Here is a 270,000-nt window from a genome sequence, read left to right as displayed (position 1 = left end):
TGTTCAAGAACTGTCAAGAACTTCTTGCACACATGCACACGGCTTCGTGAAACGCGCGTGCGTTCTCGGGACACGTATAAGGACTACATATCAGCTTACCGCTTCTGGTGTTGGTAATACCCACGTTGCCATTGGCACACACACACATATATATATGTGTGTGTGCGTATACAATTTATACAAATCTTTAGCGTCATTTTGTACGTGTCGCTAAGTAAAAAAAAGTTACGCCACATTCACCTACCCACCGCATGCTTCGCATAACATCGATTCCCACGGTACGTGGGATCTGCCGAATTTTTTATTACTAGGTATGCCGCACATATCAAGAATGGCGACTTTTTTGGCGAAATTTGTAAGAAAATGGCGACTTTTGGCGACTTTTTGCTCGTCGTTTGGCGACATTTACGCGAAAGTCAGTGGCAACCCTGGATAACTGTGCTACCTGACACACACATAACAACCATATGCCTGTGTGTGTGTATGGTTGTTACATGTGTGTCAGGTGTCAGGTAGTGCAGTTATCCCTTTTGTATTAGGAGGCAAAACCCCAACAATTATTGTTATTATATCATGCGTGTCTTGAGTCTGTTGGTACGCCACCCCCGTGGGAAACATTAATCGGGCGCGCCCTTTCCACCTAACTTGCTGCGGCGTACTGGTTGCCAGCCGGCCGGGGTTGGCATGCCTCCTTCGTCTCTCTACTCTCCTTCGCCTCATCAAGGTGGGACACGTGGCAACTCTGAGTGCCTCCGGCGTAATTGCAGCAGCACTGTTGCCAAAACCCTGAGTCACTCCTCGAACACTAGCGCTCGTGCATCCATTGTCTCGTTCGCTTGCTCGTAAGGGGAGTGGTCACGGCCCGGTGGCGCTCACGCTTTCATTGTTGCTGTCCAAAACAAACGGCTGTTACGACAAAGGTTGGGCTTGCATTGGGCGTCATTAAGCAAGGAGCCGCGTGTCTGTCTTGGTTCTTTTTGTCCTTGAATCATTCACGCCTTCATTGTTGCTGTTTAAATTTGCAAATTGGAGATGCGTTTCTTACTTTCTTGCTGTGTCTCCTGGTGTCCTCCTTTGTTTGCTTTTCCGGCAAATCACACATTTCGATTGACAGAGAGGAAGGAAGGAAGGAAACAAAACGGCAGAAGGCAGGGAGGTTAACCAGAAGCATGTCTGGTTGATTACCCTATGCCGGGGGATTGGGGAATAGAAAGATGAGAAGGGGGAGGGAAGGAGAAAAGGAAATGAGCAGTATTTGTGCTGACGCATGTGTGTCGGTTGCACTATACGATAGTCGAAAGCATTCACACAGGCCTGTAGCCCTTAAAAAGCACAAAAGTGGTGCCAACGAGCGATGGGGACGGTGGTTTTGCAGCATCTGCATAAGGAGTGGCAGGTTTTCCACTTGTCGCAGCGCATCAGAAAGTGTTCGTCTTTCAGAGGCAACTCAAGGGCAGTGGTATAGCAAATGGTGAACGTCTTCTTCGGTGAAATAAAGCGGGGAAGGGAGGACAACTGTGTGAGTGTTTGGTTTGCTACCCTACACTGCGAACAAGGATAATGGTGAAAAGAAAGAAGCAAGGTGGAAGAGAGTGAACTACTTGTGCACAGTAGGATTTATGAAGGTGTTTTCCTTTTGTCTTTTTGGGGTTGACGCACTGTGCGGCACTTGTGGGTGAAAAGAAAATAACAAGAACCTGTTTTGGGCACCTACTCTCCCATGCGATGTTCAATGTCTTTTTGTATAGGCTGCACTAAGCCAACTGGGCTCTAAAATATTTCCTGAAACAAAAGATTCTTGGATCCTGGCCACATCTGTTGGCGGCGCAGAAAGCCATTCACGTGCTACTGCAGTTTATGAAGAATGTAAGCCCCAGGGATTGATTCCAGTCTTGTCATTCCAGTACACTATAACACCAAGCGATTTGAAAATCTGCTGTTCCTTGCTTCTGTTGTCTATATGTTTTTTAACTGTTATTTGTAACCAGCCTCGTCGTTATGACACTGAAGGGGGGGGGCTGCACCTTTATGCCACATTTCACTTCCTTCAAGCATTGGCATAGCTTAAACCTGAAGTCGCTGTCATGCGTTTTGCTGCTTCTGGGGCAGTAGACTGATCTCCTTTAATGCTCGATTGTATATTTTCATTTGATTGCTATGTTTTATTTGCATTCTCATGTTCCAGCAAGCAGACTGTATTGAAGTGAGAACAGCCGTGGTAGCATAAGGGCTGTGGTGTTGTGCCACTAGGCATGTGGGTTCGATTCCCAGCCATTGAAGCCAAATATTGAGAGGAACGAAGTGCAAGAACGCCTTTGTAGTGTGTACTTATATTTAGGTGCACATTAAACAACCACAGGCGGTAAAAATGAACCTAATGTTCCCCCCACCGCCCTCCTGCAGTGTACTTCATAATAATGTCGTTGCTTTGGCACATAGATACTCTGAATGCAATTGTTTAAAGCAGGGGTCGGCAACATTTTGAGGCGGAAGGCTGAGTTACGTGAAGCTGAAATGGCAAGTTGGGAGGGGGGGGGGGGGCTTTGCAGGCTAGCAGAAAAAATTTGACGAATTTACAATAAGGATTTACCAAATTGGAATAGAAAGCATGGTTATTTTCAGCACGCATGTATAAAGGTTGCAGTTTACAAACTTAGGTGACAAGCGAAAGAAAAAGCAAAGGTGTTTGAATGCGACTGTTGGTGCCGAACCTTCTTAGCCAACTCGCCATTATTTACATCAAGGTTGCTACCGACAGGCGCAGAAAGTTGTGGAGGTGATTATCGGTTAGTTAGGATGGGGTGTTATTACCTTGTGCTGGCGGCCGTATAATACAGTCTCGCGAGCTGCAGGTTGCCGACCCCTGGTTTAAAGGGACACTAAAGTGTAAATAAATGAGTTTATACTGAGAAATTATACCATGAAGGTACTTGGAAGTGCAAAACACACAAAATACACCAGAAGAACTAGACAAGATACTCTGAAAAATAATTTTATACTGAGAAATTATACTCTGAAACCTCTGGTGTCGTTAATTTCACCAGCGTAGGTTTAATTATAGATGAGGAAATCAATCTCAAGAGTGTCACTTTTAAATTTCCTGCTGAAATCTCTGATGATGACATCACAAATTTCAAAGTGTTTTTTTCTTATTTTGGCCACATTGGCTCAATTAAATTTCCTGAGACTTGGTACATTAAGTCCTTGGCTCCCTCAGAAGACAATTTACTTAATTTTTACCAATTAGAAACTACGTAGGCCCTAGTAGACGGCGTGAAAATCTCCAACTTCACAATGACTGGTGTGGAAACTTCAAGGTGGCGTTTCCACCCGCATTGTCTTTTTGCGTGTTTTCTCGCTTTGCAAGTGTCTTCTCGCAGCAAGCGTGGTGTGTTTGGTATTGTGATAAGAGTAATTTACTTATACGAGAAGAATTGTTTCTCTTTGGTGTCCCTTTAAGCGCTCCCATCGCAGAACTTGGCGGGTGCGTCGCATGGGGTAGCCTCGGCGACAGGGCCCTCTCCCGCAGGTGTTGTAGTACAAAGGACTTGTGCCGACAACAAATGCTATGCCAAGCGCGTAGTTTCCAGAAGTAGCAAGGGGCAAGCGTGCACGTGGGCAAGGGAGGGTTCCGACTCGAGCCCAAAGCGGCCGTCTCCGTCTGATAAGCCAGTGACAACGCAGCTCGCTGTTTCCGTCGTCTGCCACACTTCCCCCGTCGTCTGCCGCTCTCTCCCCTCACCCAACCCTCTGTTGCACCCAATGCGGCCTGCACGCAATGGCTGACAGGTCATTGTTCACCTGGTAGGCTCCGGCCTTCTTGGCTGGTGCCGCGATACTTTGTAGCCCGCCTTCGCGTCACACGCCTCTGTCGTGTTCCCCTCAATTAACGATGCGAGCAACGATTACGCTCGTTTTAAGTCGGGTGGTGGATGGTAGCGTCTTGCCCAAAGCAGCACGGGAATTGCTGGTGTTGTTGCTTACACCTGGCCATGTTTGCTGCCTCCACGTTTTGCTCGAGGATACAAACATTAGAATCTTTCAGCAAGTTATGAAATACGGTACAGCATTACCGTACCACTCCTCCTTTCTCGCTCGTTGTGCTTTTGCCACTCCTAATTCCAGTGAAGGCACCCCTACACCACAAATGCTTTTTTTTTCAAAAATTACTGTGGTGTTGTCTTGCCTCATTGTTATCTCTCAGCCTATGCATTGTTAACGAGGAACTGGAACTGGTAGGGGCAAAAGCACAGCGAGCAAGAAAGGAGGAGCAATACGGTAATACTGTACTGTATTTTCGTAACTTGCTGAAAGAATCTGCTGTCAGTTTCCGTGGTCAGCCACAAACTTGTGCAGACGTGGGACTTGTGGGGGGGGGAAATAACGATTCTTGCAAGATCTAGGCGTATAGCCTTGTTCTCGGAGTTGCAGCAGCTTTTTGTGACCTACAAAGGAATCTGTTGCATTAGACGTGCCATTCCTTGACGTTGCGATAATTCACATTTGTCGTGGAAACCACATTCTGTAAACGTTTGTGGTTCATTGTACCTTGTTCACGAGTAAATGTAGGGCGTTCATCTGTAAAAACGTGCTTACTAAATTTGTTCAACGCCTTCCTTTAAAAGCAGTCATATAAGGATCTTTGATTTTTGAACATCTCAAGCCATCCAGGAAACTTTTATTCACTTTTCCTCTGTCGGTTTTCTGATGTTCAGAAAAGAGTTGATTGATTGATTGATTGATTGATTGATTGATTGATTGATTGATTGATTGATTGATTGATTGATTGATTGATTGATTGATTGTTACTGTCAATCTCTCAAGCTTGCATGCTATGGCTGGCTGGTCATTGTTCGCCTAGTGTGTGGTACTTTCACGGCTTTCGTGTCATTTTGTAGGAAAGGCCACAAAAATCAAATCGTCGTTTAATAAGTATGACAAGGCTACTAAGCTTTTTTTTCCTTCAAACCCTCAAGGCCTTCCTTTTAATCTTGTGCTTCGGCCAAACAGGTGGCAATTTTCCTTCTCACCTTCTCAGTGCCGAAGAAAATCTGCTTTGCAGATATAACGGGCCCACCATCCTCCGCATATCCTTAACCGAAAAAGCCACAGATGCACATCTGCGTCTTTTAAAATTTTTTTACGAGGAACACGCAATGGTAAACGGGAATGCGTTGCGAGGAAGGGCAGCCTCCCGTGAAGATCACGGCGGCTCGGCGGGGGCCGCTGGCAACTGCGGAGCCAGCGGCAACAGTAGCGGCGGCGTCGGTATCTCGGTCCGGCAGCCAAACATCGCTGCGCCGCTGCTTTCTCCACAACCCGCTGGCTGGTGGGCTCGAACTCCTCGTCCCCCTCACTTCTTCGTCCCGGGCTTGCACCCACCCCCCCACTTTCCTAGGGGAAGAGGGGGGGAGGTCTGATTGGCTAAAATTAGAATACCTCCCCTCACCACCCCTTGCTTTTCTCTGGGGCGCCGTATCGTGCTCGCTTTTGCCCAGGCATACACACACACACGTACGCGCACCCCTCTTCTCTCTAAGCGAAGGAGCTCGTGCAAACACAGGGCCACCTTCTCGCGTTGCTCGACGGGCCTGCTATTCCGAGGATGATGAAATGCTCCCCGGCGCCGCCACCCACTGTCGCGTGTGGCTTACTCCTCGTCGGCGGTTGAAGCGGGCTGCTTTGACGATTCAGGAAGGAACGGGTAGAGGAGGGAGGGGGCGGGGGGGGGAGTGAGCAAGCTAGGGATGTGAAGGAAGGGGTTGTATTCTTTGTGTAACGACTGCACCCTCCCCCCACCCCCATTTAGTTCACTTGTTTCCTGCTCTCTTTCTGTCCGTCTTTCGTCGTTGATTGGTTTGCTGCCTCGTGGTGGAGTGGGTGGGGGATCAGGAAGTTGTTGTTGTAGGCTCAGAGTGATTGTTTGTTTTAGGTGATTGTGTTGTTGAAGGGTCGTTGACGAGGAGGTTGATTCGGATGTTGGGCTGGGTTGCTATTTTTTGATTGCGCGTTCTGTGGGGAATTGCGTTTGCATGCGCGTGAGTGGAGAAGTTCGTGCTACTGTTGTAAGGGCCATGTGCGGCATAGTGCCTGTGCACTGGATAAGTGCGCTTGACTGATTCCAGAACAGAACAAGAGGCCGGCATACTCGTGTGTTGAGACTTCATTGCCTTCGAAGTAGTGCCTTGTAATTCACAAATGCTGCAAAGATTGTCTTGCAACAGTTGCTTGGTAAGGTCAATTCAAGCTTTTATAATTGAAAAGAGAAAATTTCAGGTTTTGGTTAGCGCACTGTGTTATTGATGCTTTAGACAGTTGTGCATCTCTCATACAATGTGCCATACCTAACTGTAGCTTGTTAACGTGCATCTCCAGGTACTGGTTAGCCAACTTGTGTCGTCAGGGTCATTTTGACACCATGCATTAATTTTATTTTCAGCCTATCTTATGTCCACTGCACGACAGAGGCCCCTCCCAATGACCCCCAGTTTACCCTGTCTTGTGCCAGCTGATTTGGTTTTGAATTTATTCAGCCTCAAACGTCAAACCTCGTGATGAACCAATTTAAACATCTGTGGCCCCTCTAGAAGGTTTAATTAATGCAAGTTTGTTGGGCTGAAGTTAAATGAAGCTATTACAGTCCGGGGCATTGACTGGATAGGTGTTTATTCATAGAATAGATACTACGGAGCGTATGGAAATGCCTGGTTTACTCTATGCATTTGCTGCAACCATTTGATTCAGTCAGACTGTTAGTGCACTAGTTTTCTTGTTTTTTATTTCGCTATCCACAGTGCTTATTAACATTGTAATGGGGCATTCAGGGATGCAACAGCTGCGCCAATTGCGCCATTTTGATACAATTTCGTTTTTCTGCGCCGAGCTGCGCCAAAACCGCGATATTTCTCGAAATTGCGCCACAATGCGCCAAAACGCCCCCGGTAACCGCAAAATTTTTCGGTTGCGCTAGTTTTAGCCTCGTTTTAACGCAAAACGAAGCCCGTATTGGCGACCTAATGTTGGGAGAAGCACCAGAGGCACTTTCATCCAGTCCAATTCGACCCAGTGGCGCTTGACTCTAACAGGAGGTTAATCTGTTCCGGTGTGTTTGCTGGTGGGCCGGTGGGCCTAAATGAAGTTTTTACTGCTGGTTCAAACGCTGCTTTACAGGGTCATTCAGCATGAGCAAAGGTGAACGCCCATTTAATGTGGAAGCACCGCATAAAGAAAGTTAACCGACAAACGAGCCGTTTGACACGTGCTGCAAATCTTAGTGATGTCGTTATTGTTTGGTGGATTCCGGTTCAACGCTGCCTTTGTTCAAATAGCAGTACTCACGTGCACGAATTCGCGGGTTGTATGCAGTAAAGTCTTTTTAAATCTATTGACGAGTAAAGTGTTGTTTAGAGAAGTACTACACGCGAAAACCCTGACCGCCTTAGCTGAAAGAGTTCATCAAGGTACTTGCTCCCTCCCAGTCGCGGTGAGGCCGACACCACAATGTGCCGAAAAAGGCCTTCCGTTTTTTTGGAAATGTGGACATTGGTCGACTAATCATTTTGACGTCGACGCGAGTGTGGTCACCGCTTTCCTGGCGCGAATGTTTCATGGCAGATACCAACGAGCACGTCAGTACGAGTTATCGCCAGCAACCTTATCGCGATCAGGATCTTTATATCTGCTCGGTAGCACGTGCGGCATAGCGCTATTGGTACTATACTGTTAATATATTGCACGCATAATATAGGCAACGAACCCAAGTATGCCGTTGGCTGACGCCACCTGAGCGGAAACGCAGATTGCGTGTCGCTTGCAGAAACGAAAGCAGCTCACCATTGTTAAACCAACGAAATCTTTGCCGTATCCCTACATGCGGTCACGAGCGGAGCGGGTAGGAATACTCTTCGGGAAAAGCTGTCGTACGGTAGAGCATGCGACCGACCCGGGAGTGATGGCGTCCGCTTTGTTGGAGACGCGCTGCACGAAACTAGGAAGGGTTCGGCTCCACGCGGCCACAGGCACTGCGTTCAATGAAACGATGCCGACTTTCGCTGTGCATAGCTCCCTCCCTCCCTTTCTCTCTCTCTCTCTCTCTCTCTCTCTCTCTCTATATATATATATATATATATATATATATATATATATATATATATATATATATATATATATAAAATAAAGATAAGGGGGAGGACGCACTTATGAAGATTGTACTTATTGGCTGGTTTGTCTTAGACGTTGCATGACATATAAACACTTTTCTCTTGAACTATATACACATATGGCGGCTCTCTTTAAAATGGACTTTCTCCTTAAAATCTTCTTAGCAGGGCGGAATACAAAATTCAGCGCATCGGTGCTGAATGAAGTGGATTGCAACAGTGACGTGATCAGCCAGTGGCGTAGGCCAGGTGTAAAGTACCATGGTGTAAATTCACCAATGCACAAGGCCTTACTGGTTTTCGGAGAATTCACTGGCATTATTCAGCATGTTATGCACTGAAAACATGATTGTGATGGTGACATCGAAATGTTTGCATATATTTTTTTGTTACTGTTCCAAAAGCAAGCTTTGTTTGTGAAGCTGCTCCATATTTGGAATTTTGAGCTCCAAAACGCAGTTTTTTTTTCCCGTAACCTGCTCCAAATTTGGATTTTCCTGCTCCAAAAGAGAGATTTTCCTGCTCCAAAAATTGCTCCAAATCCTATTTTGGCTGTTGCATCCCTGGGCATTACATCATAGTAATATACAGCCATTGTTGTTTGAGGCTGTCAAGGACCGGCAGCTCCTGGTGTTGCAAAATGTATTACAACGACCATTTGCATGCTGGACGTGATCTTATTTTCTCATTTTCAACAGTTTTCTGACTCCATGATTGTGCTCAGTAAGAACAAATCACACATGCACATGTGTGCACTCATGCACCACATTTACAGACTTAAGCGTACTCAACCCTTTGCGACATGGTGTCCTTATTTCGAGACATGACTTATTTTTGCCATTTCTGCACGCTGTTGGCAAGGAAGAGATCACAAACATTGAGCTAATAGTAAATAAAAGCATTCTTGTTGTCTAAAGTTTCTTTTGTATCACTTCTGGTTAAAATATTGTGCCACGCACGATCGCTTTGGTGAAGGCAGTACCGTGTTCAACGAGACGTTGGACGTGGGGCGTTTCCTCAGGAACTTGAAAATATTTTTTTTGCCCTTTTAGGAATGCTCGCTGCCAGTAAATAACTATTGCATGTAATTTAAGTGGGTCATTGAATTTGTTTTGATATGTACTAAGTATGTGCAGTGCAATGAAGACTTAGGGAAACGACGTGGACTTTCTTCCCCTTATCTTCGTTTCTTTGCGCTACACATACATAGTATATATCGACATGCACCAACTAGACTGCCAACGGACTCTTTGTTGAATTCAGTATATGTAGAAATTTAGCATTACTGACTGCGAAGTAATTATGTAATTATTTACATTTTAATTAGAATTACTTGCTGTAAAATACACTATAATTTATTTCAACACTTCCACTTGCTTTAGATCTGGCTTCCAGAGCATCAAATTGGGTAAATTCAGCGCATTTACCTATAGACAGTCAATCATAATTCATGACATGATGTTGAGCAGTGCAGATAACAAGGGACAGGTGCTGTTCTTTTCAACCTGTCCCTTGTTATTTGCGCTGCTCAACGTCATGAATCAGTACCAACTTGCCCAACTTTCCACTTTAAAGGAGTACTGACACAAAACTTTGAAGGTGAAAAAACTTGTGTGATAGATTTGTGTGGACACACGCATCATCTGCGAAATATCAACGGATAATATAGCCTAGAACATACTTAAAATCAATTGTAAAGTGCGTGTCGCGCCACTGCATGCCAAACGAGCCTTTGGTTTTCATGTTGACAACCAACCACCCCCTGCATCACGAATTTGTGTTGGCTGCCACGATCCTTACGAGCGCTCTCTCCTAGCAGACCTTTCAACGGAAAAAGGGGGCAGACCTGCACGAAAGTACAAAGGCTGATGTCCTCGCCTCGTCAGTGCATTTTTGGGGGGTCACGCATATTTACAACGCCTCAAGCCTGCCCAGAGAGGATTACAGTAGCACCCAGGAAGCCTTCGTTGAAAAGAATTGTCAATGCGGTGCTCACATGCACTCGGTTTTGTGTGCACACATAGCCAGCTATGTTTACATAAAACCACTCTGGGTCCCGCCTCACTCGGCACTCTCTGAAACCGAAACTGAGACTGAGCACTACAAAACCATATTCAAATAATTAACCTTCGCGCACGCGAGCAAACCAGCTTTCCAGCCATGATAAATGGGTCGTTAGCTACCTATTGCAACAGAAAAAACAAGATGCAAAATTTTTGTGTCAGTGCTCCTTTAACTCATAATGCATGTCACAAAGGGTTGTAGATTAGCATTGTGCCCAAGCACTCACTCTGGTTTCCTGACCACAGCATCTGTACCATCATTTGTCCTTGCGTGCAGGCGTGCATCGACGACAACATGGCGATGGTGGAGTTCCTCGTGGAGCGCGGGTGTGACCTCAACCTCGGCGACAACGAGGGCTGGACGCCGCTCCATGCTACGGCCTCCTGTGGCTTTGTCAGCGTGGCCAGGTGAGCCATGCTGTTTTGGATTTTGCTCGCTTGCATGTGTGCAAGCAGAGGACATGTCGTCTGCACCCTTGCTGGCAATGCAGCGATGATTCTTTCTGCATCGTCATCTGCTTACACGTTCGTGTAGTATAGGTGCCAAGTCAAGTTGTCTGTGTCTTTTGAAGAGAAAAAACGTAGCGATATAGGAACAAGGAGGACACAAGAACACGGGACTGGTGCTCTTGTGTCATCCTTGTTCCTTTTGGGCTACAGTTTTTTCTTCAAAAGTTGTGAACCAGGTCACCCAACAAAACATTTTACTTGACCATATCGTTATTGTCAGCCTGTTTTTTCGTGTGCGAGCTGATTCCAGTTCATGCCTGTGAATTCAATTTTATCAGCACGTGTAACTTGTGCTGGTCTCGGCTGCACTTTCCTCATCCCTTCATACCCATTCCGTTGTTCTGATTGTTGGTTATTTGTCCTACACATGACATGGCCTGCTCAGAAAAGCTTGCACTTTCTTTTCGCTTAATGGCAACAAAGATATTGGCTACCCCTGTTTGTTCGCTGATCCACGCTGCTCTGTTCCTGTCTCTTAAGTTACACCCATATTTTCCCATTCAGTCGCAGGCTGCATATTCGTTAACCCATCATATTTCTTTGTTGTTCTCAGAGTTTCTGCCCCGCATGTTCGTAACTCAAACCTCGGTATAACGAACACGGATATAACGAATTATCGTTTATAACGAAGTAAATGAAGAATAGTCTTGTCATAGGTACAGTATTACAAATATATGTTTATAACGAATTTTTGGATATAACGAACTTTTTTGTGTCAGATGCGACTTTTTATAACTAGGTTTGAGTGTACTGGCAAAATGCAGTGATTGTACAATTTTTGCTTTAGGGACAGGGGTAAGTTGCTGGTGATCTGAGAATGCCTGCCATATGTGCTTCAGCCAGTCCTTATTTGTCGGTGAAAGTACTTTTCGTGAGTGAGCTCTCTTGTTAGTAACTGACCTAGACAAACATACTCTTGCACAGGATCTAGGGGCTGCTTGCTAATCGTGAATCCTTGTTCCCTTGCCTGACAATTGGACATTACCTTCGTCAACAATACTAACTGCAGAAACATTTAGTCAGGAGGTGGCAACAGACGTGGGCGAACAAAGATATCACTCTTCCGTGTTTGTTGCCGTCTCTTGTCTAAAAGCTTTTGCTCTTAGTATTATTGAGTATGGAGTACCAACCAGCTTGAACTCTCATGTTGTTAAATTACCTTTGTCTTCTGCACATTTATCTTCAACCGTACCTTGACACAATAGTTTGGTGCCATTTGCCACCAGTATTGCTGAAAAAGCTCAGTGGCATCTGCAAACCACAACTTGCTGAAATATTCGCTGTTAATCCTTATTCCTAGTTCTTCCCAATGTAGTTGTTTCAACACTTCTTCTGGTAAGTGTTGGCTTATACCGGCTAATGTGAGCTCTTTGCTGTTGTAAAAGCAATTTCTTCTTCATTAAAGCGGTTCTGACATGATAATTTTCAGTTGTGGTTTATTTTGCGTCAAATGAAAGACCAAGCCCTCAAGAGCCTCGAAAATGTACTGTGAAGAGTGAGTGCATCCTGCAAAAACTAATTGCAACATGTTTTTAAAAGCTAGTGTCGATTCCTATGGTACCATGACGTCACAACACGGTATGAGCTTCTCGTCTCGTGCTTGCGCAAGATAATGTGACATTTCCATGACCGCTCTGCTCTGTGACTCCATGGGCAATGCACAAGCAGCCATTTTTTATGTCTTTGTACCTGACGTTATCACAACTAGCCATACTGGTGTGTGATGTCGCCAGAATTCATACTGCAGCCCGATGTCACTAGTGTCGATGTCAGTAGGTGCGCCATGCGAAAATCAACTTTAATGTCAAAATAAAATATCATATCAGCATTTAACAGGCCTCACGCTTGCTCAGAGTCATCTCTGTACACAGGAGGTTTGTATGGCAGAGTTAGCTTCGAAAATTAGTGTCAGCTCCTAAGCCAATGATGCTCTCGCACATACGGGCATGCATGCACATGCATGCATGCATACATACATACATACATACATACATACATACATACATACATACATACATACATACATACATACATACCTACATACATACACACATAGACAACAACCTGACTTGATTCTGCCTGAACTGATTGCAGGTACCTGATTGAGCATGGAGCGGACGTCTCTCGAGTAAACAACGATGGCGACCTTCCCATCGACATTGCCGAGTCCGAGGAGATGGAGGAGCTGCTGCAAGCCGAGATCGACAGGCTCAGTGAGTAGTGGTTGCTAGGATCTTAAAACCTCTGCGAAATCGATTTCACCCTTGACTCTTCCAAAAAGCTAGGTGCTAGTGAGGCAAGAACAGCATCTGTGATACTAGTGTGCGAGTGTGATATGTTATTCTATTTTATTTATTAACGCGTGAGCATTCTTTGGCTAGGCCTTCTTTGGAGCATTCTTTGGCTAGGCTAGGTGCCACAGATTTTGACGGCATCTGCTAGGGTCTGCGTGATCGTTTATTGGTAATGCCGTTTAGGCTCTGCAATGCAAATTGTTTATATTGTGTTCTGAGGTGCCCAAAGTCTTAAAATAGCAAGTTTCAGGAAACTCCATTGAACCAATGCGGCGAAAATACAAGACAGACATTTGCGACGTCACACTGACGTTCATGTTCTGGAGATTTGGCGTGAAATCTGAAAATGAGACTTTTGCACTTATTTCCTCTTCTAATGGTTATCCTATGATGGCAAAATTAATGACAATGGAGTTCTGAAAGAATAATTAATCTCTCTAAGCAACAGATTTAATGTTTCACTTTAGTGTTCCTTTAATGTAAATTTTATTCCATTTATCCTGTGCTTTCCACCCTTTTATTTCAACCCCTTCAAAAAAAAAAAAGAAAAATCTTCCCTAGTTTCTGGCACCTCTTCATGGCCTACCCACACACGCACCCACCCACACGTTCTCCCGTCTTTGCCAAGAATAACTTGACAACTGTAGCGGCAACCGAAATCTCTAGTTAGCGCGCATTCCCCCAGCTTACGTGCTTCGCGTCCTCTTTCTCTCTGTCTTTCTCCTACATTTTGGCGGCATGGGTGGCACACTTATTCTCTCGTTTTCCTCGCTCTTTAATTTATTTTCCCGTATTCGTCTCGTGCTTGGTGTCACCGTTTTGTCAGGGCGGTGAGGGACACGCTTCGCGAGGCAGCGAGAGGGTGCCGCCGCCAGAAATGCCGCAGTTGGGTTGCAGTCTTTGTCTTTCTTTCGTACGGTTGTTTGTTGCATAGAAGAGAATGTAGTGTGGGAGGGGGGCATTGTTTTCGCAATTTCACACTCCTGGGGTCGGGATCATCCGGAAAGAAGTGGCTGTTCTGTGCTGTGAACCCCCCCCCCCCCCCCCCCGCACAATCCCCATCTGTCCCTCCAAGGGCAGTGTGGCAGCTTGTTTGACAGCGAAGTATGTCACTAAGTGGGGTTAGACTAAAAAACCCATAAATGAGAATCTGCCTGTGGTGAAGGGGAAAAGGTGTCAGCAGAGGCTTGGGGGTCATCTGATTATTTCCATCCTTCACTTCTTTTTCTTTCCTCCTTTTAAATTAGGAGTAGGGGTGCAGAGTTTGCCAAAGACAAACTCCACACCCCTGTTTTTTTTGTTTTTTTTTGTCCATGGAACGGTCGATCTGTTGGTTGGGTCGAGTTGGGTCGGTTCGATTGTTCGGGTTGGCCTGGCCTGGTCAGGTCTGGTCTGGTCTGATCTGTCTTGTCTGATCTGGTCCGGTCCGGTCCTGTTCTGTCGGTCACTCGGTTGGTCGGTCGGTCTTTGTTCAGACAGGCTTATTTGTATGCATGGTGATTGCATTGAAAAGGTATGTGCCACCCCGTACGAATCAACCGGGCAAGAATCATTTGTGCATGGGGGTTGTGCGACAATTAGCAAAAATGCCTGTCCATTCAATGTCTCCAATAGGAAAAATGTAATCGGCTTGTAACTCGATCGAGCTGAATCATGTAGAACCTTTCCGCCAATTGTGCACAGTGACATTGCTTTCAATGCGTGGGGAGCATGACAGTTCTGACCTTGATGGCCAGCCTTGTGCGAAGAAAATAGCACTGGTTGAACAAGGACACAGGAATAAGACACACGACACAAGCACTATTTGTCGTATGTCTTCTTCTTGTGTCCCTGTTCAACCAGTGCTACTATATTCTTTGACTTATATCGTACGAACGAGCCCAAATATCAACTCTGCCTGGATTCGGATAACTGATCACCCCGTGGCCCGTGCACGCAGACGTGGACTGCGAGGCGGCTCGCAATGAGGAGGAACGGCTAATGCTGGAGGATGCCAAGCAGATGCTGAACAACAACCGGGTGCCGGACAAGGTGCATCCCAAGACGGGCGCCACCTCCCTTCATGTGGCGGCTGCCAAGGGCTACCTGAAGGTCATGAGGTCAGTGCTTTCTCTCTTGCACGTGCGTGTATGCACATTGTTACATGGTAGCATGATCCCCAAGATGGCCAGTGCTAGTGATTGAAACTGCACAGAGCGCACGGGCAGAGATGAGGTGGCACAAACCATGCCTTTGCCATGCGATTACAGCCAAACCAGCATGTACTGAACCCAGTGATTCCACTCCTGCGCCAACTGCGCCAAAGTGCGCCAAATTGTATTTACTGCGCCATCCTGATAATATCGACGAAATTTGCGCCAAACTGCACCAAAGTCTCGGGTTTGGGGGCGTCTATCACCGGCAGTCGCACCGCCGGCGCTTCAGAACATGTGCAGCTTGATCTTGGGGCTGCCAATAAAGTCGCAATCATGGACCAAGAATTATTCCGCTGAATAAATAGCGCTCGCGCGTGCGTTCCGAGTAAGCCACGATGCCATGCGCGGTGCCGACGCAGCTTCTGTTCTGTAAGTCGGCTCGACAGCAAAACGCGCTCTCCGCAGAGGCTCGTGACGTCTAGGCCTATCGGTAGCGAGAAAGTGCGACGACGATTCATCGGCGGACGTCGTCTGTTCCAGAAACGCTGCTGATAGCTCGTTTCAAGCGTCGCACGGCACATAAGGAAAGCAATGTTCTGTAATAACTACATGAGTGCCGCTAAAATGTCTGTCACTTCTGTTTCCGGACATCGCGGAATGAAATCTGGGATCGCTCGCAGTAGATATATGGGACAATATCGAATTTTCCTTGCTTCGCGTTTATGGAAGAGCACGCGAACGGTGGAAACGCGTTGACACTTTTCCTCAGATATACTTTATCCATGGATCTTCATCCAGAACAGCTTTTTCGTAATTCCTTCCGCCAGCACGTCTGAGTTTGTAATTACTCTGCGGTAAATACCCCCTAAAAGGCCCTGCCCTTGCGAGCTCCCGTGCTAGGGTTCCAATTCGATTTTTTTTGCTTGCTTTTTTAAAAATGTCATCTCATTAGTAAAATCATATCTCCTGGTCGGAGCAGCCGCAAATGCGCAGCTGTCATTAGCGGGCCCGTCGCTGACGGCCCACAGTGAAGCGGCTACGCCATGTTACACGTCCGCCCCTTGCTTTCGTGGGTCAATAGCTAACGGTTAAAAAAACTAAGTTTCGCTTAAGAGCGAAGAAATGAATGCGATACCAAAAATTTGTATTGTGAAACGAAGTAAGACTAGCAGCTAACTCTTTTGGATCCGATCTCGCGTAACTCAACAAAACGCTAGTTTAAGGGAATATGGCCCTCCAGGAACCAAAGCGTTTTCTTGCTCTGAGTTCTCTAAACGCGAAGTAAGCGTTGAGAGCACAGCAAGTTTACGAGCCGTCTCCTGATGCCTCGAGAAAGCGCGAGCGCAAGCGACTGCGCCCTTCGAACGATGCGCCCCCCCCCCTTCCGCTCCCCTGGCGTCCCTTCATGCTCCTTACGAAAGACGGGCGGGGCGTTTCTTCTCTGTTTGATGAGCAATCGACGGCAGGCACGCACGCGGGAAGATGTTACCTCATGCGCTGTCCGGGCGGCGGAGACAGACGGCCGGCTAGTTTAATCTCTGCTTCAGCCGCGTTCGTCGCCAGCGCTCACGAGCTTTTACCCGCGGCTAGAATGCGCGTGGTGATGTCATTAATTTGGACTTTATACGGAAAATTACGGCAACGGCGACGGCAAAAATCCACCGAGAGTGTCCATATAATTGCTATCACAAGGGTCAATGTACGGGGCAACTTTTGCGCCCCCCCCCCCCTTTTAGGTGATTAGGAGGGGGATGCCGCCCTCCCCTGCCCCCCCCCCCCCCTGTGCGCACGCCTATGCTCCTGAGATGATTTTTTAATGAGATTTGCAATGAATCGAAATATTTCTAGATGCAAAATTATCTGCTCCAAAGTGCTCCAAGATGAAAATTTTGCTGCTCCAAAGTGCTCCAAAACGGAAATTTTGCTGCTCCAAAAATTGCTCCAAATCAGAAGTCCTCGGTAGCATCACTGTGAACCCAATAATGACGAAGTATTGTGTGCATTTGTGTACATTAAACAGTTGTAAAATCTCCGTGAATGTACTTTCGATATTTAAAGTATTTTATATATTGAATTACCCATATACAGAACTCTTTTGCGATCTCCTTCAGATTCGATATATCCGCGTTCGACTGTATTCGAGTTTGTTGGAGCCGAAATTTGGAAAACCCCGCTGCGAGATGTATAATTAAAGAAGCAGTCTCTAAGAGCTGCTGATAAACTTTTTTTGCCATTAGACACTTACGACCAGGCACAGATGTTCTGTATCGTGTGTATTGTGCCGGTGGTTGTCACAATCGTCTGCCCTTTCGTGGGATATTTACTTTGCTTCATGCAGAAGCTTAACTGGGATATTTCTTGCAGATACGTGTTCTCTGCTCTTTCTCACTTACTTTTCTTGGACCTGCTTATTTTCACTGTTGTTTTTAGAAATCGTGCACTGTATGTCTCTTCTAGTGTGGTCACCTGGCATCTGAAAGAAGAACTGACACGTCTTTTGCCTGTTTTACCCACTTGTGCGTACATTTGTTTTAACCCCAGACTAGCCTCTCGCTGTGGGTCTAACCGGCCTTGTATATTGTGTATTTTTGTCAAATGAAACAATGTACTAAGAGTTCGCAGTTAGGAAAAGGGGTAAAACAGCAGAGTTTAAATGATCTGCACTTCTAGTAGCTACGCTTTGAGTAGCTGAGCTCTGACAGCTTTGCTGTACTTGAGCAGCCCTCCAAGTAGCTATGCTTGTAGTAGCTATGCGTTGAGGAGCTACGCTTTGGGTAGCTGGACTCTCACAGCTCCCGACATTCAGCTGTGCCACACAATGCATTCTGGCAATCATGGGGATATGTGTTGCAGTTCAACAGATATGTTGATGGACTGTGCGAGAGTGTTCCAACGCTAGTGCTGTGCCACGTTGTGGATAGCCCGAGCACGAGAGGTAACTCCGCTGTACACACTGGAGACACTCTCGCTCGATGAACAGGAGGACTGCTGTGTCTGTCCCCCGTGTGCCTTTCACCTAGGTGACACTTATCACAGTGGGGTCTGCGCATACATTTTTCAAGTGAAGCTCGTATTGCCTCGCAAAGTGGCATTGTAGGTGTGACCACAGGAAAACACGGCACCCATGAGCGTACAGAAATGCGGGTGTACACGAATGAGGCCCTTGAAGGTGCGACTCTCATGTGCGTATTTGTACGTGCTGTTTTCCAATAATTTATATGCTCTCTCGATCGTGGGCTTGTGGCGATCAGCCATTTCTGATACGGCAGTCTGGTCTTTTGTTAAGCCGCCGCGGTGGTACAGTGGTTACGGTGCTCGGCTGCTGACCTGCAGGTCGCGAGTTGTATTCCAGCTGCGGCGGTCTCATTTCGATGGAGGCAAAATTCTAGAGGCCTGTGTACTGAGATTTAGGTGCATGTTAAAGAACAACAGATGGTCAAAATTTCCGGAGTTCTCCGCTGCGGTATGCCTCATAATCACGTTGGGGCTTTGGCACGTAAAACTCCAGGTATTAGTATGATCTTTTATTGAGGCTGTCAAGGGAACGTGCCATTTCGTACTGCCACATTTAATAGTTGCCTGGGTACGAATGCATGACCGTCGTTGTTGCCTTTTGCAATTGAAGTGTTGCGCTGCTAAGAACGTGGATGAAGGCCCATTTTCTGGCATGGAGGAAGGCAGAAGTCAGGAGGGAGCATTGCACAATGTGATAGAAAGTAGTACGTCAAGCACACCCATGCCAAGCTTCCCCATTTTCCCCATTGGGGAAGGGCTCCTGAATTTTTAATAAAATATTTGTGGCGCAACTGAGACAACCAAAGAAACCAAGGAAATCCTGAATTTTTCTTTTGTCATCTTTGTTCTTTTCTGGTTCTGCAGCGTGCTGATCCAGGCCGGTGTGGACCTGAACGCCCAGGACGTGGATGGCTGGACGCCCCTGCACGCTGCCGCACACTGGGGACAGAAGGCAGCCTGTCGCCTTCTCTGCGAGAACCTGGCCAACATGGCGCTGCCCAACTACGTGGGCCAGACGTGCTTTGACCTGGCCGACCCCGAAGTCCTGCCCGTGCTGGAGGAGCTTCGCAAGAAGCAGGATAGCGTGAGTTCAATCAGTCAATCAATCAATGAATCACTTGACCAAATCATTGTTTTCACCATGAGGTACAAAGTGGAAAAACTTCACTGTGGTTCATTTGTAGAATAGCACAAAAGGTAGACAGGGAATCAATCAATCAATCAATCAGTTGACTATATCTTTATTTTCACCGTGAGGTGCAAAGTGGAAAAAAATGTACTGTGGTTTTGTTGTTTGTTTTCACCATGAGGTACAAAGGGGAAAAACTCCGCTGTGTTTCATTTATAGCAAAATAGCACGAAAGGTAGACAGGGAGTCAATCAATCAATCAATCAATCAATCAATCAATCAATCAGTCAGTCAGTCAGTCAGTCAGTCAGTCAGTCAGTCAGTCAGTCAGTTGACTATATCTTTATTTTCGGCGTGAGGTGCAAGTGGAAAAAAATGTACTGGAAAAAAATGTACTGTGGTTCAGTTGTACAATGGCGCAAAAGATAGACAGGAAATTGATCAATCAATCGGTTGACCAAATCATTCAACATGAGGTGCAAAGTGGAAAAAACCCACTGTTGTTGAAGTGTAGAATAGCATAAAAGATAGGGACACAAGCTCGACAGATGACACAGATGCTACGACCGATACAACAGATGATATACACTGTTGGCTTGTGCTAAAAAAAAAATTAGATGTGGTGCTTGTATCGTCTGTCCAGCCTGTGTCCATCTTTCTTTTACGCTATCTTACAATGCAACCAAACCAACTAGCCTGGCATTCCTTACCACCGAGGTAATTTAGAAGCTGTGACACGGTGCTGTCAAGCATGAGGGCAGATGTTTTATTATGAGCCATGGTGGTCTCGTTTTGATGGAGGCAAAATGCAAAAAAAAAAGCCCATATATTTTTAACAGCGAAGCTGTTTAAGCTTGAGATTTGTCCGTTTTGCGTGTGCAAGAACTCCACCGAGCTAGGACGTCGCTACGCATCGCCTAGGAACGCTTTGCCCAGGAGGGAAAGGAGGAGGGGAGAGGGTAAAGCATGGCATAGCTTTGTACAGTAGACTTTCAATAAACGGAAATCTCTTAAATGGAACTGCTGCTTAAACAGAACAACTGCCCCTAATATGATTGGTTTCGTACTTGGATTCTGCACCCCTGCTCCTCTCTCAGTGAACGGAACTCCTGTTCAATGGAACACATTTTCCTGGTCCCTTCAGGTTCCGTTTAAAGGAACACTAAAGAGCAAAACGATTTTTCTCATATTAGTAAAGCACCCTCTCACGATATCAAAAACACCACGCTTGCTGCGAGAAGACGCTTAGTAAGCGAGAAAACGCGTAAAAACAAAATGTAGGTGGCGACGCCACCTTGATGTTTCCGCACCATTCGTCGTGACGTCACATGTTTCGACGGCGCCTACTAGAAACTGTGTAGTTCCTAATTAGTAAAAATGAAGTACATTGTCCTCTGAGGGGGCCATAGACTTAACATACCAAGTATGGGGTAATTTTATTGAGCCAGTGGGCACCAAAACACGATAAATACACTTTGAAATCCGTGACATCGCACGGGGAGATTTCGGCGCGAAATTTAAAAATGAAACTTTTAACTTGATTTTCTCCTCTATTAATAAACCTATGATGATGAAATTAACGACATTAAAGTTCTCAGAGCACAATTTATGGATCTAAACCAGTTCATTGTTTCTCTTTAGTGTCCCTTTAATGAGAGTCTGCTGTATAGTATAGGTTAGCAAGTGAATGGGAAAGGGAAGTATGGGTGAGGAGGAGGGAAAGGAAGTGGGAAAGGAGGACGTGAGAGGGTAAACCATAGCATAGTGCACTATAGTATAGCAAGCAGGTGGGAAAGGGCAGTTAGGGTGAAGAGGAGTGATGTGATAGCGAGGCAGGGAAGGCGGCCAGTGCTGCAGTTTCCTCAGTGCTTGCACCACTAGTGTGTGTAGCTGCCGCAGTTTTTTTTTTGGTGCACATAACGAACTTCTGGTGGTCAAAAACAATATAGAGCCTCCTACTATGGCATGCCTCGTAACAATATCTTGACGGTGGCACGTAAAACGCTGAAATTTAAAATTTTGCACATTTGGCAGCATTTGAAACGTGCAAAAATAAAAAGATAATTTTTTTTCTTGATCGATTTTTTCTACCATTTTTTATTGCCACGTGCAGATGCAGAAGGAACGTCCCGAAATCCAGGAGATCCTGGAGCGAAAGGCGCAGCGGCCGCCGCCCCTCAAGCGCCGCACGTCTGTCACGCGCATGAGCCTCGCCGACAAGAACAGCGTCGTGGTCAAGGACACTTCGGCCGAGCGCACCGCCATTGAGTCACAACTCCTGCTCGCAAAGGTCGACGAAGAGGGTCAGTCCCGTGTCTTTCTTGCGTTTTCTCCCTCAGCCCGCTCTGAACTCGTGTGCTGCGACATTGGAAAGAAAAAGGATAGGTGCGACCTCAGTGGACAAGAAGAGAGCAGAGAACAAATGGGTGTTAATAAGGACATCTTAGTTGAAATCAAGAAGAAGAAATGAACATGAGTAGGGCATGTGGCATGTAGGCAAGACAACTACGAGTCATGAAGAGTAGCATACATACGGTATTCCAAGAGAAGGCAAGCGCACGGGGGGAGGGAGGAGGCAGAAAGTTAGGTGGGCAGATGAGATTAAGACGTTTGCGGAGATAACGCGACCACAGCAAGCACAGGACTGGGTTGATTGGCGAAACATGGGAGAGGCCTTTGCCCTGCAGTGGGCGTGGTCAGGCTGCTGCTGCTGCTGCTGCTGCTGCTGTGATGATGATGCAGCCGCAGCAGGGCACTCTCGGCAAACATCGCCGTCATTTTGGCGGCTTCTTCAATACAACATGAAAGTCATCACGCTGATTCCATCGTAAACTTGGACATACTATACTATACTATACTAGATTGTACTATACTGTACTATACTAGACAGACTATAAGCTATGGTAACTCATCCTAAAAAGGGGGGGGGGGGACATTAAAAGGGGAACAAGCAAGGGAAATGCTAGAGGTCCGACTGCTTATTCGAAAGTGGCGGTCACATTTTCGATGGAGGCAGAAATGCTAGCGGCCTGTGTACTTAAGTTTAGGTGCATGTTAAAGAACCCCAAGTGGTCAAATTTTCCAGAGCCCTCCACTATGGCATGTCTCATAATCATATCGTAGTTTTGGCACGTAGAACCCCGACAATTATTATTATGGAGGATTAGGGCATGAAAAAAATAATTCGCCCATATACCTGTGATGGGAGTTTAGCCTATTTGAAGTGCGCAGCCTGTGGAGCGTGCAAATTGTGGGGCGGCGAATGAAGAAGATGCCAATGAGTGTCTCTTGCGCTGGACAGCCAGCTGACGTTCGCCATTGCCGACTGTAACATTCGCCATTGCCGACGATGAGCGAGAAACGCTCCTCGGCATCTTCTTTATTCGCTGCCGTACAATTTACACACTCTGCAGGCCGCGCACTTTAAACTGGCTAAATTCCTATCACAATACCTAACAAAAAGGAAGCAAAATAAGGTCACTTTTGCTCAGAATAATAAAGCACTTTAAGGAAAGAAATAACCATATTCATGTGGCTACTTTTCTTGCACAGTCGAACGCAAGTCAGAGGAGCGGGAGATCCAACTGCACCCGAGCTCACCCGAGGAGCGGCAGGTGGCCCGGAAGAACGAGGTGAACCGGGCGGTGAGCAACGCATACCTGGACGCCGACACCGCGGCCGACAACAAGCCAAAGCCGCAGCCGGAGAAGGAAGAGGAAGTGACGCTGGCGCTGAGGCGACTGCGGCGGCCAAGTCCCGACAACGCGGAGCCGGTCTCTGCGGAGGTGACTGTCGCCCACCCCGGGCTGGCCCCGAGGACCGTCGAGTCACCGCCCGTCACCGTGGCAACCATCACCATCGACGACAAGGTGAGTTTTTTTAACGTGTTCACATTCAGAGGTACACTCTGGGGAAAAAACATAACGAGTTCTAAGGTGGTATTCACACAGGGCAGAAATGCTCGGAGAAGTGGCCATTGTGTATTACGTGACGACGATGTCAAGAATTGGCGAGTGGGCGCTGCTTACTCTAATCCCCTGAGGATTTCTCCCCTGTGTGAATACCCCCAGTGGAGTTGTTTAAGCTTGGAGTTTGTCAGGCATCGGATGCAAAATCTCGGCGGCTATGCGCACAGAAAACAGGTATGCACCAAGCAGCTCCTAGCATCGCATAGCCCTGCAAAGTATAGTATAGCTTGGGGGTGTATGAAAGTGGGGGTGAGGAGGACTCATGTTAGGGTTAGGATGAGGAAAAGAAAGGAGGTAAGAGGGTAAACCATAGCATAACCATGTATGGTGTAGCATAGCAACGGGAGGGAAAAAGTGAGGGTGAGGAGGACTCATGTTAGGGTGAGGTCGAGGGAAAGGATGAGGAAAAGAAAGGAGGTGAGAGGGTAAACCATAGCATAACCATGTACGGTGTAGCATAGCAAGAGGAAGGAAGAAGTGAGGGTGAGGAGGACTCATGTTAGGGTGATGTCGAGGGAAAGGATGAGGAAAAGAAAGGAGGTGAGAGGGTAAACCATAGCATAACCATGTACGGTGTAGCATAGTAAGGGGAGGGAAGAAGTGAGGGTGAGGAGGACTCATGTTAGGGTGAGGTCGAGGGAAAGGATGAGGAAAAGAAAGGAGGTGAGAGGGTAAACCATAGCATAACCATGTACGGTGTAGCATAGTAAGGGGAGGGAAGAAGTGAGGGTGAGGAGGACTCATGTTAGGGTGAGGTCGCGGGAAAGGATGAGGAAAAGAAAGGAGGTGAGAGGGTAAACCATAGCATAACCATGTACGGTGTAGCATAGTAAGGGGAGGGAAGAAGTGAGGGTGAGGAGGACTCATGTTAGGGTGAGGTCGCGGGAAAGGATGAGGAAAAGAAAGGAGGTGAGAGGGTAAACCATAGCATAACCATGTACGGTGTAGCATAGTAAGGGGAGGGAAGAAGTGAGGGTGAGGAGGACTCATGTTAGGGTGAGGTCGCGGGAAAGGATGAGGAAAAGAAAGGAGGTGAGAGGGTAAACCATAGCATAACCATGTACGGTGTAGCATAGTAAGGGGAGGGAAGAAGTGAGGGTGAGGAGGACTCATGTTAGGGTGAGGTCGCGGGAAAGGATGAGGAAAAGAAAAAAGGTGAGAGGGTAAACCATAGCATAACCATGTACGGTGTAGCATAGTAAGGGGAGGGAAGAAGTGAGGGTGAGGAGGACTCATGTTAGGGTGAGGTCGCGGGAAAGGATGAGGAAAAGAAAGGAGGTGAGAGGGTAAACCATAGCATAACCATGTACGGTGTAGCATAGTAAGGGGAGGGAAGAAGTGAGGGTGAGGAGGACTCATGTTAGGGTGAGGTCGCGGGAAAGGATGAGGAAAAGAAAGGAGGTGAGAGGGTAAACCATAGCATAACCATGTACAGTGTAGCATAGTAAGGGGAGGGAAGAAGTGAGGGTGAGGAGGACTCATGTTAGGGTGAGGTCGCGGGAAAAGATGAGGAAAAGAAAGGAGGTGAGAGGGTAAACCATAGCATAACCATGTACGGTGTAGCATAGTAAGGGGAGGGAAGAAGTGAGGGTGAGGAGGACTCATGTTAGGGTGAGGTCGAGGGAAAGGATGAGGAAAAGAAAGGAGGTGAGAGGGTAAACCATAGCATAACCATGTACGGTGTAGCATAGTAAGGGGAGGGAAGAAGTGAGGGTGAGGAGGACTCATGTTAGGGTGAGGTCGCGGGAAAGGATGAGGAAAAGAAAGGAGGTGAGAGGGTAAACCATAGCATAACCATGTACGGTGTAGCATAGTAAGGGGAGGGAAGAAGTGAGGGTGAGGAGGACTCATGTTAGGGTGAGGTCGCGGGAAAGGATGAGGAAAAGAAAGGAGGTGAGAGGGTAAACCATAGCATAACCATGTACAGTGTAGCATAGTAAGGGGAGGGAAGAGTGAGGGTGAGGAGGACTCATGTTAGGGTGAGGTCGCGGGAAAGGATGAGGAAAAGAAAGGAGGTGAGAGGGTAAACCATAGCATAACCATGTACGGTGTAGCATAGTAAGGGGAGGGAAGAAGTGAGGGTGAGGTCGCGGGAAAGGATGAGGAAAAGAAAGGGAGGTGAGAGGGTAAACCATAGCATAACCATGTACGGTGTAGCATAGTAAGGGGAGGGAAGAAAGTGAGGGTGAGGAGGACTCATGTTAGGGTGAGGTCGCGGGGAAAGGATGAGGAAAAGAAAGGAGGTGAGAGGGTAAACCATAGCATACCATGTACGGTGTAGCATAGTAAGGGGAGGGAAGAAGTGAGGGTGAGGAGGACTCATGTTAGGGTGAGGTCGCGGGAAAGGATGAGGAAAAGAAAAAAGGTGAGAGGGTAAACCATAGCATAAACCATGTACGGTGTAGCATAGTAAGGGGAGGGAAGAGTGAGGGTGAGGAGGACTCATGTTAGGGTGAGGTCGCGGGAAAGGATGAGGAAAAGAAAGGAGGTGAGAGGGTAAACCATAGCATAACCATGTACGGTGTAGCATAATAAGGGGAGGGAAGAAGTGAGGGTGAGGAGGACTCATGTTAGGGTGAGGTCGCGGGAAAGGATGAGGAAAAGAAAGGAGGTGAGAGGGTAAACCATAGCATAACCATGTACGGTGTAGCATAGTAAGGGGAGGGAAGAAGTGAGGGTGAGGAGGACTCATGTTAGGGTGAGGTCGCGGGAAAGGATGAGGAAAAGAAAGGAGGTGAGAGGGTAAACCATAGCATAACCATGTACGGTGTAGCATAGTAAGGGGAGGGAAGAAGTGAGGGTGAGGAGGACTCATGTTAGGGTGAGGTCGAGGGAAAGGATGAGGAAAAGAAAGGAGGTGAGAGGGTAAACCATAGCATAACCATGTACGGTGTAGCATAGTAAGGGGAGGGAAGAAGTGAGGGTGAGAGGACTCATGTTAGGGTGAGGTCGCGGGAAAGGATGAGGAAAAGAAAGGAGGTGAGAGGGTAAACCATAGCATAACCATGTACGGTGTAGCATAGTAAGGGGAGGGAAGAAGTGAGGGTGAGGAGGACTCATGTTAGGGTGAGGTCGCGGGAAAGGATGAGGAAAAGAAAGGAGGTGAGAGGGTAAACCATAGCATAACCATGTACAGTGTATCATAGTAAGGGGAGGGAAGAAGTGAGGGTGAGGAGGACTCATGTTAGGGTGAGGTCGCGGGAAAGGATGAGGAAAAGAAAGGAGGTGAGAGGGTAAACCATAGCATAACCATGTACAGTGTAGCATAGTAAGGGGAGGGAAGAAGTGAGGGTGAGGAGGACTCATGTTAGGGTGAGGTCGAGGGAAAGGATGAGGAAAAGAAAGGAGGTGAGAGGGTAAACCATAGCATAACCATGTACGGTGTAGCATAGTAAGGGGAGGGAAGAAGTGAGGGTGAGGAGGACTCATGTTAGGGTGAGGTCGAGGGAAAGGATGAGGAAAAGAAAGGAGGTGAGAGGGTAAACCATAGCATAACCATGTACGGTGTAGCATAGCAAGAGGAGGGAGGAAGTGAGGTTGAGGAGGACTCATGTTAGGGTGAGGTCGCGGGAAAGGATGAGGAAAAGAAAAAAGGTGAGTGGGTAAACCATAGCATAACCATGTACGGTGTAGCATAGCAAGGGGAGGGAAGAAGTGAGGGTAAGGAGGACTCATGTTAGGGTGAGGCCACGGGAAAGGATGAGGAAAAGAAAGGAGGTGAGAGGGTAAACCATAGCATAACCATGCACGGTGTAGCATAGCAAGAGGAGGGAGGAAGTGAGGGTAAGGAGGACTCATGTTAGGGTGAGGCCGCGGGAAAGGATGAGGAAAAGAAAGGAGGTGAGAGGGTAAACCATAGCATAACCATGTACGGTGTAGCATAGCAAGGGGAGGGAAGAAGTGAGGGTAAGGAGGACTCATGTTAGGGTGAGGCCGCGGGAAAGGATGAGGAAAAGAAAGGAGGTGAGAGGGTAAACCATAGCATAACCATGCACGGTGTAGCATAGTAAGGGGAGGGAAGAAGTGAGGGTGAGGACTCATGTTAGGGTGAGGTCGAGGGAAAGGATGAGGAAAAGAAAGGAGGTGAGAGGGTAAACCATAGCATAACCATGTACGGTGTAGCATAGCAAGGGGAGGGAAGAAGTGAGGGTAAGGAGGACTCATGTTAGGGTGAGGCCGAGGGAAAGAATGAGGAAGAGAAATGAGGTGAGAGGGTAAACCAAAGCATAACCATGTACGGTGTAGCATAGCAAGGGGAGGGAAGAAGTGAGGGTGAGGATGACTCATGTTAGGGTTAGGAGGAGAGATGGCAGTACAGAAAAAGATAAAGAAAGATGAAAGAAAGAAGAAAGAAGGAGACGAAGATGCAGAAAGAAATAAAGAATGAAACATGAACGAAAGAAGAAGGTAAAGAAGCCAAATCTGCATTCGCCAGGTGGAGGTGCTTCCTTGCCACCTTCGCTGTTTTACAGGCGATTTTACAGGCGTGGAATTGGCTTTAGTTTTTTTGTGGTTCACACCTGTAATGCCAGCATTGTCGGCTAGAGATGACTGTCGAGGTAACTAAGGGTAATTAAAACTAAAGTCTCTCACGTTTAGTTCTAAATGACTGGTAAATTTTTTTAGGCCTACATTTCGTGGCAGTGCCTTCCTCTATTGCATTTCCTCAACAAATTTGAAAGCCACCTACAACAAGGTCTCACTTTGGCTAAGCAGCCTCAGTAGTATCAGTACTATATATGTTGAAACAGTCTTGTTGGCAAGACTGGCAGGGCTTCTTGTTGCCCACAAAAAGAAGTAAATCAAGCCCTCTAGGTTTGCTGCATCTTGATCGTTGCACAGTGGAAGCCTTCAATTTGTGAGGCTCAGTGCAATGAGGTAGCATGCAAGAATTTTAGAACAGTTGCCTGCTCCTGAATTCTTCATTCTACATGATACCTATAGCTGAAGGGATGCATGCGCAGCTGTCATTATGACTGGGGCTGGCTAGTTCTCCCAGATATAACACTTGACCCTTGCACTTTAAAATAATGCGTGTCATAATCATCCTAAGGCTAATCTCATGCGCATGCATAAATGCTTTCAAGCAGTGATGTACTGCACTTGGTGTGTAGAAATTTCGTGAGATTGTCTGGCTCGTGACATCCTGGATTTTGTCTCTTTCACATCTCGCAGAAGAAAGAGCCCTCACCGCCCGCGGAAATCGTCACACTTCGGAAACCGCTTCGGGTCAGCGCCGACAGCGGGGTCACGGAGGTCACGAGCTCCGCGCCTTCCACGCCGCCCACCGACAACACTCCGAAAAGGTTGTGTGTACTGCTCGCAGTATGCAAACTGTCGAGTTGGTTTTGGTCAAATCTCGTTTGTCTCTCGTGTAAGGGTCGAAATGCAAACAATTCAAGCTGTATTGTTTTCCACAGAAATTGCTGCAGGATAGCCTCGCGTATGTTGTGACTACATATGCTCTGTAGGTACGTTGTCTTGACCAATATGCGCAGTGCTGGACAGGTGTTGTGAGTTCGTCCGAGCTTTGCCTTTCTGACCTTGAACTGCTTTTGACTTTGCAGATTAACCCTTTTTGACAATGTACATATTCTGTCATAAATGCAAGTTTTCGCAATGATTGCTCACATGCGTAAAACCTGTTGCCCAATTTATTTAAAAAATGTGTATGGCCTTTTGTTTGCTTCCAAGTGCAATGCTTACTTCAGTGGCATTTTTGTTTGATATAAACCTGCATGGAAAACTTGTATCAATTCAAAATACATACTGCACATGAAGTAAGAAAGTGTTTTGTAGAGAAATCTATTTTTTTTAAGTTATGGCTTGCATTCACGGGGATCTTGGAAACTCTAGGAAAAGTTTTTAATCAGTTCTGTTGAACTGTATTCTTGTTGATGGTCAAGGTACGAGGAGTGCATTCAAATTGCTCATTATGTACTTATCGACCTGCTGAATTTCCTAAGTGGCTGTTTCTCTTCGCGTTGCCTATCTTTCGTTGAGCAGGACTTTCGTGCTGCCAGTACGGGATGAGGAATCTGAAACGCAGCGGAAAGCCCATGCCAAGAGAGTACGAGAGACGAGACGGTCGACGCAGGTGAGACATATCAGCGGGAGAAAGTTCCTGAACTGTTTGTTATGCGTCCTGCTTATTATGTCCCGGTGTTTTTAAAAAGATGCTAAATAATACAGGTGTGCAAATAGTGATTTTCGGAATTGAATCGCATGTGCATAGTAGGAAAACTCAACTAAATTTAATATCCAATACTGTATCTAAAATTAATATGCAGAAAACTAAGGTAATGTGCAACAGTCTTGGAAGAGAACAGTGCTTTGCGATAGGTAGCGAGGCACTGGAATTTCTAAAAGGACAAGTAGTAACCGCGGTGCCAAACCATGAGACTGAAGTAACTAGAAGAATAAGGATGGGATGGAGCACCTTCGGCAGGCGCTCTCAAATCATGAATGGCAGATTACCATTATCACTCAAGAGGAAGGTATATAACAGCTGCTTCTTAGCGGTACTTACCTACGGAGCAGAAACCTGGAGGCTTACAAAGAGGGTTCAACTGAAACTGAAGACGATGCAGCGAGCAATTGAAAGGAAAATGATAGGTGTAGCTTTAAGGGACAAAAAGAGAGCAGCGTGGGTCAGGGAACAAACAAGTGTTAAGGATATCTTAGTTGAACTGAAGGAGAAGAAATAGACATGGGCAGGGCATGTAGCGTATAGGCGAGGTAACTGCTGGTTATTAGCGAAGTAACTGCTGGTTATTAAAAGTAACTGAATGGATTCAATGGAAAGAGAAGGCAAACGAGCTAGGTGGGCAGATGAGATTAAGAAGTTTGCAGGGATAACGCGGCAGCAGAAAGCACAGAACCGGTTTGATTGGCAGAACATGGGAGAGGCCTTTGCCCTGCAATGGGCGTAGTCAGGATGATGATGACTGTATCTGGGTGATGATTGTGATTCCATAATTCAGACATTGCATCTTGTTGCGCTTGCAGGGCGTGACGCTAGAGGACGTCAAGTCGGCCGAGCAACAGCTGCTCAAGCGCCAGCAAGAGCTCGAGGACAAAAAGGAGGACAAGCCTCCGCCGCCAACAGTCATCGGCATGGCACCCGTCGCCACGACGACCACAACCACCACCACTACCACCACCACCACAACCGAGGAACTCGTGCGGCGGCATTCCTGGAGAAACAGGGACAAGGTAATGCGGAAGTGTTTTGCTGGCGCTATCCACAACTGCTTTGCTCAGGTTGATCCCTCCCCCCCTCGCTCGTCAGGTATTGTATGTGCATTGGTGTATGTAATTGTATTCGTATTCGGTTTTATTGGTTTTATATTGAATTGTCTTTTTTCTTCTTATGGTTGTCATGTACACTTAATGCAGGGGAAGCTTGATTATACATTCCCCAGTCATTTGATGACCGGCGTCTTACGGCAGATCTGCTTGGTCCTGCCAAAACCCCCATAGAAATATTGTACTAAAAACCTTGGTTATACGGCACGATTTTACACCAGTCTGCCTCAGAGGACGTCTCTTTGGTACTGTCCAAGAAAAAATATATTGTGTTTACCTTAATCTGATGCGCCCTACCACGGTGGTCTAGTGTTTATGGCACTCAGCCGCTGACCCGAAGGTTGCGGGATCATATCCCGGCCGTGGCGGCTGCATTTTTGATGGAGGCAAAAATGTTTGAGGCCCGTGTACTTAGGTTTATTTTAGGTGCACATTAAAGAACCCCAGGTGGTCGAAATTTCCGGAGCCCTCCACTACGGCGTCTCTCATATTCATATCGTGGTTTTGGGACGTTAAACCCCAGATATTATTATTATTATTATTATTATTATTATTATTATTATTATTATTATTATTATTATTATTATTGTTGTTGTTATTGAATCTAATGTGCAACCAATTTTCACGGGTTCAAAATAAAAATTCACCGGAATGTAATGATACCAGTGTTTTAGTATAAAACTGAAATGCCCCTATGTTGATGATAAAAAGAAATAAGAGAGGCGAGTACAAGTTGCTTTCATAGAAACGGAAACTTGTTCTTCTAGCATGTATGCTGGCAGAATAAGGTCCCCTTTCTGGAGCTTTTCTAATAAGTGCCCTACTTCCAAGCCTAAATGCGTCAAAAATCAATTGATCATGATAATGTTGTCATAGCGTCACCTAAACTCAATGCTAAGTGATAGGCGACATTCACATTTGTTTTTTACAGCGAAAGTTTGCGAGATCACAACAGCTATTTTTGCCGCTGTAATTGTCTGTTGCCGCCGCTGCGGGTGTCCGTAACCACTATTGCACGAAATAAGAAAAAATGAAATGAGATAAAAATACCCAGAATCAGATTGGATTTGAACCCAGGCCCTCTGCGTGGCAGTCGAGTATTCTACCACAGAGCCACACTGGTGCTTGAGACTCCTTTGCAAAAAAACCCTATACAGGCGTCATGTCGGGCAAGAATTGCGTTAACATATGCAATATAGCATGCCATAAGAGTAAAATAACAACCAGGCATCACACAATGCAAATTGCGTAACGAGTGGCTCGTTTAATACTTCCAACCCATTACAAAGGGGTCAGCCATAATTCGTCATCAGCCAGAGCATCAACTTAGTCCACATAATGCCTCAAAGGTGTGTAGCAGGTACTATGCTTCTCCGCAGAATGACGAATAATGGCGTAGTGGGTGCTTCCCTTTATACTTCACAAAAATTATAATGATTTATGGCATAGTGGGTACCCTGTAAGTGTACTTGTAGTAGTTTCCTCAACAGAGTATACAACGGGCTCTAGAAAGGCTGCTCTTCCTGCTTTCGCTGTGACTGTGCTGCGTGTTCAGCACAGGCCTTGTCTTTTTTGCTATCACGACAGAGAGAAAGCAACACATAAAAACTAGAGCTGTGCGAATAGCAAAATTTTGGGTACGAAGCGAATTTGAATATTGAAGTGCGAGTGCGAATCGAATCGAATAGTTTTCGAATATTTCTCTAATATTTCTAGATGTTTCTCAAATAATTCAAAGTGAAATTGCAGAAAAAAAAGTTGGAGAGGAATCCCAAGCATATTCTCATGAGATAGCAACATGAAAGTGTTTCTTTTCACTAGGTTGATGAAGCACTGTTTCATAGTTGTCTTATCAAGAATGAGGCAGTGTAGAGGCCGAATTGTATTTACGTACATGATTTGGTGCAACCAAAGTGTTGCCGACAACACTTTACACGTGATAGGCAGAGATGCCATTTCAACTTCTGTGGAAGCCCAACTGATGTGGCAGACAAGGGTGTGCTCTCTTCAAGTCCGGAGTTCCAAATCTGCCTCGTAGATGTCGATATGTAAGAACATCTGAAATTTTGAATGCTAAAAAGCTTCGGCTTCCGATTTTTCGGACTACCTGCCAAAATTCCATGTCCAAAACAGCATTAATTGAGCCCCCACCTCTGCCACATCTTTCATCTCCATGTTGGAACCAGTGTTTTCTTGAGTTAATACATTTGCGACCGTAGCAGAGCTTGAAAGGCAGCTTTGCCGCAATACCGGGGTGTAATGAGGTGTAGCATATTTAAAATCTGAAGGGCTCACTTTCAATCAGACGTAGGCTGTATTGGTTTTTGGGAAGTTCAAATAGTTCGAATAGTAAAATTTCAGTGCAAATCGAATCGAATAGCAGTGTTCGAAAAGTATTTGAAATTTTGAATATTTGCTCACCCTTAATAAAAACCCAGAAATTATCACTATTATCTGATTTGTGAACCTTAGCGGTGGTGTCTTGGCCCTGTGGTTACTTGCAAGTACTGGTTAAAGTTGGCTAATAAATTAATAATGGCTGAATGATTGCTTATGTTGGCTAATGTAGGCTAACATTGGCTCTCAGCTGTTATACCACCAACATTGTCAATCACAATCCAATGATTGAGTATACCAGTTTTGTACACAGTGGCAATTTTTCATGTACGTCTCATACGTTTCACATGTGTCATATACATTGCATTCTTCACTCAGTTCTTGTCATCATGAGAGTGCATGCTAAATAATGACATCAGAATGCGAAATTGCAATTGTAATGTATGCTGTAGTGTACATGCACTCATGCAAATGTAGACGACATGCTTAGTCGGTTCTAACTATTTTTCTTTTGTCTTTCCATCCAGGAGGAAGAGCCACCTGCAGTCCGAGTAGTGCCCAGCAGTCCCGAAACAACCCCCGTGGTGACCTTCTCCATGCCCAGGACGCGAAATCAGAGGGGAGTGACCGCCACCACGGGTTCCGACATCAGCCACACAGTCACCGTACCCATCCGACCGCGGGGCATCGTGGACGACTCTGCAATCACCACCAGGGAAGGTGCGTCCTCCGCTCTTGTCGGCACAGCATGAAGTTCATGGCACGAAATCAAACATGCCGTCTCTTGGATGTCTTAGAAAACTATGCGAGGCAAGCGAGTCTTGATAGGCTTCATTCAAAATGATGGAAATTGAGCAAGTCTTTTATTCATCTTCTTTAAATAACTGTAGCATTGCCTAAGCATTGCCTGTGTATGTCGCCTGAATGCCCTAAGCACACACAGACATTGATATGTTGTTTGAATGTTGCAGAAACATTGTAATGTTAGAAATGTCACACTGAACATTGTCAGCTGATCAAAAAATAGAACATAGCAGCATTCAGGCAACATTGCCCAGCGACATCTGGGCACATTGAGGCAACCTCCCAGTATTGTCCTGTATTACTTGGAATTATTCGAATAGGTGTTATTCGATTTCGAAACTTGTATATTCGCGTGCCTCTAAAAAGAAGACTAGTCATAGTAGCCAAGTCAGCACTGCTGTCATTAAACAAAACCCTAAATATTGCTGTTGAGCATTTGGAAAAATTATGCACATTTCGTTCTTTTAAAAGAATTCTCTCTCTCTCTCTTTTGCATTCAGCGGGTGATGGAGATAAGGACGACACCAAGACCAATGCGCAGTCGGCGATTTCAAGGCGAAGGCGACCAAAGCGGAGATCGACAGGTGTCGTGTACCTCGAAGGGGACAACATTGGTGGCCAGGTGCGTTGGCGAGAGGTCTTTGTGCGGTGCTTGCTGCCGGGGCCCACATGTCGGTTTGTTCGGTACATAATAGTAAAAGAAAGGGGGATCGGAAATTTTTCTTTTTTTGGGGGGATATATAGATTACAGAAGAAGCAGCAAAATATTTGAATTTCTTTTTTTTTGAGTTATGATTTGGACATCTTGTCATATTAAAAAGAAGAAAAAAAATGCCATATTGTTTAAGTGTTGGCCTGACTTTGTCAAACTCTTCCCTGCCCAGGCACAGTCTTTTTATTGTGGCTTCAGGAAATAAATGGTAAAATTGACTCGCTTTACTAGGGATGTTTTGACATTATCTGGATCAATTGTACATCTTGATGCAGCTAGGTCTTGGGAAACACTACTTAGGTGGCAAGGTGTGTCCGTTTTTAATCAACAGATTGTGCTAACACACTGTGTAGCGTTGGCCACTGCAAAAGCACCATCTGTTAATTGTAGGACGATGCACTTTCCCACCTTAGTGTCTAAAAGCTCCAAAAACTATTGATCATTAGTATAATATTGTCATAGCATCACCTAAACTCAATGTTAAGTGATAGGTGACATTTACATTTGTCTTTTTACTATCACAACAGAGAGGAAGTAACACTGGCACGTTTTGATCGAGGCAGGCAGCATGGGAAATTCGATGTTGTCATCTAATCCTGATAACTGTTAAAAGTTGTTTCAGTAGCCTATGAATGATCAGAAAGTTCCATGGTTGGTTAGCATTAGCTCTGTCACAAGTTGCAAAATACGTGTCAATTGTTGCAGGATGCTTCAGCAGACCAGGAAGGATCAGATAGGGATAAACTGAGGATAGGAGCCATCAACGACGTCTCCAACAATGCAGAGGTAAGCGATATTGCTTGTACCATGTTCTTGCTTGGCTATTAAAATCTCAAAAGAGGCAACGTAGAAAAAGTCTCAACTCATGTGGTAGTAATCGGCATCAAACTATGGCATGTGTATTATCTGAATTTTGCTGAAATTAAGAAGGGGCTTGCATACGCTACGACATTTTGTTTTCAATATTGGACGGCGCGAAATTGAACAAGACAAAGAAGGAACACATATTTACAAGACATGCTCGCGCCATCCAATATTGAAGATTATGAACCAACTAGCCGAGCAACGAATTTTGTTAAGTGACATTTTGTTTGAAGGGATGTTAATGTGAAAGGCTAAAAGCTTTAGAGTGGTAAATTGTCGCGTGAAAATTTCGTTGTCAGTAATCTCATGATTATGGGCTGATTTTTACAAGAGAATGGTCGAAGTTTTTTTTCTTAATTTTCTCTGGAAACTTAGTGCCGGCATGTCAGCAGGAGTGGCATTTTTGAAATTGCGGAACGGTAATTTTTCTGTTGCAGGGAAAATTCTCTTTCGCATTTCTTGAAGCTTATGTCATTTGCCGTGGCAAATAGCTGTGGGAAAGATGCCACCCAGACGGAATAACAGTGTACACTCTGCTGGCAGCAATAAGCAAGCGTTATTTAGCACCAATGGTTGATTTGATTGGGGTGCATTTAATGTAACGTTTGCTGCTTAACGTTCAGTGCCCTCAATATTTTGCCAGCACCAATAGGCGAGTGCTGCATTCATCATCGATAGGCGATGGTACGCTTGCTGCCAACACTTACGCATATGAAACTAGAATTGTGCTGCCTTCAGCCTAAAACATGCAAACAAGGACAGAAGTTGCACAACACTCCAATATTTCAACAGCAAAAAAGTTTGAGACATTGAAATCGAATCTGGAACCTCGCTCGAACAAACAGAGTGCTTCTTTATGAAGCTACGAAATAAGAAGTGTCAAGAAATGTGTCAAGGAGTTTTTAACCACTATCCGCTTGACATGCTGCTTGCAGCAGTTTAGTTCGCCTGGACGGAACTTTAGCAGCTGTTGTTATTCCAGCCAGACTTAACGCTAGACACAGCCAGTTATGTAGCATGCCTTAGAGCTAAATGTTTTCGGTGACATTTACAAATGACCATATAGCAGCACCAGTTTCCTATGGAGTGAAATAATTATTACAGTGATGGCTGTTTGAAAAAAGAAAAAAAAAAGCTATACATTTTCCTGCGAATTAAGAAGAAATTTCTGAGGGACTTCAAAAAACAGAGCAGGATCGTTTCATGGAGGGAGTAGACATTGGTATCAGTTACAGTGCATTATTACACAAAATGATAGCTGCAGCCTTATTAAACTGAATAAAGTAAACACAAGCACTTGTAGAGCACTGGCAGCCAGCCACTTTGTGCCACATTCTCTGACACTTTTTCACTACTCTGGCATATTTCTGAGTACGCAAGTAACTGCTGAAAGACCACATGAATGATGTCAGAAAGAATTATGTCAGTCCAATGCACTTGCCAATCAAGTGGCTACTTCTAATCACGAGGTTGACTGGGTCAAGGCAAGCATAATCACAAAAAAAAAAAAAAACTGGTGTTCCTGTCAATATCTGGAATCGCTTCTTATCCAGACTACGAAAAAAACGCTGAATATACAGTCGACGACCGATAATTCGGACTCCACGGGGAACGTAAATAAGTCCGAATTATCAAATGTCCGAAAAAACGAATGCGTCAGAAAAAAAATACTTTTATTGACACTTCAGGGTCCCTGTGGCTGAAAAAAGTTGTCAATGCGTTGCTGCCCGCACTTCCGCTTACGTGCAACCAAGTCCGCCTGTATCCCCGCCAGTGTGATGTGATCGCTGTACGATGACGAGCTGGTTTCGTTCGAGAAGGCAACGCGTCTGTGTGGCGCACTTAATGGTCGCACAAAGAGGCAGCATGAATGGCGGCGCGGCGCATTTGGGTTCTCACCTATTAAATGCATGCACTACGCATGCAACTGCACCAGGCCTCATGCACTATTGAGCAGTTGACTGAAGATGCTTATCGTAAGGCTTGTCAGCGATTGAGCCGTACTGGCGCGTTTGCCACCTGCCGCCATCACACCTCCGTGCATTTTCACTGCTTATCCGTAAAGACATCGCCGCACGACGCCGTGATAGCGGCCCCTTTGAATTTCCGGTCCGCTTCACCCCATAACACTTCGGCATCGCGACAAAGCTGACATTCGGACTCTGCTACTGTCGCAAGCGGATCGACTCGCGAATGCGCTGGTTCGAACCTACGAGATGATAGACGCGGCAGAGGTGGGGGCTTCAATTATTGTCTTTCGGACATGCACTTTGGGCAGAAAATCCAAAAAATCGGACGCCGAAGAGTTTTAGCGTCCGAAATTTCCGACGTTCTTGACCATTGATTTATGGGGCTGGTGACGGTGCCGCGAAAGCGTCTTAATTTTCGAGCATGTCCGGAAAATCGGGCGTCCGAAAAATCGGCAGTTGACTATATCTGCCGCGTTTCGTTGTCGTCGGCGCGGCCTTCGGCGCTGGCTGTGAGGGCACCGTTGGCACCATTTAACTCAGATCTTTTGAGACAGCAGAGCATAAAATAAAGCAAGTCTCAAGATAAAAATGAACGCACGCGCAAAACGCTTTACTGCAGACGAATTCGACAGAATGGCGGCGAGCACGGGGACACAGGAACCGGAACGTAGGATGTTCGCGATGTCGATACGATTTCTCACAGTTGACCAGTGCCTCCAAGATCGGCATTTCCAATCACAAATCTTTGAGGCATAAATTAGCGATCGAAATAAAGCCTCATGGATCACCAATTAGCTTTGGTTTTGATCTCCGAGGCCATACTTTGTATGGCACGGGTGCCAGAGGAGATAATGGCTGGCGATTCGGCGTGCGCGACAGTCTCGGACAGGGTCCAGATTATCGAATGTAGATCTCGCAGCTGTCCGAAATATCGGTCGTCTTTACACATTACTTCTATGGGATCATCGGCGGTGCCGCGCGACTGTCCGAATTACCGAGCATGTCCAAAGTATCGGTGTCCGATTTATCGGTCGGCGACTGTATAATGGCAATGTCAAACCAGCGTACACCAAGTGTCTCGGCCACATATGAAAATGGACAGAAGCTCACGTTGTCAAGCCACCTTTATGTGAACAAGGCTTCCGTACAGAAGCCAAAACGTCTTACTGTTTTTAAACCATTTGATTTTGGTCGGTGTTTCTTGCTTTCCGTTTCTGGTAATGCCTCTGCCGTACCAGATGAATAATTGTCAAAGCATCAATTTCAAACATCTGCTGACTCCCCTTCTCAGCAACCGTTACGATGCTTGCATGGGGCTGAGATTGTGTCGGTTTTTTTTTTGCAAAAGACTTCATGTCGTGGTGATGCCAACCCAGGGGCGTAGCCAGAAATTTTTTTCGGGGGGGGTTCAACCATACTTTATGTATGTTCGTGCGTGCGTTTGTATGTGTGCGTGGCTATATACGCAAGCAAAACTGAAAAATTTCGGAGGGGGTTTGAACCCCCCCAACCCCCCCCTTGGCTACGCCCCTGTGCCAACCTACTCTAGTCGTTCTTTAGGCACTGAATAACAGTACCCAGCTGTCTGAAAATGCTTGTCTTTCATGGCCGATTCTGCTCTCACGACACCATGCTGCCAGTCAACCAGGCCATCGCCGATTCGAACCATGCTGTTGCATGAGATTACAGTATGAAGCAGTACTTTTATATGGCAACTGTACGCCTTATATCGGCAAAATTTTTGTAGAAATGAAGGTTCAGAACTCTGGTGCCGCTTTGTTAACCTTGGGATCTAATGTTACTGAGGGCCCCCCCACGGTGGTCTAGTGGCTATGGCGCTCGACTGCTGACCCGAAGGTTGCGGGATCAAATCCCGGCCATGGCGGCTGCATTTTCGGTGGAGGCAAAAATGTTTGAGGCCCATGTACTTAGATTTAGGTGCACATTAAAGAACCCCAGGTGGTCAAAATTTCCGGAGCCCTCCACTACAGTGTCCCTCATAATCATGTCATGGTTTTGGGACAATAAACCCCAGATATTATTATTACTATTGAATCTGCCCCGCCACAGTGGTATAATAGTTATGGCGCTCGACTGCTGATGCGAAGGTCGCGGGATTGAATCCCGGCCACGGCGGCTGCATTTTCGATGGAGGTGAAAATGTTTGAGGCCCGTGTACTTAGATTTAGGTGCACGTTAAAGAATCCCAGGTGGTCGAAATATCTGGAGCCCTCCACTATGGCGTCCCTCATAATCATATCATGGTTTTGGGACGTTAAACCCCAGATATTATTAATGTTGCTGAGGCTTGCGAGTGCTGTTATATGGTTTCGTCTCTGCACTGTTGCAACTTTCAACACATTTCTTTTATTCAACCTTCTTTTTGCCAGGAATCATGGTCAAATGCTCTCCAGTATTTCATAAATACATCTTTGTCTTGAAACATTTGCCAGTGAAGAAATATTCTTAGTGAAAGGTTGCAGTAAAACCGTGTTAGTCCGGACTTCACGGAACAGTAAAAGGTGTCCAAATCAATTAACTGAATCTCAAATTATCAAATGAATCCAAGGAACAAGCAAATGCTCTCTGGTAAAACATTGTTTAGCATTATTGCTTTTGTTTTGTTGTTTATGATGCCATTTCGCTGGAACAGGACACTGGACAGTTTCAGTGCCTTGTATATCTTTATTTCAGTTCCTTGTATTTCTTTGTTGTGAAAAAATGTTACTGTTCACATATGGCATGGTTGAAGCAGTTATAGAGTCTTTATGTCTGCCATTGATCCACCAGAATGCGTCTTTTCATATAATTCATTCAGTTTCACATCTTGTGAGCAAAAAGAGAGAAAGATGCTACCCATCTATTCTTGCGTCTTCAGCGAGGCTTGCGTCTTCTCTCCGAGTGGGTGGCCGGGCAGCCGCTGCCAGAGGTGCTAGAGCATTTGTGGCCCGCATCGCCTCTCAACGTTGGGTCTCTTGAATTTGCTTGTTGTTTCAGTCGGCACCTCAGAAAACGTTTATATAAATCAAAATGCGCCCTGTCTTCCTTTCTACTCTTTACTTCCACTGCTTCACCTCTTCAAGCTTTGCACCGCCTTTCCCGAAATACCCTCGGTTCGCTTATATTTTTTTCACGGACTCCCTGCTGTGTTGTCTTAACGGGATCAGTCGTAATTTCACCGGCTGTCGTCTTCCGCTGGAGAAGCGCAAGGACGTTTGCCCGTAAGCGATAGCATTGGCGCTTTGTGGGCATCGATGCAGGAATAGAACGACGAGTGTTCTTCTACAAGGCTAGCGTTTTAATGGCCTTGAGTTTGGAATGCCTTGCTATTTCGCGAGCTTAACTGACGGGAGCTGACGGAGCTAAAGCTTTTTTTTGGCGGGGGGGAAGGGGTGGGCTCTCAGACAGTGTGGCAAACAGGCATTGGTACTTAGATTACGAACAAACTATTTTACCGACCAAAGATGCGGGAAACCAATAACGCCAAATGCAATTAGACATCGCGCATTTTTTTTTCCATACAAGAATCTGAGAACGTTTAGAATGCACAATTTTAAACAACAGTCATAAAAAAAGCACCTTAGAGGTGAGAATGAAAGGGTGCCAAAGACATTTCACTGGAAGCATTCATAAGAAAATTATATCCAGGCTAAACAGAAAAAAGGGAAATGAAGTTAGTGTTTTAAAGGCTGTTTTGGTCGGCAAAAGCACCAGAACACTTTCATTGGTTCTGATATACAAAATAATCAAATACAAGGGTTCATATCCACGAATTATGTCATTGTGGTGCAGCTATATTTTACATAAAGACAGTTTCATAACTTTGGAAGGACAGCTTCATAACTTTGGCATGATAAGGCAATGTGTTTCAGTCATTGGGTGCTAAAACCAGCCAGATTGCTGCAACCGTTACTTTGTAATATTAAGGCCGAAGCCTTAGATGCCTCATCAAATGCAAAAATTGACCGGTGTCCTGCATCGGCATCTACCGTCGGTGTCCACATGAGGGATGCAAGAAAATCGTCATCACGTGATGACGTCACAGATCGCCACAATTTGTGACATCATTATGACATAGTGATGTCACATGATGACGTCATCGCATGCATCTTGCTTGGTCAATGGTGGGCCGATCAGGGAGGCAGTGCAAAACCAGGTGAGGTGCCACCGATCCTGGAGGCAATGCAAAACCTTATTAGCTGCCGAAAGCTTTTGGAGGGTAACAGCGCAGGAACAATAGATCTACTGAGAAGAAAAAGAAGGTGGCTTTCGCCTTCCAGTCATCTTAGCTGACTGCATAAGGGACCCTGTGAGTTTTTTTTGTTCAAGCTTTTCCCTGCAGCATTCTTCTAAAGAGAATTCTGTCATGGTTCATGCGTTGCCATCTTATGGGAAACTGCAATGCTCAGAATTTTAATGCTTGGAATTCTTTTTTAATGTTTAGTGCCCCGATTCAAGCTTTAGAGTAAAGTTTCAGGAGATATTTTTTTGTCCTAATGCTACTTTCTTTAGAGGCATCCGTAATGCCTGAATGCATACAGTGCAATTTCATCATTTATAGGAGGTCTATATCGCCTTTGTTCTTGTGTGTGTGCATGCATGGTAGGTGGTCTACTAAAAAAATCGCACCCCTTGCCAAAGTGTCGTCACGTTCTATTCAAAGAAGCAGCTGGCATGCATTTTTTACTGCTCAGCAATCGCGACCTAGACAGCTGCTGAGACACTTGGATTGCAGCCAAGGAAGTACAGAAAGGTGATGGGTGGGGGGGGGGGGGGGGGTGAAAGTTGGGGTTTGGCGGTGTCTTGAGCTCATAGTCTCAAACCATGTTGCAACCAGAGTGCTCGTGTCGAAAGCTTGTGTCGCTGTCATAAGCACTTGAGAATTGCCGCACACCACATAAGTTGCTCGCTGTCACTACGGGTTTAACTGTCACTCCTCTCGATACCTTTTTTTTTAGTTTTTCGGGGTTGCGCAAAGACAGAGGGCCCTGTACACCGCCTCCCATTAATTTCTCACTACTATTTGCTCTGGCAAATGTCTAAAAAGTTCAGTAGTAGGAGTGCGCCAACAGACTGAATTGAATAACTTGATAGTGCCAGGGGTGAATTGAATATGTAATAAGTTTTCAAATATTGAACAGCTGGTTTTAGATTGGTGTAATATTTTCACATCCTAAAATACATAATCTTAGCTTTAAAAGCACAACTGGAGCATAATGAACAATAAGCTGGTTCTTCACATTCGCACAAATCTGAGTGTGAATAACTGTTATACAGCAACTGATGTCTGGCTCCGGGAGTGAACTAGCCTGCTGTCTTGTTGTACACATATAGTAGACCTGATTAAACATATCATACTGTTGCATTAATTTAGTGTTTATTTTAGTGCAGTTGAATTTTGAAATATTCACAAACCACTTGAAAAATTTTTGTATTTATGCAGATAACGGTTAAACGATTTGAATACTAATTGAATAGGGCACTATTCGATTCAGTATTTGAAATCAAGTACTTATGCAACCCTAAACAACAGCCAAGCCTCTGGACTTATGCAGTCCAAAAGCACAGCCACACCGCCAGCATTATGTGAAGTGCTTGTTGTAGTTTGAGTTTTTAAATGGTGGGGTAAAGCCATGTAACCACGTATTCGTGATTCTGAATTAGAAACATTAGAGTCAATTGGTGCTGCATACAGCAGGCACTTACAAGACATGGTCAACGCACCATCTTTCTAATCGACAAGATTGCACTCCCTCTCCCAGGGTGTAGTTTCGCGCACCTCGTTGTTTAATTTTTGTACATGTGCAAATTATTCCCCAAAGCGTTTATTTTACGTTTTTTTTTTCGTGTCGTTATACTCCATTGGAAGATACAATTTCTAAGCGGTGCAATTTGCGTTTTCTAGGTGGCAAAATTGCACTCCCGCTTTCATGGTGTAATTTTGTGCACCTCAGGGTTTAATTTTTGTATATGCGCAAATTACACCCCAAAGAGCTTATTTCGCGTTCTATTGGGCGTCGTTATACTCCGACGGATGTTACACCTTTTAAGGGGTGTAATTTGCGCTTTTGAGATGGCAAGATAAAACTCCCGCTTTTATAATGTAATTTTGTGCACCTCGGGGTTGGGCTAAGGTGCGTATTTGGGCCGGTTGGTACATGTTCAACGATACGAGAAACGGCGCGAAACACGGGACAGTGAAAGAGACGGACCAAGCGTTGACTTACAACCAAGGTTTTATTCCGTACACGTAAGTGTTTCGGTCTTGCATGAGCAAACTGCAATTAACCACTGAATTTCCCACTGGTAACAGACTTCGGTTTCTTGACCTTGAAATATTTTTATCCGACCACGTGTGCTGACAGTATGCCCCCCGCTCCAAGAAAAGCTTGTTACCTTACAGTTCTGCGCATTCTAAACTTGTCAAGCGAGCGATTTTAAAATCTTGTCTAGGGGCAGCGTTGCCGCGATCATGCCATCACACAATGTGCACTAGCTTTGACTCGCAGGTGCGTAGACTGCGCATGGCAGGCTGCCCGGACAACCTACTGTGTTCCATTGCCGAAGGTCTTCTAGAAGGCTTAAAACAGCCAAAAAAACTGGTTAATCGTCAGGAAAAGAGCCCACTTTCAAAAACAGCGGTAATTCCGTATTTGCATAGGGTGTCGCATTGTTTAAAAAAAGTAGCACAAAAAGCAGGAATCAGAGTTGTCTTTTCAGCAAAAAATAAGTTATCTGGCATGTGCAATAAGGTGAACAGAGAAGACAGAGGACCTCGCGTGTGTGTCAAGAAACACGCCAAAAAGTTTGTTGAATGCTGTCATAACGCGGTATACGAAATCCCCCTCTCATGCGGCCGCTGCTACATTGGCCAAACTGGCCGGTGTGTAAATGACCGCCTCAGGGAACACCGCAATCTAATGCGGGGTTCTGTGGGCAGCCACCTAGCTGCGCACAGCTCCGTATGCGGCTGTCATGCAATGTTCGATCAATGTAAGATACTTCGGCGATACAGTGATCAACGAGCACGTGATATTTATGAGGCATTTTGCATCGACAAAAAAGCTGATATGTGCGTGAGTGTGCCTTCGTTAGCGCTACTCACCAGGGAAATTGCCTATCTGTCTAGTGGATGATGGTTTTTTTACATTTTTTTCAGAAGCTTTCATAGAATTCGTGAACAAAGTTCCACGTCACTGTTCTCCTCTCCTTCCTTTCATGTTGCGTGTGCTATATATACCGCCATGTACGGAATAAAACCTTGGTTGTAAGTCAGCGCTTGGTCCGTCTCTTTCACTGTCCCGTGTGTCGCGCTGTTTCTCGTATCGTTGAATCGGGGTTGGGGTTTAATTTTTGTATATGTGCAAAACTGCTCCCCAAAGCGCTTATTTCGCGTTCTTTTGGGCGTCGTTATACTCCGATGGATGTTACACCTCTTGAGGGGTGTAATTTGCGTTTTTTTAGGTGGCAAAATTGCACTCCCGCTTTTATGGTGGAATTTTGTGCACCTCAAGGTTTAATTTTTGTATATCTGCAAAATTACACCTCAAAGAGCTTATTTCACGTTCTATTCGGCGTCGTTATACTCCAGTGGATGTTACACCTTTTAAGGGGTGTAATTTGCGCTTTGAAGGTGGCGAAGTTGCACTCCCGCTTTTATGGTGTAATTTTGTGCACTTCGATGTGTATTTTTATGTCTCCGTGGAAAGGGCGTACAGCAGACTGCCTAGAACTTATCGTGTAATGGTGTAATGTTCGATTGCGTCCCCCTAACCACGCACGACGTGAACATAACACTGTAGCAGTTTTGCCGTACAGCGGTGTGCCGAAGCGCTCTTACGGAGTGCCACAGTGGCTTGTGGCGAGCAGTCTGCCTGGGCCTCGCGGTGTCAACGACACGTAACAAGGCGTCGTCTAGCTGTCTTGGCACCTGAAGCGGTTGTCCGCTTTTAAATAAGTCTCGCTGTCAGCGGCCCTAGCGGAGTTCAGGCGCGTCGCTTGAGCACCGCTGCGCAGTTGTTGCGGTCGTGCCTGTCACGCTCTACTTGGAGGACTTCCCCGTGCCGTCTTGGTCGCACATTCTCGGCCTAACATTGTTTTCTGACTTCGCCGTATCCGATGTCGATGCGTATCATGTGTCGCTACGTCACGGAGTTCTATCGTTCTGGCCTTCGTATCATGCACTACACGTGTGAATCGTGCGCAGGGTCGTCCACATCTAAAGTGAACACCTCATTAGTATTGAAGCCGGCCCTCATAGGTGCTTATGCTTAAATTATAATTCGGAAAATTATTAGTGTGCTTGTCGACACCATGATTAGACGTCACATAAAAGACATTTTCCTGGTGCACTAGAATAAACGTTCTAGTTTTACCGGCTTGAATACTAATGAGGTGTTCACCATAGATTTGGCCGACCCTGTACACGATTTGGTAACGATATCGCTTGTGCTGGTGCTGAGAAAAGTTCTTGTGAACACACTACCTCGGTGAGCACGAGAACTGTGTCGTGTAACGGTGAATCTTCTTAGGCCTACGGTGTTGACGGCGGCTGGGTCACAATTCTGTGCTCTGTTTTGACATCTCGGGGGTTGGTCGGATGCTTTTTAATCTGATGAGCAGCGGCCCTAGCGGAGTTGGAGCGCGTCGTTCGAGCACCCCCCCCCCCTTATCGACGTCGCGCTGGCGTTTTTGGGCGGTTCGCCAGCTGTGGCCGTGCCGCGTGTCGCCCAGACTTGCTAGGACGCTTTATATCCCTGCGTTCGTTGTGTTTCACCTTATGCGCAGCGTATACGCTTCGAGAATTTACACTAAAAAAAAGAGTCATAGGAGTCATTTGACTCATTTCTGCTGCATGTGACCCTTACATGTACAACGCTCTTTGGAGATATGTTTTAACAAGACTCCCGCCCGTCCTGTCGTTGTGTGTTTCTTTGCTTTGTGTATGTGCTCTTTCGCGGCTAAAATATGTCACTAAGCTCTTTGGAGAGACGCGTTGACACTCTTTTGGAAAGTCGTGCGTCTCACGACTGTCCACTAGAGTCAATATGTCACTTCAAAGGAGTTATACATCCCACCAGTACCCAAAAGAGAGTCATTGTGTCTCTCTAAAGAGAGTTATATGTGTGAGAGTCACTTATGTAGCAATAGAAAAAAAAAGAGTCAGAGGACTCTTTTTTTTTTTTTCAGAGTGTAGCGGTGACTCGCGGTGGCGTATTTCGGTGCGACCGCGTTTCCCATGGCGCCCTAAAACACGTGACGGGCGGACGGATGAGGACATTAAAACAAAATAAAAAGATGGTCCCTGTTGGCTCGCCGAGAGTGTGGTATTTATAACCTTTTAGCCCCTGCTCATCGGGTTGCTTCTGTTGCTTTCGCTTTACTGCGCGGTTAGCCAGGGGCTCTCTGTGGTGCCTGCCCTGTCGTGGGTGCACTTCGCTTCGGGTTCTGCGGGTCGGAAAAAGACCTCGTCGACGATGTGTGAGAGGGTTCTGCGCGCGCCATGGGGAAGGAGGAATGACATTTCGAGGAGGAGAGGATATATCTCGAAGTAAAAATAAGAGAAACGAGGAGAAAAAGAAGTCAGCGAGCCGGCAAAACGGATTCATCCCAGCAGAGGAACCCAGGCGACTTCTTTCAACTCCTGCTTCCAGCCAGTCTTTTTCCAGCACTGTCCTTCATTTCCCTTCCTTCCTTCTTTTTTTCTTTCTGCGGCGCGCTCGGTTGTTCGTTCGTTCGTTCGTTCTGCCGCGGCCCGTTCGGTTTGGCGCGCCGGGTGCATATTCCAGCCAATTTGGCGCCGGCCAAAAGCGCGCGTTGTTCCCTCGCTAGCGCTGTGTCGCTTCTTTGTGCGTGTGCTTAGTGTACGACCGTGTTTTTGAACTATACAGGCGGTGCATACCCCCCTACCCGCCCACTGCCACTGCTTTTGATTGTGTTCCGCCGACTGGTGTATTAATCGTGCCGGAAGCGAGAGCTAGTGGGCCATGTCGACCCACTTATTGTCCGCAGTGCTCGCGTTGGTGTGACTGCGTTGTGCGCGTTTTATTTTCTTCTTTGCCCGCTGCAGTGGTGACCGTCGTTTTTTGCACGTACGCGTCCGTCGCCAGAGGTCGTCTCGTCTGTTTAGACGTCTGCTAGCGGTTTCGCCTTCACTTCCTCTTCGTCGTCTCCTGCCGCTGCAGCGCGGGAAAAATTTTCGCGCTGGTTTTTCTCGAGGTGAAGGCACGGTCGTGCGCGTTCCTTTTCATTGTGCGTGGTGTCCGTGAGAAATTGCGCGGCACGATTCTTTGTGAAGAAGGCTCTGGTTTCGTTTCACATCCGTGAAGCAAGAACCACCTCCTCGCCCCAGGCCTCCTCTTTCTCGCCACGTTCGTCGTCTGCTAGACCAATTTTTGTCCGTCTGTCCCCACGTCTGCACTAAGAACGTTCGTGTCGTCTGCTACCAGCGTGTTTGTGGTCTATATAGGTGGTGTCATCTCCTAAACGTGTGTTGAACCGAGAAAGTCTTGAGTGGTGTTTTTCAACGAGTGCACGTGGCCTTGAGCACCAGGAGAAAGTGTGTGACAACGAAAACATCGCAGCCTTCCTCGCAGACAGACATTGTTCGAGAGCTGCTTTTATCGCTATACGCGGAGCGAAGAAAATGACTCTTGTGACACATTGTGTTGTTCCTTTGTCGTCTACCGACCTCTTGTGTAACGACTCGGCGATAATATTAGCGCAGACACCCGCTGCATAGATTTGCGTTTTGGACGACAGCTCTCTCGCCAGGCTTCTGCCTCTGCAGGCGAGTCGACGTTGCTTCGCTGCCCAGGCATCGTGTGGTTTTGCGTGAACGACGAAGTCGAAGAAAAAGAGCAAGCGCGTCGTGGAGTACTGTAGGCCGCGCAATCACGCCGGCGCGGTTTTTTTTTCTTTTCTTGTTGCGCTTTTCTCGGATATCCTGCAAGAAGGACTCGCTTCATCGGGCTCGTTGCGATCCAGGTGACCGCAACAATACGAGCTGTTGTGTTTGTGTGTGTGCTCTCCGTTATAACCGGCGGCTTTTGAAGCGTTGAAGGTCGACCCCCATCCCTCCCCCCTTCCACTTCCTCCAAGAATTCCGGGTTCTCGCGAGTAATGCCCCTCTGAGACTGCGGAAGGCAGCAGTAGTCGAGATCGTGCGTTCATCATCTTCGCCGTGGCATCGTCCGCTTCTTCGGTGCGCATCGTTGGTCGTCTACCGGAAAGCGTAGCATCTGCTGACGTAACAGACTTAGTGGTCCGTTTGTTGACGTCATTTGTTAGTGTGCTGCAGACCTGCCATTGTGTGCCGTCTGCTTCTTCGGTGCGCATTTGAGACTGGGCTTCTTTTCTCACCGTCTGCTTCTTCGGTGTGCATCTAACGGTGGCCGTCTACCGGAAAGCCTACCATCTGCTGACGTAACGGACTGCAGCGGTCCGTTCGGTGACGTCATTTGTTGGTGTGCTACGGAGCTGGCATTGTGTGCGCGGGTATATCGTAAACGTGTGCACCCGTCAAAAGCGTTACCGGCTTATCGCCGTCCTGCGTAGACATCAACGAAGTGGTGCACTGAGCAGCTGCCAGTTCGGACTTTAGTGCACGAATCGCAGTTTACTCCTTGTGACACCGGCTGGCGGTCGCCAAAGCAAACACGGTGGTTTCACTGTTTCTTCTCTGTTGCCTAAAGCCAGGCCTATGAAAGAACCAACTGAGAGTACGTACGCACCTTTGCCATTCGTGTAAACCCCGCAGGGTTTTCGCGCGTCACCTGTCGAACATCCTGCGTCGCCTTCACCACTTCGGCTCTCTTACTTTTGCGGGTGGCGACGCTGTCTGCTTTTCTTCGCCGGTTAAAAATAGTCACCGATGTCCTTGCGCCTCGCTTTTAAACCAGCGGAGGAGGGAAGGCGGTGTCTTATTTTGCAGGACACCGGCCCGAAATTAAGTTTTTGTCACCCCTCTTTTAGTCCGGTCTCGGTTTTGCGGGTCCCTGTAGGGTTCTGGTTAGAAGGCTTGTGATTGGCGCACAAGCTTGGGTGACGCGCGGTCACTCCCTCTGCGGTTGTCCGAGTGTGCGCTGAACGCTGATCTTCGTGCGTACCGTCAGTCGGAATAGACGCGTCACAGGTGCGATAGACCATCGGGATCCCTGTAAGCTCCTGGTTAGAAAGCTTTTCATTGGTACTCAAGCTTGAGTGACGCAGACACTTCCTCGGTGGTTATCCCAACGCACGGTGGACGCTGACCTTCCGTGCACACCGTATAATTTTAGTGCCTAGAATATACTATTGTATAATAGTCAGTCGGAATAGACGCGTCACAGGGGCATAGACCATTGGGAAAGACCGCGATATCCCGTTGTGGCGGGGCAGGCCGTGGCGTCCGGTTCCTTGCAGTCGCCGCTCGAAGTGGAATTCTTTCTCTCCGGTCTGACCTGCGCGGTTCGTCTGGCCGGCACTGCGCCCAATCAGCACCGGGCCAGAACAGTCCTACGCGTAGACGTTCGATCTAGCGCCGTTCCCTGGCTACCCCGGTTCCCGGTAGACGGCAGTAGCGGGCTGAAAGTGGTAGCGGCCGTCTGGGTCGGCCTGGCGATCGGTGCTTCTTCGTCGCCTCTCCTTCGGCACCCGTCATGTCGTACGGTTTTTTCGGCGGCGGCGGCGGGGGTAGCCGCTACAGCGGCTACTCCTCTGGGCTGGGCACGCCGTATAGCTCGCTGGCCGCTCCGACGGCGCTGAGCCGCTCGCTGTCGCCCTCGCCCGCGTCCTACAGCGTCGATCGGCCACGGAGCCCTCTGCGGGGCAGCGCCGGCCTGAGCGCATACACGGCTGCCGGCGCCCGCATGTCGCCGTCGCGCAGCCCGACGCTGTCGCGGAGCTACACCGGTGCCACCAGAGCCGCCGGAGGCCTCGCAACGTTATACGTGAGTGCGTTTATACGCATGTGTGTGACTTCAAAAAGAAAGAGAAAAAAAACAACAAAGCTGCCTTTGTACAGGGATGGCTATTGAGGCTGCTAATTTAGGTTTGTGAATATATGCGCATACTTGATGACAGCCTAAAGATTTCTAATAACCAAAACTTGTCATCCATATGACTGTGACTAGAAGCTACTGAGAAAATATCAATGGGTCTCTTAAAAATTGTGGATATTCAATTTAAAAAAAAAGCGAAGACAAGAAAGAGAAGGAAGACACAATTTCTTTTCTCTTTTTCTTGTTTCGTTTTTTGTGCGCTGGTTTTTCTTCGAAAACTGAACTCGCCCAAACTTACCTTTTTGTGGATATTCACTGGTGGCTAGCATTGTGATGGTGACTAGCATTTTACCAACAATAGAGTCGGGAGCTATCATTTTAAGTACCATAAGCAACATGCCATTATTTAGTGTACTGGGTGGTTGGCCTGTGTCACTGGAGGGCCAGTAACGCAAGTTTGCTGCTTCGTGGCAAACCCATGTTATTGCAAGCCTGTGTTTGCGAAGGAGAATTGGGGCTCCAAAGGAGCCATCATTTTTTTTTTTGCGTAATCATAGGTTTATCCATTGTTAAACACTCCAGAAAGGATTGAACTCTTTGGGGTTGTGTTTTGTCATGCAACAATAATTGTCATCTATCCTTGCTTTAATTTCACATGCTGTCAACATCCATTCTTGATTAGAAAGACGTGAACACTGAGCCTTCAAGAAAGGAAACCCCAGCAAGCTAGATAGCATTGTTTTTGGAGCAAAAGACTCCCCAGGGGGTGCAGACTGTTCTACTTTCTAAGGCAAACAGGAGTATTTGGGGCATCTTTCTGCCCCACAACAATAGTCTTCATTGGGCCAGATTGTGTTTCCTGTCTGTAAAACTGTGCTCTCGCTACTTTCCTCTCACGAGTGCTTTGTCATGCTCATAGCTGCACGCTGTTTCGTGGCTGGGAAGTGCTGGGTGCTCAGCAAAAATTCAAGTATGCAAGATAGATGACGTGATTATTGTTGTGTGGCAGAAAGACCCCACAAGTACCATATTTGTCTTAGAATGTAGAGTGACAAAAAGGTTCTGGAAAGGTTGCAGCTTGGTTGGAGTGAATGCCAGCTGAGCTGAGAAACAAGCTCTGGGATGTAGTCCGATTGCCGCTTGGGACCTTCAACCTTGTGCAGAGCACTCCAGACACGGTCCGGGGCCGCAGCGGATCCGCGGGCTCCCTAGCGGACAGCACCAAGTCCGAGACAGAGTCGCGGCTCAGTAGCAGTGCAGCCAGCCTCCAGGATGATGACGAGCTTGACTACAAAAAGGTATGCACAAGACAGCGGCTGGGGTGACCACTCCTATCCAGGCAATTGAGAAGATGACCCTCATAAGCTAAAGGGACCGACAACCAATTTTTATGGTGCCCAGTTTCTTTAGCGCAACGGAAGGCTTGCCGGTGGTCTAATCATGGAACGGTAACGTGGAAAACTCCATGAAACATTAGTAATCAGAATTTTTCAATTTGCGGCGAATATGAAGTCATAAACACAAGTGACAACCCATGCTGCAAACAGTGAGCGCGAGTGCAGTTTGTCTTCGAGCGCGGCGGCTTGCTGCGCATGCGTGCGTGTGCGCTGCGGCTCTACATGTCCGCTGGTTACCGCAAAGGCAGCGCCGCTTTTCACCGTGCAACTTCTTTTACCTCGTAAACAGCACATACTAGAGCGGGGATAGATAATATACATACTCTAATTTCCAGGACTTATTATGACATGCATGACAGCATCAGACTACGTGACTACGTACAGCAAAAAGTGATCGACTCCATAATCCAGCTTCAAGACTCTTCCGCTAGGCTGCACGGCATACCGGTTTTTGTTACTTTTAAACACGATTTAAAAATATACATCCTATTGACAACGCGAAAAGGATGCTGGAATCTGTTACTATATTTTACTGTCTTTTCATTTTTACTAGGATCTAATCACACGTTGTGAGCAGTTGTCGGTCCCTCTAAAGGGACACTAAAGGCAAATGACAAATTATATCAGAGTGAAAGGTCATTGCTTGAGAACATCTAAAATGCCAATATATATGCAGAAGTGCTTTAGCAATCGAGAAATTAAGGTAAATGTAGGACATGATTTGTGCCACTATGGCATATTCTCGAACACAAGCCCAAGATCTAGCAGGGCCTCAGTACAATTAAACGTAAGTAATTGAACTACCCATGGCAGAAAAGAACATTTGAGTGCATTACAAGATGGAATAAAGTAGAACTAGTTCATTTCAGTCTGATTCATGCAAAAAAGAACTTGACATTACCCACAACGACGCCCAGAAGTTCCGTTTTCTCCGGGCTGTGCTCCACTAAAGCCCCTTCCTCTGCTGCGCCGCAGCTCATGCTGTTGGGTGTAAAGCGAGTAAAAGGTGGTCATGTCTGCGTCAGAAGGCCGTTCTCGTAGGTGGGTGGTTTGAACTGTGCTAGCGATATGTGGACCACTAAAACATGATTTTCTTTCAAACTCGGAACTTCTTTGACTTGGAGCTAGCAGTACAAAATTTTTCACATGCTATTTCAACAATGTTAGCTTAAAAGTCTTGCCTATCGGTCTTTGATCGCACTCGTGGAACTCTTCTGACTAGGAAAAGACGTTGGAGAGGTTCCTATGTTGAAAAAGTTTCTTCAGACAAGTTCCTGCCGCAGGCAAACTTTATAACAGTAAAGTCGCTTAAAGAACCAATGGGGCCTACAAAACTATGTGCTGCTTGTATAAGAATCTCCTTTTAAAGGTTTGCTGGCTCCTAAAGCTAGACATTAATAAAATTCGCATTTATCCCTTGAAAGTCATGTGCTTTGGTTCACACGTCAGCAGGTATGCTGTTATCTTAAAGGGACACTAAAGAGAAAAACGATTTCTTTCGTATTAGTAGGTTACTCTTTCAAAATATCAATATCACCACGCTTGTTGCAAGAGTATGTTTGGTGAGGAAAGCACAAAAAGGAAATGCGGGAGGTGACGCCTCCATGAAATTTACGCACCAATCACCCCGACGTCATAAATTTTGGCGGTGTCTGCTAGGGCCTACGTAGTTCATAATTGGGAATATTGAAATACATTGGCCTATGAGGGTGTCATAGACTATAAATATACCAAGTTTCAAGCAATTTTGTTTAGCCAGTGCCGCCATAGTATGAAAAATATACTTTGAAATCCGGTACGTCACACATCTATATTCCGACATAAAATATAAAAATGATACTTTGACCTTAATTTACTCCCGTATTAAAAAGCTATGATGGTGAAGTTAATGACATTAGTTTTCATGGTACAATTTACATGTACAGCTCAGATTTCCTTGCGTATTTTCATAGATATGGGAGTATGCTTTTTTTTTCAACTCCACTGTATTTTGAGCAATGCTGATGGTTCCCAAACACTACAGAGCCTGTTTGCACGTCTGGGTGTACATGTGTGTTTCTTTTGTCTCATGTGATCCAGCTGTACACCGAACTGAAGGAGGACTACAACAAGCTGAAAGGCAAACTGTCTCGGACGGAAGACGAGCTTGAGACGACGAGACGTCAGCTTGAGAAGGCACAGTTGGTGAGCACTACAAGTAAACTAGGGGCTTGGTTTCCTGGTGGGTGGTGGGAATATCTGCTTATTCAAAAAGTGAAGTATAGTGCACACTCCAGCGGGCCTATACCGTACCACGAATACGGAATACCGTTTCCAAAGACGGAATACTGAAATACGGAATATTATTCGGAAATACTGAATCCTAAAATACGGAATACTATTCATCGTGCACCCTATGCTCTTCTATTCAGTGCCATTTGAGTAGCACCTTTTAACATTGCTGTTAAAAAAAGTGTTCATACAACGCTTTTCATTGGCCATTTCGAAATACATCGGGTCCCCCACATATGTGCTGCAAAGTGCAACGACACGGAGGAAACGGAATTGTATTCCGTATTCCTTTATACGGTATAAATATTTAGCAAAAATTTGCGAAATGCCAAATCTTTGAGAGAGCATGAGAGCATAGTAGCAAGCCTCTAATCGCATCAAAAGGAAGTATCTCAGTTCTTTGAACTGCATCTGCTACTGTATAAGCTGGCGAATTCAATACATATATGAATTTATAGTTTGCATGAAATTCATTCTCACAATGTTTGTCAGGATTCTGCGACAGTCCTTCTCACAAACGAGCTATGTGGAGATTTCTTAACGAGAGAGCTTACATTTCTTTTTGTGAAATTTTTATTGATGAGTTACTGGCAGACTTCAGACCTCAGCTTTATGATATCAAACAATTGTTGATGGCCTAAATGAAATGTCTGCTCTCTACAGTCAGTAAATATTAACTCTGTCATCTTATATGCATCCTGGTCAAATGTGATGCACTGAATGCCACGCAGTTTTTCTTGATTTTGACGTATTAGGAACTTCTAAGGCGAAGCTTAATCTTGCGATACTGCGCTATGTGGCCTAGTTCAGCTTTTTGGTAGTGTTTCGTTTAATGTTACTCAGTGTGAGCCTTGAGTGCTGTGTGCCCCCAGTACGTGTTCTCACTGGATGTTTGCTTCCCCTAATGAGCACTGGTTGATGTCACATTTCTTTGTAAAAAGCAGCATAAAAATAAAAATCGACAAGATGCACACAGAACAAGACCCGACTGCCAATTTCTTGGTTTATTGTGAAAACAGTGCAATATACATGGAATGGAATACACAGGGGAGGAGAAATTATCGGTGCTTCTAGCAGTGCATGCGTCCAGGGGAACCATTTTGTTTAGTCAAAAGAGATTAGGTATGGAGATAGCAACACTCCTTGTCAGTAATATTAATCGAGGGCCCGCTAACACGTGCTGCATCTTTACACATAATTGCAAAAGCTTCAAACACTTCTCGTGCAGTCTGGTCTTTGTATGTGCGCAGTCCCCGGGTCTCTTGAAAACGCAGAAGGCAGCCACACTTTGCACAGCGGATGGCCAAATTGCTGCTGCTTCTTGCTTTCAGGTTGTTGGCGTGCTCACGCAGACAGTCGTTAAGGCAACTGCCCGTTTGCCCAATATAGTAACTTTCGCACAGTGGTGGGATCTCATACACTACTTCACATCTGCATGACACATAGTTCATAGAGTGCTTCTTCACACAACACTTGGTGGCTGTATTCTTCCCATTCACCTTCTTGCAAAGGGAGCTCAGTTTGTTGTTGCCAAGTAGTTGGCAGTCAGCGCTGTGTCCTGTGTTCATCTTGTCTAGGTTTATGTTTTTTTAACTATGGATACGTACCATCTGGCTCGCATTCACATGCTATTCAAATATCATCTTTGTCATCTGCTTTGCTTTTATCTGTCGATCTGCCAAGTTTCTTCCTTTAAATGTACCAAGAAACGGTTAATGTCAACCCAGATTGAGCTAGGCAAAGTTTGCATGCTTGAGCAATGATTGGGCTAGGATATCTGGCAAAATACTTATAAATTTCGGGGAATTCGTAATGTGCAACTCGCTTACGCTTCTCATTTCTAGGCTTTCATGCAGGAACGGCATAACTTGCGATCGGGCGTTTCGTGGTGGCTTATTCGGGTGGGCATTCAGGAGCGCTCTAGTTTTACACCGACTTTGCTCAAGAACAGCTTTGAAGCTATATTGCGAGAATAACCTGTAATGGATGCTCTTGCTTTGATATCATTAGTAGAGCCAGCTAATGCCAAAGGTGACACTCATTTTCTTTTTTGTGTGGACTTTGTAGCTTTGCCATAGTGTTATGAAATGGCCACCCAAATATGCCATTACTAGATGTCAACCCTCCCTCATCTTATTCCTTCCCAGTGCCTTTGTGAACCCAGTGAAGTTTGCCTACCTGTTGGTAGGTTGTCGAATTGTGCCTTGCCATGTGCCTCAAAAGGGCTGTTCAGTGTGCTAAAAAAGTGTGCTACAGTACCATTCACTCAGTACCTGCATTATCTGTTGAGTTTCTCTAATGCTGTGATTCTAGTTTTGGTGGTGACTGTGTGCCAGGGAAGGGGTGTAAGCCCCCTTTCTTAGCAGACCCTCATTAGTGCAAACTCAAGGGTGTCAGTTCATTTAATAATTATGGTAATCATAAAATAATCACGTACTGACTAAATTCACATGCTTTGCAGCACAGCCGCAATGCAATCCTTGTGTCGCTACCATGGCATTCATGGCTAAAAAATTATGTAAATTGCTAAATGCGAATGGCATATTTTGTTCACCTTTTTAGGTCATATACCAAGTTCACCTTTTTTTTAGGTCCAAGTTCAGCCACTGTTACGAAGGGAGAAAAAAAAAATTGAGAAATGACAAGTTTATGCTATTGGTATAGAACTGATGCCTTTTTTTTTTTATTTGCGCCAATAAGGGTCTGCTTTTCCTGTTGAGATATTTCGTTTGGATTTCAATAATTACATATGTTGTCCGTAAAATTGTTGATATTTAACGGAATTTTTATGGAATCTGCATATACTGTCAGATTATACGGAAGACATACGGATTTATTGGAATGGAAAACGGAATGTTTCAACAGGGATGTTGCTTTGTTGTTGCTGTTCTCTTGCTAATCATTCACACCTAGCCGTATTGTGTCGTCTTACCAATGTTGTGGACCCGCATGCTTTCCAGAACAATCGGAATTCACTCAGCGATGCTGAGAAGAGGGTGAGTTTACTAGGGAAAAAAAGCCCTTGTTTTTTTTCTTAACTGTCTTTACACTGTTGTCTCTGTTTTGCATTTCAAATCCTTGCCCAGCTCTTGACACGTCCCGCTCAATGTTGCTGCAATCCACTGCATGTGTGACCGCAGCTTTGTCACCTTGTAGCGAGCATCACATGACCCTTGCTACAAGTGATAGAAGCTTTCATTGGCATGAAGTTGTCACATTGGCATGTCTTGGGAGTGGTTATGTAGAGGTTTAAAAAGGGAGCCAGGTGTACTTTTGAGTCCATTGTGAAGACCATGGTAATGCAACGGCAACCTGGTCGCACAAAAAAAAAAGTGTAGCACCCCCACTTTGCACCTAGACTCAACAAGAGGGTGCCATGCGCATTCGTGCTAGTCACGCCTACTCCTCGTATAGTCACCGTGCTTCCCATGTCTTCGTTACACATTAGTCATCGGCCAAATTTGCAAGTTGGGCAAAACTGTTTGAGCAAATTATAGGAGAAGTGATTGCAACAATCCACAGATTGAAAGAGATTATTTATAGAAAAAAGGAATTCTCTAGTAGCATTTGTTTCCACATGTTAAAGCAATGTATGCAACGTTAAGGCAACATTTGCAATGTTGTGGCAACGTTGGGTGAATTGGAGCTACAATAGGGTTGTACCAACTTCCAGTAGATCCGCTTCTGCGTCTTAGCATCTGTGCTGGTGAGACTGAGTGTTCAACTTTTTATGAGTATGGCTTGCATTCTGATCAAAATAGAAATAAAACAGAAAAACAGTATAGTATTATATGTGCAGCTGAATGAAAAGAAAAAACAGCAGTGTAGTATTATTTGTGCCAGGTGCATGTAAAAGAACCCCAGTTAGTTGTAATGAAGAGGCCCTACACTACGGTGTGTATGAGAGGCCTAGTGTTGATTTCTCTATGTTGAACCAAATCGTTCAGTCACTTGTCAGTCAGGTAAGCCTAATTAGTGATGAGTAGTTCCTGCTGTAGCGGAAGTAGCCCGGCCACATTTGCTGATTCATCTAATTTAGTGAACGCGCACTGCGAAGGTATAGCATCACTGTTGTGATATGCAGAGGAGTGAAAACTCTGCAAGGCTTGAAGTGTCGTCCGATCGGCTTTTAGCATGAGTAGCTTATGTGGAGAGGCATGAACATCTAAATTTTTGCTTTAAAATGGCACGTTGATTGGAGTTGGCTGGTTGGTTAATTGTTCCTTAGTAACCTGGTGTTTCCTCGTGCTTTTTTTCCCTGCACTTCTTGGATGAAATAGCACAATAAGTTATAGTATATGCAAATGTAAAATACCCGCTTAGCTTTCAAACAAAATGCACCTTTAGATTCATTGGGCGAACTTTTTTTCTTTTAACAGAGTTAATAATCACAGCAAGCTAACTAAAACTGCATACTTTGTATTCATTTACCACAATAGTAGCAGCGTGCGTCTTGATAGGTGTTACTAGAAAGGGATAACACAATGGGGTGTCTTAATGGAAACCAAAATTTCACACTACACAGGCGTCATGAGCATTACATTTTGTTGGTTCGCCAGTTGTAACATTACAAAGTGCTAACTGAATAGCATCTTGTCTAAATACATAATTCGATGCCATATTCACAGCACCATTTCAAAACTTATCTCAGTCTTGATTGTGATGGGAAAATATGAACTATTATTTATAACAAAGTAAGTTTTTAAGCAGCATTTTTAGTCAGTTTGTTCTGACGTTCATTCTTATGGGCTTTGATATGCACGCTTGCTTTATTTTTCGTGCTTGTAAGATTTGAAAAACATTCATGAGCCGTTTGTTTAAACGGGGCTCACTCAGTTCTCGGTTGCCTTACATTTTGCATTGTCTTCGCACAGGAACGTCGAGCGCTCGAGAGGAAAATCTCGGAAATGGAAGAGGAGCTCAAGGTGTGTTACCATTAATTGCACTTGTTGTTTTCACTTGGTCGCTTGTATCTGTTCACCGTGCAGTAGAACTGGCATGCTGCAACCAAGCCGTGTTCGAACAACACTCCACATAAGGAACTTCAAAGCAACGAACACTACTATATTAGGTTGGAGCGACTGGCACATGGCACGACTACTGCTCGCATTGTCAGAACGCTTTCGTTTGCTTGATTTGTTCAGTTCAGTTGCCTGGTTTGAGTGAAGTTTGGTCATTTATGATCACTTTGCTTCGTCATTTCTTGAAGGGGTTGCATTTTGAAGCGGCTGAAACACTGTTACAATGAAATACTGAATCGGCCTTTCCCTAAGAAATGTGTTCGAGAGCTGATGATGGCAGTGTTGCTCGCAACACCTTGGCAAGGACTGAATACTTTGGAGCAACTTCTCTTTCTGACAGCCAAGTTGTCCGATACTTGGAAGACAGGGTTGAAGTTTTTTATCTAGTTGTGTGAGGTTATGCCGAGGGGCAATTCTTTCTGAGATTGATTGGAATAGGAATATTATCATGCAGATGAGATGTTACATATGAAGTGGCACAAGCATGATCATCTTGCGTGCTGTCTCCACAAAACGCGCCATCTCCATTTGTAGGCCCAGGCACGGCGAAAATTTGGCAACCTTGTAGTGCTTGCATTGTTCAAATCAGCTTTGTCTCTTGTATTTCTTTTTATTGTGCTGTTTTTTTTAGTATGCGAGTGTTCTTGTAGTATTTATTGTAGGGAATTTGCATCATGCCTGTGTGCATTTGTGACCCATGCTCGCGTCACACCTCTGGCAACGTCGAAGGGCACGACAAACATACCAGTCATAGAGGCAAGCCTATCCTTGACCACTTGCCATGACCATTCCTTCGGGCAGATGCCGGACGTCTCCCAGGCATCAACGAATCATCAGACACTTCCCTTTCAGCAGCCTGCGATGCCAAGCATGGTCACCTTGACGACAGTGGACATCTCGTTGCAGGTTCTGGCTCAGCTCAAGGCCGAGAACGCCAAGCTCAAGGCTGAAAACCGTGCGCTGACTCGCGTCGTATCAAACTTGTCCAAATGAGGAAGGTAAAAAAAAAAATTTCCGACTGCTCTCGTTGGTCACGCATCTTGGCAAGAGTTGGCGCCTGGCTTCTGACAAAACTCTGACACTCGGCTTGCCATGCGCTGTGGAGTGGCGTGACTAGTTGCGGCTCGTTACATGGCTTGTTTGCGGAAGCAGGTCGGGGCTTGTGTACAGCACAGAAAAAAAAAACCCTGAGACGTTGAGGGAATCAAAGGGCGGTCACTCATTTCTTCTGCTTTAGGGGAACTGATCGCGTTGAATTTGTCACCTTTTTAATTGACTTATTGGCAGTAAGTCAAAGGCATGGAAAATAATACATTAAGGGAAGCCATAAACTTCAAAAAGAGGTTTGTTTCAAGCTTGGTTTGATGTTCATACCACCGAACATTTATCTTATGCCTAGTGGCATAAAAAGAAGGGAGGACGCACACTTTTAAGGGGACAATAAAGAGCAAAACAATTTTTCTCGTATTAGTAACTGTTTCACGATACCAAAAACACCACGCTTGCTGCGAGTAGACGCTTAGTAAGCGAGAAAACGCGCCAAAACAAAATGTGGGTGGTGACACCACCTTGAAGTTTCCGCACCAGTCGCCGTGACGTCACATGCTTTGACGGTGCCTACTAGGGACTACGGAGTATCTAATCGATAAAAATGAAGTACACTCAAACCTCATTATAACAAAGTCGCATCTGCCACGAAAATAACTTTGTTATATCCGAAAATTCGTTATAAACGTTTATTTGTAACACTGTAGTTATGACAAGACTATTCTTCATTTACTTCGTTATAAGCAATAATTCGTTATATCTGTGTTCGTTATAACGAGGTTTGAGTGTACATTGTCTTCTGAGGGGGCCATAGACTTAACATACCAAGTTTGGGGTAATTTTGTTGAGCCAGTGGTGCCAAAATACGATAAATACACTTTGAAATCTCTGATATCACGTGGGGAGATTTCGGTGCGAAATTTAAAAATGAAACTTTGAACTTGATTTTCTCCTCTATTAATAACTATGATGGCGAAATTAATGACATTACAGTTCTCGGAGCACAATTTATCGATCTAAACCGATTCATAGTTTCTCTTTAGTGTCCCTTTAACATGCATGGCATTTTTGTGTAACAATAAGAATGAAGGCAGTCCTAAAGCAGAAGATAGCGTCGCCCTGAAGCGTCAGCCTGTGAGCAATGTCTCCTGATAATTTCATCGCACTACAAAGCAAACGTGTTGATTACAGACGATTGTACCAAGTGCGAGCGCATTGTCTGTTACTGTGCAAGATACATTCCCCATTTATTTATTTTCTGGGTTGTGCATATACCCATTTACGACTTGTTTTGTCATAGAGGTTTTGACCAATGTGATCACTGGCAGTGACGCTTTTTGTGGATCTTTTGTTGATAATCCTTATGCACGCATAAGGAAGCACTGAGTGTGGCGCTTCATATTTTAGTAGCATTAAACCTTTTGAGAACTTCTGTAGGAGAGATGCATCTTTAGTATTCTCCCAAGCTCAACGCCTTTTTATTGGCGTAAATAAGCGTTATTTCATGATGCCATTTTGACAGCAACTCGTGTTTGTTATCAAGACATTACAAAACTAACACTGGGTTTGTCATCGAGACATTCGCAACCCCTTTGTACACAACAAATACTTTGTGTTTACATAACACTTTGTGCTGCCTTTAACATAATCTAAAACTATAACAATGATGCTGCCCGTGGGAACTATCAGAAGGGCATTTTCGTCATGCACATTGTGTGCTACGCAGCACTGTATGTATGTGCCGAGCATGGCCATGTGCGAGTCAGCACGGGAGCACAGGTTCCTGTCCTTTGTTGTAATGCCTCACTTGGGTGGTCACTTTTTTTTTTTTTTCTTTAATGGTCACAGGTCTTCTTTTTTGCAAGCAAATTCATATGGTATACCTTTTGTGTTTGTGAAGGAGAGTTGATAGGCTTTCTTGGCATCTTTCTCAAACTCCAGGTTCGTTCCCAAGTCTCTGGGTTTTTTCTAATAAGATGTGTGTGCCTGGCCTACCAGATAAGAAACAAGCACTTGGAGTTGTTTGTTGCAGGGATTTACTTTAACTGTCCGTGTAGGCGTATGCTTTCATTCTCTATTGTAATAACGTTTTCTAGACTCCACGTAGTAGTTGCTACATGTGACGGTCACAACATGTACACATTGGTCATGAGATTGGCAGGTCTTGAGCAGTAGGACTTATTGGTGGGCTAGTTGGTTAGTCATTATAGTTTTCGACAGCACGCATCATACACAAAGACTACACAGTACATAAGGCAAAGGACATGCTTCAGCACTTAAGCCTTTTGTCTGTGCTCACATGCTGCATTGTCTTTGTTTATTATGCACGCTGCCTTGAGCTATCTTACGCTATAGTATGTCCATTGTCCTCATTAAAGTACGACTGCGTTGTTTTCTCATTTTTGAGCACATAACGTGATGTTGATGAATGAGTGCATTGTTTTCTGGAGTTCACACACACATCAGTACTAGACGGTGCATTTGGTTTACACTACTGCAACTCGTAGATATTCTTTTTGTTCTTCCCCTGGAACACTGCAGTGTGGTATGTCTTGAATCATGCACGTTTAACAGCATGTGTAGGTTTGACTTGTGTGTGCCGGAACACTCACATAGCATCATATGTGTGCAGTGAAAAGTAGTCTGGATTATGACGTTAACATTAAGTGAGTGACCCTGTCTCTGTACATCTTGAGAGGTCACTTTTTAAACATGTTTGTGCAGCAGCAACATGTCTACTAATCCTTTCTCGAAAAAACAGTGGTGCCAGTGTCTTGCTTGAGACAGCAAACACCTTGCAGGCCGGTGTTCTCCTGTTCTCCTTGCTGGAGTGTGCAGTGCATTTTTTTATTGAGGGCTTTCATTTTTGTATTGTTTGGCCGAGTACTGAGAAACCATAATCGGGATGCAGTGACCGTTCTCTTTACTGGCTTGTTTAAATGTATGCTGTTTGGCACTGAGAATCCTGTCACATTGCTTCATCATTGAAACAGATATGTAGCACATTCACTGAGGCCATTTTAAATGCCTGGCCACATATTATGTTTACACCTGCATGCCTGCATCAAGAGCCTGAAGTTCAAAGGACAAAGAGCTGTGGGTTCTCATGAGTTGTGGTATTGAAGGAGTTATTCAGTGTGCCAGAAGTGCAAGTGTGTTGCAGAGGACAAAATTTTCAGCTAGCCAGCTTTCATAACAATTGAGCCCTAATTGTGTTCATCCATTTCAAATTGCTGGAAAGCTTCAGCATTCATTCTCATAGCTTCATGCATTTTTGATACTTGAATTTCACACGAGTCCATCATTTCAGCATTAAATACAGAAAACAACTGTGGCACTGCACACAAACCTTGCTGTGATTTTTTTATCGTAATGCCAGCTGGGTGTATAAAGATTAAATTGTACTATCACAGACTATATATGTCAACAAGTTGGCAATAAGCATAATGCATTCTTTTTGTTTCTGCTTTCACCAATGCATGTAATGTCAGCATCACGGCGGCTGCATTTTCGATGAAGGCGAAAATGTTTGAGGCCCGTGTGCTTAGATTTAGGTGCACGTTAAAGGACCCCAGGTGGTTGACATTTTTGGAGCCCTCCACCACGGCGTCTCTCATAATCATATCGTGGTTTTGGGACGTTAAACCCCAGATATTATTGTTATTGTAATGTCAGCATAATTTCTGGCCATGTGCTGTTAGTGGGAGGCTTAGCAGTCGAACTCCTATGCACTGAATTGTTTAGCAATGACTGTAACATTACTGATTTTTATTTAGCCAATTTCAGCATGTATGCGTGCATTGAATAGTGGATGGAACAAAAGTATTTATATGTTAAATTGTAATGGTACAGCATTATTGTCTCTTATTATTGCTTTCAAAAGGTGTTGAGTAATTTATTGTTCATGTTTTATTTCTCTATGACTATTACATTTGCAGTTGTGTTGTTCATAGAAGCCAGAATTATCTCGCTTTCAAGCCATATTTATCAGCCACCAAAGCACATGCAGAGACATACATGGCTCCTATGCCAAAGAGTAGTTGAGGCATGGATGGCAATTTCTGAAAGAAAAAGAGTTGAAGTACTGATTCTCAGTTTTTGTTGGCAAACATCACAAGCTTGTTGTCAGAAACGAGGGCTAAAGTTCCCACGCAGGTAATGTGGTAATGTTGGAACTAACATAGTGTATTTTATAGCAAATATAATTTCAATTACAACATAATTATCTAATTGCTGTACATTTAGTCATGTCATATTTCTTCAGAAAACGAATTCGATTACTTACTCGGAAATGACAAAAGTAAGTCTCCTGTACATTTTTTTGTACTCACTGTGTCACAAAGGGCTAATTCGTTGATGTAGATAAGTTGCGAGGGTGAAGTCGTGCCTTAAAGGTCTGTATTGGACGTTTGCAAGTATCGCTTTTCTTGTACATTCACGCCACCTCACTTTTTTTTATGCCTTCCAGCAATCTGAACAGCTGCGAGCCGAAAACGCCCGACTTCGTGAGGAGAATGGTGCCTTGATACGCGTCATCAGCAAGCTGTCCAAATAGCCCCCTCCCCTAGCCACCTTTTCCTCTCCCACTCTTCGTCAGAAGCAACGCCATCCTTCCGCAAGAACTATCTCGTCTTCGCTTGTCCATCGAATCGTGACTCCGCTGCTGCCGGGAACGAAATGGAATGCTCAGTGCTTGTTTGTTCTTCACCAGTCGCCATCGTTTTTGTAGTTTGCCCACTGCTTCATTGTCGACACTTGACCTCGGCCTCTCTCAGGCTGCTGTCGTGTGTGGAACTTTAGTGATGCTTCGGATGTCGGTGCATCAGCTCTCCACTTATGACCTGCTTAGTGTTCAAGCAATTAACCCCTCTTGCAAGCAGTGTTGCCAGATTTTAGCTGTCTTTAAACTTGCCTAGATGAAAGTTTTGAGTGTTTTTAAAAAAGCTGGTGGTTAACGTCATACATTTGCGAAGGTATTTTTTAAGGTTAATTGTGGATTCTAAGTGGTATGTTTTTATGTTCTTTTTTTGGCAGCTGAATCCTTGGCAAGAAAACTAATCCTGATCTAATAATATATTTTCATTATCTTGTGACTGAGTGATTGATTGATTGGCTGCCATTGAAGCAAACCCAATTAATAAAGAAATCTGAATAGCATAAACCGGCAAATATCGTTAAGTCAAATTTCTGCAGCCGCAATGTCACGTCTGTTGAAAGACCATATTGGAAGACTCGGAATGGCTCCAGTTTTCTAGCAAAATGGTGTTTTGGTGGGCATCAACAACATCATCAGCATTTACAATGATGCGGAAACCTGCAGGCCTGACACCATAGTAACAATAAGAGGTGACGTCAAAATCCACACCTTAGCAGTTGCTACCTCTAGGTTAGGAGAGATGGTAAACACTTGAAGCGCTCTGCGAACTCTGTGTTTCAAACACCGCCTATTAAAAAAGTCGTCGAGGTGCTTTCCAAAGCTAATAACGATCATGACACGAAACTGTTGGGATAAACTAGACCAAGCAGCATTCACACATAATGCAGCTTGAAATACCTCGCTCGTAAAGCAGATGGAGCACTTTGTAATGCCTTGCGTGAAGCATCAAGCAGCTTGTAATGTTGAATATTTTTTTGTAATTCTTTTTTATGGCGTGCAAGAAGCATATATTTTTTTTAGTAAGGTGAAATGTTAGCATCTGTAATAGCATGCAGTTTGGAGACAATCAGCAATCACTATAGTCGGATACAACTTTAGAAGGGAGGAGAGGCCCCGCCCAGACCGAAGCGTGGCAGCCGGTCGCCTCCGCGACTAAAGAAATAGTCCCCCTCATGCACGGGCCGATGTTCTCCGAAGGCGGAGCCACTGGCCGTCCCGCTCATGACGTCAGTCTCGAGTGTGTGGCCATTGGTGCAGGCTTGTGTTCATCCGCCTTTGAGGAGGAAATGCCGCTGCCTTCTAAAGTTGTATCCGACTATAGTTACTCAGTTGCTTAGACAAGAAAGCATAAAGGAATGGTGTAGTTACAATGCTGTTTTATTTAAGGCGCATCAGGAATAGTAAATGTTAGCTAAACCAATTTTCTCAGCTCTCTTGAGTTCATCTTAATCGCAGTCTACTGTATAGTAGACGCTGTGGTGAAACCTGTTTGTACAGTTATAATTCTGAGGCTGTTTCGCAGCACGACGAACGATTTGTGAACACGCTTAGTTTATCAGTGAGCAACCGTAATTAGATGATAAGCATTTAAGAGCGCATGTTAACTGTCTTTGACACTACTTCTTTGACTTTGCAGTATCATGAAGCATACTTTGCCCAATTGAGCCTGTTTCGAGCGAAACGTTTGACAATAAATCTGGCAGTGCTGCCTGTGAGTGGGATTAGCTGTGTTGGCTTGTCTGGCCACTGCCAGACAGATACTGTGAGGGGATTGTATGCGTGTACCCAGTAGAATGCTGTATGGTGTTCTTTGTCACACCCGGCTATCTCTTGTCGCTTTAAGTTGGAAACTGCATTCAGTGTTTGTAACGAATGAACCCAGCACTGGCCGGTAGGAACAAATTGAAAGCCCTGTGATAACCAAAGCGAGATTGCAGTTCTGTTTGACACTGATGTCAGTCAAGTGTTCATAATGAAAGTCCTGCATCGAGGCCTCATTGGTAGCAACGAGGGGCCCGTTAATCATTTCGAGGTGAGATCGCGTGTGTATAAAGTTCTAGCTATAACCCAAGGTCTTAGTTGAACGGCTGGTCATTGTCACAATAGCTTTTTATCCCACCCCTCCCCCGTATGCCTGCATTTCTTGACTGCTGTTAAGTAAGTGCTGTATTTCTTTAACACGGATTGATGTGCTTCGTGACTGCTTCCGATACTATGGACAGGGCTGAACAGCCAATACATGGACCAGACTGGTCACAAATATGTTGATGGGACTGTAGCTTGGCAGCCGCCGGTTTGTTCAAATGACAAGACCCCCTCGCTGCAAAGGTGTCCTGATATGGGTGAATTAGCCAGAGAAGTTTCATTGCTTGGGCTGTGCGTGGTAATTGTTGCACGAGACCTGTTTTACTTTGCGATAGAAAGCATGTGCCGTTGTGATGCCGCTATTGTGGAGATGCAAGACGCGTGACCCCATGGGCAACAGGAACAGATCTTTTCAGCACACGTGAGTGATCTTGTTGAGAGAGTGAAGTTTCATTCTTTTTTTCCCATGCACGGAACGTTGACGGAAGCACTGTTGATGAGTTTTTGACAGCCACAACCCTTCGTTTCCTCCTTTTTTTTAGTCTAGTCTGATGTACATGGGTTGCTTGTACTCTTGCCCATCTGTAGCCCAACAGCTTTTATCCTTATAGGGGCATATGCTTGCTGTTTAGCTCTTGCGAGGCAAACCTTGCTTGCGAGTGGGCCAATGTCAAGCAGATTGAAAACGGAAGTGATGGCGCAATTATGCTCGTGCCTGTCATTGACACTCATTCTGTCCAGCTAGAAGAGGGAAGCTACAATCATAACCATGGCAGTGTGTATAAGTTACACTCGCAAACTTTTTGACGTCTTATGCTTAATTAAGCGTAGTCATGTGTAGTAGAGTTCAAACCAGGCCACCACCCTACAGTCAGCATCTTTTTCCGTTTGCTTGTATTTTGTGAATTTGAAACTTCTTGGGGTTTGAAGCTGCTATTGAATGGTGACCACGCTCCTTTATTTGTTCTTCGACCCTACGTGATAAAGATAAATAGTGTCTCTTTGCAGCATTGCACTTGTCAAAGCTGTCAGTCAATTTGTCAAATTCTCGGTATAACTGCACAGTCTGCTTGAGTGTGCTGCCACATCCATTCTCTGGTGGTATATTTTCATTCTTATGCTTGGTGTAACTTTGTAATTCGTCTCGAAGTTGTGCCACTTCCCAGTTGAGAAGTTTTACAAGATGGGGTTGTGCAAATGTGTGCCTTTATTTTTTACTGCTGTATGTACACCAAGCTTCGCTGATTTTTATGGCATGAGCTACTTTAAATTGATATTTGTGTTTCACGTGGGAGTTCTCCAAAAATTCTTGCTTCGAACTAAAGCATTTCATTTGTTTAGCCTTATTTGCACGAGAAAATGCTTGTGCACCTCTAGGTAATTCAAATGTAGCCCAAATATTTGCTGTTTTTTGCAAACTCCGATAAAATGAGCTTATCTGTGACACGAAGATTAGGAAGCAGTGATGAGGCATTTTGTTTTCACGAGTTAATGAGAAGCCCAATTTTAAAGCTTTAGCATGTGTGAAAAGAGTGTGGAAGCTTCTTGACACTTTTCTGGCTGCTCTTGTATGATCAGTGTGTGCTTATCACGTGCTAAAAATCTGTATCACTGAGAAATAGTTGGTGCTGAAATTTAAGGTCGTGACCTGGTGAGTTAATGAAGCACTGTTGCTTGGTCAGATTGCTTTGTCTTAGTATTCACCACAGTTGCTAATTAGGACAACTCGACCACATTTCCGGATACCTAAACTGTGAACGAGAAGCTCTAAGTTGTCGTGAGCAATCATTTGCAATCTGTGAGACCCAACCCCCCCAGTGCCATGAAATGTTTGTTCCTAAACGAGCTGTTAGAGAAAACAGCCTAGACGACATATGCGACCTTTTCCTTCCATCATTTCTTGGGCCTGTTGCTTTATTTGTGCAAGACTAGATGTTGTGCACTTTTAGAAGAAATGCATACAAAAGTGCTACGCGGTTGTGTATCACTGTAGTTGTTTTAAGCACCCGCATCCGTTGGGTGACAGCCAAGAACAAAACACCACTCACGGCAAGATTACATTAAGAAATCGCCAGCAGTCTTTCCCAACCTTACACATGTGTGCTCTCTCTCCATTCTGTACATATCTTTCCTGCCTGGCCAGCATTTCAGTATCCCGCACGTTGCATCATGTCGTGTCGTGACGTGCTGCGCACTATGGTGCCTTGGACCTTACAGAGCCGATCGGGCATTATAGCCCGTTTTTACTTAAAGATGTCTTTTTTGGATGATGCATAACTTTACCGAAGAAGTTTCGTGTAACTCATAGTACAACCGAAGTGTCGCATTTTACAAAAAGTCACGACTGTGGTAGTTGACAAAGCTGTTTTTTTTTATCATGCATTCACCAACCGGTGACTGCTTTGCCTGCCGCAATGTTGTTTGTTCCGATTGCAAAGAATATGTGTGTATGTGTGCGCGTGGGATGCTGTGGTTTGTTAAACTGGCTAAGCGCCGCTCAGGCGAGGTGAAGAAAACCGCAGACTTCTCCACATTCTAGAAGAACGGGACAGTGAAGCACTTTTCCAATGTGGACGTTAATATATTTATTTATGAAGCGCCTGCACACGTGGACTGCAGTGTTTTACCTATGATGTGTTTTTCGTTCAGTTTATTATCCCACCTACCCCCTTCTCCCATTCCCTGTCGCTTGATATCTTCCCTGGACAGAACGATCTTCGCTGTGCCTGTGTTGTACGAAGTGTTTTATTGAAGTCGTGGGCACTCATTCCTGCGAAGGAATTTCAGTGTCACCTCTCAGATGAGTGTTTGTAATAAAAGTTTTTTTTTTCTGAATAGCCTTCTCGACTGGGTTATTGCCGGGCGCTCCATTGTGCTGCATCCGATAAACCATGTCACTATTGGAAAGCTGGACTAATTTGTATGGCTGCATAATTAACCCCTTAACCATTTTGATATTTTGAGAAGCTTGCTCTTTAAAGTGAGGCTAATAGTTGAGTTACATGGTTAGGATTATCACAGCAGGAAGTCCCAAAGTTTCGAAGAAACTGACAGGGGGAGCTCCTATGATTACATAAATGGGGTAATTACAAAAATACTGCAAAAGTATACGGGTGTGTACACAAAAATGAGCAAGCTTGTAGTTCGTGGTGAATATTTCTCTTCTAAAAAGCAAGTTATTGCAGTTAAAAAAAAATTAAAGGACATACGAAGTCAAATTACTTTAATGAAGTTTGCCACTATTAAGTCGCAATAAAAGGCCAGCTGCTTGCTAATAATTGACAATTAAAAAAGGAATAAGAATGCTGGTGGAAATTTTCTGCATTCCGCAAATGGTTTCATCATTCTGACAATTACTCTGGCAAAGGAGAAAAGCTTTTCCGTCAAGTGGACACTCGTCCAAGACTGTTTCGGGACAGTTCATCGAGGATGAGCTGTGCTCATCCATAACAATGAAGATGTTAAGGACGCCATGAGAAAAAATGACTCGTGCACAGAGAAAAATGTGCTCGTCCTGTATTCTTTGTGAGTTGGCTTTTGCCATGCTGTGCTTCAAAAAGGCTCTGCAACACTTTTTTAACACAGTAAGAAAACGTCGATCAGAAAAGTCAAGATTCATATGAACATTTAAGCCAAATACTATTGCGCAATACGCAGCAGGGAATTTGCATTTTCGTTTCAAAAACAGTTGAAAATCGCTTTTGTACTCTTGGCGAAGCAGGGGCGTAGCCAGAAATTTTTTTCGGGGGGGGGGGGGGGGTCAACCATGCTTTATGTATGTTCGTGCGTGCGTTTGTATGTGTGCGTGTATATATACACAAGCAAAATTGAAAAATTTCGGGGGGGAGGGGTTGAACCCCCCCAACCCCCCCTGTGGCGAAGTACGTAGTCAAAGGGACAGACACTTTGGTTGGCTGATTTCGTGATCGCGCAAAACATTTTTGATAACATTTACATTGTTTGGAGTTGAATAAATAAAAACGTAATCTTTTCTTCAGAAGCACAGTCAGTGCAGTATTCCTTCTGAAGCGATTTCTCTCATGCAAAGGCCAACCCCATGAAAAGATTTCTCAAAATTACTGAATTTGTGATCAACTCCTCTGAAGAAACTAGGTGCACCACGTGAACGCCGAATTTCGCATAGAATTGTGCACCAGTGGGTATACATAATCTTCTCATGTCGGACGTCGTCGAAGGCACATTGGAACGTAAGAGTTTGTGTCAGTCTTTACTGCAAAGTGTTATGACAGTGGTTGGCGGCACTGAAGATAAGCGCCAAACACGAAAGAAAACAGCAATTTATAGATACGCAAAGTGCGATCACAGCCCTCAATGTGTGATGTCAGTGCGAAACCATATCCAAAACATGCACTTACACTGTAATGTTCCCTGCAATGGTTTATACAGCGAGGCTGTTATACAATTGTAGGCCAATCGTAACTCCGCGAACAATAACCCTGCGAACAGAAAAGCCCTAGCACAGGTATGTGCCACAGAAATTGTGCAAGCGCCACTACTCTCCACTGGTCCACTAAAATGCCGTGAAACGGATAATGCGCTAAAAAGACGCATGCTGCTTAAAGGGACACTAAAGAGCAAGATACCAAAAGCACCACGCTTGCTGCGAGAAGACGCTTAACAAGCAAGAAAACGCGCAAAAAGAAAATACAGGTGGCGACGCCACCTTAGAATTCCCGCACCATTTGCCGTGACGTCACATATTATTGACGGCGCCTGCTTGGGCCTACGTAGTTCCTAATCGGTTAAATCAAAGTACATTGTCCTCTGAGGGGGCCAGAAACTTGACATAACGAGTTTGTGGAAATTTCGTCGGGCCAGTGGCGCCAAATTACGTTAAATGCTCTTTGAAGTCTTTTACGTCACGAATTACAAAGTTCGGCGCGAAATTTAAAAATGAAACTTTGAACTTGGTTTTCTCCACTAATAATAAACCTATGGTGGTGAAATAAACTACACAAGAGTTCTCCGAGCACACTTTATCAGTCTAAACCAATTCAGTGTTTCTCTTTAGTGTCCCTTTAAGTGGGAAACTTTAAATGAGCATATCTTAAATTCAATATTCAAATGAGACTTTGTGTACCTTTCATCAAAATTTTGTGTCGCCTTTGGTGTGTGCTACACAACTTCTCTGGTCATCCCTGGACATCAGAAAAATTAACGCCGAGCACATTTCGCCATGCACCTTTTAGGCGCCTGCTCAAAATGCTGAAGAACGTTAAATTTAAAACACCGGTGCCGCCTGAGAATAGCGCTCTTTGGAAAACCGCAAGCAACAATAAAACTACGCTTAAGCATGCCTCAACAATTCCCGAAGTAGGTTTTGCGCCCGTCAGCTTCGCTGGTCATCCATCTGGATTCTGTTTGAAGTACTGCAGTGTGTGCTGCATTTACTAGCGAAATTTTACCTCGAGGATGGCGCAGCGTGCTCAGCCTTGGTTATTTTCCCAACTGTGCACACCGAAGAATAACTTGCTTTGTACTTTCGTATTTTGTTTTACTCCTCACTACGGTCATGCGAAGCGGCACGCTGTGCTATTTCAAACCGAAACTGAAAGTCCGAAGAGCCAACTGCCATACCCTTCCGAGACGTCCAATGAGCGAGCGTCGTTTTTTCAACCATCTATCTACTTCGCTTCGTGAATGTGCAGGCTGCGCTTGCCATGATTAGCCATGATATCACGCGTGGCGCACGTAGGTTAACGAATGCAGAACACGACTGCAATTGCTGTCGGAACCAGTGACGTCACTGTGGTCGTCTGCTAAGGGTATGACAGTTACGCTCATCGGCTGTTCAGTTGGGGTTTCTGTGGTGATCTTGGTCGAAATTCGTTACACCGCAAACGATACCAGCGGCCGCTTTTTGGATATCTCAAAGCGGTGATGGGTTGTTCGCACGAAACAATTCAATTCTTCTATTACTCGACCGACCGCCTGTCTCCTATCAGGGGCGTAGCCAAGGGGGGGGGGGGGGGGGGGTTGGGGGGGTTCAAACCCCCCCGAAATTTTTCAGTTTTGCTTGAGTATATAGGCACCCACACATACAAACGCACGCACGAACATACCTAAAGTATGGTTGAACCCCCCCCGAAAAAAATTTCTGGCTACGCCCCTGTCTCCTATAATGGAGAGGTTACTTATATTGATTTCTAGAATTGATGTCGCTAGTAATCTCAATATATCTGCCGCCACAGAAAAAGTAATTATAAAGGCAGCAAGGAAATACTTCCCTAGTTTTTGAGGACTTTCGAACGCATTTCTTGAAACATCCTGCATGTGCACTTGTAAAAAAAGACCACAATGTGAATACATTTATCGTGATGAATCAGTATTTTTTTTAGATTGCTGCATCTTGCCTTATTTCCTCATTGCCGAGAATAATGTCAATTGAAACAAATATTCATAAATAGTCTAGTCATTGCAATAAAATAACGGCGCCTTCAGCTTAACAATATATATATATATATATAAATAGTTGAAAAAAATCAAGCACGTAGGAAAAATTGTTCAGTAAAGGACTGACGTTTCGGCCGCGGGACCGGCCTTCGTCGGAGTGCTCCGATGAAGGCCGGTCCCGCGGCCGAAACGTCAGTCCTTTACTGAACAATTTTTCCTACGTGCTTGATTTTTTTCAACTTTTACTTCCGGGTCCTTTGTTAGCACTTTATTGTTATATATATATATATATATATATATATATATATATATTCTGCAGTAACGCCTCGAAGCTTAATACTAAGAGCCAGCGCGCGCGCTTGTCAGTAATGTTGTTTCACATCTTTGCGCAAAGTTCGAAGCACCCTCGCGGCGTCCTCTTTTCCCGAAAAAAATATCGCTTTATTAACTGCATGCTTCACGAATTACGATATACTAGCATGATTTTATTGAGAAAAAGTGGACTGGATGAGGAAACCACCTGGCACTCTTGAGGTGGAATGACTTGCATATATTATACAGTTGAGTGTGCGGTGACTATTTCATCTCGAAGTTCATCTGATCTTCCGCCAAAGCGCGCACACCTTTTGTAAAAAAAAGAAATTGCGTAGCTACACGGCATTGCTTTTTTTTAATTTACGACTTTGGAGACTCGGTTACTCTGCACATCAAAGGAATTCTTCACTCGCTGTCACAAGCGCGAACACATTTTTTTTTAATTTGACACTTACTTCGGTTCAGACATTTTTTAGCACTTTGTCATTATTATCGTGATAATAATCATCGGTCTATGTCAGTTTACTACCTGTGAACAAATAGTTGTCGAATTAACCTTTATCATCTAGATAAACCTGTGCAAGGGACTCCACCCGAAATTTCCAATTGTTATTGCCTTCTAGCACCACTGTTAGAGGGATACAAGATGACCATTTTCCCATTAAATTATTCTTGTCCGAACCATAGCTATCACCTAATAGCGAATAATTACCATCATCACCCTTGATAAGTCTATCTACTACCTGTGCAGAGGATCCAATATTTCCAATTACCTTGTTATTCTAGTACGCGCGTTAGTAGAATACAAGAGGACCCTTATCTTAACTCGTTCAACTGTCTTAACAAATCGCCAGGGGTGTAGCCAGAATTTTGTGAGGATGCGGTGGGGGGGGGGGGGGGGGGGGGGGGGGGGGTAGGGCTCAGCTATACTTTATGTATGTTCGCCCGCGCGTTTGTACGTGTGCGTGTATGTATACACATGCAAAATTCAAAAATTCGTGAGGAGGGTTGAGCCCCCCTCACCCCCCTGCTACGCCAGTGCTAATCACTCCATATACACTGTCCTCCGACGCCCACCTCTACCAATTTCCACCCCCTACGTAATTAATCGGCCCCTGGTCAAGTGCTCTATAACATCCACGCTGCCGTAATCTGTAGTATTCCTTTCTAGGACATGTGTACCTGAATGTTAACCCCGCTATGCGCATTCCCACATATTCAGTTTCAGGCGGTCCTAACTACATCATGCAAGCTTTGTCCTGGCTTGCATCACCTTGATTAGTAGCATTGTCGCGGTCACATAGAAAATATATCCCTAATCTTACACCACTTGTTATATCGCGGGAGCAGCGCAAACCTTCTCCGGCCCTTTGTGTATGACAATCATGTACGAATCAGCTACACATGACGACACAACCTGTGTAGCAATTAACATTGATCTGCATTTCAGGTCGGTGAACTCGATCCTGAGCAATCTGAAGCAAACAGTTCAACTGATCATTCTACCCTGCGTTTGGTCATTTGCTACAGTCAAGAGCAATGCCTCACAATCAACTTTTTAGGTACTGATTAACACACAGATTTACGTAGTCATAAACGAGAATAACAACACAGACCTCTTCACTCTGGGCGCTTCAGCGAGTTTGCACCACCTGGCGAGAAAGAACGCCAACGCAATTTTGAATTAATCTCAACGTTTATTAGACATATTAGTTTAATAGAAGGTGCATAGTTGGCAAAACAATCTTTGAAGAAGCCTCATGTCTTGGATACGAAGGGTTATCTGTTCGGTTTCTCAACTGCTTGCGTAAATTGAATCTGAGAAGCTGGCTTCGCTGCTTTGCTGTTGGCCTGTTGCTCAAGGTTTTTCAGTGCCGGCCGTCCATGGCCGTACCCTTCTCATATATGTTAAAGAGCAGCGGTTGTCACATACGACTTTCTCTGAACAATTCCCGTTAACTGAAAAACTTTTATCACCATAATATTTTGTAGCAAAGTGACGCGTTACTGGGCAAGGTTGTACATTTATCAAAGAACTTGGTGCTTCAAGCGCAAATATATTTTTTAAGCGTGCCTGTACAGGCCGGTCATAACTTAAAAGACGATACAGTGGATGAAGCTTTGTTATTCCCGGCAGATTTTGGTTCCTCGAGATGCATTTACATTCCTCTTTCCGTTATTTTATGTTTCAACAAAACATATTGTAGCGATAATGTTTTTTCCCCACATGATAACAAATGCAATTGCTCCCACCAAACAAACGAAGCCTACCGTTTCTCTCAAGAGGTTGAATGGTTTCACTCGCTGCGATACAGAATTATAATAACAGGTGTCACGAGAATACGTTGTTTATCGTTCGTCATATGGTTTCATTGCGTTTTTCTTTTCTCTTTGGAAGCGTACTACATGTGTGCGAAAAGAAGGGCGGCTTCACCGCCACGCCTTGGATCAGTGCCGCGCTCTACTCATAGACAGAGGTCCCGTGACCATCTCCACCATCTCTCCTCCTCCTCACTACTCCACGACGGCAGCTGTCGGCTCCGCCGGAAACGCGGCAAAGGGCGGCGCGCACTGAACCTCTCTCTCTTTGCCTCTCGCTTTCCCATTTTGTTCCTTGTTCTCTTTACTCTCCCCCTTCTCATTGCGTAATAGAGGAGGAAGTGAACCACGAGAAAGAGGAGGCACACCCCCTCGCAGCTTGCGGCAGCCGCTGCTTCGCCGTGCGTTGCTTCGCACGGCGTCTCCGTCGCCGCAGCACTCTGTTCATTCGCGACGTAGGCGCGGTGCGGGCAGGTTTGCAGTCGGGGGGTTCACCACACACCGCAGCAAACCCCGGTAACACACGCCTCGGGGTTTCAACAAGGGGGCACTGGAACCGGCGCATATGACGTAAGCAGCCAGTAAAGAAGAGCAGACGACAAATCTTCAACCGGTTGCAGACGACAAAAAATTGTGCACTTCGGCAGAACAACTGTGGTTTTGCTGCGCAACGTCTGAGAAGATACGCTACATTTGTGCGACATCGAGCGGTATTTTAACATTCCCGGAGGTGTGAATAGAAAGGCTAAAAAACATGGCCGAGGCAACGCAATACTCGGAGGTACCGCAGAGCGACCAGCAACCCAAGCCCGGCTCTCCCACCAAGGCCGGTGATACCGATGTGGTATGCCTGAAACCTAAAATGAGTTTGCTCAACGGTATTACCGTCATCGTCGGCAGCATCATCGGTTCGGGTATCTTCGTGTCACCGCGTGGAGTCCTGGCCAACACCGGTAGCGTCGGAGCGTCTCTCATAGTATGGGTTGCGTGCGGCATCTTTTCCATGATCGGTGCTTACTGCTACGCCGAACTGGGATGTATGATCACCAAGTAAGTGACTTTTCTAATCTCCGTTAACCTTGTTTAGTGTTTATGCAAGTGTCTCGGTGTGTAAGACTGTCTACGTGTGGCTGACAAGAGAAATCCGTAGTCTGTACCTCTCCACGAGGTCGCTCGTATTCCATTCCCGCCAGAGAGACCCAGTGTCTAGCGCCCCTGACAAGCTGTCTTCACCGCAGCGCTCGTGTGCCGTCCACGCGGCATATTCCACGCTAGCTGCACGACGGAAATGCTGTAATGAGTTCGCTTCCCTTACTATTTAACTTTCTAAACTATTAAGGTTAGCTAAGGCTACGTCACGACTACCTCGGAGCTACACTGACGCGAAGTTGGCAGATCGACGAAATAAAAAAATGCCATTTTCGGAAATAAATGAGATTGTCGTGATCATACAGAGCATATGCCGCGGCTAAATGCTTTCTGGGTACCGGCCTCATCGAGGAAATGATCTTAGTGCCGGCATTTGGTTTGATCTACTGAGTATTGCTATTTTATTCGTAATGAAAAAAAATATATATATTTATATATATGAGCATTATCAAATTTGGACAGCAGATACTGCAATGATTCTTGTAGGAGGTTACTATACCACGTAGAGCATCGTATAAGCAGACCGCGTAGGGAATGCTGTTGAATGATTTTACGAATTATCAGTGGTAGAATTAACCGTGTTTTTATCTGTCTATCGAACATAACATATTGTAGACTGGCATAAAAAAAAAAAGAGGTTTCGAGCGTAACATCAAAACGAGACGTCTTGATTGTCGAATATTATAAACACATAACTAATAAAGAACATTGCACTTCGGACAAACTACTTATACTTTAAGAACACAATAAAAGAGGAGTGCCTTCGTATTGCGCCCATAAAAAATCACATTTTATGTACTCAACGCATCTACATTGTGTTTTATTTCCAGGCTTGCGTGTGCCATGCAATATTTTCTGCATGCTCAATACCGATGGCTAGATATATTGTAAAAAGAAGTACATTGTCGAGGAATGTTGCATTTTTTTTAAACACGATATTTCGTAATCGAATAATCTTTTTCTTACGTTCCGTGCTTTTTTTTTTTTAAAATATACTCATCTTCAATCAATGGGTGTCATTTCAGTTTAACTTCTGTTCTGAAACGCCACAGTAAAAATATCTTTGTAGTTTACCGATTGGCCTTTTTTTTTAAAAAAAATGTTGTCGTGGTTTTCAAATAAAGAGAGAAAAAATATCAAGTCAAAAGGACATCGTTGCACACTTGCTCGCGCCTCTTTACGAAAAAACAAAAAAAAAACAAAAAAAAAAAACGATCGGCTCAGAATCAGTGGCCCTGAGCAAATGACTGCGATAACCAGATATATTGACATGACTATTACATGTTTCTACGTGATGTCTAATTATGACCTAGTAGCCTCAGTCCAACAAGCCAATGACTGTTCCCTTGAACTGTAATCCCTAAGTTTAGGGAACTGTACTTCCCATAAAGTGTAACGAGTATGGTAACATATATGCTAAACTATTTAGATACTTCAAAATTCCTGCTTGAGCAGCGAAAGCAATGGATACCCTATATAATGGCGTCCAAAACGGCCTGGACTGAGTTGGCTGATTTCTTGATAATTCAGCAAACCAGTTTATAATAATTAAGTATAGTGCTAATTAAGTTACATCTTGACATAATTAATATTTGAGCACGGAAAACAAAACACGACGCATAGCCTATATTATAGCTCTTTCGGTAATGTGTAGCGAATACTGGGATTGGATTTAATTCAGAAAACCAATTGATAACGCATTAATAATTATGGGAATCAAGTTATGACACATTACATTTTGCAGTTTTTTTTTACAAATGCCCGTTGCATTACCATATAGTGCTTGTTGTGTGAATTACTTTGCTCTAATATTGCAAAAATTGATGGCAAGAAGCAATGCTCTAGACTGGTTTTCACTGGAGCGCTAGTTCTGGCGGTTGTCACTGTACTGATACGAGCTAGCGGGGATAAGTTCGTCCTAACTGAAGGTAGCAGGTTCGATTCCCTGCCACGGCGACCACATTTCGGTGGCTTAGGTTTAGATGCACGCTTTGATATGGGTACGTGCTTAAGAATCCCAGGTGCAGTGGTCTAAATTTCCGGAGTCCTCCACTGCGGCGTGCCTCGCAATCGTATCGTGGTTCTGGCGCGTAAAATCCCTGGAAAATGACGAAACAACGCAGCTCCACGAAAGTGAAGTTACGAACCGTTCGGAAACTAAAAAAAATCTACCGTGCTCATCATCTTTACGTCTGCCGACGTTTGAATATTTATTGTGCCGCCACCAGAGGCCACCAAGACCAAACTGCCGGCCATGTGTACTCAATAAAGTCTATTTCATCTTCTCCCACTTCTCCATATGAGCATTCGTGAAGCAAGCGAGGAATTGGGAAACCGTTGCCGTAGCCGTCTTTCTTTTCGAGCCATAAATGAGATTCAAGTCACGTGCGCAGTGGAGTATCGATGGCGCTTCTTTCTTTCTTTCTTTCTTTCTTTCTTTCTTTCTTTCTTTCTTTCTTTCTTTCTTTCTTTCTTTCTTTCTTTCTTTCTTTCTTTCTTTCTTTCTTTCTTTCTTTCTTTCTTTCTTTCTTCTTTCTTTTCTTTCTTTCTTTCTTCATTGATTGATTGATCGAATCAATGATTCATTTATTCCAGTAAGGTCGAAGTCTGGGTGAGTGTGGTTGGTACATAACGCTCAAAAGAATGAATTCAGTCAGAAGGAGGAATGACAAAGGAGCGAAGTGGCGCACACATAACGGTCGACTGGAACAGTTGACAGTCCGGTCGTTGTGTGTGCCACTTCTTTGTCATTCTTCCTTTTGACTGGTTCATTCAATTCATTCATTCATTCATTCATTCATTCATTCATTCATTCATTCATTCATTCATTCATTCATTCATTCATTGACTATGTCCTCCATTCTCTAATTCATTCTTTGCTTTTCTTTCCTTCACTGATCGATTGATTGTTCATTCATTCTTTATTTCTTTATTCCTTCCTTTATTCGTTGATTCCTCTTTGAATCTTGTAAGTAATACCCCGTATCAGGCGTCTTCCCAAAACGACAGCTCTCTCTCCGTATAAAGCGTATCGATTTGGTTTCGCCACTGAATTGCGTAACACCATCGTTGCCGGCAAAATGCGCCAACGCCCTTAAGGGGGTACATTCTGACGTCACCGAGGACGCCATATTGTTGTACAATCGGCACTGTGGAGAGAAGCAGCGATGTCATCTGTTATCTTTCTCTGTTTGGAAATTACTAGGTTCACCGTTATAATTAACGGGTGCGCTTTGAAAAAAATAATTGAATTACCCACGTGTCTCTGAGAATGCTTGAGGCCCGTGTAATTAGATTTCATCATCATCATCACCATCATCATCATCATCATCATCATCATCAGCAGCCTGTCTACGCCCACTGCAGGGCAAAGGCCTCTCCCATGTTCCGCCAATCAACCCGGTCCTGTGCTTTCTGCTGCCACGTTATACCTGCAAACTTCTTAATCTCACCTAACCACCTAATTTTCTGTCTCCCCCTCACGCGTTTGCCATATCTTGGAATCCAGTCAGTTACCCTTAATGACCACCGGTTATCCTTCCGACGTGCTACGTGCCCGGCCCATATCCATTTCTTCTTCTTGATTTCAACTATGATGTCCTTAACCCCCGTTTGTTCCCTGACCCACTCTGCTCTCTTCCTGTCTCTTAAGGTTACACCTATCATTTTCCTTTCCATTGCTCGCTGTGTCGTCCTCAATTTAAGGATGGAATGGGGCTCATTCGGCAAGCATTATCAAATCATGAATGGTAGTCTACCACTATCCCTCAAGAGGAAGGTATATAACAGCTGCATCTTACCGGTACTTACCTACAGAGCAGAAACCTGGATACTTACAAAGAGGGTTCAACTTAAATTGGGGACTTCGATTTAGGTGCACATTAAAGAACCCCGGGTGGTCGAAACTCCCGGAGCCCTCCACTAAGGCGTCTCTCATAATCATATCGCGGTTTCGGGACGTAAATAAAAACCCAACATTTGTTATTATCAATCATTGAATCAATTGATCAATCGGAGATCAACATTACGATTACACGTTATAGCTACCTGACGTGGACGCGGATATGCTCAGGAAGTCCAGATATTTGTGCAAGTTGGTTCTCTGCTATATATAATACACCTCCTCCAACGTAGATATGTCTCAAGCCACCGCGTATCGCTTCGTGAGTGTAAACGTCGAAACATCAAGAGGAACGAGAAACAAAGAGGGAGAGAGACAAAGGAAAGAGAGGAAAAGTAAAGCAGCAACAAAAAAAAAAAAAAAAGGAAACGCGTTTCGTACGTACCACGTTGTGCCTACGTATACGGCGCGCGCTCTCCTCCTGCTGTATCGAGCGGCGGGGGCGCGGTCATGTTCCGGCTAAGGTCTTTCCCCCCTTTCCCGCCTTTTGTACGCATCTCGCTGCGTCGGCGGCCGAGTGCGAGCAGCTTGCAACGCGACCGGATTATTGCAGCATCTCTTCGTCGTCGGGTTTTCTATACAACGGCTAGGCCTAAATACGGCGTGGTCGCTCCGCGCCGCACGCGGGAAGACCACGCCGGCTTCGAAAAAAGTGTGTAACTTAAGACAAAAAAAAAAAGTGCTACTTTACGGCGTAGCATGATGTCTAGCACGAGCACGCGGGTTCGATTCCCGGTTGCGGTGCCCGCGGTTCGATGTGGACGAAATGCAAAAAGGCGCCCGCGTACTGCATTAGATTTAACCCGCCACTGTGGTCTAGTGGTTAAGGTGCTGGACTGCTGAACCGCAGGTCGCGGGATTGAATCCCGCCCGCGGCGGCCGCATTTTCGATAGAGGCGAAAATGCTAGAGGACCGTGTAGCACTTAGATTTACGTGCACGTTAAAGAACCCCAGGAGGTTGAAATTTCCGGAGCCCTCCACTACGGCGTCTCTCGTAAGCATATCGTGGTTTTGGGACGTTAAACCCCAACAATTTTTATTATTACATTATATTTAAGTGAAAAGAAGCCAAGGTGGATGAAATTAATCCGCACTGTCTCCGCTACATGGGGCTCATATTCATATGAGGAATCTTGGCACACAAAAACTCATATAATTTAAATAATTTAGTGGGTGTTGCCTTCTAGGAGCATGGCCAGAAATTTTTTCGCGAGGGTTTTAATCAACCTTTATGTATGGTGCATATTTTTGTATGTGTGCGTGTATATGTGCAAAATTCAAAATAATTTCAAAATTGCACAATTGACATGTTTCGGCGGGGGGGGGGGGGGAGGCGGAACTGCCCTAACCTGTTCTTGAATGTGCCAGTGTACTTTCCGTTAATGTTTACTTTAAGCTGGAGTTCACGAAAGAAATAGGTTTCTGTTTACATCATTCCTGGAAGCCAATCCAAATTGATATCGTTGTCTATGACTCCGGATTTTGTGTTAAAGCTAGTTTTGTTAAACGGAAGTCCACTCCAGCATGTCAGTCACGTCAGCCAATCAATCGCCCAATCGGTCACGGACTGACATTCAATCAATCGCTAACCGTAACAATACGGACGGTCTACCACAGGGGTCTCAATCTCGCGGCCCGACCCGCACATGGCTGTTTTCATCCCACATATTTTTTTTGTGATAAGAGCTACACAGGTGTGACTGGTCTGAAGTTTTCTTTTTTCTTTTTCTTTTTTTTTTAGAGGCACGCGATGTGCTCAGCTTGTGTGAAAACGTAACCGTGGAACAAAAACTACCATTTCGGTATCGGCATCAGTTAAGCTTCACTCATTCTGGAGATCAATATCCATGTTTCTCAAAACCTTCAGAAATGACCCATATATGATATATGGGAAGTGCCTTCTTTCAAATGGCAACGTTAGCTGACATATTGTTAAAACTCTCCCCCCACTGCCACCTTCTTCACTGTGCCGGATCATGCGGGAGACTATATTTCGTGACTGCGACCCGCTAGCAGAGGCGAGCTTGAGACCCCTGGTCTACCAGGGGAAAAATCTTTGAATCAGTTAGTGCGAAACAAACCTATAGAATTAGAGAATTTTTTGTCCCTCGTTTGCTTCGCCTTCTAATGCGGAGAAAGCTCTCGGTGTATCAGGCGGCAAGAAAAGAAAACAGCTACGGACTGAAATGTTAGGGGTTGTGTGAAACAGGTGTTCCTCTGGGGACGCTCGCTTGTTGTCGTACTCACGAGCGGAGTCACTTGCGAAAGGTGTTTCTTCACGCGCCGTCGCCTTTGTCGCGTCAAGCTGTGGCACCTGCTAATTGCGCAAGCCGCGCTGAAGGAAGGAAGGCTGCCGTATACGCGGATGACATCGTACGCGCAGAGTGTCGCGGGTACAACGTTAATTAACATAACTGTTAATTACCGTTAATGAATTAACGCTAATTAACGCCTCTTTGAGACGCTATGTACACAATTGTGTGCACCACTTGTTTTTGCTATTTGTATAGACTAGGAGCTAAGAAAGAGCGAGATACATTGAGCTTTGGATGAATTGAACCTCCTGCATAATAAATTTGTCTTCGTTTAACTTCATTTTGCAGTGTACTGTCGCGCATGATCACTTTGCTAAAGGCACTACCATATTCGACGAGTCGTTCGACGTGCCGCTTCCCGCGACCCACGTCAAAAGTATTTTTCTTTGCTTGACACAGACATAACCGAAAACGAATTCGCACTACGTTTCTAGCCTGAGATTTAATTCTGCTTATGCAAAAACAGAGTATGAATGCCTTCAGAATAAACAGACATTCAATTACAAAGTAATTAGGAATGACTACTATAACACGCATAAATTAACGTATTACGACATTATTTTTGTTGCAATATAATATGGAGTGCCTTGAAATAACACTGTATGGTTTGACGCATTTACAGACAGTTCTTCATAGATGGCGTCTGAAAAGGTTAATCAACCTCATGGCTACCGAAAAAAGTTGTAGGCAAGAAAAAGAGATACAGTTTGTGAAAAAGAGATACAGTTTGTAAAGAACAAAGAAAAGAAAAACATTGGAAGAGAATTTTCATTTTCACAGAGTAAGAATGGATGTGAAAATATAGCGAAAACACCGCCGATAAGCTCATATTATGGCTTTCAGTGCTTCAAATATTCCTCGAAGACCAATAACATAACATTTGTTCCCACTAATATGTATGGAAAAAAAATATTAATTGCAGAACTTTAAAAACTTAGGCCTAAGCGGTCGCACGCTGTGCGATCTGCCCACCGTCGTTTCGTTTTTTTTTTCGTTTTTTTTTTTGCACCGCAGCTGCTATAATGTTGACTTGTGCTACTCATTCTTGTAGTATGGTTAAAAGACACTCTGGGCGACAAAGGCGCGATTTTTCAATGACACTGATCAGTTTTCTCTTGTGGAATTTGCTTAAGAAATCATGTCGGCGATCGTGAACGCATGGTAACGAATAGGTTAAAGCGAGTCTAAAGAAACGTGAAAAAACTTATCTCGTATTAGTATGAATTACCCTTTCGCAATACAAGAAGGCAACACCCTTGCCTTGGAAAGACGCTTGCTACACTCTAAGGGAAAAAAAGAGTCCTTTGACTCCTTTCGGAGAGTCCTGACTAGCCACGTACATGACTCTCTTTAAAGAGGGACGTCAACTCTCTTTGGAGAGTCGTGTGACTCACAAGAGAGTTAACGACTCTCTTCAAAGAGAATCATATACGTGGCTAGTCAGGACTCTTCGAAAGGAGTCGCACATACTCCCTTTTTTCTTAGAGTGTGAGACAGAAAACGCGAGCAACAAAAAAAAAAAGTAAAATTGAACAGGTGGCGACGCCACCATGAGGTTCCCGGCACCCACTCGCCGTGACGTCACAGATTTTGACGGCATCAGCTGGAGCCCGTGCGTGATCGTTTGTTGGTTAAAAACGAATTACGTCGCATACTGAGGGAGTGAGAGGCTTCACGTAGCAAGCTTGGGAAAACGTGATTGAGCCAATGGGGATAAAATAAATCACTGACATCACCTTTAAAATTCAGGTGCGGATGTCCCGGCGCGAACTTCAGAAATGAAACGTTGACCTTAATTTCTGTCATATAATAATGAGAATATGACGACAAGATTAACGGCGCACTTCTCATGAAATAAGTTAGCAGGCTAAGCTTGTATCCTGATTCACTTTAAAGAAAGTGCTCGTCCTTGTGTTGCTACTCTTTGTTCCTGTGTTTTCGCGCAAATACTGTCAAGATGAATTCATTCCAATTAGGCCGACTCGCAATATCGCTCTGCTTTAAAGATGGGTGCAGGACGATTCCTAGGAGACATTCAGTTTTTCTGGTCTCAGAACTTCCTGGTCCGTCAAATGCATCAGCACAATATAAAACAGTGTAATTGAGTGCAATATAATGCTTTGATCGCGGGTGTTTGCGTGTTCGTATTTGTTCACTCCGACGTTCAAGATAAAAGTCGTCCAGCCGTTTATAATGCGCCCTCGAAAGCGCTATTCACGCTTGCCCGAAAGACGCGTGGCTTTGAACAATGTTGCTTTTGAGAACAGACGATCCGTAAGTATAAACCTAATGGTCCGACGTTTTAGCTGACGTCATTTTCTCAAAAGACGTTTGCGTCACTCGAGAAAGTAGCGAGTGCTGACCTTTACATGAAAGCCCTCGGATGTTTTGGTCGTGTTATGATATCTCTATCGAATGTTGTCGCGAGCGACGTCGTTATGATGAGTGTGCGGTTTAACCGAGCGGATGTGCTCGTGTTCGCGTCAGTCTATATATATATATATATATATATATATATATATATATATATATATATATATAGCTAGAGAGAGAGAGAGACCGACTACACAGAGAGAGGGGGATAGAGAAAGAAAGAAAAAGAAGAGAAGAAAGGGAAGAAAGAGAGAAAAAGACAGAAAGACAAAGAAAGAATTAGAGGAAATAAAATAGGGGGGAGAAATAGGGGGAGAACTGAAAGCGCCGGGCGCGATCAGTTTCGATTTCGCCCTTGAAGTTCGATGACGAATATGTCTAACCACGTGCAACTTTTGTGATTTCTAAAAAATAGGTATGCCATAAACTGGTACGCACTAGAACTTTGTAATATAAACACCTGCCCTCAAGTCAGTATTTAAAAAGTTAATTAACGAGCTTTTCTTAATTAAACGCGTCAACGTGATTTTAGCTGCGGGGAAGTATTTCCGCCTCGACATAGAGTTCATGCGGGAAAACGACAGGAACCTGACTGCCACAGAATTTTTATAAAAAATCTGTATTGTCTAAAAAAAACACAATGTATATAAAATGTTTTCTAGCACAGAAACTGACGCAATTTAGAGACGTAAGGGACACCCAAATGCAGCAAGGCGCGGTTTTCGATAAGAACTCTTCACTCATTGTAGTTGCGGAAGTCCTTCGCAAGCAAACATGAATTTTCACGCACCTTTATCACAGATTCTTCCGTTATCTCTAAAAGAACCAAAATTCCAGTATACATCGGTCTTTTTCAGGCTATCTATCTATCTTCAGGGGCGTGGCCAGAAATTTTTTCGAGGAAGCGGGATGGGGGTAGGGTTCAACCAACATTCATACATATTCGTACGTGTGTTTGTATGTGTGCGTGTCTATATACATACGAAGAACTGAAAAATTTAGCGAGGGAGACGTTGAGCTTGAATCCCCCGACCCAACTCTTGACACCCCTAGGCACGCCATTGCTGTGTGTCTATGCCACATTCTCGCACGACGCTAAACGTATTCGGCGAGCTCTAAAGCATAGACGAAAATGCGAACAAACAAAAGAGATAGAGGCCTGCATTGATCATAACAACCCGGCCGCAGCCCATTAAAGCCAGGTGAACAAAGGCTCTACGCCTGAAAAGTTTCGGGGGGTGGGGAACAGTCTGTGAAATTGTGCTTGCAATAACGAGGCGTTCCTCGCTTTCCTCAATGCCTGTTCTATCGTGGAAATTGGAGGCGGAAGTCCTACGTCACACATCCGGTACTGTACGCACGTTAGACTGAAAGCAGCACGTGCCCCGTGGCTTCGCTTTTGTCTGCATGCCAGCCACAAGGCCTGCCTGCCTGCGTAGCATGTTTGCTCATCCGTTGGTCGTCAATTATCCGAACCGCCTCGCTCGAGTAGGCATATATAGTTAGCCAACGGCGGGATGGGCCTTACTATGTGCGTATTCAGGTATACAGCGCGTATGTATTCAAGTGGCGCTGCTCAAACACCTCAGCAGCGGAAGAGTAAAGATGTCCACGACAGAGATGATTTAAAGGTGGCTGGAGCGTTGGTTGGGAGAACAGACAAACACGAAACGGCATGGAAGCTAATGGACCAAAGATTGCAGGGATTAAACGTACAGAAATGACCAATGAAGCGGACGGGGAAGCGCCTTCCGTCGTAGCTCCATTGGCAGAGCATCGGACGTGTAATTCAAAGGTTGTGGGTTCGGACCCTACCGACGGAAAGGGTGTTTCTTATCAATTTTAATTCATTTCAATTTAAGTCATAATTACTACACTGCAGTTAAAGACAGCAATCGATGTCGACTATGCTTTCCTTGGGCTGTCTGGTAGATTCAATTGGTTATGTCATGAAAGCCAATGTTACTCTGCTGTAAAGTGCAGAAAGTTAAACAATGTAATTATGTGTTTTTGCTTTCTTCAGGAAGAAAAATTTATTCAGGTTGGCAAGGCAGTTACGGCAAACTGAAAGTTGAGCTTTGTAGCTCGCAGGTCATCGCTCCGTTATAGAGGCGAAGCTCATCGCGTCTAACCCATTCATCCGTCCTTAGCAAATATTCGAAACACTATGAGGCGTGTATAGTGGTTTACGAAATGCTACCATTGCACCGACGCCGATCCGAAGAGATTGCCATCTGACAAACTGTCCGTGATATGCGAGGGTGTCCTGTCGACTGCGCCAAATTTGCGAGAGAGGCAAGAAGCCCGTCCTAATGGAGGTTGTTACTGTTCATTTCTGTCTTTCAAGGTAACACTTCTTGTTCTGAGGAAGGATATTTCCTTCTTTATATTTAAATATAAGTTCATGCTTGTATATTTAAACAAATGTACGCGTGTCTGTGTATTGAGAGCCTTTGACCATTCTATTCTCGTATGCACGTTTCTGAAGCTAGACATTTACAGCAACGTCCGACCGTATCGTACATCTTGACTGACCTTTCCTCGTGGACAGCAGCCGCTCGGAGGAGGGGTAGGGAGGGGGAGGCAGGGTTGCCTTTCGGGCGCTTAGACGTTGTCGTCGTTGCTAATGGCAACGTTATTTCGCTGCATTCACAGTCCTTACTATAGTATACTCACTTTTGGTGCATTTTCTTTGTTTTTTCATCGATTCCAGCGACATTTTTGCTTGAAGGTGTGTCCTGCATTCAGGCGCGGCAATTAAAAAGAAATCGCATGTAGGGTGGTTTCATGCCACGCCCAGTTCGCGTTGCGCAATGTAAGGCTCTACGACACAATAAAACGACCATGGACATAATAACGCAAATCCATGGGCGTAAGTGGATGGATAATAATAAAAATAATAATATGTGAGGTTTTACGTGCCAAAACGACGATAGGATTATGGGACACGCTGTATAGGGCTCCGAAAACTTTGAACATCTGGTGTTCTTTAAAGGGACCGACAACTACCCAGAACATGAAATGAGATAACTGCACTGATGGAAAGATTGTCCGTCGCATTGACTCAAACCAACCCTGTTTATCTCGTGAGAGGTGGATTTATATTTTTATTTCTTCATTGAAAGTCGCGAAAACTGACCTTTGGCGCCTCTGGCAGCAAAATCATAAACGGTCCGATGAAGCCGGTCACGTGACCATTGATTGGTGTACGCGTTCGATGACTTCTGTTAGTACTGAAATATTGTTCATTTCCTCATATTAAAAGATATTACTCCATAAAAATGTACATATAGGCCTGCGTTAGTTGTATGCAACAAAGTGGCGCTGCCTTCGCTTGGCGTAATGATCCCATGATCCATGCCGGGACAAGCCAGTCACAGGCGCAGGCAACCTTGGGCGCAGGCGCACACAACGCTGTACAAATACCAAGAAGGCGTATAAAGCCACATCATCTCATTGTACCAGCTTGCTATTTTCAAAAATGGTTTGAAAACTCAAAATAAAGGTGGTTAAGCATAGCTACAGTAACTCCTGCGAAAGCAGAACAGCGACAGCTTTCACAAGGGCTAGCGGAATCGCTATCAATTCTCAGCGTTGCTGGAGCAAGCCTCCATGCGTGTTTGGAGCCTTTCAGATCGAAAAATACTGCTTATAAAATAACTGCGTGCTATTAGGATAAACCACTGCAGCTACAAACGCTACGAAGGGTAAGCTTCCTGTCGCGCCGTAAAAAACTGGGACGAGAAAAATCAGTTGTCGGTCCCTTTAACGTGCACTTACATCGCGTGGTACATAGGCCTCTAGCATTTAGCCTCCATCGAAATGCGAAAGCCGAGGCTGGAACCGAACCCGCAACCTTTGGGGTAACAGGTGTACGGTGGGCTTGTGCTCTGATTTTCCCGGGCTGTGATTCTTCACGAAAGCGTTCGGTATATCACAGCTGTTGTCTAATCTTCTTCACCTTCTTCATCGTCATCATCAAAGTCGTCGTCGTCGTCAGCCTGTCTTATGTCCACTGCAGAACGAGCTTCAATTTAACCTGTTTTGCTCGAGCTGGTTCCATTTCATCCGCGCAAACACCTTAATTTCATCACACTGCCCAACTAAGGCTGTCCTGCCCATAGAGTTTCCTATGTTAACTAGAGGGGACTCTGGCGCTGTGATCGTTCAGCCACCATGGGAATGATGGGTAGTACACGGATTTGCCTAGTCTTCGTACTTGCGGGCTTCGAACGAACTTGTGGCTTTGTTTATTGCTGTGTTTTGGTTTTCTTTCGGATAAAAGAATAGACCGTTGTGAACTTCGTGACCAGATTTGAACTGGTGAGCCTAAAAAAAGTTGATGTGGTGAAGTGGAACTGCTGACTTTTGCTGAACTTCGTTTTGCGACAAAGCGGATGCAGGCGACGCGGAGCCAAACGGAGCCGAAAGAACGAAGCTTAGACAAATCCGTGTACTACCCATCATTCCCATGCTGGCTGAAGCGCCATGCGTTGCAGCTCCCATAGACACTAGCGCCAGAGTTCCGTCGAGTAAGTATTGTAGGAAGCTCTATGGTCCTGCCCATTCCTTGGTTCAGACTTCGTTGCTCTTACTATCGGTTATGTGCACCATTGACGTAAGCTGGGTGAGGGGGGTGGGTTCAAAGCCCCCGAAATATTTCACTTTTGAATTTGTATATTCCTATAGCGTACATATACAAACGGACACACGAACATAAACAAATGGCAGATACCCATTCTTTCACCTCTATCCCGAAAAAAAAGTTTCTGGCTACGCCCCTGATCTGCCCTATGAATTCAAATTACATTACCACTGCCATTGTTATCCCTCTTAATGTGATATCGAATATAGTGTACCCCTGTTTGTTCTGCGATCTATTCTGCTGTCTTCATATCTCTAAATCTCACGCCTATCATTTTCTCATGAAACAACATTTCGCGTTTGTGTTGTTGCTTCTCGCAAGCTTTCTTTTCTGTGCCTGTCTGATCAGCACTGATCTTCCGACTACCATATATCTGTGTATAAGCCACTCCCGTGTATAGCCCGCACCTCCCCCCCCCCCCCCCCCCCCCCCGCTTTCGGTCACTATTTCTTGAATTACGCGACACGGTAATCGCAGAGGCACTACAGTGCGTTAATGTGTCATTGGCCTGATTCGTATATAACCTCACACGAATAAGATTTGACAAGAGAAAGTGCGGCTTATACATGAGTATATACAGTATACAGCCCCAACGCATATCCTAAACTGAACGTAGTTGCATCGCGCTAGCGGGCAACATTATTCGCAGTTTTGCATCAACGAACCGCGTGGAAGTCATCAGCGTCAGTCTCTTCGCTTCGTTAAAGACTGCTCCATTAGCGTCGTCAGCGCCCATTTGCGTATCTTTGACTGTTATCGCGGTTTGGACTGGGCATATCTTGCTTATGCAAGGTCTCTCACGTCGTAAAGTTATCATCCCTTCATGTCCGGCTGGTTTAGTCTTTGTCACTATAGATAAAAGCGGTCGGCCAGGGCTGGGCGTGATAACCATTAAATTCTGACAATGCGATACGTTCATTTTGCATCTTTTTTTTCGTTGTTTATTGTTTAGCTTGCGGGATTACTGTAGGTTATCGACACCCTCTAATTGCTACTTTTGTTTCGTTTACAACATACTGCGTTTCATGAGTTGTTAATGCAAATAATTTTATTAAATGTACGTTCAGAAGTAGTATTTAGACGAGAAGAAGGAAAAAAAAACTATTTTCGGAACTAAATTTTCGAAAAATATGTCTAGCACTAAAACCTAGGACATCTAAACTGTAACCTAAAACTATAATGAAGACTGATTATACATAGTAAATTAAGTAATTAAAAAAACTGAGTACTGTTCGTATGAAGCATACTGTACTTACGCACATAATACCAGCGATGGGTAATTTGCTGACTGTTGGCTAAATTGCTCACTAGCTGTTCACTAATGTTGGCTGTTGTTGGCTACTAATCTCTATAACAATGCAATAAAGTAATAAATGCTTAGTACAACACCTCTGCCTCAATCCATAATGTGCCTCGCGCACTGTACCACAGTACAGCTTAGTAAAGTTGACTGCAAAATTTTTTACTGCATGCTCGCTGTAAAAATACAAATGGGTGTTGAATAAAGAAAGCAGACTTCAATGTTTCTTCCATTGTTGAACTCACTGCTATGCTGTGGCAGCAACAGAATCTTTAATAAAATGTGATTATGTTTTCTTTAAGCTTAATAGTCCTTCGGAGTAAGACGAGCGAGGCATGTTATACGTGCACAGCTGTTATTTTCACTGAAGTCCAGCAGGGAATTGCGGTGTGGACCATCATGCTGGGGTACTTGCAGTGGAATGTAACCGCCTCTTAAAGATATATCCTAGTTTTGTCGCCATTGGTCGAACACTGAGCAAATAATTGTGCAATTGGCGAAGCGCCGAAACGACTGAAGGCTGCCTTCGCACGACTTGAACAGCGCTGGAAGGAAAATAAGGGTTGTAGAGCTGTTTGGAGTTAGGCTTAGCGTCAAGCCACGAGCCGGGGATAAGCCGTTATCAGCCGCGGACAGAACAGCGGTGCGGACCTTGCGAAATTAAGCCGTTCGGCCGCTTCGCACAGTTGGCTCGCTGGGTCCACACGAAACCAAAAAGAAACATCAGTTAATATATATTGCACTCCTCGTACGGATTTATATTTGTTGGTTTTGAGCTACATTCTCAGTGCTTTTGTATGTGCGTTACAGATCACCCTTTCTTGTGTTTTATGAGTTATTACCGGCTGGACTCGGTGGGTTAACCAGCGCCACTCACGGTGACTATGGAGTGCCAGCGCTCAAAATTTAGTCCTTCACAGTCATGACACAGTCAATCATGATCAGTCGGCAAGTTGTTGGTTACTCATTCACAGTCAACCACAGTCACATTTAACCATAGGCAGTCAACAGTCTGCAGCAGTCAATTACACGCTTAATCCTGGTTACAAAGACTTGCACGAACGCAAGCACCCAGTCTTTTCATATCTTTCTTTCGCACCATTTTCTCAGTAATGCAACCGTACCAACTTGCCCAACTGTCAACCCTACTTAATCATGGTTAATCAATCAGAATCAATCACGTTACGAATAATCGCAGCCAATCATGATAAGTCAGTCGTCAGTCAGTCACAGTCAGTCAGTCAGTCAGTCAGTCAGTCAGTCAGTCCGTCATCCGTACAGTCCCAGTCATGTCAAGTCAGTCAGTCAGTCCAGATCAGTCAGTCAGTCAGTCAGTCAGTCATTCAGTTCAGTCACGTCAGTACATTCAGTCATAGTCAGTCAGTCTTCAGTCAATCGTCGTCAGTCAGTCAGTCAGTCAGTCAGTCAGTCAGATCAGTCAGTCAGTCAGTCAGTCAGTCAGTCAGGCTTCAGTCAGTCAGTCAGTCAGTCAGTCAGTCAGTCAGTCAGTCAAGTCAGTAGTCAGTCAGTCAGTCAGTCAGTCAGTCAGTCAGTCAGTCAGTCAGTCAGTCAGTCAGTCAGTCAGTCAGTCAGTCAGTCAGTCAGTCAGTCAGTCAGTCAGTCAGTCAGTCAGTCAGTCAGTCAGTCAGTCAGTCAGTCAGTCAGTCAGTCAGGTCAGTCAGTCAGTCCAGTCAGTCAGTCAGTCAGTCAGTCAGTCAGTCAGTCAGTCAGTCAGTCAGTCAGTCAGTCAGCAGTCAGTCAGTCAGTCAGTCAGTCAGTCAGTCAGTCAGTCGTCAGTCAGTCAGTCAGTCAGTCAGTCAGTCAGTCCGTCAGTCGTCAGTCAGTCAGTCAGTCAGTCAGTCAGTCAGTCAGTCGTCAGTCAGTCAGTCAGTCAGTCAGTCAGTCAGTCAGTCAGTCAGTCAGTCAGTTCAGTCAGTCAGTCAGTCAGTCAGTCAGTCAGTCAGTCAGTCAGTCAGTCAGTCAGTCAGTCAGTCAGTCAGTCAGTCAGTTCAGTCAGTCAGTCAGTCAGTCAGTCAGTCAGTCAGTCAGTCAGTCAGTCAGTCAGTCAGTCAGTCAGTCAGTCAGTCAGTCAGTCAGTCAGTCAGTCAGTCAGTCAGTCAGTCAGTCAGTCAGTCAGTCAGTCAGTCAGTCAGTCAGTCAGTCGATTGCGTCAGTCAGTCAGTCATTCCTCAGTCGTCAGTCAGTCAGTCCAGTCAGTCATCACCGTACAGTCATCAGTCAGTCAGTCAGTCCGCCGTCCCGTTCAGTCAAGTCAGGAGTCAGTCAAGTAGAAGTCAGTAAGTCAGCAGTCAGGAAGTCGTCAGTCAGTCAGTCGTCAGTCAGTCAGTCAGTAAGTCAGTCAGTCAGTCAGTCAGTCATCAGTCAGTCAGTCAGTCAGTCAGTCATCATCAGTAAGGCAGTCAGTCAGTCAGTCAGTCAGTCAGTCAGTCAGTCAGTCAGTCAGTCAGTCAGTCACCTGCAGGATGTCTGATGCATTGACAAAATTCACACAGACCTTTACGCGTTCGCCTAAAACGACTCGAAGGCGAAAGCCATCTTCTTTTTCATCTGAGACGATTGTATCGATCCTTCCTCTCCTCCCCCCCCCCCCCCCCCCCAAGAATGCTTTCTGCACCTAACGTAGGTGTGCACTACCTCCAAGATGTGAGACATTACAAGTTTTCCGCTCCTCACATGGTTTTGCACTGCCTCCGGGATCGGCCCGCCTTTGACCAAGCGACGATATCGTGTGATGACGTCATCATGAAGCCGTGGTGTCGTCGCGATGATGTCAAATATCTTGGCGATCTATGACGTTATGATGATGGAATATTACATCGAGGTCATGAAATTTCGGTACTCCGTTGACACACACAAATGCTCTTGAGTACCACGTGACCTGTGGCCGACTATCGTTACATTTTTTTTGTTATTTTGCATCAGTCGTGTTACGCTGCCGCCGAACAAGGTCTCGCGATGTGTCGTCAGGTCTCGCCAAATCTCGAAAATGTTTCGCCTTTAAGGACTTGTGGTTGCAGCAAGGTAGATGGACTGACTAATTGGTATTAGCTAGCTGGCCAGTCGGTCCGTTGGTCGGTCTGGTAAGGGATGAGGGTGTAACGTGGGCTTGTCGGTATTGGATCCTACTTGATGGTAGCGCAGGCCAAGGACAGGGACAGCAGAAAAGGGCACACTACCATAGCGCTGTGTTGCGTCCGGTCTGTCTTTGTCCGCTCTCCGTGTCTTTATAGCCTGCTCTAACGGCAAGGAAGTATGTGAGTTATGCTATAAGCCGGAGTGCTGCCATACTGAATTCTTTCCGCCTCTTCCTTCGCAGGACCGGTGCCGACTACGCCTACATCATGGAGGCGTTCGGTCCCTTCGTGGCCTTCCTCCGACTCTGGGTGGAGTGTATGATCGTGCGTCCCTGCTCGCAGGCCATCGTGGCCCTCACCTTCTCCTTCTACGTGCTGCGGCCCATATTCCCCGACTGCGACCCCCCGGACCCCGCGGTCAGGGCACTCGCCTTCGTCTGCATCGGTGAGTTCGCGTCCGCACGTACTACTACTACTTTAACCTTCCCTAGTTTATTCACTTATTCATTAAATGTGCGGAGACGCACACAACGCACAATATTTTCAGATACGGAGGTGTCACGCTGCAGCGCCACGTACACAGGTACAAAGAAATTACGCCCGTTTTAAACTTGTGTTTCTCCCAAAAAATAATTCTTGTCAATATCGCTATCACATTTCAACTATGCATTAGGATAGCCCGCTCTAATGCAGTCCGCGTTCCTATATTTGGGCAACTACTGAACAGCATCGATGTCTGCAATGTACTACCCTTCGTTCAACTGTCACAACCGCAAAAGGGCGAAGTTAAAAGTGCAAGATTGCGGCATTTAAAGGCATCGTTGAAATAGTCCGAAGCTATTCAGAATGAGAGACTGATGGGCTAGTTGGTAGTACTCAATTCAGGCAGTAGCGCAAGGAATCACATGGACACGTGAGCGATGTGTTCTGTCATAATTATTTGCGCTACTGCCTGAATTAGGTAGCTATTCAGCGCTGATATCAGACACACCGCAACCAAATATTGCTTAGATAACGCTGCACGAGATATACGTCCCCCCCTTTCTTGCTGCCAATAACCCTGTAGCCTTGCCTTCCCTCGATCAGCGTATAAGTACCCTTTTGGACTCGAAATACTCCACGCCCGAAGGTCGAGGCCCCTTTTAGTCTCTCAAGCCTTTCAGACTGGACGCTTCTTACCGCAAACACGGTTGTGTGGCAAGGGCCGACTGTTTGCACACGGCGCCCCCTCCATTCAAGTGGTCTGCACTCCAAGTGACATACATACATAACGCCTCCCCCCCCCCCTGCTTCAGGCTGCTTGCTTTCTCGTTTGAGCGAACGTCTCGTTGTAACGGAGTTTTCGCCGTTATCGTACGCTAACCCCTGCCGGCGTGCGCGGTTCCAGCAGCGTTTTCCCTTAATGCGACCGTGTTTACCACTGGGCACGTCTTTTCTCGGAAAGGGTGCTTCTAGTGTTCGCGCCGAAAGCGATATCGGCGTACTTGAGGCGCTTAAAAGCGCTCTGACAGTTTCGTGACTGCTCCTTGCCTGGAGAGGCTATTGGATTTCTGGACGCAGCGGGATGTTGTAAATAGAATAATAAATGAGCCGACGTTGCCGGTGAGCGCTGGTCGGTTAAGTGAGCGACAATGATTTAATTAGGGAGCGAATTAATAAATGAACTAGCCAAGGAATAAGTGAGTGACTGACTGATTGAGAGGGAGATGGAACTTTGAACCGATAAAGTGGCTGGAGCCAGTGCTTCGACTACTGGTCTTGTCTTTAAGGCAGCAAGGCAGCAGAAGACTAGAATTTTTTATTCGGGGAAAAAATGGGGGGGGGGGGGGGCGGAATGTTTAGCTAGACTTTATGCATGTTCGTATGTGCGTTTGTATGTGTGCGTGTGTGTATACACATAAAAAGTTGAAAAATGTTGAAAAAAGTTGAAATGTTGAAAAACTTGAGGGGGGGGGGTTCAGCGCACCCCCATACGCCACCTGCGTTACTATGGCTACGCCAGTACTCCAGCGACAATCCGTGTTAAAGTATTTTTCACCTCTTCAAGCTTCCACATTCCTCTGAATTTATGCCTTCACTGCTTGAGCGAGTAAGCTAGTGAGGGATTGAGTGGCAGGCTGAGTGTGCTAGTGAGGCATTAAGGGACTGAGCGAGTTAAAAACGAAGGAAGGAAGGAAGGAAGGAAGGAAGGAAGGAAGGAAGGAAGGAAGGAAGGAAGGAAGGAAGGAAGGAAGGAAGGAAGGAAGGAAGGAAGGAAGGAATTAGTGAACGATGTAATAGAAGAATGAATGAATAAAAAAGAAAGAAAGAAAGCAAGAGAGCAAGAAAGAAAGAAAGAAAGAAAGAAAGAAAGAAAGAAAGAAAGAAAGAAAGAAAGAAAGAAACACATTCAGCAGCTGTTCCTTCGCCATCCAAAGATCAAGCGCAGTGCAACAACAAGCACAGAAAGCAAAACCGTGGCCGCATTCGGTTCCGCGCCTGTAGGCGCTCTGCAAGCCTACACGCCGTGGCTCGTGGACAATTGAGGGGTAGTTACGTCTAATTGCCCCGCTCTCCTGCTCCAACCTCACCTTCTCCTCACATCATACCTGCTTCGAGCAGTGTCCAATTTCAAACGTACTTGCCTGCTCACAGCCTCAGGTGGCATGCGTGCGCACACACTCTCTCGAGCAGTGCGTAGTGAGAGCCACTATGTATGTATGTATGTATGTAAACTGCAAATCGTAGGCGTGGTGGAGAATGCGAGGGTCATTGCGGTACTGCGGCGCTCTGCTTGAAGCACACACCGTATTAGCTCGAGTCCTTAGCAGCGCGTCTTTTGTTTTGCGTTGAAGCCCATTATTTCCTGAACATCTTCCGCGCGTGCATTTGTGCAACAGGACAGAGCATAAGTTCGGGGTGAGATGAAGGCTTGAAGCAATGAGAAATATCGTCAGACAATGAATTGTCGTGGCAGACAATGCCGTATATAGCGTCGTCGTGGCAGATCCTCGGTAAGGGAATTTGCCCACGGCAGTAAGTGCTTTGCCTATTTAAGAACTTTGCCTACAGCAAACATTTTGAACGTAAAAGACATTCAATATTTTTTTTTCAGTATTTATAGGTTAGGAAACATAGCCTTAATGCTCAGTAAAAGGATAGTTTACAAGTATGCAATTATATCTGGTCTGTGCAAGGTACCCTACTCAAGTAGTGAAATTTGAAAAGGTTGGAGAGCGTTAATCTTCAACTAGCGTAACAATAATAAAAAAAGAACAGCAGTACAGCAGACACAACAGCAGAAGATAGATGGTGGAATTCGCCTTTTTTTAGAGCGCAGCTCTTAGAAGCGCCCGTTCCTGCGTTGAGCGGCGTCGCCGTCGCCGTCGGTGGCGTAACCGATAGACATGAAAAAGTAACCGATATACAGGAAAAATAAGATGAGAAAGCTACCCAGGATCGAATGGAATTTGAATCCGGGCCCTCTGCGCGGCAGTCGAGTGGTCTGTCACAGAGCCACGCTGGTGGTTGAGAATCATTTGCAAAAAGACCCCATACAGGCGTCATGTCGGGCAACGAATCGCGTTAACCTATGTAATATAGCGTGACAGAAGAGTAAAATAACAACCAATCATCACACAATGCTAATTACGCAACGAGTGTGTGGTTTAATGCTTCCCACCCACTGCAAAATGCTCAGCCATAATTCTTCATCGTCATCAGCCACATGCGGCATCAACAAAGTGCACACAATACCTTACGGATGTGTACCGGGCACCTCGCTTACCCGCAGAAAGACGAATAATGGCGTAGTGGGTGCTGTCCCACTTCACAAAAATTATGATTTATGACGTAATCGATACCATGCGGAAAGTCAAAACTTCAAACACAACTGGCCTTCCCCCAACACTAAACTGCGCTCAGAATTCGCATTAGGCAGTATCGTAATTGCCGGTGAATTTTTATTGTTTTCAATTCAATTCAATTTAATTCAATTTCTTCTTACGCCATGGAAACGCAACGAATGTCGTAAACTCTCCCGTACAGAACAGGCTGAGTGGGCTGGGGTTACAGCGAAGAAAATACGGCATACACATCTAAGCCCACACGCACGAAGGCGCACAAAACGTTAGATAATTGCGGCGCCTTGTGCTTTGAACTACGGCGCCGCCCGCGATTGCGTATTATCGACGCCGCTGTACTCGACACAAGTGGAGGCGATTGCCTTTGTACTGGGAATCAAATCCGTGCTGTGTAACGGAAGGCATACGTGATCTGTCAGTCATTCGGGAAAGCCTATAACTCAAGAAGGTCTTTTCACACCGTTTGCTCTTAGGAGCACCTATCCTAATACATATTTTAAGTGACATGCTCTTCGATTAATTTGTTGTTATTAAAATTGTTTTACTAATGTCCTCTTCTAATCGTAATGTATAACGTTAACCATGTATGATTTTATGTAAACAAATAATGTTTTCTTACCTAGCTGTAACCTCTAAAGAGATAGGCAGTTCTTAAATAAATAAATAAATAAATAAATAAATAAATAAATAAATAAATAAATAAATAAATAAATAAATAAATAAATAAATGGGAAGTTTTAGTGTACGCAAAGATAGCGTTCGTTCGCCCGCTATTTCGGTCACTTAACGGGGGCCCGCAAGAGGATAGCGTACCTACGACGCATGCGCAGAGGTGACAAACGCTGACGCAAAGCTTTGCGTACGCTATTCTAAAACTCCATCTATTCTAAAACGCCATTCTAAAATTCACGTAGAACGGAAAGGATGGGTTTGCCCGACCTTCGCAATTGTCATATACAGCAGTGCACGCAACTGATGAGACGGTGCATACCATACCACGGTGATTTTACTTTCTTACATTCTTCGATTGCGGCATTCGATAACTCACAAATAATTGTATGCGTCGCCTTGATTTACCCGCGCCTGTTTACATTGAGATCGGGCCGCGTGGTGTGATTAATGTCTCGCCACCTCACGATCTGACGATAATGCCCCGAAGGTGAAAGTTAAGTGCGCGCCGAAAGGCTTTCCTCTTGTTGATAATTGACGCGCATTGTAGCGTTTGCCTCACGCAGTTTTGAATCGTGCCGGCCAGGCAGGAGCTCGAAAGGGTTGCGAATGTCGCTAGCGCACGCCATTGCTTATATATCTGATCTTTCGCGACCTATAAAGCAGTTTATATTAGTTTGTTAGTGCGAAGCATCGGAAGTTATGTGGATTTCAAGAAGCAGTCCTTGGGTCAGCGCATTTTGCCGGTGATAATATGCGGGGCAGAAACTTGGATAAAAAACTCACAGGGTCTCTTTATCAATTAGCCTAAGACGACTCGAAGGCGGAAGCCATCTTCGTCTTTTTCTTCTCAGTTGATGTACTAATCCTCCCCCCTCTGAAAGCTTTCTTCACCTAACCTGGCTTTGCGCTGCCTCCGGGATTGGTCCACCTTTGACCAAGCGACAGTGCAATGTGATGACACCACACATCTTGGCGATTTGTGACGTCATGATGACGTCATGATTTTTTTGCTTCGCGCGTGTTGAGGGCGACGGTCAATTTTCACGTTGGACGATGCATCTAAGGCATCTAAGAATTTTGCCTTAATAAATAAACTCCGGGAGGAGTTAGGAATCACGAAGCGTGTGATGGAATAGGAAATGATAAGCGTAGCATTGATAAGAGACGCGAGGACAGAACAGGGAATCAGTGAACACTCTGGTGTAGCCGACATATTCCAGTTAACATTAACATAAATAGAATGGACTTGTGCATGCAACCGGTGGGGCAGGCAACCGGTAGTCACTCAGATCGACGGAATGGGTACCAAAAGCTGGGAAACGCAGCCGTGGACGCACATGGTTAAATGGTGCGATGAAACTCGAAAAATTGCGGGCTATGGAATGAGCTCGTGTAAGGCAGGATAGATTGGAGACCATTGGGAGAGGTCTTCGCCCTGCGGTGGACACGTGCATAGGTAGATGACGACGAATAAAAAAAAGCGAGGTAAATTAAAAAAAAAAAAAAAACTCCAGTTATGTAAAGTGGGACGTTCAAACTGCCCTATACAACTACAATGAAAACAGAATGTACATGAGGACGATATTTATGTAGTTCTGCAGCCGGCATTCAGCGCCATATCAACGTCCCTGTCGTGACCTCTCTTCCGGGTTTTTCATTAACCAGCATTTTCTTCTTTGCCAGTTATTTGTCGCCTGGCCTGCAAGCACCGCCATCTTGGCTGGCTCCGGGCGCTCCCTGTTATACACGAAGCTCAATTTCTCTCCTCTGCCATCGCCATTATCACCCCGCGGACTGTGTTCCCCACATCGCCCCTTCCTCTCAGTGTGACCTTTAACCACCTCGCCTCCCATTCTTCGAACGATCACAGAATGACCGGTCGCGTTTAATAAGATTCCCCCGGCCCACTTGTGGGGACTCTGCCAGCATTAGTCCGAAGTTAGCTGGCTCCTCTGTCATTGGCACTTCCGACTATAGTTGTTTGTCTGCCTTCGTTCTTTTTTGTTTTGTTTGTTCTAACAAACTTTTACCCCGTCACCTGAAAAAACGTCTCCCATTCTTCTATTCAAGTACGCGCGCCGGACAAACGAAACGCTCTTATCTGAGCAATCAGGATGAACGGAAAGGCGTTAATCATCACCGTCGTCACCATCACCACAACCATCATCACCGTCACTTTATGTCTACGGTAGAAAAAAAAAAGAGAAAGAAAGCGTCTGCCAGCGATCTTCAAAAACCTTGTTTGAGAAACATTGTCGGCATAAAAGGAGTATGAGTAAGCGAGACAGACAGACAGACAGACAGACAGACAGACAGACAGACAGACAGACAGACAGACAGACAGATAGATAGATAGATAGATAGATAGATAGATAGATAGATAGATAGATAGATAGATAGATAGATAGATAGATAGATAGATAGATAGATAGATAGATAGATAGATAGATAGATAGATAGATATCTAACAAAAATGAGAGACAGCTAGCGGGATAATCAGAATAGTTATCCAGTGTGTTCATTATGCTACGCTGGAGGTGGAGGAGGGGACTCGAAAGATAAGAAATAAGAAGATAGAAACAGAACACATGCGCACAATCACTGCTGCTTACAGCACATGCACTTGTCAGTTCTACAGTCCTTAACGAAGGCGTGTTGTTCGAAAGAATTGGAATAAAGCACTCCCAGCCCTCTGCTTGCGATTGCTTAAAAGTTCGGCATCCTAAGGTTATTTGGGCAGAGAAAATGAACTGTGAATGTACAGCAAATGATCGCTTAGTAAATTACATACGGTATAGATTTACCCGTTAGGTCTTAGTAGGCGATATCAATCATATATTGCAGCTTAGCCCTACGATTAATTTCCTAAAATAGTACGGCGTTACCAAAAAGCAGCGAGATTTGATTCTGATCTACACTCTAGGGCAAAAAACGGAATATATTTTACTCCTTTCGATGGATCCTGACTTTCCACGTGTATGACTCCCTTTGAAGAGACACGTGAACTCTCTTATGGGTCCCACGACTCCCCTATGAGAGTATAATGATCGTCAAAGAGAGTCCACCTTTAAAGAGAGTCATATACGTGGCAAGTCAGAACTCACAAAAAAGAGTGAAATGACTCCTTTTTTTTTCTTAGAGTGTGCTCCGGCGCGGGCCCCTCGAAGGAGCATTGTCCCTCCTACGCCGTGGTCCCTCCGAAGCTCTCGGTCGGCACCGTCACCCCGACAGTGCGACCCCGTGTTCAAAATAGATGGAGCGAACGGGAAACCATCGAGGTCAGAATCATCAAACGTTTTTCTCTTCGGGTCGCCGCTAGGGGCGCTGGCTGTCTTCAAAACAGACGGCCGTGACGGCAGGCGACCAATAGAAGAGACGTTAATCGAAAGTGGCACCACCGTCGCCTGCATCGAGCTTCACGATGTCATTGTGTAATGTGCTGCCCGCTCCCGTAACGCCCCCCCCCCCCCGCTCCAATTTATAGTGCCGACATTTTAAAAGAAAAATTGTCTTTTGTTCAGCCTGTCATTCAGCCTGTCTGCTAACAATGGAGTAGCAGTTCTTTTTTTCTCTTTATCTCTGTCTTCGTCATTTTATCGAAACGCGATCTGAAAGTTGAATTGGCCGTCAAAACAAAGTTAGAACTTCAAGTAAAAGTTCTTTGTTCAAGGAAAAAGCAAATTGCTAGACATCGCCATCGTTGTACTGACAGGGAATGAAGACGATGTCTTTCGTTATCGAAATAAAAATAAATGAAGGAGTTATTGTTGCTATTTCTTGGCGACGGGTACCCCTTTTCACTTGGCCAATAGGAATGAAATAAAATTTGGGAAAAATAATTTAGTTTTGCGTTCAGTGCTGCCATTGTACAGCTTATAGTCAAAATCTGCCAGTACTAGCCAAGAGCAGACGCCATGTGGCCACTATTAGCGACAAGCTAGTCAATACTAACAATCGTACGACGAGAAATAGCCGTTATATCCCGGATTAGTCAACATTAGGTAGTGCTTTGAAAAAAAAAAATCCGATATCGGAGCCAATATGAGTACATAGCCAACCGGCCGGCAGGCAGTGCTATACACGTGTTTATATACTTAGATGTTTTGCAGCGAACACTGTTTTATAGAGCGAGGGCCGCTCCCACTCAGAAACGGTGAGGCCTATCCTCACCGCCGCGTGCCGTCTGGACAGCCTTGAGTTTTAGGACCGGGCTCTAGACCATGGAATAAAATTCAGCTTCAGAGAATTCATGATGATTTGTCTGTAAAGAGGGGCACATCCAGACTATAGGTCTAAAGCCACTGCGATCTTGACAGTATCCTCCCCCTATAAAACGGCGGTGGTTTCCTTCAGGACCTAAATGAAGTTGTTTTTATCGTCTATAGAACGGGAGCTTGGTTGCACGCTGTCACCACTACACCTTAAAATACATGCTGCTATCAACATCATCGACGTGATCATCAAATCTAGCTAACTGACTGAATGACTTTACAGACCCAACTATGTTGTTCCCAAAGCGTTATTCTGGGTGCAGGGACGTCTTGCGAGTTTTTAGAGCGCAGCATGCCAGCGCTATGGGCAAGACAAGCTCTTCGCTTACGAAATGAAGCGTCCAGCCAAGGTCCTGTTTGTCACTCTGTCGGCCTACGGTCGAGGCAGTGTGTGTTATAACCGCTATCGCTCGCTTCGCGGTTGTTAGCTCTCTTATCTGACCGTGTGGGGGAAACGCTGCCAAGTGCAGCAATCGCAATCCTTTCTGTGTAATCTCGAGTGGCAACACTCGACGCTTCATCGATAAGCGTGCGGATAAACATCGAAGCGACGTCGCCGAGGAACTTGCCTTTGAGAACCGCAAATTGGCGAAAAACATTACCGCGTCTCAAGTCGTTCGTTTTTCTTAATTCAGTAAGTCTTCCTGGCATGGGCGTCGCCAGGATCCTGTCTTGGGGGGGGGGGGGGGGGGGGTTGTAGGGGGGGGGGGATCGCTGGTGTGCCCTTGGGGGGCCCCGGCCAGGTGCTGGTGTAACGGGGACGGGTGCAAGTGCCCTTTCGCACCTTCTTTCCGACGCCCGTGCCTCTTGGGTGTTTTACATCTACATTATGTTACGGCGTACGATGAAATTTAAAAATTAAGTTATGGGGATTTTACGCACCAAATACGCGATATGATCATGAGACATAGTGGGGGACTCCCGGTTTGACCACCCAGGGATCATTTGACCACCCGAAGATCATGAACGTGCAGGTAAATCTAGGTACATCGGGTGTTCTTGCATTTCACGCCCATCGAAATGCAGCCGCCGTGGACCGGGTATCGAATCCGCGCTCTCGAGCTTATAGCTGGGATTGGGGTGCCATGATTATTTTGGACAGATTTCAGCTACTGTACCCTACTAGCACTGGTTAGCACTGGCTAAGATTGGCTAGGATTGGCTGAGTGACAAATAACGTCGGCCATTTTTGGCTAATGTTCGATACTGTTCGATAGTTCCGACAAATAGTGACCATAGATTGCCAAACGATTGCCAGTGCTGGTTTGTACTGGCTGACTATCAGCAAATGACGCCCAGTCTTGCTAAAGGATAACTAAAGGATAACTAGGGTTGACTAATGTTGGCTAATATGCAGGTTATCCGCAGTTATAGCAGCAACATTATATTAATTCAGTCTCATTTCAGTGGTGCCCCCGTGTATACATACACAGCAAACTTAGTCCATTGTCCCTAAATTGTTATTATATGATTACCTACTTGCTATTTCTTTCTTGACCGATCACCTGTAGCGGATATGAACCGTATGTACGTTGGTTAACATCACCTTTGAACAACAATTTATGTATCGACTATCACTGGTGTAGCAGCGGGGGTTGCCCCCCTCCCCCGAAAATTTTCAGATTTGCGTGTGTGTATAACACGAACACAAACACACGCACGAACATACATAAAAATGACTGAAGCCCCCCCCCCCCCCTTCCCTGAAAGAAGTTTCTGGCTACGCCTGTGTCGACTATCCGCTTTGCAAGGGCTGTAAATCAGCTGATAGCTTGCGCACGCTGCGATTTCCCGGACATATGATGGTGAAAGGCGTCGAAGCTTTCAAAGATTAGCGTCGGTAGCGATCGTTTGTGTTTTGCCAAGCCCGTATTTCACGGAGTAACGGCCTCCTTATAAGTTCGAGCTCGCCTTCGTATCATCCGTCTTCTTCTAGGAACAGCGTTCTGCCGCCTCTTCGCGCGTGATGGATTGGATTGGCGGCGTGTCGCACCTTTCTCTAAGCTGCATTGGCTTGGCTTATTGCCGCATTCAGATCACGCGCGCACGCCGCCAACATGGCCGACTGCCAGCGCTCCTCTCCTCGCATGCAGGTGGCCGCGAAGTTAGCAGACGAAAAAAAAAAAAGAACATGCACGCAACCACGAATGATATTTAAAAGAGCGAATTTCTCGGTTTTATAGAGCGGAAACCCATCTGTAATATCAGCTATCGGCGTGCTATACGCTAGGAAAGGTATTGTGGGTACGATATGCTTCGTCACTTCCGGTTCCTGTCTGTCAGCCTGTTCCAGATGACTTTCGTTTTTCTTCTCGTATCACTTCTGTTGAGGATGTTCTGTGCAGACGATAGATCGTGCAAGAGAAATGGAAATATTGAAAATTTCACTGTTGGCTAGTGTTCATCGTCATGTGTGTGAACGCACTAGCTGCTGATGCCATTCATTGGTAACCCTAGCCGACAGTTGGCTAGCACTAGCCAATAGTAAGCATATATTAGTCAACAGTTAGCCGAGATTAACCAATTAAGCCAACAGTCTGGCCAAAATTAGGCAACATTGCATCACTGTCTGACAATACCAGTTAATTAACCGAACAGTTCGGCAAAAATAACCAACGTTGCGAAAATTTAGTCTATAATTGGCATTTAAGCCAACTGTTAGGCAAAAATAGCCAACTTTATCTTGCAGTTAGCCGACAGGAGCCAATCATATATATGCCAACATAAACAGATAGTTGACCAACATCAGGCAATTGTAGCCAGTTGTGCTGTTATGCATCCAGAGGCCTATATGCTCTCCACGTCGAAGGCCATAGTGGTCTCCTGATGAAGTTTCAAAATGATTAATATGCTACATGATATTTCATATTGATTACAATATTATATAACAATTGGTATGACCTACTTTACATTACAATTGACTTTGTTTGCTCTTTATCTCTGTAAATGTATTTTATGCTTGCAGAAAAAAACTGCATGTGAAACCCCATTTTGCATCCCGTGGATCGCTTCTCATTAATAGCTATAAATAACCCGTAAATTCATTAAATATAACCCTATGAAAGATGACAGGATCCGTACGAGTGCACATACCATGCCCATGTGTTCAAGACCAGGAATCCGAACACAGCACCGCATACCTCTCATGACTCCGCACTTTCCAATACAACTTGCCATCTATATTCAGCTACTCCCCATTGTGACGTCACCTAAAGTTGCGACGTTCCTCCGCCTGGAATAACCGTGACGCTTGAATAAGACCGAGCGGAGGTCTGAGTGAAGACACCGACTGGGCCAGGGGGGAACCTTCTTGGCATGCTTTCAGAGGCACGTGCTATAAAGACGATGCCCTCCTTGCATACTGTGCGGAGGTTTGTTTCTCTTTGCATTCTTTTTAAAGTTTATTTTGGAGCCACGAACAATTATTCACTCCCAGAGGCGTCACTCGCTCTATTGGGAAAACAGGTGCTGACGAAAAATAGCGTTCCTTGAGGATCCGGAGGGTTTGCTGCTTTGGCAGTTCGGTGTCCAAGACTTTGGGCTCTAGGTTTAGGTTTACTGTACTGCAGAGATGGTTAACTGGAGGGGAAGGGTGCAGATGGGCGAAAGACAAGAGTTGTTCGACGATTGGTTGACAGCTAGATTTACTGGAATCAGCTTGCTGGAGGCGGGCGTTTCGGGCTTGTTTTCCAGAGCAGCTGCGTCTAAGATTTACGGACGGCGCTTTCAAAATAAAGCTAAGCCTGACGTGAGAACCGTTGCAGTGCGAGAACAGCTGTGGCTGTGGTTGAAAAGAATTTAAAAAAGTCTTTTCTCTTCCCTGAATTTTGGAATGTTCTTCTCGCCTTTTTGTACTACTTGGGAGAGTGAAAAAAAGCGAAGCAGTGATCTTGGCCTTGGGGATGGTTATGGCCTCTCTTGTGTAGTTTAGTTAAGTATATGCGTCTTTAACTAATAATAGCATGGAAAGGTTGGTCCAAGGTGGGAACAGACGGCTCAGATAACCGATTCCATGTTAAGGTATAGACCTTCAGCGATGGTCTATAACTTATGTAAGCGCGAAGGGCACGTAAGACCACGAACACAGGACAAGCGCTACTTTCAACTGAGAAATTAATGGGTGGTAATACCAAATATGTAGGTGTAGCCACTAGAAATGAAAGGGAGAAAAACTAGACGACAAAAAAAGAACGATCGAGAAGAGACGTACTATCACAGTGCGGCGTTTACTCGTGTTAACACATGTCAAGAGCGCATGCGCAAGCGAGAGCCTAAGTGATGAAAACCTTATTGCACATCACCCAGATAGCATCAGCAAAAGAAGTGCCAAGGCGTGCACTACGTGAGTGCACCATGCGCGCATTCAAAAAAGCGAAGATCCTTGCTTTTCAAGGTAGTCGAATGGTCTCGTGGTTATGGTGCTTGAATGCTGACCCGAAGGATCGCGGGATCGAATCCCGGCCGCGGAGGCCGCATTCAGATGGAGGCAGAATGCTAGAGGCCCGCGTGCTTATATTTAGGTGCACGTTAAAGAACCCCGAGTGGTCGAAATTTCCGGAGACCTCCACAGCGGCGTCCCAACAATCGTTAGTAATTCAGTCTCAGCCCAGTGATTAATCTGCCTGCCTACCATTCGTGTGTATGTATGTATGTCGGGCTACGACGCCAATTCTTCGTACCAGCCATTCGAGAATTGCGCTCTCGCTTTCCTACGCAGAAAGTGAAGGAGGGTACGAGCCGTAAAGATGAGACGATAAGACTTAAAAGCGAAGCAAAGTGGGAGCCAGAGAGAAAGAAAAAGAATTTCGAGAAACAAGAAGAGATATGTAGTGCCTTCTAAGCAGCAACCCGAAAGTTGTAAACCAATTCACGAACTCAGCCCGAGTCGTGCTGCGACGGTTAACCCGAATAAAGAAACCGTCAAAAGCAAAGAAAGAAAAAAAAAGAAAGAGATAAAGAAAGAAGGAACGGGTATGTCGAAATAGGCTGCCTAAGACACATGGCTCGGCTAAATGAGGCGAGGGCGTCTTATAACGGTCTGCGAAAAAAAAAAAAAACGAAAAAAAAACGAGGCTTGTTACGCGAACTGCGCGTTTCAACGCAGTCGAGGTAACGGCCTTGCATGCCAGTGGGAGAGAGCGAGTTTGCCTGAAAGGCGGTGCAAGGCCAAGGCGGCCTGGCAAGGCCGAGGCAAGAAAAGAGCAAATGTTTTTTTTTTCGATGATTCGACCGGAGTCTGGTCTTCATCATGATGAAAACCGGACTCCGGTCGTAACGTGTAATAAACCTTTCCTCCCTTGTTGCTGTTATCCAAGGGAGGACATCTACTCATTTCTGTGTACAATGCCTTCGGCCCCTTCACCACAATATACAGGGTGTTTCAAGAAATGTGTCCAACCTTCTCAAAAAATTTGGAAAATGCGATATTTGTTCGGGGCTTTCAGAATTGCTTTTTCTGTAGCGGCAGGAATCTTAAGGTAGTTAAGGACATTATTCAGGACAGTAATTAAGAAAGTTACATTAATTAACTTTTTAATTAGTGGAGTTAGGTGATTGTGTCAAATGGGAGAATTGAAGTTCTTCATGCAAGGAACCCATCCGAGCTTTGAGATTTCGAAAAAGCGTCCTCTAGTAATTGTTGTGGCGTAATGAAATTCAACGAAATGCAACGGCTTTCAACAGCGAAAGCCATCGAATTCGGTTGAATTTCATTACTTCGTAATTATTACTAGAAGCCGCTTTTTCGAAATCTCAATGTTGGGATGGATTTCTGGCACGAAGAAGTTCAATTACCCAATTTGACACAATCACCTAACTCCACTAATTAAAAAGTTAATTATTTTAACTTTCTTAATTACAGTCTCAAGTCATGCCTCTAACCATCTTAAGATGCCTAGCGCTACAGAAAAAGTCATTCACTCATTTTGGACGTCTCAGAAGAAAATGGCAGTTGCGTTCTTCCATGTTTCTGTTTAGGTTTCGCCATTGAATTTGGTTGAATTTCATTACTTCGTAATTATTGCTAGATGCAACTTTTTCGAAATCTCAAAGTTGGGTTGGGTTTCTGGCATGAAGAACTTCAATTCTCCCATTTGACACAACCACCTAACTCCACTAATTAAAAAGTTAATTAATTTAACTTTTTCAATTACAGTCCCAAATAATTTCTTTAATCATCTTAAAATATCTTCCACTACAGAAAAACCAATTCTGAAGGCAGCAATCAAATATCGCATTTTCCAGATTTTTTGAGAAGGTTGGACACATTTCTTGAAACACCCTGTATATATATATATATATATATATATATATATATATATATATATATATATATATATATATATATATATATATATATATATATATATATATATATAATCTATTGTTACTGTCTTCCATTACAGGTATATGTAACACCGATACTGAGGTGAACAGCGCAAAAAGCGGGACGGAGAGAGATTGAACACACGACACAAGCGCTTGTGTCGTGTGTTCAATATTTCTCCGTCCCGTTTTTTGCGCTGTTCCCCTCAGTATCATGTACCAACTGGCCCTTCAAGAAACCCTTCTGCAATATGTAACACATTGAGAAAGATGCCTTGGTTGATAGGATGATAAGACACAGGCTTTGATACGAATACTCAACATTTGGTTCCACGTGGAAGGTAAAGAACTAGGCCTAATGAGTGCCAGCACAAAATTACTGACGGCATCGCGCGAAGATTTCGCAAGCGAGACGGGAGCGGAAGCGATATTTTTTTCTCCCGCTAGGTGCTCTCGCACGTTTCGTGCGTGTACGTATACAGTGTTCGCACTTGCAGTCGAAAGTCGCTTCTTCGCTCGGCGTGTGTCGGTAGCCCGCTGTTAGCGACACAATGGCAGGGTAAAATGGAAGAAAAATAAAACGCGGGAAGGTGTTACAAATATGGCTCGTTCGTCTTGGAAAAAAAAAGATACGAAGAAAAATTAAGCTGATTGTCGAGTTGTGACATGCCTACGCCATTTTGTCTTTGTCGCATCGAACAATGGATAGATTCATTTTATTCGTCTGTGGTCTAACCTCAGGACTCTTCGCTTTCCGGTCTTGCATATATATGGGCCGTTGATGTAAGGCGAGGTATCAGACTGAGCGGAATTAATAATGCGAGAAGTCCGTACGAGAGTCGACACCGAATAGCCGAACGCGGATTGATTTTTTAATTAGAGGGCCCTAATTAGTAGACGTCTCAGAGGGGTGTTTTCCGGTCTCGAGGCATGAGACACGCAGGATGTGCGCATCGGTACCTGCCGGCGGCTAGTTATCTTTTCGTCCACTTTACTTTCTTCACATTCATATCCTAATTACTACAAATAACACCCCCTATACTTTCCTTGGCATTATTGTCTGTTAGTTCGCATTAATATTGTGTCTAACAAAGAAAACGAGCCCTTAAAAGTTATCTCCATTCGGGATAAATAGATATTTAATTACAAGTTATTTAAGAATAATTACCATAAAACACATAAATAAACGCATGATGACGTTATTTTTTGTTGCAATGGAATGTCGAGCGCCTTGAAATAATGTTGTGTAAATGTCACGCATTCAGAGGTTTGACAGATTTTCTTTACAGAGAAGCGCGATTAAGCGTTGCATTTAATGGCGTTGCCGGTTACGATAACGTAGCTCTGCGTCGGGACGTGACGATAAAAGCGACATTGTATAACACATAACTTGACTCGATACAATCTACCATGGCACAGCGTTAAGGCGTCCCAGCTTGTGGCGATGCTAGACGTTCGAGTCGATATCCGATGCAAAGAAGGGGGCGAGCAACAATTAGCATGTAGACGAAGCAACGGACACCGCCTAGACAACCGGTATGGGCGTAACAATGACACGTGGTGTTATCCGATCGAGGACTACATGCGCACGAACCATAGGGAATACAAATTGCCTTCCAATGCTTGCCAGCAGTTCGCCGAAGCGAGCGATCGACGCCATGATGTATCGCTTCCCGTTCAGTTACCGGTGTCGAGCAGCCATGCCGCGCGCCTCTGTTCCGCAATGCATTAACCGTATAGTATACAACGGCGTCCCCATTCCTAACAGGACACTAAAGAGCAAAACGATATTTCTCGTATTAGTAAATTACTCTTTCACGATACTGAAATCACCACCGCGAGAAATTCGCAAGAAGGAAATCTAGGCGGCGACGCCACATTGAAGCTCCCGCACCAGTAGCCGTGACGTCATAGATTTTGACGGCGTCTTCTAGGGCCTACGTAGTCCCTAACCGGTGAAGATGACGTACATGACTTCTAAGGGAGCCACAGACTTGACGTATCAAGTTTCGGGAAATTTCGTTTAGCCAATGTGGCCAAAATACGAAAATTCACCTTGAATTCCTCGACGACACGCATGGAGATTTCGTCCCGAAATTAAAAAAAAGTAATAATGAAACTTTGACCTTCATTTTTTCCTCCATTAGTATGCCTGTGTTGGCGAAATTAACGACATTAGTGTTTTCAGAGTACGATTTATCAATATAAATCGACTCATTGTTTCGCTTTAATGTCCCTTTAAGCAAACGGGCAAGGCAAACGAAAGCTTGATCGGTTCTTTGGTTCGCGATCTGTTTTCGGTGGATCGATCCTTTGGAAGGTTGCGTTGCATCACGGGACCATCGATCGGCGACGGGTCACGAACAACAATACGGATCGTTGCTCTTTATCCGCATGCTGGCTTTTTTGTTCTTTTGTTTTTTGTTACGAAAGGCCCGTGCACGCAGTAAAATATGTCATTGCGTTAAGGACTACAGATATAATTTAGTAGGAAAACTTTGCGCCTGTAACCTAACACGTCGCAGTCCGTAGGAATACACCGGGTCCCGTGTTGGCACACATGACGCTGCCGTACAAGAAAGCAGGGAGTTACAGTCGCCGCAACATGTGGCCAAGCCACACAGTCTGGTGGTTATTACGTGCCAAAACCACGATATTGTGAGGCACGCCGTAATGGACGGCTGCGGATATTTCGACCACCTGGGGTTCTTTTAACTTTAAAACAAGTCGGGCAACAAGTAACTATATGATGTATTCGGCGAATCATATAGCTACTTGTTGCGCCGACTGTGTAGTGCAGCTGCCAGTTTTCAGTCACGCTTTGCATATGGTGCCTCTGGCTGCTCGCTTCTTGCAAGCTGCTGCAGCGGCGTTGCACCCATTTTAATGAGATGCATTGCGTAGTCAGCTTGCCTCTTACGAACCTGCACACGCTGTTTCGTCTGGCCGCCAGTGAAAAAAAAAAAAAAACTCGCTTGGGAAGCGACTGTACCAGGAGGTATCGTCAGGTATCGTCATCCCTATACCAGGAGGGATGACGAAATCATTGCTGGATGTTGCAGTATATAGAACGTGATGCACGAGCTTTATGCAAATGACATTGCGATACAGACCTTTCTAAGGGCTGAGTGTGCTTAGGTAGATATGGACGTCTTGTTTGATTTCAGATAAGGGGCGTCATCGAGTTCCGTTATTCACTGATAATGACCTGACAGCCCATAAAAGTGAATATGTTCTCGCGTGCTAAATTTGCTTTTCTTTTCCTATGCAGCGAGAGCCGCTGATGCTTCGGGAACGGCACACAGAAATTTTAGTGGCGATTTAGGGCTAAACGAGAGCTAGCATTGCCTCTAGTTACCTCCAGCTACCTTCAATTACCTTGGCAGACAACGCTAGCCAATTCTGCCGAAAATTAGCCAACGACTGTTAACGGCAGCCAGTAGTCAGTAATGTTGATCCAGTGGTGGTTTTATGTGAACATTTACGGTGGGCTTCACACAAACTTTACGATTTTTATGAATTTGAACACTGATGTTCTAGCGCATATTCGATCTTTATTACAGTTTTGGTGAGAAATCGTTGGACGGGTTAGCTCCCTGGAGCTAATGTTTTCGACACGAGGCATGTTTGTCTTTGCCCTGACGAAGACAAACATGCCTCGTGTCGAAACTTTGGCTCCATGCAGCATTTCCTGTTCAATGATTTCTTACCAGTTCAAACCTCTACTCTTCCCTTGAACCTCAATTTCATGAGAGTTTCGTATGATAGTTTGTATGCTGCATTAAATCGCAAGAGATATTGTTTCCTCATTGTTTTGCTCGGGAAATGTCTTTTTAAGAGCGGAGCCGGTTAAAGCTCGCCGTTGGTCCGTGCGGCGTTCGCAAAAACTCGGCCTGGCTTTGGCGGATATGTGCCGCTGAAATGGGATATGTGCCAGGCAGCTCCCAACATAGCCATCGATGCCCAGTGATAGCCGATCGATAACCAATCAACGGCTAAATGATAAGTGATCAATAATCAATAAATTCTAGAAAATGCATGACCGATACCTCCTGATAACCAATGGATAGCCATTCAATAGGTAATCGATAATCGATCAGTAGCCAATACAATATAGAAAATGCTTGGATGAGCTTAGCCTGACCCAAAAAATGCATGATCGATACGTTGTGATAGCCAATTGATAGCCGGCGAATAATTGGTCAGTCTCATAAATTGTAGAAAATGCTTGGTCGTTCTTACCCTAATCATGTATAGTATAATACAAGGGGTGGGAAGGGGAAGTGATGGTGAGGAGGAGGGAAATGAGAAGGTGAGAGGGTAAAGAATAGCACAGTGTAGTATAGTATAGTGTGGTATAGTATAGTATAGTATAGTATAGTATAGTATAGTATAGTATAGTATAGTATAGTATAGTATAGTATAGTATAGTATAGTATAGTCAGTGCTGGGCAGTATCGAAGATACATGTATCTTCGATACTATCTTAGATACTTTTTGGGTATCTTGTATCTGTATCGCGATACGTCCTGCAAAACAAGTATCTGTATCTGTATTTCCGATACATTGAAGAATTTATCGTGTATCTTAGGTACAAGATACTGCGATCGCACCATAACCGTTCGAAGCAATACACGTTGGCTGAGCTCGAGCTTCTCAAGCTGATACTGTTGCCACTAAGTCACCGGAATAAAACTAAAGGCAGTGACATTATTTTATCTTTCCGTAAGAGTTTTCCATCGAGGATAGGCGATACGCTCCGAGCGTCCCTATATATTGGTGAAGCAGAGTTACGAGGTGGCGCTCGCGTCGTCTCAACAGACGAGCGCGCGAACGTCTGCGCCCAGCCGAATTTTTGTTTAATCGTTTTTTTAATTTTGTCAGTGGCATGATACTCGGCACGCGTACTACAATGCGTGCGGCGTCTTTCGCACACATGCTCATGCCGCTATAAAGTAATTATCAAAATTCCTCTTGTGTGGTGCTTCGTTACGAAGTCTGAATGCAAGAATGGCGGGTTGCTTTGCCTCTCGTGGCTTTCACACTTCGGCGATTTGGAGGATCTCGTGAATGTAAGTTTCTATTACATGCAATGATATTGACTTATATGCAAATAAGACTCTAACAGCTATGGCACCAACGGTACCGATGCTGAATTTAACAGAACAAGCATTCACCTAACAGTCGCTATCTTGGCGTTTGTTAGCAGAAGTTATTTCTTAGCTGTCCTTCTTTTCCATCCCGTGCATTACCTATGTCTCTATATTGTTTTTTTTTTCTGCCGGTCTGCTTACTGCAATATGCCTTTAAGGTGCTGCCAATGTAAGCTCTTTGCTTTATTCCTAGTTTTAACTGTCTGCGTCATTTCTGCCTTTGTTCATCTTCAATTGGAATATAAGTTTATATACTTATATTCCACTTGAATTTACTGTTATGTAAAGGTAATGTTGAGAACAAATATATAATAATCCGGGCGCGCCTGGAGTATACAGTAACGATAATTCTGCTTACTGCTAAGTAAATCAGCAAATTTGAGTTTGCATTATAATAACGTAAATTATTAGGTGCCATATTAAATACTTTGTTAAAGATTTTCGAGAAACACTGTTATACCACATGCTCCGTTTTTCTCATGAGCGTCCCAAATAGTCGTTTTACGCCATTTTCCATAGGCACTGAATTTAATTGTCGTAGCTATTAGTGGTTATCCGCACCGGTGGTCCAGTGCTTATGGCGCTTGACTGCTGACCCGAAGGTCGCGGTAGCCGGATTTCGATGGAGCGAAAATGGTAGAGGCTGGTGTACTTATATGTATACGTTTTAGAACCCCAGGTGGTCAAAATTTCCGGAGCCCTCCATACAGCGTCTTTCATAATCATATCGTGGTTTTTCGACGTAAAACGCAACAATTATTATTAGCTCTTGGGGGTGCCGCCTGTATCGTGTTTCTATACTTATTCGCTGTGTATGATACGGAACCGCTTTTCTATTTTACTTAGATATATTTTTTTTCGTTGTTTAGGCTTCCCTGAATTCTTTTACTGTTGCTAATCACCAGGTAATCGGATCTATAAGTGTCAATAACGTGAATAACGGCGGTGTCCTGCAGCGCTTTGTGCAACTGTACAATACGTCTGGAACGTTTCTGGGCTGCACACGTTCTTGGTGACGTACACCTGTTCGGTGATCCGTTATTGCGAAAACCGTAATATGTTTACCGGCAAGGTAGAACTCCACAGCGGTATTTGCAGCATCGTGTGGAGGCTTCTTACTGAAGTTCATTTGGCTACTTGGCAGCCCGCTTGCTGGTCAGCAAGCAGAGCAGCGACTAGCTCCCATCAGTTACAAAAGTTACAAGCAAGAACCGCTTTCAGCAAAATGTATAAAGAGCTGTCATGTTAAGCAGCTAAAACCAATAAGTTGTTTCGGAATGAAACAGATATGCCTTGAACAAGAAGTACAAAACTTTTGAGATACTAACAGAGTTTTCATTCAAATGAAACACAATTGGTCGCAGTTAATAAGTTTTCAAGCGAACATCTATGTGCATAGCATTTAACATTTAATGCTGCGTTATATAGATATATATTAACAAATTTGAGAATGTATCGAAGTATCTTAAGATACAATTGGAATGTATCGTATCGCGATACAATTTCAAAGTATCTTTGCCCAGCCCTGATATAGTATAGTATAGTATAGTATACTATAGCAAGGGGTGGGAAAGGAAAGGGGGGGATGGAGAAGGGAAAGGATGAGAGCGACGCCATCAGCTCCGCTGCTTCCTCATTCTTCGCACCACTAGTGCCTAGCTGCCCCATTTTTTTACCGCTGACTTAGAAACTTCTTCGTAAATGCAGGCGTCTTCACGTAGACGTCTTCGCATTGAAACAACAACAGTGACGTAGACGAAAGTAACCGACATAGAATGTCTACGAGGAACTTGGCCACCGTCCAGAGGGGCTCCGGCCGCGTCTGCAGGACTTCCGAGTTGCATTTTATAAACGATGCCCCTGCGTTGCCTCCTCCCTAGCCGTCTTTGCCTTCGCGAAGCCGTTTTTCTGTCTTGCACCAGGAAACAGTGACGGCTGAAACGGCTTGCGGAAACCTGCTACGACTTTCCGATTCGCGAACGCGTCTTTTTTTTCCTTTAATTTTCTTTATTCGTTTTTGTTTCTAAACGTGCGGTTTCTCATCAGCGCTTCGCTGTAGGTTCTTGTGGTTTTATCGGTTGTACGTACATGTGTTTTGTGGTGAATATCGCCTCAGCGTGTAGTATACAAGACTATCTATCTATCTATCTATCTATCTATCTATCTATCTATCTATCTATCTATCTATCTATCTATCTATCTATCTATCTATCTATCTATCTATCTATCTATCTATCTATCTATCTATCTATCTATCTAGCTATCTATCTATCTATCTATCTATCTATCTATCTATCTATCTATCTATCTATCTATCTATCTATCTATCTATCTATCTATCTATCATCTATCTATCTCTATCTATCTATCTATCTATCTATCTATCTATCTATCTATCTATCTATCTATCTATCTATCTATCTATCTATCTATCTATCTATCTATCTATCTATCTATCTATCTATCTATCTATCTATCTATCTATCTATCTATCTATCTATCTATCTATCTATCTATCTATCTATCTATCTATCTATCTATCTATCTATCTATCTATCTATCTATCTATCTATCTATCTATCTATCTATCTATCTATCTATCTATCTATGCGTTTGTCTGTCTGCCTGGATAGATAAAGACATACTTAGATAGACTACGATGATTGAAATATGCAACGACTGGGCTCTAGTACAGCTATAAAAACAGAGTCACTTACCGGGAAGACGAGGTACTGCTGTGTTTGATTCTCCGTAACTGCCTTTACACACTCTTTTCAATCTAAATTTACTTGTTTGTCAATGGCTTGAAATTTCCATTTTACTCTGTATATTTCGTTGGCTCACAACCTCCTGAAGGAGTAATGGGTGAGATGATACAAATAAATTAGCAGAAAAGAAGTAAGAATAAATATTACAATGCTAGTGCGCAAGGATGAAGAAACAAGTCACCAGGGACGTCCAATGAATATTCACAGTTTCTTTTTCTTATTGTGATCGGTGCACGTGTGTGCTGTTTTCTAAGGTACTTACTTCTGACAATGGGCGGAAAGGTGAAGTCTACAGACGCACCGAAACACTGATACATTTGTGTTGCCGATCTACAATAGAAAGAACACCATGATATCGTATGAAATAACGCTTGCACAGAAAGCACAGAGCATTCGCATGCAAGCGCCTCTGTGGCTACGTCCGAATAGGAAAACAAGCTAAATAACGATTAGAAACAAACAAGCGAGCAAACAAACAAACGAACGATGTTATAATACAGGAAAGTGGTGCAACATGGGACAAAGACGAAGACGATGGAACAAGTGTTGCGCCACTTTCCTGTATTATAACGATGCACCAACTGGCCAAGCAACGAGTTTTATTAAATGAACGATGGAAGCAGACAATGAAATCAGAGGGCAAAGAAGCAAGCGAGGGCAAATAGAGGCGCGATTGAATGTCAAACGCGCGATGTATGAGCAAACATGAAGCAGGACGCTATGACGCTGATGCTGCAGTCTCTGTACATTCTCTAGCTCTTGTAATACGAAGCAAGAATAATGCTTTTGTCATTACCAATTAGGGACAGGTTGGTGGGAATCGATTGTGGACACACACACACACACACACACACACACACACACACACACACACACACACACACACACACACACACACACACACACACACACACACACACACACACACACACACACACACACACACACACACACACACACACACACACACACACACACACACACACACACACACACACACACACACACACACACACACACACACACACACACACACACACACACACACACACACACACACACACACACACACACACACACATATATATCGGCAACCGGACCCACCAAAATTGACAATGGACGGGAACGCATACGGCAAAAATTCCCATACCATGACCGACAGCTTAGGTCCCTAATATAAAGAGGTCCACATTAATAATGGCTACATGTTTGCGCGCCACGGTCAATAAAATAGTCGTCATACATCGAAGTTGCCGAATAGCGGCATAATAACTGTCAGCAGTATGATCCTGCATTGGCTGAATGCTTCGACAACTACATTGGCAAGGTGTCGGCCCAGTGATGGAATGTCTGCATTGACCCAAAGCTGGACCAACACTGGGATTAATTGCACTTGGCCCAATTGCCAACGCTGGGCCAGTGTTGGTGCCACTTTTTGCCTACATTGTGCCAAGAGTGGTCCAATGGTGGTGTGCTGCCTGATTTGGAGAGGCCTTTGTCCCGCTGCGGACTTGTATCCGTTCTCGCGGCGAATTAACGATCCAGTACATACTTCGATGTTTTCATGTTACTCTATCTACAGAATGAAGGAAAGAAGATGACTTCTAAGGGCTCATTTTTCTTTGTGAGACACAATATTAATGAGAACTACAGTATGACATATCTTCAGTATGGCAAATGTGTTTCCTACACAGGCTATGTTTTTTGTTCTTTTCATTTTATGATACTGATTTTACCTGCTGCTCATGTTACCGCGAAGAGAATCCGTCAAGCATGCCTCACGAGCACTGCTTTTATTCCGACTGCGCTTTATCAGGGCTAGTTAATGTTAATTTACGTGCATCGTGACAAAAGAGCGTGGGCGATGGGACAGGGGAAGAAGGAACAGTCTCTGAGCTGTTCCAGCACACTGTGGCATTTATGAATGTTATTTTTCTTATTTATCATGCGTTTTCGTATCGCCGTTTTAGAAAGTGCTACAGCAGGAGGCACATCGAATTAATGAGTAAAATGTTGTTTTTAGAAGCTCAAAGCGCGAAACGAGGCATCATTCGAGGTATACGCACCACATCTTTTGGGTGAGCATTCTATTTGCGCGTGCAAAAAAAAAAAAAAAAAAAATGAACGGCGAATTGCGCCACCTCTAAAAGTAAATTCGCTTACTTCGAAAATGTGGTTTTTTCTCCTTGCTATGTAATGGAACGGTGCAATGCACTTTTCGAGTTCCATTCCTGGCCCAGAGTGATAAACGTTGGTCGATTGATTGAGTAGAGCCGGTTTGGTATCCATCAGACAAAAAATTAACACGGAAACGTACACAGACGTGAACACTGTTTCATTGAGTTTTTCTGCGGGGCTAAAGATACCTGCTGCTTCTAGCACACAGACTGCAAACGACTGTGCCTAATTAACCCGCCGGTGTGATTAACGCTCCGTATTCCAGCCTAACTCGCTGAGCTAACAATGTTTTGCTTTCATCGATGTCCCAGCCTCTCTACCTAATTACTACGCTTGTTCTTCTTTATCTCAGATTTCCTACCTGCCATGTACGTTTATCCTGGGCTCCCGCAGCGGTTGAATAATGTACGCGCGAACTAAGGAAACCGCTGAATAATTGTCGAGAGGAGCTCCTGTATTGTGTGCTCTTGCGAGCAGCTTGGAACGAGCAAAAGCACAACGCGTAGGACGAGAAAACGCCTGAACCGAGCTTTTACGCCAGGAGGCGCTAAACACCGCCGAGTGTTTTAATGAATAATGAGCGCTTCACTGATAAAATGAAAGGTGATGACGAGTTAGACCAAGCTGGCTGGACTGCTCTGCGTGCATATAATGTACGTGATTCGACATGGGAGGCCTTGTGCTAGCGTCACTGTTTCCGATCTGACAAACATCACCAGACTCACCAGTGTGCCTTGGGCAGACTCGATGATCGGCTTTTTACGGAAAAAAAGATCTTGGAAGCCTGACTTCCCAACTCATCAGCCCATACAGACGTACCAGCACTTCCGCAATACTTGAAGGCAACTGACTTTAGCGTTCGTCTGTAGTGGAGCTGCACTGCAAATTGTAATTCCTCTGCACTTCTGCTTTCTTCTGTCTCTTGTCGCCCCATTCCTCTCCCCACGTCTAGGGTAACAAACAAGACAGTCTTTTGAAGCTTCCCGCATTCCCTTACATACACACCGAAAGACCGGAGTCCATGGTTTGGATGCCGGGCACGGGCCGCGCGGGCTTGGTCGCGAGGCCGACGAACTTTCATCGATTGGATTGTCCCGCTCTGTCTGCCCATTTCGTCGTAGACGCTGCGGAGACGCGAACATCGCAGTGTGTTACTGCGACATTAAGTCTGACTCTTTCTTGGTTAGTGTTCGTTTCCGCGTCGTTTGGCGTTGCTTAATCTCCCTTCAAGATACGTGCATACATACATGCCGAATACATACATACATACATGCCGAATACATACATACATACATACATACATACATACATACATACATACATACATACATACATACATACATACATACATACATACATACATACATACATACATACATACATACATACATACATACATACATACATTCCCGCCGTGGAAGGCTTCATACTTGTTCGTAGTCGGGATGGTAGAGCTCACAGAAAAGACGAAATATAAGAAGTGCACACGATATGCAATTTGACGTAACAATTGGGCGCAAGTTTAGTGAAGGGGCAACAGCTAGAAAAACTCTTTATCGTTTTGGGAAGTTGTCTCGTGGTCCGATGACTTTCTTAGTCATCTTCCTTCTGTCCGTGTCCTCGTATGCGCTCAACTCATTCAAGTATGACCAACCAACAAGCGCGCATCGCCACCCTCGTCGATTTCTTAGATTTCGTCTTTCGTGAATGAAAATTCAGTTGAGAGTCGGCGCATGTCGTGTGCCCTTCTTGTATTTCGTCTTTTTTTTTTGTGTGTGCGCGCTGCACAATCTTAACGACGAATCCGTACGAACTCGCTCAATTTTGTATTCTAAGCCGGTTCAAACTTGTTAGAGCATGGTAAAGAACAGGGAGAAAAGCCCAAAGGGCCCTTCCTTTTTTTGCCCATTTGGTAGTTTGTGTAACTAGCTTTACATACCCAGCTGTTAAAAGTTTAAGTAATACCAACTAGCCGAATCTTGAACATTATTGGCTAGGACATTGTGCTGCGAAGCACGCGGCTTCGATTCCCGGCAACGGTGTAGACATTCCGGTAGCTTGCTAAATGCAGAAAATACCTTTATATACTCAGTTTCAGGGGCTCGCCAAACGAACTTCAAGTGCTCAACATTAATCTAGGATACCCCAGTGGAGGTCGTAGACGTAGCATAACCTCAGCCTCCGTCGAAGAAAACTAATCTCGGAGTCCATTTTTCTCTGATTGTCTTCCGAGAAGGTTGCTTAAGCGCGTCAACTTCACGTGACGCCGTCTTGTGGGCGCCGCGATTGAGGCGCCGTACTGTCTCGAAAAACAAGGTCTCGTCCCCACCCCCTCGCTTGCACAGTTGCACACCCAGTCGCTCGGGCTCCCCTTCTGAGCCGGGCTATTCCGGCCTCGACGCGACGACTTGCAAGACACATTAAATGTCACGAGTTGCAAACTCGCGAGCGCGCGTTCTTCTTCCCTAGGCAGCCAGCGCACATTGTAGTTGGTCAACATCACCACGGAGGAAGGTTAAAGAAAACCTTCCAGACAACCAGTTCACGGGATTGATATTGAATGAGTGCAGTTCTGGTGTTTTTGAAACAGCGAATGGCCATATTAGCTGACGCTAGCCAACACTTACCACATCACTACGCAGATCTAGCCATCATTTAGCAGTTAGCAGTTCTATATGTACCCGATATTTGCCAATAGCTAGCCAACATTGGCACTCACTTAGACAACATTAGTACATTAGACATGGCTAATAAGTGCTGAAAGCATGCGTGTAAATACAGTAGATAAAATCGCCCGGCAGGCACGTAGGCAGGATTTTTTGTCGGTGGGGGTTGGGGGCAAGGCCTAATTGTACGAAAGTTTTTTCCATGACAAAAAGAAAAAAAGTTGCCCGGGAATATAGAAGGCTGGACGAATTTCAGCGGGGAAGGGGGGGGTGCCGGGGAAGGGGGGGGTGCCCTTGCCTACATGCCTGTCGCCCGGAAATACTAATCGTTCTTCGTTGCAGAATGTACGTGGAATAGGCTCAGATAGACAGAATAGGAAAATTCGTAGCGCTATTGAAGCAACAGAAAGGTAGAGTATCGGGCCAAGAACGTGATCGCCACGTCACAGCGCGTGTGTATGGAAATACGCTACGGCACTGCAGCCGAACAAACATTCTCGTGGTCAGTACGCCGTGGTCAGAACGCTTACCAACTAGCCCGGCTTAGCACTTTTTTGGACTTCAGTACGCCGTCCTTTAAAGGTCACGTGGCGCACCGATGCTACGAGGAGGAAAAGAAAAGCGAAGGTAATGCTTTCGCGACGATTTTTCACGTGCCAGGGCTGGCTGCGTGACGTAACATTCTATTCTCTAGTTTGTTTCTTCGCCTGTGCACATCACGTGGTCTTTCTGACCGTTATGTTCCATTCTTTGAGGCTCAGGGCACACGTCAACAGCTGCGCGCTGACAGCAACTTACGTCACGAACCACTTTCACTACGGTTCGTTTTGTGCTTTGTCGTATCTCGGCGTGGACAAAGGTAGCTAAGATGTCACAGTCCACTACGCAGTTGCGAGCTCGTGGGCTTTCGTCAGCGAGCTTAAATAACAATGCTCGCTTTCTTTCTTAAAGGACCCCTGACAGCAAAATTTTCGTTGATGACTTTTTTACTGTAATTTGTAGCTTTGTGTCTTGCAATCTCTAAGTTAAATCGTAAATGCTCTAGCGTATCGCATAACTCATTCTAGCGTAGTTAATTACGACCATTTTAGCGTCACTTCAAAACGCCCGCCTAAAAACCACAAGAAACTGGCGCCCCATGCGAGGGAGCGTCAAAGACCACGTGCACACAAGCTGTGGTGCACTGAAAGCGCGGTTTTCAAATCGGGACCCCGCGCGCGGTAGAGATTGAAAGTATGTGGGTAGGCCGACAACAAAGCAAAAGGGGTGCGGAACAATAGGCCTCGCCGGGTGCCCGTCGTCGTATTGTGCACGTGCGCCCCGCAAACCTTCTGTGACGTCCACAATACTTGCTTTACTCGTGGAACGTCACGCGGGGCCTCTATCTACGTCGTACCAGGATGTCGCGAGGTGCAGCCAACTCAAGTGAACACTCCACGCTTTTTTTAAAACCAAATTAAGATATCTTAAAGGCAACGTTCGTCACTAATAATCGGTCAGATGTGCCCCCGTATACAGGAAAGTCAAACTACACAAACATCTCGAGGTTCCAATTTTGGTGTCAGGGGTCCTTTAAGTGGCTTGCAGCGTCTGTAGGCCTTGAGAATATGTATGCTTGCCTGGAGCTCTATGAACTATTGTTTATGTGATAATATTGTATTTCGTGTTGACACCGCGCATCTATCTATCTATCTATCTATCTATCTATCTATCTATCTATCTATCTATCTATCTATCTATCTATCTATCTATCTATCTATCTATCTATCTATCTATCTATCTATCTATCTATCTATCTATCTATCTATCTATCTATCTATCTATCTATCTATCTATCTATCTATCTATCTATCTATCTATCTATCTATCTATCTATCTATCTATCTATCTATCTATCTATCTATCTTCGCCATCGCGTTGTTTTTCTTTGATGCCGCCTCAAGAACCGCGCACACACGTGTGCTGTCGGATACATTGAAAACAGACTAGCGGCCCCTGCTAATTGGTGTAGTTAGGGCGAGACTGACAAGCAGATGAGATGGCGCACGTCATAACGTTTTTTATGCGAAATTATAGCGCCGTCGCTGGCTGCCTGTAGGAGCTTCGAGGAAATGCGCTTCAGGCATCGTGAAAACGATGCGTAGTTGTGTTTAAGCTTAGCACTTGCGGCGTCGTACATCGTTGTGACTTTTCAAACTGATATTTCCTAAATGAGTTCTCTCTTGACGTTTGACTGCGATGCCATGGAGACTAACCTTATCGCTGACTACGTTATAATCTTCACTGTTATCTCTACGGCGTACTTGAGTTGCAGATCTTTCGTTCAAGCATGTCTGCAAGTTGCGTGACGTCAGTACCAGACGACGTGTACTGAGTAGCGACAATGTCGTCTGCTGTGTGGGCAGTGAGAAAACGGCCTTACTGTCCGACGGTACAGTAGCAAAACACGAGTCTCTCTGCTTCGTCTGCTGCACGATGTTCCAGGCAGACGGCTAAGTAGCAGACAGTATGAACAGCAACTGCCGATCTCATTTGAGCTATAAGAAGAATGCTGATATTGAACATCTGTGAGACATAATAAAGCGAACGCAGAGCGATATGTCTCCGCGCACGTCATCAAGCGACCACCGCAGTGCATGACACTTGACAGACGCTGGCAGTCCGCAGCTGGCGACGACGGCGCAGGACGCGTATTAACTCACAAATGGCATGAAATGAGCCAAGATGGCGATTCGCTAGCGCCATTTTCATACACTCGCCTTGTTTTGCACTGTTCGTGATCATGAAGCGCACAACGAAATACTTTGTACCTGCCTTCATTTTGTTTTCCCAGGAAATTCTGTCCAAGTCAGCATAGAGTTTCCTAAAATGACCTAGAGGGAACTCTGGCGCTGCGATCGTTCAGCCACCATGGGAATGATGGGTAGTACACGGATTTGCCTAGTCTTCGTGCTTGTGGGCTTCGAACGCACTTGTGGCTTTGTTTATTGCTATGTTTTGGTTTTCTTTCGGATAAAAGAATGGATCGTTGTGAACTTCGTGACCAGATTAGAATCGATGAGGCTAAAGAAGTTAAAGTGGTGAAGTGGAACTGCTGACTTTTGCTGAACTTCGTTTTGCGACAAAGCGGATGCAGGCGACGCGGAGCCAAACGGAGCCAAAAGAACGAAGTTTAGACAAATCCGTGTACTACCCATGATTCCCATGCTGGCTGAAGCGCGATGCATTGCAGCTCCCATAGACACTAGCGCCAGAGTTCCCTCTAGTAAGTATTGTAGGAAACTCTATGCAAGTCAGGCCTTAAAATGTAGCTTCGGAGTGTTATCAAGGACCGGTAAGATGAAGACAAAAAGGAAGGCTAGAAAACACACACTGCGTCGTGTTGCAAGTGGTCGTCTACATGGATTCTTTCTGCTGTCACCATGGGGCTGCTGTAATTCGAATATTCTTCAGTATATGCTTTTGTTGTAAGAAGAGCAAGCCGTTTTTTGGACATGCGGAAATTATGCTGGAAGCCGAAGTATCTACGGTTGAACTAGGACTCCAGAAGCGGTTGCTCAGTCAGCGTTAGAGAAAAATAATTTCCCCATCTAAAATTGAGGAAAACTCTTTCGTGTTTCAAAGGAGTATATACAAACTTTGACATAAAACTAAAATCAAGACGAGATACACATCACAATACTGCCAAGGTACGGTGCACTTCAGTGACTGATTTGTGTTTTTCCGATTAATACTACCCTGCGTCTTTTGCTGTTTCCTTCTTGCGTGCTTACGTACCACGCCACCCGTTCCACCAACTAGCTCAACGTTCTGTCCTTCTCACACTACATTCACACCGCCATCTTTAGAACAAAGGAAACGCAGTCCGGCGGGCGATGCAGCGATCGAGGCCACTAACTGCGCAGAAAGCGGAATGGCCGGACTGTAATGCGTGTCACCCGAACCCTTCCTTTCGCCGGCAGCGGCGCGCTCCGGTCTCCGAAGCGCGCTACAAAGGCCAACGCACGCTCTGAGCGTTCCGCCATCTGGGCCTGCCGTTGGGCGTGGGCGGGGCGCGATGACGTAGACGATGAGCGTCGTAGAATCCGGGTTTACTTCGTCGGTCGTTTTCTCGCTCGAAAGGGCATGACGTCCCTCTGGCGGCGTTCAAGCGGCATTTGTGACGCGCGCTTGACGTCACGTTTCCTCCTCTAGGCTCGACTCTCATTCTTCCTGGGTTCTTTCACCTCTTCTCTCGGTGGCCGTAGAGTGGCTTGGCTTGGCTTTTCTTGTTTAGCTCGCGAAACCGCGATGTCGCCGACCACGCAGTGACACACCGACATGCGTGGTACTGTAGAAAATATCTGCTTTGGCCTCTTCCGCCTACATTCTGTAATGAGTTATGACTAACATTTCTAACCGCATTCAACTTTCATACTTACTCGCACCGAACCAGCACTGGCTAAAGTGGCCTGAATGGTGGCCAATGTGGGCAAGGGTCGGTGAATGTTGGCCAAATGATTGCCATTGTTGGCTAATGTGGACCATTGGCAAGTGTCAGCTTTTGCTTAATTATGGCTCACCTCTGCAACTGTTTCCTGAGTGACGGCTCGTTCTAGCTAATGTTGGCCGAATGATTCCTAATGTCGGCTGCTGTTGGGCCAATACCAGCCATCCGGAGATGGTTGGCCTAACGGCGGTAAATTTTGGCTAGTGTCGACTAACGTTGGCTGTCGGCTGTCATAACCCCATTGTTTTAATGCAATTACAATGTGATCATTGAGTTGTGTACCAACGTTATGCACAGTTTCAATCATCTTATTATTCAAGTATTCATTGCCAAAATCCTGGCATCGCGAAAGTGAAAAATGACGCGCGTGCTGAAAGTCAGTCAGTCAGTCAGTCAGTCAGTCAGTCAGTCAGTCAGTCAGTCAGTCAGTCAGTCAGTCAGTCAGTCAGTCAGTCAGTCAGTCAGTCAGTCAGTCAGCGTATTTCCCCTAAAAACATCCATATAGGCGTATCACATAAGGGGTGGAGTTAAAATGTAAATTTACAAATAAGATGATACACACATATCTAACAATTATACACGTATCTTTATATTATTAGACACAATTATAATAATTTATACATGAAAATCGACATCAAAAGCAGAAGTTGTGGGTGTCGTAATAATGTGAAGGATGTCCATTTCCTCACACACGTGCATAGACAACATATTCTGAACATTTTCCCTGTCCTTTATCTGCGTCGTATTTCTGGAATCCTTGACAGAAAGCTGGGGTGTCACTCCTCTCCCGCCTTCCCGAATTCCCCTTTCTCAATACTTTCCCGGCGCGAGACAAACTTCGCGGATAAGTATAGATCGGGGGGGGGGGGGCAGGACCGCGACGTGTGACTCCGCGGAGGAGTGCGCTCGCGCTCTCTCGCTCCGGCAAGCTGGGGGGGGGGGGGGGGGGAGGATGGAAGGGAGGGCGCGTCGTGTTTGGGAAATAGGGAGCGCGCGCTTCGACCTGGATTCCGCCGTCTTCCCTTTCCTGTTCTCTCCCCATTTCTGCTGCGCTGGGCGCCGAACTCTTGCAAGGTCGTTCAAGGTCCCCCTGCGCACTGACTTACTCGCTCACTCCCTGGCAGGAGCGAGCCCGAGCAGGAAAGAACTCGATCCCCATTCCTGGGGAGTTTTCGGGACGCCCTCCCTAATATTGATCGATGTGATTTACCGTAATTCTGTACGGCAGCATCAGCTCAAAGATGTGACGCGTAGTTGCTAATAAACCCTCATCAACAGCGATTCTTCGCTCCGCTTGTTCGATAAAATAAAAGGAGTCACATCGTGTTAACTAGGCGCTGCTGCGAACTCCCTATTAACCTTGTAATGGTCGGTGTATTATGATACCTTGCTGGTTCTGATGCATCACAAGTGCACGGCTACCTTTGCTTCAGGTTTATTATCCAGAATTGAGCCATCAGATTTATTATTCTTAATCTCGTATTTCTTCATTTATCGAATATTTCCCGCGCGCGCACGCAATGGCAGCCTTTCATGTCACATAAGATGTAACCGATAGCGGGAGTGGTGATTAAGCTCTTGTTCCGCAACTGGATTCGTTCTTTCTCGAAAATTTGTCATGCGTTTCATAATCACCTTCTATCTTCTCCGTTCACCTGTATATCTGTTCACGTTTTTTTATTTATTAAGGCGAAAGCCTTAGATGCCGCATCAAACGCGAAAAGTCACCGTCTGCGGCGCCGGTGCACGGCATGAAGTGACACAAAAAGCCATCATCATGTGATGACGTCATCGCGTCGTCACAATTCTTCAATATTCATGATGTCACACGATGACGTCATCACACGATATAGTTGCTCGGCCAAACTTGGGCCGATCTCGGAGGCAGTGCTGCACAACCACTTGAGGTGCAGAAAGCTGCGATGCCCCCGATCTCGGAGGCAGTAGAAAACCACCTTAGGTGCAGAAAGCTTTCGGAAGGTGTGTGTGTGTGGGGGGGGGGGGGGGGTCAATGCAATTGACTGAGAATAAAATGCAAAGGAACAAGACAATGGCTTTCGCCTTCGAGTGGTCTTAGTCGGATGCATAAGGGAAGTGTGACTTTTTTCTGGTGTTTAGTTCTCTGCTGTCGTCGGACAGGTCCAGCTGGTTCCTTTCCCCTTTCTTGGGGGATATTGATCGCATGACACAAAGCTTCTTTTTCACGTTATTTGTACCTTGCGTTTAGTGGGGATTGACGCTGACCTTTGTTACGGTGGTTTTTTTTGTTATCTTTTTCTTTCTCCGATAGTGACTGATGGATGTCACTTCGTGGTGTTCACCGCGTGGACGCGTGGAATGGCGTTGAAAGAAAGGTATCAGTGAATGCAGGCGACATAAACGTGTGCAGTTCAGAGGAAAGTTTTGGCCATAATAGCTCCAATTTGAATGCATGAAACCAAGAAGTCTTTCTTCTCCGCTACACTGCACCAATTTTGTTGAAATTTGGTGAAACTTGATTCAAAAAGGAAGAAAAGGTTACGAAGTGTGCAAAAATGTGAAAAAACTTTGATTTACACGATAAAGTGAATACTGCTGAATTATTTCAACATTGTTAAGGTATATCCCAGTAACAAACGTCAAGTTTACAATTGTGTAACTCATCAAGTGTACCCCAAGAAGCGAAACTATAAATCAACGAAGGTTAGGCGAACAAGCCTATTTTAACAATTAATACGCACAAAACCATTGAGATGTACAAGTGAGTCTCAGTGAAGGATCACGTTGACACAGCAAATGTAGGCTATGTCAGACAAACAATGAAATCAGCGTGAAGTTCATTGAACGAACGTAGGTTGCACCCTGCAATACTGTTAATACACGATGGCTAACGGACACATTTACCCAATACATATTTGCTGCCCAGCAGGCCAAGTTAAATCGACGTAGAGAAAGTAAGCCAGCAATCACAGGCTACTTCTAGCACTCACCAACATGCATCACATTACAAGCGAACCAATTAACAGGTCAGGGATCGAAATATTACTCCTAAAAAGTGATTAAATTGCATTACTTATTACTTTTCCGAAAATTTCTTGAATGTATTTACATTACAAATTACAGCTGGACGAAAGTAACGACGTTACATTACTCTTACTGTTCGAAAGTAGTGTAATTACTACGACAATACTTGAAAAAAAAGACCATCATTCATGCAAAACTCATGTACACTTCATTTACAGCACATTTATCTATTCAACTTCCCACGCGGGAGGTTTGGCACTCAAATTTTGTCACTCTCGTTTCCCTTTTCGGTAGATTTTAATGCCACAGATGACGCGGACATGCTATATTTTGGTAAAAATAATCCGGAAATAATGAGTAATTTTCTTAAAATTACTCGCCTCAAGTAATCCTTTACATTACTGGCTACCGGCCTACAAGAGTAGTGCATTACATTATACTCATGACAGCAAAAAAAAAAAAAAACGAACAAAAAAAAACAATTTAATTGCTGTAATTTCATTACTGCCAAATCCGCAACAAGGTAACCAGACAAGCGTACGTCGTGCCCAACAAGCCGGCGAGGCCAATGAGTCGTACAAGCGGACAACTCGTTAAACCAGCTGTAGTGCACTGCGCCCGACAAACCAGATTAAACTGACGCGGGTTATGCCAACAAGCCGACTAAAGCAAACAGTTTGCGTCCATCAATATTGCTAAGATCTATGACACGCTTGCAGGCCGAGCGATCTATAAGCCAACAGGCAAATCGTGCGCATTCAATTCAAGCTGGTACACGGATCCTCACTGTGCACCTTGTCGCAGGTGTCGGCTTCTACGTCCATACCTCTACACTGTCTGATTGTCCGCCCGTAATTACACGGTCATGCCGCAGTGAAACAACTCTCACGTGCGCGCGACACTGTTTTACACCGGATGCCCGCTACTGTCATTGATTCATAGGGCAGGAAAAAGAGACATAACTTAGCACTACAGAAGAACAGGTGTAATGCATGCTAATTCGTGCTTGTTTTAAGCGAAGCTTTCTGGGAAGCCAACTGGAATTTCATAAGCAGCTCTTGTGTTCATCTAAAGAGCATTTTCAGAGCTCAAATAAGAACACAAATGATGTAAAGCAAGCAATAAAAATTTTCGGCTAAAACTCCAAAGTCGCACGCTCCCTTATGTCTTCGCCTAGGACGACTCGAAGGCGAAAGCCATCTTCTTTTCCTTCTCAGTCGATTGTATTGATCCTTCCCCCAAACCCACATAAGCTTGCTGAACCTAACGTGGTTTTGCACTGCCTCCGTGACCGCAGTCATTGCAAGCTTTCACGTCGTTTTGCACTGCCTTTGGGATCCGCCCACTTTTGACCAAGCGACGTTGTCGTGTGATGGCGTCATCATATGACGTCATGATGACGCCATGATGATGTCGTGGAAATTTAACAGAACCTGTCTTTGGGTCAGTGCTTCATATATCAGTACTGCTCATTCGTCACCTGTACTGCGTCCATTCTTGCTGACGCTACTTACCTACTTTTTTCCACGTAAGGGGTCCGTAAGGTTGCTGCCTTGAACTGTGGTTATAACTACGGGACCTCCTTCTGTACGATCAAATTTCACCTGGTAAACAATATCGTTTGGTTGATTGGTCTTCAGAAAATGCTTGTCATCCATTCTGATCTAGGCATCTCGGACATTAAGTTTGTCTTTGCTCACCGAATTGCTAATAATGGTCCCTGGAGGTTCTTTCAAAGATTACCTCTGTCTATAAGTAAGCCCTAGCATCCTATCCTGCTTTATATTTTTCAGTGTTCCTGTCTCGCGTTGTATCCCCCGTTGGTCTTTGACGCTGGGACCTCGTTCTTAATCTAGTTTATCAGGTGCATTCATGTACTCCTTATTAATAAAGCTGTATTGTCTCCACAGCAGTAAGAAATTGGGACTACTCTTTAGCGCCTCCACTTGACCGACGGCTGCTTTTCCCACTTTCATAAATCACGGAGCTTCTCCCAGATCGGAACAACCGACGGAGATCATGACTTCTCTCGAAAATGGTGGCAGTAAAACGAGTCGATAAGAACGAAACGTCGTGTGGCACGTTTCAACACCTCTTGCATTACATCACCCCACCCCGCGACGCTCCTACGATACTGTACAAACACGCTAACGAGATCTCACGAGACCTCGCCGAAAGGGGGGGGGGGGCGTCATACACCTGATGGTTACGGTCAGCCTACGCTCTTGTTTAACCCGGTGTGCCCGCTGTTCTGGAACCGACCTGTGGAAGATACGAACTAAAAGAAACTAAGAAATCTAAGACTACGAAGGAGGAGGGGGTGCGTAAAGTGGGAAGAGACAAGGCGTCGGTTTGTAATGATCCATGAAAGTGAGGCGCGGAGAAACAGGGCTGTGAGGCTCATAAATTATTCATGATGCTCCGACGATAAGCCCCTCCGTGTTTTCAGCCAGGTAATGGGGCACTTCAAAAAGACCCTGTGGTAGGTCAGCGTTCCTTCATGCAAAGGCGTTTATGATGATAAGCAAGGGACTGCTGTTCAATAAAATGAAGTAAACCAACAAATAGTGGCTCCTTAAACCGGTTTCACAGACACGTGTGTCAAGTGTTCCTCTAGCCGCAGACGTATACAAGTGCAGACGATGCATGCTGAGCAGACACGAGGCGAGCAGCCACGCGCAGGTCGCTTATCGCAATTTTTTAAAAGGAAAAGTGCCATGTACTAAAGCGTCGTGTTCTGTTTCCTTTATACCTTTCTTTATTTTTAACGATGTATTGCCTAGCGCGCTCTTTACGGGGAATATTTACTGCTTCCAGGTGTAGATTAGGCTCGTTTCGGTGTGTCGGCTGCGCCAAAAATGGCGTCCCTATGGCTTCCTGGTTGTCTTCGTCGTCTGCTTTGGGGGCTGCTGCTTGTTTCTGTAGTCTACATATTTTAAGTTGACTGCCGGACATTTGGGCTAGAATTAACGAGGGTTTCTGGATCGGTGCTATAACATGCGCGGTGTAGCAGAGCGTTAAATATGAAACGGAAGGAGCCGCCTTTCAAATTGAGGATCGTTATGCAGGGAAGCTTTTTTTAAATATTCATACAGCGTCGTATCTTGCAACGCTTTGAAGTCGTCGGGAGAGGAATCATTGCTAACTTTTCTTACTTTGAGGAATTTTTTCCTGAGCGCCTTGTTGCTGGAGGCATTTCCTGGCTGCTTCTGAGGTGGTGCTGTTATTGATAAAAATAGAAGAAAGTCAGTTGACTGGACTCTGTCATAATTATCACTTATTTTCTGCCTCTGAAGTCGTTTATTTCTCTCTAATGAATATCAGCGGTCTCCCTTCCCAGTCCTTCTTCTCATCCGTTACCCTACACGTATATTGCGTCTGTCAGATGCTCAGCAGTTAATACCTCCACCCATTTTGAAACAGGGAGTCTCTTTTTAAGGCGTACGCTTTCCACAAGTTTTCCAAAGGTTTTGGGTGCATATACTGGCATTCCATTACATCGTGCTGAGTATAGTTCCCGGACGTCTGAAACAGAGGAAGTATGCCTGATCTTGTTGGAATTATTTGTTCCGGCTTTATTTTATGCCACCTACAGACTTTATACCTACAACGAACAAACTTTATTTGCGCATAACAGATACATGTCATGTCCGCGCGGTAAAGCAAAAGGAGGTCTCAAACCTCCTGACTAGGCCTTACCTCACTGGGGCAGCAGAATCAGTGGATTTAAAAGTTACAAATCAACTAGAACATAATCGACCAACAAGTACGTAATCACTAATGCCGTAAGCACATAATAACTAATGACAATAATGACATAGTGACACTAATGACATAGTGACAGTAATGACATAATCACAGTAAGAACGTAATGACTAATGCAGTAATGCAGTAAGAACAACAGCAACATAATCTCTAATGCAGTAACTAGTAACACTTAGTCACAAAAAATCGCTTAGATGTGCATCTGTAATATTGGGTGTTCAATGAGCAGTGAAAGATGGTGGCTGCATCTGCGCCGTCTACAACATAGCGTGCTTGCACGCCGGATTTGTATGGCTGGGGTCACGAGGTTGGTCACGTGATGAACGCCCTGTAACATAACGCCGCCTCTTCTTTTTTTTTTCTTTCTTTTTCCCCCGGCTGTTGTGGTCTCTTCAGGGCGGGTACCGCTGAAAGGGACCGTCGACTGCGCCAGGGTAAACATACCGCGAACGACGTAGGTTCATTAAGGCATGCCCCTTCCACCGCCACGAGCGCTTCATTATCAATTTCGCGCGCGGAAAGTGCGCTCGGCGCCGCTCGAAAATTACCCGGAGTGGCGCCGACGGAGTGCCTACGCTAAATCTCTTTCGCGCGTGCGCAAATTGTCGGCGGCATCATTCGGGTACGACGTTGCAGTTTCGTTACGTTTCGCTGCCGGGATGGTAACGTGTCTGGCAGTGCTTGAAGAAGAACATGTTGATAGTTGCGACACAAGCTCAGAGTCCATATGGTATTCTATACCATATGGGTCTTTGGTTTCGAGAGAGGAAGAGGCAAATAAGTGGAGACGTCAACCACAATGTAGCCTCCGAGATACGACAGCGCATGTTTAGTGCACTGGTTTGGTCTCGGAGGCCATCACCAGGCAGGTGACAGTCCGAATTGCTGCCCTTTTCTTGCGGAATGGGGATACATGAACAATTCTATAGTGTTATGTGTTGTTTTTCTTATGTTCATTCCCTTGTAACTTTGAATCTTTGACTTACCTATTGCTGTCTATTACGCTTTTGTATTTGTATATATTTGTGCATATTTGTGAATGGCCCCACAACTAGCTTTCAGCTGAGGGACCATACATTGTTTGCACATGTCTTGAATTTACCTACTTATGGAAATAAGCTTCAAACTTCAAATAAGATAGAAAGAGAGAGGAGAAATAAGCAAAAGACAGCACCTGTTGCGCACCAGTTAGGGGCGTAGCCAGAAATTTTTTTATAGAGAGACTTTTTGACTTGGTGCGTTGTAGTAATTATGATGATGTTGAGAATCAACAAAAATGCTGCAGAACAGGGCAATGGTTAGGCGCTTGTTACGCGGCAAGATGCTTGTCTCTAGCGTTTTTTTTTACGGAAGAAAGTAAGCACGATGGTGGCAAACATGATAACGATGACGCCTGGGACAAGTGTAAACAGTACTGTGTTTTGAAACGAGCTGTTCCTGCAAAAGCGCCGAAATGCAATGGCGAGAAGCCAGCTCGGAATGGGTTCATCTCGTTCAGAGCCAACGGACAAAGCAAGGTATGGGGACGATAAAGAGGGGTTGAGCAAAAAATCAACAAATAAAGGAGCGGTAGAAGGGCGATCCTCGGGCGCAATTCTTTAGGCCCAAGCTTCTCCCACGCTTCGACCTCCCGTAGAGTCCGAAAAAGCGCCGTCGGATTCTAACTTGAATTGCGGCCCCACAACTGACCGGGAGAGGTCATAGAATAGACGAGGACGTACGTAGGGGGGTCATTTTGGGGGGCAGTGGAGAACCACGGGATGGTTGGGTAAAGGGGGGGGGGGAGAGAACTCGACTCTGCTGATCTTGGGACGTAAGAAAGATGGCCGGCTTGCCCAGTGGAGCGTCCTTCAAGGAACACAAAGAGAAAAAATAAGGGCGGGGGGACTGGAGTGGACCGTAAGCCACGCTAGAGGGAGGTCGTTGAACCTTCTTAGAAAGCTTAGGAGCAGGGGTTGTGGAATAAATAAAGAAATGAACGAACACAAGTTTTATCTGACGAAATAAAAGCTCGAGTAACATGAACCACGAACAGGGACGCTCTCGCCCAAGGAAACCCTCCTTCTCCGCAAGACTAGCTGCGCGCCATACGGTTATATAGGGTTGATGATAGATGGCACGTCTTCTGCTCGAGTTGGTCTGTCTAAAGGGACTTTAGGTCTGTCGTCTGTTCGATGTCGTCTGCTCAAGTTGCTCTATCGTCTTCTAGATAGATGATCCGTTTGTTTTCGTTCTCCTTACTACAGCGATATCGCGTGAAGTGGCTGGATGTTTAACAAGAGTGCAATGTTATAAAACGATGTTTCGCATGCATTGGGCTTTGGTGGGAAACTTGTAGCCATCTTAAGGAGCTTGATAAAGGAATGATATGAAAGCAAAGCGCAGGATAGGAATGTGAGAACTTTGTTGGAATATTTCCTGGTTCACTTTCGCCCTGCAGCACAAAGCAAAGTGGGCACACACACACTGTAGTTGCACTGCAGCAGCTGCAGGTCAGCGCTTGTGGTGTGTATATCTTCCATAGCCATCTTTTGTGTCCAGTTTATGTGGTTATAATTGTGAAGTAGGAATCTTGAAACCAACTTGCCCATGCAGCAGCAGTATATTGCAACACAGGAACGGAGAAGAATAAACCAAGAACTAATGGCCTTGGAAAGGAAGTTTAGCAGATCTGAATAAAGGTTCGGTTGGTAAAAACTTGATTGTTAATTGGGACGTCAGTGTGATGTCATGGGTTTTCCTTGGTGCTTTTCGCCGTGGAATGCTTCAGCGTGGGAGGCGCTCTTGCAACTCGTTAGACAGAGTTTTTTGTTCACATTGAAACTAATGTATTGTTCTTCTTAACCATAACCAAGGTAAACCCGAGTAACCTCTCCCCTTCACTCGTAATGTGAGATGCCATGGGAAAGCTCCGCGGAAAATTTCTTAAAATAAGCTTATTATACTAATCATTCTTTGGTTATCAATCCTTGCTTTTTTTCATGGTGCTTTGTTTAGCAGGAAGTTTCCCAGACAATTATGCTGCGAAGCCTCACTTTGTACTTGGATCATCTGCTCACATATAGTCTCGTGTAACAATGGGCTTCATAGATTTGTTCTTCAACAACGTCACGGTTGTGTCATTTATAGTTTTCATGCCTTCTATGGTCTAACCAAGCCTACTGTAACGCTAAGATTGACCGTTTTGCTCTTGGGGAAGAGTATAATTTAAGAAGGCTGCTCAAACAGTGACACTCGGTTGTGACTTGTCGCTCCTGGACGGCGTGACAATGGCACCGCATATACACCGTTCACGAAGCCAGTTTCTAACCTTAACAGCTATCCTTCGCCGTCTGCTCTGCCATCTTGTATTGATCGTCTGCTACAACTGCTTGTCTTACTGCGAGAATACATACAAATGCCGGTTCTTGTGGTTACGCCTTTCAAAAGCAAGCGCTCCTGCAACTCTGGCTATTCAAAAAGCTACGGTTGTGCTACAAAGATGCAATCTGCTATCTGGTTCCAGCAGACGACGTGGCCCTTAACCGCCCACACGCCGGCCGTACTGGACAGAGGTCAGGGCAGGCATAGCACAGCCGGTTCACCGACGGGCCGTTTAGTATTCCGTTCGTTCACGCTTCAATTAGCGGCCCAGTCATCAGGATCCGGCGTAGGTGTATAGAACAAGCTGCCTGTCCCCGACAGGAGACGGAGTAATTGAACAACATATAAAGGACAGTAAAAAAAGAGCGGGGGTGCAGAGCTGTAGTTGTGCTGCTATAACAATAGGATTGAGAATGGTGAATGACTTTGGCTATGCTTGGCTGCTTTCAGAAACTTGTCTACAACCTTTGCGTGCACGCAGTCTTTGTGTGTAGCAGTGAGAACTTGTGGGTATACTTTAACAGCAAACCGACAGCGAAGTTTCTCACGGTTAATGTGGTGTGGAAGAAACCGATGCGCTGCTGATTGGTGTAGAGACCTAAATGACACTCATTATGTGCCATTCAAGTCGGCATTAGTTGATTGTGCAGACAGACGGATAATATAGGGTAAGAAATTTCGTCTGCTAGACGATTGCAGGTGTTTTGTACGTCGTCTTCAACTATCCCGGGCAGACTTAACTTTACTATAATTATTTGAAATAGCGTATAGACTGGCATCCACAGCTCGGTTAATCAGCTGGCTTCCTCCAGCAAAAACATGTCTTATGTACACAACGCCGGCTGCAGATGGCGTAGGGCGGTGCCAGTCCAAACACCGCCATTTACCATCTTTCACAAAACCAGTTTCCTGGCCTAATGACTTTGCGTCCGCCGTCAGCGCTTCCCTTTCACCTTTTGTCGTTTACATTGTGTTTATTGTCGTCCGTTACAGTTCTTTTTCTTTTTTGCTGCCAAAGGCACACAAATACCCGTACATTGCGGCCGTTTTTTTTTTTTTTTTCTGTAAGCGACTGCTCGTAAGTGTCGATACCAAACGAGCTGCGCAGCTGTTCAACAGGAATTGTCTGCTATCTAGTTTTGAACTCAGCGTGTAACGGTCGGCGTTCGTAGGTTTACACGCAAGTTATACCTCCATCGCCGAGTCCGCCCACGGAAGCGGCTTCCGCCTCCGCAAATGATCGCTTTTGTTTGCTAGCCATTTTGAAGTTTCTTTTACCGCACTCTGCGCTCCCCAGCGAAACCATTATGCCATATTTTAAGCTATCATTTGTCCTCCACACTTTATTTGTTTAACTTCTCATCGGCAGGTACAACGACTGGCTCTAAGAAGCTAGCTAACTAGCTCCTTACAGCATCTTCTGCTAGCTAGAGTTGTAGGAGCTAGCTAGCAGACGACGCCAACACGCCCGACAGAAGAAAAAAAAGAGTGCACCAGTCAAAACAAATGACTCTTAGATTGCTGGCTAGATAGCAGGTTCAACGCCTTTCATAGGCGCTGTAAAGGTGGCGCCGAGTAATAAGTGGTCAACAGATGCTAATCGTGACCCGTTGTAAGCAAAAGCCGGGCCCCGGGACAGCAACAGAAATAAAGGCGGCAAAATGACACCGTAAACGTGTATTCTAGGAAGATAAGTCCCCAGGCTCTCTGGGCGAGCCACTTTTTACGGCATTTTAGACACGTGTTTGTAACTGAAGGCGAGCCACATGCTACCGCTACATATGTAGACGCCATTAGAGGACATGGACCGAAAAGAAGGATAACTGTACTCATAAAATAGCATGCGAAGTCTTTCCGGAACAGTTGTTTTGCTGACGTTATGTGCAATCATGTGTTCTACACGACATATAGTTCACTTAATTGCACCGTGGTATTTTATGTGCCGGAACTACGACACTGTTATGCGGTACGCAGTAGTGGCAGACCGGGAAATAATTTTGATCACATGGTGGTCTTCAACATGCATTTAAAGTTTAGCGAACGGGTTATGTATTAAACTTACTCTGCATGATATTATGGTAGCCACGATTCCAACGCCGATGCATTTATATAATCATATTATTTCAATGCTGAACGGTGCGGTGGAATTTAGACAGTTTAAAGGATGCTAATATCACCGCTGACATAAAAATTTTCTGGCTTACAAATGAGTAAAAATAAACGCCAGAGATGTAACACCTACCTGTACGTGTTACGTACATATAAGTATTATCTTGAAATCTGTTTCTTGCTTCAGTCTGTTACCATCCAGAAGTGCGTTGTAGTCAACTACGTAATATCTGCTATAGAATCGTGCAAATGAAGTGATCGTATTCGTGGTCATTGTACCTGCTATAATCGTGTGAAGGTGTCGTCTGTTTCTATATTTGCATCGCATGTTTTTCCAACTCTGTGTCGTCCATTGTACGACCGCTGGAAATGCGAAGCACTGACGCTTGTAGATTGGCCTGAGAGATTGGAGCCAGAGACAGAAGTATTCGCTGACATCGTTTAATTAAGCGAATTCACTTGATGGTATGCAGTGAACGCGAATACTACACGGGACAGAATGAGGAGTGTTTCTGTGTACACTGAAGAAAGGTGACACGGCCCTTGTGAAATGCCTTCGTGGCAGAGACCTCAGACACAGATAGGCTGCAATATTAGGTTTAACTACAGAGTTCATGGTCGCTTGTAGACTACCCTAAGTTTTTCAGTGCTGCAACGACACACGAATTGTACGCCCCCCCCCCCCCTCCCCCCAATGGCGCTTATCTTACTGCGACTCTGCTTAAGTCGAACAGATGTACGAGGGCGCCATATTGACAAGGGGCAGTTATATAAGCACAAGAAATAGTGAAAACTTTTATTGATTATAAGGTTTCTGGTCAAGTGGGTGGCATCCTCGCTCCAGGGCTCCACTGGCCTTTGCGGCTCGCTGGGCTTGGTCGAGCAGAGCCATCTGGCTCTCCCGATCCTTTGCTAGCAGGCCATGTCTCCCAATGCGTTGTTCGAGATGTTGTCTTCAAAAAGGGAAAAATTGATGTTTTGGGGCCGCGATTTGCATTCTCACGTAATGTGGGCGAAAGTTGGCCGTTCTCCACACCACGGAAAGCTGTGCGCGTATAGTGTGAGATATCTGTGGTGTTTCCTTTGTAGGTGAGCGTACGTGTGAGTTTGTACTCGACGCCAATCTCGCGCGCGTTCTCCGGTAAAATCCGGATGGGGATGACTGTAAGTTTGGCCTTCTCCGCTTTGGTTTTCGAGGATGTCACGAGGAGTTGTTTGGGGTTCCTCGAGTGTTGCGACCGGTGCTCGGATAGTGGTATGATCATTTTTAGATATATCACCGTCTGTTTCCTTGCCTGTAGTGCGAAGCGTGTACGGCCGCCAGATTGAGCACCAAGTTATGCGTGTGTTTAAAATGGCGGCGTTGATGGCAACACAGAAGAAGAGAACGAGGAAAACGCTGCTGAAGCGCGTACGGGCGGGTCTTTTAAATCCTCTGTCATCGGGGGGGGGGGGGGGGCGTGGCTTCTGACGGTGTCCCGAGATCACGAGCTTTCAAATGAAGCGTTAGTTCTGGCTACTAAGTGTATACCTTCTTTCAGTTCAGCTGGGGCCACGCCAAGAATTCTTGGGCGTGCTTTGCACAACCTTAACTCCTTGCATTCCTGCGCGCATGGTAGACATGGCAAGCTAGTACAATACATACGTGTTCCTTAGCGAACTGCATCGTCGGTTCCGCAATGCGGAAGCATAAGGTGGCGCTGCCTGTTCAAACAAATCGTAAATAGCGATAAGATAAGAATAGATAATGTTTGGAAAGGCGTGACGCGTGCATGCACGCATGGGCTACACAGAGCGACGAGGAACGCAACGCGTAAGAGCGCGTCGCTTGTAACTCTACCGTGCTGTATTTGCCACCGCGTTTCATTCCACTGCGCAGGCCCCGTAGTCTTGGCAATCGTGCATGCTTTAACGGCACGAGACATGACATAACGCATAAGCTAAGGTCTAACCACATAAGGATAAGGCCCTAAGGTGAAATATATATATATATATATATATATATATATATATATATATATATATATATATATATATATATATATATATATATATATATATATCCTGCGTCCTTAGGCCATTGTAATGGTGCACATATCTACATGTATGACGCAATGTCCTCCATACAATACCGGTGGGAGGTGGCGTGGCGGCACCGACATCCGAAACGTTCACCACACACCGCTTCCGCCTAGACACGCGGCGGTGCGACTCGATACTCGAGACAATACAGACATGCACTGCTGGAGCGAATGTAAGGAACTGGCATAAACCAGATGATGAAACGTCGCACACAGCTTGCGTGGTGACGGCGGCTTCTGGGTATAAAGGGTTCGGGAGATGGGAGGGGATGTATACGGGCGGTGCAAGCGCATCGACGGTGAAACCAGTGGCTTCATTTGTTTGTATTTCCTTTTTTTTTGCACGCGCAACCAAAGGAGAGCCGGCAGGTACCGTATTCACTCGTGTAAGAGTGACAACCGTTACTTCTGTTAAGTATTGAGTTTAAAGGGAAAAAAAATTCTGCGGCAAATTTTCGTGACGAGTTCTGTTGTGGTGTACTGAGCACTTAATGGAACGAGACTTACACGTTGCAGTACACGCGTGTTACTTTATTTCATTGATGTAACAGCAGGTTGCCAACATTTTTCGAGAGAAGGTTCGAGTGAGTACTTATTTTCGATTACTATATATTTATTGAATAGCATCGTATGTCCACATTCACATCACTAAACATTTCTTTTTTGTTTTCGCGCTCGAAAAATGCCTTAATTTCTGGCGTTGAGCAAACCCCAAATCACGTCCCATAGAATAGACATCACCACATCACCATCATCAGCCTGACTACAGCCACTGCAGGGCAAATGCCTCCCCCATGTTCTGCCAATCAACCCGGTCCTGCGCTTGCTTCTGCCACGTTAACCCCGCAAGCTTTTTAATCTCATCTACCCACGTGACTTCCTGCCTCCGCCTGGCGCGCTTGCCTTCTCTTGGACTACATTCTGTTACTTTAATGCCCAGCGGTTATCTTGCCTTATCGCATGCTCTGCCCATGTACTCTGATGAATTTCTAGTGCTTAAGCGAAATAGGAAAAAAAAAGAAACAAAGCAGACACGGAAAGAAAAAAAGAGACAGTAAGGATGCTGGCGCGCTTAAGCGCTGGAAATGCGTCAAACTTCACTATTCCAAGTAGTCCAGCAAACTGCCCAATGTCCATTGCTTCTTCATGATTTCGACTAAGATTTCACGTACAATTTTTCGCTACAAAATGCGGGTCTTGCCGCGTGCCTACATGTTTAAATTACGGCGTGGAGGGAACGCGAGTGCGCGAGGGGTCTTATACGCGAGTAAAAGCGGTACCGGCAGCCAGCCGCCGTTCTCACGGGCTCTTGTGCATCCGGCGGTAGAGAGAACCCGCTCCTTCTTTTGAACTAGAACCCCGAGCCGCTGTACACACGTGGGTTCTATTCTGGGGCCCACAGGAGGGGTTCGCGTTTCCCCTCGAACTACCCTCCCCCCCCTCACTTTTCTTTTCTGCACCCCCCCCCCCCATCTCTCACACACACGCACTCACGGCTCATTTTGTGTCAGGCATATTCGGTCCCTCTCATCGGCAGCCGGAAATAGTTCGCCGTTCACAGACAGCCGTACGCCCTTTCGGAATTCGGTCGGCCCACATACGTCTTTTGTGCATCTGGTTTCACAGACGCGGCGTTGTGACGAAATGTGACATCATCAAGTGACGAACTTGAGGGCATGCTGCGTCTGTCATGACGTAATAGACAAACACTATGTCATAACGAAAAAGGGAACTGTCTTTCTTTTTTTCAATAGACAGTTAAGCCAAGCAAAGCGTAGGGCACATTATTCGTTGTTTTTTTAACTGTATTGTAGTAATGATGACATAAATTAGTTGAAGTGGATTAAAGTGGAAGAAAAAGCACCCTTTCCGCCTGTGGAATCCGAACCCACATCCCTCAACTTACGCGTTGTGGGTTGTGAGTTCGGATCTCGCCAACGGACAGGATGCTTACTGGTCCACTTCAATTCATTTCAGTTTATGTCGTAATTATAACACTGCAGTTAAAAACAACAATCAATGTCGCCTACGCCTACCTTGGCTCAATTGTCTGTTGGATTAACTTGGTTGTTTATAACACTATATCATGTCACAGCATGACGCAACAAACGTAACACGATCTTAAAGTAGCGCTTTTAACTTACATGGCAATGAGGAGTATTACGACTGCCTCAAGGCTGTCAACGACTACCAATCCCACCGTGGTCGCCAATACTGAACATTCCACGTAGCAGCACAAAGCAAGCAAGGAATTCTATTTGAAATATTACATTGTGCAGGAAAGTCTACGATGCGCGATTACCAGAGTTCTTGGCTCTGCAACGTCGAACACTACGACAGCAGAAATAAAATGAGAGACGTCTACCTTGTATGTAAACGCTTCATCTTCTCTAGTCCACTATAATACGTCTCCATTAGTGAATTAATACTTGGTCATAGTTGATACTTGTCGTCATTCAATCTAAATCTACTGATTGAACGACGTAGCCCTGGCGTCACCAAATGAGTGAGTGGTGACATCGCTCTGATGACATCAGTCACGGCATGCGCGGTTCTGGCGCTAAGGTATTTCGACAACAGGCCCGTTAAAATAAAATGGGCCATTTTATGCCACACGAATAAGAATTGAGCTCTGAAAGGACTTTTTGTCAGCTCAAATTGATTTAGTATTTGCTCCTTTAGTGTCCCTTCGACGATCTCGTGAAGTATTCTTGCGAAGACTTCTTAATAGATCGCTGTCTCACGCAAGAGGGACTGAAATGTTCTTTCGTTGGATGCTCGAGCGCGTATAGCATTACGCAGCGCTGTTGTGGCGAAACGTTGAAGCACAAACTTTCTTTCAAACTTCAAATTGGTGAAATTGACCCCCACATGATGTAACAGCGACGGTGACGGAACAACTTGCGCAGCCACGTACGCGCGTGCCGCGAGAGATATGTTTCACAAGAACTCACTCGTGAAAACGGGGCGATTTACGACTCGCCGAGCCAGGCCTCCGTCGCTTTGCAACTGTCAGCGCCCTATTTCTACTCAGCGCATACGACGAACACGTCGGTCAGAGCGATTCACGATCGCACATTTAAGGGATGAGAATTCGTCGAACGAAGAGTGTTGCTAGAGCCACAGTTTCCACGGGGAGACTTATCCTAGCCAGGGCAGCAACTACGTTTGGCTATTAGGAGCTACCCTACAACTACTATTATTGCTACTATTACCACACTACCATACCAGAACCATCCTACCATACTACTGCTACTACTTCCGTTCTACCATACTACAGCAAAGAGTGTTACTGTCGCCAGTTTTCTCAGGGGCCTTAACCTCGATAGTCTGGGTTACCTTTTGCTCTCGGAAGCTACCCTAAAAGTACTATCATAGCTACTACTGCCATACTACCATACCAGTACAATCCTACCATACTGCTACTACCGTACTACGATCCTTCCATATTACGACAAAGTGTTTCTGGACACACAGCTTCCATTAGTTGTCTGGGCAGCAACAACTTTTCGCTCTTACATGCTACAACTACAAGAGCAACTACCCTACAGCTACTATCATAGCTACTGCTATTACACTACTATACCAATACCATCCTACCATGCAACTACTGCTGCTACCATGCTACCATACTACTATACTACCATACTACTATACTGCCGCACTTCTACCGTATACTGCTACCATACTACGACACTACTACTGTTACCATACTACCATACCACCCACTTACTACTTACCACCCACATACTACTACACATACCTCCTGTCTACTATAGTTACTACTACCGCAGCTAGTCTACAGGGACTACCACAGATACCGCCGCAGCAAATGCCATATAGCGGCTCCTTACCTTAGCAGCTACCAAGGAAAGCATTTGCCGCCTTGAGAAAGACAAGTCTTCTTATCCAAATGTTGGCGGCAACCACATCCCTTATTCGACGAAGCCGGATTAATTGTGCATTGAGCGAGCCACGCAACACCCACCTCTCTCCACCATGTCTACTACAACCACCATCATTATGGAAAATATTCCATCATAATGGTGGATAATGGTAATGAATGGGGGACAACTTTGCAATAGGGAGGCTTGTGTACTTTTTATAGTTCACGTATTTTTTTTTCATATTTACTCATTTCATTGCCTCTGAATCATCGAGTGCTGTCTTCGTCCGCAAGAGGCTTCAGTTGTCTAAACGCTTTGTAGTGCATGGCGCACGCAGAGCGAACCGATTTTTTTTTTATTCGGAACATTACCCGCAGCGCCATTTAGGCATTATTGCGGGGGGCACAGTCCTTCATAGAATGAATCCGCAGTCTTGCGGTCAACCAATTCGGCTGGTAACATGTTCCATTCGGCAATCGCTTGTGGGAAAAATGAATGTTTAAACAGATCACTTCGGGGGGTGTATGACCGTACTTTAAATTTGTGGTCATGGCGAGAGGACTGATAATGGGCTGGTTTTAAGTAATCTGAAGGATTAATCCCCGTTTTCTTGTTATAAATTGAGTAAAATATTTTTAATCTCAGATTACGTCTTTGGTTTTGTAAAGATTGCCAATTAAGATCTCTCTTCATATCTCGTGAGCTTTCAGTTCGGTCATATTTACCCAGAACAAACCTTGCTGCGAGGGACTGAATGCGCTCAAGTGCATGAATGTGTACTTTTTGAAACGGATCCCACACAGGACAGGCGTATTCCAGTATAGGCCTAACATAGGTATGGTATGCAGCCTGTTTAACTTCTGTGGTTACATGTTTAAGATTTCTTTGTAAAAAACCAAGGGCTTTTCCAGCTCTGCTGACCACAGTGCCAATGTGTTCAGACCAGCCCCCATCCTCAGAAAACGTAACTCCCAAATACTTGTATTTGTCTTCTTTCCTAATAACATGATTGTTTAAAATGTATTGATTCATCAGCCTATTGACCCTTTTAGTAAAGCTAACGTGAACGCACTTATTAGTGTTTAGGACCATGTCATTATTTTTGCACCATACCTCTACATGATTAAGGTCTTCCTGAAGCTGTGTGGCATCCGTTTGGTCGGTCAAGTCGGTATACAGAACACAATCATCAGCAAACATTCTAATAGGACACTTAACTACATCCGAAATATCATTAATATACACAAGGAAGAGAAGTGGGCCCAGTACGGAACCCCGAGGTACCCCTGATGTCACTGAAACTAAACGTGAACATGATCCACCTAAAACTACCTTCTGTTTCCGTGCTGTTAAATAGTCCGTAATCCATCCGCAAATGGTTTGATCAATGTTCAAATTCTGCAATTTTTGTATGAGAACCGAGTGTGATACCGTATCGAAGGCCTTTCTGAAATCCAAAAACAAACAATCTATCTGTCCTCTATCATCTAAGGCTGATGCTATGTCATGATAAAATTCAATTAATTGGGTTGTACATGAAAAACCTTGTCTAAACCCGTGCTGTTTAGGATTAAAAAATTCAGTTGAAGTGAGGTGATTCATTAAAGCAGAATATAAAACATATATAAAACATAAAACATTAAAGCAGAATATAAAACAATATAAAACATATAAACATTGTATGGGCGTTGAGTCGGGTCGAGCGTTCATTCACGCCTCGCGTACCCGTGCACCCAACTGACATCCTGCGCTGACAAGATGACGTAGCGGCTGTTGACGGTACATCCCAGGGCTCGCTTGGCTTGTCCTCGAAGAAGCTGACGGCGTTGGCACATTGAGCTGCGAACAAAGGGCGCCACACTGTAAAAGCGTGCGTAGGCCGATGGGAGGGAGGTGAGAGGTTAAGCGAGCACTAATAAATCACGACTGCATGGGCAGACGCTGCGCAGTGCTAGGGCAGGCTTGCTGCACATGCATAGAATGCGCCGCCACACACCCATCAACAGTGACTTTAGACCCTCATAAACACATCGTCGGTCAATACTCGAGGTCAAGGACCCTCTGGCCCCCCTCCCCCCACACGGATCGCATTGACATATTGCTTTTTGTATGACCGTTATAAATAGAAGAGCCTTTGTTTCCCATTACAGCCTGCTGCTGATGTTAAATTCCACAGCAGATTACCTGCTGCCCTGCAGGTAATGTGCTGTGTTTCTTATTCCTATGTGGAAATTTTGGTGTTGTCATACTTAGGAGGGGGACGCGCTACGCTCGAATGTGACTTCAGGCATTCTTGACAATGATTAGTCGATATATGTAGAGTCTGTAACAATATGCCGATCAAAATATTTAGCTTGCTGCCTAGAATAAAATTTGGCAATGTCAGAGTTCCTTATAGCAATCTATTTTGCTGAAACTTGTTCATTTGTAACATTTTGTGGCGGACACTGCGTACACTCATTGTAGAAGACAGGCTCAATGTTCCTGGCCTGTAGTTCGGTAATCTTTACAACAGTCTTGTCGCCTCTGCAGCAGTGTTGTAGTCCTAATAAGAGCCTTATCGTCTTGTCAGCTTGACAGCAAACTTATGGTCTTCGCAGCAGTCTAGTATATCTATAGTCTCAGCAGTCCTGTAGTCTTTAATAATAACAGCAGTCTTGTAGTCTTGACTGCTGGATTGAGCTCTCGATAGCATGCTTGCAGTTTTGACAGCAGTCTTGTACACTTGGCATTTTCCTGAGTCTTGGCAGAAAATACAGACTTTACGTAGAGTTCCATCTTAGGAATCTTAGAAGTAGCCTGCTGTTGTTGCTTTCAAGAAATTCTAACGTTCAAGTGACTTTTAGACACGTCCATCAGCAAACACCAACTATGCCAACGTACGGTTTTGGTGATTGAAGCATTAGTTGCCTTGAGTAAAATTCCGTCGAGCTAAAAGGCTCCCTCTGGGAATTTTCGTTGAAAACGCAATGATTCGCAGGAACCTGTGGATAAATTTTGAAACAACCAGTATATATGATACGAGACAGAAGCTTCTGATGTGCCCCAGTCGCGCCTGCCTGCTCAGATTTCACGCTCGAGATAGTGCACTGGGCGGCGGCTGCTGTCAAACGGAAGACGAATAAGATTGAGCAGATAACGACGGCTCCCGCTTCCTCTGTTATCTCGTCGTGGGTGGAGTCGTTCGGCAATCCTACATCTCGTGAGTGCGACAGGCCCGCCATGGCACGGTCTGTCTCCTTTGACGCATCACGGTCATATAGCGGACGACACCGAGGAATCTATGGTGCACACCCGCTGTGTCACGTTTCCGGGGCCATTGACTCTCTTACAAATTTCATCCAGAAATGCGATGATAGCTCAGTGATAAACGGTTTTCAAGGTGATTCCTATTATGGACAGCCATGTTACGGACGTGACAAATCGATCTACGCTGTTTGAATACAACTTTTCGACCAAAAAATTTACTTAGTATTAATTTTTTAGCACGGACAGAGTGCGACAGACAGACAGACAGACAGACAGACAGACAGACAGACAGACAGACAGACAGACAGACAGACAGACAGACAGACAGACAGACAGACAGACAGACAGACAGACAGATAGATAGATAGATAGATAGATAGATAGATAGATAGATAGATAGATAGATAGATAGATAGATAGATAGATAGATAGATAGATATATCTTCTCTACGGAGTACAGGAGAGGTTTGCCTATATGTGCGCGCCTGGCGTGTCTCTACATATAATTATGATTAAGAGTGCCCGTGATGGCCTACACGCCATATGGCCTACACGCATGCCTACACGCGATAAGCCACCAGTAAATATGTCTTATGTAAAAATGAAATGAGTACAGTTGCCGTTGTGCCCTTCGTTAGACGTGCGGAAAGACATGTTCCACATTATTATCTGTCCATGCAGGCTATCTTGGTCTTAACGACCGGACTTGACAGTTTTCAACGGACAGTCATTGTTTGAGCTAAGAGACGTTCACTATATATATGATGTACGGGTTTTGATCTCGGCGCGAAATAAGTTGAGCAGACTGTGTGTAAAGGTTGACCGCCGCGTAAAGAATAAAGAGGTTGATGCAAGGGTAGGTTGCTCTGTAAAGCATGCCCATAGCTACGTATCTTGCTGCTCCTGCGTTGTTTATTCAATAGCTCTGTCATGTAACCGCGTTTACGTGGGCCAGACGGGGTGGTGCCTTAATGTGCGATTAAGGGAGCATCACAATTCCTTGAAAGTCCCGGCAAGCTCACGTTTATCTCTGCATTGCCGCCAGTGTTAGTGTACGCCCGTTTTTGGTTCCACTACAATTTTGTACAAAAACAGAAGCCAGAAAGCACGTGAACTTGTTGAGGCTGCACACATCTCTAAACTGTCGCAAGCATGTGTCAGTCAGGCGTCGGTGACACTCCATGATAAGGAATTTGCATATCTTGGAATATGATGAGACATGTGGCATGTGTTGCTTTGGTTTTTGAGCGAGGGAAGAGGCAAATGTTCTTTGCGCATGCGCCGTTTCGGCGGTGCGATGTTTATATGTTTTCCCATGATTAAAGATGCTCAGTTGAAAGTCAGCGCCTGTTCATGTCTTTTCTTCCTGTGTGCCTCGTCTTGATTTTTGCGCTGTTTACTCCCATGGATCCATACCAACTGGCCCAGCTATCTACACTGCTATAGTTGCGACAATATGGCCAACAATAGCCAACTGTAGGTGATCAAGAGAGCCCGGGAAGCCGTTTTCGCCAATGTAGTGTAGTGTTCCTCCTGTGACAGTTACATTCGAGAAACTGCGGTATCTCGTTCCACGTGGCCGGCCGCCGGTTGTATAGTATAATCAGGCAAGGTCGAGTGGCTACGCGTGGAGACGCTGAGGTCGCGCGTCTCGCGCCACACGCGTTGTTCCCGGCAGCTGATTTGCACTCGCCGATAGGGCTCAGCGGTCTTGCATGCTCGTTCCGATTCGGTGGTGTGCAAAAACTTGACCGGACACTGCCCTATCGTGGAGGCGTGGCCTAGGCACTGCACGTGCGTGCGTGCAAATTCCGCAATAGCCCTTGGAACTTTTCACATATCGCAGTCGTATTTCTCATCTCGCTTTTCGTTCAGAGCGTTCCTAATTCTTTAAATCTGCCTCATGCTTCAAATGATTATATATGCCTGACTATGAAGCACAAGCGACGTTCGATATCTCTCATAGGTGGATATATTCCTCCCAGAAGCCGCGTTGACTGTTCTCACCTCTCGTCTGTGTTCCAAGCTTGCCCAAGCCCGCACGTTCTAGTAGGAGATTTCAATGCGCACCATCCAATGTGGGGCTCTGCTTCGATGAACACCCGCGGCAGGGACATGGCTGATTTTGTGCTAAATCGGGGCCTCATGACCATCAACAATGGATCCCCCACTTTCCTTCGCGGCACATCATACAGCAGCTGCCTGGACGTTTGTTTTGTGACTAGAAATCTGCTGTCTACAACCTCTTGGTGTGTAGATGTAGAAACGCACGGAAGTGACCACCTCCCGACGTATATACAGCTAAAAGGATTCCGCCGTTCATCTCCCCGTTCTGTACGAAGCGTAGACTGGCAAGGCTTCCAAGCATCTGTGGATATTCACTGTGGCAACATTCAATGTATTTCTGAAATAGAAGGCGTTATAGCGTCAGCCTTGACAGCAAATACCAGACTCATCAGTGTGTCGAAACCCAGGTCGCAGGTTGACGCACAATACGAGCACCTGCGTGCAATCCGTCGCCGCGCTGAAAGAAAGTACAGGAGGACGAGATCGCCATCAGACCTGTCTGCATGTCGACAAGCACAGCGACATGTACTCCGACACCTCGATAAGCTCGACAGGCAACGGTGGAGAAAGTTTTGTGGTTCTCTGGATCCCAGGAAACCCCTATCACGAATATGGCAGGTTGTACGAAGCCTTCGGACACCTACGCCGCAGTTGTTCCCTTTCCGAGGTGTGGCCCTAAAGCAAGGCCGGAGCGAAGTGGAAATAGCAGAAGAATATTGCCGATTGCTCGTAGGCTCGTCCTTCTCAACGGGATCGCCGTCATATTATGCCTCACCACCATCCTGTGACGAACGTCTCGACTTGCCGTTCACTTTGCACGAGCTCGACGCTGCGATCTCAGCCTCCCGACACTCCTCCGCGCCAGGACCTGATGGCATCACTTATTCGGCTCTCTCCCATCTCAGCCAAGAAGCACGGAAAGCTCTTTTGTCGTTCTACAATGCTACGTGGGACACGGCGAGAGTGCCGGATAATTGGAAGTGCAGCCGCATAGTGGCCCTATTGAAACCAGGCAAGTGCTCCAACGAGCTCTCTTCCTACAGACTAATCGCCTTAGCCAGTTGCGTCGGCAAGGTAATGGAACGTATGGTGCTTACAAGACTGGAATGGCTCTTGGAGAATACTTTCACCTTGCCAGATTTCATGAATGGTTTCCGCAGGGGTCGTTCATCTATAGACGGAGTTATAGACCTAGTTTCCTCTGTGGAGCAGGAAAGACAACGTCGGAGAATAGTGGGCGCAATTTTTTTGGACATAAAAGGGGCCTACGATAACGTCCTTCATGAGGCCATTCTCGACGCGCTTGAAGACGTTGGCGTAGCGGGTCGACTACACGCATGGATTGTCAGCTATCTCAGCGAACGTACAATTTTCATGTCGACGGCTGATGGTGACACCGGCAGGCACTACGTCAACCGTGGTGTTCCACAAGGCGCGGTCCTCAGCCCCACGTTGTTCAACATCACGCTCATTGGTCTTGGAGCGGAGCTCCCTGACAATGTTAAAATCAGCGTATATGCAGACGATATTTGCATATGGGCCTCTGGAGTAACGCGTCCACAAATGCGAGCAAGACTACAACAGGCTACGACAATAACAGCCAAGTACTTGCGCCGTCAAGGCCTGCGACTTTCAACGGCAAAGTATGCAGCATTGGCGTTCACAAGAAAGTCAATGACGCGGTATCCCATCTTCGCTGACGGAGCAGCGATTCCTGCTGTCACACATTACAGATATTTAGGTGTTGTTATTGACCGCAACCTATCTTGGTCGAAGCATATCACGGCGCTACGGACCAAACTGGTCAGCTTTATAGACGTGCTTCGTGTTGTAGCGGGACTAAGATGGGGCCCCTCTGAGAAAAGCCTCCTGCAGCTATACCAGGCATTGTTTGTGGGATATCTACGCTACAGCTCACCTGTGCTTTCACGTATGCGTACAACGTGCATTCGTACGTTAAAGAGCCTTCAAGCGCGAGCACTCCGGACATGCCTAGGCCTCCCGCGATGTACTACAACATCAGGCACCATTGAAGAGTCACGCACTCACCCTGTAGAGACTTACACGTCTTGTGAACCTCTTCGAGTTCACCTTCGGCTGCTGACCCGGCATGCGCACCACCACCTGTCTTCACTGCAGACAAACCGACCAGGCTGCGCCTACTCAAAATGCATCAATACTCACAGGAGTATCATACCTGTAGGTTTTGCACCAACCGTCATCCCTGAAGTGCCACTGTGGACACTGCGTAAACCACTGGTGCACCTTCAAGTACCTGGGATTCCGAAGAAATCACGTGTTCCTTGCGTTGGCCTCAAGCAACTCACCTTGGCTTACTTGACTGAGCGATACAACGACACTATACACGTATACACTGATGGATCTGTGACTCCGCGCGTTTCGACTGCCGCTTTTGTGATCCCTCAACTGGATATTTCCCGGCCGTACAGGTTAGACCATAAGTCCTCATCAACAGCAGCAGAATTGGTTGCTATACGAGAAGCTGTTCGATTTGTATCCGACCAAGCTCCACGCAAATGGACAATACTCTCTGATGCGAAATCCGCATTACAAGCCCTTCATTCATGCTCAAGAAAAGGACAACATTACGTATTGGCTTCCGAAATCATACAAGCATTCGATATCACGCAACGGAATGGTCACTCTATCATCTTCCAATGGGTACCTGGACACTGTGGCTTGGCAGGCAACGTGCTAGCTGATGCTGCAGCAAAAGCCGCTGCTGATAACAGCGCCGTTCTCGTAAAAATTCCGTATTCGCGATGTGACGTGAACTCTTTGTTAAGATCGCTTATGCGAGAGTTCACGACAACTTACTGGTCTAACCCAGACCATCGGCATAGGCGTTTGCGGGAAACAGACCCTCACATGACCTTTCGACTCCCGGCTAAAATTAAGCGCCGCCACGCCAGTCTGCTGCACCGGATTCGACTAGGCGTCGCCTTCACTCGACGCTACGCGCACCTTATCGGCAGTGCGGACAGCCCGAACTGTCAGCGCTGCCAAGTAGATGAAACTTTAGCCCATATATTGTGCGACTGTCCTCTGTACGTGTCCGAACGGAAGACGCTGGCTTTAACGTTGGCCGGCATCGGTGTGAACACTCTAAGTGAGACTAATCTGTTGTCCGCAATGTCCGACCAGACAGCATCACCTACTGCTACAAGAGCGTTCATAGATTTTATCAAGAGTACAGGACTTGACGATAGACTTTAAGAAGACCACTGTGTTTCGTGGTTATTGTACATACGCATTACCTCTTCCTGTCCCCATCATCATCTTCATTACTCTTTTTTCCCCTTCCCCTTTTCCCCTGTGCAGAGTAGCAGGCTAGAGCGCTCAAGCTCAGGCCGACCTCTCTGCCTTCTATTAAATTTGCTCTATCTATCTATATCTGCCCGGCAGAACTCCAGAAGCTTTTTGCCTCGCAACAGTGGGAGACCCCTGCTGGCCATAGGCGTGCTCTGGGTCCTCCGTTAGGAAGTGCCAAGTTTGACCGCAGCGCCACCCGCCGCGATGGTCTAGTGGATATGGTGCTTGACTGCTGACCCGAAAGTCGTGTGTTTGAATCCCGGCAGCGGCGGCCTGATTTCGATGGAGCGGGAAATGCTAGAGGCTCGTGTGCTTAGATTTAGGTGCACGTTGAAGAACCCCATGCGGTCGAAATTTCCGGAGCCCTCCACTACGACGTCCCTCGTTATCAAATCGGGGTTTGGGGACATAAAACTCCAACAACTATAATTAATTATTGACCGCAGCGCCCCCCCCCCCCCCGTCGTTGGTCAAATTAGAAAAAAAACAGGCTGCGAAACAAATGCAAAAATGAAAAATGAAGCGACGACGTGTTTCTCACGAAGGTTTGCCATTAGTCCACTGTTTTCCGGCGTAAAGGGGGGGAATTAAGTGAACAGTTCTCCGAATGCGACATCGGGGCTCCTTGGTCCCCATTATTTTAAAGAAAAGATAACATGCGTAGCCATGCGCATTAAAAAATGACGCGAAATGGCCGACAGAGTGATGGTATGGAGCAGAATTGGCGCCCCCCTTTGGATGGTTAGGGGGGACTCCTGTCCCCCCGTACCCCCATGTCTTCCCCCCCCCCCCTTTACGCACGCGTATGCTGCTGGCCAGCTCTGCTCCGGAGGTGCAAGTCCGGGTCACAGCAAGAGGCCAAGAGGTCGCCTTCAGCGCCGACCGAGGGCCATCTGGTGGGATTGTAGAGCCAATGGGCGCGTTAAGTTAAGGAGCTCGAGCGTGCTTTAGCCGGCGGAGTGCGCTCTTGTAAACTTAATGGTTGAAAAAGCGACTTCCGGTGCGTGATTACGGAGCGCGCTCTACGCACTCCAACCCTGAGACGGTGCACGAGGGCGTGCGCGAGAGCTAGCGCCTGTTACGGCTTCCGAAGAAACGACGTGTTTCCGGCTCTCTCCTCCGACGAAGCGCGTCCTCCTTCTCCACTGTTCCTACCGCGGAAGCAACATAACATTCGCCATGTGACGCTTTCGTGCCCCCGAAAGCAGTAGGTGGAAATCACCGTTAAGCTAAGCTCCGAAGGCGTTGCACTCGAGCGCATTCGAGCGTGTTCCTTTGGAGTCCGCAGCGCGCTAACGTAACGCGCCCAATCACTCCCAGTACCGATGTTAAAGTTTTCCATTAGTACTCCTAAATACTCGCCCGTCGTGCACTTTTTTCCTTCAGGTCAATTTCCTCTTCTGACGGCATCAACCTAGCTGTCCTCTTTTGTCGTGTCAGTAAGAAAAACGGGTAAATATAATCCGTACTGTGGTCTACGTGTGCCTTTTGCGGGAAGTCAGTCAGAGACGTCTGGAACTTTCTGACCCGCCTTCTTATCGATAAAAGGAGCCATGTGGCCCGTCTCCGCGTGGCGTGATAGCTGCACTGCTCGCTTTCCGTGGGGCTGTACGAGGCATCTTTCTGTGTCTCTTTTTTTCCAGTCTCGCGTGAAACGTCCGAGATTGCGTTTATCAGAGAGCTACCGCCATTCACTGTGGACTCTGGACCCACGGTAGTATATACTATACACACAACACTCCGCTTACTGCTTTGTGGGCTGCCGCCGTGTAAGCGTGCAGCCTGCTAAGCGAAAAGATAACGCGTCGCTTCGCGTGCTCGCGCGCGTTCGCCAGGCGACGTATCCTGCGGAGACCAAGTCGAAAAGGCATGGTCCTTTTACAAAGCCGGCGCTTATTAGTGGCACTAACATAGGCTTGCGCTAGGGGGGGGGGGGTGCAGCCCCCCCCCCCCCCTAGTCACCTAATAAGAGGGGGGCGCGAAGTCTGCCCCATACATTGGCTTAATTGGGAGGGGGGGGCGATGAACCTTCCAACCCCCCCCCCCTGATGGGGAACGCTGCGCACGCCTATGGGCACTAGGGTGCTTCGATGCCATCGTCACCTCCAGTTTTGAGGATGGTGACGCCCATTGACCGGACCGCTGCCAATTGTGTCGCACCGGTGGACGCGGACACACGCGTGCGCGCGTTGTGTGGTGTTGCCGGTTTAGCGCGTCCCTACGTCCTCCGACACAGTATGGCGGCGCGTGTCACCACTCTGTACCAAGGAACGCTGACATTGAGACAATCTAAGCATCACGAGCAGCAACACGCGACACTCTTATTTCATAACCTTGAAATGTCAAAACGGCAGAAGCATAGTTGAAACGAAACGCAAGTAAATATCTCGAAGCCGCAACCACATTTTTGCCGCATGTACAGTACGGTCCACTGTTAAAGGGAACACTCCAAATGAGCACCTTTCATTTTGCTGGCCCTCTAGCGGGAAGTGGACAGGGAAACAGTGTTCATACACTGCACTGATCTGTCAAAAAGAGGCTGAACTGTCAACCACCAGTAGTTTTATGCAAATGTAAGCCACCATGTTTTCGCAAGAGAGCGAAATCCAAACATGCCCTGCACGCAAGTGTTCCCTTTAACAGTGGACCCGTCTGTACATCCGATCCATGTCGCTGAGCGCACGGAAGATGGCAACTGCCGTGGAAACATACAACGAAAACGGTTCCACGTATTCCGCAATTTTAAGCGGAACGCTGATTCATTTGAGTAATGGGAAAATGTATGCAAGAAATATATATATCCCTCTTGTATGGCTTGCACTCAATCGTAATGACATTGAGGGTGTACAGGCGACAGTCTACACAAGTGCAGGGGGAGACAGATTAGGAGACGCAGTCGTCGCGACACTGGGGCAGTAAACGCTGCAGCTGTGGAGAATAGAGAGTGAGAGAGAAAGAGAGAGACGGAGAGCGGACGGCCGACGGTAGACGAAAATCAGCAATGTGCCACGCGTCGCGACACCGTTGCGAAAGCGCCGTCAAGAGACGGACAGACGAGTATAGGAAGCTATACGCATGGTTGAACCGAACCTACCGGTTATGTGTGCTTATACTCCGAGAGCAGGAAAAATGGGGTGGATTTGCACGTTAGTAGAATGGAAAGTTGGGCTAGCCCTTACAAAAATGCACGTAGACAGTCTATCGACTGTGTAAACCCATTTTTAGACAGTTTATAGACCGTCTACATACATTGTTGTAAGGGAGTTGGAATACTTGCATGGTTGGCGCAGCGCTGAATGACAAAGACGTGGAACCAGAAAGCTATAATTTCCAATATCATATTGTAACGTTTCTAGTCCATAAAACTACCCTGTTCCTAAGTGTCATAACATTTTATAAAACCACTCATTTCTTGGCCAATCTCCCATAGTGGGTGTGAGCCACGTTTAATAGGTGAACAACAATAATTAAGCGCTCATCCTGTGCATCTGGTTCTACGTCTTCGACTTTCAAGTCAAGTCGAGTTTTATTTACAACATGCACAAAGTACGATGTTGAAGGCCATCCTGGCAAGAAAGTTGTAAGCATACAGGTCGACGACGCCATGGGCCCGCAACTCGGCAACAACTTTCTGCAGTCTTTCAGAACTGCATCAACCTAGTGCTTGTGAGATGGACATTGTCAGAACGATGTGATGAAAAAAAATCGTTGAACACGGAATATCGCTGGAGCCATAGTTTTTACAAGTGGACTTGCCTTCGTCAAGGCAGCAACAGACGAAGACAAGTCCATTTGCAGAAACTTCGTCTGTGATGTATGTAGCGCTGAACTGTTGTTACAACGGTGGCAACAGTGACCACTCTCCTCCTCTAACTAATTTTTCTTCTCCTTCCCCAGTGCAGGGTAGCCTACCGTGCTCAGCCTTGATTAACCTCCGTGCCTTCCTTTTATCATCTGCCGCGCTGGTCTAGTGGTTATGGTACTCGACTGCTGACCCGATGGTCTCGGGATCGAATCCTTGCCACTTCGGCCGCATTTAGATGGAGGCGAAAATGCCAGAGGCCCATGTGCTTCGATAGAAGCACACGTTAAAGAACATCAGAAGGTCAAAATTTCCGGAGCCCTCCACTACGGCGTCCCTCATAATCATATCGTGGTTTTGGGACGTAAAACCCCAACAATTCTTGTTCTTAACGCTAGAAGCCTCCATCTTACCTGGCCTTGTTTGGATGACGAAATTCAAGGTAACTTATTATGAGTGTTTAGGTAGAACATAGGGTTTCATTTGTACACTCCCTAGCGTTAGCTAAAACGACTGTCACTTTTTCCACCACCTATATCCTTTTTTTCCCTTTGCTCTGACGTCGTTAGGACGTGCTCCCTTACAGGCCGCAGAAGATAGCGCCACCTTCTTTTTCCTAACCAAAACCACTTCCCCGATACGCATGCGCACACGCAGGCATACACACACGGTCAGTAGGCCGTGGGATGATCCCTACTATCGATCGGCCTCTCGACGCGACAAACGTGCCTGTCGTGCGGTCACATTTCATGCTTACGCAGCTTCTTGGCGTGCTAGTACCCTAAGATGGCGGCTCGGATGACGTGAATACGAAATTACCCTTACGGCCATGTCAACACGGACGCGGCCATAGAATAGCACCGCCAGGCATCACGCTGGGATTTAGCGCTCCATACTGAAACGCTCTGAATGCCGTTGCGATGATTCCGTTTGATGTTCTTGTAGGATTCATATGAACATGTATGACATATATATGAGAAGCGTATAGAACGTGCACCCTACAGCAAATACAGCAAAAGCTTGCGGGACGCGACATATTCGAGAAAGCTGTGTTCTCGCTTTATCTGGGAACTTAACCTCCAATTAAATGTTCCAGCCTGTCGTTGGCATGACAACTTATACAGCCGCCAGCTAGATTAGAAGCACTGCGCATTAATAGAGCAGACATTCGCACTAGCTGTGTAGCCAACGTCCCTCAAACTTTTGCTGTTGGGTGTACATGATTTCCTAAGATTAATAAGGAAGTCTAGAAGAACTTGTTCCTGGTCGAGTAACATGTTTAGCAAACAGGGAAGCGATATGGAATTATTGGAATGACATATGGAAGGTTTCAGTGGGCTTCGGGGGCGTGGCTTGACGAACCGCGTCACAGCAGAAGTCTTTTTTTTCCGACTCGCGCAGGTATAGCTACCCACATAACGGCCATTGAAGCACGCGCCTTTCACACTATGCAGCTCTTCGTGCACGTAGCCGGTTTGTATGCGTTTGGGACGCGTGCACGTAGCCGGTTTGTATGCGTTTGGGACGAAGCAGCAAAAGCAGCAGCAGCTGCTGCTACACGTGGAGCTCGGGCTGTGGTCTGTCTGCGAAATATGAAAAATATAAAAAAGATAAAAAAGGCAGCGCCGTGGACTGCGTTGCTCGGGGAACATCTGCACGCTTGTCTGCGTCTTCTAGCTGCACTCTCCTCAGGCCCGTAACTAGGGGGGGGTTGAGGGGGTTCTGACCCCCCCCCCCCGAAATTTTTTTGATGCTTTAACTTTTCGGGTGATACTAAAATATTTACACGCCTTCACAGCGACCACCAGCTGCCAAAGTTACACTGCAACTTTCCTGGCATTGCTTCCCTCTTCTTCCTTTCTTCAAACCTACCCTTTTACCAGAACACCTCAGCGCTCCCTCCCCCGCACGCGCACCTGCCCTATTTGTACAGCTTTGCACTTCGCCCTCGCGTTCCTTCGAGTCTTTTTTTTTTTTTTTTTTCGTCTTTCACCCCGTAGCAGCTCCTTTATTGATTCCAGATGCTTTCCTTGTGCATTGCCGCTGGAGAAATTATCCGTCTGTGTGGACCGCACGTGTCGGCTTTGGGTTCCTACGAAAAGCGCGTCTCCTTCTGTGAAGGTAAACAGTTCGACAGCAACGGCAACACCAACACGACGTGCGCAAATTTGCCAGGGAACGAAACCCTTAAGCGGAAAAACTCAGCGGCGCATTCCGAGGACGCAGGCTGCAGGGTAAACTTTTCTCAAACTGTAGTCCTCGCCACCGAAACGAATCATCGAAGATGACATCTACTGAAAGACTGGCATATCCGAGCAACTTCGAACAACTTTAACCTCACGCAAGGACATCTACCTCTTCTGTACACAGAAGGTATATGCGCCTCCCTACAAAGCGCACAAAGCGAGGATACAGCCGGCACACAATCCGGCACCAGCGGTCAACTTTCACAGGAGAGAAAAAACGCCGCCAAGCTGGGCTGCGCGCGGGAGTACAGAGGCTGACGTCACAGCCTACAAAGTGCATTTTTGGGGGGTCACGGCTATTTAATTAGCGCAGCCCAGAGAGAATTATGCAGGCGCCCAGGGAGCCGTCTGTGAAAAGGTGACTTTTTCACAGGAACGGAGCAACACCTCCTTTCTGGACTGTACCAGGGGAGTGCAAATGTTTCGGCAGTGCATTCTTGGGGGTTCACGTATATTAAGGGGAGTATGCAGTGCCCGTGGAGTCTTCTGTGAAAAGGTCTTTAAGTAGCGTTAACCCAGTTTGCTGCAGCTGGAGTACAATAATGGGCCTGCATGCACACCAGCTGTAGCGGCGTTCAGAAAACACATGCGCCACGCGGGAGCCGGCGCGTTCATCACACTTCTACATTCTAGCCACTGCAAAGTGGATAAGAGAGGAAGAAAACATCGCCCGCCGTTCACGCCAGGCAGTCGAAGCAGTCGCAAACGTCTTTTTGGAGCCACTGGCCACTTCTGTGTGCGTGCACAGGATTGCGGCAGCAAAATGAAAAGACACTCTGCAACAACGAAGCAAAGGAGTCTTGCGTCTTACTTCAAGAAAGTTCGAACCGATGAAGCGGACGGAGAAGAACCGCCTCCTTCGAAGGATAAAACTTCGCCCTCCTCAGCACTGGTGGAAAGCCAAGCGCGTCCGAACTTCTGTAGCGACTCAGGAGAATGCACCGGTTTATATGAATCACCTGAGAACGAACACAAGCAGGACACCCATGCGCCGCCGGGAAATGATGGTGGCCGCAGTGCAACTCCAAGTGACCTTTGTTCTACGTTCAACGCTGGGCAAAGTGACGCCTTTACCACTGGGCAATGCCCAAGGAAGGTGAGTGGCATGGCACCTACACATTCTGGTTCGCCTCCCCTCACACGTCTCTGATCTCTTTACTGTCTCTGCTTACGTACGGAACGACCTAACCTGCTGCCATTCCCGTCGCCGACTTTGCGCTGGCGACGCTAGAATGGCAGCTTGTAACACATACATACCGTTTTTGTACCGCGGTTACATGGTGTTACTTCATCAGGAGCCGTTGGTCGCGGTGTCCCCAGCTTTGGTGGTGCTATTGTCCAAACTTATTTCTTGCTTTAACCAGAATTTGAGGTTGACATACCAATTTCTTTATTTGGGTACAAATAATTGAAAAGTACCATCGAATTATTACAAGTAAGCGATGTACTTGTTTTATTCACGAAAATAAGCCAGTATAAATCTTAAAAAATGGCAGCCGTTCTACACGCGAACCCCCCCCCCCGAAAAAAATTCCTGGGTACGGCCCTGACTCTCCTGTTTTGTTTTAGTGTTTTATATTTGCGTGTTAGCGCTGTTCGCTGTCGATATATATATATATATATATATATATATATATATATATATATATATATATATATATATATATATATATATATATATATATACATATAGATATGTTTACTCATCCCCTGAGGAAGGGAGGTCACCTCCCGAAACTGTTGGGAAATAAATATTTTTATCACTGTTGACAACGCCTCCGTTGTATTATACCCACTTTATATATATATATATATATATATATATATATATATATATATATATATATATATATATATATATATATATATATTAGCAACATCTGAGTCGAGCGTGACAGGCCGCCATTCGGGCAATGGAAACTCATACGCCAGAGTCGTAATTATGTCCCTGCATTCTCGCTCGCCAAATGTGCCAACAACGCGAGATAAGCTGGGGAGATTAGACAACATGCGCACTTGTCGCAGCTGCAAGAATATAAACTGTCTAGCAGACTGCTGCGCAATGAAACTGGCCAAACCTCGCCTATTGCCGTCGTAATTAGCTTAAGTACTTAGCCTCACCGCGAGAGGGCGACGCTATCCCATGAGACATATACCGACGTTGAGTACGTTCTCTTAGAGGGACACATGCGAAGGTGCAGTCGAATCGGGCTCGCGGTTTTGTTTTGGCCGCTTCAGGAAGGAGGTGCATTTCGTGTGTCCGTTAAAAATGGAAAAAGAGCAATATCGGTCGGTGATTCGATTCTTGTTTTTGGAAGGGAAATCGCGCAGCGAGATCAAAGAGCGACTGGATGCCGTCTACGGTGAGTCTTCTCCTTCGATGGCAACCGTCAAAAATTGGTTCAACGAGTTTAAACGTGGTCGCACGTCGGTTTTTGATGAGCCTCGCCCAGGGGCCCCGCAAACGGCTACCACGGCCGATAACGTGGCAAAAATCCAAGACCTCGTATTGGCAGACCGCCGACTGAAGGTGCGCGAGATAGCTGAGACAGCAGGCATCTGAAAAGACCGCGTGGGTCATATCCTTCATGAAAATTTGGGCATGAGAAAGCTGTCGGCGCGATGGGTGCCGCGTTTGCTCACTCCGGACAACAAGCGCGTCCGTGAGACCACTTCAGAGCAGTGTTTGAAGCTGTTTAAACGTAATCCGAAGGAGTTCCTGCGTCGTTTTGTGACCGTCGACGAAACATGGATCCACTGGTACGCACCAGAGACCAAAGAACAGTCGAAACAGTGGACTGCACCCGGAGAACCTGCTCCGAAGAAGGCGAAGACTGTCGCATCGGCCGGAAAGGTGATGGCCACCATTTTCTGGGATTCTCAAGGTGTGATCTTCGACTACCTTGAGAAGGGCAAAACGGTGACAGGACCCTACTACGCCGAATTACTGGGCCGATTCGACGTCGAATTGCAGAAAAAACGGCCACATTTGGTGAAGAAAAAGGTGCTCTTCCACCATGACAACGCGCCAGCTCACACCAGCGCCGTCGCCACGGCAAAGTTGGTCGAACTGGGCTACGAACTGGTGCCACATCCAGCGTATTCTCCAGATTTGGCTCCGAGTGATTTCTTCTTGTTTCCCAACCTGAAAAATTCACTCGCCGGACAAAAATTTGAGTCGAATGAAGAAGTTATCGCCGCCACAGAAGCCTACTTTGCAGCTCAGGAGAAAACGTATTTTTCTTACGGGATCAAGAAGTTGGAGGATCGCTGGGTCAAGTGTATAGAGCTCAAAGGGGACTATGTTGAGAAATAAATCGACACCATTCCAAAAATTTCGTTCTTTCTTTTGAAGGCTAAGTACTTATCGGACCGCCCTCGTATCACTGTCACAGATGTTCACAGCGATAGCGACAGCATGCACTTACAAGCTCTCACTGTGGCTTGCAGAAGTCATCTAAGTGAAGTCGGGAGTCAGGGAAGTTTCCAAAATAATGCTTTGACTGAGTTTGTGGATCTTTGGGATGAATCATAGCGTTCTTCTATTCCCATAGCCCTCCTGAAGTGCGGGAGAACAGACCCGATTTACTCGAGAGAGAGTGTGAAAAGGTGCTTTTTTACAGGTTCGCTGTGATCGGTCATAACCTGTCATAACTGCTATAGTAGTCCCCAAAGGGTGTCAAAATTGACTTTTTATACTCTCTAAAAGGCGCGAGAACTCGCTTATCTACAGCTTCATGGTATTTGATGTACCAGCTGCTCAGTGGCGCAGCCGGAGCAGGGGGGAGGGGATGGTTCAAAGTCACCGAAATTTTTACAAGTTTGCATGTATACGCGTGCACATACAAACGCACCCACGAACATACACGAAAAGTGGCTGAACTCCTCCCCCCCCCCCCCGAAAAAAAAAAAGGTTCTGGCTACACTCCTGCAGGTAGTCAGTCTGACGTACCTATATTTGAGAAGGCGTCTTGCACTTTGCACACGTGCACTTCGTAGCAACAATCTGTTCACCTGACCCTGTGGCAAACCTGCACCAAAACTGCCCTGTGAGATTGCTTTGTACATTGGTTTTCGTTGCAGCATATTACGGACTCAAGAGCACTCAGTCGCACATCAGACATACGCCAGAACGTACGTCAGAGCTGATTCCACATACATACAGGATACAGGTGTACGTGCTTTGACAGTAGTCCTTCAGCTGACTTTCCCACGCCACAGACAAGGTAACCGATATGGTGCAACGCGAGCAGTACGCTGTCTGCAGCCATCATATACGGCTGACGTCGCGCAATGCACTCGAGCTTCATTTCCGGTGACAGCTAGCGCCTCCTCGCGGCCGTGCTCGGTCGAAGCTCCCTATACGACATATAGTGTTACTTGGTCACGTGATACGCGGCTGCTCAGTCTAGACGCTCTCTTAGTGGTCTACAAGACGATATTTCCCGTCGTACGCCTTGACGTCTTGGCCGGTCTTGATAGAATTGATAAAGCTGTCCCGAACATCAAAGCGTACAATATAAAAGAGAGCGCGAATCTCGTGCTAAACAACATCATCTTCATGATCATTGTATTCATCACCATGCCTATGTTGCCCTCTCTGTATATTTCATAGGCTGATAATGAAGAAGAATAAGATGACCATGTTGTCGAGGAGCGATGGCTAAGCGCTCTGACTAGCTCGGATCTACACGACCAACTATGCCGGCGCAATCCAGCAGGTCCAAGCAGCGGTGGAAAGGCTATGCCTCATCGCATACGAGGGCGGTCCGATAAGTACTTAGCCTCCAAAAGAAAAACGAAAATTTTGGAATGGTCTCGATTTAATTCTCAACATCGTCCCCTTTCAACTTTATACACTTGACCCAGCGATCCTCCAACTTCTTGATTCCGTCAAAAAAATACGTTTTCTCCTGAGCTGCAAAGCAGGCTTCTGTGGCGGCGATAACTTCTTCATTCGACTCAAATTTTTGTCCGGCGAGTGACTTGTTCAAGTTGGGAAACAAGAAGAGATCACTCGGCGCCTAATCTGGAGAATACGGTGGATGGGGCACCACTTCGTAGCCCAGTTCGACCAACTTGGCCGTGGCGATGGCGCAGGTGTGAGCTGGCGCGTTTTCATGGTGGAAGAGGACTTTTTTTTTCACCAAATGTGGCCGTTGTTTTTCGCAATTTGGCGTCGAATCGGCCCAGAAATTTGGCGTGGTAAGGTCCTGTCACCGTTTTACCCTTCTCAAGGTAGTCGACGAGGATCACACCTTGAGAATCCCAGAAAATGGCAGCCATCACCTTTCCGGCCGATGCGACAGTCTTCACCTTCTTTGGAGCAGGTTCTCCGGGTGCAGTCCACTGTTTCGACTGTTCTTTGGTCTCTGGTGGTACCAGTGGAGCCATGCTTCGTCGACGGTCACAAAACGACGCAGGAACCCCTTCGGATTACGCTTAAACAGCTTCAAACACTGCTCTGAAGTGGTCTCACGGACGCGCTTGTTGTCCGGAGTGAGCAAACGCGGCACCCATCGCGCCGACCGCTTTCTCATGCCCAAAATTTCATGCAGGATATAATCCACGCGGTCTTTTGAGATGCCTACTGTCTCAGCTACCTCGCGCATCTTCAGTCGGCGGTCTGCCAATACGAGGTCGTGGATTTTTGCCACGTTATCGGCCGTGGTAGCCGTTTGCGGGGCCCCTGGGCGAAGCTCAACAAAAACCGACGTGCGACCACGTTTAAACTCGTTGAACCAATTTTTGACGGTTGCCATCGAAGGAGAAGACTCACCGTAGACGGCATCCAGTCGCTCTTTGATTTAGCTGCGCGATTTCTCTTCCAAAAACAAGAATCGAATCACCGACCGATATTGCTCTTTTTCCATTTTTAACGGACACACGAAAATCACCTGCTTCCTCAAGCGGCCAAAACAAAACCGCGAGCCCGATTCGACTGGACCTTTGCATGTGTCCCTCTAAGAGAGCGTACTCAACCTCGGTATATGTCTCATGCGATAGCGTCGCGCTCTCGCGGTGAGGCTAAGTTCTTATCGGACCGCCCTCGTATAATAACCTGGTGGCCTGAACCCGGGAGGGCAACATCGCAGGTGTTTTTCTCAAGAAAATTTTTCCCGTCCATCCGTGATTATCATCCTAGAACGAAGGCCTCTTCCAGTGATCAAATGTACCCTAACATTTGAGATCTGATTCCATTTTATGCCTGCGAACTTCCTCATTTCGTCACCCCATCTAACTCACGGCCATTCACGGCTGCGTATCCGATCCATTGGTAATCTTGGCGCTGCTCTAACTGAGCGCCACTTGTCCTACGCGTTAAGTGTACAATCACTAATGGTGGATGTGATGCTACGGCACGCAAAGTCAAATGAGTGGAGTAGTGCCGGTCTTTCGACTTCTGTAGAACAAGACAAGAAGACATATATCAGCCACTTTTCGCCAATGCTGCCCTACTGAAGCGCGCGGTATGCCATTCCAATAATTTCATATGTTTCCGTACGTTCCTTGCGGAAATATATCGCAAGTCTGTGGCGAATTTATGGACTTTACGTGGATTCCGTTAATTCCGTGGATTCCAGAACAATAGGTTGCTGGTTCCGGTGCAATGTTCGCAGTGAAGTACAGTAAACGCGCGTGTGAAGTTATTTCTTGACGTTGCGGCCGGGGTCCGGCCTTCATATAATTACGGCCGGACCCCGGCCGAAACTTCTGTAAATCGCTTTTCTCGTGCGTCTAATGCACTTCACTACACGCACAAGCACACACACACACACACACACACACACACACACACACACACACACGCACACGCACACGCACACACACACACACACACACACACACACACACACACACACACACACACACACACACACACACACACACACACACACACACCAGGAAGTGTTATCGCCGGTCTTAGTTCGTACACGACCTGCCAGGCAATACCGCGGCCTGGCTCATCTCTCATACTGCCGATGCCAGCTTCTTATTTTATTTACTTCAGCGTTGTGCTAGTCTCACCCATTTGGGACTGGTTTTGGTTCGTGTGATTTGCATACACGCCCACATTTAAGTGCCACATGCACTTCCGTGCTCCTCGTTCTCTTCAGTTAAGTCTCTGACGTTCAATCACACTCAAAGCGTGAGACCAGTCACGTTGCTCGGCCGTTGGGCATTACTGACCACTGACGAACCACGCTACACGGAGCCGCGTATAAACCGGTTCCACAAAGAGCGGGACTCGCTCCTTCGATGCGAGCAATAGGAAACGCCATTCATCCTTGAGCGTCTGTTCAACTTTGTATTTTTCACGACTGTAAGTCTGGCCGACGTCTCGTGTCTGAACAGACGATGCCTTCGCGGAGCCGTCTGCTCAGTCTTTTGTGAGGATCGCCTGCCTATAAAAATGAAAGCATGTGCAAATAAACACAAGAAAATAAGCAAGTTGTCTTCTTCTTTATGCACGAGGCGGAGGTCTGTACAGCAGGCTGCTGTCAAATGCGACAATGCAAAGCCGGTTTCGTGGTCTCTGCTGGAGCTTCCAAACCCTTCGGTCACTGTTGGCTTGGCTTGGCTGTCTTCGTGCCAAAAAGAACAAAAAGTGAAGGGTTGCCTCGCCGTCTTGGTCGTTGTCTGCTAGACGATGTAGCAGACGACGGCGCACCCAACCGAGAGGTCGACCTTTCCCGTTCTTGCATGGTCCCTCCACTCGAAGATCCGTGAGGCGTGGATTTTGGGGCGAGCGAAACAAAAGTAAAGAGGCTTCTAGCCAGCGCGTAGATCAGCCGAGATTAGGAGACAGAATTAAGCGTACCGACGAAGGAGACAGCCGGGAGATTAAAAGAGGAAAGGAGGAGGGCGAGGGCCTTCGCAGCGTAGTAGGAGGAAGCCGGGGATGAGCGCAGCATACGAGCAGACGCACATCATCACCGCCGCCTGGCAGACGTCGTCTGCTCTTTTCCCACGTGACGCGTCGTCTACTTCGTCGCCCACGTCTGGCGTAGTGGATCTGTGCCAGAAGTTATTTGAGAAAAGCTGTCTTCTGCTTTGTGGTGGGCGTTGCAGACGACGATGGCCCAGGTACAAAAGCTGACGGGCCAATGGTGTTAGAAAGAAAGAAAGAAAGAAAGAAAGAAAGAAAGAAAGAAAGAAAGAAAGAAAGAAAGAAAGAAAGAAAGAAAGAAGGAAGTTAGCATAGGCTAGCCAAGACGTGATGGATTTTTGCCTGTGTGTGTTGAAATGTGTCAATCACATACTTCCACATGGGCGCGCGTCTCTACGAAATGTGCTCGAAGAGGAACCTTGTTAAATACTGATTCGAGCTTATTTTAGCCCAAGTAAGCGACGCTGTGGACCTTCTTAAATTCACCAGCATGCTTCCCCACGTAGAAGTTCTGGTAGCTAATAATGGCGGTGAACAGGCAATCACTTATTTGGTCATTTAATTGATGAATGAATAGATTAAAGATGAATAAGGCTTGACGCACACCAAGATATACGCAACGCAAATATACTTGTACGCGCACTAAACGCACAAACATATATACAGCGCACTGGCCTCGATGCACACACAAAGTCACGCACTGATCAACTGTTACTTGTACCTTAGAGAGATGGCTGAGCCAAATGAGTAAAGGAGGAAAAACACCAATGAACTCCAAGGGAGTTCCTGGGAGTCACGCAAAGCAAAGAAACGTCGAACTGTCCGCACTTGTCAGCTATCATTAGGCGTGGCGAGAACCACTTGCAATGTATGCCCAGGTGACCGCATGTTCCCGTCGTTCACCTGTGTGTGAGTGTCTGCGTGTACTGGTCGGCAAGTGCACGTAGCAGAGACTGCATTGGTGCTTCTTTCAGGCTTTCAGCTCTGTACGACGTTGAAGCACTCCGATCTTAATTCTCAAAGGACACGGTTAACTTGACAGGTGGTCTGATCTTTGCCAGACAGTAGGGACTGACATCACGTACAAAGGGGACGGCTGCTGTACTTTTGTCGTTTCGGGAGTGAATTACAGCCATGGCAGCTATTGTCATGAAGACTGAACAGCACACCTTTTAACAAGATCTTTTTTTCTCTCCTTACTACTCAGCGACGGTTGCGCTTGCGATAAGTAGTGGACACCCCGATTTACTTTATGGACCACTGCACCCTTCATCTTAATGTCGCTTGCAATTTTAACCGCTGAACAAAATATTTGTAGATCTGAAGTTCATAGTCTGATGTGTCATACTGCTCTGTCTCCCAGCAGCAAATTACAGTTCAGTGCTGCATTATCTCCACTGTCAGCCCACAGTAGTGGTTGCACCCATCCTGTCGACTGCGCCATAGTAGTTGCACCCATCCGGTCGACTGCGCCACAGTATATGCGGCCGATCCCAAAGATAGTATAACGCTTGCGTCACGTCTGTCACGTGTTCTGAGCATCCGCATCTAGCAGTCTTGCCTGGCATGCAAGTCATGGAGAAGGCACCAAGTGCCTTGCCGGATATGATCATTAGTATAATCGCATTGTGTATCTCCCCAAGATGTACAATATTTGACAGTTCTCCAGTCGGGAGCTCCTGTCTAACCTTCTTGATTTTTTTCCCTCTCATGCAGCACTGCTGACCTTCGTCAACTGCTGGGACGTCAAGTGGTCAACGCGCGTCCAAGATTTCTTCACCTACGGCAAGCTGATCGCCCTGGCCACCATCATCATCACCGGAGTCGTGCAGCTCTGCTACGGTGAGTAGAACGTCAAAGCTCATCTTGCTGATCGCAATAACGAATACAGTGCATACAGCCGGAGGTCGTACGAGTTTCAAGGAGAGAGCCAGGGGATCTCCTAGCAATATTACGCAACACATATCTAAAAACAGGAAGGAACACATTTCCTAGCAATATTAGGAAATACATCATTTCCTAGCAACATTAGGCAACACAGAGCCAGCAGTATCCAACAGTACGTAGTACTGACATAAAGCGTCCTAGAGCCTTTGTCACCTTGTTTTATATCCGTAACGGCTTCCCAAGGGACTTCTAAAATAACTGATATTCTAGTGTACAGCTTCTCTTCATTACATTTCTTTATGATATATGTCATGTCCTATGTTATTTTACTACTGTGCTTCTTCTAATTTTCGTCTTGAGCGTGTTGTCTCTTAGGTGAACCAGAAAACTGCTCCTTAAACCCCCGTTTTTGTTCCAAAAGGATACTCCACAATAATTACTGTCTATATAACTTACAAGGGCATGCTTGTCTGCAACGTGGACTCTAACATTGGCTATAGGGGAGGGGGGGCGTCATCGGTGTCTCTAGCTTTCGTTACGTGGCATACGGCACTGGCAAGTACGTACGTAATAGAGATGGCCGTAAATCAGGCCGTTGGCAGGGGCCCCGTTGAAGCTGCAGCAGCTGGAACACACGATTCGTGCCGATGGCTTGAATGCGGGCGATCGTCGCATGCAGGTGCTTATCGACTCGTCGCCACGCGGCACCGTTCCCGACGTCTGACTGGGAGCACGTTATAGGCATACTAAGAGAAAACATATTTCATGTAGATTACCCCCTATAGAATTAAGAGGTGGATAGCAAAATGACGTCTTCCGGTTCGATGCCTAGCTCTTCGCTGTTTCAAGGTGTGTGCCGTTCATTGTAATCGGGGAGAAAACACGTACTTTCTTCGACGCGGTTGTTACCAGTTATCTTGCCTCCTCCCCGATTACACTGAACCGCACACAACTTGAAGCAGCGAAGAGCTGAGCCTTGAAGTTTCTTTGAACCGGAAGCGCTGTAGCAGACGACGCGCCGTTTTGCTATCCACAAGTAAAACACAGAGAAAAACGAAAGGTAGACAGGGAGCGCTATATAGACACTGTCAAACTCCGTCATATTGTCATAATCCGTAATGGCGGCATCTTAAGCCAATAAGAGAGGCCGTAGCAGCCCTCCGGGCCAATCGGAGTTGACCAATGGTGGAATTTGGCAACGTGACGGAGTTCGACAGTGTCCAGGGGTGCTATTCTGGACACTGTCAAATTCCGCCATATTGTCGAATTACGTTAATGGCACCATTTAATGCCAATCAGAGAGACCGACGTTGGAGCCTTCCGGGCCAATCACAGTTGAGAAGATGGCAAATACGACAACATGGCGGCTTTCGACAGTCCAGGGGTGCTATTCTGGACATTGTCAAATTCCGCCATATTGTGAAATTCCGTTGATGGTGTCACTTAAAGCCAATCAGAGAGGCCGTAGCATCCCTCCGAGCCAATCACAGTTGAGAATATGGCGAATACGACAACATGGTGGAATAGGGCAGTGTTCAGAATAACGCCCACGAATGCAGGATCTAGAGGTCGCTCAAACACGGATTGTCCGTGTGGAAGGAGTAGTAACAGCCGGAACAGCGCTTGAATAAGGGTCGCGTCAACCGACGTACCTCTCATGATCACCGGAGAGTGACTGACAGCCTTGCGAAACGGACTCGTGCTCTATATATATAGAGGGGCCCACGCCAGTTCATACCTTCGGTTATATAGTTGCGTAAGCCCGGCTGGAGTTTGTGTGTGTATTTGTCGTTGTAGTTAGGTGCCATCAAGTTGCTACGACTCCTAGTGGCATAAGTGTTCGAACGTTGAGATCTGTTCAGTAGAGTTTATTTCTGCTTACCGGGACGTTTGCCTGTGGCTCGAAGAAAACCTTCTAGCCATTCAAGGAATTTGCGTGCCGATTAAAACCACTATTTCATTATTTAGCAACATTAGCCGATGTGGGTACTGCGCGAGTAAGTACACTATCAGCTTCACAAAAGCTATGCAGTCTCCTAAAGATTAATTGATGTTCTAGTGTTTCTTTCTGTCCCAATGGATGCTCCTTGTAAGTCCTACTTAATTAAGGTCATTACAGGTCTTCCTCCCTAATTTGACTAGGATTTTTTTTTCACGCGTACCCGGAAACTGCTTTCGAATTCCCAGTTCACTTTGCATAATATGCTTCCCATTAAAGCATCAATATTCGCGGCTGCCTTCTTATAGAAATACATGAGGCACACGGTTGATTTTAGACGTCCATGCTCGTTCAACACTCCGCGAGAATCGGCTCCACTCTGCATATTTCTTCACGCGACTGACAGGGGCCGGGGCGTTGTCCCACTGAGGCATGGCTCTCTAGGCATTGTCGAACTCTGCTCAGCCTGGCGCTCCTGAATACGCTACACCCTGCTCGTTGACCGTTGTCGCGTATTCTTTCACGCACGGCTGTTCTCGCGTGCTTGCAAGAGTCACTGCATACAATTGTCAACCCCCATATATACATTTTGGTCGTGCGCTTGCAGTTTTTGTATTGACTCGAGCCCCGTTCCCATTCGCCTCGCAGTTGTCATCGCCGCTACTATGGCCACCGCACCGTGAGATGGCAGCGCTCGCAGCGCCGCCCCCCTTGCTCGAAAGCGTGTCGTTTTTTGAATGATACTTCTTTTGGGTCTACTTGCTTGTGCGCGTTTTGTTCTTTGGTGGGGCCAGTTGAGTGTGTGTGTGTGTGCGCGTGCGCGTGCGTGTTTGTGTGTGCGTGTGTGCGTGCACGTTTTTAAGCCTAGCTGTGTGCGCGTCTTTTTTTTCTGTTGTGCTTACTTGCGTATGTGTGTTTCCGTTGGGCCTTATTGCGCGCGCACGTGCTTCTGTACGCCGTGGTTCCGTTTGTGCGCGCGTTTATGTTGGGCCTAGTCGTGCCTGTGTGTTTTTATTGCACGGAGCCAAGTCGTGTGTCCGTTTTTTGGGGGCCTTGTTGCGCAAATGGACGTGTTTTTTTAAGCCTAGTTGTGTGTGCTCTGCGTGCGCGTGTATTTCAGTCGTACAAATGTGTGCGCACCTGTGTTTCTCTAGGGTCCGCTTGCGTGTGTGTTCGTTTCGGTTGGGGTTAGTCGTGCGTGTTTTTCTGTTGTACTATCTATCTATCTATCTATCTATCTATCTATCTATCTATCTATCTATCTATCTATCTATCTATCTATCTATCTATCTATCTATCTATCTATCTATCTATCTATCTATCTATCTATCTATCTATCTATCTATCTATCTATCTATCTATCTATCTATCTATCTATCTATCTATCTATCTATCTATCTATCTATCTATCTATCTATCTATCTATCTATCTATCTGTCTGTCTGTCTGTCTGTCTGTCTGTCTGTCTGTCTGTCTGTCTGTCTGTCTGTCTGTCTGTCTGTCTGTCTGTCTGTCTGTCTGTCTGTCTGTCCGTCCGTCTGTCTGTCTGTCTGTCTGTCTGTCTGTCTGTCTGTCTGTCTGTCTACGCACGCTATATTGTTTTCCGCGTCTCTTTCAACTGCTTTGGCAAACTGCAGCGGCACCGCTTAATGATGTCGCGCATGCGCGCGCGCGCTCACTCATGCTGCACATTCGACGCACACACACTCGCGCCTCGTAGCGGCTGAAGGGGTCACCGGCCCGACAGGCCCTTCCTGCTATAACGCTTTCATCTGCTCAGCGTTCGGTCGTTACGCGGCCGTTTCCTGTTTGTGGTCGTATACCTTTCACAAGGTTGTTTGCTCTTTTTGCTTCCGACAGCTGCGTGTTCGATTATGGCCTGGGAAAAGTTGTCGCTTCAGTGAAACAAAAACAAGAGAAGAAGAGTTGCCTGCCCTGGTTTTAGGACGTTCTGGATTCCGGAATACCAGTTTGCTGTGTTTTCGCGATGTTCAGCAATAATGATACATCGCAAGTTCCATCGACCCCCCACCCCCTCACCACCACCGCCACCACCACCACCTTCCTCCCGTCGATCGAGTCCGAAAGACAACGAGCTCTGCAATGGATGCAAAAATGGAAATGAAGCGACGACATGCCCTTCTCAAAGGCCTGCCATTGGTCTGCTGCTTTGCGGGGCAAAGATGGCAATAGACAGTTGTTTGAGTGCAACATCTTTTGATCGTCATTATCGTCAAACGACATGCCTACTCATAAACCTGAACATAAAAAAAAAATGACGTGAAAGGTAGGACTAAGTAAAGATATGGGGCAGAAATGGCGCCCCCTTTGGACGATTCGTGGGGGCGAACGGCCCCCTATTGTTGTGAACCATAGGCACCATAGGAACCATAGGAACCGTAGGCACGCCTATGGTTGTGAACCTCGTGGTTTGATTTCAATGGGTGATCTTAATAGGGTCAAGGTGGGGAAGTGGGACTGCTGAACTTCTGCTGAACTTCGTCTTGCACAAAGTAGCTGCAATCCACACAGAGCCGAAAGAACGAAGCTTAGACAAATCCATGTACTGCCCGTCATTCCCATGCTAGTGTGGCTAGAATTCTAGCCACGCTACCCATGCTGACTGAAGCGTCATGCGTTGCCGCCCCAATAGACACGAACGCCACATTTCCCCCTAGTGTGTTATAATGAAACTCTACGGCCAGCGCGGCCGTTTAGTGCGGCCTTTTTCGTCATCTTATGAAAGCGCGACGCCTGTTTCGAAGCTCTTGTCAAAACATATTGCGTTAGCACGCAAAGATTGCTTTGTGTTTGTGTTCTTGGGTGTGAATGGGTGATTCATCTTCGTTCAGGCTGTTTGTATAAACTCTTCGCCACGCTTTCTCAACGCGCGTGCAGCTCCTCTCTTCTCTGTGTAGGAATAACTGTATAATTAGCATACCCCGAATCAGCGATTACATCCAAAGCGTGCGGCTTCTGAGGACAAGTCGTGGGTGGTTGTCATTACATCGCGCGTTGGTGGCATGTCTGTGTTTCTTAGTAGAGATTAGGTTCGGGCTAGTTGATTACACATAGCTACCAACTGTAGCCTGACAAGAAACACACCACAAAAAAAAAGCACATGCACGAAAAGCAGAAGCGCGAAATCCGGTTCGTACATGTTTTTGTTCCATGTTTTAAATCCTGAGCGTGCATGTTTTTCTTGGGTGTTCTGTGTCTCAGTAGCTCGCTGCAATAAGTGGCAGTATTTATTTATTTATTTATTTATTTATTTATTTATTTATTTATTTATTTATTTATTCATTTATTTATTTATTTATTTATTTATTTATTTATTTATTTATTTATTTATTTATTTATTTATTTATTTATTTATTCAGCACTGCCGGCTTCAGCGCGAAGTCGTGGCAGGAGTGAGTAGAATAGTAACAGGTGCAACACTTCACAATACGTTTTCCAGTACAAGAAAACAACAAAAAGAGCCAAAAGCGTTATTTAATAATTTCACACAGCTGGGAAGGTAGAGGGCTACGTTAGAGCCTGGTCATCTCAATGCACAGTTAAGAAGTTTCAACTATTCACTTCCCACAAGACGTACTATATTTCAGGGGCTGAGGCGTCGCTCTGCTATATACTCGCGAGGATGCGGGTTCAATTCCCCGACATCGGCGGCAGCATTTGGATGGGGGTGAAATGAAGGAACAACCGCGTGAGCTTAGATTTAGGTTTACTTTAAGAAACACCACGTAGTCAGAGTTAATCCGCAGGTTTGTTTCTTTTTTTTTGTTTAAAACCTTCACCGGCACCATGTAAGAATATTATGTAAGAGACAATAATTTTTACCAAGAATACAATAAACAAGCAAAATAAATACAAGAATAAGGTATTATAGAATGGTATCATGTGGTAGATATGGTTGAGATTGGTGTAACGTTGTAGTAATAAAATACTTATCATGTATCATACAAATTTGAGTAGGCCTACATCACATGTAGTTGCAAGGTCTATAAACATGACTTCAATTGATCATATGGTCAGTATAAACAGTCATATATGGTTAGTATTTTATTTCTAAGCTCCACATGGTCATGAACACAGGCGATGATCATGAGCGAGCTCATTCCATTCTTTAGTTGCGCCTGGAAGCGCATGTGCGTTGAGCGGAGATCGTGTAATAAAAGCTCACAGGTTCCCTTACACACTCACCTAAGACGACAAGTAAGGCGAAAACCATCTTCTTTTCTCGTCTAAGTCGATGTATTGATCCTGCCCTGCGACCCGGCGAAAGCTCTGTGCACCTAACGGGGTTTTTCACTGCCACCGGGATCGGAGGCACCTCACCTGGTTTTGCAATGCCTCCGCGATCGGCCCACTTTGACCAAGCTACGATGTCATGCAATGACGTAATCATGTGACGTTACGTTACGTGACGTCACTAAGACGTCACTAATACGTTATAATGATGTCACAAAATTTGGACATCTGCGATGTCATTATGACGTGATGTGGTGACGTCATCACGTCGCGATGATTTCTTGCATCACTGGTGTTGATGCCGCCGACATGGGACGCCGGTCAATTTTCGTGTTTGATGATGCATCTAAGGCTTTCAGCTTAATAATTTTTCTCTTTCTCTTTCTGTCTTTCCAGGACACACCGAGCACTTCAACTTCGAGAACACAGAGACTGACGTCACCAAAATAGCGCTCTCCTTCTACTCAGGGTTGTTCGCTTATAACGGCTGGTGAGTGGCACTGCCTCACTTAATTCGGCTGACGTTCGCAGATGGCGCGCTTGTCGCCCCTAACGACCGTTTCATTTAAAGCCCTCTAATGCCGTCAAGCCATATCTGCATCAATCAGAAAATGGCACAACTCGTACTATTATCGTCAACAACAGCCACTTGCCAATAAGAAAAAAGTTGTATCTCTAGAACAAAGCAATGTGTCAGTAAAATAGCATGCTACAATGCACCTGCATGTACAAGGTGTTTCAGCAAGTTGGTCCAAGCATTAAAAAACATGCATATGCGCAACTCGTGTCGAGTTGGTGCAATTGGCCCAATTGGCCAACTCGACACGCGGTTGGCCCAGGCTGCGCCATGTGCAGCACTCCTGTCCGCCAAGCTGGGCGACTGACAAAGATTGCTCAATTAACTTTTACAATAATAGCTTTAGCGAAAAAACTTGAATACAGAAGTTGTAGCGCTTGTTCAGGAACGTCGCATTATTTCATTTATGCTAACTGCCCTGTTCAATTTTCTTCCAGCCTTTCTTTAAAGTGCGCGAAAATTTAGAATACACTTGGCGCGAGTTAGCTGAAACACGCTGTATAGGCACATGCAGGAAGCTTACAGATGCACTTTGTCACTTTATTTTTTGGTTGAATGCTCTACAGTGAGTGAGTGAGTGAATAAACTTTATTACGAGATCCGGCATTTTTTTGGTAGAATGCTTCTTCGGTAATGCATACTTTTTCGGGTAATTATTGCTTGGTAAAGCGAGTTATTATTTGATAATCCTCGTTCTGTGGTACCATAGAACGAGGATTATCAAATAAGTAATTTTACCTAGAATTACTTGGTGGAGCCGTTCTTTTGCGGACGCTGCAGCGAGAGGCGTCATGGAATGCCTTGACAGAATGCCCTACTTTCTGCAGTTGTCGCTGTAGGCTGCAAAGCTGATTGCAGCAACCTGATCTTCATAGAACAGCTGCAAAACCATTTTTCTGTATCGTACATTACCTATAGGCAAGTGGTTCACGAAGCTGTGCAGGAATTGTTAGGAACTATTGGAGTGGACTGTCGTTTGAATTCCTCGATTTGTACGTTTGATGAATGAATCAATTAATCAGTTAATTAAACAGTCAGCGAAACAATCAATCACTAAATCAATCAATCAGACAAGCATTGCTTGTGGTAAAGTCAGATTTGACAGAATATAATTTATAGGTAGGTGACAACCTATTAACTGAATGATACAATTCCCACTTTTTTCTCGCAGGAACTACTTGAACTTCGTCATTGAAGAGCTCAAAGATCCTCACAGGTAAGCAAATAAAAATGAAATGCCGGGTACTCAGCAAGTGTCGGGTACTCAGTGTTGCTGAGTACCCTATACCTGATGGTACCTGCAGGTACAGCATGAGTGCCAAACGACGTAAAGTTTTTTCACGGTGCGTAGCGACTTTGCATCACTGCGAACGAATTTAGGAAAATTTTCGTAAAACGAAGGAAGCTTTTACGGCTTTCATTGGTCAGAGACGAAATTCTCGGTTTTGAAGACATTAGAAGTCTTTTGAATTGAAGGGGAAGTAAATCTTTGCAGTAATCATTCTTTCCGAGGGTGTGTGAACGACCTCTCGGCAATGATATCTTTATGGTCAAAAGTAAGAAGGCGCCGACCAAAAGCACTTAAAAAATAACAACTTTTGACCATGATAGGTTTCATCGAACTCTTGATTTCAATGATATCTTTATCAGAAATCCTGGATGCAGTTTCGAACCACGCGCTGCTGTGAAAACGTGCACAGGGTCTTCTCTTTTTTCAAGCGACCCACCTCTTATGTAACAGCCCTAAACGAGGTATTTAAAATATCGAGTTAATTTGATCTTACGCGAGCTGTTCAAAGGTGCAACACGAATTTTGTAAAACAGCTATTTCCGATTCTCTCACGAGCTAAAGCTGCATGCACACTTTGAAGCATATTCCGTCTGAACTTTTCCCAACATCTTTAATGTACTGATAAACAGCGTAACACACATCAGTTAAACCGGTCGCGCCGCGGCATACATCGGATCAAAAGCGTACGAACGGTACGTGCTACCAGGCTGCGTTCCCGCCATATTTTTGTTGGCGTTGAATGTTGTCCCGACTGCACGCGTGATGTGGCGCCATCTATAATACGCAGGAACCTCCCGTTGGCCATCTTCATCTCGTGCATCCTGGTCATGGTCGTGTACACGTTAAGCATCGTTGCCTTCCACACCACACTGTCCGTGCAGGAAGTGCTCGGAGCTGAGGCCGTCGCTGTGGTAAGTCTCCCTCTCTTCGTTTGTATATACAGGTCCATAGGCGTGCGCAGGGTTCCCCTTCAGGGGGGCGAAGGTTAGTCGCAGCGCCCCCCTCCTAATTATGTCAATGTATGGCGCTGACATTGCGCCCCCCCCCCCCCCCGAGTCGCAGCGCCCCTGTCAACGTGTGGGGCTGACATTGCGCCCCCCTCTTAGGTGAATAGGGGGGGGGGGCGGCCGCCCCCCTGCCCCCTCCCCCCCCCTGTGCGCACGCCTATGTACAGGTCTATATGCATCAGGTGGTGCTACCGAGTTGAGGAGACGGTGGTGGCAGAGCGTGTCGTGTCGTAACTGACTTAAACGAACACATAGATAGATAGATAGATAGATAGATAGATAGATAGATAGATAGATAGATAGATAGATAGATAGATAGATAGACAGACAGACAGACAGACAGACAGACAGACAGACAGACAGACAGACAGACAGACAGACGGACGGACGGATAGACAGACGGACGGACGGATAGACAGGCAGACAGACAGACGGACGGACGGACGGACGGACGGACGGACGGATAGACAGACGGACGGACGGACGGACGGATAGATAGATAGACGGACGGACGGACGGACGGACGGATAGACAGACGGACGGATAGATAGACGGACGGACGGACGGACGGATAGATAGACGGACGGACGGACGGACGGACGGATAGACAGACGGACGGACGGACGGATAGATAGACGGACGGACGGATAGATAGACGGACGGACGGACGGATAGATAGACGGATAGACGGACGGATAGATAGACGGATAGATAGACGGATAGGTAGACGGATAGAAGGACGGATAGACGGACGGATAGATAGACGGATAGACGGACGGATAGACGGACGGATAGATAGATAGATAGATAGATAGATAGATAGATAGATAGATAGATAGATAGATTGAAATCTCGGTGATACGAATCTCACGGGACCACCCAAAATATTCGTATCATCCGAAATTCGTATCACCAGAAAGCATGGAAAATTAGCATGGGACAAAAGAAAGCTGGCGTACATTCTCATTTATTGTTTTTCAGGGCCGCAGCAACGTCAGAAAGAACCCTGAGTGATTGTCACTTAAGTTTTTAGCTGTCAGCAATCATACCAGCACTCGTAAATATACGGCCCGCAGGCGCGTATTTAATTAATGAACCAAGTGCGTTGTGACCCGCGACAGCCGTTGCCCCTTCCAAATCTTAAAATGCTTTTTTGCGTGACACCAAAGTACTGCAGCAAAAGTAACAAAAAAACCTGTTCGACGCGATGGATGAAGGCCACAAAATTACAGAACCACGGTCCTGTGTTATGGTTTTGTTATTGGGAAGGTGTTGGGGATGTTTTTTGGGAGATTTACGGCCGTGCCCGCACAAGTGCGACCGTTTAGGTCGAACTTGTGCCTTGTGAGTCCTGACTCTTTCGTCAAGACCGTCCTCGCCTTCTTTCGGTCCTCGTCCACCTTTCATAGGACGTCTGATGCACGAGGAAGGCACGTGCAAACACAGTACAACGACAGAATCCCGCGTCGACGCGTTAGAAAAAAAAAAGCATGACGCTAATGTCCTCTGTAATCTAAACGCGAAGGCGCACGAAAGCACATAAGAGCCTCAAAGATTCGCGCACACAATCTCGGAGGCTGTGACGCGTCTCTGAAGGTTTATTCTGACCGTAAGAAAAGTGTTTTTTTTTTTACTATTTGGCGGTTCTGACGATTCTGACGATTTGGCGATGCGGCGCGCATGCCCATGCTTGCGTTCCCGGGCTCGCACGTGCCTGGTGCATCTTCCGCGACAGCGCGGACAGCACCGCTTCCTGGGCAGTAGCGTACGTTCGTATCAAACGTCGCTGGGTGAAAATCGGTTCGCAACAACCGTACTTCATTACATTGCAGGCCAGTGGGCCTTGGCTGGGACCGACGAAAAATTCGTATCACCCCGAAATTCGTATGAGCTTTGATCGTATCACCGAGGTTTCACTGTAGATAGATAGATAGATAGATAGATAGATAGATAGATAGATAGATAGATAGATAGATAGATAGATAGATAGATAGATAGATAGATAGATAGATAGATATGGGCAGCTAGGACAACTGAAAGGTAAACGTCCAGATTACTATCCTGCACTGGTGAAGGGGTAAGGGGGCGATTGAAAGTTAAGGGGGAGAGCACTTGCAGAGAGAGAGACAGAGTAGTTCTAAAGTTGGTAGACATCTCAATCACTGTATTAGGATTTAATTAGGATGATATTGCTGTTGTAAGAGCAGGTAGCCAATATTAGATAAATCTAGCCAAGCCAACCTCTATCAGTGCCGGTGGTATGCGGCCGTAACTACGGTAGCTGAATTCGGTCAAAAATTATCCTCGACATCTCTGGCCCAACTTCCCAGCACAACCCACTACTTAGCTGCTGCTTCGCGACATCACACGTCATCCTCTCTACTTTGCCCACCATCCGTACACCACACCAGTTATTTCTAGTTCACTATACCAGTTACAGTATGTCTCACCTTCGCCACCACGATTTCCAACATACCTACTATGCCTAGAATCGAAACGTGCGAATTGGTGGTACCCACTACGATTTCCACTATGCCCACCATCTTTGCCAACGTACCCGCTATGGAGTTGGTCGCACCCAGATGATTTCCACTGTGCCCATCATATTTTGCAACAACCACCATGGTGGTTAGTGAAAAGGGCTCAGGAATACATTGTCTCAAAGGCAGACAGGAATGCTCCACGTTGCATTCACTTTGGTTACCGAGCTCAAAACTTATGGTTGTAAGTCACGACAAAAATTATCACAAAGCTTTTCACAATTTTCCACTGAGTTTGCAGAGTTGCCAATCAACGTGCCGTGTTCGTGTTCTTTGGTATCATATTTTAAATAAATGACATCAACCTTAAGTAGAGACTATTACTTCGAGGGTTAAACCGGATGCTTGAGGGTCAACCCAATCTGTTCGCCAGGGGGGACTGGGAATGCCTTCCGGTCACCCCTGAAGAAGGAACCAAGCTGGCTCGAAAACATAGGGTCTTATATTTTTAGCACGAATTATTCTTCAGGTAATGTTTTTGGTTTATGCCTTTTAGTGTAAACTGTAGCCTCTTTCCAAACGGTCAGATTTCTGTCAAATGTTCACGTTTGAGTCTGACGCCATGTGTGGTGTACGCTTCCTCTGGGTTCCTCTTCTCCAGTGCAGACTGGCTGGTCAAAGCATGCTATAGCTCATGCCGTGGCCTCCGCGATTGGCGCGCTGCCTGAGCTGATTGCGGAGGCCACGCTTAGGCTGGCGTGTCTGGCTTTCTGCATGTAACGTTCTCTATGTCCTGGAGCGGGTTGATGTTGTATGGCCTGGTTAACTATCGACTGACTGCTTTTCACTACCCAAAGGAGCACCCACCCTTATGCAGATGTTGTAGTGAATATCCATCGACCAATTTTTAGGCCACCTAGAAACATTTAGCAGGAAATTTTCATGCACGTAAAAGGAGGTTACGTAAGGTATGCTGGCGCGATTTTCGTACATTACCCACAAAACTGCGGTCCTCGCTATGGCTATTAATGAGGCGCCTCGTTGGGTAGGCACTGTGAATAGCAATTATACGAGAACCCATGCACGTTGTACCTTCGCTAAAAAGACTTAATGGCGGTTCCACTACCACCATCTTGCCAATAGTTCGAAAAACGACAACAGACGACGCCACTCATCCACGTTTGCAGAAAGCGAGAAAATTGCGCGCGCAGGTATGGTCAGCGTCGCCTCGCGCGTGTTTTATATGTTATATGTCGCGCTAGGTGACGGAAATCGGCCGACAAAAAGCAAGGAGCACAAACGCGGACGGCGTCTTTCACCTACAATCGGGGCCAACTGTTGGCGTCGTTTCAACGACATGACCATAAGTGCCCCAGTTTGTAAGGACAAACGCTCGCTTCCTATTGCAGCCCTTGAGAAAGGACAGCGCAGCGTCTAAATACAATCGCTTGAGAACAAAAGAAAAAAAAACGCGCACACACACGCTCTCACCCACACGCACGCGCTACGCTCTCACTAACGCACTCACTCACATAATATAATGTGCCTCAGTGAAACTTTTGCGGCAACCTAAATGGAAACGCTTCGCAGCGTTTCAGTGGAATTGCACGGCCGCTACTAAAACAATCATTTTGGTTCATTTTAGCGACCGTGCCAGTGACTTTTATAGCATCGCGCGAGCGCATGTCTTTTGTATGTGTGTGTGTGTGTGGGGGGGGGGGGGGGGGCGTGCTTTTGCTTATTACAATTGGAGGAGGAAAAAATGGACAGACAGATTTCAGCAAATTATAATTCGAGAGTTATCTGCGAAATTTCATCCTCTCAAACTGCAATAAACGGTTACCAAAATAAAGTACATCTTGATGATCAGTTGAACACATGACTACCACTAATTACCGGAGTTAGAACCTCCTAGAACACATGCTTCTGCCAGCGAGACGTCTGACGATGAATGCGTTTGCGTGAGGAAGAAGACAATGATTTTTCCATGTGAGGCATGATTTTTTTTCTCTTGGGAACAGTAATAAACCAAGATGGTTTGTGCGTTGGAGGGCAAGACACCCCGTTATTTTCGTCTCTTTGTTCTCATTTGTAACCTTTCGCGACGCTGTGCAGGCGCGTTCGTGGTCGTCTGGCACGAGCGTTTACAACGATGAAAGCCAGGCGCAAGACGCGCGTAGTCACACATACTGCTGACTGAACTTCTTGTATAGCTTCCACAGCGTTGCATATATTGTATGAAACTGAGTATAGGTACATCGGCCAGCGTAGGCGTGCACACGAGGGGGCTGGGCGCCCCCCCCCCCCCCTTGGGAGGGAGAGAATACAACATTTATTGGTAGAAATAAGTCGCTATTGGGGGTGGGCCTCCTAGTCTGGAAGACCATTGGCTCTTGCCGCCGCCCGGGCACGACGGTCGACCAGGGCTTGTTGCTGCACTGGGTCAGAGCTGGACAGAGTCGCCTTGGGGGCTTACATGACCGGTCATGTAGGCTTTTACAGAATCCAGTTTTTATTTATGCTTGTTCTATAAAAGCATGAATACACTTATTTGTTGTGGAAAGCTGTGGTTTTCCTTTATGTTGATTTACAGGCACCATCGACAAGTTTTCCATTTAGGTTGCCGCAAAAGTTTTTCAACAAAATGTTCGTCAGTAGCATATGTATCGGCACTATTTTGTTCATGTGGCCACTCTCACGTGCGTCTAAGTCGGGTTATTCTTCGTTGACCAGACATTGCACTGTCCGCCTTGTACTTTGCTACGAACTAGTTGTTATCCGATCATTAGTAGTAGTTCTGGCTACGCAGCAAGCCGCTTTACGACAAAGTAGCAGTGCGCAACAGCGTTATCCCCCACTAGGTAGAGTAGTCCTCCTCAGTCGAACTGTTTCCTGACACCGTAGCGCTCATTAGTGGCAAAGACAGTGATCGTCTTATCCAAAGTGAGTGCGTCTTTTCACAAAGCACAATATAACTTTTCCAGGGCCCCGTACGTTTAATATTCTGCCACGTTGACTAGAACGTTCTGCATCTTCAACAAAGTCTCGCTTCTGTCGCATCGTTGCAACTAGGATGTAATTACCTGATTGGGTACAAGTTACCACTACTGGTCAGTGGAAGTTGTCGGCACAGTGCTCGACAGGCATACTTTGAAAATTCCGGCAATGACAAGCTTTCATACGTTCACCATCGTGTCCCCTTTGAAGCGGCGCTACATACGTATCATTCACACGGCATGTCAGCGTCCATCCTTTCACAATTTCGAACCTCACAGGCACGAAAACACTCAAAGGAACGCGCAAAACACAAGCAGCTGAACCACAAAGAGATGCACATTACTAAAGACGTGCCGGGGAACACTGGTTCTAAGAACGCGTGACGAACGCGCAATCTTCCTGCATACCGAAACCATTTGCCGCTTGACGAGACCGCCCCAGCTGCTGACGTGGGGCGAGTGGAAAGGGTTTATCACTAAGCCCTCCTCCTTTTACGGTTGATGTTTGTTACGCGCGGCGACTAGACTTAGCTAGTGAAGCAAACTATGAGGCCTGGAGATATAATTCATGCCTGTTCTACCCGTTTTATTATGTTTAATTGCGCCACTTTTGGCGAACGCTTGAACTCGCATAAAGCAACTTGATGTTTCATTTCATAGATGGAGCTACCACCAAAAAACGCCTGTGAGACTTATGATTCATTGAAAATATTTTGTTTGAAGAACTGAGTGGTCAAGTTAGTGAGCACAAGTAGATAAAAGGCACAATATGCATCTACTAATGTGCAATACTCGTTGGCAATTAGCGTCTAAAAGAAAAAAAAGCGAGTTTCTACGGGACTGGTCAGCAGGAAAATTACGTAAATTCACTGCTGTCTTGCAGGTTCCCTAATAAAGATAAAGGAATTTTCTCTACATAGAATCATAGAAAGGGCCTTGCTTCTTCATTATTTAGAAGTTCACAGTAGCAGCATGTATAGTTTTGTCGCTTCATCGGTAATGCGTGACCAAGTACAGCCATAAACTGCCGTATTGACACAATAATAATTCATCAAGTTTTCGTCAGAACACAAAGCAACTTCGCATGGAAAATAAGTGTGATGTAGTCTACGTAGCCACTAAATATTATTGTTCTGCTTTGAAAAGTAAAAAAGATATTCTCACAAAAACTTTTAATATTTTGCCCATTTTCATTGGAGCGTAAATAAATTACTAATTATTTTATGGCTAATATCTCTTCATAGAAACCTTAAATAGCACTTCTTCTAAAGGCACGGTAAATTTGGTCTTGTTATGTTGAACAGTTTCGCCGTACTGGCCGTACAACGGAGGCTTGTACAACGAAAATGCCTTTTGTTGCTCACACTATTTTCATTGCTACTAGGTAACGCTTCCGAACAGGCATTAATACCAGGTGTCATTAGAAAGCGGAGATCATAAGCTTTCTGAATTATTACAATTAATATTTATTTGTCAAGCGCAGCGAGCACAGTGCGTCCGCAAACAATGCGTAAAATGCGGAGGGGGGTTCGCCGGAGTGGGACCGCCACCTTAAGACCAGAACGAGAAGCCTGTAACTAAATCTTCTTGTAAAACCTTCGTCCTGCGCTTTCTGTGGCGACAACTAAATAACGCTGAATGTTTTTTTTCCTTAATTGCACGTTCTCGTAATTAGATAAAGCGAAGCCGATATTTGCTAGAACTCGTGCATTTAAATGCACCTTTCTTCCACAAACAATTTCCGACTGGAATGCTCTTGCTAAATCCATTTCTGAGGAGTCTGATTTTCAAACGGCACTGGAAAAATTGCTGTTTTAGTTATCATTTTTATTTGCTTGTTACCTAGTACGTATTATATGTTCAGTCGTGGAACCCTGCTTGATTGCTAGTGGCGTCATCAATTTGTAATCCCGATTTTTTTTTTCAGGCTACCTTGATTTTCTTTATTTTGTTTGATTTTAAACTCCCGATTTGGCCTGTTATTGTCTGCAGTATTGTGAAATAAATAAATAAATAAATAAATAAATAAATAAATAAATAAATAAATAAATAAATAAATAAATAAAAAGTGCTCAATCACTTTTGTTTCTCGCAGACCTTCGCTGAAAAGCTTTACGGATACATGGCCTGGATTGTGCCTGTGTTTGTCGCCCTGTCCACGTTCGGTGGCGTCAACGGAATCCTCTTCACCTCATCACGGTAAGCATTTTACTTGCGGCTGCCATGGTGGTACAGTGGTTGCGATGCTCGGCTACAGACCCGAAATTCGCGGGTTCGATTCTGCCCGTGGCGGTCGTATTTCGATGGAGGCGAAATCCTTGAGGCCCATGTATACTTGTAGATTTATATGCACGTTAAAGCACACCACGGATTTATATCCGTGGTGCTCAATTTGTTGAGGTCTATCGCATTTTAAGGAATCTATATCTAGGGCTCCGTGTTTTCGGATAAACCCGAAAAAATCCGATAAACACTCGCCGGTAAAAATTTTGACAATTCGGATTTATGCGATAAACCCCGATTTTAAAAGGGCATTTTCAAAGGTGAGAATCGTCAATCGAAAGGAGCGCACCTCCATCAACGGCAGCAACCTCGTAGAATATGCTTGCGTATGTTACAAGCTTTAAGGTTGTAATACAAACATTGTATTCAAGTATTTATGCTTGTATGTATACGTGTTTGCGTTCAAACCTTCCAGATATCTATAGGGCCTTTATTTTTCGTCAACAAGATGAGGGAGGCTGGAAGAAAATGCTGAGAAGTTGACTAGCTCCTGCCCCCCCCCCCCCCGCAGAAAAAAGTACACTTTGGCGAGTTTAAAGCAGTGCACATCAACAGCCTTATTAACAGGGTAAATGAACAGGAAATGAGAAAATATGAAAGGGTGGAGAAACAGTATTATCAGCAACAACGAAATGCATCTTCATCGAAAATAAAACTTATAAGAGCACATTGCAACAACTTATAATGCAAAATTTTAAACACCGAATTTCGGAGAATTGGAGATTTACATGAAATAAACTCCGATAGTCGCCGAATTTCCTCCCCCCCCCCCCAAGAAAAAAAAAAAAAAACCCGAAAACAAGGAGCCCTATCTAGATGTAAGCAGTACATGGGCTGAAACTTTTGCATTTACTTCATAACCTTTCGTTTTTTAAAGAAAGACAAATCATTGAAAATCGATAAATTTATAAAAACAACAACGCATTCGCATGTTGTATCCGGTGCATTTGGCCTTAAGTCGTACTGCGCCGTGCTATTTCGAAGCAATATTTTTCTTCCATTAAGTCTGAGTTCCCCAGGGGGTAAAAGCTCGGTCGCCCATGAGTAAACACTCTTTGCTCACCGTTATTCGAGACGTAAATGCTCGTTTCGCGCCGCGGCTTTCAGCGACTACAAAACACAGAAACACAGCGAAGCATCTGTCTTCTACGCGTTCGAGAAACGCAGTGATCGATGAGGCGTTCACGCACTTTCGCACCTGGCGCACCGTGTTATATGCGTCATACGGCACCGAAGTGTTTCGGAAACAGAACAACTTATTCCATGCAGCTTGAGCCTCGGCAGGCGACCGGGGTGTGCGCTATGCGCTGCAGGTCGAATGCGTCTCTTCCCTCGACAAAAATCGATGAGCGGACGCACGGGCAATCAGAGGTCTGGCGATCGAGACGTAAACGAAGCGGGTGCATCTTCGCCGTATTCGCAGTTCACATTCGCTAGCTGGGCTGTTGTTCTGATAACGGCCACCAGATGCCGACACATTCCATCAAAACACAGCCCCCTGGTGGCCTAGCCCGGGCCAGTAATTTCTCGTTGGGCCCTCAGTAAAGCTTATTACCTACCTACCTTAAGAAAGATTAAACAGCACAAAAAAGGCGGAACATGCACACTGTCTGCTAGGTCTTTTTCTTTTTGCGCTGTGTTATCTTTCTTAAGTATGAGCCAACTCGACCAAGCTTCCGTTTTATCTGAGTTGTACCCACAACTGTCTAGTGATTGCGGGTGAAATCGAAGTGATCGAGGCATTATCGCACGGAGGAAGAACTAAAGCTATATAAAAAAAGAGAGCATAACATGACACATTCAGCCTTGACAAGCGGATACTCCTCGTGACGCCGTTACCTCCACCGCAGGCACGTGCCATTCTCCGAGACTTTCGTCCACCATAGGATAGCTCGCGTAAAATGACGCAACACAACACTCTCGAAACAGAAGGTCTTGTCTACGCAGGCAAGGGAATGCCCCCCCCCCCCTTCCCTACGAAAAATATTCCTAGATAAGCCTCTGGCGAGAGGAGAAAGCGATAGTATTTGTCGAAGCCACATGGTCAAGACATTCTAGCTATCAACGCGACATAGTGGCATAAAAAGCCGCGATACCGACTCACTCTTTTCGACTGAATGGTCGCCATGTGGCTAGACCGAGCGAAACCAACGTTACTATCGAGCGATTCTTTTCGTTCTTTGCATTCATCCGCCATCTAGCGGACAGATGCTGAAGTGCTTTCATTGTTTCGGAAAAGAGGCGGGAAAGAATAGGTGCGCTCGAGTCGTGAGCTCGCGACGACTCGGATCCACGGAACTGTGGTCGATAAGAAGAGGAAGAGAATGAAAGTCAGGTTTTCATGTGCGAGGAATACAGGGAACGAAAATATACAGATGCATGTCTAACCCAGTTTTCTAAATAGGGCGAACATAGAACTGTTGCCCTTCGACGCGCATTTAAATGCAGGTGAAACGCGGGAATTGTTTTCTCTCATTGTGACTGCTGCTGGACCCATGGGCGGCGCCAGGATTTGCTTTTTTTTGTGTGTGTGTGGGTGGGGGGGGGGAGGGGAGGGGGGGAGGAAACTTGTGCGTTGTGGGACTTGAGTACGGGCTTCATTAGTTGGAATTCAGCGCTCGTCTTTGTCGTTCTTTCTGTCTTTTTTCTTTGCCTGCGCTATACGCAAGTTTATGCGTTGTGTTTTCACTATGTCTTTTCTCGGGGGGCAATGGGGAGATGAGGGGGCTGTTGGGAGGCGAAAATATTGTTTGGCCACTTCACTGACCTGTCCTTTGTGCGAGCTGTGGCAGTAACATGCAACGCCAATATACCATTGAGCTGTCTTTGAGAGTCGGAAGGATGCGACCCCCCTTCCCGACTTCCGCCGTATCACAAGTGTGCTAAGCACTTGAAACACCCTCCTGTTCCATTTCAGTCTTTTCTACGCCGGTGCCGAACAGGGTCAGATGCCCAGACTTCTGTGCATGATCTCAATAAACCGGCTGACACCGTCGCCTGCTGTCCTTGCTATGGTGAGTAACCGCTACCACGTGGAAGCCCTGAGTCTGCATGCTGCATATTCGCGGAATGAAACAAGACAGCTAAAGGTCACTCCACGTGCAAAATATTGCTAGAGTGTCATATCATAATAATTAATTAATTATAACAATTACAACTGCTTATTGTGAAAGGGGTCAAGGAAATATATTTTTATTTGATGGTTTGAGGACATCACGGCGACAACCTGACAACCTCGGCAACAGATCAACAGCGTCATCACTGAACAAAAAGGACAAACTGGTGGACAATATCTTAGAGAATGTCAAAAGATAAGAAAGTACCACGAATACGCGATGCAAGTACAGGAAAAACAAGAATAGACACTTAAAAATATATTTTATAGTTACCTTAGCGCAATGTATTGTGGTCTAGCAAAAAGTATTAATGTTTATAGATGACAGATTATTTCAATGAACATAGCTAGTTGTCATGTAATTTGCTAATTCAAATAAGTTGCGTATCTGACTCGATAGCCTATGTCGTGACGCGCGATTTCCTCTCAACGTTCGCAGTGCCTGCTGTCGCTGGTGTACCTGTGCAGCAGCGACATATTCGCCCTAATCACGTACGTGGGCTTCGCCACCTGGCTCGCCATTGGGCTCGCTGTGGCCACGCTGCCGTACTTCCGCTGGAAGGCACCGAACCTCAAGAGACCCATCAAGGTGCGTATACGGGCCGGGGTAACCGTACTTGCTCAAGTTTGTAGAACTTCAGGCGAAGCCGGAGGCTTGAAGTAATGGGATGTAGTTGAACAGCAAGTGCCGTCAAAGACAACGTTCCGACAAGATGATTGATGAAGATAAGTCATCTTATCGAAACGTTGTCTCCAGCGACATTCCCTGTTTTAGGGTTTCTGACAATCAATCAATCAATCAATCAATCAATCAATCAATCAATCAATCAATCAATCAATCAATCAATCAATCAATCAATCAATCAATCAATCAATCAATCAATCAATCAATCAATCAATCAATCAATCAATGGCCCTCTATTTTCATAAATAGAAATCTGCACATACAACGATTGTTTGGACGGATAGGCTAAAGTGACTAGTGCCCATGCAGTCCAGTACAATGTGCAACAAAGGATGCACAGGTCAGCTGAGAGGAAATAAAACCAAAACGATCATATAACGACATGTGCACGTATACATTTACTCGTGTAATGCGCACACGCTTATTAAATTGTAACTTATAGTTTGCTATACATAGGCTGTTATTAAAAAAAAGACAATGAAAATCAAATCAAACAAATTATACTCGTACCAGCATGCACACAAGTTTACATGTCTGGAATTCATATAAAATGTGACTAGTACGCCGGGCTGAAATTACGTGGTTTTAATGTAACGGAGCTCTTCCATATTTAAGTTTAATAAGATTACTGAAAGATTACTCAAGTTTAATTAAGCGCAGCTTGGTTAAGATCCAAATTCTGAAAATCAGAGGGTCGAAAAATGAAAGTTGAAACGTGACCGGGGAAAGAAAATTGTCAATCACCCGTGGTAGTATGACGTTACAAAGAAACTTATATCGATCTTTTTGAAGTCAGTGACCCTGGGCTCGGAATTGTCGATGAAATAATCAGCGGGACTCATATTCATATTTCATACCATCGCCTATTTCAGATGTGCGAATCAGTTGAGTGTTTAGCGTCTTCTAAACATTTATATTACGTGTTATTTTTCTGTGTTGCTTGGAATATGCGGCTGCTCTACACGTAACTGTTCATTTCGGACAATTGTTTCATTTCTGGACTATGTTACCCAGTGTTTCTGACGTATTTTTGTAAAATTGTGTATGTACTGTATTTTTGTCTGAGCTTGCGGTAGCTCCACGCTGCCCACGCCTTGTGATCCTAGGGGGCAGGGTGTTCTTTCAAGCTGCAGTTGCAGCTTTTCTACCCGGTCTCCTCCAACTTGTTGGAAATATAGAAAATTCATTTGAATTCAATTCGGCCTTGTGCTCCAATCTGCTATCCACCTGGTTAGTTCAGGTATTAGGGGGATCGTCAAGAGAAACGTTGGTCCCGGCTTCTGGTGCCGGACAGGGACGAATTTTCTCATAGACTCGGAGGGTATTTCTTTTCGAGAAGCATGTTTGGGTTCCGTTGTAGCCTCACGCTAAGAACGGGTAGTTGTCAAACGGCTTTAAAGCTCCCAATTAATGCTCCGAAACTTGGTGCCATACGTTCAGTGCTTCTTTCTTAGCAGAAGTAGAATGATCATTATTGTGGCTAACGTAGCCATTTGCTTTTGTATCACTGTAAGCTGCATGATAGCACATTGGTACACGTGAACAAGAATATGGATTCAGGAACACAAAACGAACGCGAATCAGGCGTTCTTGTGTCAGTTTTCCGATGCACGAATGCTATCTCTACAGCCCACAATAATACCATACCAACTAACCCCTGCCAAAGCACTTCTGAATGTTTTTTTGCACTTTCTCGATTGCAGGTTAACCTTATCTGGCCCATAATCTACCTGATCGCCACCGTCTTCATCACGATTGTACCCATGATTGCGGAACCCGTGCAAACTGGTGAGTTTCGCAAATTGCTCGGTACCACTCTGTTCGAACAATCAATTCGGAGAACCTTTATCGCGCCTCGCGCATTAATGAACAACACGTGGACGTGTCACCTCAGCATTTTCAGCTGGAACAAAGTCATGCTGACGAAGGGAACCCCGAACTTACGGTTCAGAAGTACGGTCAAATTGTGGCCCAGCGTATGTCTTCGTTGAACCTTGTTTTCGGCGCTCGTATGTCATCAAAATGTAGTCCACTCACCGAAACCACCAAGTTGCTTGGATCAAACACTTCTGCAAGGTAATTGGTTGTATAGGGTCTTCCTCTGTCGGGAACCAGCCTAGCGGAGAGAAGCAGCATAAAATCAGAGCTGAAAATTTGTAAACTCCTGTCTTCGGATCTGCATCTTCAATAAGTATATTATTGCTGTCTCACTACTTACGAATAATATAACAATCCTCTCTCATTACAGGATTCGGAGCCCTGATCATTGCCACTGGAGCACCCGTTTACTTCGTCTTCGTCTACTGGAAAAACAAGCCGCGGTGGATCCAAGGAACATTCGGTACGAGTCATTTATGTGATTCGCTTATGTGACGATGACTGCCTTCAGTGTGTTTATAATTGCGTGTAGTCTTAGCCAACAGGGGCGTAGCCGGACGTTCTTTTTTTTCGAGGGGGGCGGGGAGTTCAACCAACCTTTATATATATATATATATATATATATATATATATATATATATATATATATATATATATATATATATATATGTTCATGCGTGTTTGTATGTGTACGTGCATATATACAAAATTGAAAAAATTCTGGGAGGGGGTGTTGCGCCCCCAACCCCCTCCCCCTTTTGCTAAGCCAGTCGTAGTCAACTTCTAAAAAGTAATCTTTACTAAATTACTATGTTGCAGCACTCCCACGAAACTTAATCTTATACATAACTGACGCATATGAGATCTTACTTCCCCATGAGCCTACTGAAGTTTACGTTGCAACGACCGAGTTTCTGTCTAGAAAAAAAAAAAACCTGTTTTCACCTGTGCTGTGACTATACAGCATACTAGGCTGAGAAGACTGCTTATATTGGCTAGACTACGTGTACATCGCATAAAAAACAAGGAGCTGCTGGACTATGTTTCACAAAGTACAACAGCAGTGCAAGGAAAGATGGAGGTTATGAGTAGGAAATGTCGTTTAACAAGCAATGTTGCTGGAGCCCAGTTTCGAGAAAGACAGCGGCGATTTTTAGTAGCGGCGCTTTTATGTGTGCCTATAGGTCACCTTCGCCCGCACTCAATGAAGAGGAAGAGGAGCTTCTCGAAATGTTTATTGTCCAGAACAATCTTTGTTAGACAACCTTTCATCACTCTGGCATGGCAAACTGTTTAGCTGAGATTTATATATCGCTGTGGTGCCTCTTTGGGATTGCCTTGGGCTAGATTTAGACCGGTTTTCAAGCCAGCACGTGCCCTTTTTTCCTTCATGAGTTTACAGCCACATCAAGGAAGTAGATTTTTGCAGTGATAGTCTTGTTTCACACTGTACCGAGTACCTGGTATTACCGTGAACTAACTTTCTAGAGTGATATGTAATCTCATGGTATTAAACCTCCTTACATCCCTCACGTGACGTCACACTAATTCAGTCTCTATCTCTCTCCTTTCCGTTTCGGCTTGCAGACAGCGCTACGGTATTTTTACAAAAGATGCTCGTAGTGGTGGCCTCCGAAAAGCCCAAGGACGTCTAGGCGCACCTGGTTCTCTTGGAAGGAGCACTTCATCAACCGCCCACCTGCATCCCATCTGCAAGGGTGCTCAAATGTCGTCTTTGTCATCGTCGCAAAAAAAAGCACTGTCACCGAAGGGAAACCATTGGACACCATTGCTCGCTCTCGACTTGATCGCAACCGCAACAAAAGAGAGAAAACAAAACTGAAACAAAAAATCAAAGACACAGAACTGCTTACAAAGAAGTCAAATGAAAAAAAAAAGGCTGATGGAGTGAATCGAAACAAAAGAGGGTTATAATATAAAACACAATAGCACTGTTAGCGTTAAGGAGAACCGTGAAACGAAATGCCTCGCTGTAACAGATCCCTGGTTCACCACTGAGGTTCTTTTCCTGAGCATTATGGCAGAACATCTAAAGATACGGGACAGTGAACACACAGGACACGTATTTGTATGTCCCTTATTTTGCGCTCTTATGCTATAATATTCGTGAACCAACCAGCCCATGTAAGAAGCCTTGCACGTTACATTTTCCCCCTACTTTTGCGATAGGGTGCGATATTATTTTATCTCATTTACGAAAGGACAAATACGTTCATTGTATGAATGCGCTGATCATAGAGACGTGCATCTATTCTGCAGTGTTTAGCTTTTCTGCAGATATTTTTACGTCTGCCTAGCTTAGATGCACGAATTCGTATAGTGGCATGGCGGCGAAAGAAGTCACTTTGTTATCCGATGAACGAACCTGTGACAAAACGGAAGTACATATTAAAAAGAAACGGCGAATGTTTCTTCTGCGTGTCGGTTGGGTGAGAAGAAAATCTAAGTCGATCTCACGTTATATGATTCGGAATCTTGAGGCACAGAGGTGCGATTCTCAGTCCCGCAAACTTGTGTTCACACATGTCTACACCAAAGTCTGGAAGGTGATCCCTTGTTGCAGTTACGTATGGTCTTGACTTGACACAATTCATTCACAAGCTTTAATGTTGCCATCTTGATTTAACACATAAATCGTATACGTAAAGGTCCAGAGACAACCCCACTTGGTGTGGTCGACTCCACGACGCGGATTAGCGGCTCTGTAATGTACAGTCACGGACATTTGAAGTAGCAACAGGTTATAGGAATAGGCTTTACTAAAACGCGTTCTTTCGTTCTTGTTCCAGCCAGTGCGCGTAAAATAGGCGTCATTTTGGCTTGCACGTCTAATTTGAGGTCTGGACGATCTTTAGCAACCATGTGTTGGTGGTCCTAGATGGTGCTCTGGAGTGATAACCCTCAAAATCCGTTATATTTGATCATTTCTTGTTACGGTTCATTGGTCCATGACTACTTCTAAAGAAAATATGTAATGGTCTACCGAACTTATCGGTCTCTTAGAATTCAGTGATCTGCGACAGCGAGGCAGGCCGTACAAGTACATATATATATATACACTGTGTGTGAGTGTGTGCGTGTGTAGGTAGAAACGTGTGTACATATAAGCCGGTATGCTCGTGAAACATATTGCACGTATATATTTTTGTAATTAAAATATTAAGTTTGCAGAAAAAAAAGATACTTTGAGGAGATGTTCCGAATGTCTTTCAGTACCAATGCTTCCATGAACACGCGTAGGAACAAAATATAGGAGTGGTATCTTAGGACGTCGGAGGATAGCTCTTTCGGATGCCTGGCACATATCGAATATTTGCAAGAGTTTCTTGGTTATTTTTTTTTTATTTTTGTCATATTGTATAATTGGTTCAGATTTGGACTGTAAACACACACGCGGTGATCTTATGACGTCATTGGATAGTCTTGTAACTTATTTGATTCAAAGCATCTTGCAGAGAAGTTGGGCTCTGAGAAGGTGTAAATGGCACTAGCAAGAAACCTTTCATGTTCACTTTCTACGCAAGCTTTCATTTGGAGGAATTGATTAGACTTTGCTGGTTAAACGTGAAGTCGCTGGTTAAACATTAGTTGCTTGAGTACGAAGCAACTATTGCATTGTATGGGATCACTGCATTAGGAACAGATCCTTGCTGCACTAAGACTGAGTCTGAGTTCTCAGAAGTATTTGTAACTTTGCAAAGAGTGTCCTTGAAATGATTACATTTTTGTGCTCATGCACCTAAGTAGCTTAATCAAATGTCATCTGTTACGTACCTTGCAAATATACGTTCATGTTTTGTATTTATAATGGACTCAAGGATCCGAGTTCATCATGTTATGGCGTTCTGACACTTGGTACACTCGAACCTAACACCATGGAGGATCTGTTGCCAGGGGACGTCACGACACTGTGATGTCACAAAACTCTAGAATGGCGATTTGCCTTCTCACGGCCGATCTTTGTGCAGTAACTGTCACTTCTGAAGAAGCGTGAATGTTAGGCGCATGATTTTCTTCTATTTTGTTATCACACATGGTACTGCATTTACAGGAGCAGTCGCAATTGCCTAGGAACAAGCCAGGCGTGCGTAGTGAAAATCGTACTTTGTCGATACTCGTAAATGAATTCAAAATCAAATGGTTCCTGACCTTTTATGACGTGGACGGTTATGAATTACCAAATTCTTGCGCCTTCCCCAGGCTTTTAGTGACATGTTGGGCAACACGCCTTGCTTTTCTTGGGAGTTCTGACTGATACCGAATGTGTGGTTTCAATTTCACTGTACGGCTTTGTTTTTGTTTCATGGACGGTGCAATACGTGCGATCAAAGAATAATTTCCTACATATGTATTGTTTTTGAGAAATGTTCGACTTCGAGTAGACATGGTATGCATTTCTTCTGCACAGACAAAAGAACATCAACACAAAAACTAAAATTGCACAAATCATCGATGTTTACAATGTCAGTCCGGATGTAGTTGGGTCACCTAACGGCCTAGCTAGTTTTTCTGTACTGCACTCTTTGAATAGGCCATTCGCGGAGAGGAAACTGAAGAACGTCAGTTCTTATGGTTAATTCTAAGGCACAAATAAAAACAAAGGGCAGAGTGTTCTCGACTAAGTTTATTAGAAGAGCAACGAAATGAAATATGCGATCTGTTTTTGTCTTCTGATTGTCATTACATTTCTGTTAACCCATTAAGAAATATTATGACAAATAATTGTCGTTGTGCATTAGATTGTAACTCTTATGTGTTCAAAGGTACCTCGCTGAAAATGGTGCTAAATGCTTCAATTTACGACATAAAATTAGATGACGGGAATAATGGCTGATGCCTCCCACTAAAGTCAGTTTTTTACTGTGAAGAAGTCTTGCTTTCACCGAATTTTACAAATGGGGCTCAAGAAGAATGTTAAAACACAGCTATTTACTTTTTTTCAATATTTTCGTTTTTGCAAGCCATTACTCTATGTTTCGAAAATTATGCTTATATCTTTTTTTCATAATATAAATATTCGCAATATCTGCGGCAACATCATCAACGAAATTCCCTTACAACGTTACTAATGTAAGCATGATAGAATTTGCACTGTTTTTGTTAGGTATATACATCATGAACTATTTGCCAAAATTCGTGTTGTCTTTCGTAAGGTCCTCTGTTTTGTTATTATTTCAGCATCGAGGGCCCCGTCAATGTTGGCAGCTACGCAGAATGGTTTTCGGACTCGCAGCGCAAAGCGACATTGAATGAAGTGCATGCGAGTCCTCACGCACGCAAAACTTGGTGACGTAGTATGACGTACACGGTTGAATCCAAGATGGCGGTGATGTTTGAACAGCAACAAACTTTGAACGGTGTACAATTTACACGGCTGTGCTCGGTGACCGTTGGCTACAAAGTGGCCGTTTCACGTTTTTTTTTCTTTTTGTCCTTGAAGTTCTTCATTTATGCTGTATCATTACGGGACGCGTCCCTGAATTTCATTGCGCATGCGCAGCTCTAAGATACATGAGTAACTCGCTGAAGGAAAGGTGTGAAAGTATCGATAAGTGACGACATCATTGTTCTCGATATAGAAAAAAAAAGGCATTAAAATCTTTTTTTATACCTGTGTTTCCTTTATTCTTCGTTTTGTTTCAGTCAAACCTTGGTTGCGGTCGAGGTATTTGTCCTATGTCTCTTCCGAAGTGCAAGCACCAGTAAATAGCTCTTAGGTGTCAATGAAGACCAATGTGCAAATAGCTGCACATCACGTGATCCTTAAGGCCGAACGACATGCAGCGTTTTTGCCGGCGTTCGTCTGGCGTTTCGTTCCCTGGCGTCACTCGGAGTCCACGCTCAGGACGTTCCAGACGTCCGCCTCAGGACATTCGCCTCGGGACGTTCCAGACATCGGCAGCGTCGGCATCGACGCCGGAAGCAATTCGATGAACGGAGAGCCAGTCAGCGCGCGGCTGGCAGCGACTTCCGCCTACGTAATGGCGTCGTCGCTGCTGCTGAAATGGCAGCCGCCCGCCTCAGATCTATTTAGTCGTCGCCGTGCACTGTGTGGCCCGCAAGTCCTCAGCTGATGCTTGTATTTGACTGAGCTTTGTCCCTAGAAGCTTCGACAGCAAAGCGTCCGTGATAACTTCAAACTGTTTTCGAGAACCATACGCAAGTTCATCGGTAGGCTTGGCAGGAATGACTGTACTGGCCGAATACGTGGCCTTAAAGATGTGCGACAATGAGTGCTGCTTCAAGCTCAGAGGCCATATATTATGCGCTTGGGATTGTTCTTAATCTCAATAGCTGGCGCTACATGTAATATAAAAAAATAGAACTTTCGGCGGCATTGTAATTTTTCGTACTGCAATGCTGCAAATGAGACATCAAAGCTATATTCTGGGATATTTCTTGTAAGTCCATTGACGGAAACTGCACACTGCTTTGTGAGGTTTCAGGTTCATTCCCTCTGATCACACTGTGCGGCGCTTGGCTGGCGCTGGCCTCAGCGCTTCTCATGTGGTTGGCCGCCCTCTCTGGCGGCGTTCATGTGACGACGCCGAGAGACGCAACGCCAGAAAACGCCAACAAAAACGCTGCATGTGGTTCGGCCTTTATGGTTCTGCTTTGCAACATATATTGGATGATTCTTGCCGCTTCATCGAAAGTATCTAAATCTTTGATAAGGTAAAATGGAGTGCGTTGAAGGCAACGAATTTGCCCTTGTTCTAACCACAACGGCAACTTACCGCTCTCCATGTAATATGACTTTTCGTGTGGTCTTTCAAGTTTGTGACATTAGATTCGATAGGGTATGCAGTTGGGCTTGTTGGTATGGATCCATAATGAAACATCAGCACACGGAAATGACGCAGGGAAAATAGACAGGACGAGACCGGACGACGGTGAGGAGACAGTCCTGTGTTGTCCATTTTCCCTGTGTCATTTCCGCTTGCTGAAGCTTCGTTATGGGTACATTGGATTTGGGGGTGTAATAAATAAATTGTCGATAGCAAGTACCATTTCTGCAAATCGAAAGAAAGTTATGACCTCGCTGCACAATGTTTAGTAATTGAAAAGACAGAACCTATAGCGACACTGAAGTTTTAAGTTTAGATGCTTTTTTCATGTTGGATTAGAAACACACTCCGGACACCAGAACCTTAAATGTGGCTTTGATGGGGGTTTGCTGGGTATTGTGGCTGTACTGATGAAATAACACTAGGAAAGAAAACATGTAAACATTCAGCTTTAGTAGTGATTCAAGAAACAAGTTAGAAAAAGCGAAATGACATCTGAAGAATTTTTTTCTCTTGTGGGAGTGACATAAATTCTGCTTTTATGTGTCCAGAACAGGCTGAAATGATCAGCTTTTTATAACGTCCTTCACTTTCTGTTTCCTAAACTTCTAAAGGCAGAATAATAAAGACGTGAAGCGCATTCCGTGAAGAAGAAAACGCGACCATCCTGTCGAGAAAGCGCTCAGAATGACCTAAGTTGGTTCCCCAGAACCGTGACTCAGCAGATACGTTACTAACATCACGTCTCATTACGTCACACTTACCTTGCAGTTTCTTGTCACTGTTTTCGATAAATCTGCTCAATGTGCGAGCAATGCATGGTTGTTATGACACATAGACACGTGAAAAGCGGTGAACAAATAGAAAGTTTAGGAACATTTTATCCAGAAAAAAATTTTGATCGCAGCTGCACACCCTTCTTGATGTGCATTTTTGTGCCATTTTTTTTGAGACATTACTATTACAAGCGTAGGCCTTCAGTGCAACATCAACATGTCTTTCACACAACCAGTTCTTCCAGCAAATGACGGCTTGCTCCGGGCTCTCTATTCTTTGGCGCAACTTTTTTTCAGCCAAATAAAAATGCCTCTTCGCCTTATAGCAGGTCGCTTGGCCCGAGTATCTAGCTGATGGACATTAGGAACACCAGAATGTAGGAACTATACAACCCATACAGAGCCTTTTTGAACTAGAATGGCCAGACATACGTTATCAAGGTACAGAAGAAACTTCCACCTTCCTGAAATGACGTTAAGACGCGGATGACCATGAAAAATTTTAAGCTTTGCGCCATGTAGTTACCCAGATATAGAGACTGTGATGTTAATACATAATCGCTGTGCTTGCTGTTCTTATCTGTAGTCTTGAACTGGCCACCCTGGGCGACCATGAATCTGCTCGATGCTTCAAACACTCGACAGATGGGGCTGGCACTTTCCTTTGTTAAATATCTGTCATGTTCGTGTAGGCAAGGGGTGCCGTTGTCAAGAGAGCGTTCAGACTTAGCGTTGAACGCTTACTGCTATACAGTAGACCACAACAGACTCGTCGCCTGTTGACTCCGTTCACCTTCTTAAGTTGTGCCTTATGCAGAAAAAAGAATCTTTGTTGCAAGTGTTATCTCTTCGTTCGGTGAAGCGCCGTCTGTTGCTTAGAAATAGTCGTGAACCTGTGAACATTAGAAGGTTAGAACCAATACGTCACTTGTGCATATTTCGTGTTGTATGTACACAATAAAGAAGAAACGGTGCTTAGGTGTGGGCCGGGAGGGCTGGACGGAATGGTGTTCGCGCCACGTTGATGCAATCCCAGATGCCGCGATAAGACTTTAAAAAGCCACGTTAGAAAACTCACCGTAGTATTCTGCTTATGGAATTTACACCATCCTGCATTTACACCGGAGGTGGTGTCCATTGGCTTGACCGAAGGTCGGGCCACGAAAAGTGTTCTTATAATGACTAGATCCTAGCGTTAACATCAATAAGAACTTTGTGAGCTTATTGTCAATATCATGATTTATTGAATTAACCGTTGAGCTTCTTATAAATAACGTTATTAGCCCCGTTTCTTCGGCAAGGGGTCCAATGAGAATGTTACAAATTGCCATGTTTTCTTCTGAATATTTTTGTTGCCGACTCAACTTCAGCAACGTGAAAACATTATTTTTCGTAAAAGCTGAACTGGCACTGAATACTAGCACTTTTTCAGCCATGATTAAGTGATTCGGTCATGACTAAATCTGCTTTACTGGGAAGGAACGAATTGTCGTTAACTCAACATGCCTGTTTCCGGATAGCTGATTTGTTTTATGTTTTACAGGCGTGTAATGTGTAAAGCAAAGCAAAGCTCTTATCTCTAGACGTCAAGTAAATAAGCAGTTTTTTTCTGGGATGGATCAATGCTCGTATAAGATTCCCCCTTAAAACACATGCAATGTCACATTCCGTCTAACCCTGCGTGGCACATTCTGTACAGTCAGATATATGCTACTTCCGTGTACTTTTCTTCAAGCGTTCCTCGATGTTCGTGTCATGTCAGCAACGTTTTCTGTTTGTCATCTCCGTATGTGATGAACGTTCGAGGCGAGGCTTAGTGGCCATCGCCAGGAAATGCGTAGAGCCGTTTGAGAGTGTTCGTGTACCACGTGTGCCCTTTCCCTGTGTTGTGCATATGTCGGCAAAGCAGTGCAGCCATGGCCGTGTTTCGAAAATAGTATTCACATGATAAAGAAAAAGAAAGGATTACACGTTTCGCTAGCTCTGTTGATGGACATCTGAAACCTTTTTAATTACACTGAAGGTAATTCTGGTTGTTACATTTAAGCCGTGTTTATACCTGTATATAATGCTTGTATTTCTTGTGCAACTACTACTTGCCGCGTTGCGGCAGCGTTCGTCAGCGCTTCATGACGTTTGGAATAAGGACGACACATTGCGTTATCGATCTGGTAACAAGGTGCCACGCTGTGAAACATTTTAATAGAACGTGTACCCCTTTATTATGGGCTATGCAGAATGCACTCACTGGAAACGAAGCTATACAAAGCTACTTGTGTGAGCACTTCATTAGGGTAGTAAGTACATAAAAAGCGGTTAACTTGCAGAGATATAGAAAACTGATAAGTGGCTCCTGCCAATGGAGCGCTAATGTACATGCTATGCGTTAAATTGCACGAGCCAGATCAGAGTATTGGCGTACTCGAGCCAGCCGCATGTCATGCACTCTCAATTCTACAAGGTTGAACATTAAATGAGGAAAAATATATTGAGAAGTGCTGAAAGGAATAAGTTTGATTAAATTAAGAGTATTAGGACGGCACGCACGGTATCCTTAATCCGAGAAACCATGGTCCTCCGCTGCTTGTCTTAACCGGCTTAGCAGCGTTGATTGGTCGTTTGGGTCTTGACTCGTTGGGGTCTTGACAAGCAGGGCCTCCCTTGGTCTTTGTTGAGGAGGGATCTTGAAGACTTCTGGATTGCTTGTTGCATTTCCATACCACGTGGCAAAGCGAGAAAATTAAGTTTTCCCGCTCACTGAGGTTCGGTCATTGATGACTAAAACTCTGAAAATTAAAGCACTAATGTACATCGCGCGACCATTTCCACGTTAAGTGATTTTGTGTGCAGTGTCCAGATTTTTCATTCTTATGTCCCGGAAGCTCACCAAACTTTAACGTAAAAAATTACGTTACTGTAAAGAACGTGATGATAAAAACACGTTCAAGTGTGAGAAAGTTACAGAAAAGAAGCAAAACTGAAAGGAATGATCTCTTTCAGCGCTTATGGCGTGAATTATGTTTATCTCTTCACTACATATATATAAAAAATATTTCATTGTGTGTCACCTACCGCGACTTGCGAACTGTGCAAGAATTCTGTCAACTGTCTCTTCGCTGTGCTGTCGCAGCTTCATGTGCATTAAACTTGAAGCTATGTGTGTGCGTGAATCTACTCGTGTGGCATTTTCCTGGTATGCTTACCCAGCATTTAACATACTGAGGGAGAAACGCCGAACATAATGTGTCACTGCCTACCGTGGCGGCGGGAGGATTCATCCGCTAAAAACGATATATGTCGTAGGTTCGATTCCCAGTTGCTTTATTATCCACTGCGTTGTGTCTGTTAAATTTTCGAATTTGTCTGTAGTGTTGCAGGTAATGAATCAATCGACCAACCAGTCAATTAGCCAGTTATTCAACCTATCCTTGAGTTAAAACATCAGTAAATTAATACTAAAAGCTTGCAACGTCTCAACACATCCTGTCTAAAGTGATATCAATGTTAAATCAGTACCTACAGGAGAAGTAGGGAGAGAAAGCAGGGCTGTTGAGATTACATACAAATGAACCAATTACTTGTTTATCAATAGCACCATAATTAGTTATTGCAAATGGGGGTCATAGTTTAATATGGCGTTAAGTGCACTACACCGAAACTACAGGCATCTGCAAGGGAATTCCAGGCGGATGTGGAATGGTTCAGCTGCTAACCTTGCTATTCGAGAAGGCATCCCAGCTTCGTGTGCAGCAGTTTTGGCCAAAAGTGAGTGAACAAGTTCCTCGCGATTGTGCTTTGACGTCTCCTGTCTGTCTGTGACAAGTTCCCTCATCCACCGTGGTAAACTCATGGTTATGGAGTCCCACCGCGGAGCACGAGGTCAGTGGTTCAACTCCCAGTGGCCGTCCTTGCCATATATCACGAAACGAAAAAACTCCGCTCTACACATATTTAATTGCGCTTTGGAGAAACGCAGGTAGTCAAGATTAACCAAATCCTCGCTGTCGCACTTTGGGACTATAACCGGCACGAAGCGAACACTATCAGTGCAAACGGTGTCATAAACTTGTCCTGGTGCAAGATTCGAACCTTCAACGAACGCCTTTGCGTAGACAGTCGCTGTGTACCATGCACGCTAATCGAGAGGTGAGCAGATTCGCAGTGCGGAGGCGAATTAACCAACTCGAAGCAAAGACGAGCGGGATATGGCATATAAGTGCTGCTGAAGCTTGCAGTGGGCAGTAAGAATCACGAGAGGGAAAACCTGTCAACAACACCTTCGTAGCAGGTGGATACAAGGAACCAAATCGTGCGATCATATTGTGCACGAGCTGTGACTGCTTCGCATTTGCTAAAGGGACACCAAAAAGAAAAAAATATTTTTATCGTATTAGTAAACTACCTTTCAAATACAAAAAACACCACGCCTGCCGCGGGAAGACGCTTGGTAAGCGAGAAAACGAGCAAAAAGAAAGTGCGGGTGGCGGCGCCTCCTAGAAGTTCCCGCAGCAGTCGCCGCGACGTCATAGATTTTGACGGCATCTACTGGGACCTACGTAGTTAATAATCGGTAAGAATGAAGTGAATTGCCTTCTGAGGGAGCCAGAGACCTAACATACCAAGTTTGAGGAAATTTCGTTCAGCCGATGTGGCCAAGATAAGACAAAACGCACTGAAATAATGACGTAACCGTTGGACATTTTCACGGAAAAATCAAGAGTCAAACTTACGACATTGATTTTGTCATCTGTTAATAAAGCCATGGTGGTGAATTTAAGGACACTAGGGTTTTCAGTGTATAATTTATCAGAATAAACTGATTTACTTAGAAGGCAAGGCGTTACAATCAGGGGCGTAGCCAAGGGGGGGGGGGGGTTCAACCCCCCCCCCCCCCCCAAATTTTCATTTTTGCTTGCGTATATAAACACGCACACATAAAAACGCCCGCACGAACATACAAAAGGTATGGTTGAATCCCCCCCCCCCGAAAAGTGTTTCTGGCTACGCCCCTGGTTACAATGCTAAACTCCAGGACGCGGGTTCGATCGCCGGCCATGGTGGACACAGTCCGATGGGGGCAGCCGGCAAAAACGCCCATGTACTTAGATTTAGGCAGGCATAGAACAACCCCCTCTGGTCGAAATCAACACGATGTCTCCCACTACGGTATGGTCGGGGCACGTAAAACGACGCAACTTGATTTTTAAGCCGTAGATGACTCATGAAACATGAAAATTGACCGTCGGCGCCCCGCGTTGGCAGCGTCAATTCGAGCGATGCAAAAAATCATCATAACGTGATGCCATCCCCTTATTAAGTCATCATGACGTCCCATAACGTAACGCCACACGATGACGTCGTCACCTGTCGTCGCTTGGTCAAATGTGGGTCTATCACGAAGGCAGTTAAAAACCGAATGCATATAATGACCCTGTGAGTTTCATTCTAATTTCGACCGCGACACCTACGAGGCATGCGCGGAATGCGCACTCTCGCATAGTAGCCTAGTGCGCAAGAAAGATTGGAAATTATCGGAAACATCTGGATGTTTTCACTGTAAATGGGTACGTCAGTCTTCTGTTTATTTTTTCTTTTAATTTATTTTCGCTCGCTTCAAGCGAGCAAAGCACCTGTTGCAAGCCCAACGCTGCTTTTCACCGTGATGTACGCGCAAGGCAAGACATTCTGATTAAGTAGTTCAAGCTACCCATATGACGTCGACAGACAAGTAGAGCGAAAGATAAAGGAGAACAGGGAGGTTAACTAGAGCAACTCTCAAGTTTGCTACCCTCTACTTGAAAAGGGGAAAGGGAACGTAAAAAAAATGAAAGCGAAGAAGAGTCTGTGACGACCCTACAAAGTCATGACTCATGACCATAGCACCGTCAGAGTGCTACACCCCAACATAGTCTGTGAGCAATCACAGTTTGTCATTCAGTCCACGAAGCCACGAAAACAATAGGGGTGCTCTCTGTACTTTTAATTGATACGGAGTAATTATGAGTTAGGGAAATTTAATTAATGTGGACAAAAAGAACTCGCCGCCGGTACAGATTGAACGCGCAACCTTCGCATTGCTCTTGCAATGCTATACCAACAGAGCAACTGGTGGCACTCGTCCTGGTCCATTCTCACAGAGGGTCCGATGGGGGGAATGCAGGCATAAAGATTTGCAGGCATAAAACGGCATCAGTTCGCTCAGGACAGCGCTAATTGGAGATGCTAATGATGATAATAATAATTGGGGGTTTACGTGCCAAAACCACGGTATGATTACGAAGCACACCGTAGGGGAGTGCTCCGGAAATTTCGACCACCTGGGGTTCTTTAACCTGCATTGACATCGCACAGTACACGGGCCACTAGCATTTTTCACTTCCATCGAAACGCGGCAGCCGCGACCGGGATCGAACCCGTGACCGGGATCGAACCCGCGACCTTCGGTTCAGCAGCGGAGCACTGTGACCACTGTACTACTGAGGCGGTCAAAATTAGAAGTCATTGGGAGAGGCCATCGTCCTGCCGTGGATATAGAACAGTTTTATTTATTTACTTTCTTTTTGTGAGTTTGTTTCATACTGGGTATAAACACTTTAAATGAGCGGTATCCGTGTCTTCATATTCTGCCGTTACAATAATCGTTTTGCTATTGTTGGTTAGATTTTTCTTTGTTACTGTGTTTAAATTTAGTGTAAATAAGTCACATGTTTTTTTTTTATTTTTTCCCCGTGTTGCTATGATAAATGACAAACTTTTCAATTACATTGATATTTGCCTTCTCCCGTTTGCCGATGTGCCGGCCTAGCCCTGCAAGCCACCTTTTGGCCTGTTATCTACCATGCATTACTGAAGGTAACAATTATTATTATTATTATTATTATTATTATTATTATTATTATTATTATTATTATTATTATTATTATTATTATTATTATTAGTAGTAGTAGTAGTAGTAGTAGTAGTAGTAGTAGTAGTAGTAGTAGTAGTAGTAGCATTTTATGAACATATTTCTTGGATATTCATGATCTACACTATTTTCCAACCACTACATCTCCGTGAAACGTGCGTCCTTGAGCCGATCGGGAGGGCTACGCGATAGCTTCCGTACTCTTTCTCCTGATATAGATCTATCGCCACTTTCATCGAGGCTCGAGCCTTAATTAAAAAGGAAGCGAGGTATTTCGAATCAGTGGCTGTTAAGGCAAGATGAGCAAGGCAGGCGTGCGTGAGAGTTCTGGTGCATTTCGTGCATATAATATAATGACAGTCCAAAGTAGTTTAAAGCTTCATGACAATAGGCTTTAAATGACTCTTCCTAACGGCTCTTACTGTGGCATTCAATGTACTATTGCTAATCGTCAGCGTCATCAGCTTATTTCTAGGCCAACAATGGGACGAAGCTTTCTCCCAATGATCTCTAATTTCTCCTGCCTAGCGCGAGATGACTCCTTTTTATGCCCGCAAATTTTCTAATTTCACTTGTGCATGGCTCATGTCATACGCTATTTATTACGAGGCATTACTGCTACATGAAAAAAATCTTGTCCAGATATTGCTTAAAGGGGCCATGACACGGGCACCCAACAGTTTGCGGTTTTCAGCGAAAAACAGAAATAGAGGGTCTATTGTGCCTGTACATATACGAAAAATGGTCTGTAAAAGAATATTTTCAATGCAAAATAAGTCCTAGAAGCCGCCGGCTGTAAACTCCGTGCACCGCCGGCGTCGCCGGCATTTCGCCATGGCGTGTGTGACGTCATATGCTGCTTGGAGCGGAGCCGTCGTCTTCTACCGAAGTTTCAGCCGTTTCAAATCGCTCGATTTCAGCGCCAAGCTGAAGAAAACCGATATGGTTCGACTGCGTGCACATGCCGACCAGGGAACAAAATCGTTCGCCGGAATGCAGACGCTCGCACAGTAAGCAGCTTTTTACGTCACGGCTCGCGAGTGCGCCAGTGTTCCTCCGGCTCTCAAGCTGCTCGCGTCTTTACGAAAATATTCAATTATAAATCACGTGCTCAATCAAATGCGCTATTCGCCAGCTTGTTTGTGAACGCGCAAGGATTAACCCACATAACACGAACTATGGCCGAATATTATGCGCGATGGCTAGTTTAGTCCACGCACGAGGGCGCCACAATTACGTCCAATGTAGGGTGCCTTGATGCCCGCGCGCTCCGCTGAGGGTGAGGACAGGCGCGTCGTCTGCTACGACGGCCGCCATTGCGAATCCCGCCGCAGCCCGGCAGCATGCGGAGCGCGCTACACAAAGCGCTTGCGGTGCGCGGATACGTCCGGAAATAAGTGCACGCTAGTGAGCTTTCTCTTTTTCTTTTCTTTTTGAAGCTTGGGCAGCTTTTATTGCTGTTGTTGCCTAAATGTTTACTAAGGAAACATGTAATTCATCTAAGCTGACGGCCTGTGCATGTGTTATGCGCTAGAGGTAGACGTAGACTGTTATGTTGAAACCCAATCCTCTTCCTTACGCCGGAAACAATAAAGTCTAAAGCCTTACTTAATTTTCTCGTAAGCTCTGCATTCCAAATACACAAACAATCGTTTAAAGTATTTGTATACATGTCAGCAGCAGCAGTATATGTATCTGAACACACACAATTTAGTGTTGCGAAGCTACCTAAGCGCGATTAAGGTGGCTCATTTAGCTAAGTTTGCAAACAATTTACTCGTTTATTATAAATGGCGTCATACATATTGTACACAGAATAAAGGGCCGAGGGGCAGTATGGTGCGAATATCCTGCTAAAATGAAACGAGAGCTTCTTTATCATTATTATTGCTGACATTTCTTGCTCACAATCTGTAGCCGCTACTGTATCGGCATCGAGTTGCACCTTGAGTCCTTATGGAAACGATGAATACGTTGTTAAGTAGTATCCCGTAAAAATTTGCATGCGCGCAGTATCAGTGCGTTTTTCCTTCTTTTTGTATCTCCAGTTTCTGCAGGTTTTCTCGCATGCCCAATTGCATGCACATATCATTGAGTATTTCCAATACTGTTTTACACTTTGTGCGGCAGATGCACGGCGTCGTTTATTTGTCTCTTTCAATAATATCTAGGGTTTTACTTGCCAGAACCATGATATGATTATGAGGCACGCCGTAGTGGAGGGCTCCATGAATTTTGACCATCTCTTACCTGCACTGACATCGCACGGTACACGGGCATCTAGCATTTCGCCTCCACCTAAATACGACCGCCGCGGCCGGGATCGAACCCGTGACTTTCGGGTCAGCAGCCGAGCTCCGTCACCACTATACCACCGTGGCGGACGTCTTTTTTAAGTCGAAAGCCTTAAATGCCTCATCAAACGCAAAACTTGACCGTCGGCGTCCCGCGTCTACGGCGTCAGCGTACCACAACGTTGGGGACGAGGGATGCAAAAAATCATCGTCGCGTGATGACGTCACCATATGACATCATCATGGCTTCACAAATTTGGCGTGACGTCATATGATGTCTTTATCGCATGACATCGTAGCTTGGTCAAAAGGGGGCAGATCACGAAGGCAGTGCAAAGCCAGGTGAGGTGCAACCGATCTTGGAGGCAATGTTAAACCGCGCTTTGTGCGCAAAAAACGGAGAAGAAGATGGCTTTCGCTTTCGAGCCGTCTTAAGCGAACGCATAAGGGAGCCTGTGAGTTTTTATTTCATTAACTGGTTTTCCATGACGTACTCATTGTACAACTTGACTTTGTTTCTTGTATTTTTTTTACTGACATAGCGTGTGTACTGTACACAATGCTTCCCCGTCTTCTTGTTGTTTTCATGCGTCTTCTTTGCATAGACGCTTTGCGAGAACTGTTTGTATGCGCATTCCTGTATGAGCTTTCAGGGCTTACATTATTAATAAATAAATTATGCTTGCCCAAAGAAATAAGATACTCAGTGTGTGTGTGTGTGTGTGTGTGTGTGTGTGTGTGTGTGTGTGTGTGTGTGTGTGTGTGTGCGTGTGTGTGTGTGCGCGCGCGTTATTATCCAGTGTACAGGCCATTTATTTGTGCGCATTTACGCTGCGCTGAGAGAACCAACTACACAAATAAAACGCAGATTACATAATAAAACACAACTGCCACTAGTCGATTCACAGTGATCGTAAATGATTAAAAAAACAGGAACTGCGTAATTATTTAAGACAGGACGAAAATGTAACCTTGAAACACAGAAACAGAGAAGGATAAAAACATTTAACTGCAGACTTACATACGTGGGCATCAGACCAGCACAGAAGGCGTACTTGAAACACGAAAAGGAATATAAAAACAAAGAACCCACTGTGGTTTTAGTTATGGTGCTTGACTGGTGACCCGAAAGTTGCGGGATGGAATCCCTGCCGCAGCGGCCCCATTTCGATGGAGGTGAAATGACAGAGGCCCGCGTACTTAGATTTATGTGTACGCGTTAAAGAACAACAGATGGTCAAAATTTCAGGAGCCTTCCACTATATACGGTGCCTCTCATAATCATATCGGGGTTCTTGGGACGTAAATTCTCACAAATAATTATTATTAGGAAAAAAGAAGGATCTGATCTGCAGACAAACACGTATAATATATTCCATGATACATTTGAAATCACAAAAAATAGCGTAAGCAAAAGTCAAAGGCACATACAGGACCAACCAAGTGCAGTAAAGAATGTTTGCGAAGTAAAATGCAGGATTCATGCACACGTGAACCAAAGCATTTTGAGCATGTAGCTGATATCAGTGTGTCCATTTATTACGCAAGGTTAACACCGGCAGAATTATTCGTGCATGTGCATTCGAAATACCGGCCGGAAACGTACGCTGCAAGTGCATAATGTGTTCTTCGGATGCCGCTTGTCACGTTTGATTTTTACTGTCCAAAGAAACCTCGTATCTTCTAAAACGATACAGCTCCCAGCGTTTCTGGAATGATTGGTGCACTGCGGCATGCAACACCCGGCCATGGTGACGGTAGCGAGCGCATAAAACTGGAGGGAAACGAGCACCGACCCAAAAACAGCACGCGCGCCACGCACAAGTGACCGGGCAGGGGGTTCAAAATGGCGGCAACGCTGCCGCCGAGGCCGAGGAGGCGGCATCTGCCCTTTCAAAAGCTGACACCACTCTAAGCGGGGGCGCGCGCATCGAGGCACTCTAGTCCAATGCACACCACTTCAACGCCGCCCTTGAATGCTTCACACGTGTCTACAATGGTCCGCCGAGATTCTAGTCTCATGCACCTTGCTCTAACGGCGAGTCAGAACAGACTATTTGTCATTGACTGCCGCGTATCACGTATACATATTCAACACAGCGACCAACTTTAGCAGTTTCACCGTCTCACCTGCCGCACCACATCACTGACATAAAATAATAATATTTGGGGTTTAACGTCCCAAAACCATGATATGATTATGAAAGACGCCGTAGTGGAGTGCTCCGGAAATTTCGACCACATGGGGTTCTTTCATCATCATCATCATCATCATCATCATCATCATCATCATCAGCCTGTCTACGCCCACTGCAGGGCAAAGGCCTCTCCCATGTTCCGCCAATCAACCCGATCCTGTGCTTTCTGCTGCCACGTTACACCTGCAAACTTCTTAATCTCATCTACCCACCTAATTTTCTGTCTCCCCCTCGCGCGTTTGCCATCTCTTGGAATCCAGTCAGTTACCCTTAATGACCACCGGTGATAGAGAAATGCGCGGAATACAACCAACCCCTATACATAGCCTTCATAGATTACGAGAAGGCATTTGATTCGGTGGGTTCTTTAATGGGCACCTAAATCTAACTACACGGGCCTCAAAAATTTTCGCCTCCATCGAAAATATCACTGACATCATCATTGGCCCTTGCAAAATCATTTGCAAAACATCCGAAACAAACAGGTTGTTGCTAGCCCCGTTGTAAATAATTTCAAGAACTTACTCATTCGATCAATCTACATTTACGAAACATAAATGATGGAAACTACACAACGTTAATGATGCGATAACCTTGCCAAGGATCCATTGGCATCATTGGCCCTTGCAAAATCATTTGCAAAACATCCGAAACAAACAGGTGGTTGCTAGCCCCGTTGTAAATAATTTCAAGAACTTACTCATTCGATCAATCTACATTTACGAAACATAAATGATGGAAACTACACAACGTTAATGATGCGATAACTTTGCCAAGGATCCACTGGCATCATTGGCCCTTGCAAAATCATTTGCAAAACATCCGAAACAAACAGGTTGTTGCTAGCCCCGTTGTAAATAATTTCAAGAACTTACTCATTCGATCAATCTACATTTACGAAACATAAATGGTGGAAACTACACAACGTTAATGATGCGATAACCTTAACAAGGATCCACTGGCATAGGCATGACAATTGGCAAAACAGCTTTGTGGTCTGATTCCGCACTCTGCGGGCTCTAGCTTCCGTTTTTATTTGTTATAATTGGCTCTCCGAAACAATGCACAGTGTTTTGGCACTTCCTCATTAATCTTTTAATTGGCTGTGCGCGTGTTAGACGTCTTGATTGAAAGGCTTTCCCACCTTTTTCTTAATTTGCTGGCATTCAGTGCGGGAGGAATTTTGTAATGTACATAATTGCCGCATTGTTGTTTCACCGAATTACGGGCGCAACAAAACCGCCTAAATTGTTCCATGCTCCTGAAGCCTAGATATTTTTATATATGTACTTACCTTGGAGAAGCGTGGGCTCCAATCTTGCCCTCGCTAAGCAATGTGTCAAAAAGATAAAAGATGAGTTGATGACAGATGTAGAAAACAAAACACTTCGAAGAAGAGTGGTCGCCATTCACATGGTATTTAGTTGTTTATACTGTTCCCTCGGCAGCGCATATAAATTCTAAGCCGGGAGATGTTCCTCCGGTTGCGCCTTTCGAAATGGTACACGCTCTTTTAGCATTTATTCTCTGTCCCACTATAACGAGTAAGTACTAGTCCGATTTCTTGTTCTGGGGTTTTGTTTTTCGCAAGAATTTTTTGTATTTTGCTAACGTAGTTGGGGCCCAAAGAATACGACTATCTCTGCAAGACAACGCTAAAAGACCGCTTTACTTAAGCAGTAGAAACATAGAAAAACACCGGGGCTCATGCATGCATCCGATTGGCTAATATAAATGACAGCAAAGGTGCGTAATAAAAGTCGTTGCCTCTTTTCGAATTCCCAGAAGTCATGCTTAAAGGAACCGACAACCAATTTTTATTGTGCCCATTTTCTTTAGCGCAACGGAAAGCTTACCGGTGAGGGTGTCTAATCACGGAACGGTAACGTGGAAAAAGCTGTGCAACATTCGTAATAAGAATTTTTCAATCTGGGGCGAATATGAAGTCGTAAACACAAGTGACAACCCCTGCTGCAAACAGTGAGAGCGAGAGCGGTTCGTGTTCGAGTGTTTGCCGCGCATGCGTGCACTCCGCGCGCATGCAGCGCGGCTCGACATGTTCCATTGGTTATTGCGAAGGCAGCGCCACTTCTCACCGTGCAACTCCTTTTACCTCGTAAGCAGCACAAAATAGAACGGGGATAGATGATAATATACATACTCTAATTTTCAGGACTAATTATGGCACGCATGACAGCGTCAGACTACGTACAGCAAAAAGTGATCGACTCCATACCAGCTTCAAGGCTCTTCCGCTAGGCTGCGCCACGTGCCGGTCCTTGTTACTTTTAAACACTATTTAAACATATAAATCCTACTCACAAGGCGAAAAAGATGCTGGAATCTGTCACTATATTTCAGTGTCGTATCATTTTTGCCAGGATGTAATCACACGTTGTGACCAGTTGTCGGTCCCTTTAAGGCGAGGCATGGGCCTTAAAAAATGTTTTTTTCAATAGTTTGGTGAACTGAAATAAATTTGATACTCTTGAGTTTGTTCTACGGATTCAAAACCTCTAAGTAGATTTTAATAGGTGCATTAGCACAAAAGATGGGCAATTTCTAAAATTTATTTAACATACTGCTTACGGGGCTTTCTGGCAACTTCGCTTTGTCAAAGAAAGCAAATTATGCGGCAAGATTGCCAGATTACTGGCATAGCCGGTGATGGTATTTATTATCTTCTAATCTTCTACATCAAATTGTAATTCTCGATAACCATAAATAGTTAAGCAGCAAAAATTTTTCACTCACGTTTGCATATCTTTATTTTGCATTTGAAGTTCGTTGAAAACAATGAATTTAGCATCACCGGCTAGACCAGTTCCCTGACACTCTGGCCACATACTTTGTTTTTGTGTTTTACAAAATGAAGTTGCCAAATAGCCTCGTAAGAAACATGCTAATAGAAATTGCATATGTTTTGTTCTAATGCAGCTATTAAGTATCTACAAAGGGATTTGGAATGTGCAGAAAGAACCTAATAATTGTACTAACATTTTGAAAGGGAAGCTTTTTCTGTGAGCATCTCAGGGGGGGGGGGGTTTCCTGACGGTGCTGCTGCGCTGCTTCAGGTCCTACGTTCCCTGCCTGTATCTACTTCCGATATCTTAAGTTACTTCCGGCTTACCCTTCACTTCCCCTTATCTAGCTAAAGAAGCCCTGTGATGCACATTTGCTCAGATATGATTATCGGCATTGCTGACGTCGTACCCCATTACAGCTGACATGAAGCTAATCGAAACATTATACACTGGGAATAACAGTAAGCGCTGTGAGAGAACATGCAAAAAAGAAACATGCACATTATAGAGATTATTTTCAATGCCATATACTCATAGCATATTTATTCATTGTCGGGCAGTTACTCTAATTACCTGTGACAAACTGGCCAAATCAGAAAGCTTTAATGATTGACTATTTCATTTAGAAAAGCCGAAAGTTACCTGACATCCAGTTTGTAAATATTAGTATCAGGTCTCCTCTAGAATATTTTAATCCCATCCCCCATTCCCATACAGAGTTACAGAATAGCATATGTTACAGTTACAGAATAGCGATTATACACCTGCAGGCAAAAAGCTCTGCTTCTCCAATAAAGGGCCCTTGTCTCTCACTGTCATATACGTCATATTTAATACCATATAAATGCGGAAAAGTGCAATACGCAAGTAATCACTGATACTTACGCTGCTTTAACTGAGGAACTCGCAAGTTGCCTGGAATAAGGTAATAAGGAATCCACACGGTTCTAACCTTTTTTCGTTTTTTTCTTCACTTTCCAGTAATGACCGGCGCCCATGTGCACTCCGCACAGCACAGCGTCAAAGTTTTCCCTCAGGTCTTCGAGGACCGAGAAGATAACTCGAAAAAACTTCTCGTCATTTATGAAGGATACTCTCTTCAATTACGCAAAGGTTCAGTGCTTGCCTCGAGCGTTTTACTCCGGGATGTTACAGAAAATGGCGTCGAGGAGACCTACGTGAGTGAAGCCTCTTTCACGCAAAACTATTTCCTCTGCTTTATTGTTCTCGCAATTCGCTCGCTTTATTCTATTTTTGTATACGTGCGACACACCCAGACACATATCTTGTAGAACTTGAACAAAATAGGGGGGCCAAACCGAAGCTTATAGTTTTGGTCTCTACCTGCGGCAAGTTGACATTTCATCCACTTTAATTCCTTTCCATTTATGTCATAATCACCATGCTACAATTAAAACATACAAATAATGTCCACCTTCATTGTCTGTTGGTTTCATTACGTAGAGGAAGAAGAAGAACAAAACTTTATTTTGAGGGAGTGGGTAGAAAAGGGGATACTCAGGAGCCTGTTGGTTGGGGCCCCAAGTCCAGGGCCCCATTGGCTTGCGCAGCTCGCCTAACTTGACTAAGAAGAGCTAATTGCACCTCTGGGTCCGACCTGGCAAGTTGTGCCTCCCACTGCTCCGAACGTCCTACGATTTTGTTGCCTAAAAATGAGTTTAAGTTCGCTGGCTTTCGGTCACACTCCCAAGAGATATGGTATAAAGTTGGCAAACCGCCGCACCACGGACAAGCGTTACGGTACAACGTGGGATGTATTTTACAGAGCCGCGATAAATCTGAAAAGACTCCCGTCTGCACCTTGCGTAGAACTCGAGCGTTATATGCGAGGATCAAGCACGGTATGAAAAATGCTGATGTACGATTGTAGGCATCGTACCGACTTGAATTCTGGCGGCTTTATGTATTTTATTTTATTTTATTTATTTATTCGCCTTATTTTCTTTCAAGATCGATAAGGGTCAATATGAGAAGTATCTGTATCAGGACCCTGAAACACAAGCTTCGTTACTTGTTCAACCTCAAGCTGCTGGACATTACCGTGTAGTAAGTCAAGCCTCGCACCACAGTTTGCGAAGCGCTCCCAGGTGCTTCTAGCGTGGCATAATAGAAACTTTATCCCCGCGTTTAGATGGGCCTTCTAAACTCCACGCACTTCATTGAGCCCATCGGAGAAATGGAGAGATCCTCTGACCGAGAGACGGAGCACCGAATATCAGTGATACCTGCGAACAGAGGAGTTCTTGAAGCTCTCGAAGCAGACCGTAAGTATTTCAGCTTTTCCCTGCTATTCGCGAGACAACATCGCCGTGTTTTCATCTACGCTATAAAATGCCTTCCCTTGTAACAAGGTCTCCGTATGTTTCGACTACAAGTGGGCTCTCGAATCAAATATGCAAAATGAGCTCCACGTCGATTCAACATGGGGAAGACATTTTTTATTGTTATTATTTGGAACATTACCCACAGCGCCTGTTTGGGCATTATTGCGGGGCGCACAAACCTTCGCAGAATGAATCCGCAGCCAACCAAATCGTCTTCCCCGTTTCACTGTGTGGCTACCGCTTTGTCCGCGACCGAAAGTCACTGTAACGGGATAAGAAAGTACCGCGTTCGCTTTCTCTTCACCGCCGCGCGTTCCCCACCGTTCGCGATTCGTTTTCTGTGGTCAAGTGGTCATTTCGCGCCATAAATGGTCCGGCTCACTCGTCTCGGCTTGTTTCCCCCGGCCGTCGATGCACGGTGCTTTGGAGGGCGATTGTATTTATAGCTTGAGAAAAGCGTAAACGAACTCTACGGTATCGTTCTGACGCTTTATCGTTAACAACCCTACAAGACATCGAAGAATGCCTGGGCGCTGTGCTTTTGGAGGCAGCAACCGGTGAGAAGTGAACAGAAAGTGCTTTGCTATTCCGAGCGGGAAAAAAGAGACGTCATGCGACGGGCTGTGTGCCCGCACAGAATACGGCGGGAGAAATTTTGTCACCACGAATGATCCCTGCCTTTGTGAGGTATACACGCTTGTTTGAGTACTCGAAAATGTTGTTTCGGCGAATGTTTACGTCATGTTTACGCCCTACAACATTTCCGCTGCAGTCACTTTCGGTCCGCCGCGGAGGGGTAGCGGTTACAGTGCTCGGCTGCTGTACCGAAGGTCGTGGGTTCGATCTCGGCCGCGGCGGTCACATTTCGATGGAGGCGAAATGATAGAAGCCCGTGTACTGTGCGATGTCAGTGCACGTTAAAGAACGCCAGGTGGTCGAAATTTCCGGAGCCCTTCACTACGGCGTGCCTCATAATCATATCGTGGTTTTGGGACGTGAAAGCCCAGATATTATTATTATGCAGTCACTTTACATTAGGCTCACTTTTGGTCGTTGTTCTTTTTTTGACCTGCACGACGTTGTTGCTCGTATTCACACCCTTGCAATGCAACATGCACTGAGCTGCGAATTCTATGTGAATGTTCGCCGCATATATTAACAATGGAGCCGTTTAAGCCGAGCATTGGTCCATGACGCGAGAACAGAAATTATCATCATTATGAACCGGCAGGCGCTCTCTTCATCCTCTTCTTCATCTTCGTCCTCTTCTGCTTCGCTCACAGAACACGTTCGCCCATTTCTCCGGCGTGACCTTTATTAACTTTATGGGTGATAGAATGAGTACGGAGAGAGAGAGACAGATAAATTCTTGGTAAAAAAAATGTTTCACGAGGTGAGATTCGAACTCGCATACCCACAATTCGAAGGCGATCATCATGACCACTCGGCTAACCAGGCACGCCAGCAGAGCATAACATAGCCTTATATAAGTAAGGTATACCAAAGGGGTGGAAGAGGGGAAGATAAGGTAGTGACATCAGCGATGGTATAAAGAACGGCGCTCCGGCGCCTTGCCACGTTACTCTGCTCGTCTTCGCCTTGCTGTCGCCATGGGGAGGCCAAAAAAGGTTTGTACTCCCGCAGACGAAGCCATGCGAGCCATTGGAAGATCTGGTGGAGGTCTACAATGTCGAAGATGAGCTGGCCGAAGAAATGCCTTTCGTACCGGCCAAATCTGACGTAGAAGATGAGGCGGATGACCTGTACTACTACTTCTACTAGGTGCATATAGCTGTGCACAAATAAACGTGGTCTGACTCGACTTGAAACTAAGTTGGCTATCTTGGCGTGATATAACTTAGCGATAAATGAAGCGTTACATAGAAGAACCTCGATGGCCTTTGTAATGCGATTAAGGAGGAGGAGGAAGGAAAGGAATGAAAGGCAGGGAGGTCAACCAGACGCGCGTCCGGCTTCCTACTCTACACTGGGGGGAAGGGATGAAGGGATTAAAAGAAAGAAAGAAGGCACTGTCAGGGTACATGTGCGCCTGTCCATTGCACGCCTACAAGCGGTCGCTTAAACCGGTCGATTTTAAAAACAGTTGCAATGCTCGCGTCGCTTTGTTCGCCTGCGACGCGTAGAGCCACGATCCGAGGATCTCCTCTTCGGAAAACGGTCTGTCGTCTAGCTTGTTCAGCGCATTGCGCAGAACGTTTCGTTCGTTCACAAAACGTTCACAGAAACACAATAGATGTTCTGTCGTTTCGTCACTATTGCATGAGTCGCATCTGGAGGTGTCTGCCATTCCTCTGCGAAAAGAGTACGCCTTCGTGAAAGCTACTCCTACCACAGGCGGCACAGTAAAGTTGCATCATGGCGGGAGAGGTGCGATGGAACTTGGAGCTTCCTCGGTGGGTCTAGTTTATGTAGGCGACGGTTCCAGACACTGGGGTCGCTCAACGAAGTTTGCGACATTGTGTCAGCGAACGAGCGAAGGCCCCTTGCAGCGTCTGTCCTCGACAAGGGTATTACCGGGCAGCATCATCAGCGAGGTTGTTGCCCACAATGCCACAATGTCCCGACAGCCATTGGAACACAACGTTATGTCCCTTCGATAAAGCTTGATGACGAACTTCTCTCATTTCGTTTACTAACTGCTCGTGCACACTTCGTCGTAATGCTGATTGCAGACTCTGGAGGGATGCGCCTTAGAGTCGCGAATAAAATATAATAGTTTTACATAACTTAGCAAAAATAACTACTGAAAACTTTTCAAAACTTACAGGAAAGTAAAAGCAAAGACTACCTAGGTGGCCATCAGCTCCGCCGTCTCTTTAGCATTTCGCCTGAAATGCAAGCTACGCTACTTGTTTTTGTTTTCTGTATAACGAGATATGTGTGGCATATATCTGTTCTTAAAGCTCCCGAAAGCGAATTGAGACTTCATTTCTTGAATGGCAGAGGTGCGTATACCCAGTCAAATGCACGAGTCAGGCCAAGATGGAAGCTTGCAATGAAAAATCCGTTAACAATGGGCGTGTGCTTTAGTCGACATTGCGACAAGCGGACTTATCTTCCTCGTTTCCCGAAGTAACAAAGGTCGTGTATCGCCACAATGGGAACTTTAAGGACATGTTAGTGCATGCAAAAGTAAACAATCATTCTACTGCCCACATAACACCTTGTTCTTGTCGAAGATGTAAGACCGCAAACACCTTCGAGATGACGTTATAGTTAAAAGCACCGGAAGTGATTACGTCCATCATATAAAGCCTAGTTTTACCTGCACTAGCTTAATTGTTATCTACATCATCGAATGTTCATATTGACACAAATGGTTTCTTACAGGCGGCGTTCCTTACATCCAAGCCAGAGCCAACAAACAAGGTAGAGCACATTCGTCCTCCCAGATGTCTCGTATTGAAAGATTGGCGATCTTATGGGTATTGACCGCAAGATCTTTACCTGAACCTTATTTTTTGAACCACGCAAAGTGAGGCGACATCGGGGTAATGTTTAGGCTCATGGAAATTTTGTGAGTGACATCTTCGTTGAAGGCTGTTCAGCGCAGGGAAGCACCACGGACAAATTATTGTACGCAGCGGCACGCTGTTAAAGGGAACATCGGAGCGTGTACGTGACGGCCTAACGATGCCACCGCCCGCCGGCGGCTGCAACTAGTTTCGCGCAGGCGCAGTGCTCCCTGTGAGCGCTGCTATTTTGTAGTCCGCTAATATCTGCAGCAGCGCTTCGAATCGTCGGAAGCAAACCGTTCGTGCGATGAAAGAGCACCGCACATGGTGCTTACTGCGCCTGCGCAAAATTTGTTGTAGCCGGCGATAGCGACGAGCGACCGCTATAAGCTCCGACGTTCCCTTTAACAGTGGGCCGCTGTGTACACTGGGTATACTTTGTGCTCGCGTTTTCCCGCCGTCAACCGTATTCATTCAAGGCGCACCAACATGCCAACATCACTACCCTTGAAGTGTTTTGACGTCATTTGTGACTGATGTAGAATTTCCAGTGAGGTGAAGTCTTAAAATTAAAGTAGGCTGCCACTGCTTACGTGGACATCTGCTCCTGCTGAAGGCACTAATTGGCATATTGGAATATTGGTGTAAATATCTGCGTGTGTGGAAGCACGCATCTCTAGCCATAACTAGAGTTTACCGACATCTTTCACAGCTGGTACCTTTTCGCTGACAAACGCTTTCGGTAAGTTTTGCAGTTTACGTCATTTCATAAAATTCACCTTTTTCGGGAAAATTGAAATCTGCGCCAATGACCGAGCATGCCCCCCCTCCCCCCATTTTCACTATCTCATTCACTCTTTTTATTCACCCGAAGAGGCGAATAAAAACAACAAACGCACGCGTACTCAATAAAGCATTTCATTAGAAACACGGGTGTGCATTCTTTATTCTGAGCGGCTCTTCCGCCACCATACTTAATTTTGATATGCGACCGAGCAAACAGCGCTGCGCACTGTTGTCGAGATAATACATCGGTATGCTTGAATAATATGTCGCCATGCGTTGGTAACATCTTCAACAGAACCCAAAGCTACGCGGCGCTGGCGTCAATCAAACTGTTTCAGGACATGCTGAAGAGCGTTCGAGTTAAGATTGCTGACGACTGTACTGCCGGGTGAAAAAGTTCACGGGAGCCTCGCAAAGTGAGGCGACGCATTTCATGTACAGCATGATTAAAGTACCACGCTCATGGTGCACTAGCAGCCGCTTCGCTAGCTTGAGATAAACCAAGGTTGGTTAGCGTGATGTGACTGTATGTCGAACATAAATAACGGGTGGTAACCTGAAAATAATTGCATGCATGTCATGTAAGGCATGATTTACATGCTATGCTCATGGTGCACTCGTGGTCGGTTCGCTGGCTTGACATACACCAAAATTAGTATTGCGCGACGTGACTGTATGACGAACATAAATGACAGGTGGTAACATGAAAATAATTGCATACACGTCATGATTTTCATGTTATTACCTGTCATTCATGTTCTTCATAGAGTCACGTCACGCAATACCAATCTTGGCATAGGTTAGCGAAACGGCCGCAGGTGTATCATGAGCGTGGCATGTAAGTCATGCCGCACATGAGACGCAAGTCATGATTTTCATGTTACCACCTGTCATTTACGTTCGTTATACAGAAATATCACGCCATAGCAATTTTGGTATGTATCCATTGAAGAAACGGCTGCCAGCGCCCCGAGACCATGTCATGCAAATCATCTTGTACATGACATGCGCGTCATGATTTGCACGTTAGGACCACTCAATTGTGTTCGTCATACACTATTGTCACGCAATGCCAATTGTGGTATAAATAAGGTAAAGAAGCGCCCGCAGAGCACCAAGACAGTGGCGTGTAAATCATGCGGTTCATGACTTGCATGTTATGATTTTCATGTTACTATAACGTCCCAAAACCCCGATATGATTATGAGAAACGCCGTAGTGGAGGGCTCCCGAAATGTTGACCACTTGGGGTTCTTTAACGTGCACCTAAATCTAAGTACACGGGCCTCAAACATTTTCGCCTCCATCAAAAATGCAGCCGCCGTGGCCGGGATTCGATTCCGCGACCTTCGGATCAGCAGTCGAGCGCCATAACCACTAGACCATCGTGGCGGGGCATGATTTTCATGTTATGACCTGTCATTAATATTCGTCATACAGTCATGTTATGCCATACAACAGCCAGGAGAGCAGAAAGTCGATAGATAGATAGATAGATAGATAGATAGATAGATAGATAGATAGATAGATAGATAGATAGATAGATAGATAGATAGATAGATAGATAGATAGATACGAAGTCGCCAAAGTTCGCTAAGAAATGTTTCGCATTTAATTAATGCTGACAGCCGAGCGCGTAAATGCCGCGCAGTTCGCATTTCTTTATCGCGCTAGTACGCGTGCGTGCGCGTGCCGGCAAGTGAAGACTGCCGCTATTTCTTTCCTAATCAGTTTGAGAACAACAGTATGCTTCATTCGGGGCTGCAGAAGCGCACGCAATGCGTAAAACATGCGTTACTTTGCGCAAAATCCAAGTTTGACCTTGTAAAATCTACACCGCTCCGGCGCAGCTTCAGCCGCGTTGATCCATATATGGTGGCGGCCCGGACAGTCGCGGTACTTTTTCCGTTCCATTGATCTTAATTTTCCGTCGTTTTCCGTCGTTCCGCCACGCGGTGCAGATCCCGCAAGCTTTCGCGGCCGATAGACCTGTATCAGAAGCAATATACAGTTTTTCTAAAGGTTCAAACTAATGAAACACTGGGTACATTGAAGAAAGCATACTGCACCGCAGAATGACAGAGTCAGACTTACTTTAAGATAACCACCTTGAACTGGGCAATTAAGCTAAGATGAGGTTCAGAGGATGTCAATGGCGACCACTCAAAGTTCAAGTGACGCCTTCTAAAGACTGCCGAAAGTCATGCAGTGAGGCTGAATGACGCCATCAGAACATGATATGAGGTACAGGCTCGTGCGAGCGTTCGCCCACCTTTTTCTGTATTTCATGGTAGCGTACAATGTAACTTAGGGTAATTATTTTTTTTTACAGCGGCCAAGACATTGCCGCAAAACTTCACAGTCGAGATGATGGTGTACTGCGACTACGACTATGCTAATTATTTTGGCAATGATTCGAACAAACGCATCGGCTACCTTACAATATTCATGCAGGCGGTAAGTATTGACATATGTTATGCTGTCAGCATCCTGTTGAATATTACAAGTTTATCCAGTTTTGCGCGAGCACTGTCTCGGGGCCGTGGAGTTGCCGACTCGGGGCCGTGGAGAACAGGCACATCCCATCCACCTATAACGACACCACCAAGCACTTTCACCCCTCGCCTCGGTTCTTTCCGCCGCCTAGCCCTAACCTAAGCAGGCCTCAAGCGCTTACTCTAAGACTCTTGCAAATGGAGATTTATCCAAATCCGCACATACTACAAATCATATGCCCAGAAATCTACCCTGACATGCGCAACAACAGCAAACCCATGCTCTATAGGAGTGCACCACTCTATATAAGGACGCTAACCCCGATGCTATCTCGGCAAGGAGGGAAGCTGCCTTACTCAGCTTCAGCCATAGACGATCAGAAATGGGCCGTCCAGCGAGCCTTTGATGCAGCTGTCAGGCATGGCCTTTCAGTTCCAACGTGGAAGCCCTAAACGCGTTCGCGCGCACTTTACAGGGCACTTATAAAATTTACTCCATCCATCGTCAAACTATTAGGTAAATTAGTAACGAGAAATGAACACTTTAGGGGCCCTCTTGAAGTTCTTGCTGTCTACGATGTCTTCGTCCTGCCGCCAATATCAGGTGGTTGGCTTGAAAAAAAGATGACCATCTATAGCTGGAAAATCATTGGTTGGTCATTAATTCAACATTTATTCACGCCGCGACTGCCGTGGCTTATAAGTCGATTGTATGCTTCCATATTGCTAGCGAACACGTACAAAGGACGACATAAAAAGAGACAGGACAACCGCTAGTCTCTTTCTGTGTCGTCCTTTGTGCGTGTTCGCTAGCAATATGGAAGCATACAATCAATACCAACTAGCCCAGCTTAATGGATTAACGACTTATAAGTCGATTCGGCCACATTTTCCGGCATACGGACAAACTAGAAACCTCTAACGTGTAGACTCGCGGGCAAACGTATGGGGATGTAGCGCTGAGAGAAAGCCTTATATGCCCCATAAAACGCGAAAATTGACCGACGGCGTCGTCAACACAAGCGATGCAAAAAATCGGTATCACGTGATGGTATCACCATGTGACGTCACAGATGCAAAAATGTGTGACGTCATCGTGAGGCTAATAGAGACGGCTGCGCACGCCTACGGTGGCTCTATGTCAGCAATAAATATGAAGGACTCTGATATTACGCTTGAAAAACTCTTAGCTAGTTTGAAAGGCATTGCGAACAATGCGCATTTTGACATGCTAGAAATCTCTGGAGTTATGGATTAAAACCTGCACAACCCAGAAAAATAGCCTTTAAGTTAATGGACTCTTATACTTATAACTGCGTTGTCTAGTAACAATATCTCTCTGCCGCTATGGTATATAGAAGAATGCTTGCATATACAGTCTTGCGTGTGTGTTTTCGTTGATGTGTTGTTGTGACGCAGTTATTTTCGCTTGGATTCTTTCGCAGGTCAGCCTTCGTCTGCAGCAGCTTAGTCCTCCAGGCTCCATAGCTGTTACATCCATTTATATAAGCTTTACTGTAAGTACATTCCCCTAATTTTGGTCGCCTGCTAACAAGACATCCCCTTTCCAGCCAAACGATACTTATCTGCGGTTATACAACGGAACCAAAATAAACGGCATGGAAACGCTAGATGCATTAGCAGCGCATGCAGATCTCAGCCCTCAAGGACGGGAGGCTGACGTGGTTTTCCTGTTCACCCCGTAAGTGTTACCCCTTACTACATCGCTGATACACATCCAAATGCACTTAACGTTTTCCACTTAATACATATGGGTATTCCAGACATGACATGACAAGTACCTTATTTTGATATTTGAGAACCCCTAGTATCTCAGATGCAATTTCACTTCCGATCAACGCTGTCTTTGCTGTGGATGGTAGAGTCAAATGGAATCTGAATCACATCTCAGATCGTCTGTTTTGATACTATGGCATATTCTTTTTCTTTTTCAAAATGAACTTTCTATTTCCAAGCATCAAAGCAATTATCCCACATCGATGCCACTTTTCTTTAGGATAACATGCTAACACAGCAACACAGTAGATTTCCGTATACTTAGATCAAGGCGCTCGTTAAAGAACAAGAGATGTTGGAAATTTCCGAAGCCCTCCACTACGGCCTCCCTCATAATCATATGGTGGTCTCGGGACGCAAAACCCCAACAATTGTCATAACAGCAGTACATTTACTGTGAGCTCTGTTTAGTATGTCGAGATTACACGCAACTAAAATAGCTCGTAGAATACTGCTCATCGCGGCCGGTGGAATTCACAGAGGACAAGTGTACAGTTTCTCTGCATTCAAGGAAAGACCTTCAAAAGCACTCTATTGTGTCCCAGTGGATGCCGCCCAGTCTATTTAAGAAAGAGCGACATCTTCAGCGAGAATGCTGCAGCAGCGTTCAGAGCTGCGAGGTGTTGAGGACGCCTTTCAGAAAGCGTGAATCTGTCTGTCACGATTTCCTGCATGAGAAAGTAGCGCCTTCGGTCATGGTCCTTAAAAAGAAGGCAGAAAATTTGGTGATCGAGCTAATAGCTTATCTGACATACAAGGTGCGTCTGAAGGGTTCATTCACGCGAGGGCCTTTTTCCGGCAGACCTGATGCCTTTAGATAGTATGCGAGGGAATATTGGTCAGCTGCCATCTCGTAAAATGATCACGTGCTACGGGACGCCAGTTGGCAGAAAAATACCACACTCGCCGTCATGGGTTTACGAGCGGCGCTAACACTTCCGGGTCTACATGCACATAAATACTTGATAAAGTGGATGGGAGGACAACCGCTGAGGCAGCTCAACTGGTAGAGCATCGGACGCATTATCCGAAGGTTGTAGGTTCGGTCCCTGCCAGCCACAAGCTGTCTTTTTCTTCCACTTTAATCTCTTCACATTAATATCGTACGACAAATCACGTGCCTTACACCTTCCTTGGGTTCATTGTCTGTTAGTTTTCATCAAGGTTGTGTCTAAGAAATAAATACGAGCCTTTAGTTCCCCCTTCTTTCGTTCATGCCCCAGCCAAAGCAACACGTCGTTTTTGTCTTGATATAAAACAAGCTCTCACAATATCAGCTTTGATGAGTGGCGGATACTTATTTCTTACTGCTACAATTATAGACCAGAGTCTTCGTCGCTTGGCAGTCATCTTTGTCTGTGCATCAGGTGCATCGAATGACCGCGATAGTAAATCGCGTCGCTGGGGCGCGATGTGCTGGCGCCGGCTGCAAAGATTCTCATCACGACAAGAAGGCCGCTGGAGCAGATCTCGGCCCCGCACTACAGAGTGGTGCGAGACGTTTTAGGACTGCGCGTGATTTTGTTCTTCTTCTTTTTTTTTTAACACGAAAGTGTTTTATGCCGGGGTTCACCAAGACTTCAGTGACGTACTTCCGTCACGGAAATGACGTCGAAAAATTATACACAATCAGATGGCAAAGAAAAAAAGGTACCGTCAACGGGCATCGAACCCACGACTGCCCGGTCCGCAATAACAGATGCCGGGCACGCTATCCACTGGGCCACGGTCACCAACTCTGGAGGCTTTACGAACGCGCCTTTTATATCTACCACTCTCCCGGTCGGCTGGGTGGTGGTGACCTCTGGGAGTGGTAAGGTAAAGTAATTCGTCATTGCTGTGGCCTCCGCGACTAGCACCTGCAACGCGTTACGCGTCCCTCCCATTCGTCGCGTTTTCAATAGAAGTTGAATTTTGTCAATGCCTTAACACACCGCGAGGCGGCGAGCTTTGCCCAAGCGTCGTAGGGAGCCTACATGAACAGGCGGTCATGTAGGCTCCCTAAAGCGTCGTAAAAGCCTCGGCGTCGCTCAGCATCACGCTAATACAAACCAAAAAAATCACAGCATATCCACGGAGTGAATGATGATGAGTGGGCGAAGCTGCGGAGGTTCATCGGTAAACCATGAATCTTCCGTGAATTCTAACCAGTACATCATCACCGACGTGAGATCGGGCGCGTTTATACTAAAGCTTCGATGAGTTATGACGACTTACAGCTCACTTTAATTTTACATGTACGCTGTGAATTTTCATTGTTTAGAAAACCATTGCTTTAGAAAACATCTGGCGTCTTTCGTTAAGCAGCTGGCGTCTTTTCGTTTTGCTTTAGAAACATCTGGCGTTCTTTCGTTTTGCTTTTACAAAACATCTGGCGTCTTTCGTTGGTTTATTTCATCAATCAACGGCGTTTTGAACAAAATTTTTATTGTTTAATCACGCACAGGAGAAATCTCACCAGGCACTACCTTGGAGGTAAACAATGGCTGCTAATGGGAATGAGAGACAGAAGAAGTCGGCTTTTAGCTAACACTTACACTTCTACTTCTACTAACGTTTCCTACTGGAACATGCCAATGGCTGCTAATGGGGAATGAGAGACAGAAGAATTCGGCTTTTAGTTAACGCGCACGCTGCGAATTTTTTATTGTTCAACAACGCACAGGAAAAATCTCCCACCGGCACCACCTTGGAGGTCAAAGCGTAAGACTGGTTACGCACTACGACTACTACGACTACGACTACGAGGGACGAACGGGTGCAGCCTTAAGGAGCTTCGCCCCTAAAAAATTACACCATTTCCCGCTAAAGGGGACCATGAGGCGATGCGAAGCCGGAGCACTTGCACGATCGCGTTCCGTTGGCGTTCTTTGGGCATGCTACCGACCTCGCGTCGTGGAACGCGAAGAGGAACGCTACGCGCGTCTTATCTTCCCTCTAGCCTGGCCGTTAATTCTCACAGGGCGAGCGGGGAACGCGGTCGACAGGCGTGCGAGAGGGGGGCAGCGTAGGAGAGAAGAGAGAGGGGGAGGGGAAGCGCATGCGCTGGTGCTCATCGAGGCGTTGCGCGGAGAGATTTTCGGCATGTCTAGCCCGCGTTTCAGAGGAAGAGTGGAAAGGGGATGGGAGAGGGAAAGTTGAGAGGGGGAGGGGAGTGGAGAGGGTATGCGCATGCGCAGTAATGGTCGTCACGCCGCACACCACCACCACCGGATTGAACTCCGCCATAAGATACTTCGCATCTAAAATAGCTCTGCGACGCGCGCCTGCCTCACCTGGCTGACCGCGTCCCATGCTCACGCGCTCCCCCCGAGAAAAATTGCGGCCGGGCTACCAGGGCGGCACGACACGCTTTGCGTTTCCCTCTAGTCCGGCCGTGGTGTTCAATCACATTTTAACATGCCGCGGGATGGCGACCAAGTTCTGCGTCCAATATATGCGATGATGTTCTGGCTATCACACCTCGTTCTCTGATTACGCTTTCACCGTTAACTACTACAGCTACCACAAGGGTTTGTTTAATCATTTAACATGGACGTTAGTCGCCGGGATGGAGATGTACCACCATTCATCAAAGTGGGTGCATACACGCTAAACGGCACTATTAGCTGCCAGACATCAATATACATTGTGCAAACTTTCTTACATCAATGTACGGTAAGCATTCAGTTACTTCTGTAAGGGCACGCTTTACTTTCGTGTTATTCCGATTCCTATGACGGAGGGATCAACCGTGTTTTTTGCTTGGATGCATATTTGGGAATGCCAACCTATGCCGAGAGAGGTGGCTCATCGAAAGAGGTGACACCAGAAGAACTGGTGAAGTTTATTGCACATCTGGTTTATATGGGTGTTGTTCACATCGCTGGCATCCATGTATATTGGAACACCAGCAACAACAAAAATTTTGCGCGAAAAGTACTCGAGTCTGTGTCTCACGAAAAACCAGGAAATGCTTCACCGCATTGCACGAGGAGTGAAGCAGTACCTTGGTTCAGATATTTTTTTGTCTATTTTAATAGAAACATTCTGTAGAATATTTTTTATTTTTTATGGTATTCCTGGGTCATTTATCTTCAAAATGTATATTCTGAATTTTCTTTGTTCAGAGTATTTTTTGCATATATAGTGTTTTTATTGCTCTGTTTATCAGGTGGCAACAAAAAAAAATGTCACTGTTTCGCCGCAAGGGCGAAGCAATGAATGCGATAGCAACAAAAGCGGCCCGTGATAGACGCGCAGCTACTACCGTGCGTCCATCACTACCCGGCAGCTACTAGACAGTTTTAATTTCACGTACGTAGGGACTTCTCGTACGCAAACGTGAAAAGTACACGTACGTTACGTGCACGACATCTGAAACGCTTTTAGCTACACGTACGCGACGCGCGGTGAGAGCTACCACGTAGCTCCATCTGCTGAGAATCATGAACACTGCGGTAGCTTGTTCGAGCGCCCGCGCGAGCAGACAACGGAAGGGCAAGGTTCTCCCTGCGCAAATATAAGAAGAAGCGAGAGAGCTGACCGACGCCTTTAAGTGCGCCCGTCGCGCTCCTAGCGCCATCTCGCTGGTAATGAAGAAACGCTTATAAGCGCCTCCGTCTCGGAGGACTGCAAACGGTAAAGGGTGTGTATATAACGCTCGCCGTTAGCTACATGAGGGATCTACGCTTTGCAGAGTAGTGCTTAGCGCACCGCGCTGCGAATTGAGAGGTTGCTGGTTCGATTCCGCGCTTCGGAAGCATTTTTCTGATTTATTTTTCTTTGGAATATTGATGTATATATACATACTTATACATATACGCAGCATGACGGTGGCGACGGCGACGGCAAAAACAAGCCGAGACTGTCCATATAATTGCTATCGTAATAAAACAAAAAGTTTCAGATTTTCCAATTTTTATACATTCCACAATATTTTTGTCGCCTTACAACGTACATATTTTTAGAAAGACCATTTAAGTATGCATAATTTGGTATGCTGCAATGCATGCTGGAGTACTTTTTTAAAATGGGAAAAACTTTATTTCCGAGACATGAAAAATAACCATTTTCTCGCGCTAACGAATGAGTTAGGGTCTCGACTTGTCGGCGTGTCATGTCGTCGTCAAGGTCCATCATAAACGGGTATGTGCCACAAAAATTGGGTAAATCCTACTAGTCGCCACCAGTCCACTAAAAGTGAAGAAGGCAACAGTTAGCCCAACAAATAGCCGGCGACGTATCAGGATTTAATTGCAGTAATTTAGAGCAATGTGTTAAATTTCATCTCAAAATTGGTTTCAAATGCCAAGTTTTCTCCTGTAAAGCATTCTTCGTAGCATGTTGCGGTGTGTAACACGAAGACAACTTACGGCAAAATCACTGCTAATGGGCAATGAGAGACAGGAGAAGAAGAAGGAACACTTTAGGGTGAGCTGCAGTCCGACGCAGTTTTCTGACGACATTAGTGGAGCTGAAACACCCTTACCAACATGCGCCATTCCAGGCTTGGAAGACACTAGTGCCTCATCAAAGAAATCTCTCTGAAAAGAATGTGGCGAATTACCACGCCGGGCCCTTCTTTTAAAGACGATAGTCTTTCTTGGGGAACTTAAACACAGAAATTTTGGTCTGTCTGTCTGTCACCCGATGCAGCCACCTGGCCAACGTCGAACCACTTTCCAAACGCCCAGCCATCGTGAACAGGTGGCTAGATTCATACTTGTGTACATTGTCGGTCAAAAAGCAAACATTACGCATATCTGAGGCGCAACATCACTTGGTAAGTATTAGGTGGTGTGTTACTTTAACAGAAAATACATAGATGCGTAATTATAAAGACCCTAGTTTCTTAAGCTGCGCTGAAAATCCGACTACGCTGAAAATGTCACGCTATGCACGGCGACGAACGCCCTCAGCCACGGAGGAAAGAAACCCTCTGCACAAGCTCATGTTTACCGATGTATTGCCAGATGGCGCCCATATCTAACGCAGCATCCGCACCGGATGGTCGAAAAGACTGCAGCACCTCAGTAGGAAATACGTCTTCTGCACGAGCCCTGTGCAGGAGGACACCGAGCGTAAGTGGTCCAAAGCAGTTAAGACCCAGGTGCGAATGAGGAGGCTGACACTTGGCGGCGAGACATGGAGGAGAAGAGTACACTGAGGATCTACAGGGAATGCAAACAGGAGATCCACGTCGAACCTCTCTTCGACAATAGTGTAGCCAGCAGCCTCCTCTTCGAAGCACGAGCCGGCGCTCTCAGAACTCTGGCATACCGCCGGCGCTTTGATGACAGCGTGGGCGATGCCATGTGCCGAGTATGTGGTGCTTGTTATATAAGGCGTCGCTACCGACGACGGCGCTGTGAGATGGCACGCGCTAGGCGGCCGCCTCAGGGAGAAGGAAGAAGATAGAATAAACAGTGATGTCTTCTCTAATGCTGTCATAATCATTATGCACGATATAACATATTTTGGCGACGAAGATTCACCAACCCATGTGCTACCGGCTTGGCCCTCATCTGAGACTTCGTTTGTTGCCTGTCGTCCTCCACGATGAGTATTTCGGGGCTACAACCGCCACCCCCATTCCTGTCGTCACCTGGACACCCGGACATCCCATGGGAGCAATGGATTCAGGCATTCAAGAACTACATGATTGCTTCGGGCGCCTCCGATCTACCTGCTATTCGTCGGAAGGCGATCCTGCTCAACTGCTTGGGCTTGGAAGGACAGCGCATTTTCCAGACACTGACGACAACGGACGACCCATGCCTTATGGCTGCAAGCGCTGCGGGAGGAACATTAGCGTCGTCTCCAAGCCCAGATGACTTCGACCACGCCATCGCGACGCTGGAAGGTCACTTCAAGAGCACGGTGAACGTCACTGCAGCGCGTCATCGTTTCCGTCGACGTACGCACGCCTCAGGTGAGACTGCGGCTGATTACGTCACCGCGTTGAGAAGTTTCGTAGGAGCATGCAATTTCGGTGACCTGGCGGACGACATGATACGCGACCAGCTCATTGAGAAAACTACAAGTGGGTATTTACGTGAACGCCTTCTGCTGGAAGAGTCTCTCACTCTTTTTAGGGCTCTTACCATTGCGAAACAGCACGATCAAGCGACTAGAGAAGCAAGAGAACTTGCACAAAATGAATCACAAGTTCATCGTGTAAAAGATGCTAATATTTCATATCAGAGAGAAAGGCATTGTAGCACGTGTACTTGCTATGACATGCAAAGTCAGTGTCGCAGATCTCAGAAAGAGCAGGAATGCTACCGTTGTGGTTCTACGGCCCACCTTGCAAATAGCTCTCAGTGCAAGGCCAAGGCAATAAGTCTCGAAAGTGTGAGAAAATGGGCCATTTTGAAAAGGTGTGTAAGTCACTACGAAAGTGTGAGAAACATGTTCAGCATGTCGCCGAAGATAACGACACAGATGACCCAGACGACCACCTAAGTGTCTGTCAAATCTGGAGCCGTAAGAAGGGAATTTACGCAGCGTTGGAAATTGAAGGAATTACTGTGTCATTCTTGATCGACACAGGATCATCGGTTTCGATCTTGGCCGAAGATTTTTACCAACGCCACTTTTCCAAAGCGTATCCACTGACGTCTACGTCCGTCCAGCTCTTCGATTATTCTAAGTCAGCAATTCCTATACAAGGATGTTTCATTGCTACGGCCTCATTCCATGGCCGATGCACTTCTGTCCTACTTTACGTTGTGCCTGGAGGAACAACCATTCTTGGACTAGATGGCATCGCGGCTCTGGGTCTGAAGATTCAAGGGTCGCCTCTCAGGTGTCTTCTAATGACGCAAGAAACTCCTGTGCTACCTCCGGAATTACGGTCCGAGTTTGAGCACCTATTTGCAAAAGAGCTGGGAACCGTGAAAGGTTTTACTCACAAGGTCAAAGTTCGCGCGTCTGTCCAACCGGTGGCCAGCAAGTTGAGACGGCTACCACTCGTCATTCGGGAGCAAGTCTCGGCCGAAGTTCAGAAATTAGAAGCTCAGGGCATCATTGAGCGCGTCGACTCTTCAGAGTGGGTCTCACGTATTGTCGTAGCCAGAAAAAAAGATGGCTCGATTCGCATGTGCGTTGACCTACGGGAGCCAAACAAAGCTGTAGTAGCCGACAGTTTTCCTTTGCCACAAACTGAGGAACTCCTGAACAGCTTGGCTGGGGCACAGCGCTTCTCGAAGCTAGATTTAGCTTCTGCATACCACCAGTTACCGCTCAGTCCAGAGAGCCGTGACCTTACCACGTTCATAACGCATGACGGACTATTTCGCTTCAAGAGGGTTTGCTTCGGACTGGCATCGGCGCCCTCAGCGTTTCAGAAAATTATGCATATGATCCTGAAAGGGTGCAAATGTGTCCTATTCTACATTGATGACATCATCGTGTATGGGCGCTCCCGAGAGGATCATTTGGGCAATTTGCGCGCTGTTTTGAAACGTCTTTCTGATGCTGGCCTCAGGCTCAACCACAAATGTGTTTTTGACGTAGCAGAGTTGACTTTTCTAGGCCACGTTGTCACCGCCAGAGGATTATTTCCGTTGATGTCATCCATTGAGGCGATAACCAAGGCACCATCACCTACAACCATAAACGAACTTCGCTCGCTGCTGGGACTTGCAGGCTTCTACTCCAAGTTCATCCCTCATTTTTCTGATGTTGTCGAGCCAATGCGTGCCTTGCTTCGGGGAAATGCGCCTTTCGTTTGGAGTGCGGCAGCAAACAGCAGTTTGGAGCGGCTGAAATCTCTGCTTACATCTTGCGAAGTTCTTCATGTTTTTGATCCTCACTTACCTGTGTACGTTACAACTGATGCCTCCGGATATGGACTAGGTGCTGTACTTCAGCAGGATAACGGAACCTCGCTGCAAACTGTCGCATTCGCCTCACGCACACTTCAACCGCATGAACGGAAATACTCAGTCGGCGAACGTGAGGCCCTTGCCTGCGTCTGGGCTTGCGAACACTGGCACGTTTACTTGTGGGGACGACCTTTCATCTTACGAACAGATCACGCGGCTTTGGTTACGCTCCTTTCGACGAAAGGCACTGGTCACCGACCATTAAGGATTGCGCGCTGGTCCTCACGGTTGCTCTGCTACAACTACACCGTTGAATACAGGAAGGGCAGCGAAAACGTCGTGGCCGACGCGCTCTCCAGGTTACCCGTACAGAGTTCAATCCGCGATACATCCGAAGAAGAATTTATATGTCTTTTGTCTCCAGTAGTTACCATGCAAGAACTTCAAGAAGCAAGTGCCAATGATCAGGTTATTTGTGAAGTTAAGCACTTCACGACTACTTCTTGGCCTGACAAGAAAGCATTGTCAAAAGAGTTGCTGCTTTACTTTTACGTGAGAGCTGAACTCTCTGTCGTCAGTGATATACTGTGCCGGGGTGACAGGATTGTCGTGCCTGCGACTGTGACACGGCGTCTTATGGATCTGGCCCACGAATCACACCCAGGCATTAGTGAGAGAGTCCTATTGGTGGCCATGCATGGATAGCCACGTTGAAGAACTTGTGCGCACGTGTGTGATTTGCCAGTCTTGTGACAAGTCTGCACGTACCTCTGCAGCGCCGATGCAACCCGTTCCTCTTCCTGACAGAGCCTGGGAAAAGATTGCTATCGACATCGTGGGACCTTTCACGCAAGCTTCAGCCGACTGCCGATTTGCCATTACTGTTATTGACTATCACAGCAAGTGGCCCGAAGTGGCTTTCGTACGAGATGCGACCACTTCTACAGTAAAGAAGTTTTTACTTGAACTTTTTGCACGAGAAGGATACCCACGTGGTCTCGTATCCGATCATGGACCACAGTTTTCTTCAGCAAGCTTTGAAGAATTTCTCACAGAACGCGGAATAACGCATTACAACTCTTCTGTGTATTACCCGCAAGCTAACGGCTTGGTGGAAAGGTTTAATAGGGTGCTGAAGTCATATATTCAACTAGCCCTGTTTGAACGCCGTGATATAAGAACAGCCATGTTTGATTACCTGCAAGTATATCGCTGTACGCCTCACGCGACTACTGGTGTGGCACCCGCTGTTCTTCTTCACGGACGCCAACCTCGCACAAGACTCGACATCGTGGGATTGCCTGACAAATGCTTCAGCACGGACCCGTGCCCGTCAAGGGCGATTGAGCAGTTGCGAGAGCGGGTAAGAGACAAGCAAAGGATGTCGAAGAGCTACGCCGATGAAAAACGTGGAGCCAAGGTACCCAGCTTCGTCGTTGGTGACTACGTACGGGTTAAGTTATCCACAGTTCATGGCAAGCTGTCTCCACAATTCTCCGCGCCCAAGAAGATAATTGAAAAACGTGGACCAGCCTCGTAGCTGTTGGAAGATGGGCGAGTGTAGAACGCATCGAAGTTAGCCGCTGTTCACCATGGAGCTGTCAACAAAATGAAATCCGGCACCTCTGCTGTCATGAACTGGTCACCGACATCCAATCAGTCATCTAGTGCATCACAACCTGACACATCAGGAGTGGATAGCCGTGAAAATGCAGACCCTGGAGCATATGCGGCAGAGAGCACGCAAGTTTCCCCTAACCTGTCAGGATGTGATGCGTGCGTAAGAAGAAGCGCACGTAAGAAGAAGACTCCGAAGAAGTTGAAGGACTATGTTAGACAGTAAAGGAGAACTGTGTCTTTGTTTTTTTTTTGTTGCAAAAGGGGATATGTTATATAAGGCGTCGCTACCGACGACGGCGCTGTGAGATGGCACGCGCTTGGCGGCCGCCTCAGGGAGAAGGAAGAAGATAGAGAAAACAGTGATGTCTTCGCTAATGCTGTCATAATCATTATGCACGATATAACAGTGCCGACGAGGAGACAAACACTTGGTCATCAACTGCGAGGGCCTCTCAACAGCACCTACAGATGGCACCACCTTACAGCAGGCGCTTGGCTTTTCGCCCACCGACGCTCCTGATGGTGGCGGAGTGGCTACGACCAAGAAGCGAGTCAGTGAGTGGTGGACAAAGGTGCGCGCACATTGACATGTCGAAGCTCTCCTCGTTGAACATGTGCATATACAGTGGTGGTTAGTTAATGTGTGTGTAGCCACTTCTGTGTGCGCGCTTTCGTTTTCTTTTTTCTTTCTTTTTTTTAAGTCCTTAGGCCAGGGCATCAGTTAATGCCCGCCCATTGCATAGGGTGAGGCCATAAATCCAAATCCAAAATCCAAAGCATAGAGTTACTGTATATGGTACCTTTAGGTAGTTGCGCATCCGTCTTCCAAACGCCGCTAGCAACCATGCGTTGCGGAGAAGCTGACGCTCGGGTCAATTCTTGTATTTCTCGATCGCGCCGCTGCAGCGAACTGGATTGACACTAGTCATTCACAGTAAAGTTAATCAGCGGTCTTCGACACGCCAGACTTGCCGATCGGTGACCCGGTAGGCATGTCGCCTGAGAAAACGGAGCGCGTCTTCGCCGCATAGCTGTGGTTGCTAGCCAGACCTATGCGCAACTCTGCTACCTAAAGGTAGCATATACAGTAACTCTAACGCAGCGCTCGTCTATCGTCTTTCGACCGCATTTGCAGCGAAGCACGCAGATACACGGCCATTTTTTTCCTTCTTTTGTCTATCATTGCCCATTAGCAATGATTTTGCTGTGGGAAACACCGGCGCACACTGCATGCTTCGTCCCTCTCCATGTTTGATGTTAGTGGAGCTGAAACACCCCTTCTGGCATGCTTCGCCCCTCCCCAGTTTTTACAGCGAAAGCTGTTATGAGATCATTTCACCGGCCGTTTTTGGCGCCGTAGCTGTCCGCCGCCGCCGCCGCCGCCGGTGTCCGTAACCAGTATCGCTCGAAATAAGAAAAAAAAACGAAATAAGAAAAAAATTCCAGGATGGAACGGGGTTCGAACCTGGGCCCTCTGCGTGGGAGCCCAGTATTCAACCTCTGAGCCATGCCGGTGCTTGAAACTGCATTGCAAAAAGGTCCTATACAGGCTTCATGTCGGGAAGGAACCACATTAACAAATGCAATATAGCGTGGTAGAAGAGTAAAATAAGCACCAAGCGTCGCACAACGCGAATTCTGTAACCAGGCGTCACACAATGCGAATTGCGCAACGAGTAAGTTGTTGAATGCTTCCAACCCATTACAAAGGACTCTGCCATAATTCTTCGTCGTCATCAGGCACAGCATCAACAAAGTGCGCATAATGCCTTACATGCGTTTAGCAGGTACCGCGGCTCTCCGTAGAATGACGAAAAGGGCACAGTGCCTGCTGCCCTACTTCTCAAAAATTACAATAATTTATAGCGTAGTGGGTTCCTCGCAAGTGCACTTGTATTGGTTGCCAAGAAAGCCCATAAGCGCATGATCCATTTCCTCGGGGTCTCAGTAAAATAACAATGATTTAGAGCGTAGTGGGTTCCTCGCAAGTGCACTTGTATTGGTTGCCAAGAAAGCCCATAAGCGCATGATCCATTTCCTCGGGGTCTCAGTAAAATTACATTGATTTAGAGCGTAGTGGGTTCCTCTCAAGTGCACTTGTATTGGTTGCCAAGGAAGCCCATAAGCGCATGATCCATTTCCTCGGGGTCTCAGTAAAATTACAATGATTTATAGCGTAGTGGGTTCCTCGCAAGTGCACTTGTATTGGTTGCCAAGGAAGCCCATAAGCGCATGATCCATTTCCTCGGGGTCTCACTAAAGTTCTTCGCCCCCCCCCCCCGTCTCTCTCCCACGTCAACGTGTGCTATACAGCATGACGGGAGAGGGAAATAGCGACCGGGCGTCACCCAATGCAAATTACATAACTGGTGGGCCGTTTAAAGCTTCCAACCCATTACAAAGGGCTGAGCCATAATTCTTCATCGTCATCAGTCGTCGCGTCAACAAAGTGCACATAATGCCTACAGACGTGTAGCTGGTGCCTCGCTTCTCCGCAGAATGACAAATAATGGCTTAGTAGGTGCTTCCCAACTTCACAAAAATTGTGATTTATGGCGTAGTGGGTACCCTTCTAGTGTACTTGTATTGTAGCCCCAAGAGAGCTTACAACGGGCTTTAGAAACGCCGCTCTTCCAGCTTTCGCTGTGACTGTGCTGCGGTTTCAGCGCAGGCCTTGGCGTCTTTTTTATACGTGGTTTTGCCTGCGTTACTCCAAGCGACGACATCATACGACAACATAGGACAGCCCGAGCCCCTAAAGTGCTCCTACTTAATATCATCATCAAGGCGCTCGAAGAATAATAAGAAGAAGACTTCTCTTTGGCGCGAGCGCACGCTCAAAATGTTACAGATGGCTATGCCAACGCCTCCTCTAGAAAGATGCCTGCGGAGTCGCTGGCTATCCCATTGTAGCCATCCTGCCTTGAGTGGTAGTCGCATGTCGATAGATGGTGCCATGCACTGCCCTATCGTTTTCAATGGGGCTGGCAGGGTGTGAAGTCGAGGGGGGTAATGTGCGCATGCGCAAATGTGTGTTGCAAGCGGCCACCGCAAGGATCGTCAGCTACTGGCCTCATTAGAAACGGTGAAGGAGGGAAAGTGTAGGGCAGGAGGTTTTCGGCTCACGCGGCGGGCATCTTTCTAGAGGAGGCGTTGGCTATGCTATACGTGGTTTTGCCTACGCTACGTAGCGATGGCAGCATACGACAACATACGTCAGCCCGGGCCCCTAAAATGCTCCTCACTTAATATCCAGAATCGGATGGGACTTGAAACCGGCTCCTCTCGGTGGCAGTAGAGTATTCTACCACATAGCCACGCTGGTGCTTGAAACTCCTGTGCAAAAAAACATGGCTGATCCCTCCGTCATAGGAATCGGTATAACACGAAAGTGAAACGTGTCTTCACAGGAGTAGTGCTTATTGTGTAGTGATATATGAGAGCTTGCACAATGTCTATTCGTGTTTCGCAGCTATTCGCCGCGAGGTCGGGCTATAAGGGGCAGCACCGTCGCCGCGTTTGTGTGGATAGGCGATCGGCGGCGCGTATACAAATGTACGCAGCGGCGCTTCGCCGTATGCGGTTTGAGTCGACTGTTGGCGAATAAAGCGCGTTGAATGCAGTCCAATGGTGATGTATACGACCTCCATTGCCACATTAATGCACGAAACCGGCCTAACGTTCCCATTACGTGTGGGAGAAGCGCAATGTGCCAATCAATGGGGTACTGGCCTTCGGTCACATTCGTGTATTGCACTGTGCTCGATGTTTTTTCTTGTTTTATTTGCAAGTGTTTAAATTGTGTTTTGCCTATACCACATTATGAAGAGTGTTGCACGACTGAGCAATTAAGTACTTACTTCTTGCTCTAGCGGCTACAAAAAAAGAGAGCCTGTATTTCTGCGTAATTAGATGAAGTAGAACTGTGTGCACTCTGCTCTCCTGTTCGCATGAATACGCGTACTGCTATAGAAATTAGCGGCTTCAGGTCATTTTTACCGCTAACCGGCCTCTGCAGACGCTAGTTCATGCTTTACGGTATCACAAGGATTTCCAAATCGCCAACACTTCACGAGATGGTGTCGCTAAAATTATGCATTCACACCTCGACATTTAGTACCTTTTTTTTCGTTTAGGATGACGCCAAATGCACTATGTGATGTGCTTGATCTACAAAGTGGTACCCACATTGAAATGCTTTTGACGAATGGACGGTACGATGGTTAGAGCTAGCGCCATACCGACACGTGCATGCACTCACTTCTTGGAGTGCATGCAAGTCTCGGAAGGCGAAAGGCTTATATATATATCGTGTAGGCATACGTACAAGTATTTGATACTGTGCTAGCACAACGGAATACGCTGTAATCTGAGGACGTGCATGACGTACGCACACATGCGAACACGGTGTGGCTAGCAGACGACGCGAGGAGCGGCCCACGCCACGGGGTTTCGTCCGCTCACCGCTAGGTGCCGACTCTGCTCGATCTCGCGGCCAATAGCACCGTTTGACGTGGATGCACCCATGTTGACGCCTAGTGACATGTCTTCATCGCGACGACTAACGCCCATGATCATGATGAAACCGTTGTGGTAGCTGAAGTTTTGAACATATATTTGGACAGAGCGAATCGTGAATACTGCGTAAAGATGACATCAACACGCTCATAATCAACACTGGTACCCGATATGCACTCCTTCAAAACGTCCTGAATTAAGGACAGAAACGGCACGGTGTGCGCTTTCTAGTAATGGGTCACCGACGCCTGTGCTCATCATACACTACCACACTGCGCTTAAGCAAGACGGGAGGAAGAGGTTCGTAGCTTGAGCCGCAAACGCCCGCGTCCCGCTGGCCTCTGTCTCACGTCACCAAGGACGACATGCGCCCGTCGAAATCGTGTCCTTTCTGCACCGCGTATTGCAGCAGTTTTGTTAGTCGGGCTCTCGCAATCGAACCATTCGGCGGCGGCGAAATCCCGTTGGTGCATGTGGAAGCTGCACTTCTCTGATGAGCCGGCACACGATAACACGCAGCGAAAGGCAAAGAACGTAACTGCGTCTAGGGTGCTTCGGCGACGCCAGCGGGGCCAGTGTCCCTCGCTGGTATCAAAACGCTTTAACCATGACCTCCGATATAGCACGCAATCTCGGAGTGAGTGCTAGTAAGTTTCGATCGTGACGCATTACTTCTTTTCCCTTCCCCAGAGACGGCGGCACCGCCCCGCTCCGCCCCGCCTACCTACATCGCCAAGAGAGAGCACCGTGCGATAGAGAATGCGTGAAAAACATAAGGCCCGTTCGTGCAGCGCCTAGCAGCTGCGAAGGTAGCTTAGTCGGTTGAACCTCGGGCGCTTACCATCGTGGCCGCAAGGTCGTGGGTTCGATACCCAACGGCGGATCTTTTTATTGGCTTGTTCCGTTCTCACCCATTGGCGTCCATTTTATCAACGTCATATCCGTAACGTGTGTACTTGGTGGACTCCAGCATAGAACACTTTGGTGTTAAAATTTAAGACCCTATACAGGCGTCATGTCGGGCAAGGAATCGCGTTAACTTGTGTAATATAGCGTGACAGAAGAGTAAAATAACTACCAGTTGTCAATGCTCATTGCGCAAAGAGTGTGTGGTTTAAACCGTTCCACCCACTTCAACGTGCTCAGCCATCATTCTTCATCGTCATCAGCCACATGCAGCATCGACAAAGTGCACATAATGCCTTACAAATGTGTAGCGGGTACATCACTTATCCGCAGAAAAACGAATAATGGCGTAGTGGGTGCTTCCGTACTTCACAAAATTTATGATTTATGGCGTAGTGAATACCTTGCATGTGTACTTGTATTAGTTACCCCAAGAAAGCTTAGAACGGGCTCAAGAAAGGCCGCTCTTCCAGCTTTCACTGGGACTGGGCTGCGCGTTCCGCGCAGGCCTGGCGCCTTAGAGCGCAGCTATTCGGCCCCTGTTCCTGCATTGAGTGGCGTCGGAGTAACCAGTAGAGCGAACGAGGACGAAAGAGAGCGAATGCGGAGTCTGTCCAGGTCTGTTGATATCACGAGCCACTTGCCTCTAACCTCGCTTTCTTCCTCCTTCACGCGCGCTGGCCCCTCGGTCGGAGCTCGTGCGCATTCAGGGCTGGCACGTTCACTGCGGCTCGCTTCGCTTGTAGCGGGGCTGTTGACGTTTCGCTCGGTTCGCGACTCCTGCAATGCACAGAGTGGTGTGCGTGGCACTCGAGCGCTGGCAGTTGCTGTGGCAATATGTAAGGAATGTTACATTGCTAGAACTGCGGATAGCCAAAACTTCAAACACAGTTGCCGTTGCCACAACACGAAACTGCACTCAGAATTCGCATTAGGCGGTATCGTAATCGTCAGTGAATTTTTAAAGCGTAGCTTTTTCTATGAGCATCTCCGGGGTTTTCCTGACGGTGCTGCTTCAGGTCCTACGTTCACTGCTTGTATCTACTTCCACTATCCTAAGTTACTTCCGGCTTACCTTTCACTTCCCCTTATCTAGCTAAGGAAGCCCTGTGACGCACACGTGCTCAGAAATGATCGTCGGCATTGTTGACATCATAATCCATTATACTTAACATGAAGCTAATCAAAACGTTAAACACTGGGAATACTAGTAAGCGCTGTGAGAGAACATGCGAAAAAGAAAGATGCACAATATACAGATTAGTTTCAATGCCATGTACAAATAGTACGTTTATTCAATGTCATACAGTGACTCGCTTCAATGTTATGCAGTGACTCGCTTCAACGGGGCTGTTGGCGTTTCGCTCGGTTCGCGGCGCCTGCAATGCACAGAGTGGGGTGCGTAGCACTCGAGCGCTAGCAGTTTCTGTGAAATATGTAGTGAATGTTACATTGCTACGACTGCGGAAAGCCAACACTTCAAACGCAGTTGCCGTTGCCGCAACACGAAACTGCACTTAGAATTCGCATTAAGCGGTATCGTAATCGTTGGTGAATTTTTTCATGAATTTCATTGCAATATAGTTTGTTCGGTTTTTGTACATTCAGGGGGAACTTAGTCTACATGGACTCCAACAACGATACTTCTGACGCAGTAGGTAAGACCAAAAGCCGCATATTTCTGTAGGCTAATGTATCCAAGAAAAAAGTGATGCCCTATATGTCGATGTGCTGTACACTATATAGTACATCGACGTATGATGTACTACATACTATACAGGGGCGTAGCCAGAAATTTTTTTCGGGGGGGGGGGGGGTTCAACCATACTTTATGTATGTTCGTGCGTGCGTTTGTATGTGTGCGTGCCTATATACGCAAGCAAAACTGAAAAATTTCGGGGGGGGGGGGTTGAACCCCCAACCCCCCCCTTGGCTACGCCCCTGATACTATACTATATACTAATGCAATCCACTGCGAAGAAGAGGATGGCTTTCGCTTTTGAGTCAGCTTAGGCAAATGCATAAGGTGCTCTGCGACCTTTAACACGGCACTGTTTTATGCAGCTGTTTACCAAGATTTGACGCACAGCATTTCCGTCACGGAAATGACGTCAGTGAGAGGAGACGCTAGTAGCTCAGGAACTTGTATACGCCCAATAGAGCGGCAACTGTCTCAAAGCCATCGAGTCATCGGTCACCCGTGGAGAGCGCAAACCGCAGGCCTCGGGATTTGCGAGAATTATTCTTAACGTCGCGACCGCAAGGAAAAAAAAAACAAAGGAGGAGACGGAAAGAAACTTCATGCACCTGGATATTTGTAGTTGTGAGCAACAGGTGGTGCTTCCTTTCCAAAGGGGTCTATTTAAGCTAGAGTTGTATTTCAGTTGCATTTGTGCACTTAACGGGCAGTAAAACAGTGTTTTATGAGTCTTGCTAGAAACATCCCTTGTAAAAGTTGATTGCATCCCTTGTCAAGCCAGAGTAGATAGAAAAGGATGCGTATTTTCTAGTCTTTTTCTATATTTCTATGAAACTCAGGTGGCGAGAGGGTGGGACTCGGGATACTACGGTACTTTTATGGAGCCATGCTTCACTTTGGTGTCATATGAACGATGCCTATAGAAGAGGGATTAGCAATCATTTTAACAGCGGGGTTGTTTAAGCCTGGCGTAATGTGTCTGTTGAACCCGGAAACTGCCATCATTATGAACCGGCACGGGCTCTCTTCTTGCAGCGCGTTAGGCATTTTTGAGAGGTTCGAAAGGTAAGCTAGCGAGAGACGGGGCGCTATAGGACGTTCCCCAACGGTTTCATAGGCGTTCCAGAGCGCGGTAGGCGTTCTATAAGTAAGCTAGCCAGAACTATAGCAAAACTATAGCAAAACCTTAGCAAAATCTTAGAAAAACCTGAGCAAAAGAGCTCCGCTGTGCCTTTAGCCTTGCAAGAGCAACACCATGCAAAGATAGCCTCGACCTTTTTTTTTTACTAAGTTCTGACGAGACACTCTAAACACAAAAGGGTGCACTTGAGGCGTCGTTGTGTCCTACAGCAATAACCGTCATGTATACTGCATGCCTTTCTTAGCATTATCGCCGCGCATCCAGTACTTCGAGGTCGCGAACGGCGCGCTCGCTATCAGCATGACGTAGCATTCTTGATACGGAAGTGGCGAGCGCCGGGTCTTCGAAAAAGGAAACGCAGGCAAGCCAGATGGCACATAGTTATGAGACAAAAATGACACCGTTAATACGCCCCCCTTTCTAAAGTATGCTCGTTTCGCTCCACTTAATAAATGTTTGCGCCTTTACGCGTGGGCACACAGGACTGGCTTACGTAGGAACAGCCTGCGACTATTACAAGGTCGGCGTTGGAGTGGATAGCCCCGGATCGTACACTGGAGTACAGGCTGTAACTCACGAATTAGCGCATCTGTGAGTATCTCGAGACCTTCGTATTTGAACATCTTTTTTCAGTGTAAAAGTATTCGTGCTGAACTTATAGTAGAGAATGGACAGCCGGACTGATTGTAGATATCTTGCATGAAGATACAGCGCAAAGATAGAACTACAAAGAAAAACCATTTGGACGGCGCTCTTTCGAGGGTTTAATGAGAAATTAGATGCTGAGTCGAAAAACGTGTGTTATATATTGCAGTAAATATTCGCTTACTATTAAATGGATGAGCATGGTGCAACAAGCCACGAACGAAAAAGCACTTAACACACAGGCGCGTGCGTGATGTGCTTATCCGCTCGTGTCTGGTTCGCGCTTTTTCATAAGCCCTTGTGAAACAACAGCCTGTATGCTGACGATTGTTGTACGTCACGCTATCTGCAAGCCGACAACCTGCGGCTTGTCACGATTTATTTGAATTTTTCTGGACACTCAAATGTTTCTCTCGCAGATTGAACGCCAGCCACGATGGCGAAGATGGCGGAGAAAAGTGCTCTCTTGACAACGAACACCTGATGCACACAAATGTTGGGGGAAAGAAAGGTTTCCGCTTCTCTCACTGCAGCGTGAAATCCATTCGTCAGTTCTTAAAGTAAGTTTGAAAAAATCTCGCGAGGAAGCAGGATTGAGCAATTTAGAACACGGACGGCGACAGATCAAGACAAGGCACATCTGTTGCCGTCCGTGTGATTCTTAGCGCTATTGTTCTGAATTATGCACAACCAACTAGCCCATCAGTCTGCCCTCTTGAAGATTGAACAATACTGAGTCTTATTGAACAGAAAAAGCACAGGCATGCGTAGGCTTCTACAACTTCACTGCAGCCACCCCCACCCCCTATTGGTTGAATCCTAAAGAAAACGAGCTCGGCAATGGATCCAAAACTGAACATGAAGCGATGCCGTGCTTCCCACAAAGGCCTGACATTAGACCCCGGCTTTTCGGGGGGGGGGGGGGGTGTAAAGGCGGGTAGTAAACACAACCACTTCTTCGAATGCAACATCAGGGGTCCATGGTCGCCATTTTCTTCAAAAACCGTGCGCAGCCGTAACCCTGTGCTTAAAATATGATGTGTAAGGTCCGACTAAGCAATGGTATGTGGCAGATGAGAAAGAGGACTTTGAAAGAAGTGAAGTTTTGTCTCTTTTACACATTGAACTGTTCCTTTCAGCTTCATAGGTGCGAAGTGCTTCGTCTTTCGTGAATTCAAAGCGTATTCCTCTTCTAATGAAAATGGTTTCTGTTTGTACAGGTCGGCCGATGCAGAGTGCTTGAAACGTACCGACAGCACCCACCTGTTTGAAGTTCCATATGAAACGCTGAGGACGAACGGGCCCTTCTTAAACGGAACAGATTACTGCCTACTGTTTTTCCCCGACTACCCCAAGGTCATCTATGCTGGGGTGAGATTAACTACGCCCTCTTCGCTAACCAACTGATACTTGAGATAATCATCTGTTAACGTAGGCATCTCTTTCCTTTCTCTGGCGTTTATTAATAATAATTGTTGGGGCTTAACGTCCCAAACCACGATATGATTATGAGAGACCCCGTAGTGGAGGGCTGCAGAAATTTCGACCCCCTGGGGTTCTTTAACGTGCACCTAAATCGAAGTACACGGGCCTCAAGCATATTCGCCTCCACCGAAAATGCAGCCGCCGCGGATGGGATTCGATCCCGCAACCTTCGGGTCAGCAGTCGAGCACCTTAATCACTAGACCACCGTGGCGGGTTTTCTGTGGCGTTTAATGAGTTCCTCTCAGGGGCGTAGCCAGAAAATTTTTTCGGGGGGGGGGGGGGGGTTCAACCATACTTTATGTATGTTCGTGCGTGCGTTTGTATGTGTGCGCGTACATATACGCAAGCAAAACTGAAAAATTTCGGGGGGGATTTCAATCCCCCAACCCCCCCCCCCCCTTGGCTACGCCCCTGGTTCCTCTTGTTTAAACACAGTGGCCTAATTATATAAACAAACCTTCACATTAAGAGACAAACAATAAACTGTAAATATCACAAAACGTTAACCATAGTTAGCTTGCATAATGGGCTAGATGACTTTGCGTCATGAGGTGACAGCCGCGCTGACCTAAACGTTTACATTAAGGACAAAAAATTTATGAGGGCAGCGTTTCACTTTGAAGTTATGATGAATTCCTATGAAAGGCGGATCAACCACTGTTTTTCTTTCTCTCTCTCTCTCTCTCTTACAGCCAACGCCTCCGGCGAGCAGGTGCCAAATTAAGTGCAGATTCGGTGATAAAGATAGCACCAAGTTGCTAGCAGCAAACCTAACCGTGCCAAACGGGACACCTTGCGACAATGTTACAGATGGAATGGTAAGACATCTGCATCTGCACACAGATGTGGACGTATTTTTGGCCATTGTATTAGATAGTAAGAGAGCCGTTCTAAGCAGTTCGCTGTAGAATATTCGCATCATTGTTGATGGGCAGCCTGCAACAAAAGGCACGACTTTTTAAAGATATCTTTAACGGCGAAGCTATTCTTAGTTGACCTTTCGCAGGCGCCTGTAGTGTAACGCTGGTCACGTGACCTTGCGTAATGGCGAGAGTGAGGCTCGGTAGGAAGAGGGGAGGGCTTGTCAGGCCAAGAGAGGCCTGGCGGAAAGGGGGGAAGGCAGTGCCTCACCGTGAGGGGCGAGAGTGCAGTTTGGTGGAAAGGGGAACCAAGGGCAGGCGCGCCAAAAGAAACGAGGGTGAGGCTCGGCGGGAAGAGCGTCAGAACCCAGCTGTTTGCATGAAGTAGGTCAATGAGGGGATCGGTGCAGTATAAAGGAGTTGTCGGTTTATCGGGAGTTTGCTCTTCAAGAATGGCCAGGACTGCTTCTACTTCGGGGGAAGAACCCGCCCGACGTAGGCAATAGCCTGACGAAGGGGGGCATCAGATTCGCTATTTCGACGGCTTTCACGAAGGGGAGCTGGCTGGATTTTTCTTTTACTGGACGCAAAGCTAGATATCAGCTTAGATGAATGACTAATTGTAGTGACACAAACCAAACGGAAGATCACCGTAATATGAAGATACCAGCCGTGGTCCAATCACGCCATGTAATCAACATTTTCATATGGGTCATGTCTTAGCTATGTTGACGAGTTTCTTTGTCATAACGCTGGCGTTATATCCAATGATTATTATTCCTCGTTTCATAATTTCTTCCTATGTATAGCCATGCATAAAGCGATGCAATGACATTATTTGTCGTAAACTAAGCTTGGATCAGGTGGTGTGTAATATTATTATTTTTTTAATTTTCATTCATGTCAGTCGATACGTGGCCTCCATCCATCTCCCTATAGGATCTGCCTGCTCGATCATCGTGGTCAAATAAAGCTGCTTCTATATATATCTCCGTCAGGGCAATTAGAAAATGCCTAATGAATTTAACGTTCGTGTGGTCGCATAAACAGAGCTACACCTGTACTCAGCTATTTAGTATCCCGTTACCTGAGATTGTGAAGATATTTTTTTAACTTTTGAGTTACAATACACAAACACACATACACACTCATATGTGCGCTTGTGTCTGTGGTTCTTCTTCTCCGTCCCGTTTTTAGCGCTGTTTGCTCTCTTCTTAATCATGTACCAACCAGCCCAGTTAAGCGCACTCCTACACTCATATATATATATATATATATATATATATATATATATATATATATATATATATATATATATATATATATATATATATATATATATATATATATATATATATATATATATATATATATATATATATATGTATATAGTGCAAGCACGCCAACCATCAGCATACCTTGTTTCTCAATGATCAATCTCCCCCCAGAAGCCAATTTATCACAGAAAACCATGTCAGCATGTTTGCGTAATTAGTCGTATTGTATGACTTTTCTATTTCCAGGTTTGTCAGAACGGGCTTTGCGTGACAAAAAGTTCAAAATAAATCCCTTTTATACGAGCTTCGTTTCCGGGTTCTTTCTTGAACGTTTTGAAGCTTGATAGATAGATAGATAGATAGATAGATAGATAGATAGATAGATAGATAGATAGATAGATAGATAGATAGATAGATAGATAGATAGATAGATAGATAGATAGATAGATAGATAGATAGATAGATAGATAGATAGATAGCCTGAAAAAATCGACGTTTACTGTAATCTTGGTTCTTTTCGTGATAAGGGAAGGGTTTCTGCGAAGGGTCTATTGAAATTGGAGAAAGCGAACAGGCGCCTGCGGCAACCCCTCTGCTCCCCTTGGTTCCCATGCATTTGCGAAGCTCGTGCTGCACGTGAAACGTCTCTTGTTCTGCGATGTCGCCTCGACGGGTGACTGGCCACGGCGGGAAGACATCCTTGTTAACTGCCATAACAGCATTGCAAAGACGAAGGGGTTGATTCTACCCGCAAAATTCTACTGATTCCAAAATAGATGGCTCCAAGAAAGCAGACGACAGGCAAGGCTTACTGTAGTACGCTGAACAAGCTAAACAAATTTTGATGCGTGCGCTAGCCGTGCGTGGTCGGAGTTCGCGCGTGCAGAGAAAATGAGTACCTGCACGAAGCACTGAACATAACCAGAGCTCACTGCTGCTTCACAACTGCACTAACCAATCGAGTTACTGGGTGATGCAGGTCCGCGTCTTGGTTGTGTCGGCATTGAAGCAAAAATTACAACAGTGCGTTCAACTTCCCTCTTTTCACCAATTACTTTGTAATTGGTGGTATATATATATATATATATATATATATATATATATATATATATATATATATATATATATATATATATATATATATATTATATATATATATATATATATATATATATCTTTTTCTTACATTTCAACTGTCTGTTCGTCGACCATACTTGTTTTCACGTTTACATCACAATTACTACAATACAGTTACAACAGTACAATTACCGTCCCCTATATCTGCCGTGGTTATATAGCCCTATATAGCCCTTCGCCCAGACAGGAAGGATGTCGTTTGCAATTACCTGCTCCGCGTCTACTACAAGGCTGTGTAGACGCTGCCCCTTCGCCGCACTGATGCTGCGAAAGGAGTCCTCAGTCATGCGGATCTACTCAGAACGCCTCGACAGCCATGGAACTCAAATTAACACGTGCAGAATGCGTGCAGCGTGCGAGCAAAGCAGGGGGTTTTCATGGCAGCGTGAAGGGGAGAGCGACGAGGTGTACAGTCGCGTTACGAGTTTTGTCGCCACATCCAGCGGCAGCGCCCGGCACCGCGGCGCACCACCACGGCGTGGGTCTTCCCTATAGCGGCCAGCACAAGACTGTGTGGGTTTTGTGACGTGCTCAGGATGCCCCTGCAGCCCCACCCTCCCAGGTCTTACGACCCGGACCGCCCTGCCACCCGTCTCTGACCGCGTTCAGCACTTCCTGCCATGGCCGTCACACGTTTCCAGAACACTCTCCTCCTACCTCTTCCTTGACTCTCTTCTCCCCTCCTACCCGAGTTGATTACAGCTGTGTCTGTAATCGAGTTGATTTACAGCTGTGTCTACAAAGTACCTCCGCATCTACAAACACACCTACACGTGTGTGTACGCATCTAGTGCACACGTACAGCACGCCTAGCGTAAACACAGGTGCGTGATACCCTGTTATCAACGACGCTTACCTATCGCTCAGGAGAGTTGCTTGTTGGGCAAGTTGGTACATACTTCGTTAACTACAAAAGAAGCCACAAAACGTCGAAAAACGGAAAACAGCAGAGCGGCAGAAAACAGAGACAGGGCGAAGAGCGCTTCGTCTTCGCTCTGTCTCTGTTTTCTGCCGCTCTGCTGTTTTCCGTTTTTCAACGTTTTGTGGCTTCTTTTGTAGTTAACAAAGTGCTTACCTATCGCAACACGAAGCTGCGCATGCGCACTTGATATGTTGCGTGGTTATCTTGCTATCCCGCGTAACGCGACATCGCTGAGCGCTTCCAGCGTAGATATGCTCAGATTAAGCGGTGCACGCGATGGTAAACTACAGTCCAGACGCTAACGCACTGCGCATGCGCCGAGCCTCTCGTTAATGTATAGGTATAGCGTCGCTGATAGCACCGTGCGGAACACCCTGTTGTGTTCACGCTGAGCTTGCTCGACTGTACAGAGGTCAACAACACGCTTGTCTAGAACGCTGGAGCGTCGCGCTCTGGACTGCAGGGACGACATCTATAGATAACACGCGGTGTGAGATCGACCACGTCTGAGCATGCGCAGCTCCGAATGACGCGTTTGCCTAGCGTTTTCTTGCGTCGTTTGTCGCCACGGCTACATAAACTGTTCTGGCCGTCAGAAGCGCAGTTTATTTGTTTGATTACGCATGATATTGATTACGCATGATATATCGGCGACGGGCGTCCGGAGTGGCGTCACCGCTAACAGAGGATAATCTTGCCTTATAGCTTGCATCGGGAACTAAACCGGGCGATTCCCCGTGTTTTCTTTCTACATCGCAGACTACGCTTATGACTGCCAAAAGATTTGATGTAGCTGCGGTGATAGACGAGAAGGGAAAATACGAGGCAGCCGCGTCATCGGCGGCGGCGTATTCTCAGATGTGGCCCAGCTGCAACCACGCGTCATGTGTAGACGTCGCCCGTGCAGTCGTACAGCACGCCTGACGTAAGAGCCCGGAGCTTCAGAATTCTAGACAAGCGTGTTGACCTCTGTACTTCGTCGCCACACGTCGAACCCTCTGGCTTCACTGATGACCGATGACGCTGACGACGAAAGGACGGCTGCTCGATCGGTGTATTTCAGCAACTTGATGCTTGGTAAGTTGCATATGTGCTGGTCTTTTTTTTTTAAGGAGTGCGCTGCTTGGACGTCTGCCCCTCAAGTCACCTAAGACGGGGAGGCGCGAAATCTGCCCCATATATTGACTTAGTAAGGGGGGGGGGGGGCGCTGCGATAAACCTTCGCCCCTCCTGATGGGGAACCCTGCGCAGCCTCGTAGTCAGGGGGGGGGGGGGGCACACTGGGCACGTGCCCCGCCACCCCTTAAATTTTTTTGCCATGGAATACACAGCAAAAATGACACTCGACCACATCTGCCTGCCCTGCCTCCACTTCAGATCATGGAGGTGCCACTCCCCCCCCCCCCCCCCCCCCCCCCACCGGAAAGAAATGTCTACCTACGCCCCTGACCCTGCGCACGCCTGTGGAGATACTTAAAGGGCCCCTAAACCATTCCGAGTTCATATGCCAGAGAGTGGTTTCTGTCTCGCCTTCACTACTCTTCCTCCTCGACACGTATTTCTCCATGAAACACTTGGACAGGGTCGACACTAAGGTTTGAGCCTATCAGATTTTTTTTTTCGCTTTTCGGATACACGCTGTAATCTCCGATTGCGCAGCCGAAAACGCACAAAACGAAGTGAAATCAGTTGATATCGTGCACGATCGATAGCCATGCGAGACAAGGCAGAAAGGTGTGCGACTGCATGGCAAAGCAGGGTAGGATACAATTCGCAATTGATATCCCTCGTATATGGACCAATGGAGAGGTTATTTCCTCGTGACGACAGGCGAACAGACTGCTGACGTCACGAACTAGGCTGAAAAGACGGGAAAGTGCGCGATAGAATAACGTGGTCGTCCTTTGTAATTTATGTGGTTGGTGAGAAGCCCTTTAATGTAGAGTTACTGTATATGCTACCTTTAGGTAGCAGAGTTGCGCATAGGTCTGGCAAGCAACCACAGCTATGTGGCGAAGACGCGCTCCGTTTTTGCAGGCTACATGCCTACCGGGTCACCGATCGACAAGTTTGGCGTGTCGAAGACCGGTGATTAACTTTACTGTGAATGACTAGTGTCAATCCAGTTCGCTGCAGCGGCGCGATCGAGAAATACAAGAATTGGCCCGAGCGTCAGCTTCTCCACAACGCATGGTTGCTAGCGGCGTTTGGAAGACGGATGCGCAACTCTGCTACCTAAAGGTAGCATATACAGTAACTCTACTTTAATGCAACGACAGGCAGAACACTGCGTTTCATCCCATGTGCAGTGTAGCATACCGGTTATGCTAAACTGGTTAAACTACCTGTCTTTCCTCTCTTTTGTTTTTCTTTCTTACTTTGTACGGCACTGGTATGACGTCATACGTAGCAGTGCTGCTCCGGTCACGTGACTCCGAGCTGTTATAGACGGCTTGCATTGACGTCACTGACACAGCCACGTTGGAGCACCAACATGGTGGGTCGCGAACTTTGTGACGTCATGTTAGTGTCATCAGTACATCGCATGCTGGTTCCTTCGTTATTCATGCACAGAGGCCCAATAACGTTCAAGCGACGTCGCTAGCACACTGAAGCATGTTAAGCGCCGCGTGATTATGTAGAAGAGTAGGTCTGAAAATTAATATGCATAAAACTAAACTAATGTGGAACAATCTTGGCAGAGAACAGCGCTTTGCGATAGGTGGCGAGACACTGGAAGTTGTAAAGGAGTACGTCTACTGAGGACAGGTAGTAACCGCAGAGCCGAACCATGAGAGTGAAATAACTAGAAGAATAAGGATGGGTTGGGGCTCATTCGGCAAGCATTATCAAATCATGAATGGCAATCTACCACTATCCCTCAAGAGGAAGGTATGTAACAGCTGCATCTTACCGGTACTTACCTACGGAGCAGAAACCTGGAGACTTACAAAGATGGTTCAACTTAAATTGAGGACGACGCAGCGATCGATGGAAAGGAAAATGATAGGTGTAACCTTAAGAGACCGGAAGAGAGCAGAATGGGTCAGGGAACAAACGGGGGTTAAGGACATCATAGTTGAAATCAAGAAGAAGAAATGGATATGGGCCGGGCACGTAGCACGTCGGCAGGATAACCGGTGGTCATTAAGGGTAACTGACTGGATTCCAAGAAATGGCAAACGCGTGAGGGGGAGACAGAAAATTAGGTGGGTAGATGAGATTACGAAGTTTGCAGGTACAACGTGGCAGCAGAAAGCACAGGACCGGGTCGATTGGCGGAACATGGGAGAGGCCTTTGCCTTGCAGTGGGCGTAGACAGGCTGATGATGATGATGATGATGATTATGCTGCCTTGACGTCATCTAAGCCGCCATGTTGGGCACATGTTGCGCGTCCGTGACGTCACGTTCAAGCTTCCAATAACCAGTAGGTCGTTCCAAAACACGGGGACGTTTATACAGAAATGCTGTACTCATTTAATAGGGAACATAAGGCGTCTCTTAATCGAAGCGAGTCCCTACTAAGCCGGACAGCTGGCGACGCAAGTCAAGGAATCTAGAAGACGATGACCTCGCGAACACTCGCACCCGGGCCGTCCGCACTCGTAAGCGCCGTAGTCTTGATCCTCCTGGCCGTGGCAACGATCCGGGTAGCAAGACTTGTGCGCTACGAACACCATGTTCTCGTAGAGGCATTTCGGGGGACACGAGGCGACTGGCACGCAGGAACCGCCGTCCCTCGATGACCTGCGTGGCGGACGTCACACCGAAGCCCCTTTTTATATGTTGCAATACAGTTCTTCCAGTTTCACAGTCACCTCACGGCGGTCACGAATTTTGTCTTGCGTTAAGTGTTGGTCTTGGACCGCGAAACCTCGGGAAAAGACATGAACAAGCCTCATATAGCTCTGATCCGCCATGGTAGCTTAGAAGTTAAAAAATCGCGTTGATAAGCTTAAGGATGAAGCATTAGTGTTTAGGGACAGTGAATGCAAAATAGACATCAAGCAGCAGTAGCGTAGCCAGGAATGTCTGTTTTTTTTTTTTTTTTGGGGGGGGGGGTGGTTTGGACCATACTTTAGGTATATTCGTTCGTGTGTTTGCATGTGTGCGTGTGCATATACAGATGCAAAACCGAAAAATTTCGGAGAGGGTGGGGTTAGAACCCCCCAACGGTCAGAGTTAAGCAGGCTACGTCAGAGTTAAGCTACGCCAGAGTTAAGCAGGTAGAAATAATCAAAGGGAAGTTATTTCCTGAGAACCTTGACTATTGGAAGCACCTATTTTCAGTACTTATTACACATGTGTCCCTCATAAAAAATTCGGGGTGAGGGAGGGTGGGGCGAGGGGGTGAGCTAAGTCTTCTGCCCCTCCTGGCTACGGGCCTGGCCTACGAGGATACCTACCGAAGAAGCAAAAACACAACAGCAGCAGGTTCGCGAAGCCCAGTAGTGTAGGTGGGCAAAGAAAGCTTCGCTCTAAGTGCAATTGCACCACCATTCCCACTGTCTACCGAATGCAAGCAAAGCCCACCTGACGAATCCATCGAGGCAGTAGCAACCGGACGTACAGCTCCTGGGGCATGGCGCGGGGTAGACCTCCCCGCACACGGGCGGACAGCCGCCGCAGCTGGAGTAGTCCGAGAAAGGGTCACTCCAACAAGTGCGACAGTCGCTTTCGGCTACGCATTCGCCGAAAACCGAACGACGGAAGCCTTGCTTGCAAACGCAGCCCGAGCAACCCTTACCATTCGTGTCGTTGGCAAGGGAGGGAGATTGACCTGGGTTATGATTGGAGGAGAAAAAGGGGAAGCGAGGAAGGTGAGAGAGGGAGAAACGTGTACCGTATAGGCTGTCGTAGACGTCACGAAAATGTGAATGTAAAGACTATAGATTAAGTTGAGTTGTGGTACTGGCTTAAGCCCCAGTGTCGAAACTGCCACTCAACTTAGGAGCTCTAACAGAAAGCTTCCGCGACGTCGGTTTTCGATGCAGGGTTGTGGGTTTGCATATTAATGCTTTTATTTTCTAAACCAACCAATATTACACTACCCTACCCCTCTTAAGTTCGCTTCATTTCAGCGCATTTACTACCACTTGACGTCGCGAGGAAATAAAGTTCTTCGTAAGCATGGAGACACTTTTCAGCTGACAGCTAATAATTACAAAATGTTCCCCATGAGCCGCCGTTGAAAGTCTTCAGGTTAAGAGAAGCGAATCTAGGGACTACACTTTCTTATGCGCGATAAACAGTGTCATCTACTTACCATCTCTGACGTCCTCCCGGCATGGAAGATCAGGTCTTGCGCATGGGTCACCCGGTTCCTCGTTCATCTGGCAGTCAGACAGCGACGTTTCTTCTGGTTTCTATTGCAAGTGCAGTGCGGAATTTAGATATAGTATTTGACAAGTAGAAAAACTCGCATGAAGTAGTATGTCGCGAATACTCGGAGGCAGAAAATACATTAAATTTCTTGATGGAGACACAGGTTATAAAAAATGCCCCTGTATTATTTTGACTTTGTACGCATTCTATGCGTGTACATTGAAGCACATATACACTTGGATGTGCAGTCGCAACGGAAAGAGATTAGCACAAGTAACCGGTGGCCGGAGCCGCCCCCCGTGCGCACGTATATTGTGCTACAGAATTTGTGCAAATCCCACTACTCACCGCTACGGCATGTAGTAATGGCTGAGAGAAAGAGTACAGAGAGAAAGAAAGAAAGAAAGAAAGAAAGAAAGAAAGAAGGAAAGAAAGAAAGAAAGAAAGAAAGAAAGAAAGAAAGAAAGAAAGAAAGAAAGAAAGAAAGAAAGAAAGAAAGAAAGAAAGAAAGAAAGAAAGAAAGCTACAGAGGAAAAGAGAAAAATTCCTGTCGAAAAAAAATTCTTCACGAGGGGGTATTCGGACCCGCGTGCCTTCTATCCCAAGGCCAGTGTCCTAACCACTCGGCTATCCAGGCACGCTAGCAGAGCATAGCATAGCCTTGCATAGTAGCTATAGTGTAGCAAGGAAGTGGGAAAGAGAAGTGAGCGTGAAAATGAGAGATGTGATGGTGAGAAGGGAAAGGAGGAGGGGAGAGAGTAAAGCATAGCACAAAAAGAATGAGAAAGAGAGGAATAGAAATAAAGAAATGCAGAACGAAAAAGAAAGAGAGAGAGAGAACATCAACAAAAGAGAGAGAAAGAAGTAGTATGAGAGAAAAAGGTAGGAAGAAAGAGGAAGGGAAAAATTCTTGCCGAAAAAAAATCACAAGAAACCTCCCCTAGCTCTAAAGTGCCTAGCCTGACTGCATACTCCCGAGGAGGAAGCCGCGCATCTCGAAGCTAGACGTGTCGGTCAACGGGGAGCACGAGCGGCGACGGGCACGTGCTTCGGTGTGCCAAGCTTTGCGCGACTTAGTGCAGATATTAACATTTTTTCAAGAGACAAGAATGTTCCCTAGTATCCAAACACTCGTATCAGCCGATGTTAAACATAAAAAAATTCACAAACATGTTTGTTTATTTATTTTTTAACATACTGCAGCCTTGATAGGCTATCGCAGGAGTGGATACAGAATACAAGAAAAATTGCAATACAACAATACAACGCAAAATGTACAGAGCATGAAGATCAGTGGTTATTAATGTACAAAATGAATTCATCACGTGATAAAGATTTAACATGGCCGGGCAACGCATTCCATATTTCAATAGTGCGGGCAAAAAAAAAAAAGACTGTATTTATACGAGTTTGTTTGATGATTAAAAGGAGTCATGTTCAACTCATGATGTCTGGTGGAAGTTGGTTTGGCGGGTTTTATGTGTGATGTACGCGAGTGTGATGTGATGATGTTCTTCTTTTTACCAACGTCATCATTACATGTCATATAAGGTACATTTACCCCGCAAAGTCATAGAAATATCGGAGTTATAACAACTGTATAATCATAAGGTGTTTCCCATATATGTGGGCGAGCCTATATCTTCAAGGCTATGCGTTAGGCAGACGACGGATCGGACCCGTTCTCTATATATACCACTTCGAACTACTTCAGTCTCTTGTCTAGTTCCGTCTCGAGCAAAAACTTGTTCAGAGCTTTCAGAATACTGCGCTGATGACGAGCTGGAGGTCCCACCAAAACTTTTTTCGATGCTTATTGCTTGATAGATTTCAACAAGAAGGTGGCCATCGGTTATCTTTGCATGGTATATCGCGGGTAGACGCACGCGATAGTTTTGGGCGTTTTTCATCACCACCTTCTTCCTCATTATCATCATCAAAACCTCCTCTCTGAGTAGCAGGCCAGAGGTTGATTCAGGCCGACTTTTCAGCTTTCTGTCACGATAAACCTCTTCTCTCTCCCCCCTCCCCCCCTCTATCTCTAACTACTTCAAAACGTGCCCGCTTTCTTATGACCTTCTGAGGAACGTCGAGTCTTTCAACTTACCTTCCGGATTCGAGCCCGCAATGACGAACAAGATGAAGCACATGAAGCTTCTCAGCAGCACTCGCATTGTCGTTGGCCTGGGATGGTCTCTCGATTTATTGAAGTTAAGGCTCTTCGTCAATCGCGAACACGGCAGTCATGAAAAACGAAAACAGATTTAGCGGTCATCAGGATGTTCTTTTTCTTTCTTCCTAAGATTTTGCGTACGTTACCTTCTTTATTGGTAAATTTCTCTGACTGGAAGGTGTGTTCGCGCTCACGTTAGTATGAGTTAACCTTTTCGATGGGCCCTGACTAGCCAGGTACACGACTATTTTTAAAGAGACACGGCAACTCTTCTTTTGGCTTGCACGACTCTCCGACGACAGTATATAATGAACCCCTAAGATATTTCGCATCTCTATTTAAAGAGGTCATAAATTCGTAAACAGGGGTGTGTGCTAGAGCCGACGTTTCGACAAGCGGAGTTGTCTTCCTCAAGGCTGCAACTGGGTCAGTCTGTAGTAAACAAGCCCGCTTGTCCAGACGTCGGCTCCAGCAAGTGCCCTGTTTACGAATTTTTCATCACAAGCTTCCATCTGCCCGTGACTCCTGTCTTTAAAGAAAGTCATATACGTAGCTAGTCAGGACTCACAAAAAAGATTCATATGACTCTTTTTTTTCTTAGAATGTATGACACTGATTCCTCCTTGCCGGTACTTGTCAGTACCCCAGGGAAACAAGTGCGAAGACATTGAAGCAACAACACTACCACCAACAACAACAACAAAGAACAATACCATTGCGTTGCCGACCCTGATGCAGCCTACCTTTCAACATCGTTACATCTAAATGAACAACAACAACGACAGCAAGCAAGCAGGAAGAGCATTGACAACTGTGACAGCCATAAAACAACGATGTAGATAATATAAACCACCCCAAAAAATCACCACAAGGCAAAGAACAACTCACACGTTCCCCTCCTTCGCCCTACAGTAGCTCAGCGCATGCGCCGCGGTGTTGGTGCGATCCCGGGCCGCACAACTCTCGAAGCGTCCGAAGCATTCGAGACGCCAAAAGTGACGCTTACAGTGTGACACCTGGTCGCCGGTCTAAGTTCGTTTCTCGAGCACGATCGAAGGATGACAGTCTTTGATTCCTCGCATTCACCGGAATGAGCGAACGCGGCTGGACCTTGCACGAACTGTAGAATGCCGACAATAAGAGGCTAATGGAGGACGGAGAGCACGCCGCCTGGACTCTCCGAACATGACGTCGGGTGACGTGGGTACACGGTCGCCACATGACACTGAATGTCAAAGCCTTCAAAAGTCTTCAACGCTCTGAGAACACACAAGCATGTGGCCAGATGCAGTGGAGTCTCGTCGATACGTTTTCACGGGAACCGGAAAATACAGCGTAATATAGAAAGTCGTCTTAACCGAAGAGGTTAAAAAAAAGGACAATATGCATACTACGTCAGGAACTCACTTTTACTGAGCAACATTGAAGTAGCTGGTCAATTTGCGCTGCGCTTTTTTCTTTTCGCCGCAAAACCGGCGCTGCTGTGGCCTCAGCGGCTATGCAACATGCAGATCGTGGTTTGTTGGAACGCGGTTTGGGCTAGCATACCGAAGAATAAACGTAGGATTTCTAGACATATCGGTCGAGATCCACTTTCTCGGTCGTATTATCCGATCTTGGGCAATAAACGCATGAAAATGCATTATTTCCAAGGGACGGTGGCCGGGAATAAACACGAAAACGTATTAGGCGGAAAACCATATTAGGCAGAATCCTATGAACGAGCCACTGTGTGTGCGTGTGTATATATATATATATATATATATATATATATATATATATATATATATATATATATATATATATATATATATATATATATATATATATATATATATATATATATATATATATATATATATATATATATAACGACGAGGGGTTGTCTTTAGTTCCCGTAGAAATAAAGAGTTATGCATCGAAATAAAGATCGAGATAAAGAGTTTATGCATCGAAAAAAAAAAAACTTCATTGCTCGACGTGTCGGTCTGGGTCCGACCTTTCGCACCGCTCAAGAAAGGGTGGCCCCGACCAAAACGTCGAATAAACATTTTTTAGAAGCATATTCTCCATCTCCCTTTCTTTCTGTGTATATAGGATACCGGACCTGCACGCAGGACCAGTGTGCTATTGCACGGTTTTGGACAAATACTCTGGCTAGCGCGAAATAGAACGCAGGAAATATAACTGCACTTACGCCCATAGGCGATGTATACGCCGGCCTCTGCCCTGGCCTAAACCCGCTGCCTGTTAAACGGCGGGCTGTCATCCTACCATACGAACGTAGTGTGGCTGTTGCCTCTACAGGCCTTACCACGGAACCCTAGCTATACTGATACATACATTGGTCTAAACGGGCTTCAGCTTTCGCTTTTAATTGCGTATGCCGGTAGGCATGCTCCCGATAATTAAAGGAGTACACACATCAAACCCCGACGAGCGTCGCTTGAGAACGGCGCAAAAAAAAAAGAAAAAAAAAACGCCAGGCCTGCGCTGAAACCGCAGCACAGTCACAGCGAAAGCTGGAAGAGTGGCGTTTCTAGAGCCCGTTGTAAGCTCTCTTGGCGCTACAACAAAAATACACTAGAAACGTACCCACTACGCCATAAATCACAATTTTTGTGAAGTTGGGAAGCACCTACTAAGCCATTATTCGTCATTCGGCGGAGAAGCGAGGCACCAGCTACACGTCTGTAAGGCATTATGTGCACTTTGTTGACGCGACGACTGATGACGATGAAGAATTATGGCTCAGCCCCTTGTAATGGGTTGGAAGCTTTAAACGGCCCACCAGTTATGTAATTTGCATTGGGTGACGCCCGGTCGCAATTTCCCTCTCCTGTCATGCTGTATAACATACGCTGACATGGGAGAGAGACGGGGGGGGGGCGAAGAACTTTACTGAGACCCCGAGGAAATGGATCATGCGCTTATGGGCTTCCTTGGCAACCAATACAAGTGCACTTGCGAGGAACCCACTATGCTATAAATCATTGTAATTTTACTGAGACCCCGAGGAAATGGATCATGCGCTTATGGGCTTCCTTGGCAACCAATACAAGTGCACTTGCGAGGTACCCACTACGCTCTAAATCATTGTAATTTTTGAGAAGTAGGGCAGCAGGCACTGCGCCATTTTCCGTCATTCTACGGAGAGCCGTGGTACCTGCTAAACGCATGTAAGGCATTATGCACACTTTGTTGATGCTGTGCCTGATGACGACGAAGGATTATGGCAAAGGCCCTTTGTAATGGGTTGGAAGCATTCAACAACGTACTCGTTGCGCAATTCGCATTGTGTGACGCCTGGTTACAGAATTCGCGTTGTGCGACGCTTGAGGCTTACTTTACTCTTCTACCACGCTAAGACCAGAACACAGCGAATTTCATGCGCATCGCCATATTTGCATCGCGCGTCGCGCCATCTATCGCACACGCGACGAAACAACACGGGCGGGCTGCCACGCCAGCAGACGCTACACAGAGCAAGCGTGAAACTTCCGAAATTCAGCCCGTCGGAGAGCGTGTTTCGCGTCTTTTCTAGCCTGGACATTTTCGCTGATTTTATTGGAACACCAAGAACATCTTCCTCATGCAAGTCCACAATGTATACAGTACGTGCTGAGTGGGCTGCGGAAGCAACCTCGTCAGATACGTACGCTGTTACATTTGTAAAAAAAACGTTGTCGCTGTAGTAGGCGTGAATCGTAATTGCAGTGCAGCTCGCAAAAGAGTGAAACGATGTTTTGTTGCCCCATATTACAAGTTGTGCACAAAGTTTTGTGAAAGCTCATCATTTCAGCATGCATCGCGTAATAATTAGAGTACGCTTTACGGGTAGTTTCGCGGAACGTAATTTTTGTTTCACAGGCGCTCTTACAATAATGCGTATTGCTCACAAAAGCGTGCTTTCAGAGAGTATAACCTGAAGTATCGTTCAGCGATCCCTTTGGAAGCTACCTGCGCTATTTTATTCTTGTAACGATGGTGCTTTACAAGCGAAACTGTGCTACTCTTAGTTAAGCCGGTTAGCTACGCCTGCGACGTAAAGGACACTGGCGCGAGTACTGTTGACTTACGTGCCAATATATGTATTATGTGCATCTGGATGCCTCGTGTCCAATAAATTTGGGGGCATCAACACTGAAATGAAAGCACGAAATTCTGGCCAGCTGTTGAGGAGCACCGTACCATTTATTACCTTTTTAAGACGAAATCTCGAAGGCGTGGATGCCATCAAAAGCACTAAAGCTTAATACTGCGTTGAAAGTGGCAAAGCATGCTGATTGCTTGTGCTTGAAAGCACTACCTTGCACGTCAAAGGAAACGCTCAAAAGTATGAAGTGCACCCCCACACAAAGCTCACGCCTGCCTTCAACCCAGCTGTGTGTCAGGCAAATTAGGTTCGCAAAATAAAATAGGTGGGCATCACACTGCAGAATACACGCTGTTAGTGTACTTACTCGCGCATTTTCACTCGGCTCCTAGTTTTTTTTTGCTTGAACCACAGTTATCCACTCGCGGCGAAGCTGAAAACACCGTACCGGCACTATTTCCGTGGCGCGTCGTAATCGTCGCAGACAACGCTAATATCCTCTTGTTGCGCAGCTTGTTTTGGCATCCGAAGACGACGCAGTAGTGCCCAGACGAGCTCTATACGCTGAAGCGGCGTGAACGGGTACTTTTTCGCACTTTAAAGCCTCAGAACTGCAGCTTGCCCTGTTTACTTGGTGCAGCCCGCGCGCGCCTTGGCAGCCCCGGTCAGCCCGGCGTCTGGGTGCGAGAGTATCCGCTCGGCTCGCCAGCAGCCTGGGTGCGAGACAGGCGTGCTCTGGTGTATATTGCATATGCTAATGTGGTTCCTTCCCGACATGAAGCCTGTATAGGACCTTTTTGCAAAGCAGTTTCAAGCACTGGCATGGCTCAGAGGTTGACTACTGGGCTCCCACGCAGAGGACCCAGGTTCGAACCTCGTTCCATCCTGGAACTTTTTTCTTATTTCGTTTTTTTTCTTATTTCGAGCGATACTGGTTACGGACACCGGCGGCGGCGGACAACTACGGCGCCAAAAACGGCCGGAGAAATGATCTCATAACAGCTTTCGCTGTATAAGAACTACAGGGCAACAGAAGACGTGGACAGCGCTGTGCATCTTCTTTTGTTGTCCTGTGGTTTCTTGCGCTGTCTGTTCGTTGGAGCATGTATACAACCAACAAGCCCGACTATATACACACTCACTTGGGAAGTCGTGCGGCAGCTTGGTTGAGACCGTACGGCTAGACATCAGCAGGGCATGGCATGGGAAACCGAACTGCTCGTGTGACCAAAGTGCTCGTTCGCCGTCATGCGGGACAACAGGCGTTTCTGCCACCCGCATAAGACGAAGTGCAGGCGATGTGCTCGGTCAAGAGTTTACGCGGAGCTCACGAGACATCACCTGCCACGCCACAGCTGCGTAGCCTTGGGATCACGTGTCTGGCGGTACACCCGCGTTATCCAAGCCCGCAGCTCTGAGACATTAAGCGACTAAACATGCAAGAGCGAAGGATGGATAATTGATCAGAGGCTCGAATGCCCCGCGTACCGCGACGACAGACAATATATTGAGCGACGACAAATGGACATGATTTGCCACGATCCGTTGACGTTACACAGCGTATTAGGTCCAGTGACTCGCCCTTCAAGACAGTGACGGGTTTTAGTCACCATATTTAATTACCTGTCGAAACTGGCCAAATCGGAAAACTTCAATGATTGGCTATCTCATATAGAAAAGCCTAACATACCTGACATCCTAGTCATGTATGTTAGGCTTTAATAAGAATATTAGCATCAGGTTCACTTGCGCATTCCATATTCTTTATATTATTTTCTTGTAATTTCTCCCTTTCTTTTGGAATCTTTTAGTCTCATTCCTCGAACCTATACAGAGTAGCATGCCAGCGCTTACACACACACACCAGTAACAGTCTGTTTTTCCAATAAATAGACCACTCCCCCAGTAAAGTTTCGATGGTCCTTCGTCGTCGTCGATCACGGAGATCTTCGTTGATGATCGGCAGCGATGATGCATTCACACGTAGGCAGCAGTGGTGGTTAGATGAATTTAGAGTTTATGTGAACGTAAAATAATGGATACAACTGAGCTAGAAATATACAAGAGATTAAACAGGAATAACACACAGTCTCACTCTTCTACTTATTGAAGAAGTTAGAGCCCAGACTGTCTTACGTTGCGTTCGCCGCTAGCCTCACTGATCTATCAACACATGATTTCAGCCCAGGCTAGCCTTACGTACATAGTACGGAGCCTCACCGATCTATCAGCAACGCTGATTACAGCCCAGACTGTCTTACGTTGCGTTCGCCGCTAGCCTCACTGATCTATCAACACATGATTTCAGCCCAGGCTAGCCTTACGTACATAGTACGGAGCCTCACCGATCTATCAGCAACGCTGATTACAGCCCAGACTGTCTTACGTTGCGTTCGCCGCTAGCCTCACTGATCTATCAACACATGATTCAGCCCAGGCTAGCCTTACGTACATAGTACGGAGCCTCACCGATCTATCAGCAACGCTGATTACAGCCCAGACTGTCTTACGTTGCGTTCGCCGCTAGCCTCACTGATCTATCAACACATGATTTCAGCCCAGGCTAGCCTTACGTACATAGTACGGAGCCTCACCGATCTATCAGCAACGCTGATTACAGCCCAGACTGTCTTACGTTGCGTTCGCCGCTAGCCTCACTGATCTATCAACACATGATTTCAGCCCAGGCTAGCCTTACGTACATAGTACGGAGCCTCACCGATCTATCAGCAACGCTGATTACAGCCCAGACTGTCTTACGTTGCGTTCGCCGCTAGCCTCACTGATCTATCAACACATGATTCAGCCCAGGCTAGCCTTACGTACATAGTACGGAGCCTCACCGATCTATCAGCACGCTGATTACAGCCCAGACTGTCTTACGTTGCGTTCGCCGCTAGCCTCACTGATCTATCAACACATGATTTCAGCCCAGGCTAGCCTTACGTACATAGTACGGAGCCTCACCGATCTATCAGCAACGCTGATTACAGCCCAGACTGTCTTACGTTGCGTCGCCGCTAGCCTCACTGATCTATCAACACATGATTTCAGCCCAGGCTAGCCTTACGTACATAGTACGGAGCCTCACCGATCTATCAGCAACGCTGATTACAGCCCAGACTGTCTTACGTTGCGTTCGCCGCTAGCCTCACTGATCTATCAACACATGATTTCAGCCCAGGCTAGCCTTACGTACATAGTACGGAGCCTCACCGATCTATCAGCAACGCTGATTACAGCCCAGACTGTCTTGCCGCACTCGTGCAGCTCATATCTCCTGCCAAGAACAAAGAAAATGGGCGGTGGCCGCTCTTGGTCCATCCCTTGACCACGGCGGCCAACCAGAGCGTAAGTATTTCTTGGCCTCCGCCCACCGGGCAGGGCCTAAACGGAAAGCCCAGATATTCCGAAAAACACTGCTTTCCTCCTTTCTCTTCCACGCATGTTCATTCACGGTGTCAGGAGCCAACACCACGTGCGCAGAATTTATCGCTTACACATTCCACTCCTCGGCCAGCAAGCAGACCGTCGCCTGCGACTCGGCGCGAACATGACACCACAGGGGGTATTCTGCAGTGTGTCCCCGTGGCCGGCAGATGCCCTTCAAACAGCGCGGCCAGCGCCTCGGACCCAGTCCGTGTTTTGACCGGAATTCCTGGAGCTCGAAAACCAGGCCGCCGCGGCTCTGGGCCAGATGTCACGTCCAAACGGGAGGCAGCACGCACTTGCCCGCATGGCGCCACCGCAGACGGCTCGTCCGTCCTGAACGCTCCCGAACACAGCGGGAGACGGCGCAGACCCCTCTCGGCCTTCCGCGAACTCGCGGTTCATTCCTTGGCGCGAAAACCGCAGCCACCATCGGCGTGCTAGCTAAAGGGCCTCTGCCCTCTCTCCTTAACGGCTCGCAGCCATAGAGCGGCCTTACACGCCCCTCCTAAAGAGTATACTGGGCTCTAAACGTGCTCAGCTATACTACAAATTAAACAAAGGCCGCGGAAGCATTACGTCCGGGCTCCATGAAAAATTATTTACAGATCCATGAAAAGCAGCCCTTTCGTGCGGAATAACGCTGAGAATGATCCACTCAATAAAGCATACATGTAAAATGGGCTATACAGGCAAGGTAACACGACATATTTCATTTCACTATAAAGCACAACACTCGCAAAGAACAAAAAAGAAATCTAGTATGCACGTGGCACAAGCCCTCTATATACAGCTACATATATCTACAAAGAGTCCAATGCACCACGAAGAGTACCGTGCAGTTCTATAGTTCAGCACACACCACACTTGAGGTGAACGGGAACATTCTCGCCCGTCCAAGCTAGCATGGCTCGTTATTGAGCTGGCTCCCATGAGCCATTCTGAAGCCTTGACAGTGCATCCGCATTGGCATTATGCGCGCCTTTCCGATGGCGCACCGTGACATCGTATCGCTGCAATGAAAGTGCCCACCTAGCTAGCTTTGCTCCCTGCGGAGTGCTGGTGGTCAGGTAGGACAGAGGGTTATGATCAGAGACCACATTCACCACTGCTCCAAAGAGCCAATAGTCAAATTTCTTGAGCGCCCATATTATTGCAAACGCCTCCCTTTCTATCGTTGACCAGCGCCCCTGTGTCGGGTTAAATCGATGGCTAGCGAACGCTATCGGCTTTTCTTTCCCGTCTGCCGACATTTGAGTCAAACAGGCTCCGGCTGCCGTGGCCGACGCATCCGTGAAGAGCCAATATGGCTGATGAGGGTCAGGAGTGTTCATGGCGACAGCCTGGCACAACGACGTCTTTAAGCTATCGAGCGCCTCCTGGGCATCTTCTCCCCATGGGATTTCATTTGGCACCCCCCGCCTAGTTAACGCTGTGAGCGGGCCCGCGACGTCCGCGTAGTTCGACACATACTCGCGGTAATACCCACAAAGCCCCAAGAGGCTTCTCACTTCCTTCTTTGTGCGCGGCGGTACAAGGCCTTTGATAGCAGCTATCTTTTCTGGGTCTGGGCCGTGAGTTCCCGAGCCAACCACATGTCCTAGATAACGGATATGTGTCTGCGCTACCTGGCATTTTTCAGAGCTTGCCCTCAGACCGGCATCACCAAGAATCGTAAGCACGGTGTCCACATGGCGAAGGTGTTCCTCCCATGTGTCTGAAAAAATTGCTATATCATCAAGGTACGCTGATGCATAAGCCTGGTGTGCTGACAGCAATGCATTAACCATCCGCTGAAAGGTAGCTGCTGAGTTCTTCAAACCGAAGGGCATTACCCTCCACGCGTACTGCCCATCGTGTGTCACGAACGCCGTGAGATATTCACTTTGGGGATCCATTGGCACCTGCCAGTACCCTCTCCTGAGGTCAACTACAGTTATGAAATTTGCGCGCCCCACTCTGAAAATTAGCTCTCGCGGATTAGTCATTGGAAAGGCATCCACGCGCGTGACAGCATTCAACGTCCTATAATCAATGCACATGCGCATTGACCCGTCTTTCTTACCCACACACACAACCGGGTGTGCGAATTCACTTTCCACTGGGTATATAAGCCCCAGATCAAGAAGTTCTCCAACCTGCCGACTAACCTCTTTCTTTAACAGCTCTGGAACTCGGTAAGGGAATGTCCTTTTGGGCTTACAACTATCCTCCAACTAATACGATGCCGACCTACCTGAGCCATCCCAGGCTTTCCATCAAAAACACAGCGATGTTTCTGAATACCCTCTCAATCTCCTTCCGCGCGTCAGGACGCAAATGATCCAGCTTTTCGGGGGGTATCACACTATCTCCATCTGCAGTAGGCACCGCCTGTGGCGCGTACTCCACATCACCAAACTCTTCGTCCTCTTCGAAGACCACCCCAACGGGGCTTACTCTAGCATAGTAGGGCCTGAGCCGATTGCATGCACCACCGAGGACTTTCCGTCATTCATTTGTAGGGCGATAAGAGTGTTCCCGCTCTTTACCTGTTATCGTGAACGGCCCCAACCACCTGGCCGCCATCTTTGTTGCCCTAGCTGTATCAAACAGCAGCACTTGGTCTCCAACATTAAATTCTTTACTTCGCGCCCTCCTATTGTACACTTCAGCATATCTGCCCTGGTGTGCAGTGCTTGTCAACTCCGCTACGCTCGCGGCAAGATCTAGTTGCTCACGCAGTTGTTGCAAATACTTCGATGGTTTCTCTCTTAGAGTTGCCGGCACAATTACTTCACCCGTCCAGGTCTGTTGCAAAATTGATAGAGGCCCGGTCGGGTTTCTGCCATACAACAGCCTGAATGGCGACACCCCTGTGGTGTCATGTGGCACTTCGCGGTACGCCCACAGCACAAATGGGACAAGCTTGTCCCAATTCTTTTGGTCACGTTCTATTACATGATACAGCATATTTTTGAGAACCCTGTTCCATCTTTCCACCACGCCATTGCTCTCGGGGTGTTCAGGGGTGGAAAACCTTGGTGAACAGCCCAATTTTTCCAACATCAGCTGTGTCATTTGTGACTTAAAGTTTGTGCCCTGATCAGAACAGACCATTTCCGGAACACCGGTGCGACTAAAAATTTCCAGTAATGCCTCGCATGTGGCCTTTGCAGTCAACGATCGGAGTGGCACCACCTCAGGCCATCTAGTGCAAAGATCAACGAGGCACAGGGCATATCTGTGGCCTCTCGCCGACGGCACATCGATAGTGCCGATGACATCTACATTAACCACCTGGAATGGGTGTTCCGGCCGCGTGAGTGGCGTAATGGGTATCTTGTCACTTTGCCTTCTATCAGACCGCGTCTGGCACTGATGGCATGTCTTACAATGCTCAACAATATCCCTTTCCATTCCTGGCCAAAAGAAACTATACTTTATGCGTTGCCTGGTCTTTTTCGACCCCAAGTGTCCACCCCATAAGGACTCATGCGCCAGCTCCAACACCTCGCTGCGCTTTCAACCGGCAGGACTAACTGTCTGACCTTGACTCCCGCTAAAGAGTCCCGATGGAAAGAGCCCGTCTGCCACAACATGCCAGCTTTTTTTTTCTTGCATCCTCCCATGACCTTCGAAGACTATCATCTGAAAGCTGCTCAGCTCTAAATTGCTCTCGCTGATTAGTGACCTGATCGGCAAAAGCGGGACCATTTTCTCCCGATTCTTGAACCTCATCAACCGTTTCACCACGGCCACAGTTTAAAACTGCTGTATCGCTGTCTTCATTTCACTTGATCGAAGTCCTACTGCACTGACGACATGCGTAACACTTTCCCGTTCACTCCCATTGTCTTCTTGTGCATGCAGTAACTCCCAATCCTCTTTTGACAGCAGACAGTTAACTCCATCCGCGAGCTGGTCAGTAATAGCACACACCAGATCAACCTTCTGTGGTTGTCCCACCCTTCCCGGGTAGTTCAAAGCTATTGGCAATGTAGCCAAAGTTGCTTGGATGGTTTTTCCAAACGCCGACTGGAGCCTTACTGCGCCCGATGAATCCTTTACCCTTTGCGGAAGTATCCCTTCACGTATCACCGTTATTTCGCTGCCTGTGTCCAGCACAGCTTCAGTAGTTATGCCACCGCACGTGATCGGGATAAGTTCCAGTTTCGACCGGCCCGAGCCAGCACTTCGCTCGAATACTTCCACCCTCGCACTCAGCACCCTTTCCTGCTCGGGTGGCGGTAACTTATCAACAATGGCGACATTATGGACTCTCTGTTTAGGCACAGTGGTCAACTTCGCATGCTGCTCTCTTACTTGAGGCCTGAGGACAATCCCTAGCCACGTGACCCTGACCGCGACAAATGTAGCACCTTACATTGGCCTTTTCTATGCCGGCCTGCCTGGCTAACGGCGGAGCAGTTGGCACTCCAAGCGTCTTAGTTGCTCGACCCTTTCCTTTCGCCTGTTCAAAAGTCTCGAGAACTTTAGCAACCTCTACAGGTTTGAACCACTCTTCGCCCTCCCGCAAAAGAACATACTCTAGACCTTCCGGGCCCAAACTCGCCTTCATTCGGTCAGCGACCATTAGCTCAGCAACCGCTTCCTTAGTATCCGCATTACGAGATTGCAGGTAATACGCGAAGTACGTTCTGGCCCGAGAAGCGAACTGAGCCCATGTTTCCTCTCTTTCTTCGTCACCTTTTGAAACCTGTCTAAGTACTCAGCTGGGGTGAGCTTAAGTTCATTAGTACCGCACGTTTCACGATCTCATAATCCACACACTCCTCTTCACTCAAGCTACCGCATATATAGCGGACTCGCTCAGACAGCGCAGGCATTATCAAGTGTACTCGGTTCTCTTCGGTACCTGGAAGGATGAAAATAGTTTTTCCACACCTCATCGAACACATCGGACATCCGCGTCGCACGGCACCTGTATGCCTTCAGCATCTTAGCGCATTGTGGGCTACTCCGTCAATGCCGGTATGGCGGCGGTCGTTTCGTTCCGCTACTATCAAAGCGACGGCTACTCGATTGCTCAATCTCTGCTCTGCGTAGGGCTACGCGTTCTCAGAAGTCAAGCTGTAGGCGTACTTTTTGCGAGCTCGAGCTGCAGGCATCGTACTGCATTCCTCTGGATCTGACTATCCGGGATGCTTGTAGATCGCCCTA

The 270,000-nt window shown here is 46.0% G+C and overlaps 3 protein-coding genes across 7 annotated transcripts in view; 2 read left to right on the top strand and 1 right to left on the bottom strand.

The window, feature by feature from the left end:
• Positions 1–69,556, top strand: part of LOC119401456 (protein phosphatase 1 regulatory subunit 12A) — a 90,736-nt gene extending 21,180 nt beyond the window's left edge. Inside the window, exons 2-19 of one of the 4 annotated variants that reach the window (XM_037668279.2) lie at positions 10,500–10,630; positions 12,827–12,945; positions 14,966–15,125; positions 19,041–19,260; positions 21,419–21,608; positions 22,858–23,174; positions 28,449–28,579; positions 29,280–29,370; positions 30,282–30,488; positions 33,446–33,638; positions 34,223–34,344; positions 35,140–35,220; positions 51,412–51,546; positions 53,725–53,829; positions 56,877–56,912; positions 58,791–58,841; positions 59,844–59,935; positions 64,453–69,556. In XM_037668279.2, the coding sequence (XP_037524207.1) occupies positions 10,500–10,630; positions 12,827–12,945; positions 14,966–15,125; positions 19,041–19,260; positions 21,419–21,608; positions 22,858–23,174; positions 28,449–28,579; positions 29,280–29,370; positions 30,282–30,488; positions 33,446–33,638; positions 34,223–34,344; positions 35,140–35,220; positions 51,412–51,546; positions 53,725–53,829; positions 56,877–56,912; positions 58,791–58,841; positions 59,844–59,930 (2,376 nt within the window). In that variant the 3' untranslated portion in view covers positions 59,931–59,935; positions 64,453–69,556. The remainder of the gene's footprint in view (positions 1–10,499; positions 10,631–12,826; positions 12,946–14,965; positions 15,126–19,040; positions 19,261–21,418; positions 21,609–22,857; positions 23,175–28,448; positions 28,580–29,279; positions 29,371–30,281; positions 30,489–33,445; positions 33,639–34,222; positions 34,345–35,139; positions 35,221–51,411; positions 51,547–53,724; positions 53,830–56,876; positions 56,913–58,790; positions 58,842–59,843; positions 59,936–64,452) is intronic. The other 3 variants (XM_037668281.2, XM_037668278.2, XM_037668280.2) reach the window with 3 other exon arrangements.
• A 6,655-nt stretch (positions 69,557–76,211) lies between these two features.
• Positions 76,212–197,740, top strand: LOC119401455 (large neutral amino acids transporter small subunit 2). Its single transcript, XM_037668277.2, has 12 exons — positions 76,212–76,824; positions 94,796–94,998; positions 169,429–169,554; positions 176,189–176,282; positions 177,541–177,585; positions 178,448–178,571; positions 186,239–186,342; positions 189,344–189,440; positions 189,981–190,130; positions 191,930–192,014; positions 192,475–192,567; positions 193,692–197,740. The coding sequence occupies exons 1-12, from the start codon at positions 76,529–76,531 to the stop codon at positions 193,757–193,759; spliced, it is 1,485 nt and encodes a 494-aa protein (XP_037524205.1). The 5' UTR covers positions 76,212–76,528; the 3' UTR covers positions 193,760–197,740.
• Positions 197,741–253,281: 55,541 nt separating this feature from the next.
• The window catches only part of LOC119402615 (inducible metalloproteinase inhibitor protein-like), a 23,434-nt gene continuing 6,715 nt past the window's right edge, over positions 253,282–270,000 (bottom strand). The window contains exons 1-3 of one of the 2 annotated variants that reach the window (XM_037669742.2): positions 255,081–255,173; positions 254,348–254,594; positions 253,282–253,561 (exon numbers count right to left, since the gene is read on the bottom strand). In XM_037669742.2, the coding sequence (XP_037525670.1) occupies positions 253,336–253,561; positions 254,348–254,594; positions 255,081–255,147 (540 nt within the window). In that variant the 5' untranslated portion in view covers positions 255,148–255,173 and the 3' untranslated portion in view covers positions 253,282–253,335. Of the gene's footprint in view, positions 253,562–254,347; positions 254,595–255,080; positions 255,174–270,000 lie in introns of those variants that run through there. The other variant, XM_049418627.1, reaches the window with a different exon arrangement.

Source organism: Rhipicephalus sanguineus, chromosome 8 (genome assembly GCF_013339695.2).
Source record: "Rhipicephalus sanguineus isolate Rsan-2018 chromosome 8, BIME_Rsan_1.4, whole genome shotgun sequence".
Taxonomy (NCBI): Eukaryota; Metazoa; Arthropoda; class Arachnida; order Ixodida; family Ixodidae; genus Rhipicephalus; species Rhipicephalus sanguineus.
Note: the sequence above shows the minus strand (reverse complement) of the source record. Positions and strands in the feature narration are given on the sequence as shown.

Excerpts from the sequence above, each read along its gene's own strand:
- LOC119401455 (XM_037668277.2), top strand. The coding sequence starts at position 76,529 with ATGGCCGAGGCAACGCAATACTCGGAGGTACCGCAGAGCGACCAGCAA. Across the intron at positions 178,572-186,238 it reads GAGCTGAGGCCGTCGCTGTG|ACCTTCGCTGAAAAGCTTTA; the intron begins GTAAGTCTCCCT and ends TGTTTCTCGCAG. Across the intron at positions 189,441-189,980 it reads CGCCTGCTGTCCTTGCTATG|TGCCTGCTGTCGCTGGTGTA; the intron begins GTGAGTAACCGC and ends CAACGTTCGCAG.